The following is a 288,358-nucleotide window of genomic DNA, read 5'->3' as shown; positions in this document are numbered from 1 at the left end:
AATCCTTGGAGCAAGAAGCTGTCTCTGGAGATCAAAGGAACAGAAAAAAAACAGTACAAGTATCTCTAATTTGTTTTATTTGTTTTTTACATTTATAATCAATTTTTCTACACTTTTCTTCAATTTTCCTGTTTTTCTCTGTTCCCCCATCAATGCTGACTGTGTTTATGGGGGGGAATCAAGTGATTTTCTTTCCTGAAAGCCATGGTTGCAGGAAAGAAAATCACGTTATCTGTGGCCTGCCTTACAGATCTCAATTCAACTACAGTAATGTCACCACACTTACAGTCCATTGATTACTTTCTCCTGCCCCATAATAGTAGGTCCGTGGCTATTTACAGACCTGATGCTGGGAGAAGAATCTGTTGCACCTATGATGATAATAGTAGCAATGCTCTGCAGGTCTAAATGCAATAAATAAATAAATAAATAAATGCACATTTCTATCATTAATGCAGAGAAAGCCATGGGTATTTTAAATCCCCATCTTTTCCTTCTGTGACTGCAAGTGAGCTTTTCCTTCTATGACACGAGCAGTGGAGAAACCCCATGCAATTTGGACAGGAATCACATTCCTGATCAAACCACATGCAATGCTTTGCGGTGCGATTTGCGTCCATACATTTTGTATAGAAGCAAATTGTACTGCAAAGTATTGGTATTTGTAACAGCTAGTAATTGACCGAAAGTATTGGTACTCGTACTCTATGACCAAAAAGAGTATTGGACCAGCTCTTGCAGAGTGCAACTGCACTTTGCAAAGTACCTAGTCTATTTGCCTTTAGTAAATCAAGTCATATGTGTGTTTCCAGGTTTCTGGAATTTTACTATGCAGGCTCAATGCACTGTACAGCCCCTGTACAGATGTGTGCATGAGGCCTAAAGTGACCTCTGAGGCTTTGAGGGTGCAGCCTCAATTTTATCTTCACTATCTAATGAATTACTGACCTGGAACAAGCATGCAAGATTGTAGTTCAATTTTTTCAGGCTACAATACTATTGTACCAGGTCAGATCCAAAGCTGGACAAAAATGAGTCAGTTTTTTCTTTCAACCAGTAGGTTGAATGGGAAATAAACTGCCCCAATTCCCCCATACACACATTCAAGGTGCTGTCTTTGTATCCTGACAGGGGGGAGACTTGCCCTCTGCCAGAATAAACAGATCAGCTAGTTTTGATATGCCACCCTCCCCCCACACAGCCATTCACTAGGAAGATCAGTGAGCTGCTGTTTCTCCTCACCTTATTCTTTGAGCTCCTTATGCAGCTGAGAACAAAGGTTATGTGTTCACTTATAAAAAAAAGGGGAAAAAGGTATTTATAATGTTTTTACATGTATACACAAATATTTTGCCTTTTATTTCTATTTTAAACTGAATAGGTTGTTTTACAAGGTGAGAGTTCACATAGACTTTAGGATCACACAGTGTACTCCACCCTTATGTCAGATTGTAGCTCTGTGCTTGAAAAAGATTGTAGCAACCCAAAACATAGAGCTTTCAATATGGAGTAAACTGCATATTGTGCTGCTGTTTTGTCACTGATTTTGCATGACACATTAAATCAGCCTTTCTAATTTTTTTAAACATGGAGGACCCCTTAAAAAATAAGTTTCAAGTCGCAGGGAACACTAGCTTCAGAGTAGAGAAGATGCTCCATAGCAAGCCTATGGGTGACATCATGGCCCAGGCTCTGCAGCCATCTCTCCTCTTCACTAAAGATGGCCGCTGGAGAGATCATGTGACCAAACTGGAGCGACCTCTGTATAGGTAAATATCTTTCCTTTACATGGTAGAATGGGAATGGGAGCAGATTTAGGTATAGTTAGTGTTTGACTGAACTTCCACTTTAATTGCTATCCACTTGACCACAGGAAGGCTGTACCACCTCCATTTTTTTCTATTTAGCACTGTGGTACTATAACTGGTAATTGCGCTGTCATGCAATCCTGTATCCAAATTAAATTTATATAATTTTTTCACACAAATGGAGCTTTCTTTTGGTGGTATTTGATCACCACAGTTTTTTTTATTATTTATTAAAAATGTGTTTTTATTTTTTATTATAAAAACGATAAAATTCTGAATATTTTGAAAAAAGTAAAATATTTTTAACTTTCTACTACAAAGCATATCCAATAATAAAAAATAATCAAATTTCTTCATAAATATAGGCCAAAATGTATTCTGCTACATGTCTTTGGTAAAAAAAAAATATGTGTATATTGATTGGTTTGTGTAAACATTATAGCATCTACAAATATGCTGAAACTTTTATTTATTTTATACTAGTAATGGTGGTAATCAGCGACTTATAGTGGGATTGAGCAGAAGGCAATCTGGCACTAACTGACACTTGCTGGGAGGCACACTAACTGACTGACACTGACATCACCAGTGGCACTAATACAGTGATCAGTGATAATACTACAGTATACACTGTCACTGTATTATGACACTGGCTGGGAAGGGGTTACCTTCTCGCGGTAATCAAGTGTGCCTAACAAGTGGTAATGTGTGTAATATATGCTGCTTTTTACTAAATATCTGTTTGTTCCTTCTGTACAGAGCCCTGTGTGTCCAATCACAGTGGCCTTGAATCCCAGAAGAAGGTGCTGACATACAGGTATGTGACTGTGCCTGTATGAGATGTCCGCCCGTAGTATCATTACTGCGGGGGCTGGGCAAGTGGCTATACTCACAGTGCAGAGAACATTATCATGATGATCAGTGGGAAGAATGCTCCTTACATCAGTGGTCATTTGGAAGAATGCCCCCCACATAGATAGCATAAAAGATCATTGCTGTCAGTGGATATGTATCTGAGAGGCAAAAATTGCTCACTGCTCAAGGAATCCCTGGAGGAACCCTGATTGCGAAAGACTGTGTTAGATGGAATATTGAATAATAAAGAATACGTGATTTTTCTGGAGTTCATATCTCAATTTTTGTCCTGGATCATTAAAGCTAAAGCATGAGAACCCAAGAACTAGCATTGCATCGGCAATGGCAGCCTCTATTGTATTCTCATATCAGTTTCCCTTAGGGCCGGTTCACACTATAGAAATGCAGTCCAGATGCGTTCCAGGTGTGTTTTTGCATGCACGTTTTTGACATGTTTTTAACGCATTTTTTATGCATTTTTGACTTGTTCCAGTGCATTTTTTATGTATTCCAGTTCATTTTTTCCTCTCTCTTTTTCTTCAATTTAAATAGGGAGATGTGTGTTCCAGTGCGTTTTAGTGTGTTTCGGTGCGTTGTGGTGCATTCTGGTGCGTTTTTGATGCAGTTTACTGCGTTCCAGTACAGTTCTGTGCAGAAAAAAATGCAGCGTGTTCTACTTTTTTTTCTGCACCCGGAACACACTGGAACTGTAAGCACTCATGTGAACTATGACATTGACAACCATATAACCTATCTTCTGTGCGTTTCGGATGCAGAAAAAACACAACTGAAATGCATGTAGTGTAAACCAGGCCTTAGAGTGGATGATGGACCCTGCAAATGCTTGAAGAGCTGTATCTGTGCAGAGGGTTTCATTATCAAAGTTTGAAAGTTTGAAAAAGCTGAAGTTTGAAGCTAATTGGCTACCATGCACAGCTACACCAGATTCTCAGTGCTTCCGTTTTAGTAAATCTCCCTCATTATGTATTTAAAGGTGTTCAATCTAATTGAACTAATTGAATCTTGTACCAGGTCAGGTAGTATAGCAAGGGATCAGTATGAGAGCCCCAGAGCCTTTAATTTAGCAATGACAGCTCCTATTAAGTCAATCCTATCCAAGTTGACTTTTCTGGATAAATGCTACATTGTTACAATCCTCACTGCATCCCTGTGATCTTGAAGTGGCAGATTCCATGGCATGTCTGATGTTACTGTAGCAGTGACTATTCCCAGCAGCAGTCTGGAACAATTCAATAGATGAGGCTAGAAGGAGACTTGAATCACTCTGCACCTACTGGGGAAGTGTTAGAGCAACAGTTAGTGATGTTTCTGTCACTTCTCCCTCTGTCATTGTTCTTCTATTTGCAGGCTGCTGATTTGCACATCATTTCAATACTGATCTTCCTCTCCTGGCTGTGCAGCTCAGCAGTGTCAATGGAGTACACAGGAGTCAGGGGGGACTCAGGGGTTTCCCTTAGACAAGGGTGTTTAGACAGAGCTCAGCACCACAGCTGATGGGTATGTATAGAAATGACACTATGTAGGTGAAAGCAACATGTAGCAGGAGAAAACAGGCAGGAACTAGCCGTGTAGAAGGCAGTTTGTACTTTGCAGATCTGTATGGAGAAGGGTTTGCTGTGTTCAGTATTGAGAATCTGCAGAATCAGTTTCAGCACTGGAGAGTGAACAGTGGTGTCCATGGAGGATGACAACCCAACCAGTACAATGGACTCGGCACAGGAGAAGGCTGGTGAGATCTGGAAGTCCTGATCATGTCTCACAATCTTTTCCAGCTCTATTGATTGTATATCAATAATAGTCATCTTCACATCGCCTGGCTGAATTCCCATGTACTGCTATACAGAACTGTGACAACTGGTGCGTTAAATGTTCATACTGCTCATGTCTGGACTGCAGGCAATCCTTTTTTACCTCTTGGACACATTTCTGAAAAGAAAACGGAACTACAAGTCTCAGCACATAGGAGAACCAACTCAAAGTCGTCTTTTTTTATTTTTGTTTGAAATACAAAAGGGATTTTCTAACACTGCAAACAGTAAGCCATTATAACTCACCATGAATCATCTTTGTGGTTCCCTGTTCAAACTGCCTTTGCACTATGTTGTCATCCTGTTTGGGTAAATGAGATGAAAAAGTGTTACAAGGACAAATAAAGCCATTACTGATCATGGAATGACAACTACCATTCAGCAGGCTGCTGTACCAGGACCTTGAACTTCAGTGCTGAAGACAAGTTTATGGTGTTCATGAAGACAACCAATTAGAAACTGAATTTCATGTTGCACTGAAAAAACGACAGTTGGGTGCTAACAGGTTGCCATTAGCAACAGATTTTGCTGCACTTTTTAAATGACAGTTGAAATGTAATAGTTCCTCTTTTTGCAGGGTGTGCTCTTATCTCTACCTCTAGTACAGCATGGGTGGTTCAGGGACCCAGGACTCCATACAGGCTGATATGTGTCTTTCTGGTGACAGATGTTTCCTTCAAATACTGTCACTGCAAACCACTTGTAGCTGCATCAGCAGACTAATGTAACAGATAAGAATGCAGAAGTCTGAGCACAGAGGAGGGTGCTTGGCTGAAAACTGCTTAGAAGAGTGTGCAATGGAGGAACAGAAAGGGAGGGATTGTGTACTGGAAGAAAAGGGGGCACTGAGCTAGAAAATGGGAGGTATAAGCAGAGGAGGGGTAAGAGGGACTGTGCAGAATGGACTCACTCTGGAGTTAGGTGCCAGGGAGCTGCTACCAGAAGAAGCAATGTAGCTTTGAAGGCTGTTCCAAGGGTAATAAAGAGCCTAAAAAGTCCTATAAAATAAGACTATGTTAACAACCGTCCATCATTTCAATACTTCTGTCCTCAGCACACAGGGTTAAAGCAGTGCTACTCTTGCAACGTGACTTATAAAGACAGACAGTCCATCCAATGGCATGCAAGGGCTTGTAGATGGGATTTTAGGCACTGGAATTTGCTGGGCTGCTATTGCTCTGCATTGGATTCTCATCTGTGACTCAACAGTGCAAAGAAGGGGTTTGATCAGTGTTTTGTCACTTTGTGCCTGTTTGGTGGTGTTCAGGCTGCCAGGAGTGAGACACTGTAGCTGCTTCAGTAAGTGGACTTTAATTCTCTTTCTTTTGTATATCTTCATTGTTCTACCTGTTAGGTTTTCTTTGATCAGTTATAGCTTGGAATGTATTCCTAATGTAATATATTGTAGCTTAGCAGACAGTCATTAGCTGGGGGTAGACAGAACGTTTTCCAGTTGCTATTTATTTTACCGACAATTGTTTTAGAAGGGTGCACAGTGATGGAGATGATGTTGAGCAGATGGATTCAAATATTTATGATACAAGTGATATAAACTGGATTATAAAGTACATTTGTATCTATTGCTTGTCTGTCTGATCATGGTGGATCACTGTCTAGAAATGTAGTGTTACAAAGGCATACCAGTTCAGAATGGCAGAGTATTGTGCAGGGGAAGACAAGTCCTTTAAATGCAGTTTACTCAGTGTTTGGAACATCTAGAAAAGTATCAAACGTCTACTCAAAGGAAAAAAAACATCTCTCATCTTGGTTGGTGAGTTGCTTATACAGTTTTACTTTTAGGCACTGAGTATCAATAGAGAAGTGTTCTTAGATAGTATAGATTTTAAGTGATTCCATATGTAGGGTCCAGCACCAGTCTAGTATGTGGCTGGGTGTGTCCTCCAGTGGTCTGCAGTAGTTTAATCCAAGTTTAGCTCTGATTCTACAATCCATGGTGCACAAGTCAGCAGAGGGGAGAGAGGGAGTCCCTGGGGACTGAGGGACATTGTTCCTGGGAACAAGTTAGATAACTAGCAGTGTTCTCACACAGGATCTGTGCTGGGAAAACAACACTGTGGGAGAAAACAGAGAGGCACTGTTCTCAGCAAAGGCTGATGGATGTGACTTTGCTCAATTTCTGCTTGGACAGTCAGAGACAAGACCTCCAAGATTATTTCAGTGTGTAATGCGCATATTAAACCTCATAAAGACCTGATTGTTAGTTTTTGGTGAAAATACCTGCTAGAAGCCCATTGACAACCAGTGAGGTATGAGAGGGTATATAGACTGGCTCCACTGCCTGAAGACAAATGGAGTTATTGCTTTGAGGGCTTGTGAGGGCTTGCCAAATATCTGTTTGATCCCACACATTTCCATATCTGGTCATTTAGAGATGGTATCTAGTTTATTTTCCTGGAGTCAGAAAAAGCCTAGTTAGAAAAAAAAAAAACCTCACTACATTAACCCATTCCTAGTTTCATTCACCCTCAGTATACCTGTGTGTTTCAGTCTCATTTATCATGACATTGCTTATTCTGGTTTATTGAGAGGTACCAGTATGGCTTTTCTCCTACATGCAATGGCTCCCCCAAGCCTCCATCTTGGCATATCCCCCTACTGGGTGTCATATAATTCTTAATTTTTCCAAAACCATGTAAGTTTTCTTTTGCATAAAGCAGCAGGAGAATGATGGTGGTGTGTCTCCACCTTCCATAATTCCTTCATTCCTTCCTCCACCCATTCCTCTTCCCATTCTCTCCCTCCCTGTTGATTTGTCTCCTCTTCTCATTTCTTATTGCGTAGCACAGTCTAACATTCATTTTTCCTACTCCCTGGCATTCTTTTCTTTCAACAGTCTTTTTATATCCTGTATTATCAGTCTTTCTCAAATTCTTTGGGGGTTATTTACTAAATCTGGAGAGTGCAAAATCTGGTGCAGCAAGCTCTGCATAGAAACCAATCAGCTTTCAGGTTTTATTGCCAAAGCATAATTGAACAAGCTGAAGTTAGAAGCTGATTGGCTACCATGCACAGCTGCACCAGATTCTGTGTGCACCAATTTTACTAAATCTCCCCCTTCATTCTCTCTCTGGTCTCTCTGTCATTTCTTTTTTAATTCTTTCTCCCTCTTTTATTTTTTCAGTATCCCCCATTCTCTCTCTCTCTCTCTCTCCTGCTCTCCAGTAAACCCTCTTAATTTATCTCTTAATTTCTTTTGTTCTCATCCCCCTTCTCCTACTCCTTATCTACCTATTTCTTTTCCATACCTATTCTTCCCCTGTGGATTATCATTTTCACCTAATACATCCTTTATTATCCTTTCTCTGTCTCCCCCTTCCTGTCTCTTCTGCAATCTTTTCTCCTTTTTCTTCTCATTTGCTATTCCCTCTGCTCCTCTCTCTCCCCCTCCCTCCCCCTCTCTCTCCCCCCTCTCTCCCCCTTTCCCCCCCTCTCTCTCCCTCCCTCTCCCCCTCTCTCTCCCTTTCCCTCCTCTCTCTCTCCCTTTCCCTCTCCCCACCTCCCTCTCCCCCCTCCCTCCCTCCCTCTCTTTCTCTCCCTTTCCCTCTCCCCCCCCCTCTCTCTTTCCCTCCCCTCTCTCTCCCTCCCTCTCTCCCCCTCCTTCCCCCCTTTCCCTCTCCCCCCTCTCTCTCTCTCCCTCCCTCTCCCCCTCTCTCTCCCTTTCCCTCCTCTCTCTCTCCCTTTCCCTCTCCCCACCTCTCTCTCTCCCACTCCCTCTCCCCCCCCCTCTCCCTCCCTCTCTCTCTCTCTCTCTCTCTCCCCCTTTCCCTCTCCCCCCTCTCTCTCTTTCCCTCCCCCCTCTCTCCCTCCCCCCCCTCTCCCTCCCTCTCCCCCCTCTTTCTCCCTCCCTCCCCCCTCTCTTTCATTCTCTCCCTCCCTCCCTCCCTCTCCCTCACCCCCTCCCACTCTCCCTCTCCAGACAAGTCGTTTGTTATACCGATGTTATGTTTTTGATCCAGTGTACAAAATTCTGAAAATGTCTTTGGCTTTTGTTTTTATACTACATAAACTGTTTATATATTATATAATAAAACTAACAATAAAGATCAAATGAAAGTAGTTGTTGAAATGCAGGTGCTCTACCCTGATGCTTTGTTACTGACCACATTTGGAGATGTTAGGGTATATGACTCAGGATCTTAGTCATGTGCTTATCTTCTTCAGCCAAGCACAACTCTGGGTAAATATGCTGTGGTTTGCAGCTCTGCAATATCCATTTTGCACTGTCCATGCTAAATAAAAAATTAAAGTGGTAGGTATAACATACCTCATACCTCATTCTCAGGAGACTACAAACCATTAACATTGCAGCAAGAAATGTGATTCATTTACTCACACCTTTCAGATATTAGGCTCACATCCTGACAACCTTGTCACCAGTAATCATGTAATGTAAAAGTAATGGTATAGAAAGGGGGTACACTGTTTTGCAGGCAACCTGTTCATTCTGTGTGAAGACCTCTAACCAGAGCACTTCAACAATCTTTATTACTATCTAGGTCAGGGGTCTCCAAACTGTGGCCCTTTGCCAGCCTTTATTCAGCCCATGGGGCACTTTTCTTCCCACTGATATGAGGAACTATTCCTCCCACTGACACCAATGATGGGGCACTATTCCTTCCACTGGCACCAACGATGGGGCACTATTCCTTCCACTAACACCAACGATGGGGCACTATTCCTCCCACTGACACCAATGATGGGGCACTATTCCTCCCACTGACACCAATCATGGGGCACTATTCCTTTCACTGACACCAATGATGGGGCACTATTCCTTCCACTGACACCAATGATGGGGCTCTATTCCTCCCACTGATACCAATGATGAGGCACTATTCCTTCCACTGACACCAACAATGGAGCACTATTCCTCCCACTAACGGGGCACTATTCCTCCCACTGACGCCAACAATGGGGCACTATTCTTCCCATTTACACAATTATGGGGCATTATTCCTCCCACTGATACCAATGATGGGGCACTATTCCTCCCACTGACACCAATGATGGGGCACTATTCCTCCTACTGACCACCAATCCTGAGGCCATGTTTATTTTCACTGATGCTGGGCCTGGGATGTTTTCTACTCCTACTGGCCACAATCTGGCCCTCCAAAAATCTGAAGGACAGTAGGTTGGCCCTTTGTTTGAAAACCCCTGATCTAGGTATTACAGCAGTATTAAAAAACAATCTAATATATTACACCTTACCAATCATTAAATGTATTGGCTGCATTCATCTTTAGGCTTTATTTATGCACTGTTTTCACCTTGTGCTCTCTCCAGTAACACACCTTCTGTATTGGAGTGCTCCCACTGTGGATGAAGGTGTACAGGGGGCAACTTTGGATAGCAACATTGTCAGTCTGGGGGGGGGGGGGGAAGATGTACTAGCAGCTTTAGATACACTGATAAATTGAGCCAAACATCAATTACACAAGCAGTCACAGCAAACAGTTTTTTCCTATTGAGATAAAGATTTCACATAAATAAAATAAGCTGACCATTGTAAGCACCCCTGTCAGTGGTAAATGGGTTGTCTCAATCCCCTACCTGCTACACATGCAGGGCAGCTTATTCTTTTGTAAAACAAGAGACTTACTGGCCTGATCACCCCGATGAAAAGAGGTGAAAGAAAGCTTACAAAAGAAACCGAATGCAGCCATCACATCTGAGAATTGGTTAGCTGAAATAAAATAAATGTTTGTTTTTGGGTTAAATACCTCTTTAATTGAAGCAGAATAGAATTTTCTTTCTGCCAGAACCCATTGCTAATTTTAGACAAAATGGGTCTCTGGAGAAAAAAAGTGGTAAAGTGGCTTTAGCAACAGAACGAGGGGCCTAAAGTAAATACAAAAAAGTGAAGTCTTAAAGGGGACATGAATTTAAAAAGTGAAGATGTTCTATCTCATACAAAACATCTAGAAGTGTGCATTGTACCTAAGCAGTACCCTATAAAATATTCTTTTTGTCTTGAGGTACACCAGAAAAATAGCTCATCCTGTGCCGTGAGCCTTATAGCTGTATATCTACAGTGTGAGATCTAAGGCATTGCTGCCTCTCACTGCTAGTCTCATAAGATTTAAGATCAGGTGTTGTAATTCCTGTACTGCTCACTGTTCTCCTTGTTGGAGAGAATGCTGTACCTGAGAACCTACAGTGCAAGCATCTTCCTGCTTCTGCTTTATGCAGACTGTGGATCTGTGCTTTTCCACTTCTCCTGCTCCTCCATCAATATTACTCTCCAGTCATCAGGAAGACAGCTCTGACATAAGGAAGCAAAGCCCTGTTCCTCTTCCAAAATGGCTGCATCCACACAGAGATACAGTTCTGAACAAGGCATGGTAAGTCTGTATGGGGTATAGGATAGCTGCAAGCAGCCTACAGGAAATATTGGTGACTAGTATTGTTGGGCTAGATGTTCAAGTGGAACATAGGCTCGACTTGAACATTGGCCGTTCTTGTGTTCAGCAAACACACGAACAGTAAGGGCGTTTGGCAGTTTGTTCGCCCACCATGTCCCACAATGCACTGCGCCCTGACAATCTGACCACAGGTCTAGTGCAATGCTTTTGCCAATCACAGCACCTGATGATGTCACAAGGGGGCAGGGGTGATCCCGCCCCTTGTGACATCATCACAGCATTTAAGAACTGTCATCCTGGTGCAGCTGTCAGACAGCCGGAGCCAGTGTTGAGAGCACAGCGAGGGTTTTTTTTTAATTTTGGATCGGTGGTGGCGGAAGTCATCGTGATTGACGTTGGATCTACTTCGGGGGACTTTTTTTATTTTTGTTTTTAATAAAGGTCTTTTCAAAGACTGTCTACTGTCATTTTTTTACTACACTTTTTTTTTGTTAATGGGTAGAGGTGACATGTGCCCCATACTCATTCACATGGGGTGGGTGGAATCTGAGGGCTCCCTTGTTAAAGAGGGCTTCCAGATTCCGATAAGCCCCTCACCCGCAGACCCCACAACCACCGGCCATGGTTGTGGGGAAGAGGCCCTTGTCTCCGTCAACATGGGGACAATGTGCTTTGGGGGGGAGCCCCCTGCCCCAAAGCATCCCCCCCATATTGAGGGTATGTGGCCTGGTATGGTTCAGGAGGGGGGGCACTCACTTGTCCACCCCCTTTTCTGACCTGCTGGGCTGCATGTTCGGGTAAGGGTCTGGAATGTTTTTTTTCTTTAATTTTGGCATGGGGCTTCCCCTCAAAATCCATACCATACCCGGAGGGCTTGCTATGGATGGGGGGGGACCTCAATGCTTTTTTTTGTTGTTTTTTTAATTACAAGGCAATGACCAGCAATTTTTTTTACAGTCAGCTGTCCTTGGTGTTCCATTAAAGAATGTTTTTAGAAGCTGTGCGGTATCTTACCTCATACTCAGATGTGGTAAGGTTCCACTTAGTGAATTGTCCCCTCTGTTTGAAGCTCACAGTCGAACTTTCGTTAGGTTCAAATGTTCGACAGTGAACAGAACAGGGGGGTGTTCAGCCCTTCACTAGTGACTAGTCATTTTGTCTTTTTTTTGATACACCTTTTGGAAAGTTAAAGTTCACTTTAAGTAGACATGGTTGAACATTCCTGGGATTTTAACAAAGAATTCCAGGTATTGTATATTTTTACATTTACAGTGATCTCAACCTGCTTCTGGAGCCAGCCTGATGCATTGTAAACATAGGAGGTCAGCCATTCAATATAGGCACCATTCATGGAATGATTTGCATTTTCTGAATGAATGCAAAGTTTGTTTTGACTGGAGGAGGTGGGGAGGCGGAGATGTCATGCTCTCCTTCTTGTCCAATCAAAGAATGCTTTGCATGCTGTTAGGAGATGCAAAACATTCTCTGAATGGCATCTGTACCTAACAGCTGACCTCCGGTATTCACAATGAACCAGGACCCGGAAGAAAGTGCTGATTACATATACCCAGTGAAATGACTGACCTCAAGGGATACACAGAGATGAAACAAATCCTCCTATGTACGTTGTACCTGTTTATTTGCGTTTTCTCTTCTCTACATCCACTCAGTATGCTGAATTTATAAAGCTCATCTGAGTGTTCAGAAAAAAGGCAGTGGAGAGCAGAAATTACACACTCTAGAGCTCAGTGAGGGGAGCCCTGAGAGCTAGACTACCTTCCCTCCCCCCCTCCACATACACACACACAGCTCACAGGAACAGAGCTAAGGCTGTCAAGAGGTCCCTCCTCTGTCACCATTTTTCTCTTGGTGTCAGAAAAACTTGTCAGAAGTGATTCATGCTGATAGCAGAGGAACAAAGCTGCAGACAGAAATGACACCTAGTGCTCTTAATTGAGACAAGTACACACTATAGAGGGATATGCTTTGTTCATATTTCATGTCTGATGTGTACAACCACTTTAAGATCTGTGGTTAATAATTACTAAACCTTTCAGCCTCTACCTGTGCAGCAGTATATCACAGATATGATAACCTAATAGAATATTTACATTAGCTGAAAACAAAGATGGGTGATTATTAAAATAAACATTAACCACTTGCCATCTGCCCCATAGTAGAAGTACTGTTACAAGGCGGCTAGGATGCGCAAAATCACATATATATATATATACGTGATTTGCTTTTCCGGGTAGGGAAATGCCCAGTGTCATTAGTACAGTGTCAGTGCTTTTTATTAGCATTGATCACTGCATTAGTGTCACTGGGGATGTCAGTGGCAGTTAGTCAGTTCCCACCCAGTGTCACTGATTGCTGCCATTACTAGTATAAAAAAAAATTAAATTCCAGTATATACACCGCCATTTGTAGACGCTATAACTTTCATGTAAACCAATAATTTACAAGAATTGGGATTTTTGTTTAGCAAAGACATGTAGCAGAATACATTTTGGCCTAAATTTATGAAGAAATTTGATTTTTATTTTGATATGTTTTATAGCAAAAAGTAAAAAATATTGTTATTTTTTTCAAAATTGTCCGTCTTTTTTAGTTTATAGCGCAGAAAATGAAAAACGCAGAGGTGAACAAATACCATCAAAAGAAAGCTTTATTTGTGGGGGAAAAAAAGACATACATTTCATTTACATACAGCGTTGCATGACCGCACAATTGTCAGTTAAAGTAACGCAGTGCCGTATTGCAAACAATGGCCTGGTCAGGAAGGGAGGTAAATCCTATGGAGGGCAAGTGGTTAAGTAATCAGCAGCATATGGTCCCCCCGCATTCAGAATTTTAGCACCCCCCCTAGGTCAAGGGTGTCAAACTCAATATCATTGTGGTCCGCATCAGCATTTTTGGTTGCCCAGTTGTATCTGTAAGACTAGATGACCAGAGCCCCCCCCCACCTCCTTACATGAGATGTCAAGAGCCCCCCTACCATCAGAAATCAAGAGTTCCCCTTCCTAAATTACATCACAGTGCACTCCCTTACCTTGTGCTGCTGCTGAAAGAAGCTTGGGGTGGAGCTGGGAAGCAGAAAGTGCAGGGTCTGGAGGGGGACCAGGGGAGGGTTGGAGTCAGCTGCCGGAATCTGTTGAATGCTGAGACCAGCGGAGGCGGAGATGAAGGGGGTGTTGTATCTTCATGGAGAAGTACAGGATCTGTAGGAGGAGTTCTGTCCTCCTCGATGCTGCTAATTGCTGAGACAAGGTGGGGGTAGAGACAAGGGGGGTGCAGCAGTGCGAGGGCCACATGAAATGGCCTGGCAGGCTTGATTTGGCCCACGGGCCTTGTGTTTGACACGTGTGCCCTCATTGTTCATTATTGCCTGCCCCAACATGTAGTAAAGTCATTCAGAACAGCTGTGGTGTGTGGGGATTTCATGCCAGCAGAAATGTAGGGCAGAAAAAAGAAAGCACATCTTACACTGCACCCTAATACACTCAGAACACCACACCAGGTACCCCAGATTTACTCAGAACATCTCCCCAAGCATACTGTGTTTCTCACCATTACAGAGGACAAAATGTAATATACTGCAGTTACCAGTCTTAGGGGTGGTGGCTGCATCACTTTTCTTTCTAAGCCTTTTCCTTTATTTTCACTTGGTTGTCTAGCCTGTAACACACATCTTGCCTTAGGGATGGATCCACCCTATGGGGAGCAACATGGACACCCTTGGATAGCAGCATTGTCTATCTGGGTTGAGGGCAGCATTAGATGCGCTGACACATTTACATAGACTTGACTAGCACATTCATGCTGAACTCCAGCTAACACTTTTTAGAGAGTAACAGCAAAAGTTTTTACTTTTTCTTTTGGAATAAATATTTTACATACATGAATAAAAGTTAACGTTGTAAGAACCCCTGTTAAAGTATATGTAAACCCTCAACTTGTTAGGCAACCTATTCAGTTTAAAATAGAAATGAAAGGTAAAACATTTGTGTATTGATATAAAAAACCATTATAAATACCCCTTTCCCCCTGTTTTATAAGTGAGCAGATTTCCTGTAAGCTCCTTATGCAGCTGTGATTATAGAGCTGATGGAGGAGAAAGAGCAGCACACTAAACTTCCCAGTGAATGGCTGTGCAGGATTGGGCGGGGGGAGGGTTGTGAGCAGAACTCTGATCACTTAGATCCCTGCACAGCTAAAGAACTGACCACACTGTACCTGTGCTACGCTACTTTGTGTAGTCAGTTTTTCACAGGAAAGCAGAGGACTGGCAGGAACACCAGGGATTTCACACAAAGGAAACAATACAAAGAGAGCGGGATACTTTTCCATACAAGTGCATGGTACAGCAGGCACATATCAGGAATATGAATTGTTGGGTTTATATATTCTTTGTAAATAATTTGTCTCAATCCTTGAAATGCCACTTTTGCTGGACAGCTTGGCCTGTTAAAAGGAAGTTGAAAAATAGGATTTACTGATCAGATCGCCAGGTGAAAATAAAGGAGAAAAGAAAACAAATGCAGTTACCACAGCTAAGAATTGGTAAGCTGCAATGTATTACATGTTTGATTTTGGGTTTAATACCGCTTTAACTCCATTGCTTTCAGCACTCAACACCATGCACCCCATTGTCTTGATTTCACACTGCGTTATGCACCCCAAAAACACATTAACACCAAAACATGCACTGCATCATGTACCCCAATACAATCACTGCACCTCATTTTGCACCCCAAAATAGACTTAGGACGTATTTCCCAGTAAACTTAAAGTGGTGATCCAGTCAAACAAAAAAAAAAACGTCAGCAGCTACAAAAACTGTAGTTGCTGACTTTTGAAAAACAGCCACTCACCTGTCCCAGGATCCAGAGGTGTCCTCCCCGCAACCGGTTTCACCGGCTTGTTCTCACTCCCCGGCATCTTAAGTACAGACACCTGACTTTGACAGCTTGGTGCCCACTGCGCATGCACGAGTAGCACTGTGCCTTGTGTCCTGTAGCCTTCTGAGACCTGTCACGTGTTCCAGGAGACTACGGGGAGGGAGGGGACAACTTCCAGTTCCGATCGCATAGCCGATTGCAGCGGAAGTGGGAGCAGGTACCTGTCAAAATCAGATAACTGCTCCCCAAAGGTACCGATCCTTAACGGGGGACCAGTACTTAAAGCAGAACTTCCCTTTTGGGTGGAGCTCCACTTTAACACATATATCGATCTCAGAAACTCAGAGCTACTAAAAGTGGATCAGCAGGATGTCACTTGTCAATATGTAGGCAGATCTTAGGCTCCTGGACAGCATGCCTGTCACTAATGTACACTCTGCCCACTCCAATATCTCTGCTGATGTACTACTGCTGGGTGCCGGAGGCTGCAACACTGCATGTCAGTCCTGGCAAAGACTGCCATCATGTACAATTACTAAATGGCATTCCAAATACCGTGACTGCTCAGGGTAATAATACTGGAGTCCCATCTGATAGTGTAGACCAGCAAAAAAAAACCCAATAGGACCCCAGTATAATCCCTACTCACCCCTGTCATTATTATTGTTACCTTAGGTCTGAATGTTCATATATAGAATATATAGCTGTCAACAAAGGCTGTTAAACATTTTTTATGGAAAAAAAATAAGTGATGGCAACTTTCCTAAATATGGGTGAAACAAAGTGAAGTTTAAAGAGTACGTAAACGCAAAATTTCATATTCTTGATCTGTGCCTGCTGTACCATATACTTGTATCAAAAAATATGCTGTTCTCTTTGTATTGTTTCCTGTATGTGAAATCCTTGGTGTTCTTGTCACTTTCCAATTGAAAACAAACTGACCACATGAGGCACGAGAGCACAACGTGGTCAGTTTTCTTCCGCTTGGAGCTAATCAGGCTTGTGCTGACACACTGCCCCCCACAGCCATTCAGTGGGAAGATCAGTGTTCTGCTGTTTCTCCTCCTCTAGCTTTCTGTAGCTGAGAACAGAAGATATGTGATCACTTGTTGTTTTTTTTAATCCATACTCAAATGTTTTGCCTTTCATATCGATTTTAAACTGAATAGGTTGTTTTACAAGGCAACGGCTTATATTTATTTTATTACAGAGTTGCAGAAACAGGTCCATATAGACATTTGTCATATTTGATGACCACAGGTGACTGTGCTTGGTGTGATTTATAAAAAGTGTGAATTCTATCTGTAGCAGTCCTTTAAATAACAGCTACTAATTTTCTAGAGCAGGTCAGAGAGTGAGCCCTGACATCTGATTGGTTAATCAGGACAGCAGCCTTATTTATTCTTTGCTGCTGTTTTAATAAATCAGCCCTATTGTTCGATGTGTTTCGAGTTCATACTGCTGAGCACTCGGTGTTCTCTCAGGGTGTGTACTTTGGAAGCAGCAGGGCATACAGCTGCCTGCCGCCACCTTATATAATAAATGATATCTGTAACATCTGTTCAGTCACTGTCTGCTAATCAAAACTGCATCTACATTGTTAATTGATATATAAACATATGCTAGATCTTATAATGAAAAGAAGCGCAGCGATGCTTAGATTTCAAACCCCCTCGGTTCACACCTTTGCATTTCTGTTTTCGGTTGTTTTTTAGCGTGCTTTTTCAATGGATGTGTGTTAATGTGCATTTTTCATGTGTTGATGTGCTTTTATAAAGCATTTTATTGTGTCATAGGCTTTTTGCAGCGAGAACCTATCACACATGTTTTTCATGCATCACTTTTGACTTCTATGCAAATAAATAAATGGAACTGAGCTATTTTCAAAAGCTCCTTGCAGTGCAGTGCTTTATATCTATAACATTACATTTGACACATGGATATTAGTGCATTCCAACTGTGCTGAACTTCACCCTCAAAATTCTGTACCAATCCATAAGGTGAAAAGTTACCTCTTGTGAGATGTGGCAAATGTGTAAATGTATAAATTGGGCCCTGTTTAGTGTAAAATTCATTCATTTGTACCCATTGGACAATATCGTCAGCACTGTGGCTATGATTGTTGCAGTTCTCATAAAGGGAAACTTATCCTGTCATTTATTGTCCCTTTCATCTCCCATTGTCCATTCACAGAATGCCTTGTATTCTGATCACAGAATACAAGGCATTCTCTGAACAAACAATAGCTTATAAAAGGATCCTGTCATTTATCTTCCCCTCCTTTCTCCTTTTCATCCCTTGTTCATTCACTGAAATCCTTGTATTCTGTTCATGGGTATAAGAGGATTGAGCTGAGCATTTAACACACCTCACAAGGAGTAACTTTTTTTTATACTTGTTAAGTCATATAGATGTTTCTGGCTGGAATTCTGATTTAAAGCTAATATTAGATTTTAGTAATTGGGTTGACATCTACTTTAAAGTGTTACTAAACCCACAACAGTAAAATCAGTCTGTATATGTAATTAATCATGTTTGTTATAATCACTGTGGAACCTAAGGAGTTAATTGTGTAAAACGGCTGTCTGATTCTGTCTTCTCTTATCCTACTCTTCTTCCACAGTTCCCAATCCCTTTGCTGATAGACAGAGCCCTAGGAGTCACTCTGCACATGCTCAGTTTGGTATGTATTGCTTGGGAGTTCTTTTTTCTTTGGGAGTGTGCATGTGATCAGGACAGGGCTAATCAGCGCTGTCCAGACAGAGGGTCAGGGTTCAGGCAGCCTCATAGGACAGTCAGAGGAAAATGAAAACTCCTCCTACAAGCTTTATCCAGTGCTCAGCCAGACACTGATAGAAGTCACAATACTGCTATATACTGCTGATGAGAAAAGGTATTTAGCAGTTTATATTTACTAAAATAATTGTGATTCCATGTTGTGTGTACTGTGAGAGACCAGATATAGTGAATACAGGGTTCTGGGTTTAGTAAAACTTTAACTTCACAGAATAAAGATAATTTAAAGCTGGACTCCATGGTAAGCAAATATTTGTCTAAATATAAGAGGCATGTGTATTCCTATTTGAATCTTGGTGTGGTTTGTGTATTTGTTCCAGTTCTGTGCAGTAATCCAGTGTGAAACTTTGCCTCTGTGTAGGAGCTTCCAGTAATGGAGACCGATCAGTGCTGCTCTCTCCCCTTGTGTAGGCAGCCTACAGTGGTGGGCATCCTGGGCCCCTCCCACAGCTTTGCTGTATGCACAGGCTATGTACAAAACACGGATGTCACTGCTACTTTTACAAAGTAATATCTGGGTTTGTAAAGGGATTTGCTGATCACAAAGTGGAGTTATATCTTTAGTGGATATTGAGGAATATATTTAGTGGTTCTAAAGGCTCAAGGTTTTTTACTTTCATGTATTCTATGCATGGAGGTAAAAAACCTTCTGTGTGCAATTCCCCCCCCCCAATCCTTACCTGACCCCCTCTGATCCAGCAACGTTCTCAACAGCCTCCGCTGTCTGGGGACCCTTCCTTTTCATTGGCTGAGACAGCAGCGGGAGCCCGTTGGCTCCCACTGCTTTCAATCACAGCCAGTGAGTCAATGAGGAGAGAGAAGTGGCGGGTCTGAGCCTCAGTTCTATGTGTCTTAGGGACGCCTAGACCATCAGCTCGGGGCATGCATGCATCAGTGCCCCAGGGCAAGCAGTTTTCCCTGGGGGCACTGCTCGAGGGAATTGAAAAAAGAAGAGGATCGGGCTGCTCTGTGCAAAATCACTGCACAGAGCAGGTAAGTATAACATGTTTGTTATTTTTAAAAAAACAAACAGAAAAAACTTTAGTGTCACTTTAGGTTACAAGTTTTTGTTCCTGGATTTCAGCTTTCAATTCACAGACTGCCATTGTGGTAAAACAAACAACACAACAATGCCACCTAAACAACACAATAGTGACCAATCAGATATCAATATAGACTTCTACCAGTAAAATATGATTTCAGTTTGGTTGGTATGTTTTTTTGCTTATTAAATTAATCTGAATGAGCATTCGTAATGTCTGCCAGTGGTATAAATATGTAAACATTCCTTTAAATTTTCAATTTATTTGACATCTCTGGATATTGGGAGCGTTTGTCCTGTAGCTGCTTACACCGAGGATGAAGGAAAATAAAAATCAGTTTGGAACTTTCCACGATGTACATATTTTAGGGCACTGCACATTACATGAATGACAAGCTGTTATCACACAGGAAGGCTCCGGTTACAGACCTGCAGGAAAATATGGATGTAATATGAATGCATGGAACATTGGGAATACTGTGCACACCTCTATGAATAATACATTTGTACTTAAACATTTGTTAGAATTTCTGAACTTTTCTGAATTCTGATTACATTAGATCACTTCTATAGCAAAATCGTTACATTATAAACTGTAAAAGGAAGGGTGATTCCACGTGTAGTTATTAGGCTACGTTCACACCAATGCTATGCTCACATCTATGCTTTTTTGATTGGCCACGTTTTTTGGAAAGGGTCAGGAACTTTTTTAAAAGCAAAAAGCAGCATTCTTTAAAAGAAAAAAAAAAGGCTAAACAAAATAAGGTAAAAACGCTTAAAAACTGCATCAAAAACGCATGTAGAAAAACACAAAAAGAAATGCAAAAAGCACTGCAAAACAGACAAAAAGCAAACTATATAGGTGTGAATGGAGCCTTAAGCTGGCCATACATGTATAGATTTTGGTTCGAGAATTTTCTTTTCAGGAATATTCGTTTGATTTTCTAATCGTTGGTGAGGTCAAATCGATGTTTGTTTTTGACAGCAGTGACGGGAAAATTCAAAGGGGCAGGAAGAAAAACTTTTCTCGATCAAATGAATTTTTGGCCGGTGTATGTGGTTATCATTCAGAAATTGCATTCATTTTAATATCAAATGTTAAAAGCAATGGACAGTTTTCAAACGACAACCATCCATTCACCGAATGTGCAAAGAATTTGCGTACGACTTTTCGTACAAATATTCTTGGCCAAAAATCTGCATGTGTATGGCCAGCCTAAGCTTGCTAGGTGTGAGAGATTAGGCATTGTGCACACTGGACGGTTTTTCAGCTGCTTCTAGGGGCATCTGGCATTTTTTTCTGCCTTTAAAAGCCCCTGCATGTTAGCCTATGGGGAGGATTTACTAAAACTGGAGCAACTGTGCATAGTAACATCAGCTTGCATACAGAAGCAGCAATGTTTTGGCAGAAAAACCCTTGACACCTGTAAGCACATGTAAACATGTGAGAGCGTGTGTTAATGCTAGGTGTGTTTAGCGCTTGATTGCTAATTTGTTTCAATTTGCAGAATAAATTATTATTTTGGCCAATTAAAGGAATTACTGCCCAAGCGTTGATGCGCTTAAACACACCTAAAATGCGTTACACACTTTTACAAGCGTCAAGCATTTTTCTGCCACAACGCTGCTGCCAGGAAGAAAGGCTTCTAGGATGGTTAGCAAAACGTCCTGTGTGCATGAGGTCTTACACTTTGATGAAACCAGTCAATTTTTGGTGAAATACATTTTTCCAAAAACACTTTGTTCTTCCCTACTGGCAACATTCTAGGCCAAGTTTAAAAAAAATATCATAATATTTGATCTTTATTTACTGTAGCACTACCCCCTTAGGAGTCGTTGAATTATTTTCGGGATCCCTGTCTCTCTCTTGACCCCACTCTGTAAGCCCAACCCGTGCTGACACCACCGTGCACTTCTGGCCAAGGCAGACTCTCTGTTTATTACCAGAAAATAGACTTACACACAAGTTAGAGTGAATTGATATTTGTTTATGTTGCAGGTGATTGTGAGCACAGTAAAGCAGCATAAAGTAGCAAATAATGACAGTTATCAGTGGCTTTAAGCAAAAGTCAACACACACAGCAAAAAAATCTCAGTCAGTTATGGATGCCCTGCAATTCAGAATTTAACCAGACGTTTCTGTCCCCAGTGAGCAAAGCTACAAAAGAGGAAAGCTAGCTCACTTTGGGCCCTCAAAAGCTGATGACAAGGTTGAGGTCTGAGGCAAAGAAAGAGCATTTTAATCAGTGAGGTTAATGTCCCTTTAACTTCAGTGAAAAATCTTCTGCGCGCTCGTTGGGGCCCAAGTTGGTGCACTACAAGAATTCAAATCTCCTTGGATGCAGTAGGAGGAAGTCCCTCAAAGGATTAATGCAAGAACAAGGCACTACCCCTTTAAGTGGTATTCAGCTTGGGCAGTACCCCACAAGGTGAGATGCAGGTTTTAAACAAGAGGTTTAAGGGGTGGGTAGAAGCCTTGTTGGTAAGGGCTAATCCCTCTGTAGGTTGCAGTAGCAAATGGGAATAATGAAAGGTGTCCTTTGATAAATGTGGGCCAATTGCAAGAGAAGCAGTGGTGTAGCTTGGCCTTCAGAGGGCAGGCACTGCAGCAGGCTCAGATGACTGGATTATGCTGAAGATGTGTTTGGTAATAGGCCGGGTGAACTGGGCCCCAACAGGTGTAACTAGTGAGCAATGCTGCCTGGTTTGAGAAAACATCAATGTTAACTTAATTGGCTGGAGAATGGGACTTTATCACCCGATCTGTGTTGACATTCATGTCCCTGATGGTCTCTCTGCAGATGGGGGCCCTCAGTGGTCCCCCGGTCCCTCAAGCAGAGTCCGTTCCTGACACCAGCACTCCAGATCACCGGCTGACAGGGTAGTTCATCAGGCTCGTTGGCAATGGTAGTGGTCAGCTATTCCTCCCTTTTTCTCCAGTCTCACACTCTGTGGGCTGGTCTGGTCCTCTGGTGTTCTTCACAGTCTTCTCCTCACACCCACCTTTCAACTCTCCCAACTCACTTCCTGTCCCCGGGGTTCCTGGGCTTCTGTATATATATGCCTCTGCCCACACACCAGCTCCTCTGTAAAATGTAGTTCCCTAATTCATTGTCTCCCAGCAGGGTCCTAAGGTTCAGCCTACAAAATCCACAACGCTTTTCACTAGTGTTGCAGGACACTACCACCTTGAGTCTCTGTTAACATCCTGCAATCTTGAGTTATAGCCGGGTGTTACCATAATGGCATCTATGGGCCAGTGCCTAGGGCAAGAGGGTAGGAGGGGATGGCTAAGTCTCAATATTATGAATCTGTAATATTTTTCTTATTTTGTTTTCCTTTTCTGGTCTCCTCTAGGCACTAGTGACCAAACTGAGCAAGAGGACTTTAGGTGGAAGGCCCCTTTCACATGGTTGGACTGTCTGTCCATTTTTCATCCATCCCATGATGGATGAAAAACAGACAGCAATGTATTTCTATGGACCAACGGAAGTGAACAGATGATCATCCATTTACATCAGTGTCTGTTCTGGTCTGTTGTTTGAGGCCCCTTTCATGAACGTTCTGATCAGGGTCCACCTGTCTGTTTTTTAGGTGGACCAGATCGGAACCTCCATTCTCGTCTATGGATTGGCGGGTGAAAATGGACAGGTGTCTCCTACATCCAATCTGATCTGCTAAAACCACACTGATGGGGATCAGTTCCCCTCCATCTGATTGGATTGGATAGCAGTCAGGTTACAGTCTGGTTTACATCCAACCACCCATAGAGGAGAGCGGGCTGTGTCAATGTCATCTCTGCTTAAGCGGAACATACATGGACCTGTCATCCACCTGCTCAGTGGGAATCAGTGGACAGATCCCCTGCTCAGTAAGCGGGTTGCGAGTCTGGGCATTCAATCTAGATCCGTCTGTCAGTTTTTCAGACGGATCCAGACTTAACCACAATGTATGTCTACAGAAGGGTGGATATAAACTAATTTTCATGCGTTTACATCTGCCTACATCCATGTCAGTTCCAGTCCAGTCCAGAACAGCCAACCTCCAGATCCGTTGGAATGGATGTGGACTGATATAAACTGAAGTGTAAACTAATGTAAACTGAGGCACACTGAACTGAACTGAAGATGGATGTGCAAATTGATATAAAACGGTTGTGAACTGAATCCGATTTTCCTTTAAAAAAAAATGTGGCTGAAAAAATGATGTCCAAGTGACAGGGGCCGTGGGGTTGTTGGAGGTCAGAAGGCTCATGATCTAACTCTCCTTTCTCTTGTTTATTTGTCTGTACAGTAAAATATTCTTTACAATCGGGCTGCAGGTTTGCTCCAATAGAACATTATAGCATTATTTTAGTTACTAATATAGTAAAGCAAAATAAAGTGCAGCGCTAAAGATATGAATAATAAAATATAAATATTGACATAAAAGTTTGTTCAAATATAAAATCGTCCACTCAACAAGATGTATTAAATGGCACCAATGAATATATGCAAATATAAATGATTAAGAAGTCTTCCACAGCAGCAGATCCTTCCAAAGCCTGTGACAGATGCTAAATAGCAAGAATGCGCACTCACCAGATACGCATAGGAAATGCGCATGTAAATCACCACATGATGCGGTATATACAGCATGCAGATGGTGGGCTTCCCTTATGGATCAACAGATCATCAGGTTTTGGATTTCGTGCTGGTTTACCAGATCCAGAGGTCTCCTTTAGGATGACTGGGTTGGCAGTCTGGATACAGGGCTCCCTCCTCTGGACGTAGATGTGAAGGTGATTCTGTGGAATTCAATTAGCTCCTCCAAAAGGAGCCAAAGAAAAGGGGGTGCCAATAGTGTAGTATTTCAGCATTTATTGAATGACTCATAAGTAAACAAAGTGGGTGGAGGTACAGTACAAAATTGAAGTTAAAAAGCAGAGTACTGCAGCACTGACCCTATAGTAAAATGGCCGCCGGACCTCCTCGTGGTCACGGCGGGGGATGACGTCACACGCTGTCAGCTATCAATATTTATATTTTATTATTCATATCTTTAGCGCTGCACTTTATTTTGCTTTACTGGACTTTTCAAGGTTTGTGTGATTTCCTTTAGTGTACCAGCTACTATCCACCCACTGAGCGCTCGCTGTTTTATTATACATTTGTTAGTTACTAATATAGTTGTATATACAATGGGCAGGCCTTGCCAATCCCTGCATATTAGATCGGGTAACCCAGAGATGAGACGTTGGGCCAGAATGGCTATTCCAAATCAGCCTAAAATGGGGCTACTGTAAAGCAAATTACTCAGGGTGGCCCTTTTATGGGGTCCTACAGACTGTTGAGGGAAATTGAAGATTTCCAGGTCTGCCTTATGTTCTTCATCCAATGTGGAGTTTTGCAGACATCGATGTGCAAGGGTACTAAAGTAACATTGGTGAAGTTTGTAAAGTTGTCTGCTACATAAATGCAAATGACACATGAGGCTTCATTGAATGATGTGGTGGCATGATCTCATGGGATCAAAGTTCCCTTCCTGTAAATCTTGCTGCTGTATAGTAACATTTGGAAGAAATTCATTTTTCCATTCTGGTGAACAGATAGCTGTGTGTCTAAACACATGACCTTGTGTGTCGCTACAACTGACAAGCCTTCCTGGTTGTCTGGAGAGGTCAGGAGGCAATAGAACATACTGCTCATCTCCATGTCAAACAGGCACTCATAGGAAACGATGTCATTTTATTGCTCTCGTTTGTTGAACATCAGTCATGATTGGTGAATCAGTGTGTTGTAGATATAAATATAAGCTTTGAAGTTAATCATTTCATGAAATAATGGGAAGTTGATGCATGGAAAGTTACAGTCCCTGGAATAGTTTTCTAAGTGGCTGATGCATTACAACCATTGTTTACAGCTATTCTAGCTTTAGGAACAGTCTCAGAGTGTTTGTCCCTGGAAATGTTTTAGATTTTAAATGTTTAATAACAGAAGTCATTGCCTTTATACAGCTTGTGGTGCTGTTTATATGTTTGAGGGTCCCACATGGCCAAAAACCACTTGCTGACCACCCAGGGTAATTTCACTGCAGGCAGGCAGGCAGCTCATACAGGCACAATCACACACATGTATATCAACACCTTCATCCTAGTTCAGGGCACGCAAGCGCTCTTCCCCCCTGGCAGACTCCCACTGTAATTGGACACGGCAGGATTTTGTCAACAGGTTTCAGCCAACAATTCATGACTGAGACCTGCTTATTGTCAAATCAAATCCCAGAGCCCTGTGTTGACAAACAGTCAGTATACCTCTCAGCCAGTGTTAGGCCGACCATACATGGGTCGATTTTTAAATTATTTTTCGTTTGAAAATCAGATCTAAGAATAATCGGCCGATTTTCGCTCTGTTAGTGGGGCAATGGCACCGGCCGATTTTCATGATTCCTCCCCATTTCCTTTATTGGGCATGCTGGAAAATTCGAGAAAAACTACCGATTTTCAAAATCATTGGTCTCACCATCGGATTACAGAATGAACAATGTTTTCAATTTTCGATCGAAAAATCATTCGGAATTCGACTCATGTATGGCCTGCTTTAGTGTCAGATTGCCCACCACATTATCACAATTCCACTATAGGTCGCCGATCACTGCCATTACGAGTATAAAAAATAAATAAATACAAATTCTAGCAATTTCCATAGTTTGTAGACACTATAACTTTCACATAAACTATTCAATATACACTTATTGTTTTGTTTTTGTTTTTTTTTTGTTAAAGACATAGCATGCATTTTGGCCTAAATTAATGAAGTAATTATATATATATATATACATATACATATATATATATATATATATATTATAGCAAAAAGAAAAAAATATTGTTTTTTATTTTTAAAAATTTTCTGTCTTTCTTTATATATTTCATTTATATAATAAAAAATAAAAAGCCCAGTGGTGATCAAATACCACCAAAGGAAAGTTCTATTTGTGTGCAAAACTTTTGATAAATTTAATTTGGTTACTGCTTTGCATGACCACGCAATTACCAGGTAAAATAGCCCAGTGATAGCAAAAAATGGCCTGGTCATGACGGGAGTAAAGCCTTCTTGTGTCAAGTGGTTAGCAAAAAGTGAAGAACAAGTGGTCTTGTATTACACATCTTTATTGTATGGCAGATGAATGTCAGTTGGCAATCAATATTTATTTATAGTTTTAAAAATTCACTGTAATTAACCTGATTAATTGGCCTTAGGTTCTGCTCATTTGCGTCCAATGTTTTGATCCATTCCACATAGTCATTCTGTTTTTTTGGTTAAAAAAGCTGAAAATTAATACAAATATAAAAACTTTAGTATTGGTCCAATAAATGTTAGACTCCATGCAAATATGATTTTTTCTTTTTCATACACCTGCCATCTGTTGTTCCCTGTGCAGCTGGCTTACAGGTAGTGTAACCAAACAAAGACTTCTAATACAAATACTGTCTCTGTGCTTCAGGTACTGGCTGATGCGGATTGCTTCTCTACCCGGATCCTTACAGACACACTGCTGTAGAAGAAACCAACAATGTCTCAATCAGATGCTGAAAACTCAGATACACCAAAGCAAAGATTCGAGCTAGAGGTTGAAGACAATGACACAAAAGCCGCCTTTAGTAAAGGAGACAAAGATGCAAAAAAAGACAAGAAGCCACCCATGGAATCATCCATGCAGGGTGAAGGCAACAATTTCCCACTTGAAATTCATTTTGACACAAGTTTTCTTCCATCACTACCAGGCTCCAAAGTCAAGTAAGTCTCTGTTGTATTTATTTATTATTTAATTTAGGTACTTATATACACATCACTTTACATATATCTATTGTATATTCACATCAGTCCCTAACCCTCAAGGGACATACAATCTAAGGTCCCTAACGTACATACACATACTAGGGCCAATTTAGACAAGTTATCCAGTTAACCTACCAGCATGTCTTTAGAGTGCGGGAGGAAACCAGAATACCCGGAGAAAACCCACACAGGCACAGGGAGAACATGCAAACTCCAGGCAGGCAGTGCCATGGTTGGGATTCAAACCAACGACCTTAATACTGCTAGGCAGAAGTGCTAACCATTTAGCCACTGTGCTACCCATGAAACATATCTCCTATATTTTTGGTGCTGTGATGATTTTTTTTACAACACTTTGTAGATATTGTTCTAATAAAAATTATTGGAGTATCCTTGCAAGATTGTGTGGCTATCCTGTTTTTTACTGGAATTTTTTCAGTTATGAGCCAGGAGGTCACCTTAATGTGAGAATTAAGTACGAGCTGTCTGTGTGTAAAGCGACCTAGTGCCATGCTTCTAATTTGTTGCATTTTACGATAACAATACATTTATATAATATATATTTATATAGATATATTTTAAAGGATATGAAAAGTCACCATGTGGCCATATTAGGTCAATGATATCACAAGCACAATGATGCACATGCAGCTGCAAGGTGGGGAATGCCTGAGAAATAGTTGATTGGCCTGGAACTGACAGCTTCTTCGTAGGATCAGCCCTCATCCCTACTTAGTAGGTCTGTAACCTGTATAAACCATTTATCCTGCAATCCTGTGCTTTTACATGCACATGAAACTCCTTGTTGACTTCTAATGTCTTTGTAAACTAAAGCAGATGATATGTCTGTGAAGGATCACATTTATCCAGGTCATGTTATAGCTAGCAGTAGTTAATCACATTAAACTGAACTGTGAAGTTGAAGTTGTTGAGCAGTATCAAGGCCACTTCTTCAGTTCTAGCAAGTGTCAGGAACGTACCCCAGATACCACCAGTATGCACCCAATGTATTATGTCCCTGTGATATTTCCTGTATATTATATCTGTGCAAACAATCGAGAAAGCTGTTATTTAACCACTTCAAGTGCAGACACTTTTACCCCCTTCCTGTCCAGGCCAATATTCAGCTTTCAGCACTATCACACTTTGAATGACAATTGCGTAGTCATGCAACACTGTACCCATATGAATTTTTTAGCTTTTTTTTTAGACAGATAAAGCTTTATTTTGGTGGTATTTATTCACCACTGGGATTTTTATTTTTTTTGCTATATAAATGAAAAAGTCCAAAAATGTTGAAAAAAAGTGTTTTTCTTATAAGATTTTGCAAATAAATAATATTTCATCAGAAATCTTGGCCAAAATTTATTCAGTTATATTTTTAGTAAAAAAAAAAAACCCAAATTAGTTTATAACCAAAAATTATAATTAAAAAAAAATGTTTTTACATTTTTATTTTATTTTTTATATTATTATTTATGTTTTAATTTTTACATACTGTCACCCTAGCATTACAGTGTCACCATGGTGACACTGTATTACTTGTGGGGGGTAATGTAAATTTAATTTTTATTTTTTTTTACACTGATTGCTTTTACACCCATAAAGGCTGTAAAAGCAATCATTTCTCCTTCTCTCTGGCTGCATTCTTGTAGCCATTGAGAAATACTGTGTGAGCTGTGATTGGTCACAGCTTGTCACATGGTACAAGGCTGTTGTGAATAGCCTTGTACCATGTGACCTCTGTGATCATTCACAGATTTCACACGTAGTAAGCAGTGATGTCACAAGTGACATCTTGCTTACTACTCTGCATGTGATCACTGATTGGCCAATCAGTGATCACATGATCGGGACCTCGCACAGAGGTCCCGTACATTGATCGGTGTACGACGGAGGTGCTGCGCGCTCCCAGGGAGTGCGCACAAGCAGGGGGCAGGAAGGCCGTTTATAAATGGCTACCCACCCCTGCACTGCCACCGCCCGGCCGTTTATATACAACAGCCGGACAGGAAGTGGTTAAAGCAAACTCCATCTTCCTGACCTTGTTTCATCTTACACCTATATTTAGGATGCAACATGAAACATGGTCAGAGTCCAAACCCCCCACATGCTTCCAGAATACAAGGCTTCGTCTCCCTGAAAGCTCCTATCAAATTTGAATTTGGTACGTTTAGGTGTGACTCCGCCTGCACAGCCGCATCATTCATTTCCCGGAATCTGTGAATGAAAAGTCCACCATTGGGGCAGAGGGTCTGCAGTTCTCAATCAAGCACAACATTGATACGTCCTCCAGCTCTGTACCTGAAGGTCTATATATTTCAGTGTAGACATGAGCTCGAGGAATATTTTATTTATTTATTTCAGGTACTTCTATAACGCCGTCAATTTACACATATATTGAACATTCACATCAGTTCACATCAGTCCCTGACCCTCAATCGTACAATCTAAGGTAGAATAGTCTGCAAGAGCCAGAGCATTGCACCCATGATCCACTAATCACTATTAGAATGCTTTACAAGCTCAAATGCAAAATGAATAAATAAATAAAATAAACACATTTTTGCTGTTTTGCAACATGGGTGCATTTACTTCTTATTATATTTTTGCAAAAGGTGGAATTCTCATTTGAATAAGCATGGCCACTAACACTTCTGCCAGACTGACATATGTGTGGAGTCAGTCAATTCTCTTGAGTCCAGTTTGGGTGTACTAGAAGGTATGATGTATCCCTTATCTGGATTCATTGCAGAGGTCCGTGATTTTTATAATTGCATTGTGGGTTCATGTAACATATATGCCATTGGAGCATCTCACACCCGCTGTTTTGACCAACAGACCTGACATTGGTTGATACATTGGACACCTTAATACTTCATATATTTCAGCATGAAAAACGTTTATCAAAACATGATATTCTATCTCATTCTCTCTGCAAAATAGGAGAAAATACTGCAATGTAAAAGATTACTGGTAAATAACAGGGTTTTTTTACATCTGAACAAAAAAGAGGATAAAAGACTTGTCCTGCATTTTTCCCCACTGCCTGCACATTCTTTCCATGATTTTACTTCTCTGTGTCCTGTCTTAACACTAGTGATTTAAGATTCTTCCACGCCCCTGTAAGCTGAATCCAGGGTAGCAGCAGCGACCTGCAAACAATGTTCTCTGCCTTCACATGACCGCTTATAAATTACTCTTTATCCCTTGCTTCCTCTCTTTTCTTTCTATGTTTGGGACTCTGCTGTCATATTTTTAACATTCATCTTTCCCAAACTGATCTATTTTCAATATTCATTTAGTTCTGCTACAGCTAGCAGCTGTATATATCCAAATTTGTTCTCGTTTGGAGATGAATATTTGCATATATAGCAAGGATTTGCATGAGGCATTGCCTGATGTTGCCTCACTTTTATTTTTGTATTCCATTGGAGTCACTGCTATGCCATGTCCCATGCTGGTCTGAATCACTAGCATTTTCTTAATAAAGTCCTGTAGGCTTCAACAGTACTGACCATGTATAGGTGTTCTGGCCCAGCAAAGCTTTGTGATGATTTGGAGAAAATTACCCAGCAAAGCTTTCTTATTTCATAGAAGTTTTCTTGCAGACACAGTTGTGCTCATAAGTTTGCGGACCCTGGCAGAAATCATTAATTTTGGAATTGATATTGAAAATATGACTGATCATGGCAAAGAAACTGTCTTTTATTTAAGTGTAGTAATCATATGAAGCCATTTATTGTCACATGTTGTAGCTGTTTGCCTCCTTTTTAAATCATAATGGCAAAATAAATCGCCCAAATGGCCCTGATGAAAAGTCTGCATACCCTTAGTTCTTAATACGGTGTATTGCCCTCTTTAGCATCAATGACAGCGTGCAGTGTTTTGTAATAGTGGTCTAAAAAGCCCCAAAATCTTGCAGGTGGTATAGCTGTCTATTCATCTTGGCAAAATACCTCCAGGTCATGAAAAGTCTTTGATCATCTTGCATGAACCACATATTTGAGATCTCCTGATGATATCAAGGTCAGGGGACTGTGATGGCCACTCCAGAACCTTCATCTTTTTTCTGCTGTAATCACTGGAGGGTCAACTTGGCCTTGTGCTTAGGGTTATTGTCATGCTGGAAACTCCAAGTGCATTTCATGCAGAAGAATGCTAATTGTCTGAGATTATTTTCTGATGACATGCTGCTTTCATCTTGACATGAATCTTCACAAGATTCCCTGTGCCTTTAGAGATCACACACCCTCAAAATATCAGTGAGCCACCACCATGCTTCAGAGTGGGGATGGTATTCTTGTCTCTATAGGCCTTGTTGACTCCTCTCCAAACATTGTGCTTATGGTTGTGACCATAAAGCACTTTTGGTCTCGTCACTCCAGATTACAGTGTGCCAGAAGCTGTGTCAAGGTGTTGTCGGGCATATTGTAACCTGGGGTGTATTTATTACAAAGCGTTCGCCTTGGGCAGCATTTTTTCAGGAGGGTGGCACCATTAGTTGTCCTGCGTACCCTGTGCTCTGCCTTTCAGCCACTGGTTCCTGTGTGGTGACATCACACCAGTGACCAGGAGTGGATGGCGTTGTATATGAGGAGTCTCTGAGGGGCACTGGGACTGGGTGGCAGGTGGAAGAGCGAAGTGAGGGGAGTTGGGGGAGCGGCCGTGAAATTCCAGGAAGGGAACCGGGATTCCAGAGAGCTGTGATGGTAAGTCTCTATCCTTCTCTCCCCGAGGGCGGCAGATTTTTTGTGTTGCCTAGGGCAGCACAAAACCTAAATACACCACTGATTGTAACTGGGCTTTTTAGGCATTGGCACAGTAAAGGCTTCTGGCAACCCGACCATGCAGCTCATTTTTGTTCAAGTATCGATGTATTTTTTTCCAGAGAAGCCTGGATTTCTCCTTAGGTTACCTGTGGGTTTATCTTTGTATCCTGAACAATTCTTCTGGCAGTTGTGGCTGCAATCCTTCTTGGTCTACCTGACCTTTGCATGGTATCAAGAGATACCCAAATTTTCCACTTCTTAATAAATGATTGAATAGTACAGACTGGCATATTCAAGAATTTGGATATATTTTTATATCCTTTTTTATGTTTATCAAGTTCCATTAGCTTGTTATGCAGGACTTTTGACTGTTTTTTCTGCTCCCCTTGACTCAGTATCTAGCCTGCTCAGTGCATCCAAGTGAGAGCTAACAAACTCATTTACTATTAATACACAGACACTAATTGCAATTTAAAAAGGGAAATTAAGCTTTAGTTGCCATTTTAATCCATGTGCATCAACTTGTGTATCTGTACCAAGGCCAAACATTCCAGGGTTTGTAAACTTTTGACCAGGGCCAGGGCTGGATACCAGCCCCCACCCATGTGAATGAGTAAGGAGTAGATAAAACCCCTACTCATTCACAGAAAAAGTGTAAAGTGTAAATAAAGACACACACTTTTTACAAGTTCCTTATTAAAAAAAAATCCCACAATGTACAGCCATCATCAATCATATGCCCATCACTGTGGATCTATATCAATCATAATGAAGGATGCCTTACACCTGCCAAAAGAATAAAATTAATGATGACCAATGGACATGACCAATTGAGGACTGGTCATGCTGAATACCATTTCTTGGGCCCCGACAAAAAGGTATAGCTGCAACCGCCACTTTCTTAGCAACCATTGACAGTAAGGAAGCTTTCATGTATAATGGTATTTCTACAACTACTATACATGACATAAGGCTCCCACTGAACAGGTAGAAAGTCCAGCATTCGGATGAATGCCTCAACAGCTCCAATTGGCAATTCCATGTCCATTGGTACAGTACAGTGAGAGTTTCCACAGGAGGGCAGGAAGTGTGTTACAGGTAGGATCACCAGGTATAAATAAAGCTGCCACCTGTAAGCACTGGTAAACTGCAATATATTACATTTTTATTCTTGGGTATACATACACTTTAACTCCTTCTTTTTTATTCAAAGGGCCCCTGACATTGATCCTAAAGATGTTTACACAAGAGACAGACTCTTTGAAGCTGTTGTCAATCATGACACGGAGGACCTTGCTGCACTAAAAACCTATTTGCACAAATCCATGAAACATCTCACTAATGCAGAATTTAAAGGTAAGAGATCTGGAGTTTTTTTCTAGACAGGCCCAGGCTGTCCACAGATAAATTGGAAAGTCAGCAGAAGACCAGTAACTTTAAGGCATGCTAAAGGCAATGATTACATATACATACATTCAGAGGGAAAATTACAATGGTTTTATGTCAGTATATTTATATTTTGTTTACACATTTTCAAAACTTTTAACCACTTCCAGTCCGGACACTTTTACCCCCTTCCTGTCCAGGCCAATTTTCAGCTTTCAGTGCTATCACACTTTGAAGACAATCGGTCATGCAACACTGTACCCATATGAATTTTTTAGCATTTTTTTGAGACAGATAAAGCTTTATTTTGGTGGTATTTATTCACCACTGGGATTTTTATTTTTTTTGCTATGTAAATGAAAAAGTCCAAAAATGTTGAAAAAAAGTGTTTTTCTTATAAAAGTTTGCAAATAAATAGTAATTCATCATAAATCTTTGCCAAAATTTATTCTATCTTTTTAGTAAAAAAAAATAATAACCCAAATTAGTTTATAACCACAATTATAATTTTTAAACATTTTTTTTTACATTTTACTTTTATTTTTTTATATTATTATTTATGTTTTTTTTTTTACATACTGTCACCCTACCAGTACAGTGTCACCATGGTGACACTGTACTACTTGTGGGGGGTGATGAAGATTTTTTTTTTTTTTTACACTGATTGCTTTTACATCTATAAAGGCTGTAATTCTTGCAGCCATTGAAAACTACTGAGTGAGCTGTGATTGGTCACAGCTTGTCACATGGTACAAGGCTGTTGTGACTAGCCTTGTACCATGTGACCTCTGTGATCATTCACAGATTTCACACGTAGTAAGCAATGATGTCACAAGTGACATCTTGCTTACTACTCTGCATGTGATCGCTGATTGGCCAATCAGTGATCACATGATCGAGACCTCGTACAGAGGTCCTGTCTGACGATTGGTGTTCCACTGTGTCCAGAGGACAAGGCAGGCACCGGATCGTGGTGCTGCATGCTCCCAGGAGCGCGCACAAGCAGGGGGCGGAGAGGCCGTTTATAAACAGCCACCCGACCCTTCACTGCCACCGTCCGGCAGTTTATATACAATGGCCGGACGGGAGGTGGTTAAACTTGTTTTGCTGCTCATATAAGGTTTTCATTTTAAAAATAAACAGTTTAAACGGTGCAGGCATGCTGCATTATGAGTTTTTGAAAGTGAGAGCACATCAGATTCTGATTCCTTTTAGACTATCTCTATCTGATTGAAACTTGTAATCAGCCCTCAGAAAGCAGGAGGAGAGAGGAGGAATAATTCTACCTATGATTTATTTAGTTGCACATATATCTGAGCTACCTTGAGCTATTGACCTCTTCAAACAGCAGACCTTTTTTCACCAGGTTTAAAGTGGTTGTAAACCCTCCCAAATACCCAGTGAAGTGACTAGCCTCAGGTGATACACAGAGATGAAACAAATTCTCCTAAAGTTGTACCTATCTATCTGTAGTATTCTCTTCTTTGCATCTGTACAGAATCCAGAATTTATAAAGCTTGCCTAAGTTTTTAGAAAAAAGGGGGAGAAGAGCTGAAGTTACACTCTGAAAAGCTCAGTGAGGAGTGTTCCAGAGAACTGATTGGAGGGAAGAGAAATATCCCCTTCACACAGCTCAGTGGAACAAAGCTGAAGATGTCATTTACAGACTGTGTGCTGGAGGTTCCTCCGCTGTCACCATTTTTCCCTTGGTGTCGGGAAAATGTATCAGAAGTGATTCTTGCTGATACCAGAAGAATGAAGCAGCAGACAGAAATTACACTTAGTGCTCTGGATTGAGAAAAGTACACACTATAGAGGGTTATGCTTTGTTCATATTTCATGTCTGAGGTTTACAACCACTTTAAGGAAAGCCTGAAAACATGTGAAAAAGGAGTGATGTAAAGGACTTCATATCTTTTCCCCAGTGTACATGAGGAAGCCAACAGACCCGTTGGGGTTTATTATTTAAAGCTGCAGCATGCAAAATCAGGCTCACTTCTGTAAAGAAACCAATCAGCTTCTAGGTTTTATTGCCAAAGCTTAATTGAACAAGCTGAGGTTAGAAGCTGATTCGTTTCTATGTAGAAGTGAGCCTGATTTTGCACTCTCCAGCTTCAATAAATAAACCCTTTTATTTCTATGATATTATAGGTTACAATGTTTAGCCATCCAGTCTAATTTATCGGTCTAAGTAATTAATTAAAAAATGAATGCAGTGATCCAGCGCCATGGGCAGTAAGCAGCCAAGACAGAGAGCAAAATGTGGAGATCAACCCAAATCAGGAGAATATAACAGAAATTTCTGGAACATACAAAGAACAAACAAGTTGCTATTGAGTTTCAAACAACTTGTGCTTCTATGCATGTATCTGGTGTGCACCAAAGACCATGAAGGTGGAAATGTATTTGGTTGCAAGACATTTCTAAGGTGTAACCCTTGGGGTAACCTTGTCATCAGTTGCATAGTTGCCACCTTTCCAAAAATGTTTTAGGGATGTCTTTTTTTGCCAGGTGTCCAACAAGCCATTGTAGGTGCAGCATTACTTTAATTAGGGGTGGAGGCATTCATTTAAAATGGGCGTGGTCTTACAAGAAGCATATCATTAACATATTAATTTATTTGTTGCAGCCATATGTAGTGCCTTCTACCCTATACCATTTCTCAGATATTTGGGGAACTGTAATAAATTGTCATTTATTATGTAGGACAGACAAATTTGGGAGTTGTGCACTTTTTTTACTAGTGTGTTGGTAATCTGAGGACCTACAAGTCCCTGGGTGGTGAGATAAACTAAATGCTGAAACTTTCTGTAACGTTGCAGACCTGGGACAATTTTGTCTTCTTTAGTGTTGAGCAACTACAAGACCCAGCATGCCCATGTAATTATTTTACACACATATGTTCCCAAATGGAAAAATGAAAAAATACCAAAACGAAAACTTCACATAAAGTACTTCAAATACCTTGCAAACTTGTGACTTGTAACTAGAATATATTCAATTCACCACTTGTGCAAATCTCACTCCACTACCACTCTTGTGGTCTTACCTTATAGTTAGACCTAACTGATATTAGGCAATAAGCACACTCCGTAAGTGGGGGTCTCATATGCCACAGATGTACTTCTTGCTCAGGTACCCGGATACTCTTTAATACTCCTCCGCAAACCTAGAGCAATTAAAAAATTAAAAAACTTTCCCTGGCTCCATTTGTGTAGCTGCAGGGGGGGTGCCGTGGCAGAAAGCAGACTATCTTTCCATTTTTGAGTGCGGCGGAGTAATCTTCATGCAGCTGCACCCAGTAGAACCAAACCTCTTCTACATTTATCCGCTGAAGCGATCCGATGGATTGATATTAAAGAGGCAGGGACTTTAATTTATCTATTGGGTGCCGCTGCATGAAGATTACTCCTCTGCACCCAAAAATGGAAAAATAGTCCACTTTCTGCCGCGGTCCCCTCTACAGCTTAACAAATGGAGCCAGGGAAAGTTTTGTATTTTTTTAATTGCTCTAGATTTGCTGAGTAGTAGGGAGTCCTATCTGAAGCTTTCTCCAGCCCTGATCCCAGATTCCGGGACATAGGCCAGGATGGAGCAATGGCAGGACAGAATCTAAAAAATCATGGCTGTCCCGGGCAATCCGTGACAGTTGGCAAGTATGCAGTTGTCAGACAGGGCTTGGAAACAATAAAGGTAAATAAGAAAGCGCAAAAGGTAAGCAGAATGGGGTAGGACAGAAACAGATGCAGAACAAATTCCGCAGGAGAGAGGTAGCCAAAAAAGCTACCAGCACCACAACAATCAAAACAATGGGTACAAGAAAATTGGCAAAAAAAAGTACTAAAAAGCTGGTGTCGTGGGAGTGGGTACATAGTTAGTCTGGCTGAAAAAATACAAAAGTCCATCTAGTTCAACCATATAATAAAATAAATAAATAAATAAAACAAGTTATAATCCTATACCCACAGTTGATCCAGTGGAAGGCACAAAAACCCCTAACAATAGCAGAAACAAGGGCCACCAAGGGCAACCATGACCAGGACAAAAAGGCTGTCAAGAAGCTGGAAGACAAATCATCCATGGGTTCAATCATATACAAATGTTTTGGCTCAGCATGAGAAACACATTCAAGGAGATAACAAAAACGTGTATGCATTTTTTTTTACTTCACTTTTGTTTAGCTTTTACATACTAACACATGATAACATCAGTTTTCATCACTTAACGTGTGTTTCCTACAAAATAACTTGCTCAAACATGTACATGCTTGCTTCCTTGCACAATGAAAGTCAAAGTATTACATACATACCTATAATAGTATATCATATGTGTCCATGCACATGACTGTAATCAACGTTTTTTAGCTGGGACGTTTTTGGCTGAAAAAAACCCAGGACTAGTGGGTTTCTAGAGGAGTTTTTTAGCTGTAAAAACGCTCTAACGCTGAAAAACGCTGAAAAATGCAGTAAAACGCCGCAAACCAGTGTTTTTGGACTTTTTTTGACGAAAAAAATTTTTCTGTAAAAAATACTTGAAAAAACGCTAAAAACCGCAAATGTGGGAAAACATGGGAAAACGCTGCTAATCGTGCCAAAACACCACTAAATGCCAAAAAAGCTGAAAAACTTGTGTTTTTAACGTGACTTTACACAGCTAATGTTACCAGCATATTAAAAACGTCCAATGTGCATGAGGGCTAAGAGCAAAGTCAGAGAAGTGACACATAAAGGGAGAATTACCAAAACTGGTGCACTCAGAATCTAGTGCAGCTGTGCATGGTAACCAATCAGAATCTGACTTCAGCTCGTTCAATTAAGCTTTGACAATAAAACCTGGAAGATGATTGGTTTCTATGCAGAACTGCACCAGGTTTTTCACTTCCCTGTTTTAGTAAATCTACCCCAGAGCAAGTTCCAGGAAACACTCAGCTAATGCTAGCTACAGAGATTTCTCTTGTTCAGCCCACAGTCTGAATGAGAGATATTTAATACATTCTTCTACTATGCTAAAAAGCATGGATGGGGGAATCCTCTCTGCTGGCTATTGTAATCAGACAAAGTCCAGACTTTACACAGTTTATCTGAGGTTAGGAAGGCAGGGGGCAGAGATCTAATGTCACATACTACACTGCTCAGGGAGGAGAACTAAGTATAACTTGATATATGAGTGGAAAGAATAGACCCCCCCTCCATACAGCACATAAGGAAACATGCACAGCTGAGACTGTCAATCACAGGCTGTGTGCTGGAGGCCCCCTAACCCAATCACCCATGATTGGAGTCAGAAAAAACTTTCAGCAATGACTCATGCAGATAGCAGATGAACTAGACAGCAAAGAGGAATCACACTCAGTGCTTTGGATTGAGGCAATTACACACTATAGAAGGATATGTTCATTTTTCAAGGTTTACAATCACTTTAAAGTCAAGCCTGAAAACAACCAAGTTCCTAGGAAGATTCTCACAATATTTCCACATTTGGAAATGTGGCATATGTAATAATATCAATGAAAACAGTCAACTTCCCTGAGCTACGACATGGTCATGAGTTATAATCAATGACTAAAAAAAATAAGATCATGGGTATCAGTAAAAGAAATGCGGTTTCCCTACAGGTTTCATGGGATACTCTTTGTAATGAAATGAGGACTGTTCAGTCCAAGGACATCTTAGTATAAATCCAAGTACCATAGAGGTCCTAAGAGCTGTTCCAGGCAGTTCCAACCAAGAGGAAACACCGGACCAGGCCGAAACACGAACATAACATTATCTTATAGATAGCCTTTGAGAACCTTGAATTTTTCAGAAAGAGTCGGTGCCCAAGGTGTGACAAAAGACAGTCTGGCTCAGGGGCAGACTGACAACTCATGGGGCCCCCGGCCAATAGGGGATCATGGGGCCCCCGTGTCCACGCCCACACCCAAAAAAGCCTATAAAAAGGTACCAGGGGCATCTCATGGGGACCCCTACTGACCCCGGGCCCTCAGGCAGTGCCCAAGTGCGCAAATGGTCAGTCTGCCCCTGGTCTGGTCTGGTCTCTTCCCTAAATACCTCCCACAGTCCCCAGAAGAAAAATTGCAATAACTCCCTTTTGAAGAATAAGCAATGAAATGACCCCAGCTTATTATCAGAAAGAGGACTGAGCTGCAAATTACAATATTTTCCTAAAGTAAGTAACTGGTTACATTTAGTTCATTGATACTATAACAGTTTAAATAACTGAGACAGAACTAGGCTTTCAGTTTTAAAACTAGTACAGTTATTTAATTTCTTCGTTTATTGGATAATTCAGTTTTCACTTCAGATTGACTTTAACACTTAACAGATTATTTCAGGCTTTTATCTGCGAGTGCTATGGGTCATGAAAAGACATTTTGTCTGAGCAGTTGCACGACTCACAAGTCATATGATGGACCATTACCTCATGATCTGAAACCCATGCTTAACAGGAGACTGTGCCACAACCTATTGCTCTAACGTTATATAGCTAAAGTCGACTTTCAATCCAATAATATCCAATACTTAAGTGAAATCCGCCCCCCTACGAAATCTAAAATGCTGATTTTTTTCACATTCCAGCCTACTCCCTGACTCCATTCTTACCTAGGCAAGAGTGATGTCACATATCACAGGAGGCATCAGCTTCAAAACAACCAGCCTGTCACCCGATCAGTGCCACCTGAACAGTGCCAAAGGCTATAGAAGGCAGTGCTGATCAATATATTCTGACAGTGGGGATATCTTCCCACCGTCAGAACACAATAACTCAGTGGGTGGATTCCCCCATCCACCTCGAATGTGTGAATGGGGGAACCGGGCCTGTTTTTTCTTTGAACCCACTGGTTGAACAAAAAAAATTGAATCATCTCTGGCAAGGTTCTCCAAACGTCGAAACAAAGGGCCAGTTTACTACCATTCAAACTTTGGGGGGGGGGGGGGTTGGACTGTAGCCAGTGGGAGTAGAAAATTCCCTGGAATCGATGGGAGTAAACAATGCCGTAGGCTTCGTGATCAGTGGGAGTAAAAAAAATTACATAATTTGTGTCAGTGGGAAAAATAGTGCCCCATCATTGGTGTCAGTGGGAGAATTAGTTCCTAATCTTTGGTGTCACTGGGAGGAATAGTACCTCATTACTGGTGTCAGTGGGAGGAATAGTGTCCCATCTTCAGTGTCAGTGGAAGGAAGAGTGCCCATCGTTGGTGTCAGTGGAAAGAATAGTGCAATGTATCAGTCGAAGGAATAGTGCCCCAAGGGCCGGATAAAGGCAAGCAAAGGACCAAATCCAGCCCCTGGGCTGCAGTTTGGAGACCCCAATCTATGGGCTACTTTAGTAGAAGTCTTATTTAAACAATCTACTCAATTTGTTTCAAGTCAGGTAGCTTCTTGTACATTCTAAAGATGATTATTCATTCAAGGTGTATGGCCAACTTTAAGTGATTGTAAAAGTTACAATTCTTTTAGAAATAACAAACATGCCATACTTAGCTGCTATGAGCAAAGGTATTACACAGAGCAGCCCCTCTTCTGTGGTCCCCCATCAGCCCTGTCCACTCTTCATCTCCCATAGCAAAGTGGTTGCTCTGGGGGCTCAATCCCGAGCCGGGTTTTGTGTGTTTATAAACGCACACAGCATAGCTCAGCCCTGCGCCCCGCTCACTCCTCACAGGCTTTGATTGACAGCAGCAGAAGCCAATGGCTCCTGCTGCTGCTTAGTCTCCTGTGAGAAGAGAAAGAGGAGAGAAGAACTGGTGTAGATAGGCACAGCTTTGGATTGAGATCGGGCTCAGGTAAGGGTTTAGGGTGGGACTGGGGGGAACAACTTTTTGCCTTTAGAACCACTTTAACTGCCCTTAATGGCCACTCCACGCAATCTACAATATGTAGCCTGAATAGATCTACAAATCTTTACAACTAATATAACAATAATATAAGAAAGTAGGCTTGAAAATATGTGAAAATCATATAAACGTTACTCAAAAACTCAAAAAGTTCACAGAAAATACTCAATACCTCTCCTTTAATTCTCAGAGGCAAACCAGCATCTGGTATAATTTTTATGTCTCTCAAATACGTCTTTATTCCCTTCTAAATTTTACCGTAACACACTGTAATCAGCAGTTTTGTAAAACCATGGCCTTTTTATTCCAGCCTGCCATTATTATTTAGAATTATAATGGTGGGTTTTGTGCTAAAATGATAGTTCTTTGGTATAAATGTTATGTAAAGGTCAGTAAAAAAAGGTGGGGTTTATTTACTAAAGCTGGTTCACTCATAATCTCGTGCACTTCTGCAGAGAAACCAATCAGCTTCCAGGTTTTTTTGCTACAGCTTATTTGAACAAGCTGAGGTTAGAAGCTGATTGGTTACCATGCACAGATGCACGAGATTCTGAGTGAACCGGTTTTAGTAAATAAACCCCACTATGTTTACTTTATGTGTTTTCTGATTTCTGAATACTATTAGGATGATCATAAATGCCTCCCTTCAGTGGCCATGTATGAGCTATAATCTTTCTTTTAGTCATCTTGGTTACCAGTACAAAAAGCAATGGAAAATTCAAAATGTCACAGCTGTCACTAGAACTGGAGGAGAGTGGAGATCTAGAAATGATGACAACTGTCTAAGAGGGGATTTCCATTCATTTGCTGTTACATCTCTGGAACTCCCCTCAAAAAGACAAACAGTAAAGAAAGAGGGGTTTTGACTAACCTCTTTTTTCCTATTGATACACCTAAAGATTTGTATTTTGCTATGAATTATTATTTATTGGAATGTTGTACATACATTGTACTGTAGCAAAGGCTGACCATGTCCACATTGCTATTTATTCTACATATCAGTCGTATTTGACAAAATAACTTTTCATATTATTAATAGTTGCTAATCAGATTCTTCCATTCATCCTGTTTTATTGTGTGAGATGTGAAAAGGAGATTCTGATTAGTTGCTATGGGCAACAAAACATCCAACACTGTGGGTCATAAGACAGTGTGAAGTTGATTTGGGTTGATTTGTTAACCGCTTAAGGACCGCCCTATAGCAGATATACTACTACAGGGTGGCACCTTTGCACAGAAACACGTATATACGTTATTCTGCATCTCCGGGTAAGGGGCGCGCGAGAGTCGCGTGCGCTCCCTACCAGGGGCGGACTGACAACTCATAGGGCCCCCGGGCAATAGGGGACCATGGGGCCCCTGTGTCCTTGTCCAAACTCAAAAAAGCCTATAAAAAAGGTACCAGGGGCATCTCATGGGGCCCCCTACTGACCCCGGGCCCTCGGGCAGTGCCCGAGTTTCCAAATGGTCAGTCCCTACCCACACCGCCATTCATGGCCGCGGATGTCAATCACCGAGTCCCGGCCGGTAATTTGTTTACGAAGAATCTTCCTCCCTGTCAGCTCAAGCATATTGCTCGAGATGGCTGTGCACAGTACAGCCATCCCAATCAGTGTGCTTACAATGAAGAACACCCCCCCCCCTAGTAAAACACTCCCAGCACACAGTTAACCCTTTGATCACCCATCACATTAACCCCTTCCTGCCCAGTGCCATTAGTACAGTGTCAGTGCTTTTTTTTAGCACTGATCACTGTATTGGTGTCACTGGGGTGTCAGTGACACCAAGTTAGTCCCCCCCCAGTGTCAGAATGCACGCCACAGTCCAACTAAAAGTTGCTGATCGCCACCATTACTAGTAGAAAAAAAATTCCCATTATCTATACCGCCATTTGTAAATGGTATAACTTTCACGTACACCAATTAATTTACATGTATTGGGATTTCTTTTAGCAAAGACATGTAGCAGAATACATTTCGGTCTAAATTTATGACTAAATTAGATTTTTAAATTTTTTTTACTGGACATGTTTAATAGCAAATGTCCAAAAAATTGTTTTTTTTCTCAAAATTGTCAGTCTTTTTTTGCTTATTGCACAAAAGAATAACAAACACACAGGTGATCAAATACCACCAAAAAAAAGCTTAATTTGTGGGAGAAAAAAGGACATAAATTTCATTTAGGTGCAGTGTTGCATGACTGTGCAATTGTCAGTAAAATAACTCAGCGCTGTAAAGCAAAAAATAGCCTGGTCCTGAAGGGGGGTGAATCCTCAGGAGGGCGAGTGGTTAAAGGCATGTAGAGTGTGCACTTCTCAAGTGCAATTGCATTGATTTTCCCCAGAGCTTAGTGAATGTGGTGAAGCTCTGATGATGTTCATCATCGAATCACATGCCAGCATAAATGCTGTTTTTTATTTTCCTTGCACCTGATTGAGTATTCTTTACAAAGTGAAGCTTCACTGCATTCACTCTGGAGAAAATGAGTGCAACTGCAGTTTCAAAGTGCACAGCCTATGTGGTTGATTTACTAAAGTCAAATAGACTGTGCACTTTGCAAAGTGCAGTTGCACTCTGCAAGTTCATTTGCTCCAGAGCGGAAGCTCTGCTGAATACCATCATCTAATCATGTACACGCAAAAATGCTGGTATTTTTTATTTTTCTTGCACATGATTGGGTATTCTTTGCAAAGTGAAGCTTTACCTCATTTACTAAGCTCTGGAGCAACTGCACTTTGCAAAGTGCACAGTCTATTTGCCTTTAGTAAATCAACACCTTTGTATTTTGTGTTTTTGTGTTCTTGTTCTCATTGTACCTGAGCCACTAGGCTCCCTAAGTCCGTATATATGTACAGTAATGTGTTCTGTATTAATTATTTTGTTTCCAGTAGGAGGAAAAAAATGGGTTTTGGCTGGAATGTTCATTAAAACCTACAAATAAATCAATCTTGATTTTAAAATTTCTTTTTAATGTCTAGATCCTGACACGGGGAAGACATGTTTAATAAAGGCCATGTGGAATCTTCAGAATGGAATGAATGATACCATTCCTATATTGCTGGAAGCTGAGGAGACACCTGGTAAAATGGAAGAATTAGTTAACGCAGCATATACTAATGAATATTATAAAGGTACATGCAGATTATGTTTTTACGTTTTCTCTTGTTGAAAGTGTTCAATTTGTTGTTTTACTCAACTGTCTAATAATGCCTATTGAGTGATTCTTTTTAACAGTAGCAATGCTTGGACTGGCTATGGTGTGTTTATTTATTTTTTCAGCTTTTTTTTTCATTTATGTTTCAACAGCATATTTTACAGCAGAGTGATTTACAAATGTGTATTGCACTCTTTTAGCTTAGGAGTTCCAAAACCAGCAGAGCATAACAAAAATAAATAGAACTTTTATTAAAAGAGGAAAGAAAAAAAACTGGTCATGTAACCTGTCAGAGTCACATAACCAAGTCTCCTCTAGTTGTGGAGCTCTCTCTGCTATGTTAGGCAGAAATAACTCATTGAACTGCATTTTATGTATGGCCCAAAAAATGTAGGCTGTGCTTTGTGTACCCAGTAGAATATGACTGAGGGTAGAAAGTGATATCCACACTCCATTACAAATGATCTTTATGGTCTTTATATCTTCATTCAGTATTTGCATATTGCATTGACAATTAGCAAAGGCTTGCAAACCTTATTTATGCAGAATCATCGTCTTTTATAATGCTATAAAACTGAATGGATATAATAAGTGGGGTTAGTAACACAAAAGAGGTTCCCAATAGAAGCATATACAGTGCATTCAGAAAGAATTCACAGCGCTTAACTTTTGCCACATTTTGTTATGTTACAGCCTTATTCCAAAATGGATTAAATTCATTTTTTTCCTCAACATTCTACAAACAATACCCCATACTGAAAATGTGAAAGAAGTTCGTTTTGAAATCTTTGCAATTTATTAAAAATAAAAAACGAAAAAATAAACACATGTGCATAAGTATTCACAGCCTTTGCCATGACACTCAGAATTGAGCTCTGGTGCATCCTGTTCCCACCGATCATCCTTGAGATGTTTCCACAACTTGATTGGAGTCCACCTGTGGGAAATTCAGTTGATTGGACATGATTAGGAAAGACATAAACCTATCTATATAAGGTCCCACAGTTAACAGTGCATGTCAGAGCACAAACCAAGCCATGAAGTCCAAGGAATTGTCTGTAGACCTTCGAGACAGGATTGTATCAAGGCACAGTTCTTGGAAAGGGTACAGAAACATTTCTGCAGCATTGAAGGTCTAAATGAGTAAATCGGGCCGCTCGGCTAAAATGAGCGATCGAGGGAAAAGGGCCTTAGCCAGGGAGGTAACCAAGCACCCGATGATCACTCTGAAAGAGCTCCAGTGTTTCTCTGTGGAGAGAGAACCTTCCAGAAGAACAACCATCTCTGCAGCACTCCACTAATCAGGCCTGTATGGTATAGTGGCCAGACAGAAGCTACTCCTCACTAAAAAGCAAATGGCAGCCCTCCTGGAGTTTGTTAAAAGGCACTGAGAAACAAAACTCTCTGGTCTGATGAAACAAAGATTGAACTCTTTCGCCTGAATGTCAAGCATCATGTCTGGAGGAAACCAGGCACCGCTCATCACTTGGCCAATACCATCCCTACAGTGAAGCATGGTGGTGGCAGCATCATGCTGTGGGGATGTTTTTCAGTGGCAGGAACTGGGAGACTAGTCAGGATCTAAGGAAAGATGAATGCCGCAATGTACAGAAGCATCCTTGATGAAAACCTGTTCCAGAGCGCTCTGGACCTTAGACTGGGGTGACGGTTCATCTTTCAACAGGACAGCAACCCTAAGCACACAGCCCACATAACAAAGGACTGGCTACGGGCCAACTCTGTGAATGTCCTGGAGTGGCCCAGCCAGAACCCAGACTTGAACCCGATTGAAATCCCTGGAGAGATCTGAAAATGGCTGTGCACTGACACTTCCCATCCAACCTGATGGAGCTTGAGAGGTACTGCACAGAAGAATTGGAGAAATTGCGCAAAAATAGGTGTGCCAAGCTTGTAGCATCATACTCAAAACGACTTGAGGCTGTAATTGGTGCTAAAGATGCTTCAACAAAGTATTGAGCAAAGGCTGTGAATACTTATATACATACTGAAGATACCTATGACTCTCTTCCCTGGAGTAATGATCACCCTTGACTTTCCATAGTCGGATGACTACCAGAAACTCTAGACATAACAATGACGACTAATAAGCACCAATAAACCAACCTAGACCAATACCTAATGAAAACCTGTCTTTCAGTGATGGCTATTTATTACTGCCTTCAACTGGTAAGCAGCCATGATTCCCTCCCCCCAATCCACACCCACCACCCAGACTGATGACCTAACTCAGCTGACTCCCTTGGGACTAATTATCACCCACCACCCATCCTGGACAGATGTCCACTCATGTCGCCATGCCATCCTGTAAATCCCCCATGACTTCTTCCTGTAATGATGACCAACAACATCCAACCTAAAAATGATAATCATCTACTCACCCTTGATACCTCTCACTTAAACATTGGACTTCACTAAGACTAAAGACTGCATGTAAAACCTCTCTTCCTCCCTGAGATGATGGCCAATGACCACCCCAACAGATGACTTTCTCCTCACTGCCCTCCTATTCCGACTGCTGAGAAACAAAATCCCTGAGTTTCTGACCTTTACAACTCTTCCTACTGATGATCAGCTGAATCCAAACTGCTTAGCTAGAAACACAAATGAACTCCCAGAATCAATGACCATCTGTTTTACCAGTGTAGATATATTATAGTATTGTTTAATATTAGGCCTAGAGATGAGCGAATCGAACCAGGCGAACCGGAATTCGAGTCGAATTTCAGGAAATATTCGATTCGCGTCGAATCCGAAATTTTGCCTACTTCGGGTGCGCGAATCGAACATTTCCCGATCAGCCGGCAAAAGTGTCCCTGCAGTGAGCTCCGCTATTTCTGACAGTTCTCTGACAGAAGGAACACATGTTTAGCGGTTGAAACATTGTATCTATTAGTTTCCATTTAGGATACAGATGTTTCAACCGCTGTACATGTGAAGAAGCTGTCAGAGAACTGTCAGAAATAGAGGAACTCTGCACATACACTTTTTGCCGGCTTGGAATTATTCTTCTTTTCATCCTACTTCTTCTTCTTCTTCTTCTTCTTCTTCTTCATCCTCATCCTCATCCTCTTCTTCTGAGGATGAGGATGAAGAAGAAGAAGTAGGATGAAAAGAAGAATAATTCCAAGCCGGCAAAAAGTGTATGTGCAGAGTTCCTCTATTCTGCAGATACACTTAGAGGAGCTCTGCAGATACACTTAGAGGAGCTCTGCACATACACTTTTTGCCGGCTTGGAATTAATCTTATTTTCATCCTACTTCTTCTTCTTCTTCTTCATCCTCATCCTCAGAAGAAGAAGAAGAGGATGAGGATGAAGAAGAAGAAGAAGAAGTAGGATGAAAATAAGAATAATTCCAAGCCGGCAAAAAGTGTATGTTCAGAGTTCCTCTATTCTGCAGATACACTTAGAGGAGCTCTGCACATACACTTAGAGGAGCTCTGCACATACACTTTTTGCCGGCTTGGAATTAATCTTATTTTCATCCTACTTCTTCTTCTTCTTCTTCATCCTCATCCTCAGAAGAAGAAGAAGAGGATGAGGATGAAGAAGAAGAAGTAGGATGAAAATAAGAATAATTCCAAGCCGGCAAAAAGTGTATGTGCAGAGCTCCTCTAAGTGTATCTGCAGAGCTCCTCTAAGTGTATCTGCAGAATAAAGGAACTCTGCACATACACTTTTTGCCGGAAACCGCTGTATGGAGGGAATGTCCCATAACTGTCAGAAATAGACTATTTCTGACAGTTCTGGGACATTCACTCCATACAGCGGTTTCAACCGCTGTATGGAGGTAATGTCATAGAACTGTCAGAAATAGACTATTTATGACAGTTCTGGGACATTCACTCCATACAGCGGTTGAAACATTGTATCTATTTTTTTCCATAAATGACATTCTGCAAATACACTTAGAGGAGCGCTGCAGATACACTTTTTGCCGGCTTGGAATTAATCTTATTTTCATCCTACTTCTTCTTCTTCATCCTCATCCTCATAAGAAGAAGAAGAAGAAGTAGGATGAAAATAAGAATAATTCCAAGCCGGCAAAAAGTGTATCTGCAGCGCTCCTCTAAGTGTATCTGCAGAATGTCATTTATGGAAAAAAATAGATACAATGTTTCAACCGCTGTATGGAGTGAATGTCCCAGAACTGTCAGAAATAGACTATTTATGACAGTTCTGGGACATTCACTCCATACAGCGGTTTCAACCGCTGTATGGAGGGAATGTCATAGAACTGTCAGAAATAGACTATTAATGACAGTTCTGGGACTGTCCTTCCATACAGCGGTTGAAACATTGTATCTATTTGTTTCCATAAATGACATTCTGCAGATACACTTAGAGGAGCGCTGCAGATACACTTTTTGCCTACTTCTTCTTCTTCTTCATCCTCATCCTCTTCTTCTTCTTATAAGGATGAGGATGAAGAAGAAGAAGAAGAAGTAGGATGAAAATAAGATTAATTCCAAGCCGGCAAAATGTGTATCTGCAGCGCTCCTCTAAGTGTATTTGCAGAATGTCATTTATGGAAAAAAATAGATACAATGTTTCAACCGCTGTATGGAGTGAATGTCCCATAACTGTCAGAAATAGACTATTTCTGACAGTTCTGGGACATTCACTCCATACAGCGGTTGAAACCGCTGTATGGAGGGAATGTCATAGAACTGTCAGAAATAGACTATTTCTAACAGTTCTGTGACATTCCTTCCATACAGCGGTTGAAACATTGTATCTATTTGTTTCCATAAATGGATCCATTTATGGAAACAAATAGATACAATGTTTCAACCGCTGTATGGAAGGAATGTCCCAGAACTGTCATAAATAGTCTATTTCTGACAGTTCTGGGACATTCACTCCATACAGCGGTTTCAACCGCTGTATGGAGGGAATGTCCCAGAACTGTCATAAATAGTCTATTTCTGACAGTTCTGGGACATTCACTCCATACAGCGGTTTCAACCGCTGTATGGAGGGAATGTCATAGAACTGTCAGAAATAGACTATTTATGACAGTTCTGGGACATTCCTTCCATACAGCGGTTGAAACATTGTATCTATTTGTTTCCATAAATGAATCCATTTATGGAAACAAATAGATACAATGTTTCAACCGCTGTATGGAAGGAATGTCCCAGAACTGTTAGAAATAGTCTATTTCTGACAGTTCTATGACATTCCCTCCATACAGCGGTTGAAACCGCTGTATGGAGTGAATGTCCCAGAACTGTCAGAAATAGACAGAAACTGTCACAGAACTGTCCTTCTTCTCATCCTTCTCCTTCTTCTCATCCTTCTCCTTCTTTTCATCCTTCTCCTTCTTCTCATCCTTCTTCTCATCCTTCTTCTCATCCTTCTCCTTCTCCTTCTTCTCATCCTTCTCCTTCTCCTTCTTCTCATCCTTCTCCTTCTCCTTCTTCTCATCCTTCTCCATCTTCTCATCCTTCTCCTTTTCCTTCTTCTCATCCTTCTCCTTCTGCTTCTCCTTCTCCTTCTTCTCATCCTTCTCCTTCTTCTCATCCTTCTCCTTCTTCTCATCCTTCTCCTTCTTCTCATCCTTCTCCTTCTCTTTCTTCTCATCCTTCTCCTTCTTCTCATCCTTCTCCTTCTTCTCATCCTTCTCCTTCTCCTTCTTCTCATCCTTCTCCTTCTTCTCATCCTTCTCCTTCTCCTCATCCTTCTCCTTCTTCTCATCCTTCTCCTTCTTCTCATCCTTCTCCTTCTCCTTCTTCTCATCCTTCTCCTTCTCCATCTTCTCATCCTTCTCCTTCTCCTTCTTCTCATCCTTCTCCTTCTGCTTCTCCTTCTCCTTCTCCTTCTTCTCATCCTTCTCCTTCTTCTCATCTTTCTCCTTCTTCTCATCCTTCTCCTTCTTCTCATCCTTCTCCTTCTCCTTCTTCTCATCCTTCTCCTTCTTCTCATCCTTCTCCTTCTTCTCATCCTTCTCCTTCTTCTCATCCTTCTCCTTCTCCTCATCCTTCTCCTTCTCCTTCTTCTCATCCTTCTCCTTCTTCTCATCCTTCTCCTTCTCCATCTTCTCATCCTTCTCCTTCTTCTCATCCTTTTCCTTCTTCTCATCCTTCTCCTTCTCCTCATCCTTCTCCTTCTCCTTCTTCTCATCCTTCTCCTTCTCCTTCTTCTCATCCTTCTCCTTCTTCTCATCCTTCTCCTTCTCCATCTTCTCATCCTTCTCCTTCTCCTTCTTCTCATCCTTCTCCTTCTTCTCATCCTTCTCCTTCTCCTCATCCTTCTCCTTCTCCTTCTTCTCATCCTTCTCCTTCTTCTCATCCTTCTCCTTCTCCTTCTTCTCATCCTTCTCCTTCTCCATCTTCTCATCCTTCTCCTTCTCCTTCTTCTCATCCTTCTCCTTCTCCTTCTTCTCATCCTTCTCCTTCTCCTTCTTCTCATGCTTCTCCTTCTCCTTCTCCTTCTCCTTCCTGATCTCCAAGGGCATTTAAATTAAAGGTACAGTGTTCTGCACTAATTTAAAGGCTCTCTGAAGCCTAGAAACCCTTTTTATAAGCCATCTTCGTAGCGAAGAAATTCGCATCGAATCGAATTTCATACTGGAATTCGCCGAATCATCCGAATCGAATTTTTCAATACTTCGCTCATCTCTAATTAGGCCTCATGCACACTGGCAGGAGAAAAGCAGCTTCAAAAACGTGCCTAAGCTGCGTTTTTGCAGACACGTTAAGGCGCACTAAGCTCTTGGGCATTTATTCACTTAATTGACCAGAATATTAACTCTTGTAAACTCATATGTGTGCATTGATACATAGGCTAACATGGAGGGGCACTTAGGCTCAGAAAAAAAATGTCAAATGCCTGTAAAACAGGCGTTTTGGAGCTCAAGTGTGCTTGAGGCCTTACATACATAAACATTTTTACCACATGCCTGCAGACACTTTTATTTTCCAGTCCCATTCACAATCCAATTCATTTACTTATTTTCAGATTTTTCCTCACATAAATCATACAGAATACATTATATACTGTAGGTTAATATATATGTTATTTTAACAAATGTAATCAACATACCATACATAGATACATCATTTAAAGTAATGGCCTAGAGATAAAGATAAGGATAGAAGAAACAACATATAAATAAATTCACATTAAACTTCCAATGGCTTGAGAGATAATGGATAACAATCACAACACATTTATGACAATTTTCCGTAAACGGCTATAATCTGGTCCTCAATAATGGAGAGAACAGCACATTATCTTGCTAATCCGTAAATTACTGTTTTACCTCTTAATGGATTTAATTGTGGATGATCATTTGGGAATTGTCAAGCTGCTTAAAAAATAGCTCGGCTACAGTGGACATGTCTGAAACTAATAAAATCTCTTGTGAGATGGAAGAAAATGTAAGATATTCAAATTATTTGTTATTCTGCTCCTTATGAAATCAATAACATGAAGGCATGTTTAAAATACTAAAAATGCCTGTTTTTTTAATAGTTATGATGTCCATTGCCACCAACTTTCCGTAAAATTTTGCCTTGGTCTGTATAACCTGTGTCTGGTAATAACTTAAAATAATAGCCTAAACGAGAATGGCATTGTCCCCTGGCGATTTTTACCAAAGAAATCTAGCAAACTTCATTTTGGCCTAAATTTATGAAGAAAGATTATTTATTTTCAAAACAGTAACTAAGAAAAACGCTCCTTTTTTCAACCTTTTCAGTATTTATTAATTTATATAGCAAACATTGAAAAACCTAGTGGTGAGTAGATACCACCAAAACAAAGCTCTATTTGTGTGAAAAAAATTATATACATATGTGCACAATGTTGCATGACCGAGCAATTGCCAGTTAAAGTAGTGCAGTGCTGAATAGCCCTGGTCTTGAAGGGAGTAAAACCTTTCGGAGGTCAAGTGGTTAAAGTGTTCTGTTATGGAACACACCTGAATATTTCACAAATGCATAAGCCACTGTCTAGAGGTAATTGAGAGTAACATTAGACAAGACTGCTGAGACATCAACTGATCCTCCTGCAATGGAGCGATGTTGTTGACTCCAATGCTCTTTCCGCCTAAGAAATAAAAGTATTCAACCTAATGCCTATTAGATTTCTGTCTCTCTACATCTGGTTGAATTGTGCCTTGGGAGTAATTTAAAGACAAAGGGTGGAGATATATGTATTATTAATGAAAAAACAATAGAGAAAGAGATACTAAAAATGTTTTAAGGGAAAACTCCATTCCTAAAGTGAATCCACTATTTTTTTTAAATTTCATCAATCAAACGGTGTTTGAGCAGTGTGTGTTCACTCCAGCAGTCCCCTACCCCCCGTGCTTTTTGGGCTCTCCAGTGTGTCCCTCCAGTGATTTTCTGTTCTCCCATGTCCTGCTGCAGTGTGTCCCCTGTGATCCTCAATATCTTCTTCCTCCAGTAACCTCCAGTGTCTCCAGTGTCTGTATCTTTCTCAAGTGAACCCATGCACTCCAATCCGTATCCTGTTCCATTAACTCTGTGCACTCCAGCCTGTCCCAAATGGCAGAAAAATATATTTGAAATATATTTTAAAAATATTCTTCCCAAATATATCGACATATATTTGAAACGCTACAATTCTGGCCATATTCAATATATATACATATATATATATATATATATATATATATATATATATATATACTGCATGTTCAAATGCGTTTTTAAATATATATTCTTCATATTTTTTTTTACATATAAAAAAGTAATTTTAACATATATTTTTTACATATACTCGTAAATGCATTCCAAAAATGTAGATTTGTTTTTTTAAAGTCATACAGTATATTTGAAATGTATTCTTAACCACTTCCTGACCGGCCGTTGCATATAAACGGCCGGACGGTGGCAGTGCAGGGTCGGGTGGCTGTTTATAAACTTGTGACATCATTGCTTACTACGTGTGAAATCTGTGAATGATCACAGAGGTCACATGGTACAAGCCTATTCACAACAGGCTTGTACCATGTGACAAGCTGGGACCAATCACAGCTCACTCAGTACTTCTCAATGAGTGCAGGAATGCACACAGAGAGAAAGAGAAATGATTGTTTTTACATCCCATATGGGTGTAAAAGCAATGTGTAAAAAAAAAAATCTTCATCAACCCCCACAAGTACTACAGTGTCACCATGGTGACACTGTACTGCTAGGGTGACAGTATGTAAAAAAAAAAAATAATAATAATATAAAAAAATAAAATAAAAATGTAAAAAAAATGTTTAAAAATTATAATTTATAATATATAATTTTGGTTATAAACTAATTTGGATTTTTTTTTTACTAAAAAAATAACGGAATAAATTTTGGCAAAGATTTATGATGAAATAATATTTATTTGCAAAATTTTATTAAAAAAACACTTTTTTTCAAAATTTTGGGACTTTTTCATTTACATAGCAAAAAAAATAAAAATCCCAGCGGTGAATAAATACCACCAAAATAAAGCTTTATCTGTCTCAAAAAAATGGTAAAAAATTCATTTGGGTACAGTGTTGCATGACCGCGCAATTGTCATTCAGAGCGTGATAGCTCTGACAGCTGAAAATTGCCCTGGTCAGGAAGGGGGTAAAAGTGTCCAGTCTGGAAGTGGTTAAAAATATTTTTCATATATTTTGTAATAAAAACAAATTTCAACATGCAGTGTATGTATATATATATATATATATATATATATTTATTTTTTAAGACGACCAAAATTATAGCATTTCGAATATATGTCAATATATTTGGGAAGAATATTTTTAAAACATATTTCAAATTATATTTTTCTTCCATATGTGGTATCCTGCTCCAGTGACCCCGTGCACTCCATTCTTTATCCTGCTCCAGTGACCCCATGTACTCCATTCTGTATCCTGCTCCAGTGACCCCGTGCACCCATTCTGTATCCTGCTCCAGTGACCCCGTGCACTCCATTCTGTATCCTGCTCCTGTAAACCCATGCACTCTATTCTGTATCCTGCTGCTGTGAAACCTGCGCTCCAGCCGGTTGTTCTATGGCGAATCCCGCCTGCCATAGACTGTACTATATCACCTCTATGTTTCCAGCCTTGTGCTGCAAGAGCCTCCTGTATACCTGTACTCAGTCTCTGATCGCTGCAAAGACTACAACCTGGGAGTCATCAACAGCAAAATCCATGACACCTACTGGGGAACTCTGATGAAGAAAATGTGTCTCCTTAGACCCTGAGATTTGGCCTTTCTATGGGATCTTGCCTTTGCTGAACAAATGGGCAAACTCTTTGCCTATATTAACAGTAGGTATCCAGTCTCCCCAGTGTCCTTTGACTTTCTGCAACTCCATGAGGCTCTCTGTGCCTCCTCTGTCTAGCCCCAGCTGGTGCTACCAAGTTCTGGTTAGTCAGTCTGCCCCTAGTCAGAACAGGCAACTAGACATGTGATTTTGTTTTGTTACAAATCATTTTTCGGAGGAAAATTTGATTTTTGGAGATATGGATGTATACGAATCTCCGAATGGACATAGTAATGAATGCCAACGAATCCGCAAAAAAGTAAAACAAATGCATTTGTTTCATTTGTTTTATTAGGATGACATCACATGATGCAATAGTAGTTTGGGTCCACAGGTAAATGAATTAAATTTTCAAATTAGTTTGATAATTTGGATTCAAGTAAATTTGTGATATAAATTAAATTTGTAATTCGCAAAGTCAGTCAGTTCAGTTCCACAGTCTGCAATTCTTAGATTTGAAAAATTTGGGGCTGTCGAATTTTGCATTATTAATCCCATTGCGTCTGAAAATATCCAGTCCTTCCCATTAGTTTCAACATTTGAATAACTAATCCACCCAATATCTCGAAACCGAAAATTAATATATAGCAATCTTTAAAAAAAAAAACTGCTAAATTTTTGGTGTCCACTCAGACCAACAAATAGATAAAACAAATGCTGAAGATATGAAATGAATTTAAAAAACAAATCGGTTCAACATAAGGAATGTGATGAAAGAAAATTCTTCAATGAATTAATGTGTCCGAAACTAAACAAAAATTCACGGCATGCACATGTTTACAGGACACCCATACGTGACACTGGTGGACCTAAATCAACGGGGTGCTTTTATATTTGTTTCCTTAAAACTAGGAGCATTGGAACACGCCCTACTGAACTTTCTACTGGACTACCACACTATTGGTGCCTATGGTCAAAAAGGTGCCAATGTCAGTATGAAGGATAGCCAGCTCTTACGACTACACACATGTGTCCAAACAAGAACACTCTGGGATTCAGGACTGCTAGAACTTTAGAAAAGACAACTAAGCATATACTTTCATGTAACTGATTTGTTATTAATATCATTTGCTAATGGAAAATAATCAACTTTGTTATATCCATAATTGAATTGTATGAGCTCACATATGTAACTGTGTCCTGCTCCTCCACTCTAAATTGAAGCCTTTGGAACTAAAGTTTTAATACAATTAAATGGATATGTCACTGAAGAATAACTTTGCAGCTTGTCTAAATGAAGTTTGGAAAGCAATATAGCAATATGGCAATACAGACTATAGTTAATTTTCTCACAGCATACTGTTCTATGGAATGATTTAAAGTACACAAGCCTGAGATTTAGCTTGGCAGCCAGACAACTAGCATTTTCAGAAGGAGGCCATCAATAATGATTCGATCATGAGAGGTTTCCTTTGGGCCTGATTCACATTTTGTAAAGCACTTTGTAAAGAACATGTTTACTTAGACTAGTGAACAAGGTGTAGCTGTGCTCACATCAATTATTCAATCATTTACAAGCAAAAATCCAGTTTTTTTTCCCTTTGTGCATGATTGGTGTTAGGATACCAAAAATTTGTGGGCAGCAGGGGTGACCAGATTGGTGTAGCTGTACTTAACTCACCACCATCTCCCAGCCCTTTAAGAGGTTCTAATGCTGGGAGGCAGAGGCGGGCATTCAGATCATATGACCACTGTGTTTGGCAGTCACAGCAGTCACATGTTCGGAAAGCTCCCGACTGCAAGTATACATCAGGAGCTTTCTGGTCCCCGACAGTAAGGGCTCGTTCACACTTGACTGTTTTTACCAACGCTTGCCAAATGCCCCTATATCGTTTGGCAAGCGTTGGTCCGGCGTTTGCGGAGTATTTTTTAACGCTCGGCAAACGCTTCGCAAACGTCGCATGCGTGGTTTGGCGGCAGTTACTAGGCATTTGCCGAGCGTTAAAAATGCCCCACAAATGCCTATAATGAAGTTTGAATGGTGTTACCGCTCCGCAAACGCCCCTCAACTGCCTCACAACGCCGGTCAGGCATTTGTGGAGCGGCAACATAGACTAGAATAGGAGGCTTCAACGCCTCCTGACTCGACCAGAGGCGTCCGTTTTGCCGCGACGCTAACGCTCCCGTTAGAACAGCACCATGTGCTGCAATGTGCAGAATTGTCCGAGGTGTTTGGGAAGCGGTAAAAATGCTTCCCAAACGCTTCTCCGCCGCCTGCACACAACGCTAGTGTGAACGTAGCCTAACTGTACTGAGAGCACGCAGGGTGCACGCTCTCAGCACAGAAACCAGTTTACACAGGGCCTCTTGGCATTAAGGCTCACCCTCTGAGAGGCTGCAAATATGTACCTCCGGTGGAAAGTGGTTAAGGAGACTGGGACCAGACTGCTTAATGATGAAGTAAAAACCTGTCCAACATCAGCAAACAGACTACAAGGCCAAAGTGAAAATATACATGAATAGTAAAATGATAAACTGCATAGCTAGAAAACTAACTATACTAAAATATATACAACGAAGGGGAGAACACTCATATGCAGGGTATGGCAGGAGATGCAAGGACCTACCAGTGGGATGGACCAGGAAGGGACTAGAACTGGGATCAGAAATAAGGGGAGCAGATGCAGGTACTGGAACTGAAACAGGATCGTGATAGGAATCAGGGCAAAGATTAGAATAAGGATCAAGGTCAGGAGCAGAGCATCACTAACCAGGTACATGACACACAGGCAAAACACTGGCATGCTAAGGGAAGCTAGAGTAGGTCTTACATACAGTACCTTCTCAGCAGCCAGCATCAGGTGAGGAGTACTTACTGGGATCTACTGACTACTGGGGGATACCCACTGGTGGACAGCAAAAATACACCTTTCAGCTCTGGGAACCACAGTGCCACTAGCAGGTGATCCAATTCCTGACAACTGAGTATTCAAATTGATGGCAGCTTTACCTTATTTATTACTACTGTGTAATCATGCATATGATATATTTCTCTGTGTCACCCCAGGGCAGACAGCACTCCACATAGCTATTGAGAAGAGAAGCTTCCAACTAGTCCAGCTGTTGATGAAACACAAAGCTGAAGTCCATGCCAAGGCGGAGGGCATGTTTTTTCAGAGGAAGAAAAAAGGAGTCAGTTTTTACTTTGGTAAGATATCACATAATAAAATCTACTGTATGTAAGGCATCTATATAAAATAATGTAAGTTTGATGCATCCAATTCTATGTGGTATATATATTTAACCCTCATATATAATTTCCCATTTAATATTACCTATGCATAGAGGCTGTTGTAAGCTCTTTGTTGCTACATACCCTAGATAGCAGCTCTGAAATTCTGTGTAAAAATCTACATTATTTACTCTCTATACCAGCGTTTCTCAACCCTGGGGTGCCTTAAGGATTCTTCAGGGGTGCCTTGGCAAAATGTCTAAAAATCGCCCAAATCTTGTATACAAGTCAGCGGGTGGAAAAAGCCTGCCTTTTAGTTACACAACGCCACAGGTTTTCATTGTGTGCCATTACGACCTTCTAGCCACCAGCATCCTGACAGCCAATGATATCATTAGTTGATAAGGAGGATGTCAGCTGCCTGAACAGTATCCTAGTTTGACCCTCCCCTGCCCCTTGCCATCAGTGCTGGGGTCACTTTAGCTCAGTGATGGATAAAAACTGAGGGAGAAGACTGGAATACTACTCAGTACCATTGTGCAAAAGTGTATTTGCTTTGGAAGAATAAATCATCTCTAATGTTGGGTGTCCTACATGTGTGGATGTTGCTGCGTATATAAAACTATTAGAATAGTTTTTCACATTTTAGAATGGGGTGCCCTTTTAAAATTATGGACAGTCTTGAGGCACTATTTTAAAATGGGGTGCCTCAAGACTGTTCATAATTTTAAAGGATGCCTCGGGACTGTTTATAATTTTAAAGGGTGCCTCGGGACTGTCCAAAATTTTAAAAGGTGCCTTGACTGAAAAAAGGTTGAGAAACACTGGTCTATACTGTAGTTTTTGTTAGTCCTCTTTTCCCATTGACTTTGGTTTTTTATATTGTTTTAGTATAGCAGATAGTAAAAAATGATTCCAGCCAAACAGGAATGGAGGGATGATGTTACTGAAAGCAGACAGCCTGTCTAAGAACTAACTTTAAAAGTTTGATTTCTAGTTTGAATTGTCAGCTTGGCTGAAGATTTGCAGCTGTACTCTAAATACCTCTTTAGGTATTAATGCCAGGATTGAGCTTAGTCTTATTTTTACATATGTCTGGTACCATCAGCAAGTCCACAGATGGCAGCACATGCTGGCTGTGAGGTGGTGACAGTGAGTCCTGTCTGTACAGCAGTTTGAAGAGGATGGCCAGGCTTCACAATGCATATTATCGGTGGATAGAGATTTACCTATATAACCACACTTAACACCCATCCACGCCTATGGGGTGCTGTGATTTGGCACCTTTTTGTGCCAATTATATTCAATGGTATACCACTAAGGCAACACATCTCAAATGCACATTCACTGCAGTGTACCAAGATGCTGTGCATTGTGGTGCTCTGTATCACAATAAATGGTGCTTTTCCAATTTTTGAGTCTATTTTGGTGTTGGCACTGCAACAGACCACTTAGGTGAGAATGGACCACTAAGACATATCAGGCAACTGATCCTGCCTCTGATGACACATTGCCAGCAGTATCAGCAAACGGACAGACAATTATTTTTCCTCGTTGGCCCAGAACATTGCAGAATCTCACTTGCTAGCCTTGGTGTAGAGCGGGATAGACACCTTGCTGGTATGCCCAGCAAGGAAGTTACTTCATAAGAAAAGGTAAGTGGCCTATTAGCACTCCTGTTGCAAAGTTGATTTTCTGACATTAGCCTTAGGCTGGGAACAAGCAAGCCCCTATTGCACCATCAGACAAGTGAAAAAAAAAAAGATGTAAAATGTTTCAGCAGCATATAGATAATGTAAGACCCATGCTCCATTATTACTGGTAATGTATAATTATTACAGGTAATGTACAGATAATGTATTTCATGCATGTGAAATACAAGATACAGTATTTACATAAAGTATATAATCTGATGAGACAATTCATTTATTCCTTTTGTGTTATAATACATCAACCTGTTTACAGGATTTCCAAGAATTCTCATCTTACTGATTGTGCAAGTTGCTTATTACTTTTGCAAAAACAGAGCTTGAGATGAAAGTTCTGTCGTCCACCAAAATTCTGCAATTAGTTTTTTTTTCACTGTCGGGAGACATCTGGAGGGATGCTGGTGGATTATAGTATTTCTTGACTAAAGTCTGAAATAATTCTATTTACAGGTGAACTCCCTCTTTCTCTTGCTGCCTGCACTAACCAACCCAATATTGTTGATTATCTCTTAAACAATCCATATCGTAAAGCTGATCTAAAAGCCAGAGATAGTCACGGGAACACGGTCCTGCACGCTCTGGTTTTAGTGGCTGATAACACAGAGAAGAACACTAAGATAATCACTAAAATGTATGACGACATTCTGAAGAGGTCAATAACAATTGATCCAGAGATGGACCTGGAAGGAATTCACAACTGGGAAGGTCTAACACCACTGAAGCTAGCAGCCAAAACTGGTAAAATTGAGGTTAGTATAAAAGAAACCTTTGTTTACATTAGCAGCCCCATTTGGTAAAGGGATTAAAGTTGAACTTTGGCCAAAAACAAATGTCATTGAGTACTGTAAAAATAAATGAATGCTAATGAAATGTGCATAATGTGTGGCCGCTACTGCCTTATACAACCCCTTTTGCCCAGTACACACGATGAGAAAATCAGATGAAAAAAACACTTTCGGAGCGACTGTCTGATAATCTGTTCGTTAGTATACAGTTTTTAAGAGCCGGTCACAACAGTTGGTGGGAAATTATCCAAAGGGACAAGCATGACAATGTTTTTCGTAAGAATGCAGAAATAATTATTTTTGTTCAGTACAGTATTTGGCCATAAAAAACTGAGTGACCAAGGCTATGTTCACACTAGCGTTGTGTGCTGCCGGCAGAGAGGCGTTTGGGAAGCGTTTTTACCGCTTCCCAAACGCCTCGGACAATTCTGCACATTGCAGCACATGGTGCTGTTCTAACGGGAGCGTTAGCGTCGCGTCGCGACAAAACAGGCGCCTCTGGTCGAGTCAGGAGGCATTGGAGCCTCCTATTCTAGTCTATGGTGCCACTCCGTAAACGCCCGGCCGGCGTTTGTGGGGCGTTTCTAACGCTCGGCAAATGCCTAGCAACTGCCGCTAAACCACGCATGCGGCGTTTGCCGAGCGTTTTCCGAGCATTAAAAAACACTCCGCAAACGCCAGACCAATGCTTGCCAAACGTTATAGGGGCATTTGGCAAGCGTTGGTAAAAACAGTCAAGTGTGAACGAGCCCCAAGACCGCGCATGATTGGAAATATGAAATAACACAGAAGGAGAAAATGCTACTATATATGAAAATAACATAGCTGGCAACAAATAGGGGTCACACGTACATGACATCACTTCTGATTGCACACCAGTACATTGCTACATACAAAGTAAGCTGTACTGGATCGTAGTAGAGGTTTTCTATGCGTAGAAGCACTCTCATATTCGATATGAGAGCAGCATGTCTAAAAACCACGAATGACCATTCATCTGATTTTCTCATCATGTGTACTAGGCATTACATTCATCCCCCTTCCCATACATTACGGTCAGCAGCAAATAACCAGCACTGAAACTTACAGTTCTAGCTGGAGTACATAGATCACAGTGGGTTGCTCTCTCTACAGATAGTCCTTTCCAAAAATGTCCTGCATTCTTTTCAATGGAGGAGGGCAGATCATGACATTCATCCACACTTTCTCCAATCACAGAAAACCTTGCACTCATTAAAAAGAATGTAGGATGTTTCAGAATGAACGAGCTGCAGAGTGGCCCACTGGGATCTGTATCCTTCAGCCAGAACTGTACATTTCAGAGCAGAAAGATCAGTGCTGACTGTACTGTACGGGGAAATAAAAGTAAGAGTATTACATAATGCAGTAGCGACCACACATTGTGCACACTGTATTAGCGTTCAGTTTTTTTTACAGTGCAAATTTGTTGCTGCTTAAAGTGTATGGCAAGGCAATAACTTATTTTTCTAGTGGGGAAGAATTTTTGAGTTCTAAAGCTATCCAGGGCTGTGAAAGAGAGATTTCCCTTCACTTCCTGTTCTGCTGACAACAGTTTCATCACACAGGAAGTGAGGGAAAATCTGCATCAGGGGCACAGGCAGAAATACAAATTAGACAAATATACTACAGAAAAAACATTTATTCCTGATTGTGTTGCTGTTGCAACATCATCCCCACTTCCTGTCTGGTAAAAGGACAGGAAGATTATGTAAATTTATTTTACGGAGCCTTGGATAGCAGTAAAAATGTGTCCCCATTTCCTCCAGATTGTTATTGCTGTCAGTGTCCTAGTTGGTTGGATTTTCCCTTATTGCATTTTCCAGCAACAAAATATAATACCCTGAGAAACAGTGTCACCCATACTATTTCCTCCCTATTCTGACTAAACTACAGAACAATAAACATTATCTCCCTTGATGTATACAGCTATACCTCGTGGTGTTGAATTTATCCCTTGCATCAGGTCAGATAGTTTAACTCAATGAATAAAATCACATGTTGAGGAAGTCAGATGAGGAAACCCTTTCGAATGTTCCATTTAATGGCGAATATTCATAGGTAGAAAAAGGTTAATGTTGTAGCCTCATGGAAGATGCATTCAAGAAGACAGGATACAGTGGAATGATTACAGGAAGAGGCAGGGGGGAGGGCTATACACAAGTACGGTGAGAGAAAGAGCTCAGCTTAGAAAGAAGGAGACAGCTCAAAGTCACAGAGCACTAATAAACAAGTGATGGTCTCAGAGAAATAATAATAAATCAAATAGTCTAACACAACACTCCCGGATGTACACAGAAACAGCAACTAATCCTTGACATAGGCTTTACTCTTCCCCGTTCTGCTGTTTGTGTCTTGCTTGGAGCAATTTCCCATCACTTCCTAAGCCAGTGCCTACGTAGACAAGAGGTCATCTGTAGCATCCATTGATATAAGTTCCATGTCCTGTGTGCTGTGCAACTGGGGAATTTTTTCCTAAAGGTTCATAAAGGTCATAAATGTAATTCCCTTTATGAGGGTGTCATGCTGAAAGCACAAGAGCTTCTAGATAATATAATGAAAAGAAATGCAATATAAAGCCGATTTTCACTAGCCTGTAGGACCCAATTAACATCTCAATGGCTTTGAGACCCTGTAACCGAACATTAAAATGCAGATTCCAAATAGCCAAGTACAGCAGTCCTAACACTTATGAAATGTTGTAGTTTTTTCCCCTCCAGCTTTAAATGTACATTACATATTTATTGTCCAAGGGGCATAGAGTTGACCAAGCTGTATTGCATAGCTGCAGTAGAGGAACATCAGGACTTCAACATGGCAGGGCTGTGCAAATATTGTGCAGAATTATAAGTCCTTTCGAGTTTGACTTTTAAAAAGCATCTTGTGTCCTCCATGCCATGTCATCTGTGAGCTTTTGTTGTTGTCGTTGTTAGTGGTCTCACGTTTGTTAGCTTTCTGTGTTTAATGATGGTAGAAAAATCATAGCCAATTGACAATAAAAAGGTTGTTTTAGAGGGTAATTTAACGAAATGAATTCCTAACACATGTCAGATGTCTAAAGATAAAAATAAAAGACATTTAGGTAATGTCTAGCTAATCTGAATATCTCTGTGTCTCAAATGTTTCAGTGAAGGACAATAGGAACATGTTTTTTATTAGTGTTAAAGACGCCAGCAAGAAAAAGCTGTTCTAAAATTATTTTTTTTAATTCTCAAGCTAAAACTTAAATTAGCTTTTTATTTTAAAGGAGAATTGTTAACATGGTCGGTTGGATGGGGAATAGAGAATGAAAGTTATTTCACCCTTTTGCTGAATCAGTTGAGTCTGGCATGAGGATATTGGTAGCATAGGCTTTAAATGTGGGGTCTGCGTAGTTGGTACAGAATGAAGTGAGTATACAGAAGAAGAGTTTATTTAGTGTTAGGGCCTAACATTTTAGGACTTACTTAAAAGTATCAATGTTGGCAGAAAGTTTAAGATTTAGGGGTCATGTTTAGGGGTTAAAGTGCTAGGGTTTTGGTAGGTTTTAGAGCCAGGGTAGGGGTTAAGTATTAAAGGAGAGCTTCACTTTTAGTGCAGTCCACACATCAAAATACTTACTCTCATCCACCACAGTCCTCCTAATTTCTTATTCAAACTTTTTACTGAAAGTTATAGCATGTATACATCAAGAACATTTATGACCAGAGTTGAGGGTATCTGTGGGTTAGTCAAGGCTCCAACAGGGTTGTATCGAAATCAGGAGGAATAGATTTGTCTACAGAGGGTTGCCGAATGTTTAAGTATGTGCAGATTCTTTTCTTGAAGGGTGGATTCAATTTTGGCAATTGTCATTGCTTAGTTAACTCAGTATGACCAAAACACAGAGGGCAGGTGTTTTCAAGGATTTTGCGATAGTTTGCTTTGCTGCTGTTGTGATCTGGAGTAAGAGTTTAAACTGGGCTTTGGTCAGGCTCAGCAGCTCTCTTAATTTCAATGGTTGGTCTGTACTCTACTGGATGGCTGGGTATGGACCATCCATTGGGATGGATATAACCACTGGCTGTATGCACACTAAACACAGGATGAGGTTGCATGTTTTTCTTACAAAAGCTGTGAGGTGCCAGGCAAGGCCTCAAAGAGAAGAACCTGGGAGTGGGGATAAATGTAAGTATTTTAGTGTGTGGTCTGCACCTAGGGCATCATATTTATAGAACAACTTTACTAAAAATCTAAATATTGAGGTGGTCAAGTGACACTAAACTCTGGTTTTAAAAAATTCTATTCAAGTATATATTTGTAGCACTACCCCCTTAGGGGTTGCTGATGAATTGGATGCCCCTATAGTCCTGCACAGCCGGGCAATCGCCATTCTCCACGCAAGCTTGCATTAACAGTTAGAAACCAGTCCTTGAGCTTTTGTTTTGTTGTTTATTGAGGGAATATAGAACTGGGATAGGGTAAGGGGGGTATAGGATGCCCAAGGGAACCGATAACTGAGGACAAACTTCCTGGAGCTATTCACAAACTTCTCTTCTGCAACACAGTCTCTGTTGGAGAGCTAGCCAGCATTTCCTTGATGTACCATCCCAGACCCTAGATGAAATTCTCCTCTTTACTGAGCAATCTGGTGGTTTTCCTCAACGGGGGATCTGGCTCCTGTTCCTTTACATGGGTGAACAGTCACTAGTTGGGGGCTAATATGGTTTCCCACCAGAGTGCTTCTTCCCCTATCCACCCAGAGGGTGCAGATATACTCACTCAGATCCTCTCCTGTACCAGTTGCGGGTTGGCAGCTGGGCTGTTCCTTCCCTGCCATACAGGTGGTCCTCGCTCAGGGGGCCAGTGAGCTCCAAGTTTTCCGCATTTCCAGCTCCAGATTTGCAGGTAGGCCCCATCCCACTAGGCCTCCTGGCAGTCTCCTTCCTCAACCTCACATCTTCCTCCAACTCTCCACACCTTCTTCCACCCGACTCCTGATACTGAGCAGTCTCCAACACTTTTAAGGTAGTCCCTGCCCCTTGCCAAGCCTTCCATTGTGGGGATTGGCTGAGGTCCCTCAAAAATGCAGCCAGCCACTCCTCAGATCCACCCACTGCCTCCAAGACCTTCCTCCAAAAGCCTCAGGGCAGGGAGAAATTCCAGAGAGGTGGGCCTCTCAACCCCGACCACAATTTGACCCTTCTGGCTATTACAGCTGAGCTGCTTCTCAGCGCCTGACTAACCATTGAGATCTAGCTCCCCCTAGCTAAACTAGGAGGTTGCTACATAGTCTTAAATCAAAAAGTTACTTTTATTGCTCTCAGCCTCCTCCAAATCTCCAAATTCCTTTTTTGTAGCTGTGATCTGAATTCCTATTAGAAGGTGGCTAAGTTTGTTCTCCATGGTTCCACTGTATGTAGGAATGTAGCCACCCTCTCTTCCTAGATGGACTAGAGGCTACAGACTGTGGGATTTGTAGTGTGCATAGAGCAGTGCACATGACCGCAATTATTGTGCATTGCTTGTTCCAAATGAAAGTGAGAGGGAAAGGGAATGGTCAGGAACTTACAAAGGATCTTAAAAATAACCAGAAAAACCCAGTAAGAAAAGATTTTATGTGTCACTTTAAGCATTAAATGTTTAGATAGGAGAAAAGTTTGGTACATTTTGTAGGTTGGGGACGTGTTAGTGAATTTATATATTAACACCTAAGCATCAAATTTTTTGTTTTTTTTTCAAGTTTTTTTTTCAAACATTTTTGTTTGTTTTATTGGAGCAGAATTTCATGTTTTGTCAGGGTTTTTTTCTTTTCAGGCATTTTTCAACTAGGTGTTTTTTATGTAACCAATGGCAAGCTGAAAAAGGGGCAGAGAGCTGCTGTTTGAGCTGAAAACACAAGACAAAACGCTTAAGGAAAAATAAAAGTTTGAGAATGCTTATGTCGTGCTTTTCAGGCATTTCCATTGAAGTGGATGGGGAACAAAAATGCTCAATTCTGCCTGAAAAGTAGCCCTTGTATTTTTTGAGTGACAGGTATTTAATGCTGTCCCGCTCGCAAACTTCAGTTCCTATTCGGTGTTCCTGTCCAGTATTCCAGAAAGCAAGAAGCTCTTACCAGTAGCAGCACAGACAAAATTAAATCTTGGCAGAGGTTCTTACCCTTCCTCATTTTATACAAAACTAAAATTAAATTTGGTTGTAATCCATACTAACTGGGGATCAAAGGTATAAAAAAAATGTTCCCATGTGCTGAGCCGTCATCCTCCAAAAAAGCAATGCTTATTGGAAATCTGCTTTGTTGTAAGTGTATTTTATTGCTTATATAAAACTTTTGAGATGTCTTTCAGTTGTTCAAGCACATACTGCGGAGGGAGATTACAGAGCAAGATTATAAACATCTGTCTCGGAAGTTCACAGAATGGACATACGGTCCAGTGCACACCTCTCTGTATGACATGTCATCTGTGGACTCATATGAAGCTGACTCTGTGCTGGAAACCATTGTATTCAACAGTAATGCCAATGTGAGTAAGACGCTGTGGGTTAAATTGTTTCCATGTGGCAAGCAGCATATTGGAACATAAATGTTTTGGCATTTATTTTATATTACCCAAATGGCCTAAATTTGGTAACTGTTTAGAACCACTGTCCCGATTGCCCTGCTCCACTTTGTCTACAAAGAGAATATGTGGGATTTAGCAGGATTTGTAAATGCAGTGGTCCATTATTTTGAGTAAATCTTTGGACAGGTGTCATGCTGCCCATACATGGCTCAAATTTTGACAATTCAGGAAGACTGAAATTTGAGCCATGGGTGGCCCTGTTGGCAGCACCAGCAAGCGTCAAGTGAAAAATTAAAAGGTGTCAGGTGGAATACTGTCAGCCCAACAGGGACTGCAACCTATCAGATGAATACAATAACTGGCAGTGCAGATTCCTCCTTCCATGCTTTATAGCAGTGTTGTCCAAAGTGTGTTCCGTAGAAGCTCCAAGGGTTCCGCAGATTGAGTGGGTGCTCAAACCTTTCGTCAAACATGAAATCATTCTTCTCGAACCAGAAGCTGAAGAAAACCTCATCGATGTGAGAAATTATCTGGTGTATAAAAATCTCTTTGCTGAGAAAGAGCTCTCAGAATACTGGATATGTTTGGAAGCTCAATATCCACTGCTTAGCATGTAAGCGATTAAATTGCTGTTGCCGTTCGGTAGCTCATACCTTTGCAAGCAGGGATTTTCAGTATTAACGGAAATGAAGTCGAAGAAATGAGAGACACTTCAAATAATCAATGAAAAAAGGCGTGTGAGCTTGTCCACCAGCGAGCCTCGAATAAGTTTGATCTGCGATCGCAAGCAAGCTCACGCTTCCCATTAGATTTCAATATTGATAATTGACTTCTTATGTATGTATGGCTGTGACGCTCATAGCATACTACGATTCTTACACTACAATTCTCATATAATCAAGTTCATGACATGCTATGATAGAATTGATGTTTATATTTCTAGACGTCATTTTCAATTTAAATTTCCGATTATACTAGTATTATAATAAAAGTTGTTAGTCTTAAGTCTTAAAAAATGTACCTGAATAAATATTACTGATTGCATTTAATAATGTTCTCACTCTGGGGGAGAGGTGGGGTTCCACGACAATGAACATTTTTTTTCGGGGTTTTGTGTACTCACAAACTTTGGACAACACTGCTTTATAGATTTTAGAATTCTCTTGTTGAGCCCAGGGACTGAATGCAAAAATATATGTGTGTACAGCTAGCTTTATGCTAGCCATACATTTGTACATTTCTTTTGTTCAGTCCGGTGGGGCTGAACAAGAGCAATCACCCGGTTTCCCCATCCACGCTAAACAGCATGGTTGGGGGAATCTGCACTGTTGGCTGTTGATGGCCTCAGCACCAGTGGCTGCCTGAATATTTGAACATTGGCTGTATCTGATTAGATGCCATCAGTTAATCTCATTTACATTTTTGCAAAGGATACATATTTATATTTACCCAAAGTTGACTGCATCGCTGCTTAATCACTTGCTTTCCAGAGGATTTACCCCCCTTCCTGACCAGGCCATTTTTTACATTACGTAATTGAAAAATTGGTCATGCAACGCTGCACCCAAATGAAATTTATGTCTTTTTTTCCCCACAAATAGAGCTTTCTTTTGGTGGTATTTGATCTTCTGCGCGATTATTATTTTTTTCACAATAAAAAAAAGACCACCAATTTTGATAAAAAAAAACAATATATTTGACTTTTTGCTATTAAACGTGTCCAGTAAAAAATTTAAAAAATCGAATTTTGTTATAAATTTAGGCCAAAATGTTTTCTGCTACATGTCTTTGCAACTTATAGTGGGACTGCAGTACTGCTAATAAAAAGCACTGCCACTGTACTAATGGCACTGGGCAAGAAGGGGTTAAAATGTGGGGCGATCAAAGAGTTAACAGTGTGCTGTAAGCACACTGCTTTGCATGGCTGTGCTGTGCACAGCCATGCAAAGCAGTGTGCAGAATCTGACAGGAGAGAACTGTTTTGTTTACAAACAGTTCTCCGCCCCCATTGGGGATGCTTGGCAATCACCAAGAGCCAGTGAGTAATCACTGGTTGGGACCCAGTGATTGACAGTTTTGGCCACGAATGGTGGTGTGGGTAGGGTGCGTGCGCGCCTCACACACACCCCCTACCCAGAAATGCAAAATCACATATATATACATGATTTTGCGCACTTGTGCCGTCCTGTAGCAGCACTTCTATAGGGCAGATGGGAAGCGGTTTTAAATCCTGGTACACACGATGACAATGTCGGACGAATGATCATCCATTTTTTTTCTCACATTGAAAATAAAGAGGTTACTAAAGTTACAAAAATTCTCGTAAGACAGAAAACAACTTTGGAGGTGATGTAATGTATTGTATTGTAATCTATTGTATTCTTTCGTTTCCGATTATGCAGTCAGGTTCACTTGATTTTTTTTGGATGAATACTGTGCTGATTAAACGAAAATCATTTGTTCTGGTATTGTACGAGTCGAATTTTCACGCTTATCCCTTTGGATATTGTTGCATGAACTGTCATGATTGGCTCCCCAAAGCTGTGTACTAACGATAAGATTATCGTACGACCCCTCCGAAAGCTATTTTTTTCGTCCGATTTTCTCATTGTGTACTAGGCATTACTGATTAAAATTGAAACTTCTATATTGGTAAGGTCTCAGTCTGTGAAAGTTATTTATTGATGTTGGATTAAAAAAAATATGCATTTTGTACCTTTGAACATTTGGAGATAAGTGCCACAATCACAGCCCTGCGATACTATTATTTTTTCCTAGAGAGATGACAGTTTCACAATCACTCTTCTCTGCTGCATAGTTTGTTTTTTTATAGTTGAGTCTTAGTGTATGTCTCCTTTGTATTCTTATTTTACCACAGAGGAGAAACTAGCCTAAAACAATTGCCTATGAATATTCAACCAGAAGAGAAAATGCCCTAAGAATATTTGATTTTGCCCCATTCTCACAACAGCTATTTAAGGCAATGTACAGTTTTGGGGATGGGTTGCTCTGTTTCTGTCTGTTAAATATATCATTGAAAGTGTTTTATCTACAGTATCTGTGCTTGTCTGTTCATTAAGTGAAAAGGACAGAACTATCTGATTGGTATTGCTGACCTCTCTCTCCAGAATCGGCATGAAATGGTAGTGCTGGAACCCATCAACCATTTATTACAGGAAAAATGGGATTCTTATGCTAGCAAGATATTTTATGTGAAGTTTTTCCTCTATGTTTTGTACATGATCATATTCACAGTGACAGCGTATCACAGGCCACTCGAAGGACAGGTGAGAAATTAAAAAAAGAAATTGTATCTATACATGTAAGGGAAACGCGTAAGCCAGCAGTGGAGCTATCTGCTAGTTATGGGGGGGGGGGCTCTTAATGGGGGGCCTTAAACCACATAATTGGGGACAATCACTTAGGGGCATATTTATAAAGCAGTGAAATCACCAAACTGGTAATTTACTGTGTCTTAAAACACATTCACCAGGAATATTACCTGCAAAAAATGTCTCATCCACAGCTTAGTGTCCATTAATGCACTCCAGTCCATGTATTTTTGGTTTAGCATAGTATGTGGGTGGAGGAGGGTTAATTAGAACATCTGTACATTTTTTAAAGCAATCTGTGTCCATGCTTTAGCAGATGTTGCATTTTTGCTTCGCATTTACTTGACAGCGTATGGCAATGGGTAAGAAGGTGAGTCCTCTTCTGTGTGACTTTTCATTGACAAATGGGCATTGCCATAGTTGGGTAATGATGTCAGCATGCATCAACCGCCCCTTTGTTTACATTCAGCTTTCATCCTGGGAATATCCTGGCTAGTAGTGAAATCTACTCAATAAAACTTTGTATTTCTAAATGTCTTGCTTTTGTGGTCACAGGTGGCAATGAGATTTTTCATGGCATATACTGTAGCTCCTGAATTTTCAAGATTTCTCAAACTTTGGGTCAAGACACAAATTGGCTCATGGATGTGTTTGTGATGGGTTGCCACTTGACTGCGCAGCCTTGTTTGTCTAAGGCAGACCAAATATTAACCCATTTTCTTTCCTTCAGCCATGGGTCGAAGGAAAGAAAATTGCTTGATTTTCTCATCAACACATTTCCCATCCATCAGAATACAATGAAACCTTAGGCTGGTTGTACTGAGATCAATTAATAGGTCAACACATTAATGATGTATTTTGAAAACAGTTGCATGAATGTATGCCATTGATATCTGATTTTCAGTTTTTCCAGCCTTTAATTTAGATTTACATTGGATTCATGCTCAGGAATCTACTCTATGTTTTGAATTATAATTATTGTTTTATTAAGAAGATTGTTTTAGTTTTATACAGTAGTAATGGGGTATATGGTGCAATAAGTGTCATATGTACATAAATGTCTATGCAGAACAGCAAAAAGTGCATAGAGTCCAACAGGAGTGTTCAGCATAACTTCCCACTGATCTCAGTGCACCAGATATAGCACCTCTGAAGAGACTCACATTGTGACAGATAAAATAGGTTCATCACATGGGAACAACAGGGAACCTTAGACCAGCATAGAAACCCTGGGTGGATGAATGGATATACCTGCAGGACCAAGGGAACACTCCGGGGGCACCAAACTAAGTGCAGCATTAACCTGTTCTCTGCCATGTATGTACATCGTACAGATCTGACAGTGGGCGGTTTTACACGCACTCCCAGTGGCTGCAGCTCCCGGGGCCTGGGAATGGTATGGCGGGTGCCGCCGGGTAAAGGTGAGGGATGGCAATTGCCAGGTTTCATTAGTAAAGTGAAAGAAAATCAAAGAGGGCCTTCAGGGGACTTTTTGGTCCTAATAAAGGTAGTAGAAGGCACTTTGTGTTATCTGCTCTTAGAAAGGACTTCTAGAGGTCAGAGGAACCTCTACCTTCCTAAATCCCTTATAGTAGAAGTAAAATCTAGAATTAAACAAATGTTAACTGGCAGGTCTTTTTATTGCAGACGAAACATGCAGTGGGATGGATTTACTAAAGGCAAATAGACTGTGCACTTTGCAAATGCAGTTGCACTCATTTTCTGTAGTAAATGTGTTAAGCTTCACTTTGTAAAAAAATACCCAATCAGGAGCAAGCAAAATAAAAGAACAGCATTTTTGCTTGCACATTGGATTGGTTGATAGAAATCAGCAGAGCTTTACCACATTTACTAAGCTCTGGGGAAAAGTGGTGTGACTGCACTTGCAAAGTGCACAGTCTGTTTGTCTGTAGTAAATCTACCCCTCAGTCTTTTCTGCAGTAAAATAAACCTACCTGCCTGCTTGCAGTCTAATGGGAAGTGTACATGCTCGCTCAGTTTTCATTCATGTTATCAGAATGTAATATCATTTATGTCTTTATCTATAGTAAACCTTTAACAAATCTCAGTAGCAAAATCTAAATGTACTGTATGTGTATATCAGAACTTTAACATCTATATGCATGTGCCATTTCATATATATATATATATATATATATATATATATATATATATACAGGTATATATATACAGGTATATATATACAGTATATACTTTTAATGTGTGCAGTAAAAGCTTTTTGTGCATTGTAAACGCTGTGCATTATGCAAATTAGCAAATTGTGACAAAAAGATAAATAATTGGAAATTTGTCAAGCAGCACATGCACTAGAAGTGCAGTGAGTATTAACAAGGTTTATGTTTATCTGTAACTTTTCCTACTGTACTCACTTTATTTGCAATATACTGGATAGTTTTGTTAAAATGATTACTCTAATTTATGACACCTTCAATTTTTTTAAAGCCTCCATTTCCACTGAAAGGGACACCCAAAGACAATATTCGTGTACTTGGAGAAATCATCATCATGTTTGGTGGACTTTATATACTAATATGTGAGGTATGTACAATAAAATGACTTTAATTTGAAGATATATTGCTATACATTAGGCCTGTGACACTGGAAAGTGTATAAAGTTGTAGGGAAGTGCAACATGGTGCGGCAACAGAGTATTGAAGATTATACTCAACTGCAGTACAAACAACCAGGCTGTGGTTGAGGGCCACCTACAGTGGAGAAAGCGGGCCACACCTACCTACAAAGTCAGGCTAAAAATTGCTTTAACTGCTAGCCCTCCTGAGGATTTACCCCCCTTCCTGACCAGGCCATTTTTGCATTACGGCGCTGCATTACTTTACCTGACAATTGCGCGGTCATGCAGCGCTGCACCCAAATCAAATTTCTGACCTTTTTTTCCCACGAATTGAGCTTTCTTTCGGTGGTATTTGATCGCCTGTGTGTTTTTATTTTTTTTGCGCTATAAAAAAAAAGCCCGCCAATTTTGAGAAAAAAACATTTTTGTCTTTTTGCTATTAAACATGTCCAGTAAAAAAATTTTAAAAATCAAATTTCATCATAAATTTAGGCCAAAATGTATTCTGTGACATGTTTTTGCTAAAAAAATCCCAATACGTGTAAATTAATTGGTTTACATGAAGGTTATAGTGTTTACAAATGGCGGTATATATACTGGGATTTTTTTTTTTTTTTACTAGTAATGGCAGGGATCAGTGAATTATAGCGGGACTGCATCAGACGTTCTGACACTGGGGGGAACTGACTTGGTGTCACTGACATCCCCAGTGACACCAATACAGTGATCAGTGCTAAAAAAAAAGCAACATGAGGGGCGATCAAAGGGTTAACTGTGTGCAGGGAGTGTTTTAGTAGGGGGCGGTGTCTGTGGGCTTCACTGTAAGCACACTGCTTTGGATGGCTGTGCTGTGCACAGCCATCCAGAGCAATGTGCCCAAGCTGGCAGGGAGGAGGACTGTTAGTATACAAAACAGCCCTCCTCCCCGTCGGTGATCGTCGGAAATCACCAGGCACCGGTGAGTAATTACTGGCCAGGGCCCTGTGGTTGACAGACATGACCGCAGCTCGCGCGCGCCCCCTACCCAGAAATGCAAAATCACATATATATACATGATTTTGCGCACCCGTGCCGCCCTGTAGCAGTATTTCTGCTATAGGGCGGACGGGAAGCAGGTAAAGAGAAACGTGTGAAGTGCAGACAATATGAACGTAAGCAAAGCAATACTAACACTGGTCTGAGCTTGAAATGAAAGTTCTTAAAACACATTGGGGTTGATTTACTAAAATTGGAGAGTGCAAAATCTGGCACAGCTATGCACTGAAACCAATCAGATTCCAAGTTTTTATTGTCAAAGCTTAAAGTATTATTAAAGGCAATTTTATTTTGTAAAAAAAATAACAAACATATTATACTTGCTCTGTGCAGTAGGTTTGCACAGAGCAGCCTTGATCCTCCTCTTCTTGGGTCCCCCGCCGGCGCTCCTGGCCCCTCCTGCTTGCAGAGTGCTGCTACAGCAAGCAGCTTGCTATGGGGGACCCTAAGCAGGCTCGCTCACTGCTCTCTGTGTCCATTCACACACAGAGCCACGACTCCCCCCCAGTGGCTTTCTGGCTGTGGTTGACAGCAGAGGAAGCCAATGGCTCTCACTGCTGTCACAGCCAATGAGGAGGGAGAGTCCCTGGAGAGCTGAGACTCTCGTGCACACAGCTGGATTGCGATGGGGCTCAGGTAAGTGTTAGGGGGGCTGGTAGGGGAGGGGGGTTGCTGCACACAGAAGGTTTTTTCTATCTTCATGCATAGAATGCATGTAGATAAAAACCCTTGAACCTTTAAAACCACTTTAATTGAACAAGCTGAAGTTAGAAGCTGATTGGCTACCATGCACAGCTGCACCAGATTTATCTCTCTCCACTTTTAGTAAATCGACCCCATTGCAATAATAAACATATTACATGCAAAATGTAAAAGACGAAACAACTGATGCATACTTTCTCATTATTTAGGTAATATCTTCAATGTTTATAATGGTATACAATGAATAATAATCTTCTTCTTCTTGCAGATAATATATTTTTGGAAGAGGCGTCCTTCTTTGCAAATTTTAATAATGGATGGCTATTTTGAAATTCTTTTGTAAGTGCTAAATATTTTGGCATTATTATTTTGGTCCTGATTATTGTTTGTTACTCTATAAGACACATACAAGCAAAATAAGAAGCAAATGCGTGCTAACAATAAGGGGAGTTTTTATAAAGCAAACATTCACTGGTGGTGAACCAATCACTGCCTTTTAAAACACACGTACCAGGAAGATTGCCCCTAAGTGTACTGATTTTAAATAACCTACCTAGTCTAAATTCAGTGGTCACAAGCTTTTTTTTAGATCCACTTTTCCTAAGTATTCTTATAAATAATTTCACTAAAGTATTGAAATGTCTTAAGTGCCTTCAAGGATACCAGGTAGTTGACTTAAGAAAGGTAAGTACAGAAATAAAAACAGTGTTAGATGATGCAGGTATACATGCTGATGTGAATTTTAATAAAAGAGAGGAAAGATCTGTTTTTACCTATATTTTTATGATGTACCATTTTCTCCTTTTGTAATTTTTGTTTATTTTCCCAGCTTTTTCCAAGCCGTTATTATCCTGAGCAGTGGTATTGCTTACCTGGCAGGAAGTGAAGTCTATGTCGCCCTTATGGTGTTTGCACTGGTTCTTGGCTGGGTGAATATGCTGTACTATACCCGTGGATTCCAACAGACAGGAATTTACAGTGTCATGATTCAGAAGGTCAGTTCTTGGAAAGGTTTCTTCTCTTTAACCCTCATTTGTTCCCTTTAGCAAACAATGCTGCAACATAATTGTTAGCATAACCACTTACTTCCCAAGTCTATTCTGACACTTCTCCTACATGTAAAAATCATCATTTTTTTGCTAGAAAATGATTTAAAGCCCCCAAATATTATATGTTTGTTAAAAACAGAGGCCTTACAGAATATAATGGTGGGTTTTGCAAATATTTATGTAAAACAGCATTTGCATTGCGTTTTTTCAAATGCAATTTTTTGGGAATACACTCTAATGAATTTTAATGCACACAAACACAATATAATACCCAATTTTCGGAAAGATATGAAAGATGGTGTTATGCCGAGTTAATAGATACCCAACATGTCATGCTTTACAATTGTGCACAGTCATAGAATGGTGCCAAACTATCGTATTAAAAATCTCCATAGGCAACACTTTAAAAATCTTTATACGCTACCAGTTTAGAATTACACAAGAGGTCTGGTGCTAGAATTATTGCTCTGACGTTTGCGGCAATACCTCACATGTATGGTGCAATCACTGTTTACATATACATGTGGGCAGGGCCGCTGATAAGGGGGTACCATCAGGCCTCCTGTAGGGAGCCCGGGCCACATCACTTAACTGGGGGGGGGCTCAGTTAGCTGGCAGCCTTCACACCCCATCTCTCTTACCCCCTTTCTTTCTCACCTCCTTCTCCTTCCCCCCCGTCTGGTAGGCTGTATGGGGGCCTCTTGATTTCTAACAGCAGCCCTGCATGTGGGACCAATGCATGCTTTGGCCTTTGCTCAGGATCACGGGAGAGATGGTGTACTTACATTTTATTTTGTCTTTGTAGTATTATTTATTTTATTTCTATTTTTTTTTTTCATCTCTAATATTTTTTATCACTTTTATTGCTGTCACAAAGAATGTAAAAATCCCTTGTTATAACAATAGGCAGTGACAGGTTATTTTTTATAGAGATATCTGGGGTCTGTTAGACCCCAGATGTCTCCTCTGCCCTCAAAAGCATCTGAACACACCAACATTGGAGCCCTCAAAAGCATCTGAACACACCAAAATGGAGCTGAAACCGGAAGTGTCAAAATACTTGGCGTTGTCTATACCATAGAGATGATCGGGGACATTCCAGTCCCCAGTCTACTCTATGGCAAGCCGGCCGAGCTGCTGGTTTCTGTGCCAGGCTCCCCGCTGGGACAGGAGAACACAGAGAGGGATTCCCCTCCACTGCCTGTAAAAGCAATACAGCTGATAATTAGCCACTAGGATTGCTTTTAGAAGCAAAGAAAAACAATACTGAGGTGATGCCTGCTGCAGGCATCATCCCGTTATACCCCTTGAAACTGCCGATGTACATGTTTACTTTTTTATTAAGCTAAATGAACATTCACTTTGCTAAGTGTACAGACTCCACACTATTAGTAAATGGTCCCTACTCTTCTCACCTGTTATGATTACAGATTAGGATATAAGAGGGGCACATCTATTACTATGTATATTAGAAAACTATTTGGGAGATGAGTGGAGAATGTTCACTTTACTATATGAATGTTCACTTAGGTCACTTATACACATATATATATGAAAGTAAAGATTGTTCCACATGATTTGCTGAGTGAAATGAACCCAAATTTACCGTATTTACAAAGCTAAGTAAACACACTATATTCATTTAGCAAATAAACCCTCATGTACACTGCTGCCACTAAATGTGAGTTCAGGAGCTTTCGGCATTTTTTTGCCTAAGCCCCTGAACTCAACTCAACAAAAACCTATGTGTCCATGTACAGTCATTCAGGAGAGGTACGTTTTGGCCAAAAAACGCTAAACGTGGCCAAAACGCAAGTAAACGCTGCTAAACGCATCTAAGCGCGGCTGTACGCTAGCTGCATTTAGCACTTGGGCATTTATCTATGTCAATGGAAAATAGTCTGGCCAATCAAATGAATAAATGTCCAAGTGCTAAACGCAGGTAAACCCGGTACCGCGTTTACAAGTGTTTTTGCTGTATTTAGCGTTTTCCCAGGAGAGTTTAATAACTAGGTGAATTTATGTGTAAATGAGACCTTAGTTTGCCACCAAACTCTTCCGTAACCAAGTAACCTGAATTTGACAGGTACCCGCTCCCACTTCCAGTCCGATGACCTAGGCGATCAGAGGCGGAAGGTTTCCTTCCTCCCTGCAGTCTTTTGGGACACCTGACAAGTCCCAGAAGACTACAGGACCATTCATGAAGCGCAGCGCTACTCGTGCATGCGCAGTGGGTACCCGGCTGTGAAGCCGCAAGCTATCACAGCCGGGTGCCCACACTGAAAATGCTGGCCTCATGGAATACAGGACGGCCGGTGAAATGGGATGCATGACACACACCATGGGACTGAGGGACAGGTAAGTGGCTGCTTTTTAAAAGTCAGCAGCTACAGTTTTTGTAGCTGCTGACTTGTATTGTTTGGCAGCGTGAGTGGAACTCTGCTTTAATTTTTTGCTACTTCCAAGCTTTGTCTGCCCTCTGTTGGAAAATACATGCAATCTTCTACTTTTACAGAGGCTAAAACTTCCTCTTTGTCTCTGCCTCATATAGGCATAGGCCGACTACAGGTAATACTGTAGTAATTCCACACCTGGCCTCTGATTTGATAAGTGCCCAGTTAAAGGATAATTTTATCTTTTGGAACAAGTTACATGTTCCATCTGTTTTTAGGGTGTAGCATGTAACATGTTTCAGCAGCTGCAGCCTCTCCCCCTCCCTGTGACAGCAGTGTGGGGGTTCTCCTCCCTGTGCCTGCTGTCATAATAAAAAAAAAATGCAGCACTGCTGCATCATTCATTCACAGTTGTGTGAATGAATGCCTACAAGTACCATCAGCCTTTGTTGCTGAAAGCTTGTAGTTCTTAATGTACTGCGTGGACACTGGTGAGTGCTCTCATAGTCCATTGAGCTTCCCGGACTGCAGTCATTGCCTGCCCATATTGGAGGTACAGGCACACAGTGTACTGACAGTCTTCAAGATCCTGGCATTGAACCTATGATCTACTGATCTTGGGTGCACTGAGTTACAGGCTCCCAAAAAAAAAAAATAAAGGCAGATTTTTTTTACCTGCAAATATTTTTGTGAACTTATCCTTTAAAGTCACAAAAATAAATATGCATTCAGATAGACATTATGCTAACAACCACCACTTCTCTTTCTGTTAGTTATGTAGAGTGAATAGATATGACTGTGTAGTCCAATTGGCACCGGTGATATAGTCAATGTACTAAAATGTCAGCACTCAGCAAAATACCTGATCACATACATCTCCTTTCCTACTATGGAATACTGTCTATCAGGACATTTGGACTGGAGGTTGTGGATGTTATTGTAGAAAGCAACATATTCACTGAGTGAAAAAATATTTGGAGTTTTCCCAAGGAAAACCCCCAAAGTGTGAGACTTTGAATTGGCTTTAAAGCCCAAATCCTGGTGTACTTTAACTTCAAATAGTTTGTTTGGGCCAACCTGACATCATTGATGGTAAATCTATATTTGTCATTTCTCCATATGACTTTGATGTTAGATATATTACTTCCAATACTTAGATTAATGTTGTATATGGACTTACAGTCCTTGTTGGCACAAGAAAGTCTGGGAGAACTTTACTCCAGAGCTCCAGACACTCCTCAACTGTTGTGCTGTTAGAATGCAAGGAATACTGAAGGTTGTGAATGGAGGAATGGGAAAGCCTTTCTACCCTTTTTGGAATCAAGACGGCAGGAAAAACTCTGCAATGGACACATTTGTATAACTATCAATCTCAGAAGCTAAATACAGCTACATTAACAGCACTAAACATTTTATTAAGTGTTGTATTATTTTTAGCACCCACCCATGCACCCACATGAATGGTGAACTGGCTAGAAGTCCATAGGACCTCCAAAAGGTCTTACTTGATAGAAGCCTTCTTCCTGATGGGGACAGGATGGTGGAATATAAACCTTATCCTGTCAGCACTTTCCCACTGGTGGTGTCAAACAGCCCAGATCCATCAGCATGAGGCTTGAAGCTTTAGGAGGAACACCCAGCTCAAAGCAATCTCCAGTGCTAAAAGACATTCATGCTGGTGATAGTATGGCAGAGAGCTGCTTACTTGTTTCCCCTACAATATGGCAACTCCAACACATGTGTCTGTTGCCCTAGTTTTCTGGATAAGGGGCAGTTTTTTTTAATTTTTGAAAAATGTTTGAAAAATGTATATACTTCTTTTGGACATATATGTAATAGAAAACAAGAAATAAAGATTACAAAAAATGTGTATACATGTAAATAAAAATCAGTAATAACAAACATTGAAAAATGCTTGCATAAAGGGTGAAAAGAGTAATAAAAAGGTTACTATTGTCTTACAGACCATCCTGCGTGACATGCTTCGCTTCCTCTTCGTCTACCTAGTCTTCCTCTTTGGTTTTTCAGCAGGTATTTATCATATACTGGGAAATTCTATTTAGAAATATAGTTACAAAATAATTTTAAGGAAACAATGACGTGTTAGTTTATTACAATATTGCTTTATTCTTAAAAGTAAAATGCCATGCAATTCCATGCTTACTCTTCATTGTTATTATTCATTGTAACCAGTAGGTGTCACTCTTGGCCTTTTAGTCCAGGACAAGGTGAATTCACAAAATAAAAATGTAAAGAAAATAAATGCAGGTTCTAAGCTTTCCCAATTATCTATCAAGAGCAAAAAAAGTTTTGTCTGAGGTTGAGTTTAAAAGTGAAACTCAAGATGAACCTTTCTGTGACTAAAACATATCAATAAATTATATATATATATATATATATATATAAAAAAATTTCTCCAGTGGAATACACTTCAATAAACTCCACAATTTAATTCTACCCCAAAGGGAGGGAGGTCTACAGATGTAATTTTTGTCAGGGGCATCATTGTGCATGCTGTCACTGTTGAATATTTCTCGTGTTATATTGAATTTTACCATGAAAATATTACAAAAGAAGTAGACATTTTTTGATAGCATCAAAATATTTAGACAAAAATGTGAAATAACACAGAACAGTTAATTTTTTTTTATCATGTTTGTATCATTTTAAACATAAATGACATAAGACACATATTTTTTGCAGCTTTGGTAACACTTATTGGAGAAGCCCCTCAGAAGGATAAGAATAGCACTGATTCTGAACAAAATGAAGCAGGAACCTCATATTCAGGGCTTTATAGCGCTACCTTGGAGCTCTTCAAATTTACTATTGGCATGGGAGACCTGGAGTTCAATGAAAACCTGAAGTTCAAGCACTTTTTCATGTTTCTGCTGATCTTGTACGTGGTACTCACCTATGTTCTTCTCCTGAACATGCTCATTGCTTTGATGAGTGAAACTGTCAATAAAGTCTCTAATGAAAGCAAGAGCGTATGGAAATTACAGGTGGGTTGATTTCTCTAAGTCAAACATAGCCAGAACATTACTTGTCATCACTCCCATGTTCTGACCACACAATATGATACAGTAATATTGTTTAAAATTCTTACACTTCTGAACTAACCCACAACTGATGATTGTCTGCTCCCAATCTGACTGTCTTTTGTGTCACTTCTGCCTTTGGTGTTGATGACAGACTCTGAGTCTGGAGGGAACTGGGTGCAGCCTACAGAGGAAAAAGGGATGTCAAGTTTTTTTATTTCCACATTCTTGCAAGATCTGTGGTTTCTTTGTACAGACAAGCATTTAGTGCGTGCAAAGAATGGAGTGTCTGAAGAACATGGTCTACAAGAAGTTGACTAGAAAATGTGAGGGCAGAAGGCAAGAGACAAACTGCAATCATGCGCATCAAGCAGAAAACAGAATCTCAGTGGGAGACGGAAGAAAAATTATTCCCAGGCAAATCTTGACTTTGCCACTGGAAATGTGGCAGGCATAGGTGTGTGCAGCCTATTGCACTCCAATGATGAAACACACATGCATATACATATATAAAACTTGACAATTGTCCATAATTATCTGTTTAGTGAATAAACACAATTGGTGACAATCTAAAGACTAGGCAGTTAAGAAAAAGGTCACATGTTGCATTGATACTACCTGCACTGCCTCTGCATGAACTTAAATACCGGTTGGAACAAATTGGAAGGGAAAATGGGGGCAAAGGATCTGGTATTCACACCCCATCATCATTTTCTTGCCTCACTTTGCATAAATCCTGTGATACTGGCTTTCCAACCTATTGGGGAGCTTGGCCATGTGAGCTTCTTCCAGGCATCCTGCTTGGTTGTTAAGCCAGTACTACTCAACACTGCAGCACTCTGCCAGTCAGAGAAGAGATTTTTCCTGATCTCTCCCGGGGACATCATCTCCCTGGGAGCAGATTCAGAGTGAAAGAGAAGTGCTTCCACACTTCTCTTTAAGCACGGCCACTCAGTGGGAGATCCTTTCCATTTTCCCACCGGCACACAGAGAAATAATGTTAGCAGCAGAGGTGTAGCTTGAAGATTATGGGCCGATGCAAAAGTTGAACTGCCCCCACTACCAGCCTCCACAGCTCAGGCCCACAAATAAATTGCTCATTCACACCGTATGGGCCAAAGAGCCCATGCAAATGAGCCCTTACTTTGTTAATTATTGTTACATTTGTAAATAATTTTACTTTTTCATCTGTTACAATTTTTATTTTGTTTTTACATTTGTTCACAAAGCTTTTTTTTTTTTTGGGGGGGGGCTTTGGTAAAATATCAGGGCTCTAACCCATATGGGGGGGGGCTCGGGCAGCAGAGGGGGATCCGATAGTGCACAGGAGGGGGTGATTGACGTGCCGAAGGGGTCAGACACAAGAACTGTTCCCATGTATGGCTGTCCATGCAGCTGCTGAAAGCCGCAGGAGGGAAAGGAGAAGCCAGTCTTTAGCTACAGCATGGAGAGCCATATAAAGGATCGGTTTTTGTAATTGCCACGCCCCCCCCCCAAAAACCTAATGTGAGAGAGAGACCTCATTGTGAACCCTGTGTCCCTTCTCTGATTTCACCACGGTTCTTCAGATAATCGCATCTCTGGGAGAACAAATCTAATAAAATTCATAGCTTTGCATTTTTCTCTGTAATTGCACTTCTTTTTCTCTTTGCAGTCTTTCCTGTAATCTTCTGTTTTTATACCACAAAACCACATCTGCACATTTATAATTATAGCCAGCCGTATAGTACTTAAATAATAAGTGCACTTTTAAACAAAATGCACTTATCCTTTTTTGCCCCTGACCTAAATTACCCTTTCTTAGTTGCATATTTACCTTCATCCCATGGGCTCCTGCAATGTTTATATAATTAGCAAAAATCTTATGTAGACCCCATTAACTTCTAAAGGATCTGCTTGCTCAGCACAGATAATGTTTGTGAAAACTGCTGCAGAATGAAAGTAAGTAAATGGAGAGGGGAAGGGTGAGTTGCTTTAGGCTGGGGAGGGGGCAAAGAGTAAAATTGCATTTGCTTAAAAGTGTTCTAATCCTTAAAAGGTATATCCAAAACGTTTTTAGTTTTTGATAGAGTAGGGAATAATTAGAACCCTGTCAAAACTTTTTTGCTATTTTTGTTGAACTGGGGAGATTAACATATACTTCCTATATGGAAGAGAAAAGAAAACTCTCCAAAGTGAGGGTTAGACAATTGTCACTGGAAAAAGTGTGCTCATAGAAAGATGTCCTTTCTATTTTTGTTCAGGTAATTACTGAAAATTTTCAATTTTGATGACAATTGTCAGTAAGACAAATAGAGAGGTTGAATCCATCCAGCTTGGACATAGACTGAAATAGAAACCCGAAGGAGTTTCTAACCCTTCCCCGCATTCTTTCAAACTAAAAAAAGGATACATATAAACATAAATCATATACATATAAACAAAGAGGTGTTGTGTTAGGTACAAGTATGCATTGTTTTATGCTCAGTTGCTAAGATCTGTGAGATTTGCTATTGCTTTTGGCACCATTAATACATTTTTATTCTGTATTTTGTTAATACATACTATACTGTATGTCAATGAAAAAAGTAAACTTTTTGTTATTATTTCACAGAGAGCAGCAACAATCCTGGATATTGAGAGGTTTCTGCCTAAGCGTCTTAGGGAAAAGTTTAGGTCAGGCCGCTTGCTTACAGTGGGGTCAAAACCTGACGGAAAGCTAGATAAAAGATGGTGCTTTAGGTAAGATAAAAAAAATAACACATATTATTAACCGAAGACATTGGGCTGCTCAAGCTAAACTTAACAATGTGAAATTGCTGTGGGCATGGGAGGAAATGAGTGATGGCCTGTATTGATTTTGATGGAAATTGGAAGGGCTGATAAATGATGCTGAAGGATACAACAGCATTGACGATAATTTCAGAAGACTCCTGACAGTAGGGACCTGAAGGAAATGTGATGGAGTTTTAGGTACTTTAGCAGCAACATCTCTTATTGGATCAATTCTCCCTATTGACAAAGAGTTTTATTGTTCTGCTGTGGTAGGAAACAGCTAACTCTGCTATGTTCTAGCAAATGTTAATTATATATTAATTAAAACAAAGAGAGGAATCACACTCAGAAATGATGGCATGTGGACAAGCCAGGCATTCAAGTCCGTAGGCCACTTCATGAGGCAGACCAAGAAGTATAAGAGACTGGAGGACAATTTTAAAACTGTAAACACCTCTCAGCACACAAAACACTGTGTATGGAATATACACATCTCTGTTACAGATATTTCACTTGCTCAGCTAATTATGGGAAGAGGGTTGAAAAGTACTCTATCCTAAATTAAACTCTTCACAAACTTGGGCAAGTCAGACTAGGTATGGGATAATAGTTGCTTAAGCAGAGGTTACCTTTCATGTGCACTGTACAAAAAAAATTAATTAGAACCCCCAATTACCGTTTATTATTATTGTATCCTTCTGTATATTTTAACATTTAGCCTTTACTATGTAGGCTATTATAATCACCATCATCTTCTATTATTATTCTGTCAGGGGTCTCCAAACTTTCCAAAGAAAGGGCCATTTTATAGTCCTTTAGGCTTTAGGGGGGTTGGTTGCACCCAGTGGGAGTAAACAATGCCTGATCTTTGATATTAGGGGGAGAAATAGTTAGTGTCAGTGGGAGGAATAATGTACAATTGGTGGTGTCAGTGGAAGAAATTATACCCCATAGTTGGTGTCAATGGCAGGAATAATGCTTCAAGGGCTGGATAAAGGCATGCAAAGGACCGCACACCAACTATCATCAAACATGTAATATATTTCTAGTATTATAGCAATCACCTTTTCCTCAACTATCAAAGACATATTTAATATAATCCTGGATTTGTGTTCTGCAAATTCACAAATATTAATCATTAAGTCACTTGCAATGGTAATATGAAATCTAATTGGTTGATATAGGTTATAGCTCTTTGAACATTGCTCCTTGCTACAGAATAAGCCATCTGTAATTTCCAATGCCATTGGAAACCAGAATGGACATGGCAGTGCCCCTCATCTAAGGTCAATTTTAACCATTAGCCGCCCGGCATATAGCCGTTTGGCGGCAGCAAAAATGCTTCACCTTCCCGGGTGCACGCCATTTGGCATGCTCCTGCACATGCGCAGTTCGCACGGTTGCAGAGCCGTGCGGTTGCAGAGCCGCGCAGCGGCGCGATCTGTCACCGGCCGTGTACCTCGGACACGGCCGATGACAGATCTGAGTACCGGCCCCCGTTGCCGGTACCATGTGACCTGCTGTGACCAATCACAGCAGGTCACATGACAGTTGTATACAATGGATGGCTTCATTAATGCCATCCATTGTATACTAGTGCCTAGCTGTGAATGGTCACAGCAGGTCACATGCACATGTCATGTGATTAGCTGTGGCCAAATCACAGCTAAGCACAAAAAAAAAAAAACCTGAATGAATCGATTTCATTCTGGTAAATGCTTGCTTATAGCAAATTGTGTAAAAAAAAAAAAATACTGATCACTTCACCAAAGTAGTACAATGTTACTATGGTAACATTGTACTACTTTGGTCATAGTAAAATATGAAAAAAAATCTTAAAAAAAATAAAAAAAAAGTAATAAAAAATTAAAAATAAAAAAAAAATATATATATATATATATTTTTTCATACTGTCACCAGTCAGTGTCCCTGTTCACCGCCATGCCAGTTATATGATGATGCTGTACTGCACTGGTGACAGTATGTAAAAAAAAAATTGTGAAAATAATTTTTTTAATTTTTTAATTTTCTGAAAAATTATGACAAAAAAATACAACTTCAAAAAACTCGCCATGCCTCTTATGAAGTACGTCGGACTGTCTACTTTTGCAAAAAGGGGTCATTTGGGTGATATCTGTACTGTTCTGACATTCTTGGACCTCAAGAAATTAGATTGGCTGTCAGTACTTCAGGATTGATCAATTTTCAGATCCATACCATAGTTTGTGAACTCTAACTTTCCTACAAACTAAAAAATACATCCTAATTTGGGTTATTTTCACCAAAGACATGTAGCAGAATATATCTTGGCCTAAATTTATGAAGAATAATTATTTATTTACAAACTTTTATAACAGAAACAAAGAAAAACGTGTTTTTTTTCAAAATTTTCTGTCTTTTTTTGTTAATTTAGCAAAAAATAAAAACCCCAGCGGTGATTAAATACCACCAAAAGAAAGCTCTAGTTGTGTGAAGAAAATCATAAAATTTTAGTTTGGGTACAATGTTGTATGACCGCGCAATTGTCATTCAAAGTGTGAGAGCGCTGAAACGTGAATAATGGCCTTGGCAGGAAGGTATAAAATTGCCCGGTATGGAAATGGTTAAGGACCCTCATTGAACTGCTGGCCAAATAAAACTCCTTATTCACTATGCACTGAATAACAGTTAGAACAAAATGAGCAGTGTCAAAGTGCATGTGACAGTTGGAGGGGGTCGCAGCTTCTATGTGATCCACATCTAGTAAAAATAGATGACTAAGTTCCCAGAAAGCCCATGTTCAACTGCCAACCATCCTCAACAATTGTACTTCTTTTCCTCTGTTCAACAAACAGGTTTTTGCTAGTTTTAACCATGCAATACTTAAATATATTATCTTTTGTTAGAAACTATTCTCTGAACTATCAGATAAATGATATATTTTATATTGCTGCACTACAGGGTGGAAGAAATACAGTGGGAATCATTTGGAGAGAATATGTCCTGCATTAATGAGGAGGAGCCTGGAGACAAAGAAAATGCACATAAGCTTTATAAACGACCCAAAGGTAAGAAGATTAAGACATTACATCCTATACTCACATTGCATTGCTATGTTGCTATGTTAATATTGCATCATAGGTGAGCTTGTAGCCTAAATATACATCCTGATCATACTGATGATGATTATTTAAAAGTAAGTTTAATATTTCATAAACTTAATTAGTTGAATTGAAATAAAAATTCAAAAAGTGATATAGTAGTCTTAACAGAGTGCTAATATTTTTTGTGTTTGTTAAAGTATAGGTGTAAGTACTTTTGGGTATAGGGGGAGGATGTGCCCTACGACCTTCTCCTTTGTGACAGTATTCAGGTTTAACAACCAACCACTGCGTACTGTCAACTGACAGAGGGAGTGACTCCATTGCTCCCCCTAGCATCTGACATCTGTCAACACTGCTGATTTTAGTGCTTACCATAATGAAAGAAGGAACGGCACAGTGCTGGTAATTTGAGTATACATGGATCTGAGAGCCCCTTTAAATCGACACTGAATGGGCAAGGTGACAATGTCATTATAAGCTTCCATTTAGTGCTTATTGAACAGTTATGTAAAGAGAAGTTGACTTTAGTAATAACTCACAGTTTCAAAGTTCAGAATACAGCTGTTACTTTCAGATCTGATGTCAAATGTGGTCAGGAGGAGGTCAGTTGTGCTCATTTAAACCTGCCAATGAATTCTAAATGATTTCAGAATCATCTTAAAGCTTTTGTTTAGACAAAATTAAAAAAAACACTATCAGTTTAAGGAACATTATTTACTGTTAATCCACAAATCCTTTGTGCTATTGGCTCCTGGATTCCTTAAAATCTTCATCCTCCAATGCCCATGAATGGATGACGGGCAGATGCTTGATAGGTCCTTCTCCTCCATTCATAATTTCTTCTTCACTTATAAAGGCTTAGTTATGGCGTTTATGAATGATGGAGCTGAGCTGATAGGGAAGGTACAGTTGGGCAATCTTGAGGAGTGCCTGTCAGAGCTCCCTCCATATTATTAATCCCACCGCACAGGAAGATTACAGCGGTGCAGAGTTGGGTGCATCAGACAGTGAACATTGCAGGGAATTGAGGAGCCAGCAACACAAGGGATACATTGGATTGATAGTAACATGTGTCCCTTGTACTGATTTTTTTATTTTGTCTAACCTTAGGCCTTAATCTGGTAGGCAATGTACATATATATATATATACATATGTACGGCAGCACAGTGGCTAAATGGTTAGCACTTCTGCCTGGCAGTACTAGAGTCGTTGGTTCAAATCCGAACCACGGCACCACCTGCCTGGTGTTTGCATGTTCTCGCTGTGCCTGCGTGGGTTTCCTCTGGGTGCTCCGGTTTCCTCCCACACTCCAAAGACAAGCTGGTAGGTGAATTGGTTCCTGTCTAAATTAGCCCTAGTATGTGTATGTATGAACGTGAGTTAGGGACCTTAGATTGTACGCCCCTTGAGGGTTAGGGACTGATGTGAATGTACAATATATATGTAAAGCACTGTGTAAAATTGACAGCGCTATATAAGTACCTGAAATAAATAAAATATATATATATATAGAGAGAGAGAGGAACATACACAGCCCAGGCATCAGGAAGTACACCCTATTGCCTTTGTACTGGACCTGTAAGGTGGTCTGTGTGTGCTGTGGATTCAGTGCATTACAGTGACCTCAGTGTAGGGTGAGTCAAGTCAATTTTTTATTTTAGCACAGATTCAGTGTTCCTTAAAACATTGGTACCTTTATGGTTTATCTTGTTGCCTGGATTGGTACCATAATTCAAAAGTATATACATTCTAGAGACCCTGGAAAGGCAGTCCATGTGGAGGAAAATATTATTAACAACACATCATTTTACAACTTTGTTTCATTTTCTAATGCCCCGGTTCACACCGGTGCAACTTGTCATGTGACTTGACAGATCGTGCCCTATTGCTAGCTATGGAACCATTCAAAGTCAGTGCAACTCTGATTTGCACTGACTTTGAAAAAGGTTCCTGAACTATTTTTTGCAATGTCTTGTGAAACTTGCATTGACATCTGTGCATGAAGTCACACAAATGTCGCCAAGCCGCACATGTGGTTGCACTGATCGGCAGCTTTGAAATCGCTCTGAAGTAGCACAGTTTCAAAGTCGCATTCGGTGTGAACTAAGCTCAGCACTATATTTAGAAATGTAACATTTCATTATGAAAAGTTTAACAAAATACATTACACAAGAAATGTAACATTTCATATCATTACCTTTCAGGATGGAGTCATTGGGTTTCCCGAGCTCAAGAAAAGGCAAGGGAAGAGGAGTTAGAGCCTCTAAAGTCCGTGTCCACAAGCCCATCAAATGATGAAAAAGTCTGATCCAGGAAACTGAGGCCTAAGGATAGCCATGACTTTTCATTCTGGTTATTCTGTTCATCTCATTAATAAGAGAATATTTTCAAAAACAAATTCCTAATTGAATTAAAAATGTGGACATTAAAATGATGCTGAACAACAATAAGGTTGCAAAGGTTGTAGTGATACTATAACATTAAAATGCCTTGTGTGTAATGTCCATAGCAATCAACCAGCTGTTATTTTTCCAGTTTGCAGAAATAAATGTATAATCTGACTGGTTGCTGTGTTCAGTCTTGACACAACATTTTTTCTTTCATCCTCTTTTACTGCCAAAGACAAATTTATCCATTACTACAATTCCCAATGTTATAAGCCTTTAATTTTAAGTCTTCTGTAATACAAAATATTCTCATGGTTTTCCATTACAGCCAGATTCCTCAGGGTGAGAGTAATTCAAACAGCGCTGGTCAATGAATTCCATCAAGAGGGCAACTGACCAACTGATTGAGCTTATTAAAGAATAAGAATCTTCAATGTTAAAAGAAACCTTTAGTGAGAGGCTCTAAGGATGTCATTGCTGACTTCTCTTCCAAAAAAATGCTAGCTGCCTAGATGTCATGCTGATCCAATGGCTTAAATTTTTTGAGACACTGGCTTTAATCAAAAGTTCTGACCTATTTAGGAGCTTTCTAATTCACTTGCTGGTTCCTGGCATTGTGTTAGATATTATTGAAGCCCAGCTCCGGTCACATTAAAAGAAAAACAAAATTGTCCAATTATGAGGAGTCCATTGCTTGCAAGAGAACCAGCTAGCACACAATATTACTCACCTTATTTCATGACGCCATGATTTTCCTTACAGTTGGTTCTGGTTGTGATGACAGCTCTGCCAACCTCCCCCACTCCTGTTTTCGACCGATCTTGCTACCACTCCTCTCTCCAAAATTGTAATAGGTCCAGGACTAGTAGTCTTTTTTTTGTATTTACTCTTTAAGAGCTAATTCACATCAGATGTTTACCAATGTGTTTTTAATACTGCATACAAAGTGTTTGACATGTATTCCAATAGCCCTAGTTCACACTCATGTGGTTAGTTCCAGTGCTTTCAATAAGAGGAAAATTTGCTGAATTTTTTTTCTCCAGAATGCATCAAAACATGTGTAATTGCAGTACACTCCACCAAAATGCACATTGGCCTAATGAAAATAAGGATTTTCAAGTGTCAGAATTAAAAAAGCACTGGACTGCATTGAAAACATATGAAAATATGAGTAACTGCACATGCAAAAGCCATCCGAAATGCTGAAATTGGGGTTCGAACAAGTCCCAAAGTCAATAGGCATCTAGGAAGCTAATAAGGGAGTTGAGCAGAAGCAGGCCCTGGCTTTCTTTCACAATAGTTTTCCTTTAAATTAATAGACCTCTGAATACTTAGCTTTGGAAGATTTGCATGTGCCCCTTTATTTGTTCATTTGCAAAACTCTTATTTTCTACTGTAAGAGCCAATGTGATCTGAAAATAACTGCCATGTGAAAATGATCATTTCAGAAGATACATTTTCATTATAGCTTAGTGAATAGGGTTGTTAGCTTAAAAAATATTTAATGAGATTTTTGGAAAACTGGGTGATGAAAAAAGTTAGGATGGTATTAAAATGATATAGCTCTCTATATCCTTAACCTCATTTTATACATATTGTAACATAAGTCAGTTAATTATCTGGTTGAGTATTATGGTTTCTGTTGGTCTTTGAATGCTACATTGCCTTACTGTCATTAAATCTGATTCCCACATATGCATGTTTTAGTTTCAAGATAAATATATGTTTTTTATTTGTATTGTGCGTTTTATGTGTTGACAGTGGATATTAACTCTATCCACCTTATCTCTTTATCTGCACTGCTGCACTGGAAATAGAGTTTTCTGTTCTGTTTATATGTTATTTTTATATGGAATCATGTATTTCTATCATTCTGTATTGTACATTGTATATTCATAATAAACATTGTTGGCAAACCACCTATATGTTTATTTGATGTAACATATGTTATAACAGCTCAAGAATGGACATGTCCATTCCAAAAGACTTTTGCTTTTATTAAAGTTACCCTGTTAGGAGAAAAATTTGGGGACAACCATTCCTTACTTCCTTAGAAACATGCTAACGAATTGGCTGGCATTTGACCCTCTGGTTGCAGTACTTTATAAGTCATCCCCAACAAGTATTCAGATTCTGCTTCACTTATTGCATGCTTATTACAGGTATATGATTACAATGGAGTGGAGCCAGAGATAGCTAAACAACTAGTATTTTCAGAAGAACAGCAGGAAGGACCATATACAGTATCTTATTATTATTATTATTATTATTCAGGATTTAAATAGCGCCAACAGTTTGCGCAGTGCTTTACAAAATAAAGGTAGACATTACAGTTACAATACAATTTGGTACAAGAGGAAACAGAGGGCCCTGCTCATTACAGCTTACAATCTAAGAGGAAGGGTTGAGTGATGCAAAAGGTAATAGTTGTGGGGGATGAGCTGAAGGAGGAAATAAAAGGCAGTTAACTAGTTAGAAGCAGTATAGGCTTCTTTAAAGGGAAAGGTTTTCATGGATCATCTAAAGGTGGATAGATTAGGAGACAGCCGGACAGATTAGGGTAGGGAGTTCCATAGGATGGGAGAAGCTCGGGAGAAGTCCTGGAGGTGAGCATGGGAGGAGGTGACACATGAACTAGAGAACAGAAGGTCTTGGGAGGATCGAAGAGAGCGGTTTGGTTGATATTTACAGACCAGGTTGATGATGTAGCTGGAGGCAGAGTTGTGGATGGGTTTATAAGTTGTTGTTAGTATTTTGAATTTTATTTGTTGGGCAAGTGGAAGCCAGTGGAGGGTTTGGCAGAGAGGAGTAGCAGACACTGAACGGTTGGTAAGGTGGATGAGCCTGGCAGCAGCATTCACGATAGATTGGAGGGGGGATAGCCTATGTAAAGGTAAGCCAATGAGGAGGGAGTTGCAGTAGTCAATGCGAGAGATAACCAGGGAGTGAATTAGGAGCTTTGTGGCATCATTGGTTAAAAAGAGGCATATTTTGGAGATGTTGCGGATGTTGAGGTGGCATTATTTGGACAGGGATTGGATGTGAACCTGAAAGGACAGTTCAGAATCCAGGGTTACCCCTAGCACCCTGGCATGCGGGGATGGGTTGATAGTTGTGCTATTGATTCTGACCAAGAAATCAGGGGAAGAGGCACATGGAGGAGGAAATATTATGAGCTCAGTTTTGGATAGATTAAGTTTTAGGAAGTAGTGTGACATCCATTCTGATATGTCTGTTAGTAAATTGGTGATATGTGAGGAAACTGATAGGGTGAGCTGAGGAGTAGAGATAGATTTGTATGTCATCAGCATAGAAATGGTATTGGGAACCATGGGAAGCTACCAGCTGACACAAGGAAGAAGTGTAGATCAAGGATAGGAGAATTCCAAGGACAGAACCTTGGGGGACCCCGACGGTAAGAGAAGTAGGAGAGGAGGAAGTAGAGTTGTAAGTGACACTGAATGTGCTGTGAGATAGGTAAGATTCAAACCAATGGAGAGTACAGTCATGTAAATAGAGTTTTTTGAGTAGGAGGGGGTGGTCAACTGTGTCAAAGGCAACAGAGAGGTCCAAGAGTAAGAGTATGGAATAGTGACCATTGGTTTCAGCAGTTAGTAAGTCATCTGTGAGTTTTCGGAGAGCAGTTTCTGTGGAGTGTTGGCAGTGAAATCCAGACTGAAGAGAATCGAGAAGGTTATCCTCAATGAGGTGGCAGCTCAGCTTGTTGTAGACTAGACGTTTAAGGAGTTTGGAGGCAAAAGGGAGTAAGGAGATGGGTCTTAGGTTGCTAAGATTGGTGGGGTCCAGTGAGGTCTTTTTAAGTATGGAGGTGACTAGCGCATGTTTTAGACAGTTGGGCAATATTCCAGTAGAAAGGGAAAGATTGAAGATATGAGTTAAAAAGTGAAGGATAGAGTCAGAGGATGACTTAGAATTTGTGAGGAAACAGGGTCCAGAGGACAGGTGTTTAGGTGGACTTTAGTAAAAAGTTAACCAACCCCCTCTATTACAACCACATTCTTTATCACAGTCCATTCAGTGTTTTTAGATACACTTTCGGCATATCTGCAATGGCTTAAATAAAAAACCTGATGGTTACTTGAAAAAGCAACTCCTCATCTCCTCGATGGTGATTTTAAGACTGCATTCTGCTCATTGATCTACCTGTAGGAGAAGTGTAGTATAGACCACTGTGGACCAGTGTTTATGGAGGTTACAACTAGAGATGCAGTATAGTCAACTAGTCACCTATGTTATTGGTGACTTTAATTATAGGTACAAAATAGGTCACTGTGTACCAGTGTTCATAGAGACTATGATCAGAGGCACAGTATAGGCAAATGCCCACCAGTGCTTACAGAGACGCATGTACCTGGGTTTGGTTCAAGGTAGGTTCAGTGAACATTTACTGAGATTTGTGTGCTGAATCGGAACCCCACTGAAATCAAAAGGAGCCGAATGATAAATAACAGTAATGGCCATTTTCTAGGCTAATAGGCAAAACAGTGTCAAATAAATGGCATGAGAGGCTGGTCACTGCGCCGGGGCACATGTACCAAAGGAGAAGAAAAACACATATTTAAAAAATTCAGTTTGGTGTGGAGCAGTGATGGTAACATTGCTAAAAAGGCAACATTAAAAATGCAAAACGGTTTGAAGTAACATTCCAGGGGATGCCCTTAACTTGCCTTTGTGGTGCATCTGCAAAACTGACATTTACAAAGAAAAAAAATCTGTTTAAATTGCTGATAAATGGTAGTTCCTGGCTGCTGTGATCTGTTTGTATACAGCCTATTGTAGATGATCAGCTTGTATGGATATCAAGGAGGACCTCATGCAAAAACAACAAAAATATGGGCTGGGCTGACAGATGAATGGGCTAACCAGAGACATACAGTGCCTTGAAAAAAGTATTTATTTCCCTTGCAATTTTCCACATTTTGTCATGTTACAACTAAAAGCGTAAATGTATTTTATTGGGATTTTGTCTAATAGACCAACACAAAGTGGCACATAATTGTGAAGTTAAAGGAAAATGATAAATGGTTTTTAAATTTTTTTTACAAATATATACCTGAAAAGTGAGGCATGCATTTGTATTCAGCCCCCCTGAGTCAATACTTTGTAGAACTACCTTTCACTGCAATTACAGCTGCAAGTCTTTTTGGGGATGTCTCTAACAGCTTTGCACATCTAGAGAGTGACATTTTTACCCATTCTTTTTTGCAAATTAGCTCAAGCTCTGTCAGATTGGATGGAGAGCATCTGTGAACAGCAATTTTCAAGACTTGCCACAGATTCTCAATTGGATTTAGGTCTGGACTTTGACTGGGCCATTTGAACACATGAATATGCTTTGATCTACACCATTCCATTGTAGCTCTGGCTGTATGTTTGTTTTGTTATGTTTTTGGGGTTGTATTCGATATGTACAAAGAGAGATCACAGAAATACTTATAAGTATAACATTTATTACAAGTAATGACAGATACAAATAAAGAAAATATACCAAGAATACTTAATTAAAGATGCTGTTTACGCCATGGGTCCCTCCAGCATATGGCACGGCACACAGGTGACCACAGACGCATGCATATTGCAGCTCTGAGATGAAACAAATATTTCCAGTCTAGCTGTGTGTTATATACTGGACTTGTGTGCAAGCAATCGACAACCCACCCCCCATGCAAACAAAATGGAGAGCAGTGGTCAGGGACCATCGCGACGCATGGGTCTGCACATGCGTAGGTGTCTGTCAAGACATGCAGGCAGCATGGTACTAGGACCCAGGCGCACCTGTCGTCTATGACAGTGCTGGGCAGGCACTAGGACCTAGGCTGCGCCTGTCAGGTGCAGGGCGGGCTATTTAAACCTGCCCTGCACAGACACTTGTTGCCGAATGGTCTTTCTGCGATTCCTGTTATCTGATACCTGTGTTGTGAGTACTATTGATCTGGATTGTCTGACCTTGCTGCCTTCTCCTATCCTGACCCCCTGGCTTGCCTGACTTCGCTCCTGGATGTTCCCCTTTAGATCTGATCTCCTGTTATTGACCTGGCGTGTGACCCGACCATTCTTTGCCTACTGTTTTGTACCGCACTGACCCCCCGGCTACCGACTTGGCTTGTTTGACTTAGCTTTAGCTCCTCCATCCATCCATCCATCTAGGAACCCCTGGTCCCCTCACATCAGACTCTCACCCTGCGGGAGCCCCTGGCAGACTCCTCTACCACTGGTGGGTATATCCAGTAGTCGCGACCTGGTCTCGGAGAGCTCCAAGTCCATCCCCACCATCAGGGGCTTTGGTGAACAAGTGCTCCGGAACTTAGACTCCGTGCTCTGGGAAAGCCCGACCAGTGGGTTGCTAGAGGTGCTGTCAGGTGGTCCCTTACAGCAGTGGTCAGGCTTGGCGTGTCCAAATAGTCACATTCTTTTGTTATTTAAGGTAATTAGACTTTGTGTTTGTATAGCCCTTAAAAAAAGGCTTGGAGACATTTTTAAACATTTATGAGGCCAACATTAATACGGAAATATGCAATTTGCAATTTCCCAATCACTCCACCCCCTGGCTCACAAATATCCTACAGTAATGACTCCAACTGTACATAAAGGCATGTAATGTCATGTAGGGTACCTACTTATCCTATCTGATTTACCTACACAGAAAATCACATTTGGCTATGTTATAGCTGAAAAATATAAAAATATCCAAAATTCAAAAAACATTAAAAAGAAACTACATGTTGGACTGACAAAAGAACACCAAACTTTTTATTTCAAGAATTCTAAAGCATAGGAGCAGATGCGAACATTAGACTTTCTTTTCCAAGAGTTTAGAAGCATGGATGTTTGTCACAGTCCTCAATAAATGGACAGTAGAGTCTTAGACATCCGATGATCAGATCGCAGCTGCAGCACAGCAACTGCAAAGCTGTAGAAATCAAGGAACTGTAGAATACAAATGTAAGAGTGTGACGCATGGATAAATACTGATGTCCAATGTTAAACTATAATGTGCCTGTAATATGCTCTTTGGTCAGTAGATGGCAGCAAAGTACGAGAATCAAGTTTGCAGAGACATTTGCTAAGACAGAACCAATACTTATTTACCTTATAAAGTTTAATGAATGCTAATTTAGGGGTTGAGTAGGACCCTCAGAAGGGTCATAGTGAACTGTAAATACAGGTTTGAGGCTGCAATTAGGAAATTACTTACTGCATCACAAACCCTCTAGGAAGGGAAGGAGTTCCTGTGCTGAGGAGGAAGTGAAGTCTGGGTCTGGCTGATGGATGCTGAGGACTGCTGGAGAATCTGTGTGGGGCCTGGAAGAGGATTTACGGCTCACAGTGGAATCTGGCGACAGCACCTAGGGAAGATTCACCACAACGAGACCAGGAAGCAAGTGACTGTATGGTCCAGTTCTGGAGTGGATCAGGGAAAAAGCACCAAGAGCCTGCCAGGGAACTGTAAGTGCGGCTTTGCCGCAGCACATCGCACCACACGTGGTCAGTGACATTTTGGATATACCAGAAAGTTACAAGAGACACACTCCACTTTCCTTTGGATTACAAATAGTATTGCGCAATATTTAGGGTGCACCCCAACGTTATATCTTGCTCAGGAACATTCAGGCGCAGCCAGGCTGCTTTCTGGACATTGGGGAAAGTCCGCAAGTACGGGGTTAGTGTTAGACAGTATTATTCTTACTGTACGGTTATGCGCTGTTATCATTCTGTTTACGTATGCTCAACTACATGATCACTATAACTGTTCAGTAAACGTAATTGTTTTAAAAGAACCGCTGTCTGTGTCTGTGTGGCATCGTGTACCCTCTGAATCTGTGGGCCCAGCCCTCGGTTTTCTTTCACAAAGTCCATTTTATTCTCCGGACTATTACAGTTCACAAGTCATAGACGAGCAGACCCATGAGCACCATGGTAGATGGAACTTGTGACTTGACCATCATGGCAGATAGAACATTTCAGAAAACTGACCATCATAGCAGATAGAACAATTCAGGTACTTGATCATGATAGCGGATGGAACAATTCAGCTAATTGACCGTCAGAGCAGGTGGAACTCGCACCAACAGTTCAGCTGCTGATCAGTGGCAAAGTCTTTATTGATGATTGCTGCTGTCAAAAGCATTTGTCTCCTTTCCCCAACATGCTTCTGGTTGACGTCAAGGCAAGCGTGTTACCAAGACTGTCACTTCAAAATTCCATAACTGACAACAATGCCCAAATAGCCCATTACAGATTTCTGAACAGGTAAATCCATGATCCCTAGTGACCTGACCTAACACTACAGAAAAACTCAGCTTTTCTGTTAAGGGTGAAATATTGTTACATGAACACCACCCATCTACCACCTGAACGCTACACTACTCTGTCTCTAAACTAAACTGTCAAACTATAGGCCCAAACTTCACAATAGTTAATGTTTGTGTTTCCTCTGCATACTCCGGTCTCCTCCCACAGTCTAAAATCATTCTGGGAGAGTAGTTGGCTCTTGTCTACACTGACCCCAGTACGTATGTACCAATTACCCATAATTACCCATAATTACAAATAAACCATAATCTACATGCCAGTCCCACAGAGAAAGCAGTCGGGTAGGGATGAGGAAAATCAAACCAGGGACCTATTTCATAATGATTATTTACCAAGAACATTTTATGAAAACTCAATCAGGTGTATCAAACGTGGTGGCCAAAGAATCGCTAAGTGTCAGATATAACAATGTATATATCAGTATTTAAACCTTTACTGTAGTATCACCCTTTCTCTTTCTGTATTGTGCACATCTTGTGGATTCTTTTTTTCACTCCACCAGTGGTTCAGCCTTACAGCTCCACTGCAATGATTATGGCAGAATATACCAAAGTACATGCCACCATAATCTAACTTAAATACACATAGGAAGGGACAATACAGAAAGAGGTACAACCACATTTTTAGTGTAAATGTTTAGGCATTCTTTACCCTTCAAAAAAAAAAAAAAAGTAAACCATCCCAGATATGAAAACAATATTACTATTAATCAAACACTAAGTTTTTCTGTATTGTTGTTTCATATTCAACTTACCAAGAGAAAACTCTTAAATAACCATCAAGCAGCATCAGAATTATTTGCTGCTCACTTTACAATCGGCTCCAGAAAAAACTTTCATTACATTCACATATTTCACAGAAACACACTGAGATTAAGTTACACAGAGGTGGACTCTATTTACTAATTAGGTGACTTCTGAAGGCAATTGGTTCCACTAGATTTTGGTTAGGGTTATCAGAGTAAAGGGGGCTGAATACAAATGCACGCCACACTTTTCAGATATTTGTAAAAAATGTTGAGCACCATTTATCATTTTAATTCCACTTCACAATTATGTGCCACTTTGTGTTGGTCTATCACACAAAATCCCAATAAAATACATTTACGTGTTTGGTGGCAACATGACAAAATGTGGAAAATGTCAAGGGGTATGAATACTTGTTCAAGGCACTGTAGTTACTGGTGGATTCAGGCTCCATAACAACCAGAAGCCATGAGCAGAAACCTGTCATGTTTAGCAATAATATTACTGTGTTTCTCCATGCTGCTATTAGTTCCTACTTAGTTCTGCCACTTATCAAACCTCCAAACAAGAAAACTTTGGACTGAACTGGCAGCTCATCCCTAATGGAGTCTATAATTCGGTGTAGTATAGGTCACTGGTCAACATTGTTTATAGAGACTGGTCAAAATTACTTACGGTGACTATATTTAGAGGTGCAGTATAGGCCACTTGTTATTTGTGTTTATGGAAAATGTAATTAGGAGTAGGTAGAGGTGACTGGTCATAGGAGCTTATGGAAACTGCAATTGGGGATGGGGGGGCACTATAGGCCACTGAACATCAGTGTTTACAGAGATTGCTTTGGGGGTGCAGTATAGACCACTGACTAACAAAGTAAAATGGGATCAGGCCCTGTATGTTGCAGTTACTTCCTTGACCACAGCTTGATGAATCTGACCTATATACTGCTAGGGAGGATTGTAGGGAAATGAGCATTGAACTAATTTATACTTATCTTGTTGATGGGATTGCTTTAGGTTCATACTTTTCCAGCCATTATAGATGTCTTATCTTTAATAGCTAGTAAGGTGTATGTAAAGTGTTACTAAACCCAGGAAACAGCATTCACTATATCTGGTCTCCCACAGTACACAGAAAATGGAAATGCAGTTATTTTAGTAAATATAAACTGCTAAATACCTTTTGTCATTAGCAGTTAGAGCAGTCTTATGACTTCTATCAGTGTCCAGCAGAGCATTGGTTAAAGCTTGTAGGAGGAATTTTCATTCTCCACTGATTGTCCTATGACGTTGCATGACCCCCGGCCCTCTGTCTGGACAGCGCTGATTGGCCTTGTGCTGGCAACATACACTCTCCCAAGAAAAAAAAAACTCTTTAGCAATGCACACCAAACTGAGCATGTGCAGTTTGTCCCAAAGGCTCTGTTCTATCAGCAGATGTATTGGGTACAGTAGAAGAAGGGGGGGATCAGAGAAGACAGGATCATCAGCCTTTTTTACACAATGCAGATAATTAAACCCTTAGGCTCCACAGTAAGTATAACCAGCATGTTTTACTGCGTATACAGACTGATTTTACTGTTGCGGGTTTAGTAAAACTCTAAAGTGAACTGAAACCTATCAGTAAATGCAGCAAAGCAATCTAAAGATAGCCTATAAAAGAAGATGATATATAATGAACTTTCCGGCCGATTGTGTCTTAAAACTCTGCTGTGTTGCAGATCTCTAACTGTCTCGGTGTCAATTCTGACCGTTCTAGTGTGCTGAATACCTGGTCTCTTGGTGTGCACCATAGTTCCTGTATCCATCTCCTACCTCCTGTAATGATGTAAGATCTGTCAGAATAAACCGCAGGGGAATTTCCATAATAAATAATCGTCACCAGAACAGATGTTCTCATTGGATGATTTATCCTCACTTCCTGTTCTGATGACCCCCAAAACCTTGAATTTCCCATGATGGCAGGAAAAATAGAAGGTGAATCTCCCCAATGAGGACACAGACAGCAACAAAAAAACTTGACAAAGGGTCTAACCTTCCCAATTCTATTTAAAACAAACAAAAAAGGTTATGTATTAGCATACACCTTAAAATAGGCATTTTCAGCAAGAAGGTAAATATTTAGCATCGGATATACAGTATAAATATCCAAAAATGTTAAAAAACCAACTGAGTTTATTATATTTAGTCTTTCCATTATACCTGCTAAGATTAAAAAAATAGAACAATGTTCCAGGTGTGTAATGCTTACAGAGACAGTTAAGTTGCAGTTAATGGAAACCTCAGAGCTTCAGAGCGGTCTGACACACAGAGAGGAAGGAAACAGAGCACAGATGATAAGAGCTCAAGAGAAAAGCCACAGAATACGAGACAGCATAGATAGACAAATACAGAACAGTGGCATTGTCTCACCACGGCAGAGCCGTCATCTCCCATTTCACAAACACTGCTATGAAACTGTGTCTATGTCTGGTGCAGTGTGCATGTGTGACAGAGGGGGATCACTCATTATCAGAACAAATTGAGAAATGTGTATAATAAGGTCAGGGTTTTGGTTTAGTTTACAATAATTGTGTATGTAAATTCTGGGGACATTGAATTTTGTACTATTTTCACAATAGCATCACCAGTGATCACACTTTCAGAAAGGAAACCAGAAATATGGGAACTATCATTGCTGACTTTTGAAGGTGCAGGCTCCGGGGCTGCCATCGTTATTCTTCTATTGTCTAATTGGTGTTGGTAAACCTGATTTGAACATATGAGCATCAGCAACCAAGGTAACGGATATCACTTACCTGGAGCAAGCATGTGCACATCAGGTTTCATGACTTTTAACTGACTATGTGCTTGTTCTAGGTCAGTGTCTTATTAAGTAGTACGAGGTTGAGCAAGGGTAGCTCCTATATTTCTACCTTGCTAGGTTGGCATTAACCACTTCCTGTCCGGACACTTTTACCCCCTTCCTGTCCAGGGCAATTTTCAGCTTTCAGTGCTATCACACTTTGAATGACAATTGCGCGGTCATGCAACACTGTACCCATATGAATTTTTTACCATTTTTTGAGACAGATAAAGCTTTATTTTGGTGGTATTTATTCACCGCTGGGATTTTTATTTTTTTTGTTATGTAAATGAAGAAGTCCAAAAATTTTGAAAAAAAGTGTTTTTCTTATAAAATTTTGCAAATAAATAATCTTTCATCATAAATCTTGGCCAAAATGTATTCCATTATATTTTCTTAAAAAAGAAGGCAAATTAGTTGATAACCAAAAATTATAATTTTTACATTTTTTTTTTTATATATATATATATTTTTTTTACATACTGTCACCCTAGCAGTACAGTGTCACCATGGTGACACTGTACTACTCGTGGGGGGTGATGAATATTTTTTTTTTTTTTTTACAGTGATTGCTTTTACACCCATATAGGATATAAAAGCAATCATGTCTCTTTCTCTCTGTCTGCATTCTTGCAGCCATTGAGAAATACTGAGTGAGCTGTGATTGGTCACAGCTTGTCACATGGTACAAAGCTGTTGTGAATAGCCTTGTACCATGTGACCTCTGTGATCATTCACAGATTTCACACGTAGTAAGCAATGAGGTCAGAAGTGACATCTTGCTTACTACTTTGCATGTGATCACTGATTGGCCACATGTGATCACATGATCATACAGAGGTCCCGTCCGACGATCGGTGTTTCACTGTGTCCGGAGGACACAGCGGGCACCAGATCGCGGTGCTGCGCGCTCCCAGGGAGCGTGCACAGCTAGAAATGGCGGGTGCCATTTATGAACGGCAACCCGCCCCTGGAGTGCCACTGCCCTGCCGTTTATAAACAGCAGGCAGACAGCAAGTGGTTAAACACCAGTCCCTACAGCACATCCAGAGACCAGAAGATTTATTTTAACCACTTCACGCCGGTGCTTCCTGGCCCTTTAAGAGTTTCAGAAGCTGGGAGGTGGGCGGGGTTTTAGGGTCATGTGACTGCTGTGATTCGCCATCACGGCGGTCAAATGATCGGAAAAGGTCCCGATCGAAAGGGGAGATTGGGACCTTTCCGTGAGTCATGGACATATGTGCTGGGAGCACGCAGGGTGCGCACTCTCAGCACATATGTCTTTTCTAATTGCACGCAAATATGTGGCCATTCGGCATCAAGGCCCAGATGCTGAGAGGTCACATATTTGCATGTTCTCGGCATCAAGGGGTTAAAAATGACAAAATACAAAGACAACCACAGTCCTGGAAAGCCTTGGCACATATTGCTACAAGGTCCTTATTATTAGTCACTCGAGTGTGAAATGTGTAAAGGATTTCCACAGCTGCTGTTGATGTATCTTGCCATTGGGCAGCACAGTGGTTAAATGGTTAGCACTTCCGCCTGGCAGTACTAGGGTCGTTGGTTCAAATCTCAACCACTGCGCCACCTGCCTGGAGTTTGCATGTTCTCCCTGTGCCTGCGTGGGTTTCCTCTGGGTACTCCGGTTTCCTCCCACACTCCAAAGACATGCTGGTAGGTAAACTGGCTCCTGTCTAAATTGTCCCTAATATGTGTATGTATGAATGTGAGTTAGGGACCTTAGATTGTACACTCCTTGAGGGTTAGGCACTGATGTGAATGTACAATATATATGTAAAGCACTGCATAAATTGACGGCACTATATAGGTACCTGAAATAAAATAAATTTGTAAATAATGCTCCTGGTATCTGCAATTGCTGCTTGGCTTTATTTTTAAAATGCTACTACTAGTAATTATTTAAAGCTGATTTCCAGTCAAACAGCTGAATGCATAAATGATGATGCACAAAGGTGCCCCTGCTAGACCCCAAAGCCTGACCTCTGTGAGACCTCTCTACAGACTCTACTGTAGATCAGGGCTCAAAATGTCAAGTCCTGAGCTACTAGCCAGGTCTTAAGTGTTACTCACCACCAGTTGCTCCACCCAACCCCTAATTCTGCCCCTAAACAAGCCCTCGTAAAATATCTCATGAAATGACAGTATTCAATGTTTTATGCAGAATTTACACATAAGTTACAAAAATAAATATTAACAACAACAGCAACAACAACAACAACAACAACTTTAACAATATTAACCGCTTCCCTCCCGCCCACCCCGCTTCTCTTCCTAGTGAACTGTGATTGGCTCACAGCTCTCACATGATACATGGGGCCAATCACCCTGTACCATGTGACCAGCTCCAGCCAATCACAGATCACTATACTGAGCTGTCAAAAACCATGCTTATGACAGTTCAAGAATGAGTTAGGTTCTGACAGTAAGCTTTCCATTGCAGGAGAAATTATCTTTAAATCTCCTGCAAAGCAAAGTGTAAAAAAAAAAAAAAAATCCCTGATCACCCCCCTTCCCAGTAGTACAACGTTGCTATGGTAACATTGTACTATTCTGATAAAAGTATATAAAAAAATAAAAAAATGTTAAAAAATAAATCAAATAAAAAATATCATATTGATAATTAATTTAAAAAAAATAGGTTTTTTTTTAAATTACTTGAATGCTACTACTGCCTAAATTCCAATATGTACAAGAGATGCCAGCCACTTTACAATATGCTGGCACAAAAGGCATATTCTTTAGGAAATTTCACACCACACTACAAAATAACGTGCAAAGGACAAGCAAACAAAAGTACCCAATAGGTCCTTAAATACTTTCCAAACTGATATAAATTCATATTACCACAGTTGTTCTTCAGAAAATGCTCAAATAATAAAGTGGTTCTAAAGGCTGAACATTTTTTACCTTAATGCCTTCCTTACATTAAGGTAAAAACATTTTGCAGTAGATGCATCATCCCCTCACCCCCTTGTATACTTATCTGAGCGCAATCTTGATCCAGAGTTGTGCACGTCTGCAGCGGCTCTCTCCTTTTTCTGCTCACAAATGCAGCAGTGGGAGCCATTGGCTCCTGCTGCCATCAATTAAATCCTGTGAGCAGAGAGTGGGGGGTGTCACTAGGCTGTGCTGTGTGTGTCAATAGACACATATAGCTTACCATGGGAGAGAGCCCACAGGTGTGCCCCATAGGAAGCGGCTTCATATGGTGGTGAATGAAAAGAGGTGGAGCTCAAGCCCTGGTAGGGGACCGGAGCAGAAGAAGTTCAGGGATGTTCTGTGAAGCACTATTACATAGCTCAGGTAAGTATAACATGTTTGATTTTGTTTGAAAAAATTAAGCTTTACAATTACTTTAAGAAAATAAGCAAATACATATAACCAGGGCCGGTGCTTCCATTCGGCAAACTAGGCAGCCGCCAAGGGCGCACTGCCACCTAGGGGCACCTGTGTGGGACACTACCATGTCATGAATGATCTTTCAGGTGAGAGGAACAGAGCCAGAGGGGGAGGAAGAAAGAACAGAGGAAGATGACGGGTGTCTGGGGCCAGTGTAGCAGCTAAGCTGCAGCATCTTCCAGTGTTCCTCTCAGACGCAAGTCGGCTGGCGGCTGGTGACCACTGTGGAATTCCAGCCCTTCTCTTCCCATTCATCAGCGGAGGCGGAGCTGTGTCTGCGGAGGAAGGTAATGTCTGACCTATATGTCTCCTGTCTGTGTGAGTGTGATCCGGCTGGTAGGTCATCCATCACGTGTCAGTGAGTGACGACATCATCACGACTCCACAGCCTACTCTTCTAGTGCCTGCTGATCTGCGTCAGTGTAGGTGGTGGTGTGTTGTATTGTGTCAGATCTGTCACTGTGTGGGATCACTCAGATCAGGTGTTCTCTGTGTGAGCGTTGGCTGTGCTGCCTGCTGTCACAGCGTGTTATCTCCCCCCATTGCCTGGGGAATTCCAGCCTGGGCTCTGTCAGAGCTATCTTATGGCACTTATTTTGCAAATAAAAGAAATTTAGCTGTTTCATGTTTTGTTGATTTAATATTTTCCACATACTTAGTCTGGCTGAAAAAAGACAAAAATCCATCCAGTTCAACCAAAAAAGAAAAAAAAAAGTTATAATCCTATACCCACAATTGATCCAGATGAAGGCAAAAAAAACAACAAAGCATGATCCAATTTGCTCCTGCAGGGGAAAAAAATCCTTCCTGATCTCCTGAGAGGCAATCGGATATTCCCTGGATCAACTTTACCTATAAATGCTAGTAACCAGTTATATTGTGTGCATCTAGAAAATAATCCAGGCATTTTTTTTAAAGCAATCCACTGAGCTGGCCAGAACCAACTCTTGAGAAAGTCCATTCCACATATTCACAGCTCTCACTGTGAAGAAACCTTTCCATATTTGGAGACTACATCTCTTTTTCTCCAGATGTAAAGAGTGCCCCCTTGTCCTCTGTGATGACCCCAGGGTGAACAACTCTACACCGAGTTCACTATATGAACCACTGATGTATTTATACATGTTGATCATATCCCCCCTTTATTTATACATGTTGATCATATTCCCCCTTAATCTCCTCTTCTCAAGAGAGAATAAATTCAGTTCCTCTAATCTTTCCTCATAGCTGAGCTCCTCCATGGCTCGTATCAGTTTGGTTGTCCTTCTCTGTACTTTCTCCAGTTCCCCAATGTTCTTTTTGTGAATTGGTGCCCAAAACTGAACTGCATATTCCAGATGAGGTCCTACTAATGATTTGTACAGGGGTAATATGATATCCCTCTCTCTGGAGTCTATACCTCTTTTAATACAAGAGAGGATTTTGCTCACTTTAGAAACCACAGCTTGGTATTGCATGCCATTATTAAGCTTGTGATCTATCAGAACTCCCAGATCATTCTCCACCATTGATTCCCCCAGTTGTACCCCCCCTAGTATGTATGATGCATGCATATTCTTAGCCCCCCAAGTGCATAACCTTACATTTATTAACATTATTTGCCACATAGTTGCCCAATTAAACAGTGCATTGAGGTCGGCTTATAAATTGGAGACATCCTGTAAGGACATTATTCCACTACAAAGCTTGGTGTCATCTATGAAGACTAAAATGGTATTTATAATCACAGACCCTATATCGTTTATAAATATATTAAAAAGTAACACTGAACCTGGGGGGTACACCACTAACAACCCTAGACCATGCAGAGTATGAATCATTAACCACTACTCTCTGAAAATAATATTTTAGTCTGTTTTCTAACCATTTACATACAGATTTTTCCAAGCCCGTAGACTCTACCTTACACATTGGCCGTGTGCAGGGAACTGTGTCAAATGCTTTTGCAAAATCCAAGTATACCACAACCACAGCCACCCCTCTGTTCAAGGTTCTGCAGTGTTTGTTTTCTTTTTTTTTGGGGGGGGGGCAAGTAGCTGGTCTTGCCTAGGGTGCAAAATAGTCTAGCACCGGCCCTGCATATAATCAGACTCACCTCCTCAGCTGGAACTTATTTTAACAGATTCACTATGATAATCACATTCAAATCACAGAACATAGCAAGTGCAACGTAGAGTACCTAGCTGATGAATGCCACTAGTCCATCATTGTCCTCTTCACTGACATCCTTTCACCGATCCCAACACTCGTATTTTAAAATACAGCCACTGACCTGTCCCTCGGTCCAGCATTGTCCTCACCACCACTGGTTTCACTGGCTGTCTTCTCTCCCTGGTTCTGGCATCTTCAGTGTGGGCACCTGGCTGCGACAGCTTGCGGCTTTACAGCCGGGTGCCCACTGCACATGTGCAAGAAGCGCTGCGCATTGTGAATGGCCCCGTGGTCTTCTGGGACCTGTCACATGTCCCAGAAGACTACGGGGAGGGAGGAGGGGAGGACAGCTTCCGCTTCCGATTGCCTGTCAAATTCGGGTACCTGATCCCCCCCCCCGCCCCCTAAAGGTGCCAATCCTTAATTGGGAGCAGGGGACAAAGGCTTAAACTTTTGGCTTTAATTGTGTATATGCATAGGTTGGGGCTAAGCAAACAGTTATGGTTTGAAATGTTCTACGAATACAATATCATCCTAGGTGTACTCTGTATTAAATGTTTATTTGTACAATTAAAATAATATAAATTAAGGGGAGTTGTGGGAAATAGATATGAACAATCAGTTAAAAAACCAAATGAAAACCATTATGGTTTGCCTTTATCAAATCGCAGAGTTTAAGATATAATTTACCAATAAAATTACCTCCAATGCAAACACACATGTTAAATGACTATATATATATATATATATATATATATATATATACAGTATATATATATATATATATAGAGGTGAAACTCAAAAAATTAGAATATTGTGCAAAAGTTCATTTATTTCAGTAATGCAACTTAAAAGGTGAAATTAATATATGAGATAGACTCATTAGATGCAAAGCAAGATAGTTCAAGCCGTGATTTGTCATAATTGTGATGATTATGGCTTACAGCTCATGAAAACCCCAAATCCACAATCTCAGAAAATTAGAATATTACATGCAATCAATAAAACAAGGATTGTACATAGAACAATATCGGACCTCTGAAAAGTATAAGCATGCATATGTACTCAGTACTTGGTTTGGGCCCCTTTTGCAGCAATTACTGCCTCAATGCGGCGTGGCATGGAAGCTATCAGCCTGTGGCACTGCTGAGGTGTTATGGAAGACCAAGATGCTTCAATAGCGGCCTTCATCTGTTCTGCATTGTTCGGTCTCATGTCTCTCATCTTTCTCTTGGCAATGCCCAATAGATTCTCTATGGGGTTCAGGTCAGGTGAGTTTGCTGGCCAATCAAGCACAGTAATCCCACGGTCATTGAACCAGGTTTTGGTGCTTTTGGCAGTGTTTTTTACAACCCTACACCATAATCCCCCCTCCAACACACTTTACACTTGGCACAATGCAGTCAATGCCAAACAAACCCAGACACATCCATCGGATTGCCAAAAAGGGAAGTGTGATTCTTCACTCCAGAGAACACGTCTCTACTGCTCTAGAGTCCAGTGGTGGCGTGTTTACAGTACTTCATCCAATGCTTTGCATAGCACTTGGTGATGTAAGACTTGGATGCAGCTGCTCGGCCATGGAAAGCCATTCCATGAAGCTATCTACGCACTGTTGTTGTGCTAATCTGAAGGCCACACAAGGTTTGGAGGTCTTTAGCTATTGACTCTGCAGACAGTTGGCGACTTCTGCGAGCTGCGCACTTCAGCATGCGCTGACCATGCTCTGTTATATGTGGCCTACCACTTCATGGCTGAGCTGCTGTTGTTCCCAGTTGCTTCTACTTTGTTATAATACCACTAATAGTTGAGCGTGGAATATTGAGTAACAAGGAAATTTCATGGATGGACTTATTGCACAGGTGGCAACCTATCACGGTACCACGCTTGAATTCACTGAGCTCCTGAGAGCGACCCATTCTTTCACAAATATTTGTAGCAGCAGTCTGCATGCCTAGGTGCTTGATTTTATACACGTATGGCCATGGAGGTGATTGGAATACCCAAATCCAATGATTTGGAGGGGTGTCCCAATACTTTTGGCATTATAGTGTATATACAGTATATAAACACACAAAAACACATCGCCTAATCTCTAGGAATTTTTAGGTAACAAAATCACTGCATCCTGTAGCTTTACTAAGATAACTTTACTGTATCTAGACACTTGAAACTATTTGTTTATAAACCAATCTTTTTTATCAGAAAACCCAGTTCCTCTAAACAAATAGTGAAAGAGTGGTTACTAGGAAGAACACAGTAGAGTACAGCAGACACACGACACGCCACAAGTCTCAGAATGCTGTATTGCAAAGCAGTTTCTCACCATTGACAACAACTACTGTCTTTTCTCTGAGTACTGCACACAGTACAACTATGGATCTGGAATGGAACTATAGGTCTCGGCACACTGGAACCATCTGGACTGGATCAAAAACACAATGCTTCATTTTTTTACTGCGTAAGATACTTTATAATATATAATTCTTTATATAACAAATGTAAAAAATTAGAGCAAAAATTAGGATGTAACTTTGAAATGGTAAAAATATGTATTTTTAATTTTTTCCGGTATGTTTGTAAATACTATTGTCACATTCTTTGTGCTACCTAAAATATGTTTAAGTTGTTGCTTTGTATGAGTTTTGGAGCTATTTGTGCCAAAATTCTATTAGCAGATGTGGCTATTGGTAGATAAGTATTCAAAGACGCTCATAACAGCAAACAAAACTTAAATAGTAGACAAAAAAGGTATGCCCTATGATCCACATGCAAAACAGGTTACAAATACTTACATACAAAATGCATTACTTCATCGTCTTGGATTGCCTTGCCAATTTCAGAAAGAGTATAGGGAAAGAACATAGCATTTGGTATTTATATTGACAGCTATTGTAATGCAATTGGTAATACATTTCATGATTAATAAGCAGAAAATTTCCTATAATGTCTAGCACTACATATTTAAAACATTAGAAATAGCACTGGACCTATAAACCAGCATACAACTTTTAAAATGATGAATTGTAGCTTGTGTTGCCATGTCCTGTGTTCAGATGACATTATAATGAAGGTATGTAATTTTACCATCTTAAACTACAAGTTTAAAAAGAATAAACATAACTGTAGGGAGTGCGATCACTGATATGTTTTTAAGGGTGTGATTGCTCTTATTCTAACAGCTGCACTGCCTTTCAAGTAGTGAAGCTCTGCACTACGGGTTCATAGTTATCCCATTTATTTCAGGCCTCACAAGCTTACTTTAAATGCATTGTAATGATACATTTTAAAGTTTTTGGTCAGTTTGTCAATGTCAGCTTTGTATTTCTTAACTGTCATCTTTTTCATAGAGGTGTACCTAATATTATTATTATTATTATGACAAAAAGCAAAATGTCACAACATAGTTGCTCAGAGCACCAAACTATTGTCGCACTATAATGGAAAACTAACACATAGCAGTTGATTTACTAAAGGCAAATAAACTGTGCACTTTGCAAGTGCAGTTGCTCCAGAGCTTAGTAAATGAGGGACACTCTACTGACTTTCATTATTCAATCATGTGTACGGAAAAATGCTGTTTTTGTATTATACTTGCATGTGGTTGGGTATTCTTTGAAAAGTAAAGCTTAATCTCATTTACTAAGCTTTGGAGCAACTGTATTTGAAAAGTGCAAAGCCTATTTGCCTTTAGTAAATCAACCTCATAGATCACATTGGGTTTGCTATAAGTAAACCGTCCATCACTGCCCCAGCACTCATCAATCCTATAAAATAATGACAAATTAATTAAATAGCAGCATAGGCAACTCCCATAGTCCAGGTCCTGAAAATGGCTGGAATTTAATAGGCAGGCAATTTTAATGCAATATGAGCTAAACTGTAGAATGTCATGGCGGTAATTCCTAGAGTCATACCCATAGTGTGGTTTAGATATTGTTTTATTATTTAACAATTAGAATTGTCTTCTCATGTGAAATCATTAAAACTTATTGGACCATGATAAAATAAATATTATGTTCAGACTCAGCTTGCTGAGGTTCCCACATTACTGTGCTAATGATGTATACAGTTGCCTAATCACACAAAACAGGACAGAGTTTAAAGGCTGGTTGAAAACTTTATTGTGTTCATTCCGTGTCACGTCTTTGAAAAAGTAATACACTGATATACACAGTACTATATTGTGAAACCCAAAGTCAGGAGGATCACACGTTTTTATTAAGCATAGCAAGGTGATAAAGAGAAAGAGCAGAGACTATAAGAAGGTTGCAGCCAAAACTTTTTGTCATCGTAATATGGGATGTTATTTAATTGAATTGAGTCATGCCTACATTATTAGCACAGGATCACTCTATGTTGTAATTAAGAATAAGTACAAAAGTTAATGTATAAAATATATGCGATATCTATATTTTATGCAATGCAGCAAAGGGCTAAAATATCTGAGATTTTGAGCCTGTCATGCTCTAGGAGATATTTGCCCATCTATGGCGAAATCATACAAATATAGGAATGAGTTCATATTTTGTACTCAAAAAGTAGGCTTCATTACCACCACAATTCCATGTCTGAGATCAGAAGAAGCATTCCATCATCTCAGACGTTCCAGGAATCGGGGCTTCCCAACATCAGTCCTAAACTGTAGGCAACCAAGGAGGTCCCTATATGAGTGGTGGTAGAAGCTATAGAATGCAATCATATCCATATACACAGCCCCCTCTTTCCTTAATCCTATGGGCAGAGTCAGACCATATTTTTCGATCTTAATCTAAAATATACCATGTAGGTCTGGTAGGCGGTTAAATATGCCAAGTGTTTGCAGTCCTTGATGGCCTTCGCTTACAATCCTGCCTGCCTATTAAATTCCAGCCATTTTCAGGACCTGGACTATGGGAGTTGCCTATGCTGATTGCAGCTAAATGGGATGCATAAGTTGATTGTAGCTAGCAGAATTAAACCAAAATGCAAAAAAAGCTGAAACTTCCTGGCACTGAAATATTCTGATATCTCCAAATTAAACATCTTTTTACACATCACATTAAATTCTCAGAGGGCCTCTTCTCTTGACCTCTTTTGAGCAAAGTTGTTGAGGAGTCCCTCATTTTCCGGGTCTAATCCCCATGATTTGCAAACATCTATAGACGTTACCAACACAGAACTTACTGGCCTATGTTCAGCAACGGACCTTAGAAATCACTAATGAAGACGTCTCACATCTAAGCCAACATTCAAACTAGCTCCTGTAACACATTAGTGATCAAATTTAATTGCAAACTAATCACACAGTGGTATATGGTGCCTGTTAGAATTGCACATGACCAAGATACTCACTCCTGTGCTTCCGAGGATTTGGACAGAGGGGGATTTTTATCATATTTAGTGGACAAGCTCTGTTAATCACCAGTTCTGTGTGAAAGTGTTCCCTTACCCCCCACCCCAAATCTGAACTCTTGAATATGAAGCCGCCTGACCTTCTAAAGGTCCAATTTCATCTAAATACTTATTTACTCACAGCTGCTAAATAAACTATTGGGTAGTAAATATTGTGAAATGCCATACTCAGTGTAATTAAATCAAACCTTGAATAAATAAAAGTGATGGGGAGACTACATTCAAGGTTATAAATATGATGGAAACTAAAAAAATCTGTGTTATTGCTTCCCATTTAAATGTTCAACATAAGACAAACACTTGTGATCTTAAATGAACATGTCCTTGAATAATGCAAAGACAATAGAATAAATATATGTAGCCAGATGTTTGGCTAAGAATGGAGAGTGAGAGAAACACTGGCTGTAGCTGCTCTCTGTAGCTGCTGCCCTGTGGTGCTGAACTGGTTAACAGCTCTATCAGAGAGAGGAGGGAGATGCTGAGCAGGAAAGGTTCAATAGATTGATTTAGGCAGCACTGCACTGTGGGAACTGTAGTCTTGAGAAGAGACTCTACTGTATAATCAAGAGCTTTTGAACTGCATTTTCCAGAGGGAGAATGCCAGGAGGGGAAAGGGCTGAATTTTCTCAGGCTGTACAGAACACAACTTCCCCTTGCCATGAGGGAGAGCAGAGAGTGCAGATCCAGGGGTGGACTGACAACTCGTGGGGCCCCCAGGCAATAGAGGATCATGGGGCCCCTGTGTCCTTGCCCACACTCAAAAAATCCTATAAAAAAGGTACCAGGGGCATTTCATGGGGCCCCCTACTGACCCCGGCCCTCGGCAGTGCCCGAGTGCTCGAATGGTCAGTCCGCCCCTGTACAGATCGCTGTTCTAGGTGCACCACAAATGCTGCATATCAGTGGCCTGAGCGGGATCCAGAGCACTGAGTTTAGGGGGGCTGACAGCCAGAATCACCTGGGTGCAGAGCAGACAGTAGACTAATTGCTGTGTGTGTTTTGATGGTGAACTGAAACATCAATGGGACTGGTGAGCAGCTGCTGTGGGCATTTACTATCTGCTGCCAGAGAGAGCCCTATAGGAACTGACCATATAGCCATCTAGTAGCCTTATTGCTGCCTGCAGGCTTGACTGGGACTATTCTCATATGCACCAATGGTACAACTGCACTCCAACACAAGTCGGTTAAAGAGATAGGACTAAAGACTGTCCTTTTACAGATGCTACACAGAGACTTTCACCTATTGCATGTACTAAGAGGTACCTCTCAGGGGACATTGCAACATATCCTGCCCATTCTCCTACAGTGCACTCTAGACTAGTTATACTATTGTTATTCACATTGTTGTTAATGCTTATATGCACTGTCTATTGCTGCCTTTGCTGATTTATGTGCTGATTCCAGTCTAGTGGTATATAACTCTTAAGTTATTTTGGCATAGTGATTATACTTTCTAGCAGACTGTGTCTGAATCTACCTTCTGTGTGTTCATTTTATGCTCAAACCACCATTTATTCAAAACCTGTTCTAATAAATGGTTCATTTACCACTAAACGGTCTTGCGTCTATTTTCTGGTGCTGATTTACAGTCCAGTTAAAGGTATCTATACTTGTGTCCAGTGAAAGACGTCATAAAAATCTAGTAAGCATGTGTCCATTGAAAACTGCATGTGAAGATCTATATTCCAAATGTGCTAATTTCAGCGCACCACCACAGAAGAAAAGCCTCTTACCACAAGTACTGTATATTTCCTCTACTGACCGAGGTCATGCATGCTTACATATACTAAAAGTGTCCACAGGATGGGCATGGTCAGCTACACACCAATCACAACACAGACAGCAATCAGCTCAGAAAAGACCATATAGTGTAGCACTGCACAAAACCACTGAATTGTTTTCAGCATAGAGGTTACTCACAAGACAGTTCATGAAATAAGCTCTAAGTCCATTTGAAAGAGCTGGTGATGAAGACAGCAGTTAAGGCTCCACCTAACATGTTTCATGCCAGAGAACGTCCTTGGAGTCAGGAGTCCTCCTGACCTCTGACGATATTCTCTGGAACGAAACATGTTGGATGGAGCATAAACTGCTGACCTCATCATGTCCACGGGCACTTACAAGTGTACTTTGGTCTTGTTTCATTTATTATCTTGTGAGTATCCTCTGAATGCATGCAGTAGTTTCATATAGTGGTATACTAGTTGGTCTGTTTTATTTCTATCCTCATGTCATTCATGTTTAAGCTGATTGCGATTTGGGTTGTGATCTGTGCCTAGCTGGCCACCAAAACCCTGTGGATACTTTCAGTATGTGTAGGCTTGCTGTAGGAACTGTTTTTTTATGTCTTGATGGGTTAAAAATAAAGGCTATGTATTTTATTCCAAGATGCTTTGGTACCAAACTTTTATCTTACTTCTGATGTAAGCTTGCACAACCTCAGTCAGTAGGGGTCATATACTTCTGGTAAGAGGCTTTTGTCTCTTGGTGGTGGCACACTGGAGTTGGCACATGCAGTTTTTACTGAACACATGCTTATTGGATTTTTATGAAGTTTTTGTCACTGGACACATGCTAATTGGAATTTTTTTCTCACACAATTGTATATTTATTTGATTGTTTTGGGATTATTCACTGTAATGTTTATTTGAGAGCACAAGCTATTTGTCGTATGTTCAAATGTAAAGGGCAAGCGCAACACAGATTTTTTTTTCTTTCAAATTATTGGGAAGGTCTGGAAAGCATCTACTCTTTCTATTAATAAAATAAATATTGGTGCAGCGCTAAAAATCTACGGAAATGACCAATCTTAGTCTCATAAATGCATGTATGTGATAAATGCGTTTTGCTTATAACATGTAATAAAAACAGTAATTGTAGTCTAAAAATAAATAAATAAATAAAGGTGTAGGTGTCTATAGGAAACGCATAATCGTGACATGCGTAGTAGTTATATAATGTCCAAAAATTCTTTAAATCTGGTGTGATCTCCAAGTGACTTCAGTAAAGTCCCAGAATACTTATTCTCCTTAGGTAGGTGTGCTAATCAACATACAAAATGCGCAATCACCAGAATGTTGTATTATATACTCCTGGTCATTCACGGGTCCCTCAGGGGTAATCCGGGATGAAGCCTGGGGGTAGATGGTCTCCCTTTAGGTGCTAGGATGTGATGGCCAGTACTGATAGTTCAACCTCTTCAGGATGCTGGGAGGTGCTAGGGGATGGTGCTAGGGGATTTAAGGTGCTCAATGCAGAGCAAAAATTAGGGATAATCCCATAGTGTAGTATTTAGATGTTGCTTTATTAATGGTAATGTTAAAATGGGTTAAAAGAACGGACAAAACTGCAGTAATAAATGGAGATGCCACAATAATAATCGCATAAGATACGCGCATAGATAACTGACCAGCGGGTAAAATGAAGTGGCCGTCAGATTCCCGTGATCCGACAGCTTGACGTCAATGGCTTGCAAGGGCTCCTCCTTAACGCGTTTCGAACTCAGTGTTCATTCTCAAAAGGGGCATGCCTGGGTGCAGCCTGACGGCTCAATCCTGCTATTTATAGCCTCAGATCATTTGAAAAAAAGTGCCAAAAACACCAAAAACGACAATCGTACGCCATCTTGTTCGGCGCAAGTGCGCATGCACAAACCCACGGGAGCCATTTTTCTATTTCCTTATATACTTTCCTATTTTCTGGCAGCTTCTGTCCAGTCATGTCATCTGGCTCCCCATATAAGCCAGAGTGATTGCAGGGGAGAGGAGGGAGGGCAGACAACAGATAGGCCATTGAAACCTATGCACGACGTCACCACTCCAGGCTTTACTAGCCATTGTTTGGCCACTCTCTTTTCTTCCCTGCAACTGACACTGGTTGACCCAGGAAAGATCACATGACTGGACTGGATTGCCCTAAAAATAGGTAAATATATATATCTTTCTTACAAAGATTAGTTAGCATAGTTGTTAGGAGGGGGGGGGCAGGATTGGCTTTAACCCTTTGAGGACCATAAGATTACGGAACGCCAAAAGAATCAATTTTTTGTTTTTAAAGTTCGTACACTTCAGTTGCTGTAACTAAGCCATTTCATGAAATAATTGGCAAAAAGCTAGATCCATTTGTTGATAAGAACTAATATTTTGACTCAAACAAAAAAAAAAAGTATTTTAAGTTCTTAATCAGATGATACAGGCAATTAAAAACATGGGACAAATACGTCCCTTGGTCCTCAAAGGGCTAGTTAGGTCTAAGCTGGAATTCCATTTTAAGGACCTCTTACGATCTTGCCTTTTATAGGGTGACAACTCTCTGTCCTGTCTCCAAATTGTGCTTCTGTGCTGTAATTCTGTCACAAACTCTTCCAATGGAGACTACAAATGAATGCGCCAGCACACATCACACTGTTAGGGTACACTGTTTTCACCATCAATCTTGAGAAATGTCAAACAACCATTCTAGAGTGCATGCATGTAGACAGAAAATAACAGCAAAGAGTTTGCAGGAGATCAGAAGCACTGCCCTGCAAAAAACAAACAAAAATGGCAATAAGTGCTTTACAAAAAAGGTTCACCTTTTGGAGCATTTTACATATTACACCCATATTTAGGGTGTAACATGTAACCCGCTCAAACTCCTGCCCTCCACCACCCTAATTCCTCCCTACTCATGACAGCAAGTGAGGAATACTCTCCTGGCACCCACTGTCACATTTCAAAATCAGCGTGACTGTGCAGGGCTGCACCACTCAAAGCTACTCCATTCATTCACAGGATTTTGCGAACGCAAAAACTACAAGAGCTTTCTACCACTGGCAGATGGCTTGTAGTTCTCAATGAACTGCAAAGGCGCTGATGAGGGCCCTCGTAGCTCATTCACGCTTCCTCCAGCTTTGTAACTGAAAGCCCATACAGAGATACAGGCAGGAGCCTGACATTACACCTACAATCTACTGATTGCGGATGCAATGCTCTTCAGAAATATGTGCATTTATTATTTTTTTCCAAAAGGTGGACCTACCTTAAAGCTGAACTCTTTTGGCCATTTGCCTTGTAAAAGTAAATGAAAACTAATGCAGTGTGTGCAAAGTAATACTCTGACTTTCATTCTCTTTGTACATACAATCAGAGCTGAATGTCCAGCCCAGAAACAATTACAGTTTTGACTGGAGTACATAGATCAACGCAGGTCATTCACACTGCAGCTCCTCCATTTTTCAAAAATGCCTTTTTTACAGCTCTGTGTGGTGCTACCCCCATAGGAACAGCTGGTTAGGATGGGTCCTCTGTTCTTTGCCTCGGCCTCTTTAAGAACTTCAACCCCTCCGACATGCTAGGTTGAGTGTATAAGGCATGCAATATCACAGAAAATCACTGAAAGTAATACTGATTACCCAGTAGCAGTACTATATCAAAGAACAGGTACTGAACCAGTTAGTAAAGGTTAATGTAATATATTGTCACCTAGTATGGTTGGTAACAAAGTAAACATAGAAATGGATTAACAATGGTAATAACACAATTTAGCATACAGGGTTAGTAAAAAGGACTAAAGTGACACTTGGCACCCAGATCAGCATAGCCAGTAGCAAGGTCACCTAAAGTGCAGCAGTTAGCAGTAATAAAGCTTGATTTACCAAACACAGGAACTATATTGCTAAAGTGCATTGATGACAACTATACCAGGCCTAAACTGACTGGATATGAACTGTCCATAGAAAATAGGAAATGGAAATAGGAGAAGGGAACAAGAGGGATTAGCAGGATGGTTTTACAGGAGGGCAAGTCCTTTATTGTTGTTCTGCCAGTTATCATTGGGGCCATTACAGAAGCGTTGGTGCACCTAACAACAGCTTTAGTAAACCAGCATACAGTATAAGTGTAGCAAAGAAGTAGTAAAGATGTGATAAAGGTATGCTACAGGTGCAGTATAGGTGCAGTATACTTGATGTCCTGCCTCCAGTAACCCAGTCCCTTCTAGAAGTGTAAACAAAGGGCAGTGAGCCCTCTAACCAGTTCCTGTGGAGTGAACTCTCGTTGTAGAAGGGGGCCCCCTCAGTCGCTCCACAGAATGCCTCAACATTGGGCTGTAGAGGGTGAGTGGATGCTCCATTCTCCCTGTGGCAACAGTGTAGATGTGATTGCTGTGGTCTGTGCTGCACTGCCCCAGGTGTCTCGACTTCCAGGTCTCAATCTTTGGCTCTGGTCACTTGCCCCATGGATGATCAATGTGCATGCAGACTGATGTGCACATCTCTACTCCTGTGCTGCAAAGAGGAAGAGGTTTCCAGTGCAGTCTGGCTAAAGCTGCTCAATTACTCCCCTTCCTGCTCAATGTCCTATGAGAACTGTATTGTAAAGGTCCATAAGTCCCATTCTCTGATTGATGTTCCAGACTTCAATTACCATGATCCTCAGTTTTTTGCAAGTCCATAGGTGTTCCTGGCTATAGTTCTCCCTCTGCTGACTGGAAGTAAGAATGCAACACAGCATTCAGCATAACAGCAGAAAGTAAACTGATTGTAAAGAGGGAAATGTCTCTTTCTCTGTGATATTTTGATATTCATCCACACCACTCCCAATTTCAGGATGCCTTGCATTAATTAAGAATAGCAATTAAGACATTTTTGGAATGGATGAGTGGAAGAGCGAGTTGCCTGCTGTGATCTGTCCACTCGAGCCAGAAATGTAACTCTCAGTACCTGATGTACCTGTGATTATTGTTATCGTGTTTTAAAATGTTTGTGGGTTGCCCCCATTCATTCTGAATCTTGTACTTAGTGATATCAAAGCTGCCATTGCTGAACTCTTTCCCTAAATATGTGAGTCATTGACATAGAACATTGATATGGATCAGGAATCCTGACTTTATTCTGGTTCACAAAAATAGGAAACTGTTTGATCAGCTGTTAATAACCAAGTAAGCACAATTTTCATACAGAGGCCAGCATTGGTATCTTAAATATTTCCTGCAGTTTCCTTTGAATGTTGCTAAATTAGGGACCTCTGAACAATGAGCGGATACAAGCAATATGAGTCCATATGTCTAAAGATGCTCTTGATATATCTACTCTTATACATTTTGCAGTTCTGGTCCCTTCTGGATGTTTCAATATTGACACAGGAAAGACTTGGAGTTATACTATGAGACAAAAGTCCCTCTTTGGACAAAGTGTGATGCAGTACAAGGACAATTCAGAGAAAGGGTAAGTACTATTAATACATACAACTCTTACCATTTACATAGTCCAGAAGCCATACATTTTTTCTCAGAAAATAGGTGCAGGAACTCCGCCCTTCTGATTCACTTCTTGTCCCGCCCCCTACCTGCCTCCGAGCACCATCCATTGAATCCACCCCCTGCCCACCTCCTAGTACCACCCCTTTTAGAGAATACCGAGTCAAGTATCCTTTTGTGGTGCTAAGTAATTTGTATGGAATTTGTTCATGACAACAAGAAAAGCAGTAAAATAGATCCCCTGCAGCCAGCAGCAATAGACCTTTCTCCAGCAACAATAGATCCCCAAGCAGCAATAGACCCCACCAACAACAATAGACCCCCATCAACAATGAACCCTCGCAACAAAATATCCTCCCAGCAACAATAGACCCCAGCAGCAACAACAGATTTCCCAGCAGCCAGCATCAACAGACTCTTCAGCAGCCAGAAACAACAGACCCCTCTCTCAACAGTAGGTCCCTTCCAGTAACAATTGACCCCCTAGCAACAATAGATCCCCACCAGTAACAAGAGATCTCCCCAGCAACAATATACCACCATGCAACAATAGATTCCCCCAGCAGCCAGCATTAATAGACCCCAGCTCCCCATACTATTACATACATTCAGCACTGGAGGTTCCGGAACTATGTTCCCCCACTGAAATCTTGAGTAAGGGCAGATGATTCATGTAACAGTTACTTCCTGGAATCCATCTGTCCTTAGATCAGGTTGCTGAGCTGAGAACCTTCCCCTCCTGAAGACTCTTGGGATGTATGACATAATTTTCCTAGTCATAGAAACCAGGAAGGAAATGAAGGAATGCAAAAAAAAGTTAAAACAAGTAAATATGATATACTTTTCTATCTATTTACTAATGCTAGCAGCATAAGGATTAGAAATAGTCTATTTTTATTGAGAGAATGAAATTATGCTTTAAAGCAGTATTAAATCTAGAGAAAAAAATTTATATTGCAGCTTACTAATTATTAGATATTGTGGCCACATTAATTTTCTTTTTTTTTGTCTTTTTTCCCTTATTTTCACCTTCACATTCACCTGGTGATCTGGCCAGTAAATCTGGTATTTTTCAGCTTCTTTTAACAGACCAACTCGTAGAGACAAAGTGGCAGTTAGAGAGTTAAGACAAACCATTCAGCACTGACAGGGATGTTCAGAATAATCAGCTTTTATTCATTTATGCAAAACCTTTATCCCAGAAAGAAAAAAAAGGTTTTGGTAACAACTGAAAAAGTGTTAGTTGCAGTTTGGCTTTAATTTGTTAGACAAGTAAATTCAAATCTGCTTGTCCATCTAACACTACTCTCTACCCAGACTGACAATGCTGCTATCAAAAGGTGTCTCTGTTGCTGCTCCACCCAGAGTGGAGACACCCTAAGACAGGAAACCTGTTACTGGATAGATCACCAAGTGCAATAAAAGAAAAAAACCTGTAAAATAAATAAAACTAATTTAGCCATCGCATTTAGGGATTTAAGCTGCAATATATTAAATGTGAGTTTTTTGAGTTTAATACCACTTTAATCATTTTGTAATTGTTGCACACATGGTAAAATCTGCATTGTTATCTAGAAATTTACTTAAATTCCCCAAGACAATAAATTCTTTCTGAAAACAGAGGCCCTGTAAAAACATGATGGAAGTTGCAATGTTCCATCTTGCATGATATTTGCATGTGTTTAATAAATATATCTAGCACACTCCTAGCTTAGCTATAGGGAGCTATTGTTTTAATTGTCAGTGTGGAGGGCTGAGTAGCAGCCTGGGTGAAAAAGCCAGAAGGCCAAGTCTTGGTCAGGAGCTGAGAGGCTCTGCAGGCCAGCACCTCTGGAATTTCCCCCTGCTCTAGGGCTTTGGAGGAAGGTCCTAGAGGCAGTGGGTTGATCTGAAGAGTGATTGGCTTGCATCCTTGAGGGATCCTAGCCAATCCCCAACAAGATGTTGGCAAGGGGGTGGAACACCCTTAAAAGTGTTGGAGCCTGCTCAGTAGCAGGGACAGTTTGGGTGGAAGATAGAGTGGAAAATTTGAGGCTGAAGGCAGGAGGCTGCGAGGAGTTCCAGTGGGATGGGGCTTGCCTGCAGGCCTGGAGCTGGAAATGAAGAAAGCTCAGAGAGAGGATCATCTGTATGGCAGAAAAGGAGTGGTCCAGCTGATGGGCCTGGTAGCAGCCACCAATCCACAAGCGGTACAGGAGAGGATCTGAGTGAGTACACCTACACCCCCTGGGCAGATAGGAGAAGGAGTACTCTGGTGGGAAACCAGATTAGCCACCTGCCAGTAACTGTTGATCTCTTAAAGTGACAGGAACCAGATCCCCAGTTCAGCGATACCTCCAGATTGCTGGGTGAAGAGGCGAAGTTCATCTAGGGTCTGGGGTGGTACACTAAGGGGACCCTGGCTGGCTTTCCAACAGAGACTGTGCTGCAGAGAAGGCTTGTAAATAGTTCCAGGAAGTTGTCCTCAGTTCATCAGTTCCCTTGAGCATCCTGTATACCCCTAACCCTATTCAAGTTCAAATCCTCTAATTAAAAAACAAAACCAAAGCTCAGGGTCTGATTTCTGACTCTGGATGCAAGCCTGTGTGAAGATGCGTGTTGCAGGACTATAGGGGGACCCAAATCTTCTACTGACTCCTTAGGGGGTAGTGCTATATACATTTCAGTAAATTAATTTTTGTGCAGGCAAACACAAAATAATGCCCTCGTTTGTAAAGTAAATTGTGTTGAGTAAATGGATATAAAATATGCTAAGCTCAAACCTGCATGTGTCTGTGCAACAGCAAAATGTATGGAACCCCAAATTATCAATAGACAATACTTAATGTCTCTACAGTTCATCAGAATTATTTATCGCATTCTGGTGTACATGGTGATACCCATTTTGTGTCGGGCAGTCATTATTTACATACACATGTTTGCCCTACAGATGTTTGCATTTAAATGTATGTGCACAGGGTGATGGGCTACTTTTAAAAGAGAAGTATGGGTTTCATTTAAAAAAAACTATATATACTCACCTAGGTGGATACAGCATCTGTCTGATGGTGCATCTGTCCCCTGGCTGGCTCTAAGACAGAGAACTGAGCGATCAAATATCGCTGATCATTCAATTCTCAGTCTTCAGGCTGCACATAGCTGATAACTGTCAGTCACTGGCTCTGCTCTGCCCTCCAGCACTCACTGGAGCGCCGGTCTGTGGAGGGGGTGGGAGCGGCTTGCTGAGAGGCTGAGCCAACTGCCAATCAAGGCATCTGGGTGGATCCCGGCTACATGGTTGAGATCTCTTCAGAGCTTGGACTGGCTCTGTGACGTCAGCCGACAGCAGACTGTAGCAGTTCATTTTGTACTCCTGCAATCCATAGGAGAATTAGAGCCAAATTGTATACTTCTCCTGTAACTTTTTTAAAAATTATATTTAACATTTTTCTATTCAATATTTTTTATTACAGAGGTTTTTGTTTTTATAATACAACAAGCTCATGATACACCCACGCAAGGGCAGAGCTGAACAATAGCATACATAAGCAGATACAAATCAGCAGGGTGTGTTAACCAAATAACGGAATGGCTGACAGCAAGGAGGAATGGCAAAAAGCCGAACCAAATAGTAGCAGCAGCAATCCATCATATTACTGAAAAAAAAAACAAAGAGGAAAAACCCCTACCCAGAAGTATCAGCTCAAAACATACGGCAAAAAAAACCCAAACTGATAAAAAGATAGAAAGAAATAAGAAAGGAAGAACGATTGAGGGAGAAAACATAGAAGAAAGGAAGACTAGAAGAGTCACGGATACGGGGCTAGCACAGGCAACGACTATAAGAGGCCATAACTAGTAGGAGGCAGGGACGGCAGAGAATAATGTATCCAAGGTTCCCAAACCTTAAGGAATCTCGGATGAGAATCGTGAAGAATGCTAGACATCTGTTATTTGATCAGCATAGCATTCATCCGGGTCTTCGCCCCCTGGAAAACAACTCCAAGCTTGAGCTATAGCACGTTTTGCTGAAATGAATAGGTAGGATGCCAATTTCTGCTGAGACCTAGACAGACCCAAAATTGGGCAATGCAGGAGGGCCACTCTTGCATCCTTACGGACGTAATATTATATTTAACATTTTTAGCCCTTTTTTTCTTTTTAACCAAGCTGCTATTACAAGGGGGCTAACAGACCCTCTGTGTGATAGCACTGGGCAGGTGACAGGTACCTGTTATGGAGCTATCAGGGGTTTATTAGACCCCTAATGTCTACCCTGCTCTCTGCTCCAGGCACAGACTGTGATCCATCTTATTTTTGCTTTAAGTTGTTGATTTTCTAGATGAAAAATTGTAACATGATGACTGCCTGGATCCTTTAAAAACAAATCAGATATTCCAGCTCCCATATTTATGTATATTTTAATAAGTTCAATTAAAATCCTTTTATGATGGATAATATCTTGTTTAGTTAGATAATAGGGTTGATTTACTAAAGAAGGGAATTTTGGTGAAAATTCACTTCAAAAAGTATAAACAATCATGCACAGAGAAAATAAAAAACATTATATAATTATTATAGCTTGCATATGATTGGATGAAGGAAGTCGGCAGAGCTTTGCTCTTGCTATGCTAAAGGAAAATTCCCTTGCAAAGTAAATAGTCTATGTCTTTAGCAAGTCAAGTCCAATCTGTTCTATATATAAATCCAGCGCACAGTTCATCCTTCAATCCCCGCAAAATCATAGATCTCCATATGCTCTCACCAGATTCTTCATATCAAGCACGCATTGTGTGGCTGGCCATACACGTGTAGATTTTCAGAGGAGAATATTCCTAAGAAAAGTCGTATGAAAATTCTTTGAACGTTCGATGAATGGACGAATGTTCTTAAAAAACTCTTTTGCTTTTAACATTCAGCTTTAAAATAAATGTAAGTTTTGAACGATCACCACATACACTGGCCAAAAATTTATTTGATGGAGAAACGTTTTCCTTCCTGCCTCTTCGAATTTTCCCATCACTGCTGTCGAAAATGAACATTGATTTGACCCCCACTAACGATTAGAAAATCAAACGAATTTTCTTGAAATGAAAATTCTTGAACGAAAATCTATACGTGTATGGCCAGCTAATTTAATTCTGTCTTCCTTTTCTCCTCTTCTTTTCCCGTCCACTCCCCTGCTCTTACTCCTCAAAAATAAGCAATATAGTGTAGTATGTTCTAATTATCTCTATAGTGTGATACATCCATGTGCTTAATTTACAAGGACCATAGCCTGGTCCAAAATTATAATTCACCGTGTGATCAATATCAACCACTATTCGAAATAGATACTCTTACCCTCTAATAATTAATTCCATGCATGCAATCTATATATATCTCTTCAGCAATACATCTCACATTCTTCTTAGTGTATAAAGTACACCATCCACCTCCAGTGTTCCTTACTTCCCCTTTGGGCATGCACCTTACCCCGCATGAATAAATATGTCCCTTTAAATCCTCCGTTTCATCTCCGCTTTCACCTCTTCTCTACAGTTCTTCATATCCTCCCGACCAGTATGCAAAATCAAATGTAAAAACCCATAGTACAGCAGTATGGATTCCAAATACTAAACACCCTTTCCCAAAATGGCCACCATGGCACTTCCAGTTTGAATCTGACATCACTTCCCCCCTGGCGCGTTTCGTCATCAATTTCACTTTCTCATATTCAGTAGACCAATCTGTTGGTGTTTCCTTTAACGTTCAATTGCACTTTCAGATTAAATCACCTCCAAGTGCATCAAAACAAAAAAGTGTGCAAAGTCTTACCAGCTTATTTTCTTTAGAAAGCAACCACCTCCTGAATAGAAAGTTTGGGGAACATTAGTCTCTCTGAAGAGGTCTAACACACCGCTTGCTAAGTTAGAGACAGAGGTCTCCAATAAGCAGGGAACAAAAGAGTCTCTGACTGCAGAGAATATATATTACTGAGCAAGGGGCAGCACAATGGCTAAATGGTCAACACCTCTGCCTGGCAGTACTAGGGTCATTGGTTTGAATCCCAACCACGGCATCACCTGCTTGAATGTTCTCCCTGTGCCTGTGTGGGTTTCCTCCGGGTACTCCGGTTTCCTCCCAGACTCCAAAGACATGCAGGTAGGTGAACTAGATCCTGTCTAAATTGTCCCTAGTATGTGTATGTATGAATGTGAGTTAGAGACCTTAGATTGTACGCCCCTTGAGGGTTAGGGACTGATGTGAATGTATAATATATATGTAAAGCGCTGCGTAAGTTGACAGCGCTATATAAGTACCTGAAATAAATAAAGTTGTGTCAGATTTCTGCACACACAACAAGGGCCATTCCTTGCAGCATTTTGGCAGGGGACAGGCTTTTCTATCCAAGCTGTGGCTGCTCTCTAAAGAAAATGAACTATAAGACTTTGCACGCATTTTGTTTTTAGGGACCTGAAATATATTTTGATGATTTAAACTGAAAGTTCAGCTGGGCTTTACAAGAAAATTCTATATGCAGATAACATTTATTTTTGCTTTTTCCAGTGCTTGTAGATATATATGCACCTTATATATGTTTGCCTTATATACCGTATTTGTACAGTATATACGATTTCAGGAGCAACCTACTTCATTTTAATTAGGAGTCTTTTGCTTTTCGGATACTCATCTGCTCATATACCTTAACATTGTCTTTGTCCTTGGTTTAAATATTGTGTATTATTTTGTTTTCTATTACCCGTCACAGATCAGATACATGCTGAATGTCACCATAAAAGGGACAACCATCATCTTTACATATGCAGACACAGAACATGGGCAAGCTTTACTTCCTTCAATGTATGACACACATCACTGTGGTTTTGTGTCTACCGGGTCCCTTATGACTCAGAATTATGAGATTGTCTCATATCTCGATAGAAATTAGAACTATTTATGGTTTTCTAGCAGAAGGCAAGTGAGATACTGCACCTGGGAACAAGAAGGTTGCTAAAATATATTACCATCCCAAGTGCATTTTTACTAATCTTTGATGTCTTAAATTAACTTCATATCAGGAAACAATTGTGATGGGCATTGAAAACGTCATGTCACAAAACAAATGGTTCAGGGGATGTTTAAGTGTTGCCCTCTGAAGAGTGATCCACAGTGGAACACTTTTGAGAGGAAGTTTGACATGTAGTCAGGAGATAATATCACCTCCTCACTATCTGTTTTAACCCTTCAAAGTCTGCACTGCCACACCACAACCATGTGTGTTTTGCAAATGGTTGTGGTGTGACCCCATTCACTTGAATCATACATTTTAGGGGCATAATTTAGGCAAAGCACACAATACAAAGCATCTCAGCAGCAGCATGTGTATACCCCCTTCATCTTAGGTGGGTGGTTAGGGGGCTAGTTGCAATGTTTCTTGATCGTGAGTAATTCAACAATTTGACATTCATTAGTTCCCTTTAAATTTGAAAAAAAATTCCATTCTTGTCATTTGATTTGTTTTCATTCTCACTTTGGCTAAAACCGATTGTGAAATAGTCCCCATTAAAGTGTTACTAAACCCAGGACCCTGCATTCACTATATCTGGTCTCCCACAGTATTCAGAACATGGAAATGCAATTATTTTAGTAAATATAAACTGCTAAATACCTTTTCTCATCAGCAGTTAGAGCAACCTTGTGACTTCTATCAGTGCCCAGCAGAGCACTGCTTAAAGCTTATAGGAGGAGTTTTCTCTAGGAGAATGAAGAACCCCTGACCTCTGTCTGGACAGTGCTGATTGGCCCTGTGCTGATCACATGAACTCTCCCAAGAAAAAAAAAGCCTCTCTAGTAATACACACCAAACTGAGCATGTGCAGAGTGTCTCCACACAATATACGATATATCTTATCAGGAGACAAAGGGGGCACTGGAAGAAGGGGAGGGTAATAGAAGACAGGATCACACAGCATTTTTACACAATGCAGAGGATTAACCCTTTAGGTTGCACAGTGAGTATAACAAGCATGCTTTACTGCATATACAGACTGATTTTACTGTTGTGGGTTTAGTAACACTTTAGCTCTTAGATAATAGAAAAAATGCAATGAAAATGACAAATCTCTAATGAAAATTTTGCAGATGTAAGACCAGCTTTATGGAGCTAGCCATAGCACACGGCATAGAATTCTTCAACAGCGCCACCCATTTTGTCACTACAAGCAGGGATGCTACAAAGGGACAAAAAAAGAAGACATTGGGTCAATTTCACAATTAGCCAAAAGACTAAAGATGGCATGAAGGGTGTCCTCCTACAGCAAGCGTGTGGGATTGTCTAACCTCTTTCTTCTCACCATCACAAGCTGGTGACAGAGAGAGGTACTTTGACCAAAGCAATGGTCAGGTTCTGGTTCTTAGCCCTGGTTCACACCAGTGTGACTTGTCATGCGACTTGACAGTTCAAAGTCGCATGACAAGTCACACCCCATTTGGGGCAATGGAACGGTTCAAATCGCTGAAACTTTGAAAAATGTTCCTGCCAGATTTTTGTGTGACTACCTTGTGACTTGCATTGACATCTCTTTAATGAAGTTGCACAGATATCAGCAAGCCATACATGAATTTGCACTGATAGTCGGCTTTGAAGTCGTGCTGCAGTTGCGCAACTTCAAAGCTGCACAGGTGTGAACCAGAGCATCTAGGCATTGATGACCCCTGATTGACAAAGGTCACAGAAGAAAACTTTCAAGAAGCAAAGTGAAAGATGATGAGTTGTCAGTCCGCCTCTGGTACTGGTTCACTTTAAGCATTCTTCTGGTTAATATTCATGTTGATTCTTCTTTCTACAGAGTCTATGTTGTTTCACCACTAAAAGAATTTGGGAAGAGGACATTTGAAGGGATATTTAAATGTGCACTAAATAATGGTAATCCTACTCTAGGCTGTGCATTTGACAACATTCTATCAGCAACAGGTATGGAATATCATTGGAAAGGTGCCAGAAAATGACACCCTTCTCGTCAATTAAAGTCCTATCATAATTTCTAAATAAATGTTGGCAGGTAAGTAAAATATTTACCAGAAAAAAACTCCAGGAAACCTAAAAGCCCTTCCTTGAAGTGGGTCTGCAGCATTACTTTCCAGCTAAAAATGTTACATAATTAGTAATTTTACACACAAAATGACTATACATTTTCAGCTTAAACTGGATTAAAAGCTAAGTAGGAGAGGTTTAATCTCTTTAAAAAGCATTGGGACACCTTTACACACACATGAACTTTAATGGCATCCCAGTCTTAGTCTGTAGGGTTTAGTATTGTGTTGGCCCACCCTTTGCAGCTATAACAGCTTCAACTCTTCTGGGAAGGCTGTCCACAAGGTTTAGGAGTATGTCTAGAAGTGACATCAACACAGAACTGGCAGTAGCCAGTGGGACCCAGGTCCACACATCTACAGTCTAGAGAAGTGTGGCCAGAAGTGAGCTTCATGGAAGAACTGCAAAAAAAGCCATACCTCCTATGTGGAAAGAAGGCTAAGTGGCTCAACTACACACAAAAACATAGAAACTGGGGTGCAGAAAAACAGAACGACCCCAAACATACAGCCAATGTTATTAAGTACTATGCTCAGTATAAAGAAGAACAAGGAATCCTGGAAGTGATGTTTTGGCCCCCACAGAGCCCTGATCTCAACATCATTGAATCTGTCTGGGATTTCAGGAAGAGACAAAAGGATTTGAGGCAGCCTACATCCACAGATCTGTGATTAGTTATCTAAGATATTTGGAACAACCTACCTGCCAAGTTCCTTCAAAAACTGTGTGCAAGTGTACCTAAAAAGAACTAATGCTGTTTTGAAGGAGAAGTGTGGTCACACCACTAGTGATGGGCCAAAAACCTCCCTGTTCAGTTTGCAGTCGAACATTCGAACGTACCAAAAGTTCAACTGTGAACTTCGAACAGGGACAATTTACTGAGCGGTATCTTACCACATCTAAGTATACAGTAAGATACCGCTCAGCTTCTAAAATACTGCATAAATTATATTAATAAGTCATGTGGTATTTTAGTACTGAAACATTCTTTATTGTTTCAGCTGTCATTGGGGTCCCCCACTGACAGCTGAATGTCAAAAGAATTGTCGGTATTGCCTGACAGTTAAAAATGTTTTTTTTTTTAAATGGAGTGGGTTCCCCCCTCTCATCCATACCAAGCCCTTTGGGTCTGGTATGGATTTTGAGGGGAACCCCCACGCCAAACTTTATTTAAAAAATGGTGTGTGGGGCCCCCACAAAATCCACACCAGACAATTATCTGAGCATGCAGCCCGGCAGGCCAGGAAAGGGTGGGGGACGAGCAAGTGCCCCCCCCAAACCATACCCCCCAAAGCACCTTGTCCCCATGTTGATGGGGACAAGGGCCTCTTCCCCACAACCCTAGTCAATGGTTGTGGGGGTCTGTGGGTGAGTGGCTTATTGAAATCTGAAAACCCCCTTTAACAAGGGGCCCCCACATTCCAACTCCCCCCCCCATGTGAATAAGTATGTGGTACATGGTACCCCTACCCATTCACAAAAAAAGGTTTGTATAAAAAATGAGAGGAGACAAGTCCTTTATTAAAACCAAAACTAAAAAAATGTCCCCGAAGTAGATCTGATGTCAATCACAATGCCCGTCACCACTGCCAAGCCGAAAAAAAACAAAAAAAACTAAAACTTTCTGCTCTCTATGCTGGCTCGCGCCGTAATGATAGTTCTTAAATAATGTAATGATGTCACAAGGGGTGGGTTAACCCTTTGGTCAGGTGCATTGCTTTGACCAATCACAATACACTGTCAGGGCGTAGTGCATTGTGGGGCACAGTGGGCAAATAGCCTGCCGAACGCCCTTACCGCTCGTGTGTTCAGCGAACAAACGGACGACCAAGGTTCGAGTTGAACTTACATTCGTCCCGAACATAAAGCCCATCACTACACACCACATATTGATTTGGTTTGAATTCCTGTTCTGTTCATTTACTTCCCATTTTGTTAATTGATAAAAATAAACTATTAACACTTCTATTTTTGAAAGCATTCTTGATTTACAGCTTTTTTCCACACCTGCCTTTAACGTTTGCACAGTATTGTGTATATATATATATATATATATATATATATATATATATATATACTGTTATTAATATATGTTTCTGTTATGCACTTTTGCCCTAGCCAGGTGATTCTTTTTTTCTAAAGATGTCAATTGGATTAGGAACACACTTCGGTCAACTTAGCTTGTGAGGTTGGATGATAATATTCTTTGTATTTTGAGAAACGTATCTTTTATCAAATTCTAGGGCAAGGTCAAGTAGTCCATGATGTTCCATATCCAATTGTGTCTCAAACCAGAAGTTCAAGTAGTACTCTGGTAAGTTTGTTAAAAACTTTGGGTAAAATGCAAACTGGCCTTGCAGTGTGGGTACTGTTTTTCATCCCCTGCTCCGCCTGCAGATGGTGCTTTTTTCTTCTCTCCAATGCTCTGAGTTGTGACCTGGTCCCCAGGGTCCCCACTTACAATGCAGAACTGCTGAACCTGCATTGTATGTGATGATGTCAGAGTGCTCAAAAAGAAAAGAAGAGAAGGAGCTTCGGGGGACTGATCATGCAGCTGGTAGAAAGCCTGAGGGAGCTTTGGATAAGGTAAGTAAAACTGTTTTTTATTGTTCCTGTAGATATAAATTAGCATTAAACCATTTCAGTGCAGGGGGCCCCATTACAAAGTAACTTTTGGATTTTGTCCAGAGTTTAACTTTAAATCAAATTATATTGCATCTACTATGTAGACGTATGTTCACCAACTCTGAAGTTACCAGTCTTCGTTGTTATCATACTCTTAGCTATCCTAATGTTTATTAATTTTGTTAGTCTGTTTTTAACTTTCTTTGTGCGGCTCTTTAAGTCTTCTTTATTTCAACTAATCTTTATTAGTTGTATCAGTATTTATTATGAGAGCGAATATGCATTGTTACTGATTCTTCTTTTATGTGATGGATGAAATATAGCTATAATTTGTATATTTTTGAGAAGTTGTGGCGCCGGATTTTCACTCTCTTATTGGATACCATACCGATATAGTACTGCGGTCATCCATGCACGCTCTTCTCTATCCCATCCTGATGATTGCTGTGGATTTTTGTTGTAGCAGCACCACCTCTGTTGTTGTATCTTTATTTATGGCCAAATCATTGTGCATGTGATCCAACATATCCTTACCCAGCCTTCTCCTCTCACCAGGGCCTTTCATTTAGCCTACTTCCAAGAGCTTTGACTTACCTCTTGCTGCCTCACAGTCTAATGGGATGCCCCTCTATTGGCTGCTAGGGCATCTCGTTGGATAGATATCTATTGAGTTATTATTTACATGATGATATTAATGAGACAAAATCGTGTTGTTGCCCAATAGTGGAATAACTAGGTCTCAATACACAGACTGGAGCAGCCTTTATGTTCACTGATTATGCACCAGTGAATTGGTTCCAAACAGAATAGTTAATATACAGTATATTAGCTGTTTTTTGTGAACAATGGTAAAGTGAAAAAACTGCTTAAGGCTGATCATACATGTTATAATTTGATTGTACAATCTATGTACAATATTCTTAGATTTATCAAACATATGTAATGTGAGAGTCTACTACTAAGAGTCAAAAAATCAGTATGTTTACAATCAGGTAGGCACAGAGAGCTAAAGTAGAATTCACAATCAGAATGTGATGTGTATGGCCATCTTTAGTTCTAAGTAAGTAAGACCTTAATGGCAAAAAGAGCCAAATAAAACTCAAACCTGTTATGGAGAAATAGAGATATATGTCTAGATAAGACAAAAAATGGCAAGTTGCACAGAAATATCAAAGGACTTAAAAATGCAACTAGATTGCTTTGATGCCTTTTTTTTTTACTACAAACAGATAAAGAATGATGAATTAATATCTGTGAATTTTGATTTTTTTTTATTATGAATAATGATTGAAAATTGAATTTAATTACCATCAGATCTGTTGGTTGTTTCTTTGGCTAGAATATATCATCTTTATATTTATAGTATTAACTGCCCTAATAATGTGCCTTTAATATAGTATTCATATTGGAAATTACATAATTTTTGGTGATGTGATATAGTTAGTTTGAAAATGTTTTTCCCTCTTTTTGGTCTGATATTAGCACACACCACCTTCTGAACATTAGTGAAGGGATTTACACAAGAAGCTGATGGTGAATGTATCTTCCAAACTGCAAGTTTTAGAGGCCTGGTGACTGTTATGAGTGTCAAAGTAAAAGATATCGTTATGGTGAGACAGTGCAGGGACAGTCCAGAAAACCCCTGGAGACTGTTGTAATTTGGGGGAGGACCCTGTTCTTGCCTACATCTGGTCTGACACATTTGTGTGACCTGTATCACCTGCACAACACTCTGTTGAGAGGCTACTTTATATTAGCCAAGGATGTAAGGTGGTACCTGAACCATTTCCATGTGGCCTTCAAAGAAAGAAAGCTTCTATCTGCACATTGCAGGGCTTCAAGAGTTGATAAGCTGAAACCAATTCCCATGCATGGATGGTGGCCTGAGATCTAGACTTTCTATCCTCCTGGTCCTTACATAGTCAACCTTCACTTCCCCAGGAGTACTGACATACACAGTCAACATGTAAGCTTCCAGGACACTTCTCTCTCCTTTTGCCAGCCATTGGGTGCAATAGGCACTTCTGTCCAAAAATAATCACATGGACGTTTGTAGTTGTAGTGAGCTTCTTTACTTGATAAAATTTTAAATCATACCAGGTGAGGCTGTCAAAACTGCTATGAGATGAGAAATATGGTACAAATGTACCACGCTACAACCAACAAAGAAAAAATCAGTAAAGAGAAAAAGGGCGTTCTAGGTTGACCCACCTATATATTTATGTACCTCTAAAGAACAACAACTTCAGAAATGTGAATTCAGTATAAAAATTACAGTTATATTTATTACATAAACATTAAAAAGCACATGTGTACAACTCATCAATAAAAGGAATATACTGTTCATAGTACAGAGGTATACTTTTAGTATTGTTTTTTGTAACACGTTTTGAGGTAGTTGCTGCTTCTTCAAAACATTAAACTCAAGTCTGAAAGCTATCCAACAAATCTACAAGCAATTTGATTTTGAGTTAAGGTACAGTCATATCCATTCGGGCTTTGGGGAAGCATGAGAAAGGAACCTTACATGGAAGGAAAATGGACCAAATTCTCAGATCCTCTAAAACTAGTACTTACTCAAATGTAAGTGATATCCAAAACCAGTCACATCCAAATAAGTGGTCTCATAATCCATTTCTTCCCACTATACAGTTGAATAAAGAAATATGATGAACCGCCAACCGAGTGTCAGTACTATAGTCCAATATTGGGGAAAGATGGATATCTCTTTAGTGTGTTCTGTCCCCAATCACCAACAGATTCGCAATACAGACAGCCAATGCCCACATATATATATTGACACAAAATGGAAAGGAGCTTCTTTACTTGCTTCATTGAGAACAGAACAGTACTGGCATGGTTATACTCCAAATATTGGCTTGTACAGTACATAAAGTATTCAACCTTTGTATCTCTTGTGGCTGTTAGCTGTTCTAATTCAGTCACTCTCTGTCCCAAGGCTGTAAGCTCTCTAAGCTGCCCAATACTTCCAAAAGGGGAGAACAAGGGGACACACCAAGCCTCTCCCTCTCTCTGCAGGATCCTTTCCCAGACTTTCATCTTCCTTCAGTTCCTTTCTTCACCTTTAGATTTAGCTGCAAGAACCCTTTTCCAGTCCCTCCCCCTGAAGGGGAGAGCACAACCACCTTAATCAAGCAATCCTTTACAAGGTGTCTCACGGTTAAAACAAGCCCTGATCCCTACCTCCACCCACCTTATGTAGGGATATCCTCAAAGCACTCCACCAGTAGCAAGATATACCCTTAAGGGGACCTCTACTTATCTCCACCTGCCTAAAAGGAGACCTGTTTAAAGAGCACTTTTTAAGCTCACTGCCACTTTAAGTTCTGCATATGTGTGCTGCCTTGTTAAGGGACAGTAAAATTCCTTATTGTACATACAGGGTTATTACCACAATGCTGTTCATTTTATTACATAAAATCAGAAAATTCCCAGAAGATGTTGTCTTGCCTGGTCCTTTTGAATTACTGACTCCCAGCTATTTCTGTACACCTACCTGAAAGTTTTCTAGTGCTTTTGTTAAGGGCAGAGTCTTTTTAAAAACAGGATGTAAGCAAGTACAGTTTTGTTAGTGGTGAAATTGTCAACTGGCAGCCCATTTCAGTCTACACATTATACCCCCAAAGTGGATGGAGGACTGCTGAGTAATGGTAGAGCCCATCAAAATGTTGCTTTGACTTTCATTTACTCCACTAAATATAGCAATGCTATTACAAAATCTAAACACATATAGCGTTCACACCACTTCGCACGAACATCTATGCAATTAATCATCCTTCAGTATCACAACGAAGAGGGAAGGAAAATCTAGAATGAAAGCCACATACAAAATATTTCTCAATGTTACTTCCAGATTTGACTCTATAGATTAAAAACAGAAGTAATTACTTCTGTTACAGTTAAAAGAAGCAAATTAGTTTTCTTTTAAATGTTTAGTATCTGTCACACCAACCAGATGCTAACAGGTTGATTAATAATGCACTGCAATGCAGAGTATAGTAGAGTCGCAATAGAGTAGGTTAAGTCTAGAATCCCTGTCAGATTTTTATTGCTGTCCCAGTACCTGTTGAAGTTTTTCCCTCACTTCTTGTCTGGTTCAACCTGTTGTCTATAGGAAGTTATGTGAGCAATACACTGGTAGATTCATTTAATTTGTATAAAAAAAAATTCTTAGTACATGAGAAACTGAAGTTAGAAGCTGGTTGGCTACCATGTACACCTGAGTGCACCAATTTTAGTAAATCTCCCTCTATAGTTTTGGAACAAATGAACTTTCCCAAACGAAAATCACAGACACTAGAAATTTGTTCATTTGAGAAAACTTTCCTTCTGGCTATTTTTTTGTCACTGCAGTTAAAAATGAACATTTTACTAATGTATGGCCAGCTTAAATCTCTCTAATTAAGCCTCTGGTAACAGTAAAAATCCTGGCTCAGAATGAAAAGTGTCCCCTGTGGACCTCAGTCATTTGACTAAAGGAGCCCATACATTATGCATATGGATCAACTTGTGTACAATCAGCCTGCCCAAACATGGATCAAAATTTGACCAGTTCCTGATGAACCAGCCAAATTTTGATCTATGTATGGCCAGCTTAACTTGTAGCTAGGAGGAGGTTTACATTAGTTTTATGCATTGAAGAGGTAACCATATGACTGACAAATATAGCCATCAGCTGAAAGTTTTAATTAGGAGGAGAGGATGGCTCATAAAAAGAAATACAAGTATAGCATGCACATTGAATGCACTTTAACATATCCGTTTTGAAATAATTCTACATCTTTTACAGACTTGTCAGCAGATGAAGGCACGCACATATGGAAGCACTATAGGAGAATTAAATGGAGTGTGCTCACTTCGTACTTACGAAAATGGGGATGTTAAGAATTTTACCTTTTCCAATCTTGCAAAAACTGGTAAATGTATTTATGACTGACAGGTGATTTTAAAGTGCATGAATCTTTCAAAATGTCATTAATATAATTACCACCGTCCTGGGTGATTTACAGGTAATGAAAGCTAGCTGATTATGTTGTAAAAGCATAAAATGTGTTTGTAAAGCCAAAACTTTGTCATTGTTTATGGTACAGTAGGGAAGGATTGAAACCATATCTGTTTTTTTTTTACTGTTTCTGCTGTTTTCCTGGAGACAGCAGGAAAGTACAGGAAATCTCCCAAGGAACAGGGGATTTTCTCTCACATTTTTCTTTAATGACAACTCAAAATTTTTAGATTTTCCTTCACTTCACGTCTCAGTGCCAGTGTTCACCGGGACAAATAGAGGGGTACATTTCCCTCAGCGAGTACACCAACAGCAATAAAAACTTAACTAAGGTACTAACCCTTCCCTACCCTTTGCAAAACAAAAAAAATGCCTTTACATGCACCTTAACTGTCACACTGTCACACTGAAAATGTCACATGGTATAAACAATGATATCAACAATTTCATCGCAAAAATCAGACAATGTACTGGTGACACATGATCAAGAGGGTTTTAGAAGACCTGTGTAGTTACTGTATGTCTATTCTTACAGTCTCCCTTTAAAGTGTATGTCTCCCTAAATATTTTTTCTGTGTGTGTGTTCACATATGCGTGATTAATAAATCATAGTCTCTATCATTTTCATGTACGTCTTCCATCTGAAGTACCTTGTTGATCCTGCCAGTAACCTTTCTTCCTTATTCTAAACTGAACACACAAAACACAGAAGCGGGTATGTTCTTGAGTTGTGAGTTTTCATCCTGTGGCTAGCCATTCAGAAGTACAGGACACTGTGCAGACACACAGCATGCCTGCATTAGTTTGGTTAGTCACCATGCCCCCCTCCAACCAATCACAATCTGTCTCTGGAACACACCCCCTCCCAATCACAGCTTGTCCTTTGCACCCCCTGCTCAAGCAAAGCCTGCAGTTTGCCTCAGGCTGAACAGACTATGGAATACAGGCATAGTCCTGTAACCCCATCCCCACTATCAGGAAGAAGAGATGCATTGTCACATGAAAAAATGTTTTACCCCGTAATAAAAAAATAGGATCAATTCTGAAACTAAGGACCTGAATTTTTATAACTGTTTTAGAATGTGTCTATTACATTGTATGTTCTCAACTACTTTAAGTGCCAGACTGTTAGTTATGCACATCCACTGTTGGATGCATATTGGACGAGTACAGCCAGTAAGTAGTTATGAGCTTAGAACCACAGGAAGCAGGGTTAACCAAACAAAAGTGGGAAAAATGCACTGAAAATGCAGTCATTCCATGAGAACTGTATGTAGCTGGCTTCAGAATCCTATATAAACTGAATTCTACACAATGTGTTTCTCCCAGCAAATACTTGATACTTGTTTTTTATGCAGTGTACAGTTCGGTGACGGAGAAGAACAAGCCTAATAGCTTGTATGGCAAAGTGGAAGCTCTGAATAATAATGGTAAGTTGTAACCAAAGTACTGTAGCACTACTCCCTTAGGAGTCGCTGACTTTTGATTCCCCCCTTAGCTCTGCACAGCCAGGCAACACACATTTGTTTCCTCCACACTTGCATACTGGAGACAGGAACCAGTCCTTAGGCTTGTTTTTTTTGGTTTTATTAAGGGGTATTGGACTTGGATAGGGTTGAGGGATGCATGGGATGCCCAAGGAACTGAGAACAGCAAGGAAAACTCCTTAGCAACTATGTACAAGTCTATGTACAAAAAAGGAAAAGACTATCTCTTCTCTGAGAGTACACCAGCTCTCTGGTGTACCTCCTCAGACCCCAGATGAATCCTTCTCTTCACCCAGCTGTACTGAGGGTATTCCCTGGGCAAGGGGACCAAGAAACTGCCAACTTCAACAGTCCCAGTTGAGGAGCTAGTTGGGGTCTCCACCTGACTGCCCTCTCTCCTCTCCCAGGGCGTGCAAGGTTACTCACACTGTCATTCCTGAGAGCTTAATGGGTTGGTGGCTGCCTTCAGGCCTTCTGCTGGGCTGACTCCTTCCCTGCTGCTCAGGCTGTCGTTCCTGGTAGACAGTGGTACAGTGAAGATCCCCTTCTCCAGCACCTGCCTGTCGGTAGGCCCCTTCCCTGGCCCCCTCAGAAGCTCCACGCTCCAGCCTCTCACTTCATCTTCCACCCGAAACTAACTCCTCCCAGGCTCTGTGATTCTTAAGGGTTGCCTTGGTCACCATGCCCAACCTCCTGCCAGGGGATTGGCCAAGGTCTTTCAAGCATGCAGATCAAAGCATTCTCCCCTCCTCCATTCCTCCTACAAAAGGCTTGCAGGTTTCTGAAGAGGTGGGAGGGCTCCTAAAGCTTTGACCTTCAGAACCTCCCAGGCCTGTTCTGAGGTAACCTCTGCCTCACTCACAAGCTGACTCATCCCAGGCTGCTACTCAGCCTCTAATTAACATAAAACTAGCTAGCTAACCTGGAGGACGTTACAGTACTATGGTCAGAGATAAAAGTTAAGCTAATACTATAAAATAATCAATAGATAATAAGGAAAAAAAACATCTATACTGCTGTATACACTATTGTTTACAGCAGTCTATAAACTTTGTATATGCTATTTATACGCATCTAACAGCCAGCTAAGGTAGTGAGACATACAGTAGATGTGCTTTTTCCCCATACCTAAGTGGCATATACAGGTAAATTTTCATATGCCTTGAACATAAAAGTAAATGTGCACCTCATTTACTGCTAAGAGTGACATTGGTCAAAAATCCATAAGCGTGTACCTTAAATGGAATATGACCTGAGTGAAGAACATAAACTCATACTATAAGCTGGTTGCAACAGACTCCACATGCCTGTCCACACACAGAGGTGTCAAAATAAAAGCTAATATACCCCCTTCCATGCTGAACCATAAAGGAATATCTGTGTTTCATAGTAAATTCACAAATGTGAAAATTGAAAGACGATCAGCAAAGAGAGTGGAGGGCATGCATAAAAAATACAAGAACTGACCTTCAAGGAAAATGCATTTTTGCACACATCTTTGTGGGGTCATCAGCAAATACTGAGACTGAACTATTTATACCAACCTCTATTTTGTTTATTAACAATATAAACAGAATTGGGCTTAGGACAGAGTCATGAGGTACCGCTCTTACAACTCTGGACCATTCAGAATATATGCTTTTTATCACCAACCTTTGGATGCGCTATTAAAACATGTTTTCTATCTAGGTACATACACTCTTGTCAGTGCCAACAGACCTCAATTTGGTAAATTAAATGTTTATGGGGAGCTGTGTTGAATGCTTTGGTGAAATCCAGATACAGCACATCCAAAGGCATTCCTCTATCCAGACTACAATTTACTTCCTTGTAGAATGTTAATAGGTTAGTCTGGCAAGAACGATCTTTCATGGATCTATGCTGGTTACTACTAATAACACCCTTTTCAACAGCAAATTTTAGGAAATGGTCCCATATTATGCCTTCCAAGAATTTTTACATACTATTGATGTTAGGCTGACTGTTTTGTAGTTTCCAGGTATACAGTATGTCTTGGCCCTTTTTTTAATAATGGCACCACGTTAGATTTTCTCCAATTAGCTGGAACCATTCTAGTCTCTAAGCTATCCGTAGAGATTAAGAACAGTAGTCTGGCTATAACATGGCTAAGTTCTTTGAGGACTCTCGGATGTGAGCTATCTGGCCTTGGTGATTTTTCACATTAAGTTTTGTAAGTCCTTTTTGAACACTGGCTTCTGTCAGCCACAAGGGTACAATCTGTGCTGTGTTACTAACAATACCGTCTTGTTTATTATACCCCTCCTTTTATTTTGTAAAAAATTAGAATATATTTAATACAGTTGCCTTCTCCTTGCCACTTTTAACCAACTTCCCCTGATTATCTTTTATAGGACCAATATGCTCTGATCTTGCCTTTTTACTAATAATATAGTTTTAATAATTGGGGGGGATTTTTTAAAATTCTCCTCTGCTATGTGTCTCTCGTGGCTTATTTTAGCCGACCTGACTGTGCTCTTACATTTCTTATTTCATTCTTTGTAGTGTTAGAATGCTGATGGTGACCACTCTGCCTTGTATTTTTTTAAAGGACAGTTTTTTTCTAATTAATAAGCCTTTCTACACTAGCATTTAGCCACCCAGGTTTAACTTTAGTTTGTTTGTTTTTTTTTTCATATTTGTTGTCCATTGAAATGCACTGGTAATGCCATTATTTAAAATGCCCTTAATACACTCCCATTTTTCCTCCATGTACTTTGGTTCTAGACTTTAGTCCTATTTAATGCCATGCAGTATGCAGGACAAATTAGTAAAGATGTCTCTTTTAAAGTTTAGTGCTGTTGCACTACCTTTGTGTCTCATTTCCTATGATTTATGTTGAACGTAATGATTCAGTAATCCCTGTTTCCTAAGCTATCCCTTATTTCCACATCTGCTGTCAGATATGTGTTGTTTGTAATTAGAAGGTCTAGCAGAGTATTATTTTTGGTTGGGGCTTATGCCAATTGACATATGAAATTGTACTGCAAGACATTTGAGAAATGACAAACCCTAGATGTCTGAGTGGTTCCATCTATCCAGTCAGTATCTCAATAACTGAAGTCCCCCATGATAATCACATTGCTCTGCCTTGCCATTATTTCTAACTGTGAGAAGAGATTAGTCTCCTCTTCATCATTCAGGTTAGGGGGCCTGTAGCATACACCCACTGTTAATTTACCTCTTGTTTGTTCCCTATGAAGCTCCAGCCACAAGGATTCCACCTATTCCCTTGTCCCGCTAGTAATGTCAGACACATTCCCCCCCCCCTCTTCTGCCTACCCTGTTCTTCCGATACAGGGAGTACCCCTGGACAGTTGCAAGCCAGTCATTTGAGCTGTCAAACAGATTTCCAATACTCCAGTTGAAATGATCCTCATGTATCAGCAGTTCCAGTCCTATTATTTTATTAACCAAACTTCTAGCATACAGTATGTGACTGTGCCTTTTAATTTTGTACAGAGACATATTATTTTCTCCTTGCTTGTTCTGAGGCTGCAATAGGATTTTGCCAACATACCTTATTATTATTATTATACAGTGTTTATATAGCGCCAAAAAGTTTGCTCAGCTCTGTACAATATAGTGGGGGACAGTACATGAGACAATACAGTAACAAGACAATATACGAGAGGTTCGAGGGCCCTGCTCTTTCGAGCTTACAATCTAGGAGGGAGGGGATAGTGGTACAGGAGGAAGTGGCTGTGGGGGATGGAGTGGTGGGAGGAGTGGAGGTAGGCTTCCCTGAAGAGTTGGGTTTTCAGGGTGCGCCTAAAGGTGAGGAGGGCAGGTGACAGTCTGATGGATCGGGGTAGTGGGTTCCAGAGGATGGGGGAAGTCCTGGAGAAGTCCTGCAGTTGGGCGTGGGAGGAGGAGACCAGGGAGCTAGAAAGTAGGAGGTCTTGTGAGGAGCGAAGAGTACGGGTTGGGTGGTATTTGGGTATCAGGTTGGCAAGGTAGTTTGGGGCAATGTTATGAATGGCTTTGTACATCAATATTAGTAGTTGGAATTTAATGCGTTGGGCAATCGAAACCCAATGGAGGGAATGACAGAGGGGTGTGGCAGATGCGGAGCGGTTGGTAAGGTGGATGAGTCTGGCCGCTGAGTTCAGGATAGACTGAAGCGGGGATAGCCTGCGTTGGGGTAGGCCGGTGAGGAGGGAGTTGCAGTAGTCGAGTCATGAGATAATAGGGGAGTGAACGAGTTGTTTAGTAGTGTCTGGGGTTAGGAACGTACGTATTTTGGAGATGTTGAAGAGGTGGAGCCTGCATGAGTTTGCCAGCAATTGGACATGGGTTGGAAGGACAGATTTGAGTCTAGAGTGACACCTAGGACTTTGGCTTGCGGGGTGGGACTGATGGTGGCATTGTTGGTTGTGATGGAGAGGGTGGGGGGGGCGCGGGCTGGGGGGAAAATTAGGAGCTCGATTTTGGAAAGGTTTTATTTGAGGAAGTGGAGTGACATCCAGTCTGATATGTCGTTCAGTAGGCGGGTGATTCGGGCGGAGACTGGAGGGGTGAGGCAAGGGGTAGAGAGGTAGATTTGTGTGTCTTCGGCGTAGAGATGGTAGTTGAAGCCGTGGGAGTGTATCAGTTGGCCAAGGGAGGAGGTGTAGATGGCGAAGAGGAGAGGCCTGAGGACAGAGCCTTGGGGGACCCCAACAGAGAGGGGGAGAGAGGGGCAGGTGGGAGCATTATAGGTAACGCTAAAGGAGCATTGGGATAGATAGGAGGAGAGCCAGGAGAGAGCGGAGTCTCTGATGCCAAGGGAGTATAGTTTATTAAATAGGAGGGCGTGGTCAATTGTGTCGAAGGCCGCAGAGAGGTCGAGGAGTAGGAGGACTGAGTAGTAGCCATTAGCTTTGGCGGTTAGCAGGTCATTAGTGATTTTAAGTAGGGCGGTTTCGGTGGAGTGTAGGGGACGGAAGCCAGACTGTAATAGATCGAGGAAGTTGTTGTCATTGAGGTGGGAGCTTAGGCGATTGTAGACAAAATGGCAGCAGGGAGATGGGTCTAAGGTTGCTCAGGTCGGTGGGGTCCAGGGAGGGTTTTTTGAGTATGGGAGTGATGTGTGCATGCTTTAGGGGGGAGGGGAATGCGCCAGTAGAGAGGGAGAGATTGAAGATGTGGGTGAGGGAGCGTAGGATGGAGGAGGAAGGAGACCGGATGAGTTGTGTGGGGACAAGGTCAAGGCGGCAAGTGGTGAGGCGGGCCTCTGAGAAGGCCTTAGTGACCTCTTCAATGGTAGCAAGGCTGAAGGAGTGGAGTGCCGGGGAGCTTATAGTGTGTGGGATGTTAGGTGTTGTGGGGGTCAGGGTGGTTGCGAGGTCAGAGGAGGGGAGAGTTGAGGGGGTTATCGTGGGAGGGAGGCTAGGTGGGGAGGTAGATTGAGCATTGGTGATGTCTTTACGGATTGCGTCGATCTTGTTTTGGAAGTGGTTGGAAATCTCGTGGGCAGTGAGTGAGGTACTGAGTGGAGGTAGGGGGGAAAGAGTAGGGAGTTGAAAGTGGAGAAGAGCCGGTGAGGACAGGTGGAGAGGGTATTGATGAGGGTTACGAAGTAGGCTTGTTTGGCGGCGTGAAGGGAGGAGGTATAGGTGAGGAAGGCGGATTTGTAAAGGGTGAATGCTTGAGGGGATCTGGTTTTGCGCCATAATCGCTCCAGCGTGCGACTGCATCGTTTAAGATTTTTGGTGTGGTCGTTCTACCACGGTTGAAGCGATCGGGGTCTAATGGTGCGTGTGGTTAGGGGTGCTAAGGAGTCTAAGGCAGCTGACAGCGAGTTGTTATACGCAGTAGTGGCCAGGTCAGGGCAGGACAGTGGAAGCATACTGTCGTAAAGACGGTCAACTGCAGAGTGGAGAGGGGCCGGGTTCAGGTTGCGGAGGTTACGGCTGGTGATGGTTTGACGTTTGGGGGGGAGCTGTTTGAGGACGGGGAGATGGAGGACGTAATGAGGTTGTGGTCAGAGAGAGAGAAAGGGCTGCTTTGGTATTAGCACTCTTGCTGCACCCTACCCATCTAGATGCAGTCCATCCCTGCTATAGAGTCTGTAACCAACCAAAACGTCAGCCCAGTTCTTCATGAACTTACAACCTGCCTTCCTGCACCAGTTTCTCAGCCACTTGTTGATTTCCCTAAGCTCCTGCTGCCTCTCTGGTGTGGCTTAAGGTACAGGCAGGATTCCAGAGAATACTACCTTGGAGGTTCTTTTCTTTCATATTAGTCTATGAAATCACATTTAAGGACACTCAATCTTCCTCTAACTTTGTAATTAGTACCAATATGTATCATGACAGCTGGGCCCTTCCCAGCCCCACCCAACTATCTGTTTATCTGTACCGTGATGTGCCAAATCCGAATGCCCAGCAAACACAATACTGCTTGGTGATCTCTGTCCTTGTGACAGATTGTCCTATCTGTCTTTCTAATAATTGAGTCCTTCACCACCAGTATCTGTCTATCCTTCTTTGAAATCTTTTGCTCTACCTTGTCTTCTAACATCACCCAACTACCCTCCTTTGGTGTCTGCACCTCTATAACTCCACCCTCCTTTATTCTGTCCCCTGGTAGCATCTGTACAGTCCAAACTCCCTTTCAGTTTGATGATGTTTCACAGTATTTCCAATTGCTTACTTGGATCCAGGATCTGGATTTCCAAAGAAAACAACTTGCTCACATTTAGCCAAGCAGTATTCATCCTCGATCAGTTGCTCAAGGAATGTATGCATGGTGTATGATGTGCACCGAGTCACAACACCATTCCCCCTGGATATGTTGGCCACTAATGCAATGGGGATAATCCAGGAAAGATTAGGAATTTTTTTATATAATTTATTGTTAATCTTTCTTCCTAACTCTTGTTCTCTATTGAGCTCTATTTGTTTCCCTGCTTGGGATCTCCTGCTCACATGTCCCCCAGCATTCTTTTTACCTTATCTTGTTCACTGATCACAAGGCTCCCGATGTTTTCTTCTCTTGCTCCCACTCACTGATCACACAGTCCTTGCCATGCTCTCCTCCTGTTCCAGCTCACTGATCCCACAGCTTTCAGCTCCTTCTACTCCTGAACGCTGATCACACAGCCCCCAATGTCCTCTCCTCCTGATCTCACTCACTGATCACGTGGCCCTCTGCACTTTCTCCTCCTGCTCCTGCTAACTGATCACATAGGTTTGTGCAGTAATGCCTTTAATAAATGTAGTGCTACCCTCCTAAGGGCCGCTGAGTTTTGGGTCCCCTTTAGCTTTGCATGGCCAGGCAACACACATTTCCCATATCTTCACAGGCACAGAGTCAGTAATACAGTCCTTGAGCTGTTTTTATTTAGTTGGTTTTATTAAGTAGTTAACAATTTGAATGGGGTCTAGGGGTATATAGGATGCCCAACCAACTGCAAACTTGAGGACAAACTTCTTAGAAACCTGTACGCTGTACAAAAGATGTGAATCCAAAGAAAATATAGCACTGTCTCTTTTATGGAGCACTGAAGTTCCCTTGGTGTACCTCTTCAGACCCCAGATGAATCCTCCTCTTCACGCAGCTGAATGAACTGAGGGTATTCCTTGGCAAGGGATTCCAAGAGCTAACATTTAAACAGTCCCAGGTGAGAACTAGTTGGGTCTTGCCCCTGACTGCCCTTGCCTTTTATCTGGCTCAGGGGGTGTAGGAGTATTCACACTGTCCTGTCCTGTTAGCTTGGTGGGTTGGTGGCTGCCTTCAGGCCTTACATTGGGCTGGTTCCTTCCCTGCTGCTCAGGATGTCCTCCCTAAGAGACTTTGGGCAGTGGAGAATTTCCTTTCCAGCATCCTGCCTGTAGGTAGGCTCCCCTCCCTGGGACCTCCCTGGCAACTGAAATGAAAAAACATTCAAGCGCTAAACGTGCTTAGCATTAACACACATTTAGATGCTTTTACCCACGGTTAGGCACATCAAGTGTTTTTTTCTACCAGAATGTTCATCTCTTGAATGGACAAGTGATGTTTTTTCTGCCTCTAAACTCCTGTGAACGCCTATAGTGTGCATGGACACATAGGGTGACATAAAGGGGAGTTTAGAGGAAGAGAAAAAAAAGCTCAAATGCCTGCAAAAGCAGCATTTTTTACCTCAAGTGTGCATGAGGCCTAAGTGCCCATGCACACTATAGGCATTTCCAGGAATTTAGTGGCAGGGAAGTTTACAGACAGAAGAAAAACCATGCAAAGTGGCATTCTGAAGAGTAGTTTTTGAGCTCAAAAATGCCTGAACACTCATGACTGCTCATATACGCGTATAAATACAGCATTTAGGAGTTTGTGGCATTTTCAAGTGCACATTGATTATAGTGAAAAATTAGCAGAGAGGAGTGTTTTGTGAAAAAGAAAATTTTTATAAAAGCAAATGCCCATAAATTCTCATAAACTCTTGTAAAATACGAGCCACTATGAGCATTGTTTATGCGTTTCTGGCATTTTTTTCAGCTGCTTAGTGTGCATGGATCTTAAGGGTCATTCATTTCTTGAGCCTTTTTTCTGTTTGTTCATTTGTTTTCTTTATAAATAGTGATCAGCAATACAACCATGGAAATAAAGAATGATCCCAAGGAAATGAAAAGCTATATTAATGACAATAGTAACAACAATAATAACAACCCTGATGAAGAAGATGAAAGTGGTAAGATAAAACGATTTTTCTGACCTGTTTTAAAAAATGTGTTATTCTGTTTTCTATGTTTGCTCCACACAGAAAAAGAAAAAAAAACAGGTTATAAGAAAAGAAAATTACTTGCAATTCAATTTAAACACACTGCTTGGTTAAAAAAAACTATTACCTGTCCGTTCCAGTCAGAGCACAGTACCAGTCCTAGTAGCAGTCAGAGCAAAGTCTTATGACAAAGGTTTTGCGTCCATTGTGGACAGGCACATCATTTGTACACTGTGTCGTTGACCTAGATTTTGGTGACTGCTAGGAATGAATGCATTTAGAATTTTAGTACAGTTGCTCCTGAGATAACATCAAAGACGATACTATGAGTAAAATAGAGATAACCTAATATTATGCAGAATCATTGCCAATTTCAGTACTGTCCAGACTCCTTTATTTCCGAAGCATTCAGATGTTAAAAATTGACGATTCAAAAAAGATTTTTTGAATAACATAAACAAAACCCTAACCATAATTACACCTATAAATCATAATTATGAAATAAAACAATAATATGAAAATATTGCTGTGCACAGTACATGAAAGGTATTAGTCACTATACAAGGTCCTGTGTATAATGTATGCTACCTGATGTACATTTGTTAGGAAGTAGATATGTATATAATTTAATTTTTTAAATTTTATTTATATTGTTTATTTTCCTAAATTGGGTTTCTAGGTATTATAAATTGTATGAGTCCAAAACAAGCACACCAAATACAAAAATGCCAATTTTATTATTCTTCATATATACTGTAAATTTATTTTACTAAAATCAGAGGCAACTTTTTGGATTTCTGTCCTTCACATGGCTGTATATGTTTTAGACTGCACTATATACTATACATTTACATTTTATACTGGCTCTGTTTGAAACACATTCTGTTCATTTTTGCAGGAACGGAGATTGCCATAGTGCTCGATGGCTCAGGCAGCATAACAGCACCTGACTTCCAAAAGGCAAAGGATTTTATATCAAGTCTGATTATAAAAATATGGGAAAAATGCTCTGAGGTGTGTTATACTGTGTGAAGATAACAATGTTGAGTCTCTAAATAGGCTAGAACTTGAGTAATCAAAAATGTTTAGTAAGCTTTATCATTTTAGGAATTTACATTTAAAATTAGCTGAGTTGCAGTTGTAAATTCATGTGAATCATTGATTCATCGCCTGTGATGACACATTTCTATTAAATATACACATAAAGCAAAACATAACAGCAGAATACATTCAATATATTGTATTTTACCTGTTTTAGCTGCTGAAGGATTGCACTTCTGCTCAGTTAGTTTTCTGATACAGACACCCCAGCAGTACTGTATAACCATGCCCTGGACTTCTCTGAATTTAAATAGAATGCCACTTTGTCCATCAAGGGCACTTTTGGGTATGAAGAAATTATTTCCAGATATAAATAAAAAATGAAAGACCTCCCAGGATGCAGTGATGAGGCCTGAATCACCATATGTTAGGCATGAGGAACATCATATTGAGGAGGAGAGCAGGTCATGTACCCTGTGTAGGCTCCAACACAGACCAACATGGATCTTACACAGGGATTGGACTCAGAGCTCTGGCAAGCAAACAGGATGGAAAGGGAACATGAAGATATTTTGCTCCTTCACACTATGTCTACTGCTTTTAAATCCTTTAGGGTTCATGCACATAGGGCATTTTTTAATCAAATAATTTTAATAAGATTTTGACTTGGTTTAAATAAAAAAAAAAATGTTTTCTGTTCCAGAAAAAGAATCCCCCAACCCCCCAACAATTTCCCCAACAGTGGGGTTATAAATACAAAAACCATGCAAGTACAAATACACATACTGTATACACTTGCTGGCAAGTGTCTACATAGCTAGTTAGAGTAATACAGTAATATGTTTTCTTTTGGAGGTGCCTAGCATAATTTCTTGGTGCTTTCCTTAAACCAGTGAGTTGCACATGCCGTGTAAGTTCTGCCATACAAGAATGGCTGAATATGGCCACTCGTAAAAAAAGCATCTGTGTTTTACCACACATGCACATCAGATGTATTTTCCAAACCTGAAATATGACTGGCATGCATGCACAGCTAAATGCCAATGCAAAGAACCATCAGCATTTACAAAAGCATGGCCACATACAGCCATTCACTTGTATAGCAAAATGTACATGGCCCATGTGGCTCCCCAGGTATGGGAAAGCACAGGGAAATTTGAACACTTACTTTAGACTTTCTTCCAAGTGCTGACCACAGAAGATAATGCCATATGTTATTGGGCACTTTGATAACAGCATACATTTTTCTAATAATTAAAACTGCAGTTGAGCATGTTGGTTGGGGTTGTAGGTAGGTTTTTGGAAACTGATGTTGCTATTTTTATAGCAGTTGGAAAACAATTTCTGAAAACACACAAACAATATGAATACATTGCATTTGTTTTCTTGTGCATATTCTACCCTTTGTATCTTCTCCTTTCAGTGTGAATTTGCTGTTGTCCAGTATGGGGACGTGATCCAAACAGAATTTGACATTCAGGACAGCCGCAGGGACAGCAGCTACATCTTACATAAAGCTAAAGCCATCAAGCAAGTAGGAAATGTGACAAAAACAGCATCTGCCCTCCTCCATGTCCTGTGAGTAAGCTGCCTTTAGAAAACAGAGCATTTCTTAAGTTTGTGAATTTGAAATACTTAGGGCTAAGGAAGGAAGTGAAGGTAAACTAGGCTGTTGCCCAAGGTGCTGCAGTCTTTAAACCCAGTGTCCTACCCCCACTTTGTGCTTCCTCCCATTTGTCTTGAACATATGGGTACACAATTAGGAAGATGTTGCTCTAACTCAGTGGTCTCCAAACTATGGTCCGTGGGCCAAATGCATCCCTTTGCTTGCCTTTTTCTGACCCTTGGGGCACTATTCCTCTGACTGATGCATGGCAATATTCCTCCAGCTGGCACCAATGGAGAGATGCCATTCCTTTTACTGACACCAGGATTGAGGCATAATTCCTCCTACTGATATAAATGCTGGAACAATATTCCTCCCATTGACACCAATGATGGGGCACTATTCCTCCAACTAATACCAATGATGGGGCACTATTCCTCCTCCCACTAGCTCTGGTGTATTTTACACTACCACTGACCACAGTTTGTCCCCTAAAGTCTGAAGGACAGTAAACTGCCTTGTTCAGAAAATTTAGAGACCCAAGCTGTAGTTGTAACATGGCACTATAGCCTTGGTGAGATGGCATGGATTTTAGCTTTAACAAAATTCCACTTGCAGATTTTTAACATAATTTTTATAGATCTCTGCAATTCATGCCCATTTCCTAACATTTTTCCTTTAAGCATGCTACAAGTACAGAAACATTGAGGTACCGGAATATAGTGTGCATTGTTGCATCCAAGAGCCTAACAAGCTGAGTTAAAAAATATTGAAAGCTGAACATTACTGCCTACATGACCCCCAGGACAAAAGCATTCTCCCTGCTATATATCTGTTCTTTACTCTATGTAGAGTATTGGCAGAGAGACCTAAACAGACATTTAGACTGTTTGGAATGGAGTCAAATGTGGAACACCATAGTCTCCCGCTCCATAAGCTCAACAGCTATTGAGGCCAACTATAAGCTGTTAATGGTACCCCAGAGATTGGACAACTTTTCCCTGGGGCCTTTCCTTGCTGCATTTGAAGTTGCATGTGCACAATCCTCCAAATTTGGTGAAATTGTCCAGAAATCTGACTTTATTGGATAGACATCAAATAATATATACAGTCAGGTCCATAAATATTGGGACATCGACACAATTTTAACATTTTTGGCTCTATACACCACCACAATGAATTTGAAATGAAACGAACAAGACGTGCTTTAACTGCAGACTGTCAGCTTTAATTTGAGGGTATTTACATCCAAATCAGGTGAACGGTGTAGGAATTACAACAGTTTGCATATGTGCCTCCCACATTTTAAGGGACCAAAAGTAATGGGACAGAATAATAATCATAAATCAAACTTTCACTTTTTAATACTTGGTTGCAAATCCTTTGCAGTCAATTACAGCCTGAAGTCTGGAACGCATAGACATCACCAGACGCTGGGTTTCATCCCTGGTGATGCTCTGCCAGGCCTCTACTGCAACTGTCTTTAGTTCCTGCTTGTTCTTGGGGCATTTCTTGGGGCAGTTTTGTCTTCAGCAAGTGAAATGCATGCTCAATCGGATTCAGGTCAGGTGATTGACTTGGCCATTGCATAACATTCCACTTCTTTCCCTTAAACTCTTTGGTTGCTTTTGCAGTATGCTTTGGGTCATTGTCCATCTGCACTGTGAAGCGGCGTCCAATGAGTTCTGAAGCATTTGGCTGAATATGAGCAGATAATATTGCCCGAAACACTTCAGAATTCATCCTGCTGCTTTTGGCAGCAGTCACATCATCAATAAATACAAGAGAACCAGTTCCACTGGCAGCCATACATGCCCACGCCATGACACTACCACCACCATGCTTCACTGATGAGGTGGTATGCTTAGGATCATGAGCAGTTCCTTTCCTTCTCCATACTCTTCTCTTCCCATCACTCTGGTACAAGTTGATCTTGGTCTCATCTGTCCATAGGATGTTGTTCCAGAACTGTGAAGGCTTTTTTAGATGTCATTTGGCAAACTCTAATCTGGCCTTCCTGTTTTTGAGGCTCACCAATGGTTTACATCTTGTGGTGAACCCTCTGTATTCACTCTGGTGAAGTCTTCTCTTGATTGTTGACTTTGACACACATACACCTACCTCCTGGAGAGTGTTCTTGATCTGGCAAACTGTTGTGAAGGGTATTTTCTTCACCAGGGAAAGAATTCTTCGGTCATCCACCACAGTTGTTTTCCGTGGTCTTCCGGGTCTTTTGGTATTGCTGAGCTCACCGGTGCGTTGCTTCTTTTTAAGAATGTTCCAAACAGTTGTTTTGGCCACGCCTAATGTTTTTGCTATCTCTCTGATGGGTTTGTTTTGTTTTTTCAGCCTAATGATGGCTTGCTTCATTGATAGTGACAGCTCTTTGGATCTCATCTTGAGAGTTGACAGCAACAGATTACAAATGCTAATAGCACACTTGAAATGAACTCTGGACCTTTTATCTGCTCATTGTAATTGGGATAATGAGGGAATAACACACACCTGGCCATGGAACAGCTGAGAAGCCAATCGTCCCATTACTTTTGGTCCCTTAACAAGTGGGAGGCACATATGCAAACTGTTGTAATTCCTACACCGTTCACCTGATTTGGATGCAAATACCCTCAAATTAAAGCTGACAGTCTGCAGTTAAAGCACATCTTGTTCGTTTCATTTCAAATCCATTGTGGTGGTGTATAGAGCCAAAAATGTTAGAATTGTGTCGATGTCCCAATATTTATGGACCTGACTGTATGTATAATTTTGGCTAAAATGCATAAAGATCCATGGGGACTCTGTTAAATCTAAATCCAGAGGAATGTCTTAGCTCCCAATTCAAACTTGTTACAGCAAGTTAAATGGAAGGTATCTTGGTACCTGTGATAAATAAGAAATTTCCTGCAATAATACATGACTGTATGCTACGATTTCAAAGGTCTGGACACTATGGATAACAGATTACATTTCCCCAGATTTTGACCACAGATTTCTCGCTATCTGATAAGCTTTGGAACCTGTATTTATCAAGTCTGCACCACCATGGGTCCCCCCTTCCTATTAACCCCTTCCTTCTATCCCCTTCTTTCCAACACCTTTCCTTTTCTTGTTCTATTATCTATTTTTCACCCCCTCCCCCTTTTGTACCATGATTCTTTCCTTCCCTCTCTCTCCCTCATTAACTATTGTTCTCTAGTTCTGCTTTCCACTTTTGTGCAGATCAACAGGTCCGTAGCACAGAGGTTCTTTAGCATCTGAGCACCACAAAGCAAAAATGCTATTTAATTCCTTTTAAATATTCAAAGCAAACTCAGCCATCCATTCATGTCTTCATGGTTTATTTTGGTGAGAAATCACTTTGAAAAACACCCCTAGAATTTCTAGCCGTGGCCATCTTGCGTAAGAGCAGATGATTCATGTAGCATTTACTTCTTGCAATCCATCTTAGTACCGACATACAAGCAGGAGGGTGTGCTTAACTGAGAACCCCCCCCCCCCCTCAAGAGGACTCTTGGAATGTATGACATTATTTGCCTAGGCAAGAAACCAGGAAGTAACTAAAGAAACAGAAAAAAATTTGTTTAAAACAAATAAATATGATATGTATTCCTATTTGTTTACTAATGCTAGCAGCATAAGGATTAATAGTCAATCTTGATCGAGAGAGTGAAGTTCCAATGTGTTTCTTGGTTCAGTATGTTATTTTACTATGTGATTTATTTGTAGACTATGTATCCTTTTGTTAAAACCTGTTATAATCATTTGGAAGGAAATGTAACCTGTATACTGAAGTGCCTTATTTAACTTTGTAAAACTCAGTAAAAAGCTATTGTAACAGAAAGAATATTGAAAGCTAAAACATTTTGGTTTGGTTTTGCATAGGGTAAGAGAGGCCTAAAATCCCTGTCATTTTTTTTTTATTTCACTTTCCGTGTCCCTATGGGGAGATTTTCCTTCACTTCCTGAGTCAAGTGAGAAAAGTGAGAGGTCTTTTAACAGGGGGGTAAATCGTGTCTTGTTACCAGAACAACTGTCCATTTGGAAGGATTTCTCCCTATTCTTTTCCAGCGATAACTTAAAATTTTGGATTTTTTTCTCAGCGACAGTAGTCACGAGACCAAATAGGATAAATCTCTCCCTCATGGGGACACAGACAGCAAAAAAAAAAACTGACAGGGGTTTAACTCTTTCACGTTTCTCAAATTAAAATAGGCCATACCAGAGCTCTTATGTACTAGGTAGACATTCAATCCCTGTATGTATGGGTGGGGTCCTGCTCTGCATATCAGCCACATGGAAAGAAGCTGCGCCCCTTCTCTTACACTTGTATTGTCCAGAAGATGAAAATCAGTATATATAGGACACTTCCTATTATAGGGTGACAATGTTGCCTTGTGGGATCTCATGTTTGTGGGAAGTTAGTTCATTTTTTAAGCTGCCCAGAAGGGAAGGGATTAAGTAAAGCTTATAATTTTCCTGGGCATTTCTGTGCTCTGCCCTCCACGCCATGTTGTAGAAAAATAGGGGGAAGGCCCTGCTCGAGTACTCTTTTGCCGTGGCCTGGATGGGAAGTAAGACCAGAAACGAGGGGAAGATGTAACACACAGCACCCCATGAGCTCCCCAAGTAAAACACCTGAGCCAAGATTCTGCTGGATCATAGACTTTAAGAATGCTTACCTTGGGAAGGTATGCACTGGGCAGTCTACTATTAGAGAGTTAGGAAGAAACATTGCAGTGTGTTTGTTGTGTTGCTGGACTGTATTGCCAAAATGTTTATTAAAATCTTATCAACTGTTTCATGCCTGGTCTGAAGTTACTGAAAGTGGTGCATGAAGGTACAGAGCATATGTAAAATAAGAGGGCCTGTAAGCACATACAGTGGGGAAGAGGAAAAAGGGAAGGCCATCAGAAAGGGTTAACTCAACAGAGGAGTTGGATGGAAGTGTGTAATTGTATTGGGTAACCATGACTTGATGGGAATATAATAGCAGCCAGACAGCAGAGAGTGGTACCAAGCATGGATGACAGGTTCTCTATATAGTGAGGGGATTGGTTCATTGACTCCCTCCCTAGCGGAGAGTGCATCAGTAACAGGGGCCGAACCCCCATGGCCGAAACCTCATGGACCTATCTGCAGTTACAGGAGAATAAGCAGTTAATTAAGAACACACATGAGGTTTGAGCTTAGTGCATGGTGGGAAACCATTCTGTCACTGGGAGTGAGGTGGCAGAAGCATGCTAGACTGGTGGAGCAGGACACAGGCTCAGCGGTGCCTCCCCCTCTAAATGCTACATTATAGAAGACAAGGTTAGCAGCAATATGGGACAGAGTGGTTCACAAGAGGAATTTGTATGTTGTTGCACAACTGCACAGGGTGTACAGCTCACTTCTAAGCCAGCCCACCTGGTCCCAGGCACTACTGAGCGAGTGCAAGAAAAGGGGTACTTTCCACAGGCTGCTCTACCCACTAGCTTGTGATTGACAGCTGGTTGCCTCACCTTGGCTCTAGCATGTTTACTAGGCTGCTCAATAACAAGATGGCTGCTCTGCCTGCTAGCTCATGATTGACAACTGATTGCCTGATCTCATCTCCAATGTGTTTATTCCTGTGCAGTGCATCGGGTGGTCCTTCAGTAGGGTTGATTTACTAAAGCCAAATAGACAGTGCACTTTGCAGTTGCACTCTTTTTCCCCAGAGTTTAGTAAATGTGGGAAAGCTTCACTTTGTAAAGAATACCCAATAAGGTTCAAGGAAAATATAAAAAAAACTGCATTTCTGCTTTTGAGTGATTGCACGATGGAAATCAGCAAAGCTTTACTGCATTTTCTACACTCTGGGGAAAATGATTGCAACTACACTTGCAAAGTCTATTTGCCTTTAGTAAATCTACACAAATGATGTTCACTGTGCAGGTTCTCCAACAGGAAATCCAGAGAAATGCTGGATGAGACAGTTTTGTAAGATGAAAAATTTATTTTTAAGCAATATGAAAAAAGACACAGAGTTGTCTATAAAATGGATCAAGATGGAAAGTTTTATTTAACTAACAGGTTTAAAATTTTAAAACCGTACTGATACAGCTACTAAAATGCTTTGCAGAGACAGCATTTTCAATGAAGCTCATGGGTCTAAAGAAAGTGCCACCAAGATAATCTTAGTGCTAACAGATGGAGATATATTCATGGATCCTGTGAATTTAACAACTGTTATCAATGACCAGAGGATACAAAACATTGAACGATTTATCATTGGGGTGAGTGAAGATTTTAAAATATAAGCTACCATTTGTCTCCAGAAGTGAAAACAGGAGAGAATCCAAAATTTTGAGTTGTCTGGTAACAACTGTCTAAGATTAAATGTCACTTTTTTTTAGAGAGAGATCTCCTTTCACTTCTTATTGGGTCACAAAACAGAAAGTAAAGGAAAATCTCCTGAAAGAGACACAGCAAAATAAATAAATATTGGCATGGGTTTTTTTATTCCCTACTCAATTAAAATTCAGTTCTGGCTTTAAATTTGTTTCATGCATCTCTGTACAAGTTATGACAATTTAATTCCCAGAATGTCCGTGGCGTAGCACTATGGTGGTGAGTCACACAGCCATTCACATTTTAGAGTGTTCTGACATTTACAGTCACCTAAGTTGCAGACCAGTTAACTGTTTACAAAGTAGTAGAAGAAATAACACTTGTGTGGGTTGCACTGTTGGTGGAAAATGAGTGACGGAAACAGCAGATTAAATATTGAATTTTGCTTGAAAAATGGCAGAAGTGCAAGTGAAACTTTAGTTCTTTTACAACAGGGGGAACATTCCACGAAGAAATCAAGTGTTTTTGAATGGCATAGGTGGTTTAAGGAGGGGCAGGAAGATGTCAACGATATTGCAAGAAGTAGGCAGCCAAAAATGGAAAGGACGGATGCAAATGTGGACAGAGTTGGAACCCTCATATGTTCAGATTGAATATTGAGTGTGTCAATGATGGCAGAAGAATTGAAAAGGGAAACAGTGCAGCAGCTGCTAATGGTAGATTTGGGAATAAGAAGGATTTCCTCATCGATCATGCCTCGAAGCTTGACAGAAAATCAGAAAGAATATAGTCTTCAAATTTCATCTGATCTTTTGAAGAATGCAGAGGTGTTTTTATTTTACAGTCAATTCCGGGAACTAAATTTTCACACCTCGTAAACGTAAAGCCAGTAGGGACTATATTTTTGTTTTTTGCCTATCGTGTGACCCGCAGTGGGAAAGGATGCAGTTATTAAGTGTTCTTGCATGGCAAGACCACTTACTGTTATCTCACATATATATTCTTATTATTATAGCCAAATTTACCACCCTATCTCCTCCCACAGTTTTTACACTACATAGACAGTAATATACCGAAACGTGCGGATCGTTCCCGATTGGTGTGCTATTACTTTGTGGAGCGATTCGCCGAATGGTTCACGAAATATTGGCGTTTTTGTGGTGAAATTGGTCCCATAGGAATGAATGGCGGAATGTTCAAAACTAGAGAGGGAGCTGACAAAACCTAGAGTGTGAGCCAAAAAATCAGGACATGATTTCTAAACTGCCATCACTCCCTCATTTTCAAGCCCACCCACACAAATCTTATATCAAAATGTTCAGCTATCCCTGCTGCCACTACAAATGTCCACGGCTAAGCCATAGTCCTGATAGTTTTCACAATATGACCATTTGTTTGCAACTCACGCCGCCTATTGACATTCATTGAAACTCCACTCTAGCCACCTCAAATTTGAAGGGCAATTTCTAAACTGCCACTGTGCCTTCATTTTTAATATTTCAGAGACATACTATGCATCAAAATGTAGGTCTGGGTCTTGTGATTCTCTTTTATGTGTAGGATTTATAATTTTTAAACTACAACTGTTTGAACATGGCAACTACCGGTGAAGTGAGCAAGTTGGAGCAGTTTGTTTTTAACCGCTCTTCTCTGCCCTTGCTGTAGAGTGAGTTGCCATAGGAACCCAGGTGTGTGAGCAGGCAGCAGAGTGACAAAAGCTAGAGTGTGAGTTGTAGACTACTGGTGGAGGCAAGAACACTTCACACAATTTCCCCAGAAATTGTAGCTTTTCTAGTTTACATTGATCTACACCTGTAATATTTCCTAGAGTATTTTTTTTTACTTTGATTCATATTGTTTACAGGTGGGTGATGTATTTAATAAGACTACAGCCTATAGTGAACTTAAAATGATTGCCAGTGATGAAAAAGACCATGTCATTAGAGTGGATGACTATTCAAAACTGGATGGACTTCTTTCTGCCCTGCAGCAGAGGATGATTGGAATAGAAGGTAGGTGACTTACACTCATTGCTTGCACAAGAAAGTGAAAACCTGTCATCTAAAAAAAACCTCTATAGTTATTCACCTCCGGATGTAGTCAATAAAAAATGACAGAATGTTACATACACAAGAGTATACAGTACAAGTCTTTATACAGCTTCAGTGATACAGTGGAATAATGTAAGGGGATGGCGAATATAGCAGTTTGTGCAGCTGCTCTTAGCCAAGATGCTTTTTTGTGGGGCAAACAATAATATTTAGACATGTGTCTAAACCCGCCACTCCTCTAAAGAGTGATCCACTCTCAGATTGCTTTTCATAGGCAATTAACAGATAGTGTGATGCCACCTCACTGCCTGCTTTAACCCCATTTTTGCCAACAAATGTACTGCAAATGCATGCATGTATTGCATTGCATGTGGTTGTGGGACGTTTGTGGAGTTTCATTTGAAGAGGTCATGGTCAGACGCTGAATGATCTCAACACAGATAATGTTTCTGCGGACATGAAGCATCGCAACCATAGCATTCCTGTCTGCTGCCATTGCAGCTTAACCCCTTCCCATCAACCGTACACACATATGCAGCCTCATGGAAGTAGGTCTTTATATGTGGGGCTACATACAGTTAGGTCTATATATATTTGAACACAGGCACAATATTCATTCTTTTGGCCACCAAAATAAATTAAAACGAAACAATCCAAATGAATTGGAAAAGCACTTTCAGCTTTAATTCAAGGGGTTGAACATAAATATCAAGTACAAATTTTAGGAACTGCAACCATTTTTATACACAGTCCCTCCATTATCAGAGGCTCAAATGTAATTGGACAAATGAATATAATCATAAAAAAAAAGGTTAATTTTTAATATTTTGTTGAAAATCCTTTACTGGCAATGACTGCCTGAAGCCTGGAACCCATGGACATTATCAAAGATTGGGTTTCCTTCTTTCTGAGGCTTTGCCAGGCTCTAACTGCAGCTGTCTTTAGTTGTTCATTGTGGGTCTTTCTGCCTTTAGTTTTGCCTTCAGCAAGTGAATTGCATGCTAAATTGGGTCGAGATCAGCTGATTGAATCGGCCATTGCAGAATATTCACTTTTTTTCCTTTAAAAGCTCCTGGGTTGCTTTTGCAGTGTGTTTTGGATCATTGTCCATCTGTACTGTGAAGTGCTGTCCAATCAACTTTGCTGCATGTGGCTGAATCTGGGCTGACAGTATATCTCTAAACACTGCAGAATTCATGCGGCTGCTTCTGTCTTCTAGGGAGAATGTCACCAGCACACCGAGGATCACCAATATGGGTCCAAAAATTTTAATAAACGATCACATAGTTACAGAAAGCAACATTTCGGAGTCTCGCAGGACCCCTTCATCAGGCATGTGACACATTTCGGAGTCTCACAGGACCCCTGATGAAGGGGTCCTGTGAGACTCTGAAACGTTGCCATGCTGTAACTATGTTATCGTTTATTAAAACTTTTGGACCCATATTGGTGATCCTCAGTGTGCTAGTGACATTCTCCCTTGCTGATTCTGTTCGGTTTGACGATCGCTGCAGCACCCACTTATACACACAGCGGAGAAGGGGGACTCGTTGACACAAAGAACGAGCCCAGAGGAAGAAAAGCTCCAATAGTGTAGTAATTTATTAATCCAAATGAAGGTGACATCAAAAGAAATGCAAACACTGACACTTACATCCAAAATGATCCAATATGGCCACCGGCCATGTAAGAGGCCGTGCGATGTGTTGTTAATGGTTAGGGGCACCTCCCTAGGGAGCCAACGAGCCCCCCTTCTCCTAAGGTGCCTTTTCCAACCTGGTCTATGCTCATATGCATGATCCCCCTGATGGCTGTAACCTGTATTGCTGGAGGCTGGTAATCTGTCTTGATGGCTCAGATCTATATTGCTGGAGACTGGTAACCTGTCCTGGATGGATGACACGTGGTGATTAGTTCCTGCCTTGACGACTACATCCGTATGCAGAGTTCCCATTCCCTGAGTGCCTAGGAGTAGGTCTTATATACTCCAACGCACATTTATTTGTGCTATCTGGTTAGTGCATTATATACCTATTCTCACAGCCACAGCAATCACGGAAGTTGCAATTTATACCATATTGACTATATCACTTATGTCACTACATGCACCTTAAGGAATTTTTCCAATGACTGGTCTTTTCACCTTTGGGCGTTTTTAAACGCTGAGTTGGGAACATTGCCTTATTATTAATATCATGTTTATCAACGTTCATACTTATATGCATATGTATTTTAGCGCTACATATTTCCACATTTGTTTTTTCTTTATTGGAGGATTCTGAGGTTCTTCCTCTTTATGCTGGCAGCTATCCATCTGTACCACAACCCAGCTCTTATATATTCTGTCCTTTTTAGCAGTTGTAATGATATGTACAGTTTTATAACACATGTCAAAGTTGCAGAATTGTGTTCAGGCATCATTATATTTGTTTTACCCTCAGTCACAAAGGGGTTAAGGGGATGGGGTTGGGGTGGGTGCTAAAAACGTGGCTTAACTGTGCATTTTTAACACCCCCTAACCACACATTTGAACTGATCCTAATATAGTTACACTGTACCAATTGTCCTACACAGGTAAAAGCTCTGCAACATTCATAAATGGGCAGGTCTGTGTGGCTCACAGTTTGCATGTGCTTTGCTACATGGTTAAGTGGTGCTATGTTAGAAATGTATACAGTCAGGTCCATAAATATTGGGACATCGACACAATTCTAAATTTTTTGGCTCTATACACCACCACAATGGATTTGAAACGAAACGAGCAAGATGTGCTTTAACTGCAGACTGTCAGCTTTAATTTGAGGGTATTTACATTCAAATCAGGTGAACGGTGTAGGAATTACAACAGTTTGCATATGTGCCTCCCACTTGTTAAGGGACCAAAAGTAATGGGACAATTGGCTTCTCAGTGTTTCCATGGCCAGGTGTGTGTTATTCCCTCATTATCCCAATTACAATGAGCAGATAAAATGTCCAGAGTTCATTTCAAGTGTGCTATTTGCATTTGGAATCTGTTGCTGTCAACTCTCAAGATGAGATCCAAAGAGCTGTCACTATCAGTGAAGCAACCCATCATTAGGCTGAAAAAACAAAACAAACCCATCAGAGAGATAGCAAAAACATTAGGCGTGGCCAAAACAACTGTTTGGAACATTCTTAAAAAGAAGGAACACACCGGTGAGCTCAGCAACACCAAAAGACCCGGAAGACCACGGAAAACAACTGTGGTGGATGACCGAAGAATTCTTTCCCTGGTGAAGAAAACACCCTTCACAACAGTTGGCCAGATCAAGAACACTCTCCAGGAGGTAGGTGTATGTGTGTCAAAGTCAACAATCAAGAGAAGACTTCACCAGAGTGAATACAGAGGGTTCACCACAAGATATTAACCATTGGTGAGCCTCAAAAACAGGAAGGCCAGATTAGAGTTTGCCAAACGACATCTAAAAAAGCCTTCACAGTTCTGGAACAACATCCTATGGACAGATGAGACCAAGATCAACTTGTACCAGAGTGATGGGAAGAGAAGAGTATGGAGAAGGAAAGGAACTGCTCATGATCCTAAGCATACCACCTCATCAGTGAAGCATGGTGGTGGTAGTGTCATGGTGTGGGCATGTATGGCTGCCAATGGAACTGGTTCTCTTGTATTTATTGATGATGTGACTGCTGACAAAAGCAGCAGGATGAATTCTGAAGTGTTTCGGGCAATATTATCTGCTCATATTCAGCCAAATGCTTCAGAACTCATTGGACGCCGCTTCACAGTGCAGATGGACAATGACCCAAAGCATACTGCTAAAGCAACCAAAGAGTTTTTAAGGGAAAGAAGTGGAATGTTATGCAATGGCCAAGTCAAACACCTGACCGGAATCCGATTGAGCATGCATTTCACTTGCTGAACACAAAACTGAAGGGAAAATGCCCCAAGAACAAGCAGGAACTGAAGACAGTTGCAGTAGAGGCCTGGCAGAGCATCACCAGGGATGAAACCCAGCGTCTGGTGATGTCTATGCGTTCCAGACTTCAGGCTGTAATTGACTGCAAAGGATTTGCAACCAAGTATTAAAAAGTGAAAGTTTGATTCATGATTATTATTCTGTCCCATTACTTTTCGTTCCTTAACCTCCCTGGCGGTATGATTATTTCAGATTTTTGGTGCTGAAAGCGGTACCATTTTTTTGCATGGAAATATGTATTTTTTTTATTGTAGGCTGTAATTTTTAGGAAAAACTCACTGAAATCTGTCCGAACAAGAGTCTAGTAAACATCCCGGGGATGATAAAATTTGAAACACAAAATCATAAATTATAATTTAATAAATAATCATAAAAATAATATAAAAATAATAAAAAATTTAATTCAATAATATAATCAAACCAAAAACACTGAAATGTGAAATAGAGCGCCAAGTTCGCACATTGCTGAGCTCAGTCGCAAAATCGTTTTCAGTTTCTGATGACGAATTTCCCCCACGAATCATTATCACTCAATTCTGTAAGCGGTTCTGATTTTCTATCGCTGTTCTCTAGCTGATCTAAACCGCTTTTGACCTAAAGGGACACTTTTTGGACGCCATGGACATTTCTCAGTTTCCAGGCAGAAAGAACAGACAAAATGCAGGCAGGGTGCAGGACAAAGCACTAGGGACAATATGTATGTGAAATAGGTTGAAACAGCAATGTTTTACTGTGTAAAATGAAAAAAAAAAAAAATGACATTTTTTAAAATTTTTAAATTTCCCGCCGCCGGCGGCGCCCGTACGTCCCGACGTCACAGGGACAGGACACAGAAGCCGGATGCCGGCATCGGCCGGAGGAGATGGCCGGGGACGCTGCAGGGGACACATCGTGGGAGCGCAGGGTAAGGTAAGTGAAGAACACATGCCGGAGCAGCGCCGCATGGTATTCCCGAGTGTAGCTCGGGGTTACCGCTTTTGGTACTGAAATGTTACCCCGAGCTACACTCGGGAATACCGCCAAGGAGGTTAACAAGTGGGAGGCACATATGCAAACTGTTGTAATTCCTATACCGTTCACCTGATTTGGATGTAAATACCCTCAAATTAAAACTGACAGTCTGCAGTTAAAGCACATCTTGTTAGTTTCATTTCAAATCCATTGTGGTGGTGTATAGAGCCAAAAATGTTAGAATTGTGTTGATGCCCCAATATTTATGGACCTGACTGTATATGAACTCAGAAAAGCCCACTTGGCGCATTTATGTTACCAAAAGGTTTATAAGTGAAACATTTGGGAGTGACACTGTCTCATCAATTGAGATTCACTCCAGAGCACAGCTATTATTATATGGGCAACAATTACACCTATTTTGTCACCAAAGAAGGACTTTTCCAAAAAATGGGCGCTTATTTCGATTTCCAACTTTCCCTTTACCAGTCTATAATGGGTGCCATCTAGTGGCTCGTAACTGCACCTGCCATCAAACACAAAGACAGGTCCATTTTTAGACCATGTGACCTGTAGTCACACAAGTTGCCTTAGTGAATTGGGCGATCTGTATAAAGAGGAACATATAAGTTCACCAGTGCCATTCTTGGTCAACTGTTTGCAGGTATATTTGCTAACAATTCTTGGAGAATGATAGAACTGCCTCTGTGTGCTTCATGGTGAGTCAAGGTAAAGTGACATGAAGGACTGTCTGAAATAAGGAATTGTAAAATATGACTCTGGCAATAATAACTACATTTTTACTTTTCTTTTCCCTTTTATCTGAAATACATTGTCATTCCATTTTGCACTAATCCAGTGTTGTCGTATAGGTACCACAGGTGATTCGCTGGAGTTTGATTTGGCACAAATTGGACTTTCAACCCATATTAAAGATAAGGTATCACATAATCTTTATGCCTAATTTAGATCTGTGTTTTAAATATACAATACAAAAACAGAGAGATCACTAAACACAAAAGTTAACTGTTATCAGATAAAGCAATAGAATCAAACTGTGTTACAGACTTGTATGAAGCAATGTGGTCTGTGTTTTTTACTGAAGTGGGGAAGTACCACTGTTACTACCTTAGTGTGTAATACTGTCTGTGGCTTGTTTGGGAAATATCTTTTTACTTCCAGTATTATCACTTGGACAAGAAGTTAGGTGAAAATTCTCCAACAAGGATACTGATAGCAATAAAAACATTTTATCACAGTGTGGATAGCCCAGAACCAATGTTATATTTAATTATTGCTGTCTCTAGTCCGGTTGAAGATTTTATTTTGAATTGTTGTGTATTGAAAGTTTACAGTACAAAAAATGAAAGAAGCAAGGCACCAAATAAGAAGGTAGTGCCGATAATACATATAGTCATACAGGTGGTTCAGAACTGGAGGATTATTAACAGAACAATATTCCCTGAGTTTTGTATTAAACATTTCTATGAAGGGCCATCCAGGCACAGGGTATACCCTAGCGGGGCCCTAAAACCCCAGATCTGCTTGTCAGATAACTGAAAACACATGTGTACTCCGTTTCTTGCAACCCACTTGGGGTAGGATACTCAGGTTGGCCTTTGCTTACTCAATCCTCCTCCTGATAATGCAGAGAAACCACGTGATAGAAAAAAAAGAGAAAAAAAGGAAGGGATACAGTGAAGATAAAAAAAGAAAAGAGAAAGCAGGTTAGCGGCGGCTAGCCACTGACTGCATCAGTAAGCCACTGGACATATTTAGGTGGCTGATCTTTTCAAATATTTTATCCAGGGGTCCCAGGTCTTTTCAAATAATGGCATCTTGTCCTGCAGAATTGTGGTAAGGCGTTCATTGACCATGATCCAGGACATTATAGCCTTTAGGAGGTGAAGAGGTATTGTGGGGGATTTCCATGATCTCGCTATGGCGATTCTTGCTGCTACACAAGGGTGGAGGCACCCTTGAAGAAATTTTCCAGTTTTGGGGAACCCCTGCTTAAAATTTTTTTTCTGCAGCTCATTGTGCTATATCATGATCTGTAAGTTGTAAATATACTACATAAAAGTATAATGAATGTGGCATATCTAGCATATATGACATCCAAAAAAGGATACTTTTTAACACGCTTCTGCAAAAACAAAATTATTTTCAGTGATAATCAAGAATTAAAACAAATAATAGTATTGACCAGAAAATAAGTAAAAAATGTAAGGGAGATTTGCTAAAGGCAAATAGACTGTGCACTTTGCTAAGTGCAGTTGCACTCTGCAAGAGCAGTTGCTTAGTAAATGAACAGAAGCTCTGCTGACTTCCATCATCCAACCATGTGCAAGCAAAAATTTGCACTTTTTTTTTTGCATGTGACCCCTAACCCCTATCAACCCCTAAGTGTTCATTTATGTTGCCGATCAGTGGAAAAACTACCCTTACATTAGTGGTCTGTGCGTAAGTGTAATGCCCCCCTTACATTTGTGAAAATTAGGATGCCCTTACATTGGGAGTTAGTTGGGGAAGTGGCCACTCACATTAGTGGTCAGTGGGAAGAATGCCACTTATAGTGGTGGTCCCTGAAGTGCCTTATTACATTGAAGGTCAGTGTAAAAGATGTCCTATTACATGGGGCAGTGATGGCGAACCTTTTTGAGCCCGAGTGCCCAAACTGCAACCCAAAACCAACTTATTTCTTTCAAAGTGCCAACACTGCAATGAAACCTTAATATCGAGCTTTTGGTTTAGAAAAAACAACTCGTACAGTAGTGCAAACTAATTAACAGTACAGGGATGACCAGAGACTGCGGACAGTACAGGGATGACCAGAGACTGCGGACACAGTACAGGGATGACCAGAGACTGCAGACACAGTACAGGGATGACCAGAGACTGCAGACACAGTACAGGGATGACCAGAGACTGCGGACACAGTACAGGGATGACCAGAGACTGCGGACACAGTACAGGGATGACCAGAGATTGCGGATACAGTACAGGAGATGACCAGAGACTGCGGACACAGTACAGGAGATGACCAGAGACTGCGGACATAGTACAGGAGATGACCAGAGACTGCGGACACGGTACAGGGATGACCAGAGACTGCAGACACAGTACAGGGATGACCAGAGACTGCAGACACAGTACAGGGATGACCAGAGACTGCGGACACAGTACAGGGATGACCAGAGACTGCGGACACAGTGCAGGGATGACCAGAGACTGCGGACACAGTACAGGAGATGACCAGAGACTGCAGACACAGTACAGGAGATGACCAGAGACTGCGGACAGTACAGGGATGACCAGAGACTGCGGACACAGTACAGGGATGACCAGAGACTGCGGACAGTACAGGAGATGACCAGAGACTGCGGAAAGCACAGGGATGACCAGAGACTGCGGACAGTACAGATGACTGCTGACCTTTGGGGAGGGAGGGGGAGCGGGTACCTGAATTTGATAGGTACCCGCTCTTACTTCCGCAGAGTTTTTCATTTATCTTACCTGTTCCTTTATCCAGCCGCGCGCTGTCTTCCCGGCTTCTGTAGTGTGGGCGCTCGTCGGACAGCCGGATGCCCTGTGCACATGCGCGAGAAGCGCTGCGCTTTGTGATTGGTCCGGCGGCTTCTGGGATCTGTCATGTGTCCCAGGTATCGCCTTACCATTCACAAAGAGCACTGCTTCTTGCGCATGCGCACTTGGGACCCGGCTGTCACGCACACTACAGAAGCCGGGAAGACAGCGCGCCGCTGGATAGAGGGACAGGTACGGTCCCACTGCAGAGCTGAGCGGCCGGCCCGGTATTCTGACACGGCAGCGGTGGAAATACCGGACCGGCCGCTCTATATTCGCTCCATAAGACGCACTGACATTTTCCCCCCTTTTTTGGGGGAAAAAAAGTGCGTCTTATGGAGCGAAAAATACGGTATTCTCCTGGCGTGCCCACAGATAAGGCTCGGCCTGCCGGCTGTGGCACGCGTGCCACGGGTTCGCCATCACTGACATAGGGGGTTGGTGTGAAGAGTGCCACCCTTACAAACAGCCTAAAACACCATTTTTATCAGGGGTAACTTAACTTGGAAAGCAGAGAAGAGGTTGTACTGGTTCCATATTCAAAATATGCAGACTCTATGAGGTGGTAAATAGTTTAGGGGGACAATAAAATAATTTCTACAAGAAAATTATGAATGTGCCAGTGTGGTACCATCAGATCTATCAATCAATGTTCAAGCTGTTGAATGGTGGTCTTAGAAGCCAGCAGATACCTGCATATGGAGGTTGATTTCTGGCATAGGAATTATTCTTCTCTATAAAAAGTATCCAATGCATCAAACTTTTGGGCTGCATGTTAAGTGACAATTTGCATTAAAAGGACATTTTGGGGCAGTTCTACGTCTCTATGTACTTGTTAATGTGGTACAAATGATCAGACCAAAGACTTTGTTGAAACAGAAGGTTGGGTGACGTATAAATTGTGTTGGTTTAATTGTGTATTGTATTTATGTGGATTTTCAATATCCATATACAAACAAAAAGTATCTAGGTTTCCAATATAATGAGAACTAACTATTGTTGTTGTTTGTACAGGATACTGTGGTGCTCGGAGCAGTTGGTGCCTTTGACTGGTCAGGTGGTGTGTTGCTTGCATATACAGAGAAAAATCAAGTCAAATTTCTCAATGAGTCCTCTGAAAATGCAAAGAAAGCAGCTTATGGATATTTAGGTAAAGTGGGCTCAATACATAGAACCATGCTTGGAACTAGGGACACCTCAGGCAGTAGTTATGTGATACCACTTGTTAATAAACTTCCTGACAAAGGCCTTCGAGTAAAACCATGATAAATAATTATTTAAAAATATTTAAATTATTTACTTTGATCTAATCAAATACATTTTTATTGTAAAAATGTTGCCATGCTAAACAAACAAAACAGATATAAGCAGTCATAGAGTTAGCATCTGGGGACATCACAGAGTACATTTAGAATAAAAGATAAAAATAAATTGCAATTCAAGACAAATATAGACAATACAATGTTTGCCCCCCAAACACCACAAGTAATCTCATACAATGTTGTGTAGTTGGCAGAGTTGGGAAGTGGTATGATAAGGCTTAAGTAAAAGCAGGGCATTTTTTTGCAGAAAATAGGTGCAGGAACTCAAACCGCATCAAACAGTGGTTATGGTAAAATTCACGAACAGTGGGAGGGTCGTAAAGGGGCATTAAATACTAGGAGTGAATTACATACAGAGTGCAGAGTTCAGTGGGGTTACACACAGAGTGCAGATTTCAGAGGTGCGCTACATGCAGAGTCCAGGGGTGTGTTATGTACAGAGTGCAGAGCTCAGGGGTGTGCTGCATACAGAGTGCAGAGCTCAGGAATGTGCTGCATACAGAGTGCGGAGCTCAGGGATGTGCTGTATACAGAGTGCGGAGCTCAGGGATGTGCAGCATACAGAGTGCAGAGCTCAGGGATGTGCTGCATACAGAGTGCAGAGTTCAGGGGTGCGCTGTATACAGAGTATGACCTCACGCGAGGTGACACATAGGGGTTTATTTACTAAAGCTGGAGAGTCCAAAATCAGACTCCCTTCTGCATAGAAACCAATCAGCTTCTAACCTCAGCTTGTTCAATGAAGCTTTGGCAATGAAACCTGGAAGCTGATTGGTTTCTATGCAGAAGGGAGTCTGATTTTGGACTCTCCAGCTTTAGTAAATAAACCCCATAGTGTCCATCCATCACCTTGCTGTTCATACTGTCACAATATATATATATATATATATATATATATATATTGAATATGGCCAAAATTGTAGTATTTCAAATATATGTCAATATATTTGGGAAGAATATTTTTAAAGTATATTTCAAATATATTTTTCTTCCTTATGGGCATTCTACTCTAACATCAACGAGGTATTTTTGTCCACACAGCTGCCGCTCACTGTATATTTTTTCTTTTTTGGACCATTCTCTGAAAAACCCTAGAGATGGTTGTGTGGGAAAATCCCAGTAGATCAGCAGTTTTTGAAATACTTAGACCAGCCTGTCTGGCACCAGCAACCATGCCATGTTCACTTAAATCCCCTTTCATCACCATTCTGATGCTCAGTTTGAACTTCAGCAAGTCGTCTACACCATGTCTAGATGCCTAAATGCATTGAGTTGCTGCCATGTGATTGGCTGATTAGCAATTTGTGTTACCGAGTAATTGAACAGTTGAGTAAGTGTATATTGCAGCTCACCATTCCTAAAATGTGGTGGCTGCATTAGCTTTCTTTTCAAGCTTTTTAAAAATGATTTTACCCTGGTAATCCTGCCAACAATGCACTTTCTGTTCCATGGCGGCTATGCTTTTTCTCCTCTGTATCTTTCTACTCTGCTGTACCATTGTTGTCATACAAGCTGGACTTCAGATATATCTTCCTCTGTTCATGGCGGAGGTGGACTGATGGGACAAGTTTACACAAACAAGATGTAGTTCTATCCTACGATGTTTTCTTTTCAGCTTACAGCAGGTGACACGGACCCTACATTTCTGCTGAGATTAAGAGTTATTTAAAAGAAAACATATGCAGCCACCACATCTATGAGCTGGTCCCCTGCAATATATTACATCTTTTGGTTTTGAGTTTAGATACGCTTTAAAGAAATTCTGTAATGAGAAAAAAAATGCGACATGGAAGTAGGGACCACAAGGTGCCGGTACCCAAAAAACACTTTTATAATTGCCTTCGGATAACTTTTGGGAACCCCCACAAATTTGACCTGCAAAGCCTATCTTCAGAGGTAATGCAGAATAGCCACACTACAATCCAGAGACCCATAATGCAAGTCATTCTTTACAACCTACTTTCAAGGAAGTAAAGGGGAAAAGGGGCTGGTATGAACTAGCAAGCATACGGTCCTGTCATTGTTTCCTCATCAGGACCCTCAAGATTTTTGGGGGCTGGAGGGGCTCTGCAACTTAATGGAGATCACAGGTAAGCACTTGGAGATGCTAACTATAGTATGCATGTATGTATGGTTAATGTGGCTACTAATTCCTTTAATTACTCTTTTATGGGATTGCCATTTTCTGCCTACCATATGGGTGAATTACTAAGGGTTCACTTGTAATAAAAGTAAGCACTTTCTTCTAGAAAATACATCTTTTGCTTAATGTGATGCTTGCTTCAATTGTTATCTTATATTTCTGGAGACAGGATACAGTGTGACAACAGCAAGAGGAAAGCACACATCCTTTTACATAGCGGGAGCACCACGGCACTCCAATGTGGGAAAAGTCCTGGTCTTTGAGGAAGATATTACTACCAATCACCTATCTCAGATTCTGGATGGAGAGCAGGTAGATCATGATTTCTTTACAAGAAAACTACAATGGGTTGTGGCCAATTTCATTTCACATTTTAACAAATATTTTCCCCAGTTTATAAACATAACTTGGATATTTTTTGGTAAAACATTCTATAAAGTGTACTTAATAAAAATTAGTTACAGAGTTCTCTTATGACAGTTTGCTTGAAGGGCTTTCTGGATTTTCTAATAAGAAAGCCTAGCACTAGCCTCCCACTTATTGACTGCTTCTGTCTATTGAAAATCCATATGTTGGAGAGTCCTTCATTGTATTTATTGAAATTTCTGTGTTTAAAGCTAGTGATATGTGGTTTGCTGTAAAATTGCGGTTAGCTTAGTTTGCAAAGCTAACCGACCCTGCAGGGTACAAAAGTTTAAAGAGAATTTAGAAGTGCAAGATGTCAGTAGCTGACTTGAGGTTGGCCTTGTGGTATGAGATAGCACCTGCATGTAGCATTGGCATATGAAAGTGCAACTAAAAGGCAAGCTGCAAGGAAGCGAGCCCAGCTGCAGACTAGATACACTTCGAAGCTGAGCGTGAGAACAGTTTGGAGACCCCTGGACTAGTCTGATCACCTGGCCTTGGGCAACAAATGTGCACCAAGAATTTGTTTTATTACTAGGTCAGAAAGATAGACAGACATTCAGGAGGAGAGTTATCTGCACCTTATATGTCTGTTGGAGGGTCAGCTGTTATGGCTGGTGAGCAGTGGTATCTCTGCATATACAGTTCAGCTATTTATGAGTAATTGGTTTTCCATGGTACCTCATTAAAGTGGCATTAAACCCAAAAACAAAAATGTAATATATTGCAGCTTACCAATTCTTCGTTCTGGTGGCTGCATTGGTTTTATTTTCACCTGATGATCTGGCCAGTAACATATTTCCTGGCTTAGGGTGCCTACAATATGGATCAGGGGTCTCCAAACTTTCTAAAGAAAGGGCCAGTTAACGATCTTTCAGACTTTAGAGGGGCCGGACTGCAGGAAGTCAGAGAAGAAAACATCCTGGCCAGGGGCGGACTGACAACTCATGGGGCCCCCGGGTAATAGGGGAACATGGGGCCCCTGTGTCCTTGCCCAAACTCAAAAAAGCCTATGAAAAAGGTACCAGGGGTATCTCATGGGGCCCCCTACTGACCCTGGGCCCTCGAGCAGTGCCCGAGTTTCCAAATGGTCAGTCCGCCCCTGATCCTGGTTTCACTGGCAGAAAACAACACCCGATCTTTGGAATTAGGGGAGGAATCATACCCCATTGTTGGTGTCAATGGAATGAATAGTTCCTCTTCATTAGTGTCAGTGGGAGGAATAGCTATCCAGCTATCATTTCATAGGCAGTTACAGCAAACATTTTTTTTTTTTTTTGGGATAAGGTTTATACATAAATGAGTAAAAACTAACCATTGTAGGCACACCTGTCAGTGTTAAATGGTTTATCTCAACCAGGGGCGGACTGACCATTTGGAAACTCAGGCACTGCCCGAGGGCCCGGGGTCAGTAGGGGGCCCCATGAGATGCCCCTGGTACCTTTTTCATAGGCTTTTTTGAGTTTGGGCAAGGACACAGGGGCCCCATGATCCCCTATTGCCCGGGGGCCCCATGAGTTGTCAGTCCGCCCCTGATCTCAACCCTCCAACTGCTACATTGTCTAGTTAGCTTGGTCTGTTAAAAGAAGTGGAAAAACAGACTTATTGGCCAGATCACAAGGTGAAAATAAAGGGGAAAAAATGAAAAAAGAAAACTAATGCAGCCACTACATCTAGGGATTGGTGAACTGAAATTTACTAAATATTTGTTTTGGGGGTTAATACTGCTTTAATTTGTCTACAGTAAACATCCTGGTTCATGCGCTCTAAATTACAGAAGATGATAAACCATCTTTGAATGTCTGGTGAATGTTACATTCACTGCTTGATAAATATGCCACATGATGTTAAATCTTTTTTTTTTCAGCATACTTCCTTTGCAATAAAGTCATCTCTGTGCAAATCCTTAAAGTGTATCTAAATGCAAAAACAAAAATTTTATATATTGCAGTTTACTAGTACCTAAATGTAGTGGCTAGATTAGTCTTTCTGTTTTTTTGGGGGTTTTTTTGCTTTTTTTCAGCCAAACTTACTATTATCTTTATAGGGTGATCTTGCCAGTAACACACTTTCTGTTGTCGAATGACATTGCTCACTCACTTTATATTTGGATGAACAGCATTATTACCTCTCTTAATCTCCATGGCATGGCAAGGAGGTGTTTTGTAGCTTACTGTACAGAAAAACCAGACTGGGTTGATAACATTGTTTAAAATTTCAGTAAAGCATTTTCAGCTCACTACAGGTAGTTGTGAGCTTACTGGATTTCTGGCAGGATAACCAGGTAAAAAAAACTAGTAAAGCCTTTATATAATACAGTTATGCTTTGTATAATATAGTAACGCCTTGTACACTTTGTACATTCCGCTTAATAGCTATGGGCTTAAGCCTTTTCTAGGTGTTATATCTAATATTTCAGCTTTGTGTGATCCTTAAAGTTGAAGAACGCTGTTCCAGTAAGAACCCATTTAGTATTTAGTACATGTACCCAAAGGAGCATAGCCAAGATGTCTTACTTTTCATTTATCATCTCAAAAGGTTGGATCATACTTTGGCCATCAGTTGTGTGCGCTGGATGTGAAGTCAAATGGCATTGTGGATTTCCTTCTGGTGGGGGCACCATTCTACCATGTCAAAGCAGAAGAAGGGAGAGTCTATGTTTATAGGCTCAGCAATGAGGTACAAGAATAAATAAATATTCTTTAAAGGCAAACATCTAACATTCTATTTTTGAATACTTACATTGGTCCAGCTTGGCTCATTTTAAGCATCCATATCTGGTATCTGGAGGGCCACTGGGAATGCTGTAAATCACTGTAGTAGTTGGTGCTACATACAGTCAGAGCAGTTTTATTTCAATTAATACAAGGGAAACTCTGATTTGATGAGGTGGAGATCAAGATGTCACTGCGCATCCTCTCCACCTCGAAGAGGATGGCTCTTACGGTATGTAGCGTGGATTAATAAGGACTACTAGGGATCTGATCCCTGTATGCATATTTTCATCGAGCCAAGCTGGCCCAATGTAGGTATACAAAAACTAATTTCTGAAGTATAATTTTAATAGCATAATGCATACTAATACATTCTGTGCATATTTAAAGGGAACTCTGGGAAGACATAAAAAGACAGCCGACAGATTACTGGTACAGACTACAGGTATTTCTTCAAAAATTGTCGAGAGAGTTCAATGCCTAATTAGGCAGGTAGTGGGAGTACTTGTTCTGTACCATGATAGAGCAGATGTTCTCAACCTTTTCAACACAAAGGAGCCCTTGAAAAACCTTTCCGGTTTCAGGGAACCCCTTCTAATAATTACTTTATTAGTGTAATATAATTAGATATATTAGTGTGATGGTCAGTGGGAAGAATGCTCCTTACACTTATGGCCATTGGAAATAATTCCCCCTTGCAGACAGCTAAAAGGATCAGTTGAGTCAGTAGAAACTTTTATGAGAAGAAGTTTCTCATTGCTCAAGGAACCTCTAGCAACCTCTGGAGGAACCCAAGGGGTCCATGGAACCCTGGTTGAGAAACCCTGTGATAGAGGATAGGCAAGATAGGAACGAGTACTTAGGTGGACACAATGTGGTGCTATTCACTAGTAGTTCACAAACTAGGCAGGAGGTAGGGTAGTGGCAGAACTGCCAGTTCTAAAAAGTGTTCCCTAAGGTCCTTAAGGTATGGAGTTATGTGGCTGAGCCCACGCAGGTCATTTACATGCATGTGTCGCACCTGCAAACCGTTTGGCATGTTAAACAGTTACTATAGATGTAGTTCACCTTTGTGTTTAGATGTCTGACTGGAGTTGCACAATACAATTCTTATAGTGATTGCAATGCACACCTCATCTGTATTACATTGACTGATCACATCTTACCAAATTAAGGACCTTATCTTTCAACAGGGTCAATTTGCTTTGGAATTAAAACTGGATCAGCTTCAGTATTCATATGCAAGGTATGGCTACTCTATAGCTAAGATCGGTGATGTCAACCAAGATGGATACCAGGACATTGCCATAGGAGCACCTCTGGAAGGCCATTTTGAAGAACCAGAATCATTTGGAAGTGTTTATATCTACAACAGCAATTCACATGGCATCCATTCCACTCCTTCCCAGGTCTGTGCAGTCATAATATATACTTCATGATGGCAATTGGGTTTAAACAATGTACAGTATCCTACAAAACCATAATCCAAATTATTCTTCATTTTTCTTATAAATAGCTGCAAATCCTCAATGTCAGTGAGTGTGCCACATATTTAACAAATCAAAGCATATTGATCACCATGGTGATAATCACATGGGGTAAAGAGGTCCTGTCCCCCCCCAAACATCACAAGTTACTGCTGTGATGTGATCACAGTATTAAACCTTTGGAGGCTATCAAATAAGTAGCAGCAAACATTGAAATTGAAGGGCCACACCACTGCTATGAGGTCCAGATACAATTTTATTCCAATAAAAGATAAGGGAACAATCCAAAAGCCAATGCGTTCTGGGAGTCCAAGTGTGCCAGCTGTATCAGGTCTTGATTGGAAGCAATATAAGTAGACTAGACTCTTTAATGTTATTTTTTGCAGTGTGTTTGCAAGCTCAGCAGCTGGTTTGGCAGCAAGGTTTGCACAGGTGTATGCTATAGTACATGTGAACAAGGCCTTTATCTTAAAACTAGATGATTCACTAAAAACATGCATTTTTTTAATGACTTTTTTTGTGATGTTTAGAAAATAAATTTAATGCTGTTTTATCACATTTTTTCCACAGGCTAACACTGCACTGGAGGGAGATTGTTCTATGATTGAAGGCACACTGAAATATTGTGAAACTATGAATGCATTCTTAGGGCTCCTTCACATGTGCATTCATCTCTGAAGAGCAATTTGCATTTGGATCACACTTTAGAAAGCATTTGACAGGCAGTAAGGTGTTGCATAGAGCTGTCCCATTCACTAGAATGGGTCATGCTCCACAGGCATAGCAACATGGGGTATAATTCCTGCCATGGCAGTGAAGCAAAACATCATGGCTGTGGCATGTGTACACCCCCGGAAGCTGCCTCTGCAGCTAAAGGGGGAGTGATGAGGGATGGTATAAATGCGGCAGGGGTTTTACTGCCCCTCGACTGCTAGTGTGAACAAGCTCTTTGTGTGACTTCATTCACAGATTGAAAAAAGTTATTTACATTCCTAAACTAAGGGCAGGACATTTCCACACTGGCCGGTGCAGAGTTCCCCTCATTGTTATTTTGTACATTCCTAAAATATCAACTGCTTATACCATGAGATAAATTAAGTAATGTTTTTTGAGTGTATTGACTTTAATGATTTATCTCAAATTTTTTTAGGTATTTACCGCAAATTTGATACTTTGTTGAATTAACTTTTTTCTTATTGCATGCATTATTTAAAAAAACACAAATATCACATAATAATAACAACCTTTACTAATTTGTTTACTAAATTGACCCCCCAGTCTCCTATTTGAGTACGTACATCCAATCAATGTTTATTGTAGGGGGTATAGCACTCAAAAGTGGGACTTTTAGCAATATCAAAACAAAATGGTAAAGGATCCAAAATACCTCTCTACCAATTCACCTAAAACCAATGACTTGCGGTAGATAGTTTAAAGTATTACTTAAGGCAAAACTTTTTTTCTAGCTTTGGATAGAGTGGAGAGGGATTAGAACACCTGTCGGTTTTTATTGTTGCCTGTGCCCCCATTAATCTCCTTGGCAGTCTGATTATGTCAATATTTTTGAATGTCAAAGCGGTACATTGTTTTGCATGGAAATTTGTTGTTTTATATTGTAGGCCTGTAATTCTTAGGAATAACTCACTTAAATCTGTCCAAATAAGAGTCTGGTAAACATCCCGGGTATGATAAAGTATGAAACACGAAATCATAAATTATAATATAATGAATAATTATAAAAATAATAATATAATAATAATACATTTAATTCAATAATGTAATCAAACCAAAAACACTGAAATTTGTCCAACAAGGGTGCAATATTACTAGACATTGCATATTGGTTTAGTAAACATCCCGGGTATGAAAAATTTTGAAACATGGGACTGCACAAAGTCCGACGTCACAGTCAGGACAATGGAACCTGTTGTCCTTTCTGATTTTCTTTCCACTGTCATCTTGCTTCGAGCAACAAACCACGCACATCCTTGTAGGTGCTGACTTTTTCTCCGTTGGTGGGATGTAGTTCATGAAGTGAGGACCAGTCAGTCCGCGTTGACAAGGTCAACAGCATGCAGTCTAGCTCTAATGTCTAGCTCTATTCATAGTCATTGACGTTGTTTGGTGGTTCACAAAGATATAGTCCACAACTTTCCAAATGAAGTCAGAAAGAATCACAGGCTTGTCAGTCTTTTGTTTAGCAGAATGTAGGCATTCCACAAGCATTGCTCAAGAAGATGCCTGAAGATCTTCTTGTAGTACTTATTTTGGGGTTTCCTCCTTGCTGGGTAGTATGTCATTGCTTGGTCGGCTCTGTCGACACCTCCCATGGTGTTATTGTAGTCTATCACTACTTGTAGCTTCATGATTTATTTCCCACCTTATATGCGTACCATTATGAGGTATTATGAATTGTACTCTTTAGGCACACATCTTTCTTCTCACGCCATTGCAATGCCATAATTTTGCCTTTCTGCCAGGCAACCATTTCTCCAGTCTACAGCTTCTTATTGCCAAACATTGGCGGCATGGTGCGCCGGTTAGCCCTAACGGTTCCATAGGCATCAGTTTTGTTTTGCAGAAGAAACTCATAAGGTTCAGGAGACGTATAAAAGTTGTCGGTTGTTATGCAATAGCCCTGATTTAGCAATGGCTCAATGAGTGAAAGAACGGAAGATGTTGCCATTCCATAGTTGCTGTATTTTTGATTTAATTTTGTTCCTTTTCCAATGTAAAGTATATGACTGAATTCCAAAGGTAGCCAGTTGACGATTTGCATAGCATGTAGGATTTTATGCCAAATCGTGCTCTCTTTGATGCAATGTATTGTATCTAGCTGAGCCTTCCTTTGTAGGCCATTAGACTTTCATCTATACTGATATTTCTTTTTGGCACATACCTCTGTTGGAAATTATTTAGAATCATTTGAGATACTTCCAAAATTTTCTTTAGTTTTGGTGCAGGATGAGTAGTTTCATCAAATTCTTTGTTGTTTACGAAGTGTAAAAATTTCATGATCATGGAAAATCTGTACTCTGACATGACAGTGCCAAAGAATGGAGTGGCAAGTAATTTATTAGCTGTCCAATACCACTTCTGCAGGGTTTTCCCCTCCACTCCCTGCAGTATTATTAGGCTCAGAAATTTCCAAATGTCATCTCTGGCCACTGGTTCCCACTTTCTGCTTCTTGGAAACTTCCGATGCAGAGTAGCCAATTGTTGCTCTTGGTACCGGTTTGTCTCAGTAACTATTTTTTCAATAACCTCATCGGTCAGAAATAATTGTAAGTATGCCAAGGAGTTGTCATATTCAACATCTATTTTCATACCAGATGCTCCAGAAAATGGGAATCTTGGGGGCGCTGCCTGATCTGTACCGCAGTCAATAGAGCACGAAGTTTGCACATCACTGAGCTCACTCACAGAATCATTGCTGTCGACACTTTCAGAGTCTGATGACGAATTTCCCCACGAATCATTATCGCTCAATTCTGCAAGTGATTCTAATTCACTATCGCTGTTCTCTAGCTGGTCTACAACAGCTTTTGACCTAAAGGGACTCTTTTTGGATGCCATGGACATTCTCAAGTTTCCAGGCAGAAAGAACAGTAAAAGTGCAGGCAGGGCACAGGACAAAGCACTAGGGACAAAACTTAAGTGAAATGGTTTGATGCAGTAATGTAATCCTAACAGATTACAATGTATTGTGTGTATGTCATGTTTTGTTTGCTTTTTTGAATCTTCCAACGGTTCCGCCCCCCTGCGTCACGGCGGTCGCAGGGAAGGGGACCCAGAAGACGAATACTGGCCGGAGGACACAGCGGGAGGACATTGGGGTATCGCAGGGACAAGGTAAGTTACACTACAGTCTAATCCCGAGTGTGGCTCGGGTTACCGCTTTTGGTACTGAAAATTAACCCCAGAGCCACACTTGAGATTACTGCCAGGGATGTTAAAGAGCTTCACCCTCTCTATTTGTCCTGTTTACCATTACCATTGAAAGTGAAAGTAAAAGAAAATCCCAAATTGTGGGTTGCCCCAGAAAAGTAATAGAGGGGAAATCTTCCAATGGGGACACCTGTTCTGGTGACCTGGGGGACCCCAAGGCATTCCCTTAATTTGCAAGAATTTCTCTCACTTTCTGTTTGGCTATGAGACAGGAAGTGAAGGGAAATCTCTGCAATGGGACACAGATGCCAAAAACATTATCTGACAGGTGTAATAACCCTCTCTTGCTCTATCCAAAATAAAAAAAACGTTTTGCCTACAGTTCTTCTTTAACTTTTGAAATGAATTGCAGGTTCTTAAGACAGATGCCAGAGTGGATTTTAGCAGATTTTTCTTAGCACCCATAGCATACAGTGCTATTTACTGTACACGAAGATTTCTAAAATTACTTTGATAATGCTGAGGATACATAATGACGTAGATATTTTGTACTCCATTCTAGAGAGTAAGAGCTACTGAATGTAGACAAAAGCTGCAGTTTTTTGGCTATTCAATAGATGGCGGTCTTGATCTTACAGATGATGGATATGCAGACATAGCAGTGGGATCCTTAGGAAATGTTATGGTACTTCGGTAAGCAAAACATTTTTAAAAATGATACTATTGAAACTAATCATAACAGTAACTCTAGGATGAATAGTCATTTTTTAATTAGAAAAGTCTGTGCAATAATGAATAACCTCAGATAAAAATAAAAACATGCAGGCTTTTTAAATAAAATTTGCAAAACTAGAACAATATTATAATACATGTTTGAACAAATATCTGTTAGAAACGAGCGTTAGATGTGTGTGGTGGAGCAGCTAGCAAGAGAAGGTGAACCTCAAAAAACCTCTTGGAATAACACATATGTATGAACAAACATGCAGCGCTCCTATCAATGATATAAAGTGAATATAAATATAGAGATATGTATACTACTCACAAAATGACATTAGGCATATATGAATGCAAAATTGTGTATAACGCACACAACTATAAGTCACCTTGCATAGATAAGTTCATGAATTGATTTCCAAGAATAGAAACGTGAAGATGGGTGATGATCTATATGTTGCGAACGAACAATATTCGTGACATCAATGGTGTGGAAATGAGAATAGATTGCACTAACCAGATAGCGCTAAGTAAAGCGCATGTAGATGATGAAATCATCTGGGTATGAGCATCTGGGCCTGGATGTTCAGACTAGTGGCAGCATCTATCACAGCATTTCAAGGTTTCTGTATGGCAGAGTTCTGATTGAAGACCACGAATATTGTTCGTTCGCAACATATAGATCATCACCCATCTTCACGTTTCTATTCTTGGAAATCAATTCATGAACTTATCTATGCATGGTGACTTATAGTTGTGTGCGTTATATACAATTTTGCATTCATATATGCCTAATGTCATTTTGTGAGTAGTATACATATCTCTATATTTATATTCACTTTATATCATTGATAGGAGCGCTGCATGTTTGTTTCATACAAATGTATAATACATGTTTGTTTTCCCATAATTTACCTATTAATCAGGGGCGGACTGACAACTCATGGGGCCCCTGGGCAATAGGGGATCATAGGGCCCCTGTGTCCTTGCCCACACTCAAAGCACACCCAAAAAACCCTATAAAAAGGTACCAGGTGCATTTCAAGGGGCCTCCTACTGAGCCTGGGCCCTCAGGCAGTGCCCGAATGCTCGAATGATCAGTCCGCCCCTGCTATTAATACTAGTACAATTTTGTGAAATGTTGATGCAAAGGGGGTTATTTACTAAAAACTGGAGAGTGCAAAATCTGGTGCAGTTCTGCAAAGAAACCAATCAACCTCCAGGCAGAGCTTAATTGAACAAGCTGAACAAGCTGAAGTTAGAAGTTGATCGGATACCATGCACGATTCTCATTGTTCCTGTTTTAGTATATCACCCAATATGTTATGCACTAGCAAAACTCACAATTTATTGGCAGCTGAAAATATCTGCTGATATTGTATCCAGTGAATATGTCAGTGGACAGTTGGCCTAGCAATATGAAGTTTGTATTTCAGTCAGGGGCGGACTGACAACTCATGGGGCCCCGGGGCAACAGGAGATCATGGGGCCCCTGTATCCTTACCCACACTCACACCACACCCAAAAAAGCCCATGAAAGGTACTAGGGGCATCTCATGGGGCCCCCTACTGACCCTGGGCCCTCGGGCAGTGCCCAAGTGCCCAAATGGTCAGTCCGTCCCTGATTTCAGTATTGTCTTGGTGAATTGGTGATAATCTATGGAGCTATAAATTTTGCAAATCAAATTCTTCTTAGTTTTTAAAATTTTTGTTGGCATGTAACATAATTGGAGCCCTGAGAAAAGTGACCCTGCAAGGTCCCAAAATATTGACTGTTTGACTTTGTGTGACATGGGGCACATTTGTAAAACATTTCACATAGCCATTTATCCAGTGGATTTCATGCAAATTTGGCAAAAACAAATGTCCTTTAGGCTATTTCTTCTGAACAAATGTTTTTCAATTATGAAAAAGAGTAGTTTGGGAAAATACTGCATTATAGCCAATAGATGGAGCTAAAGATTACAAGGGAATAAGTATTTATTTTCTATAATCATTTATTTTCTATGATTCTTTAGATCAAGAGATCAGCGCCGTCTCTTGGTCTAAAGAACATCCAGTTTTGCCCAATTCACACAGAACAAATGTACAGATTAACTGGATGAATGGCTCCTCAATTTTTTAAATAAATAGATCCCTATGTGTTCATCGTATATTTTTTTAATGAATCTTTGGAGTGTTGGTGATTTTCTTCTATTTACCACTGGTTCTGCATAGCATCATCCATTGTGGTCGCTAAAAGCACCTCCCTGGACTTCATCTGGTCAAGAAATATGTACAGCTGTACATGAGATTTACTTTGTAAAATGTCTAGGCCTATGATATGAGAAATGTTGATTTTCATTTTAGAAAAGCATGTTTTTTTTCCCATACAGATCTCGACCAGTAGTAAAAGCAAAAGCCTCTATGAGTTTCCAGCCTGAAAAGATTCCTTTTGTCTATAGCAATAAAATTGTGAATGCTTCCCTGTGCTTTGACATTACACCTTTCAAGAAAGAAGGTATTAATCTGTCTTTTCATTAAATAAGTTGCTGATGTGTTGAGAAGGTGGTTGTGGGAGGTTTTGTACTACTCCTTCTAGACAATATTTTACTATAACCCTCCTCTGCTAGGTTTCATCTTCAATATTCCAGATACATTTTTGTACTGCGACCAATTTGTTGACATATATTGACATATAAGAGAATTGAAAAAATGGCGCTGCGCTACCGTAAACTGGGCCTATAGACCTAAAACATATATATATATATATATATATATATATACTACAAACTCCACCGTCTTAGATTGATAAAGATATCTTATATAAATAGATACATTCAATACTGTGCAAAAACGTATCAAGCATATAAAAAATGAAAACAGAAAATAAATCAGTGAGACTATCAAAAAGTTGTGAAAAAACACAAATTAATCCCTTAAACAAGGGCATAAGTAACACAAATCACAAAGTAGGAAAGTGATAGACACATGGCATAAATATTGCCTTAAAGTCTGTGCAGTGAGGATTGACTGACAGCTGGCATAAATGTTGCCTTTAAAGATGTACGGTGAAAGGTCAGGATAAAACCTGACTGAAAACTGACAACTGGACCAGAAAAATGTCCTTCCACATATAAGTGTCTCAAAAAAGTGATGGTGACCACAGAAAAAAAATAAACAATAACGTGCTTGAGTCCCTGAATTTGGGACTTAATGTGCTTTATAAATAAACATCAAACTGCGACAACAAAGGAGTATTAAAAGTGACACAATGTGCTACATAGATAAATAAATAAACTTAATTCTATACAGAAAAATGGCAATAAATAAGTGCCACCAATGGTGATAATACTAAACAAATGTCCACGTGTAGAGTCCACAAACAACTGGATATAGTGAAATTTCCAGCAAAATATAGGTGGTGCAGGTGCAGGGAAATTAGATCCGTCAACGGCTGGATTGCCTCCTGACCTTCATGTAGCGACTTCAGGGGCCAATATGCCTTCAAATATCAAAAACAGCTATGCGACCAATCAGCAGGTATGGATCCGGGTCAGCAGTGGTGGTGGTATCCCCCTTTCGAAACTAGAGATATTGACCAATCCTGGTATCTGGGTCTCTCTCATATACAGTAGTTAACCTCAGCCAACTCACATGTATGGTGAAGAAAAGAAGAAGAATCCTCCCATAGTGTAATACAGTTACATTTATTAAAATGCACAATACCACTAAATGCTCATTCACATGATAATGTTTTAAAACAAGCTCTCAGAACCTCATGGATAAAGTTGGGTATACCAAGATGGCGCCCACGCCGGAAGTGACGTTACCACGTCTCCATGTATCGTCCCACGCGTTTTATCACGTGATTTCCTCAGGGAAGACATGTGGACATGTACTGGTGCTCTGTGAGTGCAGTTAGATCTGGATGGACTCAAGTTAAACATACTTCAGATTATCTTACTTCTCACAGTCAGTTCTTATAAGATCTCCCCGCAGTAGACAGTGTCTCTGCCCGGTCCCACAATGCCATAATGAACGCAGTGCACTTAGATTCAGAGAAGACCTTTTCTGTTCCTCTGAGAAGCATACACTATGATAATTCATGTGGGATGAGAGGAGCTCGGTTATGAGGAACGACTACAAGCATTACATTTATTTTCCCTGGAGAAGAGATATAAATATAATATATAAAAAAATGGTGATTCTGGGCTAGGGAGAAAACTTTTCAGTCTCATGCCACTTAGGAAGACATGAGGCCACTCATTGAAGTTGTATGAGAAATGGTTTAACATTAAACTGCGTAAGAATTCCGTTACTGTCAGAGAAGATGTGGAACTCCCTTCCACTGTTGGTGGTGTCAGCAGGGAGCATTGATAATTTCAAAGATCTTGTAGATGGGCATGTTAGCGAAAACGATATACAGGAATATGGCAAATGGTAGAGACATAAACACACGCACACACCCACACAAGCTGGACTGGTGTGTTTACCGTTGCTCAAGGTAGAGAGACTCCCAATCTCCAAGCACAACTCCTCCTCTGGGTGATAGCCCAGCTTGTGTGCTGCATACAGTTGCAAGAAAAAGTATGTGAACCCCTTGGGATTACGTGGAGTTTTGCATGAATTGGGCATAAAATGTGCTCTGAACGTCATCTAAGTCACAACAATAGAAGAACACAGTTTGCTGAACATAATACTACACAAACATTAGATGTTGCCATGGTTTAATTGCACATAACATGTAAACATTCACAGTGCAGGGAGGAAAAAGTATGTGAACCTTTGGACTTAATAACTGGTTGACCCTCCTTTGGCAGCAATAACCTCAACCAAACGTTTCCTGTAGTTGCAGATCAGACCTGCACAACGATCTGGAGTAATTTTGGACCACTCCTCTTCACAAAACTGTTTCAGTGTAGCAATATTCTTGGGATGTCTGGTGTGAATCGCTCTTTTAAGGTCATGCCACAGCATTTCAATTGGGTTGAGGTCAGGACTCTGACTGGGCCACTCCAGAAGGCGTATTCTGTGCTGTTGCAGCCATTGTTTTGTTGAATTACTTGTATGCTTTGGGTCATTGTCCTGTTGCATCACCCATCCTCTGCGGAGCTTCAGTTGGCGGACAGATGGTCGTACATTTTCCTGCAAAATGTCTTGATAAACTCTGGATTTCATTTTCCCATCAATGACAACAATCCGTCCAGGTCCTGAGGCAGCAAAGCAGCCCCAAACCATGATGCTCCCTCCGCCATGTTTTACAGTGGGGATGAGGTTTTGATGTTGGTGTGCTGTGCCTTTTTTTCTCCACACATAGTGTTGTGTTCTTCCCAAACAACTCAATCTTGGTTTCATCTGTCCACAGTATATTTTGCCAGTAGTGCTGTGGAACATCCAGGTGCTCTTTTGCAAACTTCAAACGTGCTGCAATATTCTTTTTGGAAAGCAATGGCTTCCTCCGTGGAGTCCTCCCATGTACTCCATCTTGTTTAATGTTTTCCTTATTGTAGATGTGTCAACAAAAATGTTAGCATGTGCCAGAGATTTCTGTAGGTCTTTAGCTGACACTCTGGGATTCTTCTTTACCTCATGCAGCATTCTGCGCTGTGCTCTTGCAGTCATTTTTACAGGACGACCACGCCTAGGGAGAGTAGCAACAGTGCTAAACTTTCTCCATTTGTAGACAGTCTGTCTTACCATGGACACATGAACATCAAGGCTTTTGGAGATACTTTTGTAACCCTTTCCAGCTTCATGCAAGTCAACAATTCTTGATCGTAGGTCTTCTGAGAGCTCTTTTCTGCGAGGCATGGTTCACATCAGACAGTGCTTCTTGAAACCAGTAAACCCAAAACAGGTGTGTGTTTTTTAAGGGCAGAACAGCTGTCAGCAACACATCCAATATCATCACACTGATTGGAGTCAAGGTTGGCTCACTCCTGGCTCCAATTAGCTCTGGGAGAAGTCATTAAGCTAGGGCTTCACATACTTTTTCCTTCCTGCACTGTGAATGTTTACATGTTATGTGCAATTAAACCATGGCAACATCTAATGTTTGTGTAGTATTATGTTCAGCAGACTGTGTTCTTCTATTGTTGTGACTTAGATGACGTTCAGACCACATTTTATGCCCAATTCATGCAAAACTCCATGTAATCCCAAGGGGTTCACATACTTTTTCTTGCAACTGTAGATGAGAACAAAGGACGTCCAATCGGCTGCACTCCAAACAATCCACTTTATTGAACCAAGATAAAGCCAATACAGACAGTAGAAATACAGTGGGGGACTGGCATATCCGGCTGGGTAATGAATAAGCGCTGTCTTTAGCATGAAACGCATTTACCTGCCAGTCCCCCACTGTATTTTCACTGTCTGTATTGGTTTTATCTTGGTTCAATAAAGTGGAGTGTTTGGAGTGCAGCCGATTGGATGTACTTTGTTCTCAAGTTGGACTGGTGTCTTTGTTGAACCTTACCAACTATGTACCTAAGGATGCTCATATACCAGCAAGATTAAAGCTAGACCTAGGCAGACATAAAACGCACAATTTACTGCAGTTCTGTGATCATGCCTGCATCATTAAATGTAATTTTTTAAATGGCAATAACAACCTGCTACAAGTGTTGATGCAGGATGTTAAAACAAACATAGAATGGCAGTGTCCTGCAGAACAGTGGCGTTTACACTCTGTAGAACAGCCCCATGGAACTTGTATGCTGAACCGCAGGACTTTACTAAGGAGCAGTGCTGTAAAGAACTACATTTCCCAGAGGAACTGGCATGTGGGCAGTGGCATATATATCTGAAAGCCTGTGAGATGGGACAGGAAGTGAGAGGGCAGAAATCTGGAGAGAGAAGTGCGCTGACTGCGGGAGGACTGGACCATGCCATGGAAAGAGAGAAAGACAGGAGGCAAGGAGAGTCTGCTGATTGCTGACCTTGCTGCATCATAGACAAAGCTAATCTGCTAGCAGGTGACAGGACAGAATGCTGCAGGTGGGACCAGAGAGTGTGTGGAGGCCTTATCGAAAGAGGAAGAAAGATTGCCAGTACTCGCCAGATGCCATCCCTCGGGTGAGAGAGTCCCAAGCATTACCAAGCACAGGGAACACTGACACCTGCTCCATCTTTGCTATTTTCCTGCACACAGTCACGGAGATTGCACATAGTTATTAGAAATTGCGGCCTAGTTCCTTCAGCTGCTCTTATTTGACCACACTTAGCAAAGCTTTAGCATCAGAACTGATAGCAAGACAGTTAGTCCACAGGTTGAACCACCGCTGTGTCACCATCATCATCAATTCACTCTACCAAGGAGGCCTTTTCCAATTGTGCCAATAGTCTTGCAGTCCAGAGAAGAGTTGCCCTGTGCCAATAATTCCTTTTACCAGCTTAGCCAATTGTTGCTTTAGATTCACTAGTGACTAGTGCCTTAAAGGAACATTACACTGGTAAATTGCTGCTTCCAGGGGAGGAATGCTGTTTTCCCCTCGCTTTATTGCATCGTTCCTCAGAGAACCAAAATTCACACTTCTCACTCTGCACCAAATGGGCCCCATCATGCGTACAGAAGGCTCTTCACTGCCTTTAACCACTTGCCTACCAGGCACTTATACCCCCTTCCTTACCAGGCCAATTTTCAGCTTTCAGCGCTGCCGCACTTTGATTGACAATTGCGCGGTCATGCAACATTGTACCCATATGAAATTTTGATCATTTTTTTCTCACAAATAGAGCTTTCTTTTGGTGGTATTTAATCGCCACTGGGCGCTTTACTTTTTGCGCTATAAATTAAAAAAAGTGCAAAAAATTTGAAAAAAAAAAAAAAGTTTATTTGTTTCTTTTATAAAATTTTTCAAACAGGTATTTTTTCTCCTTCACTGATTTGCGTTGATGAGGCGGCACTGATGGGCACTGATAGGCGGCACTGATGGGCACTGATAGGCAGCACTAAAGGGCACTGATAGGCAGTACTAATGAGGTGGCACGGATAGGCGGCACTGATAGACAGCACTAATTAGGGGTCACGGATAGGCGGCACTGATATGCAGCACTGATAGGCGGCACTGATAGGTGACACTGATGATGGGTACTGATAGACGGCACTGACTGGCATCACTTCTGGGCACTGACTGGGGGCACTGACTGGCACAACCCCTGGGCACTGACTGGTGGCACTGACTGGCAGCACTGGTGGGTGGCACTGGTGGGTGGCACTGGTGGACAGCACTGGTGGGTGGGCACAGGTGGGTGGCACTGGTGGGCACAGGTGGGTGGCGCTGGTGGGCACAGGTGGGTGGGCACAGGTGGGTGGCACTGCTGGGCACATGTAGGTGGCACTGCTGGGCACAGGTAGGTGGCACTGCAGAGTGGCACAGGTGGGGGCACTGCTGGGCACAGGTGGGGGCACTGCTGGGAATGGGTGGGCGGGGCTAGTGGGCGCACAGCTGATCGGAACTTGCGGGGGTCACTGCTGGGCACCGATCATCAGGGCACTGATCATCAGTGCCCTGATGATCGGTGCCGATCCCCGCTCTGACAACTGCCGGTTCTCGGCAGTACTTTCCTCACGATCTGACAGCGTGAGGAAAGTGCAGCCGAGAATCTGCACTTGCATTTTCCTGTGATCAGCGTGTCATTGGACACCGCTGATCACGTGGTAAAAGGCCGGTGGGATCGGCCTTTCACCACATCTCGTGATCAGCTGTGTCCGTAGGACACAGCGATCACGGAGATCGCCGGGTGCGCGCCCCCTGGGGCGCGCAGGAGAGCGCGTTCTGGGAGGACGTCATATGACGTCCACTCAGAACTGGCCGGCCGCGGTGAAGCCGTCATTCGGCTATGCGCGGTCGGCAAGTGGTTAAAGAACATTGGTTGTTATGGGGTAAAAAAATCTTTTTAGGCTATCTCTGCCCTCAGCTCCTTAGGTCTCAAAGTGAGCTAGTCTACCCATTTGTTCGTTCTCGCTGCTCACTGGGGACTGTAAGACCACCTCAGGATGAAGGTAGTTGGGTTAGTTTCTGACACTAACTGAGTTTCTGTGATAAATGTTGAATTTTCTAGTCCAAGCTGACGCAAGTAAAAACTGACTTTGCACATACCGATTCTGTTTATGCTCTGTAACCAAGAAATATTGAAGTCTGCTATAAAGCTTTTACTACTTTACTTCAATCAGTGTGTGTGTTTACTTTCTGGTGGTGATTTATTCCAGTTAAGAGTGTACTGTGGTGTCAGCAAGGATTGGGCTTTCAGAGAGGGGTCCAGAGCTACAGAGAGCCCAAAAATATTTCAGTAACTCTTAAAGGGGGTAGTGCTACAGCAATAATTACCTGAATTTGACTTGATAACAGCTTCTTTTGGTCTATGGTTGTTACAGCAGACCTCAAAGATGGAGAGAAAGAAGCAGCACAAAGAGCCAGATAGTTGTGCTGCAGTGCAAGGAGCCATGCTAATTGAAAAAAGAGAGCAGAATGACTGTGATTAGCTCATGAGTGTGCTTCCTTTCCCTGTCCAGTCAAAGAGTAGGGTGGGGAGACCTGTCGGGGGAACTACAACTAAGAAAGATCAGGTCCCTCCACTGCTAGAAAGGAATGCACTGAGGTACAGGGCTGTGTAACTCTCAGAACTGGATGGATGGAAATACAAATCCTTTGGCAGGTATAATAGCTTCTTCATACATAATTAACTTGTGTATTTTGGCATGTACCTGGGGTTTTACCTTGTGCCTTGTATGTACATCTCCTTCTGCTACAAGAATTTTGTTGTAGTGTTTTCTTTGCTTAACACCAGTGAGCACAACAGATGACATGCTTGTAGCACAAATTACACATCTAGTAAAAAAAAACTCCAGGCTTACCTTTAAAGTGTTACTAAACCCAGGACCCTGCATTCACTATATCTGGTCTCCCACAATACACAGAACATGGAAATGCATTTTCATAAATATAAACTGCTAAATACCTTTTCTCAACAGTATACAGCAGTCTTGTGACTTCTATCAGTGTCCAGCAGAGCACTGGTTAAAGCTTGTAGGAGGAGTTTTTATTATGCTCTAGGAAGATGCAGGACCCCTGACCTCTGTCTGGACAGTGCTGATCGGCCCTGTGCTGATCACATGCACTCTTCCAGGAAAAAAACCCTCTCTAGCAATAAACACCAAACTGAGCATGTGCAGAGTGACTCCACACAATATGACTTATCAGGAGATAAGAGGGGGACACTGGAAGAAGGGAAGGGTCAGAGAAGACAGGATCAAACAGCCTTTTTACACAGTGCAGAGGATTAACCCCTTCACAGTGAGTATAACAAGCTTGCTTTACTGCATATACAGACTGATTTGACTGTATTGGGTTTAGTAACACTTTAACAAAAAGTACAAACATGCTTAGACTGGAGTGCCATGGTTGCAGGTGATTGCCCGCATAAATGTGCATATGCAGAACTCAATTATAAACAAGCGGGAATGAGCAAAGATATCAGTCCAAAGCCAAGTTCAGAACAATTTTCGCTTGTTTGGGAGGTTCAGCTGAATACTCATTTAGCCTACTCATTGATACATTTAGCAGTGGTGTTAAATGTTACAGCTTCCCACTCAGGGTTCCTGCTTGTTAGATTTTTAGGTGAACCCACACAAGAAAAAAAAGCAAAACAAAACACACAAGGTGCCCTCCAAATTCTCTTCCAAACAAACAAAAAAAAATAAACAAAAAGCCACACAATGTAAATCAGTAATGTTGTCCAACAATGCAGATCCTGGTCAGTTATGATGGGCGATGCCTGCTGATCCACCAAACCCCCCACAGATCTGCGCGACTCTTTTACCTTCCACGAATGACAACTGTTTATTGTTAAGCAGGATTAAACTGCTGCTCTCCACCATATATATATATTTTTTTGCTTTGCTACATATTGTCCAGGGCAATCCCCAGCTCTCTATGCCATTTATTTCACAAATCCTTGTCTATCAGCCATAAATGGTCATTATTATCTACTAAGATTTGTCTCTTATTAGCTTCATTAGGTTTGGGATTCAGCATCTGAACTTTCATTAAAGTAGAACTGCACTGCGTCTGAGCACCACAAACCAAAAATGCGTTTTAATTAAATTTTAATATTCAAAGCAAACTCCCCCATCCATCCTTGTCTCCATGCTTTATTTTGCTGAGAAATCACTTTGAAAAACACCCCCTTAGCATTTCTGGTTGCGGCCATCTTAAGTAATGGTATTTACTTCCTGGAATCCATCTGCCCTTAGATCAAGCATGCAGGCAGGAGGATGTGTTTAACTGAGAAAACTTCTTCTCCTCTCCTGAAGACTCCTGGGGTATATGACAGAATTTGACTAGGCATGGAAAGCAGGAAATAATTGAAGAAATGTGATTTTTTTTTTTAAAATAAGCATTTATTAATGCTAGCAGCATAAGGATTAAAAATAGTCAATGTTGATTGAGAGGGTGACGTTTCACTTTAATTTTGCAAACTTACCTCAAACCAAACCTGGGGAGTTTGTCTCATCAATAGAAACAAACATCAGATTGCTAGTAAAATTGTGTGAGATTTTGTAAGTGTTACCTAACAGCAAATGTTTGATTTTACTGAATTGGGTGCTAGTTTCTTCTCTTGTGCTATAAAAAAAAATTTGAAAATCCATAACAAAATATTCACCTTAGAGAATAATAAAACACAAAGAGATGTGTATGGTCAGATACAACATGACTAATATATACTCCCTTGGCTCAATTTATAGAATTAAAAAAAACCTATCTTCATTACGAACTGGACCTTGATGTCTCCATGAAGGAAAGAAGAATTGCCTTCGAAACTGAAACATCTAGCAGAGGAAAACTCTACCTTTTAAGTGACAGATGTACAGAGCCCATTATATTGACTGTATTGGTAAATCTGCACTTTCATTTTATTTTCTATCTGCTTGACTATTTTTTTTAGTCTGTCTGTCTGTCTGTCTGTCTCTTAATGGTGCTTAGATGTGGTAGTTGCACAATGATTATTTTTTTTACAGTGTTTTAACCTCTTCCTCGCCACCGTATACCAGAAATACCGCTACAGGATGGCACAGGTGCGCAAAATCACGCATATATACATGATTTTGCAGTTTTGGGTAGGGGCGCCCTACCCGTGCCGCCATTCGCGGCCTCGGATGTCAATCAGTGGGTCATGGATGGTGATGCCCTGCCGGCACACGGCGATCTACGAGGATTTCCAACAGGGGAGAGACCTGTATGCAAACAATACAGATCTCTCTCCTGTCAGCTCCTGCACACTGCTTTGTATGGCTCTGCATAGCAGCGCCATACAAAGCAGTGTGATTACAGTGAAACACACACACCCCCACACCAGTAAAACTGCACATAGCACACAGTGAACCCTTTGATCGCCCCACGTTAACCCCTTCCTCCCCAGTGCCATTAGTACAGTTTCAGTGCTTTATTAGCACTGATCACTGTCTTGGTGTCACTGGGGATGTCAGTGACACCAAGTCAGTTCCCCTCAGTGTCAGAATGCCCGCCGCAGTCCCACTATAAGTCGCTGATTACTGCCATTACTAGTAAAAAAAGGAAAAAACAAATTCCAGTATATATACTGACATTTGTAGACGTTATAACTTTCATGTAAACCAATTCATTTATACGTATTGGGATTGTTTTTTAGCAAAGACATGTAGCAGAATACTTTTTGGCCTAAATTTATGATGAAATTAGATTTTTTTTATTTTTTTACTGGACATGCTTAACCTCCCTGGCGGTATTCCCGAGTGTAGCTCGGGGTAACATTTCAGTACCAAAAGCGGTAACCCCGAGCTACACTCGGGAATACCATGCGGCACTGCTCCGGCATGTGTTCTTCACTTACCTTACCCTGCGCTCCCACGATGTGTCCCCTGCAGCGTCCCCGGCCATCTCCTCCGGCCGATGCCGGCATCCGGCTTCTGTCTCCTGTCCCTGTGACGTCGGGACGTACGGGCGCCGCCGCCGCCGGCGGCGGGAAATTTAAAAATTTTAAAAAATGTCATTTTTTTTTTTTTCATTTTTCACAGTAAAACATTGCTGTTTCAACCTATTTCACATACATATTGTCCCTAGTGCTTTGTCCTGCGCCCTGCCTGCATTTTGTCTGTTCTTTCTGCCTGGAAACTGAGAAATGTCCATGGCGTCCAAAAAGTGTCCCTTTAGGTCAAAAGCGGTTTAGATCAGCTAGAGAACAGCGATAGTAAATCAGAACCACTTACAGAATTGAGTGATAATGATTCGTGGGGGAAATTCGTCATCAGAAACTGAAAACGATTTTGCGACTGAGCTCAGCAATGTGCGAACTTGGCGCTCTATTTCACATTTCAGTGTTTTTGGTTTGATTATATTATTGAATTAAATTTTTTATTATTTTTATATTATTTTTATGATTATTTATTAAATTATAATTTATGATTTTGTGTTTCAAATTTTATCATACCCGGGATGTTTACTAGACTCTTGTTCGGACAGATTTCAGTGAGTTTTTCCTAAAAATTACAGCCTACAATAAAAAAAATACATATTTCCATGCAAAAAAATGGTACCGCTTTCAGCACCAAAAATCTGAAATAATCATACCGCCAGGGAGGTTAATATCAAAAAGACAAAAATATATATTTTTTCAAAATTGTAGGTCTTTTTTTGTTTATAGTGCAAAAAATAAAACCGCACAGGTGATCAAATACCACTGAAAGACAGCTCTATTTGTGGGAAAAAAGGATGTAAATTGATTTTGGGATCAGCGTTTCATGACCATGCAATTGTTAGTAACACAGCGCCGTTTTGCAAAAAATGGCCTGATCAGGAAGGGGGGGGGGGGTAAATCCTCTGGACGACAAGTGGTTAATTTCACCTGGTGATCCTGCCAGTAAAGCATTTCCTGTTCTAGCGTGCTTACATTTACTTACTGTACTGTATCTATGGAGGAGCAGCACTGTCAGCCTAGGACAAAGCTACAGAACACCTCCCCCTCTCCTCTTCTCCATAGAAATACAGGAGAGGGTTTCTATAATCCTCATAGACACCTGAGAACAATGTAACTAATAAGAGTGCAGCACAGGCAAGATCTTCTGGCAAGATCAACAGATACTTTGTGTACATATTGAAAAAAAATCAAACAAAACATTTTCAACTCTGTATGATTATCAGTCCATAAGAGACCAAATATGACTGTTATTAAGTTCTGCAAACACTTTAACCAGTTCAGCTCTCATACCTGTATACCCCTTGTGGACCAGAGCAATTTTTATGATTCAGCTTTGGCTTTATTGATTCACCAATTCAACCTGGCCATTACCTAAGATAACAAGGTAATACATATATGTTTCAGTATAAACAAGGCTTTCTCTTGGCAATACTGTATCATCTTAAAAACATATTCATATTCTTTTGTAGAAATAATATGTAACAAAATGTTCATCTTTTGCAAAACTGTGACCAGTGTTAGTTTGAAAACAAAGTGTTCATGTCGTAAAAAAAAAAGTAAACATCTAATTTTATCATTTATCTGTGTATAATGACACTAAAATTGTATTTCTGTCACAAAGCATAGCAAAGTTATTTGTTTTGTTTTGTTTTTTTGATTGTGTGTATTTTTTAAATGCATCAAAAAAGTTTTATATGCAAAATAGTATCAAGCAAATAAAATGAAAAAAAGAAAAGAAATCAAAAGTGTAGCTATTAATGGTTGACAAAATAATTTGTAGAAATATAATCGCTAAGTAGAAAAGGGGGATGGGGAGCAAATTAAGGCTGATTAGGGTCATCTAAGGGTTAAATGGTTAAGCATTAAAAGGGAGCACTATTTGTTTTTCTCATTTGCAAGGTTCCTTTAACTGATATCATATGTGGGTCAAGAATCATCTTTTTGATCTTTCATGAATGGACCAGAGAAGTTACAGGGAAGCAATAATAACATTGGTTAACTGAACCTATTCTTGACACTGCAGATGCTGTGTATTCAAAAATAGCTTTCAAAATAACAGCCGGAAATTGCCGGTAAACATGGCTGGAGAGCTCTGGGGAAAAAGCAGGCGGCAGGCATCCTACACACAAACCCAAAGTATTGTGATTCCTTTTTTGTTTTGTTTTTTCAGTTGTGTGTAGCATTCCTATTATCGAAAACTGGTCAAGGATTAAGAAGTGTGTGCATTATTACCTGCACACATACCTTTATGTTTGTGCTTTATGTTTGGAAAATGCCTAGCCAAGGTGCTAGGAGTGATCCTGGACTCTGAATACTCCTTTTGGCCCCACGTCCAAACACTGTCCAAAGTCTGCCACCTCAACCTCTGCAAAATCCGCCCCATCTTAACCAATGACACCACAAAGTTTCTAATTCACTCCCTGATTATCTCTTACCGTAAATCCTGCAACTCCCTCCTTATTGGAATACCTTTCTATAGGCTATCCCCCTTTAATCCATCATGAATGCAGCTGCCAGACTCACCTCACCAACCATTCAGTGTCTGAGTGTCAGTATCCTGTCACTGGCTTTCACTCACCCAATGAATTAAATTCAAAATACCAAAGCCATCCACAACTCACCCCCAGCCACATCACTAACCTGGTCTCAAAGCACCAACCAAATCATTCTATTTGTTCCTCCAAAGACCTCCTGCTCTCAAGCTTCCTTATCATCTCCTTCCATGCAAACCTCCAGGACTTCTCCTGAGCCTCTCCCTATCCCAATCTGTCCCAGCTATCTCCTACTCTGTCCACCTTTAGTTGGTCCTTGAAAAGCCTTCTCTTTATAGAAGCCCATTCTGCCACTGCATAGCAGCTGTACTTTTATCTTCATCATCAGCTCATCTCCCACAGTTATTATCTTTTGTATCACTCACCCCTCCCATAATCTCTAACAAGCAGGGCTCTCCAATTCCTCCTGTTGATGCTATATAAATCCTGTATAATAATAATTTTACATATGTGTAGTGGCAAGTGATACAATGATAAACATACTTTCCGAAGAGAGAAATGTTGTTTGACACCAGTTTAGCTCAGTATTCTAGAACAGGGGTCTCCAAACTTTTTTTAAAAAGGGCAAGTTGATTGTCCTAAAGGCTTTAGGGGGGCCAAACTGTGGCCAGTGTAAGTAGAAAATGTCCCAGCATCAGTGGGAATAAACACTGCTCCATCATTGGTTTTAACAGGAAGAATAGTGCCCCATTGTTGGCTTTAGCAGGAAGAACAGTGAACCATGGTTGGTATCAATTGCAAATATAGTGCCCTATCAATGGTGTCAGTGGGAGAAATAGTGCCTCATCATTGGTCTTAGCAAATAGAATAGTGCCCCATCAATGGTATCAGTGGGAAGAGGAGTGTCCCATTAATGGTGAAAGTGGGAGGAATGGTGACTCATCATTGGTGTCAGTTGGAACAATAGTATCCCAAGTGCTGGATAGAGGCAAGCAAAAGGCCGCATCTGGCCCCCGGGCCAGGGCTACAGTTTGAAGATCACTGTTCTAGAATGTGCCCAGTAAATTATACGAGTCATAGAAAATTCTGACTTCTTGATGCATACCAGCATAACTCAGAACTGATAAAGCCAAACGCAGCTGTTAGGCAACTAGCATTTTTAGGATGGTAAATGTTACTTTTATACCAAGTGTAAGGTGGAAAAAGAGTCAAAGGTTCACCTGAGGAATATAATAAATCTCTTTGTCTTTTTTGAGATAGCCTTTTATTAGTTTGTGATTATGTTGCATATCATACCATTTTGTTTTTTGTTTTTTACAGCCTTGTATTTATGACTGTTTCAGCAACATTGTGATCAAGGTCTTCTATACTATGACAGCCACTGAGCAAAACCGAGATCTTCCATCACCTGTACTGGACTTTTATGACACAAATTGCACCTCTGTGGAGGTATATTTACACTGTCGCTATCATTATTTCTCTAAAAGCTTAGCTGCTATATGAAAAAAAAATATTAAAGAGCAGTGTAGTTCACACTGGAAGGCCTTCACATTCCAAACTTATCATGATGGATTTTAATCCTTTTATGGTAAGAGATGCTTTTGCATTTTTTGCACACATGTTAAAAAATCATTTTAGGCCTGAAGATTAGTTAAAATCCCAAACATTATTTATTTTCTAAAGGCAGTTCCAATTTTTTCTATGTCAAATGATAGTTCATTTTGGCGGCACACAAATGTGATATATTACCCAATTTTTTGGTAACATATTAAATTATGTGTTGTGCTGGTGGAAATTTGTGGCTGCCATCATCCCTCAAATTAGTAAAAAAAAGAAAATTCTATTCCCCTGAAAAGATGGGACTCCGGGGCAGCACTGATCAATAAGCCAAAATATCAAAAACAAAACTTTTTGTTTAAAAACATTGTAAATAGCTTATTTTTACTTAAATCTTAAAAATGGTTCTGCAAACAAGTTGGCGGTCATAGTTACATAGGATTACATCGGTAATGGTTAATATTCAATTAGTAGTCAAGCATCCAATGCGTTTCGAGATTAACGTTTCTCTTATTCAGGGATGCACTATAAATATATTCCAATAAAATCAGGCAGTGTGAATATGACCAATTAGATACTTTTAAATCAAATGATGCAGGAAATTGATGTTGTCTGGGCACTCTATCATCCAAAAATGCCACTGGGGTCACCCCATAAAGCCGGGAATGAGGTTGACATTTGAGGTTGAACACCTGTAATTTTTCTATGGTGCTTTCAGTAGAATATATATGAATCCAAAAAAAGCCCAATTGAGCCCAATTAGTGGGTAGAAAAGGACTCTATACTGGCTATTATAATGAAAGATGGAGGGCTCACAATATGGAATGTGATGATTTATAAACAGGCTGTGGTGTTACTCCCTAGACAAGGGCCATAACATCTTAAAAGATGGTATATGGCTCATATAGGTAGGCTAGATAGTGTGTCCATGCAGAGCAAGGCCAGCATATTAATGTTGAAGTTTAGCTGAGTAAATAGATACCCAGCATGGTATCCACAAAATGATAACAAGCTTTGGTATATTTTCGATAGGCGATGCTTTAAAAGCCCCTTTAGCTCATCACTTTAGAGCTAACTGTGAATATTGGACCTAGAATTATTGCTCTAACTCCAGTGTGAGCGGCAATATCAAACATGTATAGTGCATATAAGTGGGGAAAGGGTGAGATCAGAATTTTTGGGGGGTTTCTAAGTGACTGAGTGTAACTTTATTTTTTGACATTTTTTTATCACTAAACCTTTATTTATATCACACAGGGGACAAAATCTTTCTATGTGATATAAACTCTTTGTGTCAGATTCTCTTTAAGACCCTTTTTAGACCCCTGATGTCTCACCTGCCCCCCATTGAATCTAAATAAATGCAGATCAACTACCTTCTTCCCTGGCCATGGCAGCTAGTGAAAGTGACAACAGAAACAGGTTATACAGTCACTTCCAGGTTCTTTGCAGCTAGGGAAGATCAGCAATGGATGCTCACTGGTCACCCTCCTCGCCATATTTTATTTTATTTCAGGTACTTATATAGCGCCGTCCATTTACGCAGCGCTTTACATATATATTGTACAGTCACATCAGTCCCTAACCCTCAAGGAGCGTACAATCTAAGGTATATGGCGAATCCCACCATGTAGGTCTTGGGTCTGCAGGTAAGACAGTGGTACGCAGGAGGGGGTATGCGCTCAGGGGGTGTGCATAGTTCCGGGGGTGAAAAATCCTGATACTGGCAGCAACAATTGAACAATGACAGGATCACTAAAAAATGCTGAGAAAATACTCACCTGCTTTCATGGTGTCACTTTCTCTCCAGTTGAATTAACAAGGCCTGGAAGCAGATGAGTATTTCTATGCCCTGTGAAGCATTTCTAATGCTAATGAGTTGTCGCTTAATGAAAAGTAATGAAAGTAAATCTCTACAACACTGTAATGATCTCCATATTTATTCACTATGACTTTATGACAACAAACTGTTTTCCTTGTGTAGCTACCATATGAAAAGGACTGCAATGACAAGACAGTATGCATTCCAAAATTAAACCTGGCCACCAAGATGTCTCGGTAAGAGAAGGCATTTCTGAAATTAAAGGACTGGTCTACTCAAAACAAATGTGTTGTTTATAGAAAGATGCACCCCTATTCTTTACATCAGTTGTCTCAGTGCCTCCAATACAAACCAGGATAAATATAAAATCCTACATGGTGGAGATGACACCTTGTTATAGCTGCAAAAGTTGGGTGGGGATGAAAAGATCACTTCACTACTTCCAGAAAAATGAAATAAGCTGTAACAATTACTGAAGTATCAGATTTAGGTGAATTAACCAATTTTTTGTGTTTTTTTATGATTGTATTATTTCATATGTTTAATTATTGTTATTTTTTATCTATTAATCACAGGCAGAAACTCATTGTTGGATTTACCAAAGACCTAACAATGACACTTGAACTTAAAAATACTGGGGATGCTTCATATATGACAAACATAACTTTAATATATCCAAAGAATCTGCAATTTAAAACAATTAAACCGGTAAATACAATGAAACATATTTCTTCTCTTTGTTAATTACAGTGCTCAGCATAAATAAGTACACCCCTTATAAAAAGTAAGACTTTAATCAATATCTCAATGAACACAAGAATAATTTACAAAATTTTTACAAAACTGAGTCTTATACAACATTTGTTTAGCTCATTACATGAAAGTAATTACAAAATAAAAACAAATCGGCGCTGGGAGAGGACCACACATATAAAAGTCTAAATATGGTTAGTGACAAATAACACATAAAACAGGAGAAATAAAACAGAAGAAATAAAAATACAATGATAATGATAACTGCAAAAACCAATGGCCACTGTTCAATACTCCTACTACTCGACCTCTCTGCGGCTTTTGACACGGTTGACCATCCCCTCCTACTCAAAAAACGACACTGTTTTGGTCTCAGCGACTCCGCTCTCTCCTGGTTCTCCTCCTATCTATCACAGCGCTCCTTCAGTGTTACCTATAACGCTGCCACTTCCTCCTCACTCCCTCTCTCTGTAGGGGTCCCCCAAGGTTCTGTCCTTGGACCCCTTCTCTTCTCCATCTACACCTCCTCCCTTGGTCATTTGATAAACTCCCACGGCTTCAACTACCATCTCTATGCTGATGACACGCAAATCTATCTGTCTACCCCTCACCGCACCCCTTCAATTTCCACCCATATCGCTAGCCTACTAAGCGACATATCGGCCTGGATGGCACTCCACTTCCTCAAACTCAACATCTCCAAAACTGAGCTCCTAGTATTCCCCCCAGCCCGCGCTACCCCCATTGACTTCACCATAAATATCGCTAACACCACCCTCAGTCCATCCCCTCATGCCAGGGTACTAGGGGTAATCCTAGACTCCCATCTGTCCTTCCAGCCCCAGATCCAATCGCTGACAAAATCATGTAGACTTCACCTCCGCAACATCTCCAAGATACGACCGTTCCTAACCCCGGAAACCACTAAGCAACTCATGTTGCAATGTCATATCACGCCTCGACTACTGTAACTCCCTCCTCATTGGCCTACCTCATCGTAGACTATCCCCCCTCCAGTCTATTATGAATGCTGCTGCCAGACTCATTCACCTCACTAACCGTTCCGTATCCGCCACCCCTCTCTGCCAATCCCTTCACTGGCTCCCAGTTGCTCAACGGATAAAATTCAAAACTCTGACAATGACATATTAAGCCATCCACAATACTGCCCCAACTTACATAACCGATCTTATCTCTAAATATCACCCAAACCGTACACTCCGCTCCTCGCAAGACCTCTTACTCTCTAGCTCCCTTATCTCCTCCTCCCATGCTCATCTCCAAGACTTCTCCAGGGTGTCACCCAGCCTCTGGAACTCCCTACCCCAATCTATCAGATTATGACCTACTCTACTTGCCTTTTGGCGTTCACTGAAAACCTTTCTCTTCAGGGAAGCCTATCCTGCCCTCTGCTAATTCTGGTATCCTCTACTCTTCCAAACACTCCATCCCCCACAGTGACTACCTACTGTACCACTCACCCCGCCCTCCTAGATTGTAAACTCCAAGGAGCAGGGCCCTCTAATCCCTCTTGTTTTGAACTGTATTGTTACTGTATTGTCTCCCACTATAATGTAAATCCTTTATAATAATAATAATAGTAACGATAATGAGATCAGAATTGAATAGCAATGAAACGAAAAATGACAATAGAGACATAAAAGTCCAAGGGTCCTAGGTAGAGGATGGTTGGCGAAGGCAGCTCCCAATAGAGCGGAGAAGAACTCCGTAGAAAATGAATCGGACACAATGGGGCGCAAATCTCAGTGTAGAAGAGGGTTAAAAATGTATTGGTAAAAAGAGGTGTAAAAACGACTCACAAACGTAAGCATGGTAAAAAGAATGCCTTTGGTAAGCCTTCAGTCTGCCAGTAATGTGTAGATGGGTCCTGGTCATGCAGGATGAGCAGAGATGCAGCCGTCAGTAGTCAGCAGTGCAGAGAGTTTTGAAAATGGTGCTGAAAGTTCTGAAAACTTGCAGTCCACGCTGGTTTCGGCACCATTATCAAAACTTAGATAACAAAATCTTCATCTGTTTTACTTAAATCAGTTGATGCAAAAATGAATACACCCCACAACAAAAACAACTTCATGTAGTATTTTGTATGACCTCCATGATTTGTAAGGACAGAACCAAGTCTTCTAAGCATGAAATGAACAAGTTGGCAACATACTGCAACATCGATCTTTATCCATTCTTTAAGAACAACCTCTTTTAGAGCCTGGATGCTGGATGGAGAGTGATGCTCAACTTGTCTCTACAGAATTCCCCATAGGTGTTCGATTGGGTTCAGATCAGGAGACATACTTGGCCACTGAAACACTTTCACCCTGTTCTTCTTCAGAAATGCAACAGTGCCTGTGTTTTGGATCATTTTCATGTTGGAAAAGTGCACGACAACCGAGGGCACGGAGTGATGGTAGCATCTTCTCTTTCAATATAGAGCAGTACATCTGTGAATTCATGATACCATCAATGAAGTACAGCTCCCCGACACCAGCAGCACTCATGCAGCCCCACAGAAGGACACTGCCACCACCATGTTTTACTGTAGGCACCATGCATTTTTCTTTGTACTCCTCACCTTTGCAACACCATACAGTTTGGAATCCATCAGTTCCAAAAACATTTATCTTGGTCTCATCACTCCATAGTACACAGTCCCAGTAGTCTTCTTGATTTTAAGCATGGGCCCTGGCAAATTCTGGGCTTTTTTGTGCATGAGCTTTGGGAGAAGCTTCCTTTGTAGACAACACCCATGTATGCCATTCCTCTGCAGTGTATGCCGTATTGTGTCACAGGAAACCATCACCCCAGTTTGGCTTTCTACTTCTTTAGCTAACTGCAGTGAACTTGCATGGCAATTTTTTTCATCCCTTATCATCAGAAGATGCTCCTGTTGAGGTGTTAACTTCCATGGATAGCCTGAACATCTCTGTAAAATGGTTGCAGCTCCATCTTTGTTACATTTTTGTATCACTTTTGCTACAGTATAAGTTAAGCTTTGCTGATCTTCTTGTAGCCATCATCTTTCTTGTGTACAGAAATAATTTTATTTCTCAGGCCTTGTGACATTTCCCTTCTATGTGGTGCCATTGCTGACAGCATGAAATGGGAAGGGGTTTTCTTTGTTAAGTAGTGTCCTTTTATAATCAACTGTCTGCTGGACACCTGTTAAATGAATAATTAGACTCACCTGTAGTTGAATTCTTGATAATTAGGATTTTATTGTCTAAAAATTAGCTTTGCTCCTAAGACTTTCATTGGGGTGTATTCATTTTTGCAACATGGTCTTGAGTAAATTTGTTAGGAAAAATACTTTTTAGTGTGTGCAAATGAACAAATCTTGTTTTCTGACAAATCTGTTGGGGTGTACTCATTTATGCTGAGCACTGTACCTATATTGAGTTTTCAAATTATGTCTGTTTTGTACTCTATGGGGATGATTTACTAAAGGATGTGAGGACTGCGGCTTGTACATTACCATGCATTGTGAAGCCAGCTTTATTGATTGCAGTTAGGTTGTAGTTAAGGGTAAGCTCCTTACTTTTTCAATGTTGAAAATTCATGTGAGCAAAAATTTAGTCAGATAGTCCCACATTAAAAGCAATGATGCCACTTTTTAGAACCTTTGAAACAGCATACTGTTCTCACTGACTATGGTTAGCTACGATTGCTGCTAAATATTTAGCAATGTATTTTCAGATATCTTCAACAAATTCTTTACTTGAAGTCTCTTGGCATGGTACAGGTGAACCAAAAATATGCCCCTGAGTATGAAAAACCTGATTGTCAATGTCACCTGGCTGATACATGTTTTCAACATGAGCTTTCAGCCAGCAGTGACTGCCTGCCACCAAAGGAATGGGTTTGCTGCCCCAACCAACCAGAAATGATGAGATTAGGTGAATATCATCATGAGTTGCTTTATATGGTGGGTTGATTTACTAAAAATGTAGAGTGCAAAATCTGGTGCAGCTGTGCATAGAGACCAATCTTAGCTTCCAGTTGTTATTGTCAAAGCTTAATTGAACAAGCTGAAGTTAGAAGCTGATTAGCTACCATGCACAGTTGCACTAAATTTTGCACTCTCCAGCTTTAGTAAATCAACCCCACTATATGTGGACCACATATAATATCTGCCCCTCCCCTTTACAAATCATCAAATGTTAGTAGTTCCAAAGTGTACCTGTTAAGAAAACGAGTTATATTTACCATATCCCTGTCTTCTGTGTTGCTGGGCAAGATTCCACTACCCTTCTAGAAGATTCCTGGGGAATGCAGAGCCTACAAAATCTTGCGAGAAGTCACTCAAGCCCATAGCAAGAGCATCTTCTTATAGAAGTTCAGTTGCTCTTTATTCCCCAGGATCTTGCCAGAAGAATTGAACATGATCCTCATATACGGCAAAGAAGACAGGTGTAAGTATAAATTGAACTTGTTTCTTGACAGGAACATTTGGAACTACTAATTTTGGATGATTTTCAAGGGGGGGGGGGGGGGAATGCTGGTTCAAAGCAGATCTTGCATTTTACTGCAAGGTTCACTTTAAGCGATAAAAGAGTAATAAAGCTCTCATTCTTGTTTAAAGATCTGCATTTTTTTTCCTTTTTTATTTAAATTAAGACAGTTTTCAACAAACACTAACAGTTGATGTTTGAAGACATGAGTGGTGTTTTAATGGTAATAATAGGAGTATAAAGGAACCGTTGATAGACAAAATGGCATTACCTCTGAGGGATGCTTGATATAAAATGCCATTCTTAAAGGTGGCATACTTATATTTTTTTTCTTTTCCAGACTAACAATCCCAATGTTAAATGCTATGAACAGAAAATTTCAAATTCATACAACTCTACACTGAACTGCACTATTCGACATCCCGTGTTTAAATCTGGAAATGTAAGTTCAGTTATTAATTCATTAATGGTGTGGAGACTAATTGCCTGTCTTTTATGGTAAATCTTTTTGTTTAGTTTTTTTTATATTGGTATCTTCATGTGTTGTAGGAGTACATTTATTGGCTGCTTCAAAAAAAATGAAGACCTGCAAATCATAGTAAAAATAGGGCCATCAATCTCAGCCACAATTAACCCAAATGTGGCCCTGCAAAGAAAGATATCAGGTCAAAGACCAACTATCAAACACATTTTGGGGCATTTAAGAGATATGGAAATGTGACCAGTTAAAATCTCAGCAATCTAACAAAAATTGAAGCTCCAAAGCATGTACTTTGGAGTACATTGAGTATAACATACACAAGTGTTCTGAACCTTGCACTCTGTATGTAGCACAGTCCTCAACCCTGCACACTATATGTAGAACACTCTTGAACTCTGCACTCTGTATGTAGTGCACTTCTGAACCCTGCACTCTGTATGTAGTGCACTTCTGAACCCTGCACTCTGTATGTAGTGCACTTCTGAACCCTGCACTCTGTATGTAGTGCACTTCTGAACCATGCACTCTGTATGTAGTGCACTTCTGAACCCTGCACTCTGTACACAGCGCAGTCCTGAAATCTGCATTCTGTGTGTAATGCGCTCCCGATATTTAACAATTCCCCATTAAGACCCCTCCCCACTGGGTTGCTGCGGGGGAGGGAGGGGTCTTCTGACCTCTGTAGAGTGTGTTATATACTAATGACACATGTCTCTGTACAATGTCGTTCTCTGACTTTGTTAAAGTATATTAGAAGTTTGTTTTTTTAATCATTTTTTTAGTCCAGAAAGCAGGTCCCTTGGCTTTTTTATTATACCCTTTAATCAAACAGGCTAGATCCAGCCCTGGTCCCACCATCGCAATGAGTTTGACATTTACAGCACATGTGTGTGCAGCTCAAAACTATTGAGACTAGCCACAGCTGAGGAAATTGCTTTTTCACATTGAAATTAGCAATTTCGGCCTCTCTAAATCTTTTTACTGTCAGGTGTACTTTAAGTTAAACCTACATTAAGTTTTAAAAGTAAAGCTAAAATTGACAATGTATAGCAAGAGTGCCAAGATATCTCTTACTGCCTGGCCCCTCTGTGTCTCTCTAATAGCTCCAAAAAATAATTCCTCTGGGTATAGGGAACACATCCCAGAGCTTTCCACAATGCAGGGTTTGGTCCTGACAGACTGATTGCCAGGTCCAGGCATTGTCATGAGGAAGGGTAGCGTGCCTGGCTCTACTCGCCAGGCAGATCTCAGCTCTAGGCAGTACTGGGCAGGTAGGACCAGAAACCTTAGAGTTTTATGCTATATATTTTCATTAACCTTAATAAAGGTTTACTTTAAATTATTTAAAAAAAAATGTTAATAACAGCTTCTATGAGCTTAAAAAATGCAAATGTGCATGAAGCCTAAGCAACTTATTCACTTCCTTGTTATCTCTCGCCTTCACTATTGTAACTCCCTCCTCATTGGCCTACCTCATTGCAGGCTATCCCCTCTTCAGTCTATCATGAATGCTGCTACCAGACTCATCCACCTTACCAACTGTTCCATATCTGCCATCCCTCTCTGCCAATCCCTCCACTGGCTTCCCATTACCCAACAAATAACATTCAAAACATTAACAATAACATATTAAGCCATTTACAACTATGCCCCAAATTACATAATCAATCTCGTCTCCAAATATCACCCAATCCATCCTCTCTGCTCTTCCCATGACCTGTAGCTCTCTAGCTCCCTTGTCTCCTCCTCCCATGCTCATCTCCAGGACTTCTCCAGAGCCTCCCCTATTCTCTGGAACTCTCTACCCCAATCTATCTGACTATCGCCTACTCTGTCCACTTTTAGACGATCTCTGAAAACCTATCTCTTCAGGGAAGCCTATCCTGCCTTCAGCTAATAACTGAATCTTCTATTTCTCCTATCAGTTCATCCTCCACAGTTATTACCTTTTGTACCAACAGCCCCTCCCTCTTAGATTGTAAGCTCCAAGGAGCAGGGCCCTCCTAACGCTCTTGTATTGAATTGTATTGTTGCTGTATTGTCTCCCTTTATATTGTAAAGCACTGAGCAAACTATTGGTGCTATATAAATCCTGTATAATAATAATAATAATTTAGTCATTTTTCCCATATTTTATAGGAGACATTTGACATCATCTGGCAACTGAGTGAAGAAAAGTTTTCAGCAACTGCAGCAATCATTTATTGTATAGTTAACAAGTAAGTGGACTTAAACCATTTAATCTCCTGTGTCAGTGCAGGTCCTGTAAGGAAATTTTTACTTTAAGGGGTACATACAGGTGAGAGGTCAGAGAGGGAGGGGCAGCAAAGTTTTCAGAAACATCTTTGTAGCACCTGAAAGCTTTTTCCTGTACTGAGTAAGTATACCGTAGAGCCTCCATTACTGCCTTCTCCTTCTGAAAATCCCTATTCCCTCTAGTTTTTATCAAATGGCTTCAGTCTTCTGAGTCCTGACCAGGAACAAGTATGAAGCTATGACTTTCTAACATTCATACTTATTAAAGGTCAGCAAGTACCAAAATACTGAAGCCATGAACAACAAAGAAACTATCAATCTCAGATATAAAGTGAGCAAAATATTGCATGTTTGGCTATACATACATACCTCTCTGTATTACTGTAAAAGGGGTTTGAATCATTTAGCGAATTTGTATTTAAAGAGATGAACCCTAAAACAGATCACCTGATGTCTCACCTATCATGTTCTACCTATCATGGTATCAAGCCTAGAGCACTGGGCACTTGGGCATAGGTTAAAAGACCTTCCTGTCTCAACAGCTACAGTGGGGATCGAAAGTTTGGGCACCCCAGCTAAAAATTTGTATTAATGTGCATAAAAAAGCCAAGGAAAGATGGAAAAATCTCCAAAAGGCATCAAATTACAGATTAGACATTCTTATAATATGTCAACAAAAGTTAGATTTTATTTCTATCATTTACACTTTCAAAATAACAGAAAACAAAATTGCACATTAATACAAATTTTGTAGATATAAAAACAATTGTGTGCACATCTGGCAAAAGTGGTCGAGTTTAAAGCAGCTGCAAATGAAAGTTAGTATGTGTTCATATTTAAATTGTTAAAGAGGTACTGTACATAGTAATATTGTGCATGTGTAAGAAAAAAAAAAGTTATACCTTTTACGATGCTGCAGGCTTCAGCAGACTTTCAACAAGTGCTGAAGTTTGCTAGCAGCTTGCTTAAAGAGGCAATCAGCAGTCCAATTAGGATCTGTGGTCAACATTTACAAACTGGAGCTAAATGGTACTTTAAAAGCTTCAGCAAAGCTTGCTAAAAGTTCTGCAAATGCTTTGTCAAAGCTGTTCATACTGCTGTTATACAAACCGAAGCCCATAGGAAACACTCCTTAGTGAATCAAACTCAATATTTGAAAGGGGAAGCCTATCTCTCTCTCTGAGCCTGTCTCTCAAAGTCAATCCAGCATGCTGGAAATTTCAAGTGACTTATGCTCAGTTGCTGCTTTTGCCCACCTCATATGAGTAGTAGGCAAATATGCATCATTTTGTATCACTGTTTTTTTCTTTATGTAATCTGTAATGTCTGTACAGTATATATGCTGTAGATAGTTATAGTAATGGGAAGATCTTTTATACAAAAGATCTTTCTTTAATCTGGGAAGCACTGTCTTAGTCTATCATTAGCCTTTGTATAAATATGACTGAACCACTAAAATAAGTGTGTGTTTTAATGCTACTGGAGGTAGAGCCAGACACGTCTTTTCTCAAATAAATCAACAATGGTCATTCTAACACTAGCTGCTATTACCTCTGAGATCTCTCAGCAGGAGCTGTGTCTGTTGCTGCCCATAGGTACAGAGATTGTCCTTGAATCCCACAGTTAGGCCACTTGCCAGTGACAACTCCAGGAACAATATATAGGGGGGCACATAAGATATCACAGACAAAAATCTTTTAGAAATAAGATTACAAAATATGAGAGTCATACGGTATGCAATGATATGAGACTGCGGACATGGCACAAGAGACGGTCAGAGACTGCAGACATGGTACAAGAGATGGCCAGGCACTGTGGACTTGGCACAAGGGATGATCAAAGACTGTGAACATTGCACAAGAGACGATCAGAGACTGCGGACATGGCACAAGAGATGGTCAGAGACTGTGGACATGGCACCAGCTACGATCAGAGACTGTGGACATGACACAAGAGATGGTCAGAGACTACAGACATGGCACAAGAGATGATCAGAGACTGCGGACTTGGCAAAAAAAACGGTCAGAGAATGCGGACATGACTCAGGAGATGGTCAGAGACTGCGGACATGGCATAAGAGACGGTTAGAGACTATGACATGGCACAAGAAATGGTCAGAGACTGTGGATTGGCACAAGGGAAGATCAGAGACTGTTGACATGACACAAGAGATGGTCAGGGACTGCAGACATGGCAAAAAAGACGATCAGAAACTGTGGACATGGCACAAGAGATGGTCAGAGACTGCGGACATGGCACAAGCAACGATCAGACACTGCTGACATGACACAAGAGATGGTCAGAGACTGCAGACATGGCACAAGTGATGATCAGAGACTACAGACATGGCACAAGAGATGATCAGAGACTGCGGACATGGCACAAAAAACAGTCAGAGACTGAAGATATGCCACAAGAGATGACCAGAGACTGCAGACATGGCACAAAAAACAGTCAGAGACTGAAGACATGCCACAAGAGATGACCAGAGACTGCAGACATGGCATAAGAGATGATCTGAGACTGTGGACAGATCATGTGTCTCTAGAGGGCAGGGCCGGTACAAAAATATACACAGCCAGTCAGACACAGACATCATGAATAAAGCAAAAGGCACTTGCTTGCACAGTGATGACCTTCATCCGTGTTGTGCCAGTGCCACTCACGCTCCTCCTGTGCCTTCTGCTGGCTCTGGGCCCTCCTCCTTGTCTGACCTTGCTCCTCCCCAGGCTCCGCCTCATCTCACATGCCCTCTGTTTCAGCAGCGATTGTCTATGTGTGCTGCTGGACTGGGGGTGTTTGTGTTCCTCTCTCTGCTACTGCCCAGGTGGGAGGAAGGATCTTTTATTTTTTGCATAGTGAGCCCCAAGGGCTGAAGGGAGAGGGGGTGTCTCTGAGTCCGAGGAAGGCCATCTTGCTCTGTCTGCCCTGCATCTGGCAGAGAGGAGGAGGAGTGGAGTAGGCAGGGCCGGGACTTGGGAGAGCAGCTGCATCCTGAAGGTGTGGAAGTCAGTGGAGCCTGGAGGCAGCGGATGAAGTTACCATCGCCCGGGGCTGTGCTGCACCGCCTGTCTGTCATAGTGTGATGAGCTGGGTAAAGATGTGAGCTGGGCCGGCACCAGTATAAGCCCGGCAACTGAATTTAGTGGAGGGGGGAAGGGCAAGGAACAGTACAGTACAGCAGTGTTTTTTTACTGATCTAAAATGCAGCCCATTGTTTACTATGTGCCTGTACACATGTGTGCATAAACAAGCGCTACATATTTTTGAGTACAAAAAGTAGAAAATTTGCCTTCCTGGCCATTATTTTGTGCCAGTGCACGTAAATGTGCGCATATGAGCATAAATACTACAGGATTTTGCCTGGGAATATATTGTGCGCGTGACTGTACACACATACACAAATACGCGTGTAAATACGTGCGAATACGCACAAAACAAACACCTGAAATGACGTCCAGAAATGCTGACGCTCAAACATCAGTACTGTGTGCAAGAGGCCTTAGATCAGGCATGTCCAAAGTCCGGCCCGCGGGCCATTTACGGCCCGGGGGTCGGTTTAATACGGCCCTCCAACAGCCCTCCCTGCTCTGTGTAATTTGGCCCTCCCTTCTATGGGAGACAGTCTTCTGCTTGAGAGCAGAGGGCAGTGCGCATGCCTGACTGCGGCGCATTCTCCCTGGTCTGTGTAAATGCGGCTGTCGCACGGCCCTCCCTTCTGTGGCAGACAATCTTCTGCTTGAGAGCAGTGCGCATGCGTGACTGCGCCACGCTGGGAGTGACAGAGGGCGGTGACGTCAGGGCCGGGCTTCCAGCGTGAAGTGTGTTTCTCTTCCCCTCCCGGCTGCCGAGCAGAGACTTCAGCTCCAGCTACCTTTTTCACCCTTCACATTAGTGCAGGTAAGTTTTTTTTAAATTTATTTTCAATACATTGTGAAAACTCAGCTGTCAGTTGATCTTAATGTTATGAAATGAAAAGTATGTCGTTTGCAATTAACTTGGCATAAAATTATTTATTTGCATTTAATTGTAATGGTTCAAAGAATGTTCGGAAAAATGTTCGGCCCTCCACCATGTTCACTTCATCCAATCTGGCCCTCTTTGAAAAAAGTTTGGACACCCCTGCCTTAGATGGACAATCATCACATACTATCTTTGTGCATGTTCCAAATCAAAGAATTGTGTTCACAAATAACAGAATTTTCATGTTATATGAAACATCAATACTTTATGGCATTTTATGGTATGGTGGTTTTTTTTCTTTACTTTAGGACAGGGACGTCCCTAGGGTTGGTGTCACCCGGTGCGATAACACTTGGTGACACCCCCTCCGACGATCCCTGCAGAATGGATCGGATCTGCAGATCGAGCATAATGGATCGGACTCCGATCCATTATGTTCCCCAATCTGCAGATCCGATCCATTCTGTGGGGATCATTGCATGCAACCTATATGGGGTGACACTGGACCCGCTCCACGAAAAGGTAAGTTGTAAAGAAAGCCTGTGCGGTAGGTGTCACTCGTTGCGTACCGCACCACCCACACCTGCCTAGGGAGGCCACTGCTTTAGGATATGCTCACTAATCACTTTCTGCTGTAACAAATACTGTAACATCCACTGTAACTATGACCTATAAAGCTTCTTTCTCCAATGAATGTTTATGACTGCACAATGCCAATAAGTCAAAATGCTTTCCTAATGCAGTATGATTTGCTGAATTTTAGCATGAACGGTGTCTCTGCACCACTAATTATGAAGACGACACTCCCGGTGAAATACTCCTTGAACTCAGTTCTAACTGTGTAAGTCACTTCATTTCTTCCCAAATAGCTTTCCAATTGATGAATTACCAGCATAGTTTACAGAAAGAAAACAAGCTTGAGTTATTACAATGATTGTCTTTCCTCTATGCAACCACGACTCAGCATTAAGGTTAAGTGTTAGGGTCAGGTTAAGTGTTAAAGATTGCATTTAAAGGATAACTGTACTTTTAGTACATTTTAGTTGAACTGCTCCTATCCCCCATGGAAGAAAAATATATTTTAAATATATTTTAAAATTATTCTTCCCAAATATATTGACATATATTTGAAATACTACAATTTTGGCCAAATTCAATATGTTTCAAAATATATTTCAATATATGTATATATATACTGTATGTTGAAATGCATTTTTTATATATTACAAAATATATGAAAAATATTTTTTAAAATATAGTTTTTAAAAATATAGTCTTCAGATTTTCCTTAACATATAAAAAAGTCACTTTAACATATATTTTACATACATTTGTAAATGCATTCCAAAAATGTAGGTTAAATTTATTTTTGAAGACATGCAGTATATTTGAAAATGTATTTTTAAAAATATTTTTCATTTATTTTGTAATATATAAAAAACGCATTGCAACATACAGTATATATATATTTATATATATATATATATATATATATATATATATATAAATATTTATATAGAATATATTGAATACTATATTGTAGTATTTCAAATATATGTCAATGTATCCAGTGCTGTTATGCTCCAATGGCTTCACTGCTTTTCTGATTATTGATCAGAAACAAGTATGAAGTTAAGGAGTTAAACATTTCTAATATGCATGCTTATTTAATGTCAGTGACTCCAAAATTACTGAAACTGGAGAGTGAAAAATCTGGAGCAGCTCTGCGTTGTAGCCAATTTGCTTCTAACTTCAGCTTGTTCAGTTAAAGGATAAGTTCACCTTTGGGAACATGTTACATGTTCCACCCACAGAGACAGCAATAAAAACCTGCCAAAGTCTATAATCCTTTCCAGCTCGAATTAATTTGAATAGGAAATTGAGCTTTAATTGAGAAGTAACATGCTGCTTTACTGCTAACTGGCTAAAATAGTAGTATCTGTTCATAATGTTTTGTACTTCTGGTCCAGGCACCCCAATGCACTTTATGTGAGGATCCCTTCTGAGCCAAACAAAATTGAGAGGATTGAGTACACTTTTAATGTAGGTATCTACGGATCTACTGTGTGTTAGAATGGAAAATTATTAATTGTGTTTGTCTACATTTTCTTTGTACTGTGGCATGCTACTTATACATGTAACTTGTTATTTTTTCACAGATCAATGGAGAGAATCAATATGATGCTGAACTTAGCTTAGAGCTGCAGATCCCTATTATCCTGAAAAGTGAAACTATTTCTGTAATAACTATGACTAAGAAAACCCAGGTGAGTGCAATAACATAGACTTTTCCCAACTCCTACAACATTGTATGAAGTTTCAGACAGCAACAGTCAGAACATGAGCAGCCATTGCTGGGCTTTCTTATCAGAAAGTCCATGCCCTTTAAAGCCTAAGTGCAGTCAAATAAAAACAAAAAAATCACCATAAGGGACGGTCAGAAAAATGTGTCCCTTTTGCCGGTGCCACTTCTGTTAAGTTCATGCCCCACCGCCATAATCTTCTGCTTCAGCAGGAGGTAATAGAACTAAGTCCCACCCTTTCAACCCAGCTCAACCATTCACAGAAGCCTTACTACATCTTCTATGAATGAAATGTGATCTTTGAATTAGGAGGACGAAGCTATCAATCATCCTCATGTCCTCCCTTTGTAGATCCTGCTTCATTCATAGAAACTGTAGACTGTAGTATAAGCTTCTATAACTGAAGGAACCGAGCAAAAAGCAGACATAGTCAGGTACTCTTGATGACAGCCTGTGACAGCTCCTTAGTTCTGTTAACCTCAGGGGTGGACTGACCATTTGGAAACTCGGGCCCTGCCTGAGGGCCCGGGGTCAGTAGGGGGCCCCATGAGATGCCCCTGGTACCTTTTTCATAGGCTTTTTTGAGTGTGGGCAAGGACACAGGGGCCCCATGATCCCCTATTGCCCGGGGGCCCCATGAGTTGTCAGTCCGCCCCTGGTTAACCTCCACCACACTAAAACAGATTGAGGATGATTTCTCTTAGCAAAAGAGCATAAACACAAGGGACACATCTTACTGACTCTCAGTTACAGGTATGTCCGTTGTGCTGATTTTTGTATTATTTTTTTCACGGCGCTTAGGCTTTTCAAGGTGTACTGTATCTCTAGGCAAAACGTCTTTTTAGTTGTATGAATATAGTGGAAAGGAGTGACACCCTCTGTTAAGATGTTATTGCTGTCTGTGTCCCCTTTGGGAAATTTCATCGTTCTATTTGTACAGGTGGCTATTGACACTGAGAATGAAAGTGAGGGGAAATCCAAAATTTAATCAGAACGAAATGTGAGGGCAAAATATCTGTATATCTATCTATATAATAATTATGTCTTGCTTTTTTTATTAAATAAACTTTATCTTCATAGAACTCAACTCTGTGTAGACTCGAAAACCAGCAATGCAGATGTGCAAATGGGTCTAGAAAATATGTGAGTCTTTCATAAACTTGAAATTTACTTTAATTTACATTACTAAATGCCAGGATTACTGTATTTAATGGAAACCTGTACTTTGTGAGTTACTGGCCTGGAACAAGCATACAGAAGAGCATACTGTTTTTTCTCCATTTAGGTTTCCTGTAAAATTCTACTGAAATTATGGGAATAAATAATGACTTGATGTTTTTAGGTGATTTAAATGATCTGATCTTCCCCAGACACTGTGTAGGACTGTAAAGATAATGCGCTGGCTTCAAGACTACAAGACTTCATACTAATATACTTTATGAAGTGTGCATGGGCACGATGTAAAACAGATTTCCATTCATGGCCGAATCTAGGGGGGTGCTGTTGTGGGCTACGCCCCCCCAGATTTCTCTTGTGCCCCCCCCCAGGCCAGCCACCCACCTGGATACTTCCCTCTAGCCCCGCACTCAGCACAAGCCTACAAGGGGAGGGGATAGGAGGGGGTTTGGGGGAATTCAAGCCAGAAGGGATTGAAAGGACGTTTTGTGCTGGGGTGTTTGCACTAAAGGGGTATTGAGGGGATTTGTGCTAGAGGGAGGGATTGGGGGGAATTTGCTCTAGGAGGGGGGATTTGGGCAGAGGATTTGTGTTGTGAGGGGGATTTGGGGGGAATTTTATGCCAGGGGATTGTGTAATTTGGGGGGATTTATGATAGGAGGGAGGAATTTGTGGGAGATAGTTTGTGCTAGGATGGGAAATTTGAGAAGAAAGATAATGTGTGTTCTAAGAGGGGTGATTTTTGGGGATGATGGAGATTTATGCTAGGAGAGGGGAATTGGTGTGGGATTTGAGCTGGATGGCAGGATTGGAGGGCAAATATTTGTACTAGGAGGGTGGAATTGAACCTGGGAGGAGGGGGATTTTTGCATTTTTTTGGGTGAAAGAATTTTAGCTTGCAGATGGAATTTATGCTTAGGGGGAGAGTCTACTAATTAGTCCAGTCTTTTTTTTTGATGGGGAGGAATTTATGCTAAGACAGGATGCTTACGCTTTATCTTCACTCTAGGCGCTAGATGACCTTGTCCCAGCATTGCCTACGCTACGCACAGGACACTCAACAGATCTCCTCCTCCCCACACAGTACATAGCTTAGATCGGTCCCTTACAGACACAGCCTCAATCTGCATAATGTATAGCTGGCTGCTATGTTGCAGTTCTGACCTATGTTCCCAGATCTGAATGGCAGCACAGCTGCGGTAGCCAGCTACAATCTGTACAGATCAAGACTATGTCTGTAAGGGAATCTGATCCACGTTGAGTCCTGTGTGGGGGGGGAAGAGATTGGCAGAGTGCCCAGGCTATGTGCAGTGTGGGGATGGGAGTAGGAGCTCTGGTGAGTGATCTGCCACCAGTAAACCCAGTCCTCTTCTCTGCTGACCCCTGTCTTCTGCCCTGATAACACCTGTTCTTTATCCTGCTGACCTCTGTCATCTGCTCTTTTGACCCCTGTTCTCTGCCCTGCTGACCCCTGTCCCCTGCCCTACAGACCACCTGTACACTGCCCTCTTGTACACTCCGCTGCTGACCTCTGTCCACTGCCCTGCTAACTCTGTGCACTGCTTTGATAACCCACTGTACACTTCCCTACAAACTAACGGTCTCTGTACTCTGCCCTAAAACTGCTGACCCTATTCTCTGCCCTGCTGACCACTGTACACTGCTCTACTGACTCCAATACACTGCCCTGCTGATCCCACATCCTCTGCCCCCCTGACATTTTTTACTGCACCCCCACATCGGACAGGCTATATCTGGCCCTGTTTCCATTGTCTCTTTTTTTTTTCTTGGTAGAAAGAGGAAGTTCTAACATGTCTGGCTATCCAATGCAACATCTCTGCAGTGCCGGAGGAGATAACAGTGACAGCAGAGCTTTTCTTACAGACCCTGCAGAAGGTAACAATTTAATCAGCCTTTGTGTCCAGAACTTGTTTGTTAGGACAATATACAGAAACAATATTTATCAATCATTCAGCCAGTCAGATCATTCATTTAGGGAATTGTGTTTTACAAGGTGTGAAATATACTTTTCACTGTAGGTGGTACATGGCAGGTATAGAATTATGTATATGATGTATGTCAGGCTTATGGGAAAGTATGCTGTAGTGTTAGCTACTAGCCTCAAGAAGGGCATGACTTTTTAACCATCAGAGTGAATGTGTCTACATCTGTACCTTTCAGAAGCCATTTTGGAGATGGCAAAGCCCTTTCTGAATGCAGGATGCCTTGCAGGGCAAAGTAGTGTCCATATTGGGATTATCTTGATGGGAATTTTCGTAAGGAATAAGCAGAAGTTAGTAAGGCTTGTGAACATTTAAGGAGCTATATAAGTGGTATGTAGCCAAATCCCAAATGTCAGATCTTGATTTTTTGATCCCGCCTCCCAAAAAGTCATGTGTACTAAGTTTAGTACATGTATATACTTAGTATGTGCATTTTGGGCTCATCATTGTCAGGTGTTTAGCAAGAGTCAAAGCTGATTGACATTATTGGATTGTAATTTATAAACTGCATCTACTGCAAAAATGTAGTTTTGTATACATTTTGTGCAATAATCAGTGAACCCTTATAACCTTACTGGGCTGGTTTTGAAACTTAGGTATGTGTCTGCAAAACTGTGTTGCTCAGCTATTTAGATTGCTTATTCAGTGCCCAAATTAACCCCCAAGCTTCAGAATGGGAGAAAGTAGACACAAGACTAATTATTCATCCAGTCATTTCATAAATTAAACTAAATAAAATTACATGTGCAGCAAATAAACATGCAATGGATTTTGTTGTACTTCATGAGGCTATATATGCTCTTAGTAAGTAGCTAAACAATGTTAAGAACTGGCTGACTGTATCACAGGTATTCATGCAATCAGAGCTTTGAAGATTAATTATCGTATTTTTCGCTCCATAAGACGCACCTGACCATAAGACGCGCCTAGGTTTTAGAGGAAAAAAACAAGAAAAAAAATATTCTGAACCAATGGACTGCAGACACAGTACAGGAGATGACCAGAGACTGCGGACATAGGACAGGAGATGACCAGAGACTGCGGACACAGTACAGGAGATGACCAGAGACTGCGGACATAGTACAGGGGATGACCACAGACTGCGGACATAGGACAGGAGATGACCAGAGACTGTGGACATAGTACAGGGAATGACCAGAGACTGCGGAAACAGTACAGGGGATGACCAGAGACTGCGGACACAGTACAGGAGATGACCAGAGACAGCGAACAAGTACAGGGGATGACCAGAGACTGCGGACATAGTACAGGAGATGACCAGAGACTGCGGACATAGTACAGGAGATGACCAGAGACTGCAGACACAGTACAGGAGATGACCAGAGACTGCAGACACAGTACAGGAGATGACCAGAGACTGCGGACACAGTACAGGAGATGACCAGAGACTGCGGACATAATACAGGAGATGACCAGAGACTGCAGACACAGTACAGGGAATGACCAGAGACTGCGCACATAGTACAGGAGATGATCAGAGACTGCAGACATAGTACAGGAGATGGTCAGAGACTGCGGACACAGTCAGGAGATGACCAGAGACTGTGGACACAGTACAGGAGATGGCCAGAGACTGCAGACACAGTACAGGAGATGGCCAGAGACTGCGGACACAGTACAGGAGATTACCAAAGACTGCGGACACAGCACAGGGAATGACCAGAGACTGCGGACACAGTACAGGGAATGACCAGAGACTGCGGACACAGTACAGGGAATGACCAGAGACTGCGGACATAGTACAGAAGACCAGAGACTGCAGACAGTGCAGGGGATGACCAGAGACTGCAAACAGTAAAGGAGATTACCAGAGACTGTGGACCTTTGGGAAGGGATGGGGAACGGGTACCTGAATTTGACAGGTACCCGCTCCCACTTCCGCGGAGTTGTCCTTCCTTCTTCTTCCCGCGGCGGCTTCTGTGACAGCTGGGTGCCCACTCCGCATGCGCGAGAAGCGCTGCGCTTTGTGAATGGCCCGGAGCCTTCTGGGACCTGCCATGTGTCCCAGAAGACACCGGACCATTCACAAAGCGTGGCGCTTCTCTCACATGCGCAGTGGGCACCCGGCTGTCACAGAAGCCGCCGCGGGAAGACTGCAGCGCTGGCGCGAGGAACAGGTAAGGTCCTGCAGGAGAGAGGAGCTACGCGGCCGGCCCGATATTCTGACATGATGGCGGCAGAAATTCCGGACCGGCCGCTTTGCATTCGCTCCATAAGACGCACTGACATTTTCCCCCCTTTTTTGGGGGGAAAAAAGTGCATCTTATGGAGCAAAAAATATGGTAATGGAAAATGTGAAAAACATTTTATTACAATTCAATACAAATCATTTAAGCAGTATTAAACCCAAAAGCAAACATTTATTATATTGCAGTTTAAAAATCATTAGATGTAATGGCTGCATTAGTTTTCTTTTTTAGACTTTTGTTCCTTTATTTTCACCTGATGATCAGGCCAATATGTCTGTTGTTTTTCAACAGAACAAGCTGTTCTGAAGATATTTGAAGTTTGAAGGTTGAGACAAATCATTCACTACTTACAGGGGTGCTTATAATGATCAGCTTTTATGTATTTATGTAAAACATTTATCCCAAAAGGAAAAAAAATATTTGCTGTAGCTGATTATAAAGTTAGTTGGAGTTTGGATTTAATATCTTAGTGTATCTAAATCTGCAAGGCCATTAACACTCCCCTCCCCCCAGAATGACAATGCTGCTGTCCAAAGGTGCCCCCTGTGCGCCTTCATCCAGAGTGGGGGCACTCTAATGCAGGAGGTGTGTTACTGGCCAGATCACCAGGTGATCATCAGGATCAACAGAAAGAAAAAGCCTAAAAAAAGAAAACTAATGCAGCCACCACATTTAATGATTGGTAAGCTGAAATATCGTGTATTACATTTTTGGTTTTGTGTGTAATACCGTTTTGGGCATATTTTGCATAGAAATAACATTGGTTAGTTGAACCGGCTTCCTGTTAATGAAATGGTGGACCATACCTGCACAATGTGCGTCAGCACAGCTGCTTATCTCTGTCAAAAGCAACATGTGACAAAGTGTTAACTATTGTCACCCCGTAACAGGACATGCCTAAAGAAGTACCTTCAAAGCAGGATCATCAGGTACAGGGGCGGACTGACAACTCATGGTGCCCCCGGGCAATAGGGGATCATGGGGCCCCTGTGTCATTGCCAAAAATCAAAAAAGCCTATGAAAAAGGTATCAAGGGCATCTCATGGGGCCCCCTACTGACCCGGGGCCCTCAGGCAGTGCCTGAGATTCCAAATGGTCAGTCCACCCCTGATCAGGTATTATTTCCATGAAATCTGCAGATTTTAAAAGATTGGAAACAACTTTTGAAACTAAATTATCATACATTTTATATGATATTTTAGTAATTAGGTCTACATTTATGTTAAGATCTGTGTATAGCTTAGAATTCCAGTAATGCTTATCTTAGCAGCAAACATTGGTCATTTTTTAAATTCATTCTTACGTTTTACGTTTCATTTTCAATTAAAGGACTACCAGTGATGGTAGTCCTTTTTCTTGCGACATTTCCTTTAACACAAGTGCCCTTCCAACATTTCTTGAAGCTACTAATGTGGACTTTAATTGCAATGTCACATCCTGTAAACAATAAGTCAATACTTTTTTGAAACTATGCAAGTTATGTTACTATTGCACTTATGTAAATATAATATATACATTAAGATATTAATAATATTTTTTGTTTTTTAGGTAGTAGAAGACACAGAAGAACTAAACATTACTGGTGAACTCCTGTATAACAAAGACGTATTTATAAATGTAAAGGACCCAGAACTCCGTACACAGGTAATATAAATAATTATCTGCCCTTCTTTCCTTTCTTCCTTCCTTCCTTCCAACTATGTTTAAGCCAAAACATCTGTTTTGATAAAAAGATAGCACATAATATAAGGTAATATGCCACACTTTAACTGCATTGAGAACCAGGCACTGCTTCTTAGTTTTTAAAATAGCATTTCCGATGCAAAAAACAAAAGAAAGTAAATATTGCAATGAAAAATTATCTCTTTAACTATTCCTATCACATAACCTGAATCTAACACTTAAAGTAGAACTATATGTAACACTACCCCCTTAGGGGCCATTGGATTTAAATTGGGTCATGGCCAGGCAACACGCTTTTCCCACACTTTGCACACTGGAGTCAGTAAACAGTCCCCGAGCTTGATTTTGTGATTTTATTGAAGGGTTAAACTTGGATAAGGTCTAGGGGTATATGGGATGCCAAAGGAACTGTAGGATTTGAGGACAACTCCTTAGCAACTATGTACAAAGATTCGGTTAGAAACAATCTGTTCTTTGAAGAGCTCTTAGGTATACCTCCTTAGATCCTGGATGATTGCTCCTCTTCACCAAGCTGCCTGAGGGTACCCCTGAGCAAGGGGGTCCAAGAGTTGCTGAATGAACACTCCCAGATGAGAAGCTAGTTGGGTTTTCCACCTGACCGCCCTTTCCTCTTATCTGGCCCAGGGGGTATAAGAGTACTTCAACTGTCCTCTCCTGTTAGCTTAGTGGGTTGGTGGCTGCCTTCAGGCCTTACGCTGGGCTGGCTCCTCTCCTGCTACACAGGTTGTCCTCCTCAGGAGATGTTGAGGCAGTGGAGATCCTCTTCTCCAGTGACCTGCCTGTAGGTGACCTGCGCACTTCCCCCCAGGTTCTGCAACATTTGAGGGTTAAATAAATTTATGAAGTGTCCCAAAATTAATTTCTTTAAAAATGTGTCATAAAAATAAATAAATATAAATGAAAAGTCCTTCTTCCCAAAATGTGTAAAAAAACCCAGCAAATCTTCTTCCAAAGAAATGTGCTTCCACCAGTGCAAAATCAACATCAACCGCACTCACCAGATATTCCTTTTAGAATTTTAGGGATCATATGCCCCCTCTAAATTCTCCAGAGCTCCTTATCCACCTTGACTGACTTCTCCAACTCACTCCTTTCAAGAGCTCCCAAGCAGTGCAAGAGAAAAAAATAATACCATAGTGTGATATTGCCAATATCAATCAATATAATAATATAACCAGGCCACTCACATGTTCAAGGATAATTAAAAGCCTTTGTTTATTGCCTTCATCGGCTCACATAGATCCACATAGTTCTATCCAGAGACCTCACAGCCTTGTGGTTTGCAGAGGATAACAATGCAGTTCCAACAACAAAGATGGCCGCCTGGAACGCACCCCTCAGCGTGCGTTCCACTCACCGGAAGTGACGTAGATCGTAAGGACGGCAGACCGGAAGTGCGTCGCCGCGTTTCGCCCCACCCACAGGGTGAAATGCTTTTAATTATACTTGAATATGTGAGTGGCCTGGTATTATTATTATATTGATTGATATTGGCAATATCACACTATGGTATTATTTTTTTCTTTTGCACTGCTGGGGAGCTCTAGAAAGGAGTGAGTTGGAAGAGAGCATCAAATTAGTCAAGGTGGATAAGAAGCTCTGGAGAATTTAGAGGGGGCATAGGATCCCTAAAATCCTAAAAGGCGCAATACTCACCAATATCTGGTGAGTGCGGTTGATGTTGATTTTGCACTGGTGGATGGTGGAAGCACATTTCTGTGGGAGAAGATTTGCTGTTGTTTTTTGTACACATTTTGGAAAGAAGGACTTTTCATTTATATTTATTTATTTTTATGACACATTTTTAAAGAAATTAATTTGGGGACACTTCATAAATTTATTTGCTTATTATTGATGTTGATGGATGTTAGTATATAGTGAGGAGGTTTTGTGTTTTGCGCTGCTTATTATTATATATTTTTTTAATTGGTGTATTGCACTGGTGCGCAGCAGCATACCTTTACCTTTAATTGCTTACTGAAAAATATTTTTTTGTGCGCTGGGGTTTGTGATATAATTAACATTTGAAGGTTGCCCTGGTCACCATGAACAATCTTCTGCCAGGGAATTGGCAATGGTCCCCCAAACATGCAGATGTGGGCCTCCTCCCCTTCTCCACCCTTCTTCCAGTAAGCTCTCTGGAAAGGTTTCTGGAAAGGTGGAAGGGCTCCAGAAGCCCTGACATGTCCTGAGGTAAACTTCTGCTTCACACCCAGGCTGACTCATCCCAGTTTTTTTTTAATCTGTGACCCATTGGGGAGATTTACCTTCACTTCCTGTCCCATAGACAAATAAGGGTAAGAGAAAATTCCTGCAAATTAAAGAAATCTATTGGGGGCCTCCCAGGTCATTAGAAGTACTGACTGGAAGATTTCCCTTCTATTACTGTTTTGGAGACAACCCACAATTTGGGTTTTTCTGTACTGTTGATGATAACGGTCAACAGGACAAATAGAGAGGGTTAATCTCCCTAAGAGGGCAGAGGTAGCAATAAAACCAAGTGTTAAAATCCACCTCCACTAACAAAAAAGTTTTGCCTTTAGTTATACTTTAAAGTGGAACTTAAAGCGATTCTAACTGTTCATTTTTTGGGGGGGGAAATAACAAACATGGTATACTTACCTGCTGTGTACAGTGGTTTTGCGCAGAGCAGCCTGGATCCTCCTCTTCTCGGGTTCCCCGCGGGCTCTCCTGGCCCCTCCATCCTGTCGGGTGCCCCCACAGCAAGCATCTTTCTATGGGGGCACCTGTTGCTCCATGTGTCTATTCACAGACAGAGCTTTGACTTGGCCCCGCCCCCTCTCTCTCCTCATTGGCCTGGTTGTGATTGACAGTAGGAGGAGCCAATGGTTCCGGCTTGCTGTCTCAGCCAATGAGGAGGCAAACACCAGGGACAGCCGAGGCTGTTGCTCACATCACTGGATCGCGATGAGGCTCAGGTAAGTATTGAGAGGGCTGGGGGAGCTGCTGTACACAGAATGTTTTTTACCTTCATGCATAGAATGGTAAAAAACCTTCAGCCTTTACACCTACTTTAACCTCTTCACGCCTTGACGCCGAGCGGCCGCACATGTGCATGCAATTAACAAAAACATATGAGCAGAGCACGCGCCCTGTGCGCTCCCGGCACACATGTGCAGTACTCACGGAAAGGTCCCGATCTCCTCTTTTGAACGGGACCTGCCGTGACGGCAAATCACAGCGGTCACATGACCTTAAAACCCGCCCCGCCTCCCGATTTCTGAAACCTTTAAAGGGGCGGGAGGCGCCGGCGCCAAGGGGTTAACCTATTACAACAACCTTTTCTCTTATGAGTAGGGCCCTCTGATTCCTCCTGTATTGAATTGTATTGTTACTGTACTGTCTGACATCATTTTGTAAAGTGCTGAGAAAACTGTTGACACACATAAATCCTGTATAATAATAATAATTGTTTCTCCTCCTTCCTCTTACAAAAACAGGAAAAAGTTTCACTATTAACTGCATAATGAAGGACCTATCTGTGCTGCAAGGCAGCCCTTCTTGATTTCTGGTCTAGGGCAGGCCCGCGGCCTCTCGAGATTGCCATGCCACATGTATCGCAGGAGGCAGTGTGTTACTGCGTGTGCATGCACGCCGCAAGATTCTGCACACACACAGACTTGTCACTAATCTTGGTATGACCGCGCACACATGGTGATTTCTGCGCATGTGCACAGAGGCTGAGGGTCACTACAGTGCCTATATACCAGAAGTGGCATTTGTCTGCATGAACAGAAATCCCTCTCTCTCTGCAGATCTCTGCAAAGTCCCAGAAATACCTGGCAGAAACCTGCAGTACAACTGTGCACGTGCTGGATTTATGAAGATGGTGGCATGGGGAGGGGATTGTAGTGGAGGCGAACTTTCAATTTAACCTTAAAGGATAAGTTCACCTTTTAACAAAAAATAATAAATGCACATTTTTTTGCAGGTAAAAAAGTGTGCATTTAGAATGTTTTGTTTTGGGAGCCCCTAAAGCATTGCACCAGAAATCAGCAGATCACTGGTGCCATGCAAGTCTCTCCCTGACCTGTCCATATATCTGCTTGCCCGCATATCCCATTTTAGCAAGCAGATAATTACTGACAGGAAGACTCAATAAACTACCATGGAGCTGTGGAGCATCGTGGTATTTCATTGAAAACTGAAATTACTGTGAATGAATGACATGACACATGGCCAAGTTTTTAAAAAATTGTGACAGCTGGTGAGGAGAAGAAGATCCCCCGCTAATTGTCACAGCGGGGATTGGGGGGTCAGTCCGATTGTAACATGTTACATGCTACACCCTGAATATGGATATAACATGTAACATGTTATGAAAGGTGAACTTATCTTTTAATCCCTATCCTCCTCTCAACATTTAGGGACATATTTATCAAGCAGTGAATGTGACTTTCACCTAGCATTCACTTGGGGTGAGTCAGTCACTGTCATTTAAAACACATGCAGCTGGAAGTTTCATGTGCAGTAAATGTTTGGTTAACATCAGATTCAGCACTTTTTAAATATACCGTTTAAATGTATCAAAAGCTAAAATGTGCTTTCAATACTTTTTATAGTTTTTGGGTTTTTTTATTAAGTAGGGAAGGGTTAGAGCCCCTGGTTGTTATTGCTCTCTATGACCCCACTGGGGAGATTCATGTTCCCTGTTTGTCCTGGTAACCACTGTTACCAAGACTATAACTCTCTTTGGAGAAAGTCCAAACTTTTGAATTGTCACCAGGATATGAATAATTGGGAAATCTTTCATTGAGGACCCTTGACAGCTGAGGGTTTCACACATTTTGGAGACATCTCCTATCATTTCCTGTTTTGTCTACAGGACAGGAAGTGAATGATGATCTCCCCAATGTGATACAGATGACAAAAAATCCTTGTTTTAAAATTTTACTTAGCATCATCATGGGGCCAGTGGCAAGAACCTGGAAGAGACGGGTGGCCCCTAATGTCAGAAGAAGATTGTCCATGTTAAAGAGACCTCTATTTCAGCAACCCCTATCATTGGCACAGGAACTAAGAAGAAATCTCCCCAATGGGGACAAAGACAACAATGTAAACTTACCAAAGGTCCTAATGCTTTCATGTTCTTGCCAAATCATGTCCCCTTAGCACCAAGCCTAACCTTTTTTTTAATCAGAAAATGTTAATTATAAAACTTAGCCATGTATAACCATACATGAAAAACAATAATAGAGATACAGGTACCATCCATAGACAATCTCAGTACTGCCAATATCATTTGTACTATACAGCAAAAGAAACAAATATAGGTGTCCTTTTATTAAACAGAGATCAGCGGCGATCCTGAGGAACGTTGCTGATCTCAGATCATTAGTGGTTTAGGAAACAGAGATGATCAGCGGAGAACATGTTCTCCACTGATCATCTCAGCACACAGATGGCCAGTGTATGAAGGAGCGATGTCAGCCCTTCACTGGTGATCTGTGTTCTCCCTCCAGATTCTTCAGCTCAGAGCTGGAGAATTGGAGGAACCGCAAACAAAGAAGCGATAATTTACCGCTGCTTAGTAAACGGTGTTTAACTGATCTCTTACTGTAATCTCATGAGATTATAGTAAAAGCAGCCGTTTTCCAGCGTTTGTAGATCGCTTCTCTCTTCATTCGGAGAATTGATCTACAGCACTTCATAAAAAGGCATTCAGAGGAGAACTGTCTTCTCTGAGAATGCCGGAGAAATGAGCAGCAGTCATTTACCACTGCATGATAAAAGGACACCATAGAGTGCAGATCAAATGTGCAATCATATGATGTAGGACCAGCAGTGGGAATCAACCCTAACCTTAATCACTAAAATAACCCCTAATTGACAAAACCCACATATACAACACTGGGTGGCAAAAATCTTGGCAATAAATGCATACATTCAAGTGCTGAAGACATTCTTTAGCCAAAATGTTTCTGATTCGTAAACTTGTTTTCGCTTTCATAAATTGCCTTGTCTAACGGGCAGGTATTAGCTTCTAATGGGCAATGTCTTGAAGCTTGGTTTTTAAACAAGGCATCCTGAAACAAAAAGCAGGTACATGTACATTAGTGCACTTTTATGACTGAGCTGTGTGTAAAAGACATAAGGCCTAGTTCACAAAGCTTAAACACCAGGATAAGGAGCCTTATTGTCATAAAAGTGACAGATATTTTCAGCTGAGTCCAATGAGATTTAAAAATGACAATCATATGCATGAAAATAAAGACCCTTTTCTTTGTGTAAAGCTTTGTTGATTGAGCCTATAGAATCTTACTAAATATCACTGATCTCTAGTATTACTAGAATCTAGTGCTAATTACTTTAATATTTTTCTGGATTACTCTAAAAGGGCAGTGGTGATTTGGAAATACAACTGCATATTGGCAGGAGGGCAAAGTGTTACAGCCTTCATTTTAATCAGTGGCGTTTTCTCCTTCTGTTCTTTCTAGTTCACGATTATTATTATTAAAGATAAAGTGGAGGACTTTTTGAAAGTAATCATTGGAAGTTCCATAGGGGGCATTGTGCTCTTACTGGCCATTGTCTTTATCCTTTTCAAGGTATGCTATTCTTAACAAACTAACATAGTCAACTGGAATCTGTATGCTTGCTTTCCCTTTTAATGCTGTCAGCACTGTAAATATGTCAATACATTTGGTTGCAAAGTAGTAATACAAATATGTAATTGTAAATTAATGCATATTTCTTGTCTCTGGAGGGGAAGTGGGTTTACAGCAAATTGTCAGCTAACAATGAACAAGACACTGGTAGCGCCATGATTAATTAGACTTCAAGTAGCACATGATCACAGTACATGGTAGATGGGCATATAATAGGCTATGCAGGGTGCCCAAAATGTTTACATTTATGCATAAAATCCTGGAATATAGCAAATAGTTTTTTATTTGTCAAGACATAGCTTATATATAGTTATAGCTGCGGCAATAAGTAAATGAGAAGCTTAATTTGGGTTTATTTTCTGGTTTGAGGTGTAGGAGGGCCTCATAGGGCTTTTTTTCTGGATACCTCTGCCCAGCACCATGTAAATAATTTAACAGAGGTTGATGTAAAAGTGTTTGTCTTTTGGGAAGTCCCATCAAATATGTTTGAGTGTACTAATCTTTCTACATCCTTTAAAGCAGTAGGGGGGACCTGCTAAATTTAGCTAGCCTCTACGGTAACATGCACCAACATAGCAGCAATTATAGTTGGCCTCCATAGCTGTAAAATTTACAGAGAAATGGCAGGTTGTGCCCTATATTTGTTTCCATTTATATGGTTCTAATGGTCTGCCCAGGTTCTTTTCTCATTGGCTAACATACTGCATGAATGAGGAATTGGGCATTGACGCTCTAGTACAGGGGTCTCAAAACTGCGGCCCTTTGCTTGCTTTTATCTGGCACTTGGACACCAACAATGGGGCACCGTTCCTTCCACTGACACCAAAGATAGAGCACTATTCACTCCCTTGATATCAACAATTGGCACTATTCCTCCTAATACAAAGGACTATTCCTCAGAATGACAACAACAACAATGGAGCACCATTCCTCCCATTGACACCAATGATAGGGTTTTATTCCTTCACCTGATAGCAACAATTCACACATATACTCCCACTAATACCAAAGATGAAGCATTGTATACTCCCATTAACACCAAAAGCATTTTCTACTCACGCTGGCCACATTCTGACCCCTATAAAGTCTGAAGGACAGTAAACTGGCCATTTGTTTAGAACTTTTTTGAGATCCCTGATCTAGTAGATGGTGTGGAACATACGCCTTGCTTGGAGATCGAGTAAGTACAAAATCCTAAATTCCTAATCGAGTGTTTTGAGCGAGGGCGATTTCTTGATTTTGGGTGTGATAAAGTGTTTTAATTTGAAGCTATTTAAAGATTTATGCAGGTGGCAATTTATGAGTATCCAGAAGCCTAAAGCTGAACTCTAAGCAAATATAAAAGACACAAATTAATACAGCTCTGTAAACATTATTGCAATATTAAATGTACTTTTTAAAGGAAGCAAGTGTAAATACCTAAATTTGACCCAATATCTTACAATCCCTGTACAGTAGGACTGGAGTGTGAGAGGAAAAGGCAGTACAAGAAGTCTGTGCTGATGGAAAGCATGCTGATAGAGAGAGAGAGCAGAGTGACAGAGAAACAAGCTGCTTCTCCATTCACTATGCAGTCACAGGCTGGGGATGGTTCCAGGATGACCTGGGCGCAGAGGAAAAGAGCTGAATGATGTTTGCCTTCAGACTGAGGATATTCAGCTGCAAAAAAAAAGTACTGAGAAGGAACTTTCTTTTAATGAAGCTGAATTTTGCAGCAAAAGATAGCTTTGTTATTTGATCTTGTAATAGGCTATGACTGGTGATGGAAAATTCAGCTTCTCATTTGGATCTGCTGTGGTCAATCACCAATCCCCAGGACACCTACTTTTTTCTATTACAGTCAGTTCACTTGAAGCTCAATAGGTTCAGTGTCCCTGTTCTGTAGCTAGTATTTGGCCAAGGATAGCCAAATAGCTACTGCTATTAGGGGATAGAAGCTGCTTCATACACAGATATTATCAATCATGATCAGTTCCTAATAACACTATAAATATTCTGGTATTACTATTAATATTATATAAGATATTCTTATATAATATTGCAGGTATGAAGATAATGCAAGTACAGTTTGTACTGTATATAGTCAATGTATTGTCCCCCCTATTGTACAGCGCTGAGCAAACCCTTTGGCGCTATATAAACTCGTAGTAATAATAATAATAATAATAATGTACTTAGCACTTATACCTTAATATACCTAGTGATATATTTAAATTGAAATTACAATTTTGTTTTTATTTCTTTAAACATTGTATATTTGTAGTACAATACATGGGGTCTTATATTTATATATTCTTTTTCTTTTTACAGTGTGGTTTCTTTAAGAGAAAATACAAAGATTTTGACCCAGATCAGTCCTGAGACATGTCACCGGATTAAATGCACAAAGTGAAGATCCATTTAAACATTTTTTAGAATATTCAATATGCATACTGTACAATATACACTTACCGGCCACTTTATTAGGTACACCAGTTCAATTGCTTGGTAACACAAATTGCTAATCAACCAATCACATGGCAGAAACTCAATGCATTTAGGCATCTAGACGTGGTGAAGATGACTTGCTGAAGTTTAAACCGAACATCAGACTGGGGAAGAAAGGGGATTTAAGTGACTTTGAACATAACATGGTTCATGGTGCCAGATGGGCTGGTCTGAGTATTTAAAAAACTGCTGATCTTCCTGGTTTTCTACACACAACCAACTATAGGGTTCACAGAGAATGGGCTGAAAAAAATAAAATATCCAGTGAGCGGCAGATGTGTGGACAAAAATGCCTTGTTGATGTCAGAGGAAAATGGGCAGACTGGTTTGAGATGATAGAAAGGTAACAGTAACTCAAATAATCACTCATTACAACCAAAGTATGAAGAATACCATCTCTGAACGCACAAACCTTGAAGAAGATGGGTTACAGCAACAGAAGACCACACCAGGTACCACTCCTGTCAGCTAAGAACAGGAAATGGAAGCTACAATTTGCACAGGCTCACCATACAGATGTTTTACATATGTGCATATGAGCATTTGATCACATGGACCTTGGTGAGATTAGATAATGTAAGGGCAGAGGAGATATCTAGAGTCTGATAGACCCCAGATTGCTAAAAAAAAGAATATATGACAATGCCCATTGAAGTTATAGGGCATATTTGCATTCCCTGTGATAGCATTAAAAATTATCAAAATAAGAAAGCAACCTCGCCCCCCCCCAGTATATAAACAGCGGTTGCACCATGCATGTGAGGTATCACCATGCATGTCAGATCAAGGGCAGCAATCTGGGGTCTATCAGACTCTAGATATCTCCTCTGCCCTTACACTAGACCTCCTCTATGGATATTAAAAATGTATGCAGTTTGTCGACATTGCACAGGGCATGCGCAGTTTTAAAGTATGTTATGTTTGGTATCTATTTATTCGGCCATCATCTTTTATATCTTGGCAAATAATTGGCCAATATATTGTGTTTTTGTGCATTAAAAGTAAAAAAGTTTATTTTTTTCAAAAATTGTGCGTTTGAAAAATTGCTGCGTGAGTACTATGTGACATAAAAAATTGCAGCTCCCACCATTTCATTCACTAGAGTGTCTGCTTAAAAAAATATAATGTTTGGGGGTTCAAAGTAATTTCCTACCAAAAAATACAGATTTTTTTTATGTGAACAAAAAGTGTCAGAAAAGGCTTGGTCTTCCGGTGGTTAGAAGAGTGAATGATGTGCGGCATAAACGTCTAATGCTTGGCATAAAATGCCCCCACCTCCCAAAATGACCCCTTTTTTCAAAGTAGACACCCCAAACTATTTGCTGAGAGGCATATTGAGTCAATAGAAGAATTTTTTTTTTTACCACAAGTTTTTGGAAAATGACAAAAGAAAAATACATTTTTGTTTACACAAAATTGTCATTTAAATGATGTATTGCTCACACATGCCATGGGTATATGTGGAATTACTCCCCAAAATACATTTTGCTACTTCTTCCAAGTATGGGGGTACCACATGTGAGAGACTTTTTGGCAATCTAGCCAAGTACAGGACCCCAAAATCCAATAAGCACTTTCAGGCTTTTAACCACCTCCCGCCCGCCATATAGTAATATGACGGGCGCAAAGTGGTTCTCTTGTTCTGGGAGGACGTCATATGACGTCCTCCCATTCTCACTGCGCATGCGCAGCTCAGGGAGCGCGCAGTGCGGTGATCGGCGGTGCGCTGTGTCCCACGGAAAGAGCCGAAGATGTCAGCTCGGTCATGTGATCAGCTGTGTCCAATCACAGCTGATCACATGTAAACAGGGAAATGCCGGTTATTGGCATTTCTCTCCTCTCGAGCTGTCACGCTGACAGAGGAGGAGAGGAGAGCCGGTAATCGGCTTTCCGCAGAGGGGACATGTACACTGATCATCAGTGTGCTCTGATGATCAGTGTAGCCCCAGCAGTGCTACCTGTCAGTGCCTTGTGTCAGTGATCATCAGTGCCTCGTGCCAGTGCCCTTCAGTGCCACATCAGTGCCACATATCAGTGCCTACCAGTGCACATCAATGCCACATATCCGTGCCCATCTGAGCTGCCATTCAGTGTCACTCATCAGTGCCAGTCAGTGCCACCTATCAATGCAAATCAGTGCCACCTATCAGTGCTGCCAATCAGTGCCACCTATCAGTGCCAGTCAGTGCCGCCTATCAGTGCCAGTCAGTGCTGCCTATCAGTGTGCATCAGTGCCGCCTAACAGTGCCTGTCAGTGCCGCCTAACAGTGCCAGTCAGTGCCGCCTATCAGCGCCAGTCAGTGCCGCCTATCAGTGCCACCTATCAGTGCCATATATCAGTGCCATGTATCAGTCCTGCCTTTCAGTGCCCGTCAGTGTTGCCAGTCAATGCCCATCAGTGCCACCTACCAGTGCCTCCTCAACAGTGCCCATCACTGCCACCTATCAGTGTCCATCAGTGCAACCTATCAGTGCCCATCACTGCAGCCTCATTAGCACACATCAGTGAAGGAGAAAAATCACTTATTTACAAAATTTTATAACAAAAACTAAGAAAAAATTTTTTTTTCAAAATTTTAAGTGCTTTTTGGTTTGTTTAAGAAAAAATAAAAAAACCCAGAGGTGATTAAATACCACCAAAAGAAAGCTCTATCTGTCACAAAAAAATGATAAAAATTTCCTATGGGTACAATGTTGTATGACCGCGCAATTTTCATTCAAAATGTGAGAGCGCTGAAAGCTGGAAATTGGCCTGGGCAGGAAGGGGGTAAAAGTGCCCTGTAGACTAGTGGTTAAAGGGCATTATTTCTTCATTACACTTCCTGACTACCTATCACAGTTTCAGAGGGCCTGAAATGGCAGGATAGCACCAAACCTCCCCAAATGACCCCTTTCTGGAAAGTAGACACCCCAAGGAATTGATAAGAAGCATGGTGAGTATTTTGCAGATCTCGTTTGTTGCCACAAGTTTTTGCAAAATGAAGAAAGAAAGCAAAAACATATTTTCTCTTTTCTTTTATATTTCAAAACCTTGTGAGAAAAAATAAGATCTGCAAAATACTCACATTGCCTCTTTTTAAATTCCTTGGGGTGTCTACTTTCCAAAAAAGGATAATTGGGGGGGGGGGGTGCTATCCTGGCATTTCAGGGCCTCCAAAACTGTGATAAGTAGTGAGAAAGTGAAATGAAGAAGTTACGCACCTTCAGGCTTTCAAAGTGGTCATTGGATTTCAGGCTCCTGTATGTGGCTAGGCTCCCAAAAAGTCTCACACATGTGGTATCCCCATACTTGTAGCAGAATGCATTTTGGGGTGTAATTCCCCCTATACCCATGACTTGTGCGAGAGATATATAATTTGAATGACAACTTTGTGTACAAAAAAATTTTTTTTGTCATTTTCCAAAACCTTGTGTAAAAAAATTAAATATTCCATGGACTCTATATGCCTCTCAGCAGATGTCTACTTTCCAAAAATGGGTCATTTGGGGGTGTTTGTACTGTCATGGTATTTTATCACCTCAAGAAATGTGATGGACAGTCAGAAAGTAAAAGCTGTGTAAATTCCAGTATCTATACCATAGTTTGTAGATGCTATAACTTTCACACAAAGCAATCAATATCAAACTTATTGGGATTTTTTTTAACCAAAAACATGTAGCAGAATACATGTTGGTCTAAATTTATGACGAAGTTCAAGTTTTTTGGATATTTTTTTATGACAGAAATGAGAAAATATAGTTTTTTTAAAAAAAAAATTATTTAAAAAATTTTTTGGTTTATAGCACTAAAAATAAAAAGTGCACAGGTGATAAAATACCACCAAAAGAAAGCTATATTTGTGTGGAAACAAAAGGACGCAAATTTTATTTATGTACTGTATTGCATGACCGAACAGTTGTTGTAGTATCTATACCAGAGGCGGACTGACCATTTGGAAACTCGGGCACTGCCCGAGGGCCCGGGGTCAATCGGGGCCCCATGAGATGCCCCTGGTACCTTTTTCATAGGCTTTTTTGAGTTTGGGCAAGGACACAGGGGCCCCATGATCCCCTATTGCCCCGGGGGCCCCATGAGTTGTCAGTCCGCCCCTGATCTATACCATAGTTTGTAGACGCTATAACTATAGACGCTATATCACACAAAGCAATCAATATGCACTTAATGGGATTTTGTTTACCAAAAACATGTTGGCCTAAATGTATGACTAACTTTGAGTTTACTATATATTATTTATAGCTGAAAGTAAAAAATATTGTTTTTCTTCAACATTTTTGGTCTTTTTTTGTTTATAGCGTAAAAAATAAAAAGTGCAGAGGTGATCAAATAGAACCAAAAGAAAGCTCTATTCTTCTGAAAAAAAAAGAACGTAAATTTTGTTTGGGTACAGCATTGCATGACGGCGCAATTATCATTTGAAATAGTACAGCGCCAAATAGCAAAAAAAGGCCTGGTCATTAAGGAGGGTAAATCCTCTGGAGAGCAAGTGGTTAATATAAGCTTTGACATTAAAAGCTGGAAGCTGATTGGTTTCTCTGCAGAGCTGCACCTGATTTTGTAATCTCCAGATTTAGTCAATCATTGTTATACTTTTTCTTGAAGATGCTGTACTATACAATTAACAAGTTAATATTAGAGGTTCTGATATGCCCATTATGTGTACATGTAATGGGTGATTTAGGTTAAAGTAGTTGTAAACCTCAGACATGAAATATAAACAAAGCATATCCCTCTATAGTGTGTACTTGTCTCAATTAAGAGCACTAAGTGTCATTTCTGTCTGCTGCTTGGCTCCCCTGCTATCAGCATGAATCACTTCTAACAAGATTTCCAGACACCAAGAGAAATAGTGATGGGGAGGAAGCAGGATCGGACTGACCATTTGGAAATTCGGGCACTGCCCGAGGGCCCGGGGTCAGTAGGGGGCCCCATGAGGTGCCCCTGGTACCTTTTTCATAGGCTTTTTTGAGTTTGGGCAAGGACACAGAGGCCCCATGATCCCCTATTGCCAGGGGCCCCATGAGTTGTCAGTCCGCCCCTGGGAGGAAGCTCAAGCAGATTGACAGCATCAGCTCTGTCCCTGTGAGCTGTGTGGAAGGAGTATGTCTCTTCCCTCCAATCAGCTCTCAGAGCTCTCCTCACCGAGCTCTGCAGAGTGTAATTTCACTCTCTGCCCCCTTTTTTCTGAACTTTCAGAAAATCTTTATAAACTCAGCACTTTGAACGGATGTAGAGAAGAGAAGACTGCAGATAAACAGGTACAACCTATGTAGGAGGATTTTTTTCATCTCTGTGTATCTCCTGCGGCCAGTCACTACACTGGGTTTACAATCGCTTTAAGTATAACCTCCCTCCACATCTTCTCATAGGCTCCGGCGGACTGAAACAAAAGTGGCCGGGACTTTAGTTCACTAATAAGAAACAGTGGCACTACAGACTACTCTGCTGTTCCCGAAAATGGAGAAAAAGTCCCCAGTCTGCTGTGGCCCCCCTTCCTGCTGAGCAGATAAGGCAAGGAAAGTTTCTAATCTTTGATCTACTTTAGGCTCTTGCAGAATTAGGAACCCCAATCTGCTGCTGCCCCCGTCCTGATCTCGGATTTCCAGGACACTGGCCGGGACTCCTGCCCAAAACTGAGGCATGGTGGGACATCCAGGGGCAGACTGACCATTTGGAAACTCGGGCACTGCCCGAGGGCCCGGGGTCAGTAGGGGGCCCCATGAGATGCCCCTGGTACCTTTTTCATAGGCTTTTTTGAGTTTGGGCCAGGACACAGGGGCCCCATGATCCCCTATTGCCCGGGGGCCCCATGAGTTGTCAGTCCGCCCCTGGGGACATCATTCAAAAATTTGTGACTGCCACAGGAAATCTGTGACAGTTGCATGCATAGGGCATCGCAGGAGTGTAAAGGTTGCCTAAAGGGAGTTCTTAACCCCCCACAATTCCTAATCTTTGCTATATAACATGCTTACCATGTACTGGTCCAGCACGTATTAATTTGCTTTGATCAGCATAAAAATGTATTGGAAGGGAACAAAACACTGCAAAACTGGACCATGGATGCCACGTGTTTTTATGCAGGTACAGTGAAGCAATTCTTTTTGCAAAGTATCTGCTTAGGATCACACATCATGCAGCATTAGAATTACTTTACAGTTTGCTAAGTTTAACCTTGCATTCTAACTCAATAAAAAAAACATTTAACCATACAGCTTGTCCTCTATCAGCACACCTAGTGCTAAGAAAGGAAACCAACTTCTTCCACCCTGTTCTAGCCCTTTTCTCCATATGTTCTGTGGTACACGGCGTTCACTTCATCCACTGACACAATAAATTCTATGCAGCTCTAACTTGCTAGAGCAGTAGAACTGGTTACCATATATAAATAATTGTAATTTAATCTGACACACCCAGAAGTCATCACCAAACCTAACATCAAGGTGACTGAGTAATATACATATTCATATAGGCAGAGTAAGGGCATTAGTTCAGGTCATAACCTATTTTAAAAGGGATTTACATGAGTCAGGGTAATTCAGTTCTGCACTTTGCATTCAGGGTATACAGTGCATTGCAGTCTTGCTATTGTTCTCTGTTGTGAACTGTATACAGAACACCCCTGCCTGCACCCCCTAGGAAATAAGACCAATCCATGAAAACAGAATCAGAGGGTCTACTCACTAAAGCGTAAAGTACGCTGTATGTTAATTACCATGCATTATAGATTATGGTAAAAAAATTATATTTGTATCTAATAAAGGTTTTAATGGACAGATCAGTTAAATTTGCTGCCTTCATGTTCATGCAACACTACCCCCTTAAAGCTTAGTTCACACTAAGCAGGCGTTTGAGGGGTGTTTTTAATGCTCCTCAAACACCTATAGAAATGATACTATGGGCAGCACACAGTGCTGTTCACCTTAGCAAAACATGAATCGTTAGCGTCACTTCAAAACTGAGGCCTCATGTCGAGTCAGGAGGAGTTGGAGCCATTCAACACCTCCTATTCAAGTCTATGGTGACACTCCTCAAACGCTTGGCAGGAGTTTTCAGGGCATTTGTACCATTAGAGTTTATTATAGGCGTTTGCAATGTGGTTTTAGCATTTGTAAAATGCCTCAAAACTCTTGAGGGAGTCTATTCCACATTTGCACAGCTCTTACTGTGAAGAAACCTTTCCGTGTTTGGAGTTTACATTTCTTTTCCTCCAGACGTAAAGAGTGCCCCCTTGTCCTCTGTGATGACCTCAAGGTGAATAACTCTACACTACTTTAACTGGAAATTACTTGGTCATGCAACACTGTACAGAAGTTAAATTTATATAATTTTTTTTCAAACAAATAGTGTTCTTTTGGTGCTTTTTAATCACCACTGGGTTTTTTATTCTTTATTTTATATATTAGAAAAGACCAAACATTTTTTAAATAAAGTGATATTTTCTACTTTCTACATTTTTACTATTATAAAACATATCCAATAAAAGAAATTAAAGAAAATGAAATTTCCCCATAAATTGTATTTATTATTGTATATAAACTGTATACTGCTACATGTCTTCGGTAAAAAAAATCCTAATAATAGTATATAAATTGGTTTGTGTGAATATAGTGTCGACAAACTATGGTATCTATATTTGAAAATTGATCAATCCTGATTTACTTATTTCTTGAGCCCTTAAAACGCCAGGACAGTACAAATCCCCCCGAATGACACCTGTTTTTGGAAAGTAGACAGTCTGAAGTATTTAGTATAAGTCATGGCTTGTTTTTTGAAGTTGTAATTTTTGTCAAAATTTGTTAGAAATTTAAGAAGATAAATAAAATTAGATTTTTTTTTAACAATTTTTTTTTACATACTGTCAGCAGTCAGTACAACATCATCATATGACTGATGTGATGGTGATATGGACTGGTGACAGTATGTAAAAATAAATGAATAAACATTTTTTCTTTTCCTGTCATCAGACTGGTTCATAATCATACTGTACTACTCTGGTGATCACTGTTATTGCTTATACAGAAGATTAGTTTAACTGTCATGAATGGGTTCCCATCCATGAACAGCTTGCTTTATGGTTGTGATCTGTGATTGGCCACAGTTAATCACATGCTACAGGTAGCCAGGTTCCATGTAATTGATGTGGGTCAATCACAGATTAACCTCTTGGTGCCAGCCGAACGCAAATGTGCGGCCTCCAGGCGTTTGGGCCTAGACGCCGAGCGGCCGCACATTTGCATTCTATTAGAAAAAACCATATATGCTGAGTGCGCGCGCCCTGCACACACATGTCCCTCCAAACACACATGTCCGGTACTCACGGAAAGGTCCCGATCTCCGCTTTCGATCAGGACCTTCTTGATCATGTGACTGCCGTGACGGCGTGTCACGGTGGTCACATGACCCTAAACCCCGCCCTGTCTCCTGGCTTCTGAAACCCTTAAAGAGCCTGGAGGCGCCAGCGCTGTTGTGTCCTGTGCTCGTTCCTCCAGAGCTGTGTCTCATTAATACTGGAGGTGTGTTTCTGTCCAGATCACCAGGTGAAAACAGAGGGAAAAAAGCCAAAGAACAGAAAACTGATGTGGCCACCACATCTAATAAATTGGTAAGCTTCCATATTTTACATTTTTGGTTATGGGTTTAATACCCATTTAAAGTAGAATTAAAGTAAAACAAATGTGAGCAGACAAGCTCTTTATATGCAGAAAGGACCTGTAATGTCTTTTCTGCAATAAAATAAACATATGTCATCCTGGGTCAGGCAACCAAGACATTCGAAGACCAGTACCTAAACAAAGTGTTAGAGAAGATGCCAGCGTCTGCCTTGTGGACGCCGGATCATTGGAGCAGAGGTAAGTATCCCAAACTTTAGTTCCGCTTTCAAGCTGAACACCAGTTAACACTTTATAAGCAGTCACAGTAACATTTTTTGGGCATAAAGTTTTTACATAAACTGATAAACGCTGAATATTGGAAGCCTCCCTGTCAGTGTTAACAGGTTTTCCTCAACACTCTAACTGCCACTTTTGTCCATTTATGACACAGAGAATAGCTGCCATTCAGAGGATCGCAGCTATTCTCTGGTCATTCACAGTTTATGACACTCAGGAGAACATGTTCAGCCCTTCATTGGAGATCTGTGTTCTCCCTCCAGATTCTCCAGCCCAGAGCTGGAGAATCGGAGGGACCGCAAACTAAGCAGAGATAATTTACCTCTGTTTAGTAAACTGATCTTTTACTCTAATCTCACGAGATTATAGTAAAATCTTTTTCCAGCATTTGTAGACCGTTTTCCAGCGTTTGGAGACCGTTCTCCCTTCGTTCGGAGAACTGCTTCATAAAAGGCATTCACAGGAGAACTGTGTTCTCCGAGAATGCCAGAGAACTGAGCAGCGATCTATTACTGCTGGTTCATAAATGGACACCTTAGTTTGTTAAAGGAAGTTGACGAATTACAGACTTAATGGAAGGATCAAATGAAGATAAAGGGGAAAAAAGCCTAACAAATGGAATGCAGCCACCACATTAAAAGCGTAACTAAACCTAACTTTTAAAAGCCTGTGAGCAGGCAGCTCTTATTGCAGAAGAGACATGCTATATCTCTTCTACAACAACACACACTTACCTGCCTTTTTGCATTCTTCTACCGAACGCACATTGAGCTGAATCCCTGGCACACTCTGGCTTTGCTGGAACGACTGACTACTGTGCTGCAATATATTCAATATTTGCTTTTGGGTTTAGATACCCATTATTTCACAAAGGTTTTTATTGTTTTTTTGGGGGGAGGTTTTGGTCCAAAAGATACAAAACATTATACACAGAAAAGTGCAATAAGAATGTAGAGAGAAAAGGAAATTGAATAGCAGAGGCTGGTATATTTACTAAAGCTGGAGAGTGCAAAATCAGGCTCACTTCTGCATAGAAACCAATCAGCTTCCAGGTTTTATTGCCAAAGCTTATTTGAACAAGCTGAAGTTGGAAGCTGATTGGTTTCTATGCAGTAGTGAGCCTGATTTTGCACTCTCCAGCTTTAGTAAATAAATCCCATAGAGTCCAGTCCGTTTAGACATAAAGACAGTTTGCAATGTATCTTCACAAGCTATGAATGACTGGTAGGTATATAGATCCAGCAGCAATATGAGTCAAGAGGCAGACCCATGGGAAAGTGTATTACAAAGTACTTGTGCTCCATACACACAATAAGACAATCATACGAAAAATTTTGCGGAACCACTGATTGAACGATTTTCTATTCGTTGATGAGTAGGATGTTTTAACCGATAACAATATTGTGAATGAAAAAATCCGGTTGAACAACAGTGAAAATTGTTGTTGTTTCGCATACGAACGACCAATTTTCTATGCGGAGGATGACCCAAATGTTTATGTCCAAGGAATCTTCGTAAACACGAACAAAAAATCCAAATGTTAAAAGTAGATTGGCCTAATGAGATAATGAAACCAGAATTCTGCATATTATAGTTTATGTATCACTATTTATGTATATAGATAATGTAATAAAGTATATTATACTCATTGCTGGTAATTGTTATGTATATCGCTTGTTCTGGCGTGGCTACAAGGTCACAAGCACACTGCATCACTTCCACTTGTACGGAAGACGTCAACACTACACATTGCCCAATGAACGATTTTTTTAGATTGGTTCATGTGGCCCACGATTTCGACCAACGAATGAACGCCTCTCGGTCGTCGGATGACCGATCGGTCAGTTTTCTATTTCCACCTTCATGCCTGAATAAAAGTAACGTTCAGAGAGGGGGTTGAGCGCCAGAGGGGAGAAGGGAAAGGGTGACTCCCCCACATTATCTTTAGCAGCCTGCATAAAGGGATGGGGGGGGCAAGATTTGCCTGGAGAGGAGGGAGGGGGTAATTTCCCGAGTGTTCCAGTACATTCTACTGCCCTACAATGACTGTCTAGTTGGTCATATAGATAATACAGAGCAGTCCAGAACTAGACAATTATTAAATGTGATTCAAGGGTGGATTTAGATACCGTTTAATGTGTTAGGGTTACAGAGAAAAGTTAAGGAGGGTTTTAGGGTTACAGGAAGGGTTAATGTAAAGCTTAGAATTAAAGTTAATGTTATGTTTAGTGATGCTGGTAGGGTTAGTATAAAAATGTTCATTTGGGTTACAGAGAAGGTTAGTGTGAGCATTAGAGCTACAGGGAGGGTAAGTGCAGGGGTGGACTGGTAACTCATGGGGCCCCCAGGCAATAGGGGATCATGGGGCCCCTGTGTCCTTGCCCAAACTCAAAAAAGCCTATGAAAAAAGGTACCAGGGGCATCTCATGGGGCCCCATACTGACCCTGGGCCTTCGGGCAGTGTTCAAGTTTCCAAATGGTCAGTCCACCCCTGGGTAAGTGTAAGAGTTCATGTTAGGATTTCAGTGAAATTTATGTTATTATTACAGAGAGGGATAGCGCAAGTAAGTTAGTTTAAGGAAAGGGTTACAGAGGAGGACGATAATTACAAAGCATGAGTGTGAGGTAAGGAGTTACAAGATAGGGTTAGTATGAAGGGCCCTTATGTAGGGTATCAGTCTCAACATTGGGAATGCCAAAAATTACCAGCACTGAGGTCTAAGTGCTGAAAGCTAATGTATTGGGGAAAGGAGACATTCCAAATAGTGCTATGGAACAATTTTTGGTAATCAAATGGTTCAAGTAGTTAACCTCATCATGTAAACAAAAAAACACATTTCCACACCTATGTATTTTGAATTTTTGCAGGTTGAATGTTTTTGATTAGAAAATGATTGCATTGCAGCGCAATCAAGTATAGATACAGATATAGATACAGATATAGATACAGATATAGCCTTCATGCATTTCAGTGGAACCCTGTCTGCACACTGCAACAAAACTATATTTCTTCACCTGAAGAATGACATATTCTAGCATGATAGATACCTCTGGGTACAAAGCCTTAGACTACCTGGTCATTGAATATAGGAATTTGCAATCTGCTGACTAGTATGATCAACACAGCAAAATATTTAATATGCACAGTATCTCACAGAAGTGAGTACACCCACCCCTCACATTTTTTGTAAATATTTTACTATATCTTTTCATGTGACAACACTGAAGAAATGACACTTTGCTACAATGTAAAGTAGTAAGTGTACAGCTTGTATAACAGTGTAAATTTGCTGTCCCCTTAAAATAACTCAACACACAGCCATTAATGTCTAAACTGCTGCCAACAAAAGTGAGTACACCCCTAAGTGAAAATGTCCAAATTGGGCCCAATTATCCATTTTCCCTCCCCTGGTGTCATGTGACTTGTTAGTGTTACAAGGTCTCAGGTGCGAATGGGGAGCAGGTGTGTTAAATTTGGTGTTAGCGCTCTCACTCTCTCATACTGCTCACTGGAAGTTCAACATAGCACCTCATGGCAAAGAACTCTGAGGATCTGAAGAAAAGAATTGTTACTCTACATAAAGATGGCCTAGGCTATAAGAAGATTGCTAAGACCATGAAACTGAGCTGCAGTACGGTGGCCAAGACCATACAGTGGTTTAACAGGTCTACCAAAGAAGTTTTGGAGGGGCCCTTGCAGCAGCAAGGAACAGCAGCGGGAGTCATGGCTCAGGGGGTCTGACCTTTGAGGAGGGAGGCTCATGCAGAGCACTCAGTGGGGATGCCTGCGGAGACCCAATCTCCACCCGGACCTCCCACGACAGCGGTGGCCCCAGGGACAGCAGCAGGAGGAAGAGGCCGGCCAGTTCTCGCGCCGGCCTTTTAAAGCTCCTCAGACGCTTCCGGGTTGCCCCGGCAACGGCCGGCTCAGCGCTGCATTGCCGGGGGAATGAGGCACGCCCCCTTGACTCAGGCCATGCTGAGGGAGCGCGGCCTTTGTCTCCGGTGGGCACAGAGCGCGGGAACACCTCGTGTCTGTGCCGTGCCCGCCGGGGGTGCGCGGAGACACCTTGGCGGCCTGCCGCTGGGGTCTCCTGGCGGGGGGGTCCCCTCCCCCATCCTGCACAGCCTGGCTTCCGAGGCTGTGTAGGATGAGGACGCGGCAAGGGGGGAGGAGGGGGGAGGGTGAAGGCACACCGTGACAACTGGTCTGCAGAGTGCCTCAGCTCTGACCACAGTTTGACCCTGCTAACTATTGCACCCAGGCTGTTATTCATCCCTCCTAACTAATAATTGAGCTAAATCTCCCCCTTGCTAACTAGGAGGGTGCTACATATAGATTAAACATATATAAATGTAGTGAGACAGATTCCAAGACAGATTTATGATAATGTTGCCATTTGAGTAATACAGTCCCTCATCAGCTGCTACAATAGAATTTTTGACTTTCCATAAAATTATTTTTTGAAGCACCTTAAGGGACACAGGATTAAGTCATTCAAGTACTGTAGGTTATACTTCTGCCTTCGGGAGACTGGTCCCTGGCAACAATGTTGCAAGCCAAGTATAACCCCTTCACTTTCCATCATGCTTCAGTTTTGGAGCACAGCAATAGTAGGAGTGGATCATAAAAACAGAGGAGAGGGAACAATGTCCCTTAATGTACTCCAATAAAATGATTTAAAGGTAGGTCCTATTTTCTTAATCATACATTAGGGGACACAAGATAAAGTAATTCAGGTACATGAAAAAGCAGTCCAACTGAAAGGTGGGCAACTCAGAAACCAGAAAACTAACAGGCCCAGAGGAACAGGGGCTCAAAAAGCAACCTGGAGATCCCTATAACCAAAGATGGCATCAGTTGAGGCCTGAGCTTCCACCTTGTAAAACTTCATAAACATGTAAACAGAAGACCAGATGACAGCCTTGCCTGATGCTGAAACTCTCATGAAGCAGTAACTTATCTAGTGGAGTGACCTCTGACAGGGAAAGGTGACACCACATCCTTAAATCTATAGGTTAGAATGATAAGCTGCCAAATACACCTAGAGAAAGTAGAAGGGGACACATGTTTTCTCCTGTGAGAAGCCTCTTTGAGATGTTGTGGATCAGGACATAAAGATGGGAGACTAATGTCATGGTTAAGGCGAAGGGAAGAAACCACCTCCGGAAGAAAAGGGGTGTTAGTCCTCAAGACAACCTTGTCTCTGTGTAACAAAAGAAACGTTCCTTACAGGGTAAGGCCACCAACTCAGAAACTTGTCTTGCAAAGATCATGGCAACAATAGAGATAACTTTGTGAGTAAATGTAGACAGGGGAATATCCCTAATAGGTTCAAAGGACAGTTTCTGGAGAAGTGTCAGAACCAGTCTGACATCCCATGGACTCATTGGGAAACCTAAAGGAGGAAAAATGTGAGTGACATCTTGTACAAAGGCTTTCCTTAAGGAAGGAGAGATAAGCAATCTTTGAAAAAAAATACTTGATGGTATTTGAAAGGCAAATGTCAATCCACACCTAATTGATTTGTCCCATGGAGTACCTCCTGGGGATGGAAATTCCTTGCCCCCCACAGTGAGAAATATGCCTTCTAGCCACCATGGTAAACTGCCCTGCTTCTGCTTCAGAATGTCACCACAGATGGTAAAAAAGTGCATCACAGGGCTTAGCAGGGTGCCTCTCTCTCTGCCAGCTGGCTTTCCTTTCTCCTTCTTCTTACCTGCAATGGGGAACTATTAAGCAAATGTTGGCATGGAGCCTATGTGCAATGGAGTTCACAATCATGGGTAAAGTACCATTAATAGAATATGCATATATGGAATATATGCCATCACCTTTACACCAGAATATATTGCCTTGTGATGGGTGAAGTACTGTATAATACTACTATCTGTATATATGGAATATATGGACCTACCTCTGTTTGCTATTTCCTTTACATTAGAGTTTTCTGCCTTGTGATTGCGTAAACTTGGAAGAAGTTTTTTGATAGGACCATTGACGTATATAAGATAACACCTTAATCTACGAATATTTCAACAATTGGCCTCTACAGCAATCAAGTAAGGCATATGAATCTGGGTGTATATGTGCATTTTTATACTGTATATAGATGGTACTTAGATCTCTTTGGGCCACGGAGAGGTGTTACCTTCATGAAATGACAGAAAAAGTGGAATATTTCACGACCACAGCAAAGAGCATGATGAGACCCAATGTGCACATCTACTGGACTGATATCCATCTGTTCCAGAATTGTTGTAGTCTGGAAGGTCTCAAATTGAACAGCTTTGGTGTTTCTCTATTAGAATGGTTATTGCCGATACAGGAAGAGCTTTTCTATTTGAATTTTGAACTATTATAGAAAACTCAACATTGGCATATTCACATCGAGCTAGAAGTAACAGCCATTTGGGATTTTTTTTCCTGAAGATATCATCTTTGTTTGCTGTGACATATATATTAGATGCCTTATATGGACAGATAGTATTTATATACATGGACTAAACATACTTCAAATTCATGATGGTATATTAGGGTAAATATGAAATCCAAGATATAATTTTTCCAGCTTGAGTTTGGGGGGTTTGGTCGATCAGCTTCAGCAGACACAGGAATGTTTTTATAGTAATGTAACTGTTTTTATGGTAGATCTGGGAATAGGATAATTTTGTATGTCTCTGATTATTTAGTCTTTTGTTATGATAAGATTAGTGCCCATTTGTGTTTGTTAGTTTTGTAGTCACTGCTGGCATTATGATTGTGGTACCTTCCATTGATTTTGTGTTATATTTATAGAATTTGCGTTCTCCCAAGATATGTGCTTATGCTAAATACTTTTTGGGGTTTATAAGTGCAATTAAGTTGGCCATACACTGCAAATTTTGTTTGGAACCTGATGAAATCTCTTCTTATGCAGCTCTGATAGTGCCTTCCAATAGCCCAGAGTGGAATTTAGCGTGGATGTGTAGAGTGGATTGAGGACTCCTCAAACTGCTCTATAAATGCACGCTAATGCCTGTTCGGGGCTATTGTTAGATTTTTGTTTGTTGTACCTATAGGCTAAGCAAAAAAAAAAAAATCACTCAGTGTATGGCCAACCTTAGTTTATAATGTTACTACAACTGTGAAATCTATTTATTTTCATGTTCTTGTTGGTTTTACACCATCTTTAATTTATACTTACATTTCAGAGGGATCCTTAATCAGCTATATGGAATTTTAATTGTTTTCAGGATATAAGGTGTTATGTCTTTGTCAACTCTCTAATAAATACATGTTTTTTTGCATATATAATTATGGAGTATTTTGGCCCATTAATAAACAGTATTTTCACTGTACATGGTGATTTTATTTGCACTGTTCTATACCCTGTCAGTTTACAAAACATTCCAGACATTTCTTTGTCACTTGACACATCTGAAATAGAAAATCTGAGCAAATCAAGGTAGCAAATAGGAAATTCAAACAAAAATCAGTCTGCAATGTCATGGCATATCCTGTTTTCATGAGACAGGCTTGCATTTTAGATTTAGTGACTCTTTAATTATACCCTTGAGATATTGCAGAACAAGTTATAGAACATTCGTGGTTTATGTAAATGTATGTAGTGAGGACACAATCTGTACCACACCTATAAGCACAGCCAAATATTCAGCAATTATTAAACAACCTAATCTATGTAAACAGCATGCAAGTGTATCAACTCAATGGCTCAACATGAGGCTGACCTATCATTTTGACCTGTCAAAATATGTATTTTCTAGTTTTAGATAGCTTAGGGAAGGATAAAAACCTCTGTCAGATTTTAAGTGATTTAGGAAAGAGGTGCTCCACACCAATGGTTGCGTCTGAATATTTTTATTTTATCAAAATACCAGGAAGAAATAAGCCAACAGGTTTAGATGGAAAATTGAACTGGGATGATGCTAGATTCAAAAATGTTGAAAATTTCAAATGATTAGCCTTTTTTTTAATTCAGATTGACAAAATAGATCACAAGTAATCAAAAAGACATCCACGCACATTTTTTCCTGAAGTGTCTAAAAAATCAGCAGGGCCCAACATTGATTCTTTTTTTCCATCCAACCTAAACCAATATATCAGTTTGGCTGCATTTACTCTTTGATGCTTATATGACCGTAATACCGCCTTTACAGCATTTATTACACCCTGGAGCATACCCAGCAAACTTCTGTATTCAGTGCACAAATGTGCAGCTATCATTTACAATGTATATTTTTAATGTACGTAACTGAATTACTAATGTCACCGCCTGTACATAGTTGCCACCATTTCAAAAATGTTCTTAGGGACACCTTTTTTTCTTTGTTTTCAAAAAGCCACTGTAGGTGGAGCACTACTTTAATTATGGATAGGGCATTCATTCATTATGGGCGTGGTTCTATAATGAAGTAAGATAAAGGAAAATGCAGAACGCAAAGCGCACCACTGTGAGAAGTGGACGTGGTTTACATTCCGCTATATATTGGGTGTGGCTTAGAGAGGGCGTGGTTAGAATCTGAGATGACTTACAGTGCAGAATGCAGTAATGTCAAATAGGGAATGTACAGTGCAGAACAAGGGGGCAAAGATGTAAAATGTGAACTCTTCCCCAGTGTACAGAGGTCAGTAGGATGTATGGCACTGTACAGGGGTCAGTAGTATGTAGGGGAACCCACAGAGGTCTGTAGTATGTAAGGCAGTGTGCAGAGGTGTGTAGTATGTAGTAGTCAGCAGGGCAAAAGACTGAGTTTCAGAAGGGAAGTGGACAGGGGGTCGGGAGTGTGATGTATTGGGGTCAGGAGGGCACAGTACAGGGGTTCAGGAGCGTGTAGGGTTCAGTACAGAGTGGGATCAGCAGAGCACTGTACAGGGAGCTTGGGAAGGTACAGTACAGGGGGGTGCAGTCTATAGTTTAGAAGCTAAAAATATATAAATAAGTAAGCGCCTTCTAGATAGCAGCAGCTGTACACCAAAGGCACCATATAAGACCTTCTAATAGACAATAATATACAAAAAGGTGCAGTGCTAACACAAAAATGATTTGTGGCTGGTACAACGTGAGGAAAAAATGCTATATCCAAGAATAAGTCCAGCGTGAAGGTGTGAGCAAGATCTCAACCGATCTACTGATTTCCAGACGACACAGACTGTGCACACGGTGAAACAATTAGGATACAGACTGCGCACTCACCAGATACGCAACCTTTATGCGCATTTGTATAATATAGGGACATCAAATAGGTCTGGTCAGATCTTCGTCACCACGAGGGGTCCCGGCGGCAACTTTACATCGGGTCAGTACTCTAATCATTCCTTGCTTTGTACCAAACATTTATCTGTTTATGAGTGGGAATAAACATCCTAAGATAATTTGCACTACTGGCCTCCTCTGCTTTTTCTGAGCTCCTGTGGGAGCCAGTTACATCCACAGAGTGGTCATCACTTAATGAAAAGGCTGAGTGCAAAGCGTGGGATAGCGAAGGAGACCTGACCAGATCTGACCAGACTTTGATGAGATATTTGATGTCCCTATATTATACAAATGCGCATAAAGGTTGCGTATCTGGTGAGTGCGCAGTCTGTACCCTAATTGTTTCACCGTGTGCACAGTCTGTGTCGTCTGGAAATCAGTAGATCGGTTGAGATCTTGCTCACACCTTCACGTTGGACTTATTCTTGGATATAGCATTTTTTCCTCATGTTGTACCAGCCACAAATCTAGTGGCACATATATGAGTGCACAGTGTCACTTTATATCTCTGTATGATTTTATGTACGTGTATATATACGTTCATTCATTTGTGTTTTAGCGCTGCACCTTTTTGTATATTATAGTTTAGAAGCTGTTTCCTCCATATGCAAAGTGGCACAGGTAAGGCGCTGTCCCATATATACCTCTTTGATCTTTGTCAGTTAATGGCACTTTTTAACTTCTATCTAAAAGTCTAAAGATAAAAGTAAAAAAGCTGACAAAGATCCAGATGGTATCTTGTTTTTCATGAAGCACTGTCCTGACTGTAAGAAATTGGGCAGAGCAGTTTTCAACCAAATTTCTCACAGTGAAGTTGATGGATAAAAAAAACAAAACAACTGGGATTTGCCGAGACCTTTTTTTAACTCTGATAGCACAGCAGTGAGCAAGCAGGTAATGACCAAAGGATGAGAACAAAGGACGTCCAATCGGCTGCACTCCAAACAATCCACTTTATTGAACCAAGATAAAACCTATACAGACAGTGGAAATACAGTGGGACACTGGCAGGTAAATGCGTTTCATGCTAAAGATATGGGGTAATGAATAAGCGCTGTTTTAGCATGAAACGCATTAACCTGCCAGTCCCCCACTGTATTTCCACTGTCTGTATTGGTTTCATCTTGGTTCAATAAAGTGGATTGTTTGGAGTGCAGCCGATCAGACGTCCTTTGTTCTCATCTATGCAGCACACGAGACGGGCTAGCACCTACAAGAGGAGTTATTCTTGGAGATTGGGAGTCTCTCTACCTTGAGCAGTGGTAAGCATGAAATGACCAAAGGAGGTGTAGCCATCTTACATATAATGTAGCACTATGCCACCACATTCACTTACCTACATGTTGCTCTCATGTCACCCCCAAGTGACAGGCAGGATCACCTCTTGGCTGGCCATGCCCCTTCACGAATCCCAACCAATGACAATGAAGGAGGCAGGCACCAATTGATACTTCTTCGGCATCAGAGTCCCTGAGCCGCTAAATAGCACTGCTGAGGGGGGGAGCCGAAGGAGGTAGGGGGAAGGATCTGTGACTGTGTGTGTGTCGTATGTGATGTTACCTGCCCCACTGGCAGGGGCACTAAGCACTAGCACAGTGAGCTCAGCTTTCGGTGACAGGGCATCGTTTTGGGGATTCAGCTTGGGACGAGGTCACATCCAGACAGCATTCAAATATTTGTGAATATCCTGGGAAATATGGTACTGTTGGCAACTGTGCCCGTATTTAAAAACTTGAGATGTCACACTGAGAAAACATCAGCTAAGATAGTAGTACTAAAATCCCAGAAAACCAAAAAAAACCCTACAATTTCTAATGTCACAGGTAGTGAAATATAAAAAAAGTTAATTTGTTTTAAGCCTTTGTAGTCTAAACGTGAATGTAAAGCCATTTTAGAGCTCTTTTATCTAGTCATTAGGAATCATACTTTAACATAATTATGCAATATCTAAGTATTGGTCTAGGACCCCCATAATAAACACCACACACATACACGTGTGCGCACAAACACACACACATACACACCAGTCGATTAACAAAACAGGACAACCTTATTTTTAAACTTTCCTCCAAAACTTTATTGTGATCTAGTTATTCTAGTCCTGTTTCATTTATGCAATCTTTTACAATGACACATCAATACAAGGAAGATTAATAACAAGGAGCTGCCCAGCACACTATGCTATAATTAAGACAATTAGACCTATTATAGATTTTGCGTATAGAGGAGGATTGTACAAAATAATTGGACTGGTTTCTTGTTGATGTCACCTGGGAGTTTCCATATATATACACAAATATATGCCTATTGCAAGCTGTATCTGCTAGATCTTCAGTAGAGCAAGGCTCCACCAGTGACAAAGTGACGTGCAGTAAGGTAAGTTCTTCGACAGGTTTTCTCTTTTTTCTTTTACTGGATGAAAACATGCCTAGTTATTTTGGTTTTGTTACACTGTGTAAAGTGGAAGCATGAACTCTGTTTAAAATATAGGTTATCATACTTCCTATTTGCACAAAGAGTGGTGGAAAAAACTATAGCAGCCTTTAGTATAGATTTTTTGCATATGAGTGCTTCTCTTGCATCCTTCCACATCAGTAGTGAGTTGTAGACGTGCATTTCATACCAAATCGATTTTTCCCGAACATTTGATTTTCGGAGATTTGGATATATACAAATCTCTAAATGGACATAGTATTGAATGTAAACGAATCTGAAAAAAAGTTATAATAAAATTAAGGAATGTATTCTTTTAATTTGTTTCATTCAGATGACGTCACATGATTTGAGAATAGTTCAGGCCCATGGGGAAATAAATGTAATTTTCAAATTTGTTTGATAATTCAAGTAAATTTGTGATTTAAATTGAACTTGTAATTGTCACAGTCAGTCAGTTCAGTTCCACAGTCAAATACAATTCTTAGGTGTGAAAAATTGGGGCCACCTTCCAATTCCTAATTCTTCCAATTAACAAACTAGCTTCAAAATCAACCCGGACCAATGAGTATACGAAAGGAATCCTGAAAAGGAATCAGTTCAATATAACAAATATGACAAAACGAAATCTTCAGTGAACTAATTAATTTGAAACTAAACACAAGAGATATTCCAGCATGCACATGTCTTCTGTATTGTGTTCACTGCTCTGTGAATGTAACTAAGCACTGATTAAAATAGGATCTCAAATAATGTTTACAGTAACTAATGTTTTAGTACAGATTGAGGACCCGTGATGGAAAGTAATTGGATTTAAAAGGGTTCTGTCTTAATGCTTAAACATCATCAAAAATCCTGTTAGATGCACTCCTTATATGTCTCAGGGACACTGCAATGAATAGTGAGTTCCTTGCATTCAGTCCTGAGAAACTAGTGCAAGATATACCTTGGTAGAGCAAAAGCTGTCACATGAAGAACCTATTATGGCTATGACTAGTCATGCACTGTTGTTGTATATTTTATTATGATTTACTGCTAAGTACTAAACAAATGAACAATGTATGTCAAAATAAATTTTGTAATGAAAAGTTGAATGTATACATTAGGCGCAATCATATTTTTTAACTGGTACAATAAAGGTATTCATTTTCTGTCTTTCTAATTTTGATTCTAAACTTAAGACTACATAGAAATAAAATGTTTTCAAAGCATCCTTCTGATAGTAAGAAAAATGTTATCATTTGAAAGAAATGGACATATCATTTGAGTAATCATATATGTATAATTCCCTTCCAGCCAGTCATGCAGATCTTTGTGAAAACTCTTACTGGAAAGACCATCACCCTAGAGGTGGAAGCATCTGACAGTATTGAAAATGTGAAATGTAAGATCCAAGACAAAGAGGGCATCCCACCAGACCAGCAGAGATTGATCTTTGCCGGCAAGCAGCTTGAAGATGGTCGCACCCTTTCTGATTACAACATCCAGAAAGAATCCACCCTTCACCTTGTGCTCCGCCTTAGAGGTGGTATGCAGATCTTTGTGAAAACCCTCACAGGCAAAACCATTACCCTTGAGGTTGAGCCTAGTGACAGTATTGAAAATGTGAAATGTAAGATCCAAGACAAAGAGGGCATCCCACCAGACCAGCAGAGATTGATCTTTGCCGGCAAGCAGCTGGAAGATGGTCGCACCCTTTCTGACTACAACATCCAGAAAGAATCCACCCTTCACCTTGTGCTCCGTCTTAGAGGTGGTATGCAGATCTTTGTAAAAACCCTCACAGGCAAGACCATCACCCTTGAGGTTGAGCCTAGTGACAGTATTGAAAATGTGAAATGTAAGATCCAAGACAAAGAGGGCATCCCACCAGACCAGCAGAGATTGATCTTTGCTGGCAAGCAGCTGGAAGATGGTCGCACCCTTTCTGATTACAACATCCAGAAAGAATCCACCCTTCACCTTGTGCTTCGTCTGAGAGGTGGTATGCAGATCTTTGTGAAAACCCTCACAGGCAAGACCATCACCCTTGAGGTTGAGCCTAGTGACAGTATTGAAAATGTGAAATGTAAAATCCAAGACAAAGAGGGCATCCCACCAGACCAGCAAAGGTTGATCTTTGCCGGCAAGCAGCTGGAAGATGGTCGCACCCTTTCTGACTACAACATCCAGAAAGAATCTACCCTTCACCTTGTGCTCCGTCTTAGAGGTGGTATGCAGATCTTTGTAAAAACTCTCACAGGCAAGACCATCACCCTTGAGGTTGAGCCTAGTGACAGTATTGAAAATGTGAAATGTAAGATCCAAGACAAAGAGGGCATCCCACCAGACCAGCAGAGATTAATCTTTGCTGGCAAGCAGCTGGAAGATGGTCGCACCCTTTCTGACTACAACATCCAGAAAGAATCCACCCTTCACCTTGTGCTCCGTCTTAGAGGTGGTATGCAGATCTTTGTGAAAACCCTCACAGGCAAGACCATAACCCTTGAGGTTGAGTGCAGTGACAGTATTGAAAATGTGAAATGTAAAATCCAGGACAAAGAGGGTATCCCACCAGACCAGCAGAGATTAATCTTTGCTGGCAAGCAGCTGGAAGATGGCCGCACCCTTGCTGACTACAACATCCAGAAAGAATCTACCCTTCACCTTGTGCTTCGTCTGAGAGGTGGCACACAGAATTTATTAAATTAGATGTTCTTGTTCTAAATGTCCTAAATACCTTTGGTGTGAACAGTTGGGGGGGTTTTCTGAAAAAGTTGGTGGATGAAATAGTCTTCATTTTCAATAAAAATTTCCCTTAAAAGAACACCCTGTGCTGTATTACTTTGATGCTTTAAAAATAATATAATAACTATTAAACTGTCTTACAAAAATTACAAAAACTAAAATAAAAAGTAAAAGTAAAGTAAAAAAGCAAACAGATGCTACTCAATGGAGTTGATTTACTAAACCCAAATAGGCCCATTCAGTTTGCAAGGGAATTCTCCCTTAGCTTAGTGAATGTGGTGAAAATTAATTTTGGAAAGAATACTCAATCATTTGCAAAAAAAAAACACAGTATTTTTACTTGTACATGATTGGATGATGGAAGGTAGCAGAGGTTCACCTTATTCACCGAGCTAATGGAAAATTCCCCCGCAAAGTAAAAGTTCCCTTTCTAAGTGAAAAGCCTATTTGGCTTTAGTAAATAGGCCCCATTGAATGAAAAATGACAGAATTCTTCTTATGTAATGTCATCCAATCAACAGACTGAACTCCTGAACTGAGTTTGTTCTACAGTTAACCTCCTGTCTGACCCTACTCCTCCTCTAAATCATTTCCCCAGTACTTGTGGAACTTATGTACACATTGTTGAATTCACCGTGGAGTCAGAAAATCCTTCTTCAGGTACCTGGTAATATGGACACATCTGACTGGGTCCAAGTTCTAAAGGACTTAGATTTATAAAATGCGAGTAGATAGAAGGAAAGTGGGTGGGGATCAGGGGCGGACTGACCATTTGGAAACTCGGGCACTGCCCGAGGGCCCAGGGTCAGTAGGGGGCCCCATGAGATGCCCCTGGTACCTTTTTCATAGGCTTTTTTGAGTTTGGGCAAGGACACAGGGGCCCCATGATCCCCTATTGCCCGGGGGGGCCCATGAGTTGTCAGTCCGCCCCTGGTGGGGATATTTTTTATTATGCTGGGGAACAATTTTAAATGACAAAGCTGAGCCAAACAATATAATTACAATAACAATATGATTAAAGCGGAGTTTCAGTCGTTTTTGTGTTTATTAAAAGTCAGCAGCTACAAAAACTATAGCTGCTGACTTTTAATAAAGACACACTTACCTGTCCTGGGGTCCAGCGATGTATGCAAATGTGCAGTCCCTTCTCTCTTTTTGTCCTCCACGGCACTGGCATCTCTACTGTGGGCACCAGGCTGTGACAGCTTGCAGCGTCACAGCCTGGTGCCCACTGCGCATACGTGAGTCACGACGCACCACCTGATAGGTCCAGTAGTCTCCTGGGACCTGGGAAAGTTCCCAGGAGATTGTGAGAGCAAGGAGGGGGCCGAACTTCCAGCTCACTTTGCCGCGGCAAGCTGAGCCAGAAGTGGGAGCGGGTACCTGTCAAAATCAGGTACTCGCTCTCCCCCCCCCAAAAGGTGCCAAATATGGCAGTGGATGGGGGGAGGAGGCAAATAAGCGGAGCTTCCGCTTTTGAGTGGAACTCCACTTTAAGCCCCATAGGCAGGGCAAAACATGCCGGAGGAGTATAGCCAGGAGGAGTTCAGACTGAAGTCGTATCTCTCTATATAGTGGCTGGGTTCCAGTGTGAGGCAATTCCACCTTCTGTTTTCCAATCTGTTTCTACTAGCCTGGATGAGCTCTTTTGAACAACAGCACCTGATCTTTGCTTTGGACTGCAGGAGGAAGCTTTGCAGTGCTTTGAGCAGAGTGCAAGGGTTTTGCATATGGGTCACAATATAATGACTATTCTCTTATGTTTAAAGTTTATGATGTATGTTTATAGGCTAAAAGTCATGATTTCTACAACCTATAGGTCTGACACTACAGTGGACCTCCAGCACCAAATACATTTGAAATACAGAAAAAGGCATTCCCTATATCTAGATAAAAACTACCTGTCTCTAAACCAAAAGTACACCTCTCTTCCTCAGTGAACCTCCATTGCCCTAGTTTTGGTAGGGAGAGTGCTCTTCCCATTCTTTTTGACACTTTTCAAATAGTAGCCTTCAAGAATCTCACTGCCCCAGTCCTGAGATGACCTTCCCTTACCTGTTCAATAGATTAGGGCTTTTCAAACTTATCACTTACTGTACTTGCTGTAGAGTTTTTACAGATCTTAATAAACAAAACTGCAGGCCTCAGCACTTGTACCAAAGTACATGGGAATGTCTAATTGGCCCAGTTCCAGTGACATGAGGTACACAAATTAAGAGGTTGAAGAGACAGTGGTAGATTAATTGTACCTTAGATTTGGAATGCAGTGTTTAAACTTTTAATTGGACCCGATGCATCAGTATACTCTGCAAATTACATGTACGACTGTGGCAGACAACACTAAAATGATGCTTACAGGTAATGCATTTATGTATCATGTATGATCAATAGAAAACTATAAATGGGAATTAGCTTAAGGTTTGGTTCAAACATAAATTTGGACTAAACCTTGGCTATCTGAGTGTTCAGACGAATGCGCAAACATTTACCCATCTGGCAAGAGTTGAATGTCATGTATTGCAGAGGTATTACTACAGCCATTATACATGATAGAATCCCACTGTCAATGGTTGTGAAGGATGCCGGTGAGTGCAGACAGTGCCAAGTCCTTAACAACCTCTTATGTCAACTGGCCCATTCACTTACATGGCTAGGAATCCCAGCCATGTATGCTAAAGAGTGGGGAAAAACAACATGAATGGGGGTTCCCCCACTATTAATATTAGGGGTAACTGCATGCCAAAAAAGGCAAAGAATCACTCAAAAAATCAAGAAACAAAAGCACTTCCCATGCCATCAACATGGGGGGGGGGGGAATACGATGTTGATGAGGACAAGAGCTTCTTCCCCACAACTCTGGCCTGGAGGTTGTGGGGGTCTTTGGGTGGGAGGGGAGCATATTGGAATTTGGAAACAATCTTTGACAATAAGTGGGCACACACATACTGCCCTCGCATGTGCAATATATGGCCAAAACACCATGAGGATCCCCAAAACAATGTGCTATTAAAGGAGAAGTACAGTCAAAGCTCAAGTGCATACACTCCTATGATCCACTATCATCTTGTAGCAGGATAACGTAGGCTGACGTCTCTCAGCCAGTCCAGGGGAAAGATCCCAACTTTAAAGTCAGGATCCACCCAGATGTCTGGACCGACACCTGGCTCAGCTGCTCAGCAAGGCTGAACCACCCCCCAGTGAGCGTTGGAGGGGCAGAGCAGACAGCGGTGACTGACAGTCACCACTCTTTGCTCAGAGCGGCAGGGAGAATTGAGCAATCAGCGGTAGCTGATTACTCAGTTCTCCGCCTTAGAGCCAGCGGGGATACATGCAGAATCAGATCAATGTATCGCTCTAGGTAATATGATTTAAAAGCAAAACAAGAAAACATACTTCTATTTCAACATACTACAAATACCTGGGTCAATTATTCCCATTTTGAAATTGGGATGAGCTTAAGGTTTGATTTAGAAATTTGATTCAGATCAAACTTTTAAACCACTTTCTCTGGATCAGGTCAGTGATAATAAGTATCTGCAATTTCCACTGGTTTATAGTTAAAATGTTTACAAAAAAAATTATAGGAATAGAGACTATAGTCTGTCTTGTGTAGCCATAAATTGAACAATGTAACAGGAAAGGTAGGTATCAGACTGACCTCAAACAAAGGCAGACGACCAAACCCCAGTCTCTTAATGGGCCACCCGGTTCCCCAGAGATAAAAAGATTTCTCTTGGATCCCAAATAGTCAAAATGAACCAAAAACAGCCCAAAGTGAAAGGATAAGGTCTTAATAAGTACTGTCAGTGTAGTTTCAAGTACAAGCAATGGTCCCAAACGTCCCAAAATTAGTGGGATCAACTAGCTAAGAAGGAAAAGCTGCAAAACTCCTAGCATAAAAAATGGACCAGATAACACCCAACAATAAGTCCAAAGAGAGTCAGCAGGTGATATAATTGGTTTAAGTGACAGAGGCCCTGACAAAGTGCGTAGGCTGTTGGTATTGGAGCCATGCACCTCTTGGAGGGAGGTTGGGATGGAATAACCGGCAAACTTGTAGGTGAGGCCCGATGAATTTACCTGAGAATTGAGACAACACACTTGGATGCTTAAGCTTTTTTCATATTGTAGGAATTTAATGATCTGGATTGCCTAAAATGGGAGTAAGTGAGCCATAATAAGAGAAGAGTTGGAAAGTGACCATGGCCATCCTTCATATTTTAACTACTGATGGTAGGAAGAATGGTAAAGTCAATGGTTTAGGTTAGGAGGAAGGTGGCATCCATGGAATAGTGGGCAGAGGGATAGAGCAAATACCTTGTTATTAATACCCACAGTCTATGGTTGCTTGAAGCAAACCAGTCAAGGACATCTGCAAGGTGATTTGCTTTGTAGTGTAATGCAATGCAAAGTCAGAGCTGCTCCCTTGAACTACTTCTTCTTTACAAGAATTATGTGCCTAAGGCTGGCCATAGTCAGAGCGATTTCTTTCCTGCAACCACGGATTGCAGGAAAGATATTCGCTTGAATCCCGCATCAACACAGACAGTGTTGACAGGGGAATCCCTCCTTCAGAGCCATTGTGTTCTCCCGACGTGGGGGGAAGCCGCTAGCAATAATCGCTTATAAAATCTGGCAGGCTGGTTGTACCCAAGTTGATTGATTGATCGATCAGCTTGGGTACGTCCAGCCTGCCCATACATGGGTAAAATCTTGAACTGTCTATGGCCGGCGTAAGCCTAGGTTTTCTTCCACCCCCATTCTGCCACCCCCCTCCACATGCAGTAAGAGATCTTAAACAACAACTATCAGTGGTAGTGATCGTAGGTAGTAACACCAGTTAATAATATGCATATACTCAATAAAATCCAGTGCCTGTTAATTCATTTGTAAAGTTATTTGGAGCTGATGCTGAACAATAGTCACAACAGCAATAAGTAACAGCAATAGTAATCAACTGTGGAAACAGCACACGTATTAGCAGTAGAATATTCACAGTGTAACCATTAGAAATAATAGAATTTCTCTATTTACTTACCATGTATTATCACTAGATGGCACTTTAGCATAATGTTTTCTTACACAGCATAGAAGCACAGCTATTTGCCATTGCCTTATATTGGTACTGTTGAAAGCAGTATTAAACCTAAAACCAAAAATGTGCTATATTGCAGCTTACCATTTATAGGATGCGGTGGCTGCATTTGTTTTCTTTTTAGGCATTTCCCTCTTTTTTCACCTGATGATCTGGCTAGTAACAGACCTCCTGTATTAGAGTGCACTCAATCTGGATGAAGGAGCACAGGGGACACCTTTGGACAGTAGCTTAGTAAGTCTGGGGGGTGGGAAGTGTTTCATGTACTAGCAGATTTAAATACACTAACAAATTGAATCCAAACTCCAGCTAACACTTTAAAAGCAGTTATAGCATTTTTTTTTTTTACATTTTGGGACAAAGGTTTTACATAAATACATAAAAAATGATCATTGTAAGCACCCAGGGTAAATGCTTTGTCTCATCCCTGAGACTGATAGATCTGCAAGGAAGCTTGTTCTTTTGAAAAATATCAGACTTACTGGCTGGATCACCAGGTGAAAAAACAAGAAAGAAAGCTTCAAAAACTAAACTGAGGCAGCCATCACATCTAAGAATTGGAAAGCTGCTATATAATAAATGTTTGCTTTTTGGTTTAATACCCCCTCAACTTGTTAGAAGATTGAATGGTTCATTGGAGGTCTTAAACCGTTACATAAAATGCTGGTATTCTGTATTTGAAGTGCCACAGAAAAGCAGACACAGAAACACTACAGGGGAATACAATTCTTAAAAAAACATCTTGAACCAAAAAATATAATTTACTCCTTGTTGCTCTGGACTCCTCTTTGAAAGCTCAACCCCTGCTGACACCACAGTATACACTATACTGCCAAAAGTATTGGGACACCCCTCCAAATAATTGGATTCAGGTGTTCCAATCACCTCCATGGTCACAGGTGTATAAAACAAAGCCCCTAGGGATGCAGACTGCTTCTACAAACATTTGTGAAAGAATGGGTCGCTCTCAGGAGCTCAGTGAATTCAAGTGTGGTACCGTGATAGGTTGCCACCTGTGCAATAAATCCATCCGTGAAATTTCCTGGCTACTAAATATTCCACAGTCAACTGTTTGTGGTATTATAACAAAGTGGAAGCAACTGGGAACAACAGCAACTCAGTCACGAAGTGGTAGGCCACGTAAAATGACAGAGCGGGGTCAGTGCATGCTGAAGCACACAGTGCGCAGAAGTCGCCAACTGTCTGCAGAGCCAGTAGCTAAAGACCTCTAAACTTGGTGTGGCCTTCAGATTAGCACAACAGTGTGTAGAGAGCTTCATGGAATGGGTTTACATGGCCGAGCAGCTGCATCCAAGCCTTACATCACCAAGTGCAATGGAAAGGGTCAGATGCAGTGGTGTAAAGCATGCCGCCACTGGACTCTAGAGCAGTGGAGATGTGTTCTCTGGAGTGACGAATAATGCTTCTCTGTCTGGCAATCCAATGGATGTGTCTGAGTTTGGCAGTTGCCAGGATAACGGTAGTTGCCTGACTGCATTCTGCCAAGTGTAAAGTTTGGTGGAGGGCGGATTATGGTCTGGGGTTGTTTTTCAGGGGTTGGGCTTGGCCCCTTAGTTCCAGTGAAAGGAACTCTTAAGGCGTCAGCATACCAACACATTTTGTACAATTTCATGTTCCCAACATTGTGGGAACCGTTTGGGGTTGGCCCCTTCCTGTTCCAACATGACTGCGCACCAGTGCACAAAGCAAGGTCCATAAAGACATGGATGAGTGAGTTTGGGGTGGAGGAACATGACTGGCCTGCACAGAGTCCTGACCTCAACCCAATAGAACACCTTTGGGATGAATTAGAGCTGAGACTGCGAGCCAGGCCTTCACGTCTGACATCAGTGCCTGACCTCACAAATGCGTTTCTGGAAGAATGGTGAAACATTCCCATAGACACACTCCTAAACCTTGTGGACGGCCTTCGCAGAAAAGTTAAAGCTGTTATAGCTGCAAAGGGTGGGCCAACTCAATATTGAACCCTACAGACTAAGACTGGGAGGCCATTAAAGTTCACTTGCATGTAAAAGCAGGTGTACCAATACTTTTGGCACTATAGTGTATAAATCACCCCCAAAAAGTAGACTCACACACTGACTGGGATGACCTGGTAAACGATTTATAGCAACCTCAATGTAGCTTGGTTACACAACACACACAGTATTGGCATGTGCAGAATCAGTTACTACGTATAGCGTATATGCATCCACCCACATGCCAGCTCCTCTGGGAATTGTAGTTCTTTACTACACTGCTCCTTAGTAAAGTTCTGCAGTTCAGCATACAAGTTCCATGGAGCTGCTCAATAGAGTGTGAATGCCACCGTTCTGCAGGACACTGCCATCTTGTGTTTGTTTTAACATCCTGCATCCACACTTGTAGTAGGGTGTTACATAAGGCTTCACAGGATTCTAGAGACAAGAATCATTAGACTCTTGTGGCTAGGACAACAGGTGTATGTGAACAGTGGCGGCTGCTCTGTGCAAAGTAATGACAGGCTGAGAGGAGCTATAGCTGGTCACATATACTGTATCTGTACATGCAGTGGTTACCTGTGGTTATGGAAGAATGTCCAAGCTTGGATGCATTTCTCTGCATCAAGTGGCAACCATCTCTCCCTAACTGCAGGTAATTGCTGTTTGTGCATTTACCCATGGACAGCTTGCTCAACTTGTCATCCATTCACACTCCAGCACTCAGAACTCCTCCCCACCTGCAAGCCACTTGCTATGGGGGCACTCATGTATGCTCACTCAAAAAGACACACAAAGCAGAACTCGGCCCCACCTCCCACTCCCAATCACTGTCTCTGATTGACAGCAGTGGGAGCCAATGGCTCCTGCTGATGTATCTGAGCCAATGAGAAGTGAGAGAGCAGAAAAAGCCTTGGCTCTCCTGCACATCGCTGGATCGAGATTGGGCTCAGGTGAGTATTTAGGGGGGGCTGCAGGGGAAGCTGCATGCAGAAAGTTTTTTTCTTTACTGCATTCCCCTCTGCCTTTTCAACCACTTTAGAGATAATGGAAGAAGACTTTGTTTTAATGTATATTTGTAAAACATTATTTAAAATGGTAGTAAACCACCTACAAAAAACCCCCCCTGCAAGGTAAAGGCATAATGTGCTAGTATGTATCACATACTAGCACATTATGTAAACCTTGCCTTAAAATGAAGCTCTCCAGTGGTGTGCTGCCATCTTCACCGGTCCTCCTTCTGGGTTCACAAGCTCTGACTGGCTGAGCAGCGATAACGTCACTCCTGCGCACGCAGCAGGGCTCTAAAAAAATAATATCTCCTACACGGTGCATGCTTAGGAGGTATTCATTTTACTTGCAGAGAAGCTTTATTATAAGCTTACCTGTAGGTAAAAATGAACAAAGTGGCTTTACTACCACTTTACAGAAGGTCTGTTATTAAAAATTCAGCCATTATCAGGGTGACAGGTAAATACCATCCAATTCACTCAGTACCGCAACAAGCCTATCCCCAGGTCCTCAAGATTCATATTGCTGTATTTCATTGCTGCAATGCTGCAGGGATGATTCAAGATTTTATTTTTCTTTGAGCACAAAGCTCTTCTTCTTTATTTTACGGGGCATGTGCACTTTGGCTATATCTGTGAAGAGTACTTAAAGTGTGTTGGCACCAATTGTCTCACTGTAGTGTAGCAGCAGAGCTCCTGTTCTATGACTGGAGGACATATCTCACTAACTAAGAAAAAAACTTTCATTACTGGACCAGGTGGAGACGGTCATTATGCAAAGACAGCTGAAGGTGGAAAACCTTTAGGCTCCTTTCACACGGGGTGGACTCTGTCAAGCGAATCCACCTGCTCAGGGATCTGTCCACTGATACCCACTGCACAAGCAGAGCAGACACGGACAACACCTACTGTTTTCTATGGGGTGGTTGGATGTAAATGGACCACCTGTTCATTTACATCTGACTGTTATCAGATCCACTAGACCAGTGGTCTCCAAAATGCGGCCCGGGGGCTGGATGTGGCCCTTTGCTTGCCTTTATCCAGCCATCAGGTTACTTTTCCTCCCACTGATACAAGACACTATTCCTTTCTTCCCACCAACAATGGGACATAATTACTACTGATGTCAACAATGAGGCACTACTTCTCCCACTGACACAAAGGATGGGGCACTATTGTTCCCACTGACACCAACAATGGGGCACTATTTCCCCCCATTGACAACAACAATAGGACACTATTCCTCCCACTGACACCAATGATGGGGCACCATTCCTGCCACTGACACCAACGACGGTGCACTATTTCCAACAATTACACCAAAAATAGAAAACTATTCCTCAAACTTCCACCAATGATGGGGCACTATGCCTCTCACTGACACAACTGGGCACTATTCCTTCCGCTGAAACCAACAACTGCTTCCCACTTACAACAATTCCTTACCACTTACACCAATGAAGGGGCGCTATTCTTCCCCCTAATACCAAAGATGCATTGTTTACTCCCACTGATGCCAGGACAATTTCTACTCACAATGGCCACTGTCCGGCCCCTCGAAAGTCTGATGGACAGTAAACTGCACTAGACAGATGAGGAATGGATCCCCATCCGTCTGTTTTTGGTGGACCGGATCAGATGCAGGCAGGTGTAAACAGACACATATTCATTTACATCCACCTCCCGATAGAGAACAATGGGTAGTCCAATCGGCTCTACTTGAAAAAAAGACAGGCAGGCCCCATCAAAACCGCCAGTGTGAAAGGGCCCTTATTGATAGTGTAGGTGAGATATCTAGGCTTGCCATGTGATTGCTCGACAGAGTTTGCTTCTCCAGGGGGAAAAAAGGGTCAGGACCTTGTTCTCCCAGAGAAGCCCAGTACCTTGGTATATAGATAAGTTGTAGATATGTAGATAAGTTATACAGTCAGGTCCATGAATATTGGGACATCAACACAATTCTAAAATTTTTGGCTCTATACACCACCACAATGGATTTGAAATGAAACGAGCAAGATGTGCTTTAACTGCAGACTGTCAGCTTTAATATGAGAGTATTTCCATCCAAATCAGGTGAACGGTGTAGGAATTACAACAGTTTGCATATGTGCCTCCCACTTGTTAAGGGACCAAAAGTAATGGGACAATTGGCTTCTCAGCTGTTCCATGGCCAGGTGTGTGTTATTCCCTCATTATCCCAATTACAATGAGCAGATAAAAGGTCCAGAGATCATTTCAAGTGTGCTATTTGCATTTGGAATCTGTTGCTGTCAACTCTCAAGATGAGATCCAAAGAGCTGTCACTATCAGTGAAGCAAGCCATCATTAGGCTGAAAAAACAAAACAAACCCATCAGAGAGATAGCAAAAACATTAGGCGTGGCCAAAACAACTGTTTGGAACATTCTTAAAAAGAAGGAACGCACCGGTGAGCTCAGCAATACCAAAAGACCCAGAAGACCACAGAAAACAACTGTGGTGGATGACCGAAGAATTATTTCCCTGGTGAAGAAAACACCCTTCACAGCAGTTGGCCAGATCAAGAACACTCTCCAGGAGGTAGCTGTATTGGCCAGATCAAGAACACTCTCCAGGAGGTAGGTGTATGTGTGTCAAAGTCAACAATTAAGAGAAGACTTTACCAGAGTGAATACAGAGGGTTCACCACAAGATGTAAACCATTGCTGAGCCTCAAAAACAGGAAGGCCAGATTAGAGTTTGCCAAACGACATCTAAAAAAGCCTTCACAGTTCTGGAACAACATCCTATGGACAGATGAGACCAAGATCAACTTGTACCAGAGTGATGGGAAGAGAAGAGTATGGAGAAGGAAAGGAACTGCTCATGATCCTAAGCATACCACCTCATCAGTGAAGCATGGTGGTGGTAGTGTCATGGCGTGGGCATATATGGCTGCCAATGGAACTGGTTCTCTTGTATTTATTGATGATGTGACTGCTGACAAAAGCAGCAGGATGAATTCTGAAGTGTTTTGAGCAATATTATCTGCTCATATTCAGCCAAATGCTTCAGAACTCATTGGACGCCGCTTCACAGTGCAGATGGACAATGACCCAAAGCATACTGCAAAAGCAACCAAAGAGTTTTTTAAGGGAAAGAAGTGGAATGTTATGCAATGGCCAAGTCAATCACCTGACCTGAATCCGATTGAGCATGTATTTCACTTGCTGAAGACAAAACTGAAGGGAAAATGCCTCAAGAACAAGCAGGAACTGAAGACAGTTGCAGGAGAGGCCTGGCAGAGCATCACCAGGGATGAAACCCAGCATCTGGTGATGTCTATGCGTTCCAGACTTCAGGCTGTAATTGACTGCAAAAGATTTGCAACCAAGTATTAAAAAGTGAAAGTTTGACTTATGATTATTATTCTGTCCCATTACTTTTGGTCCCTTAACAAGTGGGAGGTACATATGCGAACTGTTGTAATTCCTACACCGTTCACCTGATTTGGATGTAAATACCCTCAAATTAAAGCTGACAGTCTGCAGTTAAAGCACATCTAGTTCGTTTCATTTCAAATCCATTGTGGTGGTGTATAGAGCCAAAAATGTTAGAATTGTGTGGATGTCCCAATATTTATGGACCTGACTGTATCTTCAGCTGATGAAATTACATTAGTTGGTGATGTCAAAAGCAACAACATTTAACCACTTCCCGGCCCATGTATATAAATGGCCGGATGGTAGCAGTGCAGGGGCGGGAGGCCGTTTAAAAGCGTCCTCCCGCTTCCCTGCCGGTGCACGCTCCCTGTGAGCACGCGGCACCACGATCTGGTGCCCGCTGTGTCCTCCGGAACACTGATCGTTGTACGGGACCTCTGTGTGAGGTCCCGATCATGTGATCACTGATTGGCCAATCAGTGATCACATGAAGAGTAGTAAGCAAGATGTCACTTCTGACATCATTGCTTACTACGAGTGAAATCTGTGAATGATTTCCGGATGGTAGCAGTGCAGGGGCGGGAGGCCGTTTAAAAGCGTCCTCCCGCTTCCCTGCCGGTGCACGCTCCCTGTGAGCACGCGGCACCACGATCTGGTGCCCGCTGTGTCCTCCGGAACACTGATCGTTGTACGGGACCTCTGTGTGAGGTCCCGATCATGTGATCACTGATTGGCCAATCAGTGATCACATGAAGAGTAGTAAGCAAGATGTCACTTCTGACATCATTGCTTACTACGAGTGAAATCTGTGAATGATCACAGAGGTCACATGGTAAAAGGCTATTCACAACAGCCTTGTACCATGTGACAAGCTGTGACCAATCACAGCTCACACAGTATTTCTCAATGGCTGCAAGAATGTAGCCAGAGAGAAGGAGAAATGATTGCTTTTACAGCCTTTATAGGTGTAAAAAACAATCAGTGTAGAAAAAAAAAAATCTTCATCACCCCCCACAAGTAGTACAGAGTCACTATGGTGATACTGTACTGCTAGGGTGACTGTATGCTTAAAAAAACCCATAAATAATATTATAAAAAAATAAAATTAAAATGATAAAAAAAATGTTAAATTATAATTTTTGGTTATAAACTAATTTGGGTTCTTTTTTTTTTACTAAAAATATAATTTAATACATTTTGGCCAAGATTTATGAAGAAAGATTACTTATTTGCAAAATTTTATAAGAAAAACATTTTTTATTCAACATTTATGGACTTTTTCATTTATATAGCAAAAAAAATAAAAATCCCAGTGGTGAATAAATACCACCAAAATAAAGTTTTATCTGTTTTAAAAAAAATGCTACAACAATCATATGGGTACAGTGTTGCATGACCGCGCAATTGTCATTCAAATTGTAATAGCACTGAAAGCTGAAAATTGGCCTGGACAGGAAGGGGGTAAAAGTGTCCGGACTTGAAGTGGTTAAAGTAATGTTATTTCTGCTGCTCAGGTACCTGCCAGATCTGCTATCACTCCTCAGAGCCCACTGAGTGCTGCAGCTGGCCAACTATTAATATTCAAAACTGTGTAATGATATTTGCGGTCAGTAAACACATTCCATGTGCAGATCTAAAACATCAATATTTTATCCACAAATGTAATCATCAAATATAGAAATATAGTAGCAAAGTGAAGATACATATAAATGTATAGTCATTACCTAAAGTGTTACTAAATCCAGGACCCTGCATTCAATATATCTGGACTTCCACAGTACACACAACATGGAAATGCAATTATTTTAGTAAATATAAACTGCTAAATAGCTTTTCTCATCAGCAGTACAAAAAAACTCTCTAGCAATGCACACCAAACTGAACATGTGCAGCTTGCCTCCAAGATTCTGTTCTATCAGCAGATGGATTGGGGACAGTAGAAGAAGAGGAGGATCAGAGATCAGGTTTAACCAGTGACGCCATCACACATGCTGCTCCACGTGTCCGGACCACGTGATCGCAATGACGCCATCTTGGTTGCAGGCAGGCTGGTGAGACTCTACTGTGAGAGCTGTGAGCTCTGGAGCGACGAGAATTTTATTATACAATGCTTGTTTTTCACTAAACTAATGCGAGTGCGTTTTATGGGGGGACCGTTGGAAGAAATTGTTTTCATAAGATATTGCACTATGGTGAGTGTTTTTTTATCTTGTTCACATGTGTTCTAAGGAGTATATGGAAATCTCTCAGTTGGAGTGAGCTAAGCTGTGGATTACTATCATTGAATACACAAAGATATGCTGGTTATTCACCAGCTTCTGGTGAGTGTGCATTTTGATGGGGTGTTAAGCATAGGATTATGCACTGGTGATGGAAGGCTTCATAGCTGCATTTACTGAAGATCATATTCATTATTGATGTGTGGACTTTACTGAATGGACTCTATGAGGATTCTATTTATTTAATTATCTAATATTTCACACACTCATTTGGTGGTGGATTTATTTATTTATTAATTTTTGAGTGTAGTGCTATTATTTGTGGTTATTTTATATTACATATACTGTATGTAATTTTGTCACATTTTAGATCATATTTATAATTAGGTGATAATAGCTGCTCCTATATTATTATTATATTATTATTTAATGTTGTGCATTGTATTGGAGTCTAGAGGCGTGATGGTTTAAACCTTGGGGTTTGTTGATAACTAGGATTGATAAACATATACCAGGGTTTATTTATATTTTATAAAGCATGCTTTACTGCACTGATTTTACTGTTGTGGGTTTAGTAACATTTTAAACATGTTAAATGTCCAAAAAAATGGCAACTAATAAAATAAATGTAAAAAGTTGAAAATTCCTCTCCAATATAAATCCTCCATCACCAAAAGTAATTAGCATCAAATATTCTGGTGTATGACCACACACCACCCACAGGTGCATTGCACACTCACCAGAAATAACAGTTAAAAGCGTGTGTAACAAATCACATTGAATGCTCAAGGCACATCTCCTTTCTGTAGCCATCAGGAATGCTGAAGAACTAACAAACGAGGTGGACAGAAACGATTCATAGTGCAGTATGTTTTATTACATTCAATCAAATTGCCATAGAAGTATATGTATTATGGATAGTTTTCCAAACACAGCACATAGGAACCTCACATAAAAAAGCCATGTGCTAGGCCGGCCATCTTGCGAGTATTCATTACCTGCTGTGTTTGTTCAACTTTTTCTGCAATTTGTTGTTTTTCTGTAGTTTGTTTTCAACTAGGATTTTGCATATTTTGGTTTTTTTTGCTGAACTATTGTGTTTTACTCCTTTGTGATTTTGTTTTACCTTTTCCCTGTATGTGTCTTTTAACCCTTGCACTGTGTGAGGTCATCACTAGGGGGTGTTGTTGGTGGGTTTATTAATCTGTTTACTATGTTGTAGTGTGTTTTGCCTCAAAACAAAGTGTTTTTAACACTACTACAATCGCTCACTAATACACGGATTAGGCTTAATAAATATTAAAGCAAAACATGATTTATTGAATAAGTTCTGTTAGTATAATAACATAAGAATTGTCAGAATTGCAAATCATATTTAGATCATATTATAGCAAGAATAAAGCATCAATACATCACCGGATATTGTAGCATCACCCGTTGCCCAACGATTGGGGGACTCTCAGCAATCAGCAAAGGGGAAATCCGGGAAATCACCACAAGGCACGTCTGCCGCGTCTTCAATGAGTCCCAAATTCCCCTAGAATCCCCCGTCTTTTATATACACAATTTGCAGTGTCCTTGTTTACTGCCATGCGCAGTAGACTCTATTTGTGTAACTTTTGTGACTATGAACCTTGACTTGTTCGACTATATATCTTATAACTATAAATCCTTGACTGATTGCAACTGCACATCTGGTAACTATGAATCATAGATCTAGCCTTGATAGATCTTAACAATGTCCTTGTCTTATTATTCTAAACTCTAGTTACCCCTCCACTGATATATCCTACTAAAATTATGGCAATTGAGTGTCAATCATCCTTCACACATACATTCTATACACCCATGTCACATATGTATCACAATCGGTCCTTGATTGAAACTCAAGTGACATAAGTTGCCATGACCATAATTGGTCGCTTGCAAAATAGCTTGTAAGCTATATAACAGTTCCATAGAGTTAATAAAACTATTATAATCATAATAATTAGTAGAGGGTGAACCAGAAAATCTAGAACCTTAGTAGCGGAAGGGGAATAGCCTAGAAACACATCCCACCAGTGATGGGAAGTAGCTTCCGCTATACTAGACCCCACTTTTATCAATTTTCCACCTACTATGGTCGCAGTCACAATGTGTTGTGCAATCGTCTTATTTAAATATTTGATATGTTGTTGGACTTCTATTGATTCATTCATTAATTGTTTCAAAACCGTTAAATTGAACTCCCAATTGGGGATCTCCAATGAAAAACCCTTCCAATATTCTTGGACTGATTCTTCCTTGTCACCCTGTAATATAAAGGTTTCATTGTGCCAAATTAAAGAAGACAGATTACTAACACAGCCTGAGAAGGGAACTCTCATTCCCTTTATCACGGGAGTGTTGGTCACCATACACACAGTTTGCAGAGCTATTTCAATCATCATCTCATAGGAAATTGGTAAGATGGTCCATTTACATATATTTACAGTGCTCTGTAACAAGCATGGCTCATATACGGAAGACTGTAGCTTACAGATTTTTCCCTCTAAAGTATCATCGCAAAAAGAAAGATCATGAGTCTTATTATCATTATCTACATGGGTGCCATATAGTTCTGGGCTCCAATAATGTTGAGCGCCAGGCGCACCAATAATCAAAGGCATCACAACAAATTTACACATTATAGTTGATTTAGTAATATTATACATTATTATTGTCCCAAGGCAGGTAGTGTCATTACAAATCATCTTTTGAGCATCCAAATGTATCCACATATCTATGGGGACATTCTTGTTGAACACGGTCCTCCATACTAATTCATTTCCGGTCATCAACGTAGCCTGCATATTAACTTTTTGTTGTTGCTCATACATGGTTTGCAATGTACACACCGTCCAGTTAATAAATTTTGCAACATTAGTGTCAAAACCTTTTGCAAAATTATTTGAAGCATTTGTTAGATGAAGCATCATGATATCAACTCCAGCAGCTATACTAACTGGATGAATATAGTAGGCATCCATTTAGCTTGCATAGTTAAAGCATCGTTAATCTTACTCCCAGCATTAGACATTCTATTTGCTAGTGTTTCAATATCAAACCCATTTAAGGTTCCTGTTAGGGAGCCGTAACCCCCAAGCAATGTATCATACCATGCCCTCTTTTTCCGTTTCATACAGCTTTTTACAGTACTTGGGAATGTTATTTGAGCATGTATAACAGTTTTCTGTGCATGTTGACCCACTTTTTCACATGTAGAAGGCAATCTTTTAATATGTCCGGGGTCGATACGAGTGGTGTTTGAATTTACGAAGATTAAGTACTGACCCCACCATGGTCTTCCTTGGATTTCACTGGCGTTGGTACAAGTCATAATGATTGTCTCATTAAGAGCAAACTGAAAAACAGTACTTGCTTTGGTCTTAGTGGTACAGTTTCTTGTTACGGACCTCCTATTTGCAGCTGACAAATAAATGAAGCTTGCTTCCTGTTGGCAACAGCAAATGCTAACTTCAGAGATTACATTTATCACACCTTCATTTCCATGAACCGCATATGTTGGCTTGTAACCCTCTATTGGAGCTCCTGTCCATACAGTACCATTGAAGGTTATATTTAGAATGAGGCAGGGCTGATTAGCTGGGCATATAAAATCATCTTGAGTTCTATTCGTACGCATGCTTTTCCAACCCCAGCTCATTCTGGCATTGCCGGTATCTGTTACTTTAACTCCCGGAGTCCACGCTCCGACCTCTAATTCCACCAACCACACGATACCAAGGATTCCAAGACTGAAGGCAAGTACATTGTTGCTCTGTGAAAGACAATACAGTATGAATCATTCTCGCAAATAACATTTTCCTTGTGGGACATATTCCCACTTTTCTCTGCCTGGTTTCATGATCAGTAGACTGCTGTCCTTACCTACAGCTATTACTTCTGCAGGTTCCGGGGGACCAAATGCCCCCTGTACCCAAATTTTAGCCTCTACATTAACTGTGTTAGTAGAGCCAAAGCCTTGGTCTCCTCTAACCGTTAACTTTGTGGGAGCCTCTCCCTCTTTAATGTTAGCAATATATAAAGGAATCAAAGTAACTGAGCTACTCGGTCCTGGGCTGGTAAAATCATAGCTTCAGTGCTAAGGTTGATTATCACTACCTTGATTTCTCCCTGGTAATCAGCATCTATTAACCCTCCTAGAACTACTGCTCCTCGGAGCGCCATACTTGATCTAGTTGCTAATTGACCATATGCATCAGACCCTTGCAACTTCTTTAAAGTGGATTTTAGTATACCATTCATTCACTCCACCAACCCAGCTGCTTGAGGTTAGTAGGGAATGTGGTACACCCATTCAATGTTATGCTGCATGGTGTAATCTTTTACCTGTTGTCCTGTGAAGTGGGAACCATTGTCTGTCTGAATTTGCAAAGGAGTTCCATAATATTGGGTTATCACTTCTATAGTCCTCAAAGTACTCCACTGAGTAGCAGCTTTGCAGGGGAACCCGACTAGATAACCTGAGTAAGTATCTACCGCCGTGCAAATATACTTACATCCCCTGCTTGCTAGGAGAGGTCCGATGAAATCCATGTGCCATATCTGACCTGGCAACTTACCTCTTCCAATGTGTCCCATCACTGTGTGTGGGACTTCTCTTTTTTGTACATGTTGACATACTGGACATTTAAGGATGATGGATTTAATTATGTCCATAGTTAATGGTATCCCCCTTTCCTGTGCCCACCTGTAAGTGGCCTTTTCTCCAAGATGTCCACTTTTTTGGTGAGCCCAAAGGGCTGTACCCTGCAGCCATGTTTCCTGAATTTCAGCTTCTCTTTCTGCATCGGATGCTTTGAATATGGCTGCAGCAGAGTCTGCTTGAGAATTAAACAAACATTCTAATGAGTCAAGAGGGACATGAGCATCCACATGATAAACAGTTACGGTCATGTTTTGAACAAAACTTTCAATGTCCTGCCATACCTCTTTTCCCCACACTTCCTTACTATGTATCTTTCTCAACAACATACACATCCGTTCCATCCTTATTAAACACTTCTATCATTCTTATCAATATAGTTAAATCCGGGTTCTTTAAAGACATGTTACAAATGCACATGCAAACATAGAATACAAATGTTAGTAAAAAACAACAAAATCAGCATATCTACTTTCTTAAACCATCAAGCTTGTAAAACATTTACCAGGTCTCTATGGTTCTCTATGACTTCATAGCAGTCTGGGGTCTCAACAGATATGTTAGGTATTCATATACAACACTCATAGTCAGTAGTAGACTCACAACTCAGTCAATGCTATACCCATTTGTTCTATTTTCATTTCATTCATGAGCACCTGTTTCCTATGCTTTTAGTGCCGGCTTCAGTTTTAATTCTCCTACATAGCTTAACACAAGAATCCTTGTCTAATGATACATCAAAATCATAACACTTTCTCCATTTACTAAGATATTTCACATTTTTTTTTATTTTCTTGCTTTGGGCAAGATCTCTATGTACCCCTTATTCCACTGTATCCCCAGGAATTTCACTACCTGAGACGGACCTTGTATTTTGGCCGGATGGATTTCCCAGCCTTTGGTCCTCCGGGGCAATTATCCCAATCATCGCTAGATGAAGAATCCCACACATCAGCATCCCACTTATCTGGATTCCAATCAACTGTAGCTGCTGCTATTGCCCAATGGACTTTCCCACGGTTCACCCTTCTTCTTCGTTTCCTATACTTATTTTGGGCCATTTTTACTGCTGCTATCTTGGCTATATTTTGATAATGCTCTAATTTATCTTTCAACAATTTTTGCCCACATTGCAGAAGAACAATTTTACCTTCTTGTTCTATGGTCTTCTGCTCTAGTTGATGGTAATCCTTCATTTCCTGATGTAATTTCTTATGAATCTTCCTGTATGCAGTTAGCAAAATACAACTGCGTCTGCCTAAAGCTACTACATCACCTGCCTTGGCAGGGACCCCCTCGAGTACATTTACAACATCAAGGGGTTCAAAAGTTACTACATCACCTGCCTTGGCAGGGACCCCCTTGAGTACATTTACAACATCAAGGGGTTTGATACCTTTAAACTTACTATCCCACGATTCTGCCAGCCCTGCACCTAACAATTCCTGTGCTAAAATGTATGGAGCCTCGGTCCAGCCGGGAATCTCCACCTTATCAATCTTGCTCTTCGTTTTTCGCTTAAACATATCTGGTTCTTTTCTAAAATGCCAGGAAGCTAAATCTCCAAAATTTCTTGGCAAAATGACAAATGTCAATATTTTGCACAGAGGCCCCCTGGTACCTAGGGGTCAACGTGCAAAAATCAATTTTTTGATATCACTTTCTTATCTTAAAATATATAATTTTTTTAAAAACTTTTGCAAAATGTCAAATGACAATATTTTGCACAGAGGTTCCCCTATGCCTGAGGACCAATGTGTAAATATTACTTTTTCAAACAACCTTTCTTAATAGGAGGTATATCTACCTGGCATCCTGCCGACTACGCCAATTTATGTTTTGCCTCAAAACAAAGTGTTTTTAACACTACTACAATTGCTCACTAATACACGGATTAGGCTTAATAAATATTAAAGCAAAACATGATTTATTGAATAAGTTCTGTTAGTATAATAACATAAGAATTGTCAGAATTGCAAATCATATTTAGATCATATTATAGCAAGAATAAAGCATCAATACATCACCGGATATTGTAGCATCACCCGTTGCCCAACGATTGGGGGACTCTCAGCAATCAGCAAAGGGGAAATCCGGGAAATCACCGCAAGGCACGTCTGCCGCGTCTTCAATGAGTCCCAAATTCCCCTAGAATCCCCCGTCTTTTATATACACAATTTGCAGTGTCCTTGTTTACTGCCATGCGCAGTAGACTCTATTTGTGTAACTATTGTGACTATGAACCTTGACTTGTTCGACTATATATCTTATAACTATAAATCCTTGACTGATTGCAACTGCACATCTGGTAACTATGAATCATAGATCTAGCCTTGATAGATCTTAACAATGTCCTTGTCTTATTATTCTAAACTCTAGTTACCCCTCCACTGATATATCCTACTAAAATTATGGCAATTGAGTGTCAATCATCCTTCACACATACATTCTATACACCCATGTCACATATGTATCACATAGTGTCTTAAGAAAGATGGATTGAGCTTCATGAAACGTTAACAATAAAAACACTGCGGTTTTTGATCTTCCTCCTCTGCAAGACCCGTGAGTATACCTCTAAACCAGTTTTAGATTTATATATACTGTATAAATATATGTGTATATATATATATATATATATATATATATATCAAATTTTAAAATAGTCTACAAAAACCTGGGTGGATCATACAAATAAGTAAAAAATAAAAGCATGAAAATACATTGTATAAAACCATAAAAGCAAGGTGATAAATATATAGTAATGTACAGACACAGAAAAAATGTATATACACATCTACAGCATATATCAATCAATAAATATATGACATACATTTATTCCCTAACAACAGAGGGTAAGAATCACTGTTAGCTAGCATCAATAAAACATTTAATGCTTCATTCTAGGTTGAAGCTATAAGGTGCAAAAGTTTTCAACTTAAGAACCCAGCACTTCTCTAACTTTGAAACCTCTTGCATCCAGTTACAACCTTTCAAGTACGGGTATACCTTACCTATACCTAAACACTTGATGCCCTGTGTGTTCCTATGGTGATATTTCCTAAAATAAGTGGCTGTGACCTTTATATCCTCTCTTGATATTATATACATGTCCTTTCAAATGATCCCTCAGTCTTCTGGTGGTCCTACCCACATACTGTAACCGATTGGCGCTGTTTAAACTTGGGGCACCTAGTGTCATTAACTGCCCAAACCTGCACCTCTTACATGAAAAGAAACCTTTCATTTGTATTTCAATGTTTTTATTAATTTATAAACAGTTCAAGACAGGAGCAACAAAACACGCCCACGCAGGGGCTATCAATTGCACATATAATAAAACAGTGCTCTAACACCAACAGAGCAAAAGGTGCACCCACGCATGGGCTATCAATGGCACATATATGACAAAAACATTAGTATAACACCGACAGTAACTCAAACTAAAGGCAGGTATCCACTGCCACACCAAAAACAGACAGAAAAAGGAAAGGAAAGAGGAGTACAAAAGGAAAAAGATAACAAGACCAAGAGCAGGGGTCCAAGAACGCCAATACAGAGCAACATCACAACCCCAGACTAGCTGGGGGGAGCATGGGAAAGGCATATTACAATCACACCTCCCATATTTTCAAGAATTTCCGTTGGGAGTCGTTACAGATACTCGACATCTGTTCATTGAGCATCATAGTGGTCATACAGACAAACGGGTGCTTCCATGCCTGAGCAATTGTCCTAGTGGCCGACAAAAACAAATAGGAAGCCAACTTCTGCTGGTGAGCCAAGAGGCCCGATATGGGACAATGAAGCAAAGCATACCGAGCATCCCGACGTATGGAGAGATGGAACAAGGTGAAAAGGAAGCCAAACACCCGCGACCAAAAGCGAAACAGTCTCGGGCATGACCACCAGATATGCAATACATCACCACGATGGCCACAACCCCGAAAGCATCGATCACTGCAGGCAGGGTTCACCTGGGCCAAACGAGCCAGAACCCAATATCAACGAAACAATACCTTGTATGCAGCCTCCAGCGTGGTAGAAACTTTTCATTTGACTAAAAAAGTCTATCCTGGGAGAGGGATCAATAACTTTTGGTGCATTATTGGCCCCCTCTTAGGACACATGTCACGTATCTGATTGGAGACTGAAATGACGAGGTCGGCCTCACTTGTGTCACTAGCCCTGACCCCACTGGAAGTGGAACAGAGCGTGTCTAGGGACCAGGGGGACAAGAGCGCCAGCAGATGTTGTTTGCAGCTCTTGAAGTTGGAGACTTTGGAAGACTGATGAACCTCCGATTCAGGCACAGTAGTGATATGCAGAGCTGGTATGGTAGACCACCAGGTATGCACCAGAGCAAGGCAGGAAGCAGGGATGGGAAACAGGAGCAATGTCATAGGAATAGCCGGGGTCATCAACGGACGGACAGCGAGGTACCAAATCAGAAGCAAGCCAAAGTCAGGAGCAGAGATGAAGTCAGGAACCAGTATCAAGCAGGAGAGTAATCAGAGTCAGGTCAGGAACAAGACGGGTCAGCAGCAAGGAAATCACACAGGAACGAGCAGGAAATGGGGAACAGCTGAAGACCAGTCAGCACTCAGCACAGGCAGAGGCACCTTTTAAATAGTCCGTCTGGTGCCAATCTTCATGTGCGTGATCGTGCATTTCTGTGCACATGCGCATGTCTATTCACCAGCTGTCTCACAGGAATTCCCTTACAACACAATTATTTTTTTATGTAACACCCTTGCTGTCAGCTGCAGAATGTTAAAACCAACACAAGATGGCAGTGTCCTGCAAACTCAGTGGCATTCACATTCTGCCTAGCAGCCTCATGGACCTTGTATGCTGAATCGCAGGACTTTGCTGGGGAGCAGTGTATCGGAGGACTACATTTCCCAGAAGTGCTTACGTGTGGGCGGGGACAGAAGCCTGGGAGACTGGACAGGAAGTGAGAGGGGAGAGAGCTGGAGAGAGAAAGCAAACAGAGAGAGTGGTACTGACTGCCGGAGGACCGGACCAGGCTGCAAAGTCGGAGAGGAGAAGTAAGGAGGAGCCGCTGACTGCTGAGCTTGCCACCTTGTTCAGTAAGACAGTCTGCCAGTAGGTGACTCGGAGCACAGTGACCTGACGGAATACTGCACGCGAGAACCTGTGGAGGCCCCCATCGCCCGAGTGAGAAACAGCCAGGACCTGCTGGAAGCCACAGATCAGGTCAGAGAGTCCCATACAAGGCAATAAAGGAGACAACACACAAGTCATGTCATTTAAAGCGAAAATCCTTGTCTTTTTCTACCTCTAATTTGTATCAATCCTGTCAGGAACTATCACCTACATCACCTACAGTCCTGCTTATTTGTGCACCAACTGGGACCCAGTGAGCATGCAAAAGAGTCCTCACTGCAATTAAAGGGACCTTGACTACCCTGGTCAAAGCGCTCTTTTACCTCAGTATTAAACCTTGCTATCATAATATGAGGGCCCAAAGTGAGCTAGTCTCATTGTTGCTAGTTCTTATTGGTCACAGGGGTTGCCACCACCTCAGGTCGGAGGCACTGGGTTAATTTCTGAAAGCAGGCCTGTTAACATTGATTGAACTTCTGCTATATGTGCTACTTCTTTGCTTATAGTTGCTAAGAGTAATTATTGCCATTCCAAGTATCAATACCAGTTTGTACTGTTCAACCAAGCTGACATTGAAGTTTAATATAAACCTCATATCCGTTTTCTGTAATCTGTGTGTGAGTTTACTTTCTGGTCAGGGGCGGACTGACAACTCATGGGGCCCCCAGGCAATAGGGGATCATGGGGCCCCTGTGTCCTTGCCCAAACTCAAAAAAGCCTATGAAAAAGGTACCAGGGGCATCTCATGGGGTCCCCTACTGACCCCGGGCCCTCGGGCAGTGCCCGAGTTTCCAAATGGTCAGTCCACCCCTGTTTCTGGTATCAATTTACTCTGGTCAAAGGAACCTTGTGGTGTCAGCAGGGGTTGGGCTTGCAGAGAGGGGTCCAGAACAACAGGGAGCCCAAAAATAACTCAGCAACTCCTAAGGGGGTAGTGCTACATATATGTGCTATGTTTAGAAAACTATTTATGATACTTATACTTCTATGACGATTTGATTGATTATAATAAAATATACCTCACTAACGTCCATTTCTGTCCACCTTGTTTGTGAGTTATACAGAACAGCTTGCTAATCAGTGATGTATTTATGTTTTGGGCTGCCCTAGGCAACACAAAAATTGCCCATGGAAAGACCCTGGAACACCCCCCTCCCCCTTGAAGAGAGCCTGACATTGACAAACAACACTCCAGCTTCCCCTCCTCCACCCGAGAGAGCCTTCCACTACCACCGCCCCCCATACACTGGCAATGCCCCCCCCCAACCCTACAAGAGAGAAGACACTCACCTTCACAGCTCTGAACATCCCAGGGAACGACTCTGCCTCTGCATACACCATCAAGCAGCCCGCAGCCTCACTCAGATCCCACCTGGTCCCCATGCTGCGTGTGTCCCTTCTTCCATCCCTTCCTTTGGGGGGCTGTGCTGCCCCCCTTGAAAAATGCAGCTGCCCCCTTGAACGATGCTGCTGCCCCCCTGAAAAATACCACCCTAGGCAAATGCCTTGTTTGCCTTGTGGTAAATACACCCCTGTTGCTAATATATACGTATACCAGGCTTACAGGGATTGGAAGCTGTTCTAGTGTTCCAGGCTGTTTCATGCTGTGTTCTGGATGGCTACAGAAAGGAGAGGTGCCTTTGGCTTTTAGTTTGATTTGTGACATGTGCTGTTATCTCTGGGGAGTGTGTAATGCACCTGTGGGTAGTGTCACACACCAGAAGAATTTTTACTTTATTATTTTCTATTAATTTGGACTTTTAAGTAATATTAATATATATCTTCACTTTGCTACTATATTTGATGATTACACTTGTGGATTACTTATTGGTGTTTTAGATCTAGATTGTGTTTACTGACAGGCACCTCAAGTACCATCACACAGGATTTGTATATCTCTCATTTTTTCCTCAGCAACCTGTTACCACTCTGGGTGCTGACCTTAAAGCGGAGTTCCACCCAAAAGGGGAAGTTCGGCTTTAAGGTCTGCTCCCCCCCTCCCCATTAAGGATTGGCACCTTTTGGGGGGCGGGGGGAGAGTGGGTACCCGAATTTGATAGGTACCCGCTCCCACTTCCGGTCCGATCGCCTAGGCAACCGGAAGCGGAAGGTGTCCTCCCTCCCTCCCACACGTAGCAGGACCCAGAAGACTACGGGACTATTCATGAAGCGCAGCGCTACTCGCGCATGCGCAGTGGGTACCTGGCTGTGAGGCCGAAAGCTGTCACAGCCGGGTGCCCACACTGAAGATGCCGGCCTCCTGGAATACAGGACAGCCGGAGAACCGGGCTGCGGGGGACACACTGCGGGACTGTGGGACAGGTAAGTGGCTGTTTTTTAACAGTCAGCAGCTACAGTTTTTGTAGCTGCTGACTTTTATTTTTTGACAGGGAGAGTGGAACTCCGCTTTACCTTTATTATTTTATTTAATTAATATTCAAAAGCCTTATGGGTAGAAGTATTATTTCTCATACTTATATAGCACCTTACTTCCTGCCTTACTTTACAGGCTGTGTATTGGCCAGTTTACAATTTTATAGCCTCAACACAAACATACTTGTAGAGTCAACTTGATTGGAGGTCACCAGCCTATGTTTTAGGGGAATAGGACCCACCAGAGGAAACAGCACAAACATAGGGAGAATATATAAGTTTCATGCAGATGCTGACATTGATGAGAAATCGACCCAGTACTGTATGGCCAGAAAACTATCCATTAACAGCCAACAAAACATGATTATTGAAAATGAAATATATAATGAAGTTATGTTTTCAATTGATGAAATTACATGATTATGTGATGATGGAAATATTAATGGGTCACACATGGGGAGAGATTTACTAAAATTGGTGTACTCAGAATGTGGAGCAACTGTGAATGGTAGCCAATCAGCTTCTAACTTCAGCTTTTTAAGTTAAGCTGATTATCCTGGATGCTGATTGGTTCTATGAAAAGCTGCACCAGATTTTGAACCATGCAGTTTTAGTAAATAACCCTCATAGTCTCCTGACCAATTGCCTTTATAGCTGGGCAGCACAGTGGCTAAATGGTTAGCACTTCCACCTGGCAGCACTAGGGTCGTTGGTTCAAATCCCAGCCACGGTGCCACCTGCCTGGAGTTTGCATGTTCTCCCTGTGTTTGTGTGGGTTTCCTCCGTGTACTCCGGTTTCCTCCCATTCTCCAAAGACATGCTGGTAGGTTCATTGGATCCTGTCTAAAGTGGTCCTAGTATGTGTATGTATGAATGTAAGTTAGGGACCTTAGATTGCACACCCCTTGAGGGTTAGGGACTGATGTGAATGTATAATATATATATTTAAAGCGCTGTGTAAATTGACGGCGCTATATAAGTACCTGAAATAAATAGCTACAAATGATATGAAAATGCTGGATCTGGACCTCTCACAGAGGAATAAGTAGTACAGAGAGGGCCAGGAACTGGATGCACAGCATAAGTATAGGGCCTGCATGACTGAGTTGGCTGGGAAGGCTAGATACAGACATGTTAATTGGTCAATTTAAAGGGATTGGTGGTCGAGAGGGTGGGTCAAGGTACGGTTGGGAGTGGCAGCTGTGGCTTGGTAGAAGCGAGGAGTTCCTTGAGGGTCAGTGGGAGCCTGGTCTGAAGAGAAGACACTTACCCTCCCGCCCTCCCGTTTTTTTGTATGTTGTCCTTTGTTCTTTGGTTCCCGTCATTTGGTATGGGGGCATTGAGGGTCCTGGTGAGTTTAGGACCTGTTTATGGTGCTGTGGGCTGCAGGTTTCTCAGCGGGGATGGGATTTTGTTGTCATAGCAGGGGCAGGGGTCTCAGGTTCGTGTAGGCCAGCATGGTAAAAACAGTATGTGGAGTGCCATGGGTAGGGCCCATCTCAGTATGGGTATACCTTACCTATTGAAGTGATATCAGTTGGGGATATCAGTCATCGGGCTGTATCGGGTGTCAGAAGGGTCAACAATTTGTCCCTGAGCCAGTGTAACTGCAGCTAGGGGCTGGAATAGGAATGTGGTGGATGATGCAGCCGATGCGGTAGTGAAAAAGAGGGCCTTCCTGAACCTGAGATAAAAGGAGAGGGACAGTATGTATTTTATTTCTGTAAAGATTGTTGTAAGAATTTGCTATGTTAATTTATGGTTTGTTAATAAAAGGAGCTGCTATGGCCATTTTGAAATCCAGGTTAAGTATTTGTGTCATTTTTATTAAAGTGAATGGTACATGGGTTATGGTAAGGTTGCATGGTAGCCACAACATCAGCAATACTTCAGTCATGTATATGGCAGCACTAGGCTTGTTAGCTGTATCCTTTAATTACTGACACCTGTAAGTAATCAAATATTGTTGGTGCGTTATTTAATCAGCCACAGTGCCTGCATATTACATAGATAATTTATTATTAGGATAAACTGTCAATTCTGGTCAGCGGTAGTATGCTGTACATGCAATTAGATTTGGCAGATCTGAACTCAGCATCTTCTTCTACGTTATAGGGCCAGCTCATTAAATATCTCACTAATTAGAGGTAAAAAACATTCATTGCTAGACTAGGTTATGAGATTATTATGCAGAGATAGTTGAAGGTGAAAAATCTTTTACTCTTGTGTGAATGGGACATCCATGCTCACCATGTGATTGTTCAATAGGGATCCCTGTCCAGGGGGGGAAATGGTCAGAATCATGTTCCCCCCAAAGAATCCCAGTACCTTTGGATACAGAACAGGAGGAGACTATATGATGTCAGAAGCAACAGCACAATTTCATGTAATGTTGTTCCTGCTGTTCAGCTGTGTCCCAGATCTGCTGTCCCCACTCAAAATGTCAACTGAGTGCTGCAGGAAGAAATTGGTTAATGGCCAATTGAGAAACCTGAAGTTAACAGTGTGTTATACTCAGGGGCGGACTGACAACTCATGGGGCCCCTGGGCAATAGGGGATCATGGGGCCCCTGTGCCCTTGCCCAAACTCAAAAAAGCCTGTGAAAAAGGTACCAGGGGCATCTCATGGGGCCCCCTACTGACCCCGGGTCCTCGGGCAGTGCCCCAGTTTCCAAATGGTCAGTCCGTCCCTGGTTATACAGCAAGGTAAGGCAAGCCATAGATGATTTGATTTGCATCCCTGCAAACATGGGTTGCAGGAAAGATACTCACTCAATTCCCTCATCATCACAGTCAGTGTTTGATGGGAGAATGCCTCATGTGAAGCTATTGTGCTCTACCTGCAGGGAGCCTTCCCAGGGAGCCTTCCCAGCCTGCACATAGATGGATTGAATTTCAGCTGGTCCCTGATGAACCAGCCAAAATTTGATGCATCTATGACTGCCTTAAGACCCACTGAGCTAATCTTGAAGGATTTCCTACCAGTGCACAAAGAACCTTACATTTCCTTGTTTGGCCTATGGAATATCATGGCGACAAGATGACTGCAGCAACTACTCTGAGGAGCTGCCATGGAAAGTATTTTTTTGCTCATGCTCATATCTCACACATCTCCTCCTAAAAATTAAAGGTAACATATATTTATGTTGTATATATTATATACAGCATTATAGTTATTTATTTACTATGGTCAGGGACCTCCATCCTTCCCTGCACTGTTTAGACAGGGCTGTATTAGATTTAAGAAGAAAGTGTCTAAAAGCACACAATTGTCATGATGACTGAAGACCTGCAGCATAACCAGATGAATGTAGGCCTTAACCGCTTGCCAACCGCCCTATAGCAGATATACTACTACAGGGCGGCACGGGTGCGCAAAATCACGTATATATACGTGATTTTGCATTTCTGTATTGGTGTCACTGGAGATGTTAGTGACACCAAGTCAGTTTCCCCAGTGTCAGAATGCCCGCCGCAGTCCTGCAGTCCTGCTATAAGTCACTGATCACCGCCATTACTAGTAAAAGAAAAAAAATTTCCAGTATCTACACCGCCATTTGTAAAAGTTATAACCTTCATGTAAACCAATTAATTTATTTGATTAATTGATTTTTTTGTAGCAAAGACATGTAGCAGAATACATTTTGGCCTAAATTTATGAGGAAATTTGATAATTTCAAACTTTTTTTACTGGACATGTTTAAAAGTAAAAAGTCAAAAATATTGTTTTTTTCTCAAAATTGTCAGTCTTTTCATAGCGCAAAAAATAAAAAACGCAGAGGCGATCAAATGTCACCAAAAGAAAGCTCAATTCGTGGGGAAAAAGGGACGTAAATTTAATTTGGGTGCAGCATTGCATGACCGCGCAATCGCCAGTTAAAATAACACAGTGCTGTAACACAATAAATGGCCGGGTCAGGAAGGGGGGTAAATCCTCAGGAGGGCAAGTGGTTAAAGAGAACTGAGGCACAGAATCTAAAGATTTAAATCGAAAAAACACAGCGCCCAGGACCAATCTACTAACGAACAATTTTAAGTGAAATGCTGCTGTGCATAGGTATATAAACCAAAACAAATTTTCTCAGTATAAACCAGCGCAAAACACAAATGTTACAATAATAAGTGAATATAAAATTATATAAAAAATTTTTTTTATAAATAATCTTTAAAGTCCAGTGATAAATGTAAGTGACTACAAACCCGTGACATATAAAAACTAAAAAAAATTTTTTTAAATTTATTTCATAAATCAAAAGTCCAGTGATCCCCAAGAAAACTTTCTAAAAAATAAACTTCAGTGCTTCAAATAATTCTTCCACCATCCACCAGTGCCGAAACCAACATAAACCGCACTCACCAGATATTGGTGAGTAAAACACCTTTCAGGATTATTTAGGGCTCCTGGACCCCCTTTGAGGACTCCTCTATTTTCCACCTCAGATCTATGGGTATTTCTCCACTCGTCTCCTCGCCAAATCACCAAGTTCTTACTGCTCCCAGCTGAAGCTGCTGTCGGGGGTGCACTAGCAGTGGCACTGGCACTTGTACTTCCTTGCTTCTTCTCCAACAAATCCACTACACATCTACTCTGACCCCTCCTTGATTTATGAAATAAATTTAAAAAAATTTTTTTTAGTTTTTATATGTCACGGGTTTGTGGTCACTTACATTTATCACTGGACTTTAAAGATTATTTATAAAAAAAATGTTTATATAATTTTATATTCACTTATTATTGTAACATTTGTGTTTTGCGCTGGTTTATACTGACAGAATCTAAGGAACCACCCAATGTACACCAATGCACCCTGCAAGTGGTGATTGATTTTTATGAGGGACGGCTCCAACATTGTGCCCCTCAGATATACCCGAACTTACAACAGCTAACAGATTAAGACAAAGTGCAGGTCAAGAGATGGGGATGATGGTGTAGGCAAGGAAAAGGTCAGGGCAGATAGCACACAAGGACTTTCTAAAAAGGGTAGAGAACAGACAGGAACAGTGGTCAGAGGCTAGATAAGTTGCCAGTGAGTATAAGTTGTCAGTGAGGCTGAAAAAGAATATTAGGCGCAAGGTCACAGGAACAAGAGCTTGGGGAATAGTCTCCTAGAGAGGTTTTTGCTCAGGCATCTTGCTGGAGCGATTTCGTATGTAGCACTAAAAGCCTATATCTATTAATGTGCCTTGTGAATTTCCCAGCAAGTAGTAATACAAAAACTAATAGATGGCATAGGTGCATGCCTCTGGAATACCCAAGGACAGGTATAAACTTAAACCACTAGAGGGTGCATGTGTGTGGTACACTTGAGATCGAAATCTCAAATGCTTGAGAAGCTCTGCAGCTCATGTATTATTATTATTACACAAGATTTATATAGCACCAACAGTTTGCTCAGTGCTTTACAATATAACGGGAGACAATACAGTTCAATACAGTTCAATTCAAGAGGGATTTGAGGGCCCTGCTCCTTGGAGCTTACAATCTAGGAGAAAGAGACACATGAGATCCCCCAACACATAGGGGTCTGTTTATCAATGGCTTTATCTAAGATTCAAATAACTTGCACCCATTTTTCATACAAGATACAATTAGAAAAATAGCTCAATTTTTGGTGAAAGTTATGTAAATTTAGATTAAATAAATTTATAAATGCTATATCATGGAATGTTGAATCATGGATGCACCTTGGAATTTTTATCTATTTTTGAGTTGTGTCCCATTGGGAAATTCATAAGTCCTGTCCTGGAGATATTACAGAAAGCGATAGAAAATCTCTTTAAAGTGCACGAAAATCTGCTGCAGATATGCAGGCAAATGGAGGTGGCAGCCTCCAAATCTTCCTGTCCCGTTTGAATCCTAAGTGGCATACATGCAGAGTCTCTTGTAGAAATTGTTCTTTGTACCACAGATCTGCCCCATCATCAAGGTTCTTATCTGCCACTATTTTAGAGTCAACAATGTAATTTGTAACTTTCAGTGTATTGACCTCTGATATTGTATGCTTTGGAATACTCCTCTTTCAACGCAGTTAGACCCAACATTAACAGAATGCTAAAGCATCACACTAATGACACAAAGCCATAGGACTCACCTCGAGGAATCACCAAAGGGACACCAGTATCATTTTCAGGCAGCCGTAAGCTGACCTAAAGGATCACTGGACAACTGATCTAGGAGGTGAGTGACTGTGTCATTGTATTTTGTTAACCTGACCTCCAAAATTAGCCAACACAAGAGATGCCTAGATACATGTGAGGTCAGCTCTAGTCAACCTTGAGTATAAAGTTTAGGGTCTACCTATGGTCATGAATTCTTTTAATATTTTTATTGCTGGTCCTATTATTAGAATACATTTTATTAATTCAGCTAATGGGTTTACTGTATGCTAGACACTGTGATTTTAAAGCTTTTGACTTGTAGTTTAAAAAAAAAATAAAATGTTTAGACTCTTAGCACCATGGGCATTATACAAAATCAATCCACAAATATAAGAAATACTATCGGCCAATTACTTATAAAAATGTATGGTGATCAACAAGTTTCTTATAAATTTGAAATTCCCAAAGCTAATATACCCAAACTGATTACACCAGGAGTTGGGGTTGAGGATTCAGCTAACTGAACATAACAAGTAAGGATAATACTTATAAAACTATCTCATAAAAAATGTTATATCAAGTCATTTTTGTGAGAAAGAGATGTGATAGTAAAAGAGGAAAATGGTGAGAGTGAAAAAAGGAAAAAGCTGAAGAAGAAAATGGAAACCGAGGAATAGAAAAAGGATGGTGAGTTTTAATGAGATCCATTAATGGAAAGTCTATACTGAGATAAGGATGTGGCTGTCATAGTGGAACTGAAAATGCTAGTTTGATCGTTGTCACTGGTCTCAATACCTGTTCAGAACAATATGCAGCCAATGAAATTAGGGTGACCTTTAGTGATCTACACACTTTTTACAGGTCAGTGATTCAAAGAGTATTGAAACTGTCAAACAGCATGACAGCCATGCCATCTGGCATTTTCAGAAAGATGGGTCTGCAATAGCAAAATCATATATTTTTATCATTACCAGTTTCTTTAACTGCTAGTAATTATTTAGAGCACTGGTCTCCAAACTACAGCCAGGGGCTTCCCTTTATTCGGCCCTTTGGGGTTAACATGAGACACTATTCTGCCAACTGACATCAACAATGGGCACCATTCCTCCCACTGACACCAACAATGGGGCACTATTCCTCCCAATAACACCAAAGGCGGGGCACTATTCCTCCCCCAATACCAAATGTGATGATGTTTACACTCACTGATGCTAGGGACATTTCCACTCTCGCTGACCACAGTCAGGCCCCCGAAATGTCTGTAGAAAATAAACTGGCCATTTGTTTAGAAAGTTTGGAGACCATATATAGATATGGTATATATGTGATATGTGTAGCTATGTGGATATAGAGCATGGGGCCATTCCTGTACCATTCCTGCTGAGAGGCATCTGTTCCATTGTTTGATAGTAGTAGGTGTGGAATGTAGTAGAATTAATAGCAGAGTAGAGATTGCTTATTTGGTGCATGGATCTTTAGCATTAGTTTGGGACAAAAGATTTAACTTTTGTTATGATTTCAATCATGTTTTAATCCTCAATTTGAAAAATGTTGGGCGTAGGTGGGGAACATCAAGAGTGCTATATCATGATGTTCCTCACAACAGTGGACTCCCGGAGAACGTATCATTTTTAGTATTCTTGACACTGTAGATTCAAGAAAACTATGGTCTGTCCACCATAGGAAAGGGGATGGTTTTCCGGGGTGGGGAACAGGAATATCAATAAATTCATTAAGAGAATATGCAAAAGATGTAGGGAAATGTATTCACTACTAATTTGTTCGGTTTTATACTTTCAGAACATGCTGCATTAGATGACTACAGAGGGATGCGAGAGATTGGAGGAATTTGGGCCTAGATGGAGAGTGATTCTTCAATTAGAATCTTGATTCTAGGTAGCAGCTGGGAATATCTATAAAAAGAAAAGAAATATGTAAAAATTACACAGAACATCCAGCGCTCCTCTGTACTGTGTAACAATTAATCCATGGATAAACACACTAAGAGTCTGTTGTATAGCAGCAATTCCTGCAATAGTAGATGGATGGTAGAGTAGTGGATGAAGGGATGGATGGATGATAGATGAATGAAGGGTGGATGGATGAATGAATGGATGGAACATGGTTCACCTCTGCAGCTCCCTTGAGGTCTGGGCAGGAAATAGCAAAAAGCAGGGCGTTGAGGTTAATACCAAGCAAAAAACACCTTTATTAAAAGCAGCACACTTCCATGTCAGAATTCACCAATCCACCAGTGGATAATGACACCGCACATTGGAACACCAGATCCGATCTGCTGAAGGTACACAGAGCCCTGTGATTGGCCAGGGTGTGGTGCATTGTGGGACATGGCAGGCAAACAGCCCGCCAAACGCCTGTGCCGTTCGTGTGTTCAACAAACACATAAACAGCCCATGTTCAAGTTGAACTTATGTTCGACTCAAACATGTAGCCCATTACTAATGACACATATAGTCACAGTCGACACTGGAACTTGCTAAAAAGAGGGGGGCACCATCAAAAGTTTGCTACATAGTACGTACGTTGTAGTTACACCCCTGGGCCATAATATAGGGATAACAACTGGCACCTTATTCACTGGTACTGATATAAGGTAAGACAAACACAACTGTTGGCGCTATTATTTTTCAAATGTTTTTTCAACAAAATAATGTTTCCTCATAATTATATAGCACCTTACTTTACAGACTAAATATAAAAGCCATTATTATTATTATTATTATTACAATCTAAAAGGGATGGTCAGGTTTTACAAAAGGTAATAACTGTGGGGGGATGAGCTGATGGAGAAGGTAAAAATACAGTTGTTAGATTGGGGTAGGGAGTTCCACAGGATAATGACCTGCTTAGGGGCGGACTGACAACTCATGGGGCCCCCGGGCAATAGGGGATCATGGGGCCCCTGTGTCCTTGCCCAAACTCAAAACACACCCAAAAAGCCTATAAAAGGTACTAGGGGCATTGCATGGGGCACCCCTACTGACCCCAGGCCCTCGGGCAGTGCCCGAGTGCTCGAATGGTCAGTCCGCCCTGGACCTGCTGCACTTACAATTTTATAATCTCAATACTGACATACTGTATTTTTAGAGTAAAGTTTGATTTGAGGTCAGTAGCATAGGTTTTAAGGGAATAGAACCCTCTGGATTAAAGAGCACAAACATGCGGAGAATATACATTCTTCATGCAGATTTTTTCAACTGATGATACGGAAGGGGAGTTGATATACTAAATGCAAAAAGGCTGCTCATATTGCAAGGGAAGCTGCATTTTGCAAAGGAATTTTCCTCACAGCTTAGTAAATGTGGGGACATTTAATTTTAAAAAGAATACCCAATCATGTGCAAGGAAAATTTAAAAAAAACCTGCATTTTTGCTTTACCAGAGGATTGATTTACCCCCTTTCTGACCAGGCCATTTTTTGCGATATGGCGCTGCATTACTTTAACTGACAATTGAGCAGTCATGCAATGTTGCACTCAAATTTAACTTACGTCCTTTTTTCCCATGAATAGAGCTTTCTTTCAGTGGTATTTGATCATCTGTGCAGCTTTTATTTTTTGCACTATAAACAAAAAAAGACCGACAATTTTGAGAAAAAAAAACGATATTTGTGACTTTTTGGTATTAAACATGTCCAGTAAAAAAATGTTAAATGATCAAATTTCCTTATAAATTTAGGCCAAAATGTATTCTGCTACATGTCTTTGGTAAAAAAAATCCCAATAAGTGTAAATTAAATGGTTTACGAGAAAGTTATAGCGTTTACAAATGGCAGTATATATACTGGAATTTTTTTTTTACTAGTAATGGCGGCAATCAGCGACTTATACCAGGACTGTGGTGGGCATTCTGACACTGGGGGGAACTGACTTGGTGTCACTGACATCCCCAGTGACACCAATACAGTGATCAGTGCTAATAAAAAGCACTGACACTGTACTAATGGCACTGGGCAGAAAGGGGTTAACATCTGGGGCGATCAAAGGCTTAACTGTGTGCTGTGTGTTGTTTTACTATGGGGGCTGTGTGTGTGTTTCACTGTAAGCACACTGCTTTGTATGGCTCTTCTATACAGAGCCATACAAAGCAGTGTGCATGAGCTGACAGGAGAGAGATCTGTATTGTTTACATACAGGTCTCTTTCCCGTTGAAATCTCCGGGTGCCGGCAGGGAATCACTGGCCGGGACCCGTTGATTGACTACTGAGGCCCCAAATGGCGTATATGTACATGATTCTGCCCACCTGTTGCCGCCCTGTAGCAGTATTTCTGCTATAGGACAGCGCAGAAGCGGTTAAAGAAGAATTCAGTGTATCATTTTTTTATCCATAGTTACATTGGTCCAGCTTGTATACATCATACCTGGCCAATGTCCCTGAAAGCTGGAAATCAAGGAGACACCGCTACTTCAGTGATCTCCACTTGCTTCCTGGTCTAGGGCCAATCAGCTGCCTTTCTACATTCTGAACACAGGAGATTGGCCACTCTGCATTACTGCCATTTTAGATAATGCTTTGCATTTCTGAATGAATGCAAAACATTCTCTGGCAAAGTGGGGAGTGTGGCTTCACTGCCCTGATTCTCCATTTGTCCAGTCAGGGGACACTTTGTATTCATTCAGAAAGTGCAAAGCATTCTCTAATTGGCATGCACCGAGTGGCCATCCGCCTGTATCCAGAATGCAACGGGAAAGCTGCTTGACATGGGACTCAGAAGATAATGGAGATCACTAGAGTAGCTTCCTGGGGTATCAGTTAGGTATGGTATATACAGTTGCAAGAAAAAGTATGTGAACCCCTTGGGATTACGTGGAGGTTTGCATGAATTGGGCATAAAATGTGCTCTGAACGTCATCTAAGTCACAACAATAGAAGAACACAGTCTGCTGAACATAATACTACACAAACATTAGATGTTGCCCTGGTTTAATTGCACATAACATGTAAACATTCACAGTGCAGGGAGGAAAAAGTATGTGAGGCCCTAGCTTAATGACTTCTCCCAGAGCTAATTGGAGCCAGGAGTGAGCCAACCTTGACTCCAATCAGTGTGATGATATTGGATGTGTTGCTGACAGCTGTCCTGCCCTTAAAAAACATACACCTGTTTTGGGTTTACTGGTTTCAAGAAGCACTGTCTGATGTGAA

At 40.9% G+C, this 288,358-nt stretch overlaps 3 protein-coding genes and 1 pseudogene across 5 annotated transcripts; 3 read left to right on the top strand and 1 right to left on the bottom strand.

Annotated features, from left to right (window-relative positions):
- Positions 1-5,380: 5,380 nt before the first annotated feature.
- LOC149449198 (transient receptor potential cation channel subfamily V member 1-like) lies at positions 5,381-91,375 on the top strand. Of its 3 annotated transcripts, none has more exons than XM_089693682.1 (17): positions 5,381-5,468; positions 18,403-18,462; positions 27,103-27,395; positions 33,423-33,565; positions 44,411-44,563; positions 57,886-58,026; positions 60,210-60,508; positions 66,871-67,047; positions 70,215-70,373; positions 72,882-72,977; positions 75,017-75,087; positions 75,578-75,743; positions 80,155-80,221; positions 80,894-81,195; positions 83,825-83,952; positions 86,926-87,032; positions 89,274-91,375. In XM_089693682.1, the coding sequence occupies exons 3-17, from the start codon at positions 27,172-27,174 to the stop codon at positions 89,375-89,377; spliced, it is 2,337 nt and encodes a 778-aa protein (XP_089549808.1). In that variant the 5' UTR covers positions 5,381-5,468; positions 18,403-18,462; positions 27,103-27,171; the 3' UTR covers positions 89,378-91,375. The 3 variants fall into 3 exon arrangements, with proteins under 3 accessions (XP_089549808.1, XP_089549807.1, XP_089549809.1); XM_089693681.1 differs by having other exon boundaries at positions 5,387-5,791; XM_089693683.1 differs by lacking the exon at positions 18,403-18,462 and having other exon boundaries at positions 5,387-5,791.
- Positions 91,376-109,248: 17,873 nt separating this feature from the next.
- Positions 109,249-228,920, top strand: ITGAE (integrin subunit alpha E). The gene is made up of 32 exons (XM_089693680.1): positions 109,249-109,415; positions 119,437-119,554; positions 128,397-128,521; positions 130,885-130,955; positions 136,077-136,203; positions 137,648-137,719; positions 146,337-146,447; positions 147,376-147,491; positions 148,942-149,096; positions 155,228-155,381; positions 157,301-157,448; positions 163,270-163,337; positions 166,997-167,132; positions 169,617-169,759; positions 172,391-172,531; positions 173,760-173,975; positions 178,504-178,634; positions 181,034-181,158; positions 190,390-190,538; positions 195,410-195,538; positions 197,631-197,704; positions 198,044-198,176; positions 203,022-203,123; positions 205,302-205,381; positions 210,145-210,222; positions 211,352-211,424; positions 211,541-211,648; positions 212,765-212,827; positions 214,655-214,756; positions 218,622-218,717; positions 225,236-225,346; positions 227,717-228,920. Exons 1-32 carry the CDS (start codon positions 109,331-109,333, stop codon positions 227,765-227,767), a joined length of 3,591 nt encoding a protein of 1,196 aa, XP_089549806.1. The 5' UTR covers positions 109,249-109,330; the 3' UTR covers positions 227,768-228,920.
- Positions 228,921-248,315: 19,395 nt separating this feature from the next.
- Positions 248,316-251,275, top strand: LOC149449196 (polyubiquitin-like). The gene is made up of 2 exons (XM_089693686.1): positions 248,316-248,412; positions 249,766-251,275. The coding sequence occupies exon 2, from the start codon at positions 249,772-249,774 to the stop codon at positions 251,158-251,160; it is 1,389 nt and encodes a 462-aa protein (XP_089549812.1). The 5' UTR covers positions 248,316-248,412; positions 249,766-249,771; the 3' UTR covers positions 251,161-251,275.
- A 14,921-nt stretch (positions 251,276-266,196) lies between these two features.
- On the bottom strand, positions 266,197-268,836 carry LOC149449195 (uncharacterized; annotated as a pseudogene).
- Between the last annotated feature and the right edge of the window lie 19,522 nt (positions 268,837-288,358).

Source organism: Staurois parvus, unplaced genomic scaffold, assembly GCF_062004578.1.
Source record: "Staurois parvus isolate SC_StPar_1 unplaced genomic scaffold, SC_StPar_1.0 ptg000635l, whole genome shotgun sequence".
NCBI classification, from domain to species: domain Eukaryota; kingdom Metazoa; phylum Chordata; class Amphibia; order Anura; family Ranidae; genus Staurois; species Staurois parvus.
This window is presented reverse-complemented; position numbering and strand designations above follow the sequence as displayed.

Coding starts and splice junctions, on each gene's coding strand:
- ITGAE (XM_089693680.1), top strand. CDS start 109,331: ATGGATCTGGAATGGAACTATAGGTCTCGGCACACTGGAACCATCTGG. Junction 128,522..130,884: donor CAACATTCTATCAGCAACAG/GTATGGAATATC, acceptor ATCAAATTCTAG/GGCAAGGTCAAGTAGTCCAT. Junction 149,097..155,227: donor TCTGCCCTCCTCCATGTCCT/GTGAGTAAGCTG, acceptor AATGCTTTGCAG/AGACAGCATTTTCAATGAAG.
- LOC149449198 (XM_089693682.1), top strand. CDS start 27,172: ATGTCTCAATCAGATGCTGAAAACTCAGATACACCAAAGCAAAGATTC. Junction 44,564..57,885: donor TACTAATGAATATTATAAAG/GTACATGCAGAT, acceptor GTGTCACCCCAG/GGCAGACAGCACTCCACATA. Junction 60,509..66,870: donor CCAAAACTGGTAAAATTGAG/GTTAGTATAAAA, acceptor GATGTCTTTCAG/TTGTTCAAGCACATACTGCG.
- LOC149449196 (XM_089693686.1), top strand. CDS start 249,772: ATGCAGATCTTTGTGAAAACTCTTACTGGAAAGACCATCACCCTAGAG.